This window comes from Tachyglossus aculeatus, chromosome 2 (assembly GCF_015852505.1).
Source record: "Tachyglossus aculeatus isolate mTacAcu1 chromosome 2, mTacAcu1.pri, whole genome shotgun sequence".
Lineage (NCBI taxonomy): Eukaryota > Metazoa > Chordata > Mammalia > Monotremata > Tachyglossidae > Tachyglossus > Tachyglossus aculeatus.
In genome coordinates this window covers 132,329,411-132,617,768 of record NC_052067.1, presented here as the reverse complement: position 1 = coordinate 132,617,768, position 288,358 = coordinate 132,329,411, and the positions used below count along the sequence as shown (strand labels likewise).

The following is a 288,358-nucleotide window of genomic DNA, read 5'->3' as shown; positions in this document are numbered from 1 at the left end:
CTGTGAGCCCACTGTTGGGTAGGGACCATCTCTATATGTTGCCGACTTGTACTTCCCAAGCGCTTAGTACAGTGCTCTGCACCCAGTAAGCGCTCAATAAATACGATTGAGTGATTGATTGCTTGACCAAGAACTGACCCTTGAGGAACCCCCACAGTAAGGGGATGGGAGCGGGAGGAGGAGCCCGCAAAGGAGACTGAGAATGAATGTGGTAGTTTAATTGGACGGGAAATGTTTTAATTTAATTAAACATTAAATTAAATGTTTCAATTTAGAGTCGTCGTCCAACAGGATTTGAAGACAGATTGAATGTGTGTTTTGAATGAGAGAAATGATTTGAGGATAATCCCAAAGTTGTGGTCTGGTGAGTGAGGGAATGATAGTGATTCTGTCTACAGTGATAGGAGGGTAGGGTTTCAGCGGGGAATGAGGAATGTTGTTTTGGACATATTAAGTGTGAGGTATTGGTGGAACATGGAAGTAGAGATAGCGTGGAAGCAGAAACAACTGTGGAACTACAGAGAAGAATCAATCAATCAATCAATCGTATTTATTGAGCGCTTACTGTGTTCAGAGCACTGGACTAAGCGCTTGGGAAGTCCAAGTTGGCAACATATAGAGACAGTCCCTACCCAACAGTGGGCTCACAGTCTTAAAGGGGGTGACAGAGAACAAAACCAAACATACTAACAAAATAAAATAAATAGAATAGATATGTACAGGTAAAATAAATAAATAAATAGAGTAATAAATATGTACAAACATATATACATATATGCAGGTGCTGTGGGGAAGAAGAAGGATGGTCAAGGCTGGGAATGTCGATTTGGGAATCGTCGTCACAGATGAAAAACAAAATGTGAAGTGAATATGAATAGTACAAACGAAACACAACTTTCGATTTTCATAATAAAACTTTGCAATCATGTCCTTGCCATCCAACGGCCTGGTTTTTAACTCTCTCCCCAAGCATACTTTGGAAGATTTGGTTCCCATCTATTCGGTTACCCCCTCCCCGAAGCCCATCATGTAGAGGTGATAATGAACAATGCAATATCAAAAGGATAGACAAAACTGAAGTGAAAAATGAAAAACCGTGGCTGTGCATAATTCATAAATTGCAACATTGTCTCTGGAAAGATACCGAGTGTGGTGACCTTTAATTTCACACGTACAGAGAATATTGCTATTTACAGTACATGTTAATTTAGAAAATTGAAGTGTTGTTGAGACCATGACCCGGATAATTCAGTTTTCACTCCAGACCATTTGAGAAAAAGTGGTTCCTTAGCCCCAGATTATCAGAGTTAGCCCTCCCCCGTGATTGATTGATTTTTTTTTTTTGGTTACAGTTGTTAAGCAGCGTGGCTCAGTGGAAAGAGCCCGGGCTTTGGAGTCAGAGGTCATGGGTTCAAATCCCTGCTCTGCCAATTGTCAGCTGTGTGACTTTGGGCAAGTCATTTAACTTCTCTGTGCCTCATTTACCTCATCTGTAAAATGGGGATTGCCTGTGAACCCCCCTGTGGGACAACCTGATCACCTTGTATCCTCCCCAGCACTTCAGTGCATCGCACATAGTAAGCGCTTAACACATGCCATCATTATTATTATTATTCTCTGTGCCTCAGTTCCCTCATCTGCAAAATGGGGATGAAGACGGTGAGCCCCCCGTGGGACAACCTAATTACCTTGTAACCCCCACCCCCAGCGCTTAGAACAGTGCTTTGCACATAGTAAGCGTTTAATAAATACCATTATTATTATTATTATTATTAATAAGCACTTACTATGTTTCAAACACTTTTCTAAGTGCTGAACTAGATACAAGTTAAGTAGGTTGGACACAGTCTCCGTCCCACATAGGGATCACAGCCTAAGAAGGAGGAAGAAAAGCAGAACTGAGGTACAGAGAGGTTCAGTAACTTGCCCAAGGTCACACAGCAAGTAGTTGTTGGAGCTGGGATTAGCATCCAGGTTCTCTGACTCCAGGCCTAGGCCATGGTGCTTCTCAATTGCCAAATAATTATCCGCTCTCTTATTTCTCCTACAGAGGCTTAGAAATATCTCAACACATATATCCAGTTCCGTGCACAGGTCAAACAAAGGAAAGAAGTGTAATTTGTTCTTGAAACAAATTACTGTTTAAGGAATTCTATTGTGCCGCTCTCATGGGAGAATTTAGGGCCTTTAAAGGTTGTGGAGGTTGGTGATTATATGAAGGGAATCGGGAGACTCATGTTTCTAGAGGTCTACAAAACTCGATAGCATTGTACTCTTCCAAGTGCTTAGGTCCATGGTCAGCCCACAGTCAATGCTTAGTTAATAATAATGATAATAATAATAATAATAATGGCATTTATTAAGCAATTACTATGTGCAAAGCACTGTTCTAAGCGCTGGGGAGGTTACAAGGTGATCAGGTTGTCCCACGGGGGGCTCACAGTCTTCATCCCTACTTTACAGATGAGGGAACTGAGGCCCAGAGAAGGCCCAGACAAGTGTCGACTTGTACTTCCCAAGTGCTTAGTACAATGCTCTGCACACAGTAAGCGCTCAATAAATACGACTGAATGAATGAATAATAATAATGATGGCGTTTATTAAGCGCTTACTATGTGCAAAGCACCGTTCTAAGCGCTGGAGAGGTTACAAGGTGATCAGGTTGTCCCATGGGGGGCTCACTGTCTTAACCCCCATTTTACAGATGAGGGAACTGAGGCACAGAGAAGTGAAGTGACATGCCCAAGGTCACCCAGCTGACAATTGGCGGAGCCGGGATTTGAACCCATGACCTCTGACTCCAAAGCCCGGGCTCTTTCCACTGAGCCACGCTGCTTCCAGTTAATGCCCCTGATCGATCAATGGATCGACGGAGACGTTTTCTGGTGGAGAGCAGGGAGGCTATCACATCTTCCTCAGCACAGTGCTCACCATGTGACGACCCAGTTTACATTTCATTTTAGAAAGTGGTTGCCATCTAGACGATTGCCACGTCTTGAGAATTGTTCTGCTGAGAAGTCCCCAGGCCGCACACATTTGTTTTTATACTTTTCTCCCTTCGTCTCGCAGAGAACACTGGAAATTTATTCAGGTTATGCCAGTTCCCGAGTCTTGCCATGGCCTGGTTTATCAAGGGAGGCAGGGCGCGGAAAGTTGTTTTTGAATATCATCATCATCATCATCAATCGCATTTATTGAGCGCTATGTGCAGAGCACTGTACTAAGCGCTTGGGAAGTACAAATTGGCAACATATAGAGGCAGTCCCTACCCAACAGTGGGCTCACAGTCTAAAAGGGGGAGACGGAGAACAAAACCAAACATACTAACAAAATAAAATAAATAGAATAAATAGAATAGATATGTACAAGTAAAATAAATAAATAAATAAATAGAGTAATAAATATGCACAAACATATATACATATATACAGGTGCTGTGAGGAAGGGAAGGAGGTAAGATGGGGGGATGGAGAGGGGGACACTTTCCCCTCCCTGTCCTGTGTTCACAGCAGCTTTCCTTCCCCACACCTTCAACCTGGCTTCCTTCTTTCTTGTCTACCCATTCATTCATTCATTCAATCGTATTTACTGAGCGCTTACTGTGTGCAGAGCACTGGACTAAGCGCTTGGGAAGTACAAGTTGGCGACATATAGAGACGGTCCCTACCCGACAGCGGGCTCACAGTCTAGAAGGGGGAGACAGATAACAAAACAAAACATATTAACAAAATAAAATAAATAGAATAAATACATACAAATAAAAGAGAGTAATAAATACGTAGCAAATGGGTGGGAGAGCTCCCTACATTCATCTTTTAGACTGTGAGCCCACTGTTGGGTAGGGACCGCCTCTATATGTTGCCAACTTGTACTTCCCAAGCGCTTAGTCCAGTGCTCTGCACACAGTAAGCGCTCAATAAATACGACTGATTGATTGATTCATCCCAGGGCCTGGTGTTGAAACCATTCCAGGGAACCCCCCATACCTCCCCCAGCCTACATGGCATCCCTATAGACACCCTGATGCTAGCGGAGCCATCCCAAGTTCCTGGGAGATAGATCAGAGATCCTTGATCCATCATCATCATCATCAATCGTATTTATTGAGCGCTTACTGTGTGCAGAGCACTGTACTAAGCGCTTGGGAAGTACAAATTGGCAACATATAGAGACAGTCCCTACCCAACAGTGGGCTCACAGTCTAAAAGGGGGAGACGAAACCAAACATACTAACAGAATAAAATAAATAGAATAGATATGTACAAGTAAAATAAATAAATAAATAAATAAATAAATAAATAGAGTAATAAATGTGTACAAACATATATACACATTAGTTAACATCCTGGAAGGTCTCTGCCAGTTCCGTAAACCTTAGAATAAAGGCAGGAAAAGCAGGTGAAGATGATGAAGGCCTAACACCAGGGGATGCACAATAGCATTAACTGATTGAGAAGCAATGTGGCTCAGTAGGAAAGAGCCCGGGCTTTGGGGTCAGAGGTCATGGGTTCAAATCCCGGCTCTGCCAATTGTCAGCTGGGTGACTTTGGGCAAGTCGCTTCACTTCTCTGGGCCTCAGTTCCCTCATCTGGAAAATGGGGATGAAGACTGTGAGCCCCACCAGGGAAAACCTGATCACCTTGTAACCTCCCCAGTGCTTAGAACAGCGCTTGGCACATAGTAAGTGCTTAATAAATGCCATTATTAATAGCATTAACTGAATCAATCATCCACAAGGAGCTTAGTCTGGAAAAGCTTAACTGAAGTCACTTCCTCCAGGAGGCCTTCCCAGACTGAGCCCCTTCCTTCCTCTCCCCCTCATCCCCCTCTCCATCCCCCCCCATCTTACCTCCTTCCCTTCCCCACGGCACCTGTTTATATGTATATATGTTTGTACATATTTATTACTCTATTTATTTATTTATTTTACTTGTACATATCTATTCTATTTTATTTTGTTAGTATGTTTGATTTTATTCTCTGTCTCCCCCTTTTGGACTGTGAGTCCACTGTTGGGTAGGGACCGTCTCTATATGTTGCCAACTTGGACTTCCCAAGCGCTTAGTACAGTGCTCTGCACACAGTAAGTGCTCAATAAATACGATTGATGATGATGATTTCTCAATGATAAACTTAGAATTACTTTGGTAGATATTTATATTCTTTGAAAATGTCTGTCTCCCTCTAGACTGTAAGTTTCTTGAAGGCAAGGATCGTATCTAACAACGCATGTCTGCTGTGTGACCTTGGGCAAGTCACTTGACTTCTCGGAGCCTCAGTGACCTCATCTGTAAAATGGGGATGAAGACTGTGAGCCCCACGTGGGACAACCTGATCACCTTGTATCCCCCCTCAGTGCTTAGAACAGTGCTTTGCATGTAGTAAGCGCTTAACAAATGCTATTATTATTATTATTATTGTTATTATTATTATTATTATTGTTGAGGAGGGGGGAGTCACGTACTGAACGTCTTTGTTGATAAATGATCTGTGCAGCAGATCAAAGTATGGACAGGAGCCCGGGAGGTCAGCGAGGAGGCTGATGCAGTAATCAAAGCGGGGTAAGATAACGGCTTGGATTCATTCATTCATTCATTCAATCGTATTTATTGAGCGCTTACTGTGTGCAGAGCACTGGACTAAGCGCTTGAATCAGTTTGGATGGAGAGGACAGGGCAGCTTTTAGCAATGTTGTCCCGCATAGGGCTCACAATCTTAATCCCCATTTTAAAGATGAGGTAACTGAAGCCCAGAGAAGTGAAGTGACTTGCCCAAAGTCACACAGCAGACAAGCGGCGGAGCCGGGATTAGAACCCAGATCCTTTTGACTCCTAGACCCGGGCTCTAGCCGCTAGGCCAAGCTACTCTCCCAAGCACCTAGTATACTACTCTACACACGGTAAGCGCTCAGTAAATACGATTGATTTGATTGATTAGAAGAGAAAGAGGGGGAATAGTGGGAGGGAGGGAGTCTTTTGAAGAGAAAAATATATCTTCATGTGGCAAATTTAACCAACACACCCAGCTAAATATGAATTGGACTTCCCAAGCACTTAGTCCAGTGCTCTGCACACAGTAAGAGCTCAATAAATACGATTGAATGAATGAATGAATGAATACTAGGCAAGATGCGCTGTGTAGACCCAATCGGTGGTTATCACTGTACCATTGATCCCCTTAATCAATCAGTCACTCAAGCGCTTAGTACAGTGCTCTGCACACAGTAAGCGCTTAATAAATACGACTGAATGAATCACTCAATCAAAGTCATTTATTGAGCATTCGTAGTGTGCAGAACACTGTACAAAGCACTTGGGAGAGTCCCTCTAGACTGTAAACTCATTGTGGGCATGGAGTGTGTCTGTTTATTGTTATATCATCCCAAGCGCTTAGTATGGTGCTCTACACACAGTAAGTGCTCAATAAATACGATTGGAAGGATGAATGAATGCTTTACACACAGTAAGCGCTCAATAGACTGTGAGCCCACTGTTGGGTAGGGACCGTCTCTATATGTTGCCGACTTGTACTTCCCAAGCGCTTAGTACAGTGCGGAGGGTAGAACTCATTCATTCATTCATTCAATCGTATTTATTGAGCGCTTACTGTGTGCAGAGCACTGTACTAAGCGCTTGGGAAGTACAAGTCGGCAACTCATGAACCGGCTTCCCCTCGCCGCGTCCGGTCACTCGTGGGCAGGTTGGGTTTCCCCTGGGAAACGGTGCATCTAGCCTGTGAGCCCGTTGTTGGGTAGGGACCGTCTCTATATGTTGCCAACTTGTACTTCCCAAGCGCTTAGTACAGTGCTCTGCACACAGTAAGCGCTCAATAAATACGATTGAATGAATGAATGCATCTCTTTGAAGGTCTCCATGGCTACCCAAGAAGCAGCTACCTGAGAAGCAGTGTGGCTCAGGGGAAAGAGCCGGGGCTTTGGAGTCAGAGGTCCTGGGTTCAAATCCCGCCTCCGCTAGCTGTCAGCTGTGTGACTTTGGGCAAGTCTAGACTGTTATCCGCCTGTTGAGTAGGGATCGTCACTATATGTTGCCAACTTGTACTTCCCAAGCACTTAGCGCAGTGCTCTGCACACAGTAAGTGCTCAATAAATACAATGAATGAATGAATGAAAGTCACTTCACTTCTCTGGGCCTCAGTTACCTCATCTGTAAAATGGGGATTTAAACTGTGAGCCCCCCCGTGGGACAACCTGATAACCTTGTAACCTTCCCAACGCTTAGAACAGTGCTTTGCACATAGTAAGCACTTAACAAATACCATTATTATTATTATCATTATTATTATTATTATTATTACAAGATCATTCATTCATTCAATCATATTTATTGAGCGCTTACTGTGTGCAGAGCACTGTACTAAGCACTTGGGAAGTACAAGCTGGCAACATATAGAGACGGTCCCTACCCAACAACGGGCTCACGGTCTAGAAGGGGGAGACGGACAACAAAACAAAACATGTGGACAGGTGTCAAGTCGTCAAGTCGTCAGAACAGTGGTCCATTCATTCATTCATTCATTCATTCAATCGTATTTATTGAGTGCTTACTGTGTGCAGAGCACTGGACTAAGCGCTTGGGAAGTCCAAGTTGGCAACATCTAGAGACGGTCCCTCCCCAACAACGGGCTCACGGTCTAGAAGGGGGAGACAGACAACAAAACAAAACATGTGGACAGGTGTCAAGTCATCAGAACAGTGGTCCATTCATTGTCGTATTTATTGAGCGCTTACTGTATGCAGAGCACTGGACTAAGCACTTGGGAAGTTCGAGTTGGCAACATATAGAGATGGTCCCTCCCCAACAACGGGCTCACGGTCTAGAAGGGGGAGACGGACAACAAAACAAAACATGTGGACAGGTGTCAAGTCGTCAAGTCGTCAGAACAGTGGTCCATTCATTCATTCATTCAATCGTATTTTTTGAGCGCTTACTGTGTGCGGAGCGCTGGACTAAGCCCTTGGGAAGTCCAAGTTGGCAACATCTAGAGACGGTCCCTCCCCAACAGCGGGCTCACGGCCTAGAAGTGTAGCTCTAGTCTAGAACCCTGTGAGCTGCTGGCACCCAGACCTCATGGGAGAGGTCGCCACCCAACCTCCAGACCGAGTCAAGGCAACAGCCAGCAGAGGCCTCACAAATCACATCATTTTTCTGCAAAAACAGTCAGGTAATGATATTCCCCTCCTCAAAAATCTTCAGTGGCTGCCTGTCAACCTACGAATCAAGCTAAACCTCCTCACCCTGGGCTTCCAGGCTGTCCATCCATCCCCTCGCCCCCTCCTACCTCCCCTCCCTTCTGTCCTTCTTCAGCCCAGCCCTCACCCTCAGCTCCTCTGCCACCGCTCACCTCCTCACTGTACCTCGTTCTCGCCTGTCTCTCCGTCGACCCCCGGCCCACGTCCTTCCCCTGTCCTGGAATACCCTCCCTCCACACCTCCGCCAAACTAGCCCTCTTCCCCCCTTCAAAGCCCTACTGAAGGCTCACCTCCTCCAAGAGGCCTTCCCAGACTAAGCCCCCATTTCTTCAGCTCCCCCTCCCTTCTGCGTCACCTTGACTCCCTCGCTTTCCTCTTCCCCCCTTCTCCCTGCCCCACATCATTTATGTATATATGTGTATATCTATAATTCTATTTATATGGGATGTCCCCCCTCCATCCCCCCCATTTTACCTCCTTCCCTTCCCCACAGCACCTGTATATATGTATATATGTTTGTACATATTTCTTACTCTATTTATTTATTTTACTTGTACATATCTATTCTATTTATTTTATTTTGTTAATATGTTTGGTTCTGTTCTCTGTCTCCCCCTTTTAGACTGTGAGCCCACTGTTGGGTAGGGACTGTCTCTATATGTTGCCAATTTGTACTTCCCAAGCGCTTAGTGCAGTGCTCTGCACATAGTAAGTGCTCAATAAATACAATTGATGATGATGATGATGATGATGATGATGTCTGTCTCCCCCCTTCTAGACTGTGAGCCCGTTGTGGGCAGGGATTGTCTCTCTTTATTGATGAATTGTACTTTCCAAGCACTTAGTTCAGTGCTCTGCACTCAGTAAGCGCTCAATAAACACGATTGAATGACTCAATGAATGAATGAGTGGGAGAAGAGGAGAGGAGGGCTTAGTCAGGGAAAGCTATTTAGTCAGGACCCGAAAATAAATAAAGAGAGATCCCATCCGGAAGATGCGATCTGAGTCAAGAAAGAGGCTATCAGGAGGATGTTTTGAGCCCACTGTTGGGTAGGGACTGTCTCTATATGTTGCCAATTTGTACTTCCCAAGCGCTTAGTACAGTGCTCTGCACACAGTAAGTGCTCAATAAATACGATTGATGATGATGATGAAATATGCTCCCATTATAAAGATAACAGAAGCAGCGTTAAAGATAAAAGAAGCAGCAGAGAAGCAGCGTGGTTCAGTGGAAAGAGCCCGGGCTTTGGAGTCAGAGATGATGGGTTCAAATCCCAGCTCTGCCAACTGTCAGCTGGGTGACTTTGGGCAAGTCACTTCACTTCTCTGGGCCTCAGTTTACCTCATCTGTAAAATGGGGATGAAGACTGTGAGCCCCCCCATGGGACAACCTGATCACCTTGTAACCTCCCCAGCTCTTCGAATAGTGCTTTGCACATAGTAAGCGCTTAATAAATACCATCATTATTATTATAACATTTGTTAATGGTATTTGTACGTGCTTATTATGTGCCAGGTGCTGAATTAAGCCCTGGGTAGACAGGTTGGACATAGTCCACATCCTACCTGGGGTTTGTAGTCTTAATCCCGTTTTACAGATGAGGGGACTGAGGCACAGAGAAGTGAAGTGACTTGCCCACAGTCACGCAGCCGAGAAGTGACCTTAGGCAAGTCACTTAACTTCTCGGAGCCTCAGTTCCCTCATCTGTCAAATGGGGATGAAGACTGTGAGCCCCACGTGGGACAACCTGATCACCTTGTATCCCCCCTCAGCGCTTAGAACAGTGCTTTGCACATAGTAAGCGCTTAACAAATGCCATTAAAAAAAAGTGGCAAAATCAGAAGCCAGACTGAGGCACAAAGAAGTGAAGTGACTTGCTCAAGGTCACACAGCCGAGAAGTGGCAAAGCCAAAATCAGAAGCCAGGTCCTTCTGATTCCCAGGCGCATTGCTCTTTCCACTAGGCTATACTGCTTCCCGTCCATCTTCCAGGGGAGAAGCCTGCGTTATTATTATTATTTTTATTAAGTGCCATCAAGCCGTTTCTGATTCATAGCGACTCCAGGGATATACTTTCTCCAGAACGTCCTGTCCTCTGCCATAATCCGCGACCTTTCTAACGGTTTTTCCATTATCACTGTTATGATTTCTAGCCATCTAGCTGCTGGTCTGCCTCTTCCTCGCTTTCCCTGGACTTTGGACTTTGGCTAGCATTGGTGTCTTCTCCAGAGAATCCGTCCTCCTGATTATGTGTGAGCCCACTGTTGGGTAGGGACTGTCTCTATACGTTGCCAATTTGTATTTCCCAAGCGCTTAGTACAGTGCTCTGCACACAGTAAGCGCTCAATAAATACGATTGATGATGATGATTATGTGTCCAAAATATGCTAATCTAAATTGAGTCGTTTGGCCTTCCAGTGACCACTTTGGTTTAATTTGCTCTAAAATCCATTTGTTTGTCTTTCGGGCAGTTCCTCCTTCCTCTCCCCCTCATCCCCCTCTCCATCCCTCCCTTCTTACCTCCTTCCCTTCCCCACAGCACCTGTATATATGTTTGTACCTCTATTTATTTTACTTGTACACATCTATTCTATTTATTTTATTTTGTTTGTATGTTTGGTTTTGTTCTCTTTCACCCCCCTTTTAGACTGTGAGCCCACTGTTGGGTAGGGACTGTCTCTATATGTTGCCAACTTGGACTTCCCAAGTGCTTAGTACAGTGCTCTGCACACAGTAGGCACTCAATAAATACGATTGATTGATTGATTGATTCATGATATTCGCAAAAGCCCTCTCCAACACCGCATTTCAAAAGAACCGATGTTCTTTCTATCCTGTTTTTCACTGTGCAGCTTTCGGATCCATATATTGTCACTGGAAACACCATTCATTCATTCAGTCGTATTTATTGAGCGCTTACTGTGTGCAGAGCACTGTACTAAGCGCTTGGGAAGTACAAGAGAGTTGACAATTTGTATTTTTGTGGCTGTAGTTACATCAGCACATTTCATGACTTTTTCCAGGCTCTTCATAGCAAGTCTTCCTAACATTAATCTTCGGCGTAATTCTTGAATACTATTTCCTTTATTACTGATTATCAGGAGAGAAAAATGATCAACTACTTTAATCTTCTCCCTGTCCACTACAGATGTGTTAAAACTAAGGCTGGGTTAGCAACCTTATTAAAGCCAGGGATCACTGAACAGAGCACTTTGTTAAAATGGTGTAAGCTCATTGTGGGCGGAGAAGGTCTTCTGACTCTGTCGTGTAAACTCTCCCAAGCAGTTCTCTACACACGGTAAGTGCTCAATCAATCAATCAATCAATCAGTCAATCAATCAATCGTATTTATTGAGCGCTTACTGTGTGCAGAGCACCGTACTAAGCGCTTGGGAAGTACAAGTTGGCAACATATAGAGACAGTCCTACCCAACACTGGCTCAGTAAATACAATTGATCGGTGGGTTAAGAGGGCTTCTCTGCATTCTTTTCCTCCTATTATCTTGAAAATCCATTTTCTCCTCTGAAGGTTCCTGGTGGACAAACTTGATTTGAATTTATCAGTTTTTATCTGGCCTGGTAATGAGGATAGAAAACCTCAGAACTTGATAATAATAATAATGATGGCATTTGTTAAGCGCTTACTATGTGCAAACCACTGTTCTAAGCGCTGGGGGGGATACAAGGTGATCAGGTTGTTCCACGGGGGGCTCACAGTCTTAATCCCCGTTTTACAGATGAGGGAACTGAGGCTCAGAGAAGTGAAGTGACTTGCCCAAGGTCACACAGCAGACACGTGGCGGAGCCAGGATTCGAACCCATGACCTCTGGCTCCAAAGCCCGGGCTCTTTCCACTGAGCCACGCTGCTTCTTGATGAGAATTGTTGCTGCTTTCATACTTGGGGAATGGAAGGCGGCCTGTACCTTTGAATTATTCTGATTGTGGAGGGTAGAACTCATTTGTTCATTTAATTGTATTTATTTTATTTTATTTTGTTAATATGTTTTGTTTTGTTGTCTGTCTCCCCCTTCTAGACTGTGAGCCCGCTGTTGGGTAGGGACTGTCTCTATATGTTGCCAACTTGGACTTCCCAAGTGCTTAGTACAGTACTCTGCACCTAGTAAGCGCTCAATAAATACGATTGAATGAATGCATGAATTTATTGAGCGCTTACTGGGTGTAGAGCACTGTACTAAGCACTTGGGAAGTACAAGTCGGCAACTCATGAACCGGCTTCCCCACGCCACGTCCAGTCACTCGTGGGCAGGTTGGGTTTCCGCTGGGAAACGGTGCATTTCTCTTTGAAGGTCTCCATGGCTACCTAAGAAGCAGCTACCCGAGAAGCAGCGTGGCTCAGGGGAAAGAGCCCGGGCTTTGGAGTCAGAGGTCCTGGGTTCAAATCCCGGTTCCGCCAACTGTCGGCTGTGTGACTTTGGGCAAGTCACTTCACTTCTCTGTGCCTCAGTTCCCTCATCTGTAAAATGAGGATTAAAACTGTGAGCCCCCCGTGGGACAACCTGATCTCCTTGTAACCTCCCCAGCGCTTAGAACAGTGCTTTGCACATAGTAAGCATTTAACAAATATCATTATTATTATTACCTAGATTTTGGCAAACGTGACTGGAGAGAGAAGCAGCGTGGCTCAATGGAAAGAGCCTGGGCTTGGGAGTCAGAAGTCATGGGTTCGAATCCCTGCTCCGCCACATGTCAGCTGGGTGACCTTGGGCAAGTCACTTAACTTCTCTGGGCTTCAGTTACCTCATCTGTAAAATGGGGATTAAGACTGTGAGCCCCACGTGGGAAACCTGATCACTTTGTATCCCCTCCAGCGCTTAGAACAGTGCTTTGCACATAGTAAGCACTTAACAAATGCCATTATTATTGTAAAATGTTGAGCAATGCTAGAACTTGGTCTCCAACGTATTTACAATTGGTCAGACTTAGACCAGAACTTCCTGCAAATATTTATCTGAAACATTTCCCAGTTAAGTGCAAAACTTGTTATTCTAAACAGACCGGCTACTGGTTTATGGTGCTGATAAGACTGACTGACAGACACTTCAGAAACCAGGGCTCAGTTATGGACCAGAGACATTCCTTTCATTCATTCATTCATTCATTCATTCAATCGTATTTATTGAGCGCTTACTGTGTGCAGAACACTGGACTACGCGCTTGGGAAGTACAAGTTGGCAACATATAGAGACGGTCCCTACCCAACAGTGTACTCACAGTCTAGTAGGGGGAGAAAGAGAACAAAACAAAACATATTAACAAAATAAAATAAATAGAATAAATATGTACAAATAAAACAGAGTAATAAATGTGTACAAACATATATACATATATATAGGTGGTGTGGGGAGGGGAAGGAGGTAAGGCAGGGAGGAGGGGGAGGGGGAGGGGGAATAGGGGGAGAGGAAGAAGGGGGTTCAGTGTGGGAAGGCCTCCTGGAGGAGGTGAGCTCTCAGTAGGGCTTTGAAGGGAAGAAGAGAGCTACCTTGGCGGATGTGCGGAGGGAGGGCATTCCAGGCCAAGGGAAGGACGTGGGCCAGGGTCAACAGGGTCAACGGTGGGACAGCTCCTCTCAAGTGCTACTCCGGCCACCTGTGCTTCGGACGCCATTCCCTCTCATCTCATGAAATCTCTCGCTCCATCCCTTCTCCCCTCCTTAACTTCCATCTTCAACTGCTCACTCTCCACCGGTTCCTTCCCCTCTGCCTTCAAACATGCCCATGTCTCTCCCATCCAAAAAAACCCTCTCTGGACCCCACCTCACCTTCTAGTTATCGCCCCATATCCCTCTTACCATTCCTTTCCAAACTCCTTGAACGAGTTGTCTACACTCGCTGCCTAGAATTCCTCAACACCAACTCTCTCCTCGACCCCCTCCGGTCTGGCTTCCGTCCCCTACATTCCACGGAAACTGCCCTCTCAAAGGTCACCAATGACCTCCTGCTTGCCAAATCCAACGGCTCCTACTCTGTCCTAATCCTCCTCGACCTCTCAGCTGCCTTCGACACTGTGAACCACCCCCTTCTCCTCAACACGCTATCTGACCTTGGCTTCACAGACTCCGTCCTCTCCTGGTTCTCCTCTTACCTCTCCGGTCGTTCTTTCTCAGTCTCTTTTGCAGGCTCCTCCTCCCCCTCCCATCCTCTTACTGTGGGGGTTCACCAAGGTTCAGTGCTTGGTCCCCTTCTGTTCTCGATCTACACGCACTCCCTTGGTGACCTCATTCGCTCCCATGGCTTCAACTATCACCTCTACGCTGATGACACCCAGATCTCCATCTCTGCCCCTGCTCTCTCCCCCTCTCTCCAGGCTCGCATCTCCTCCTGCCTTCAGGACATCACCATCTGGATGTCTGCCCGCCACCTAAAGCTCAACATGTCGAGGACTGAACTCCTTGTCTTCCCTTCCAAACCCTGTCTTCTCCCTGACTTTCCCATCTCTGTTGACGGCACTACCACCCTTCCCGTCTCACAAGCCCCCAACCTTGGTGTCATCCTCGACTCCGCTCTCTCATTCACCCCTCACATCCAAGCCGTCACCAAAACCTGCCGATCTCAGCTCCACAACAGTGCCAAGATCCGCCCTTTCCTCTCCATCCCAACCGCTACCCTGCTCATTCAAGCTCTCATCCTATCCCGTCTGGACTACTGTATCAGCCTCCTCTCCGATCTCCCATCCTCGTGTCTCTCTCCACTTCAATCCATACTTCACGCCGCTGCCCAGATTATCTTTGTCCAGAAACGCTCTGGGCATATTACTCCCCTCCTCAAAAATCTCCAGTGGCTACCGATCAATCTGCGCATCAGGCAGAAACTCCTCACCCTGGGCTTCAAGGCCGTCCATCCATCCCCTGGCCCCCTCCTACCTCCCCTCCCTTCTGTCCTTCTCCAGCCCAGCCCGCACCCTCCGCTCCTCCGCCGCTAATCTCCTCACCATGCCTCGCTCTCGCCTGTCCCGCCATCGACCCCCGGCCCACGTCCTCCCCCGGGCCTGGAATGCCCTCCCTCTGCCCATCCGCCAAGCTCGCTCTCTTCCTCCCTTCAAGCCCCTGCTGAGAGCTCACCTCCTCCAGGAAGCCTTCCCAGACTGAGCCCCTTCCTTCCTCTCCCCCTCATCCCCCTCTCCATCCCCCCATCTTACCTCCTTCCCTTCCCCACAGCACCTGTATATATGTATATATGTTTGTACATATTTATTACTCTATTCATTTATTTATTTTACTTGTACATATCTATTCTATTTATTTTATTTTGTTAGTTTGTTTGGTTTTGTACTCTGTCTCCCCCTTTTAGACTGTGAGCCCACTGTTGGGTAGGGACTGTCTCTATATGTTGCCAATTTGTACTTCCCAAGCGCTTAGTACAGTGCTCTGCACATAGTAAGCGCTCAATAAATACGATTGATGATGATGATGATGAACAAGGCACAGTGAGGAGGTTAGCAGCAGCAGAGGAGTGGAGAGGAGGTTCTGAGTGTCAGGGGACTTGGCTTCCCATCCCGGCTCTGCCACTTGTCTGCTGGGTGATCTTGGGCAAGTCACTCAACTTTTCTGTGCCTCAGTTCCCTCATCAGCCAAATGGGGATTCAATGCTCTGGCACTTCAGTACTGTACTATATTGTACTCTCCGAAGCACTTAGTATAGTGCTCTGCACATAGTAAGTGCTCAATAAACATCGCTGATTGATTGATACAGTGCTTGGCATATAGTAAGCACTTGACATATACCACAGTCAAGAAGCAGCGTGGCTCAGTGAGAAGCAATGTGGCTCAGTGGAAAAAGCCCAGGCTTTGGAGTAAGAAGTCATGGGTTCACATCCCAGCTCCTCCAATTGTCAGCTGTGTGACTTTGGGCAAGTCACTTTACTTCTCTGTGCCTCAGTTACCTCATCTGGAAAATGGGGATTAAGACTGTGAGCCCCCCGTGGGACAACCTGATCACTTTGTAACCCCCCAGCGCTTAGAACAGTGCTTTAGTAAGCGCTTAATAAATGCCATTATTATTATTATTATTATTATTATTATTATTATTATTATTATTATTGTCAAATCCACAGAAGGGTTTGAGTGGTAAAGGAGGCCATGAGGGATATCAGAGAATACAATTCCTTGAGGTGCTTTTCCCCAGATTGATGCCTCTGATGAGATTGTGGACATCAAAGAAGTAAGAAGCAACATTTATAGAGGAATAGCAGAGAAAGAAGAACCAATCTCCATGTGAGCTTCACCTATTCAACCAGACAAAGAAATTCTTGGACTAATCAATCAGTTGTAGTCACTGGGGACTTACTGTGTGCAGAGCACTGTACTAAGCACTTGGAAGGGTTCCCTATAACAGAGTTGGTAGTAGACATGTTCCCTTCCCACATCTTCCTACCCACAATGAGCTTACAGTCTGTTGGGGAAACAGATACTAATATACATAAATATAAATGAAAGAAGTTAGAGAAGCAGCGTGGCTCAGTGGAAAGATCCCGGGCTTTGGAGTCAGAGATTCAAATCCCGGCTCCATCAACTGTCAGCTGTGTGACTTTGGGCAAGTCACTTCACTTCTCTGGGCCTCAGTTATCTCATCTGTAAAATTCGGATTAAGACTGTGAGCCCCTCGTGGGGCAACCTGATCACCTTGCAACCTCCCCAGTGCTTTGCACATAGTAAGCATTTAACAAATGCCATTATTATTATTATTAAGCTAAGTATATGCATGTAAGCACGGTGGGGCTGAGGACGGGGTGAATAGAGAATGCAAATCCAAGTGGCAGGGCGATGCAGAATACCAAAATAATAGTGGTTTTTATTAAACGTTTACTATGTAAGCTCACTGTGGGCTGGGAATGTGTCTGTTTATTGTTATATTGTACTCTCCCAAGAGCTTAGTACAGTTCTTTGCACACAGTAAGCGTTCAATAAATACAACTGAAAGAATTATTATTATTATTATTATTATTATTATTATTATTATTATTATTATTATTATTATCCTCTTTTGACCACAGCTTGGCTGCTAGGCCTGAAAGTCGCAACTCGTGAACAATACTCCTTTGGGTGGTAATGCAATATAAAGGCAAGATGCTACTTTATAAGCATAGGGTCTGATCATTACATTAGATTGCAAGCTCTTTGTGGGCAGCAAACATGTCTTGTGCTACTGGTGTACTCTCTGCTTAGTACATTGCCTGGCACTTGATAGGTTTTCATTCAATAAATATCATTAATACTACCACTAATAATTAATCAATCAATCAATTGTATTTATTGAGTGCTTACTGTGTGCAGAGCACTGTACTAAGCGCTTGGGAAGTACAAGTTGGCAACATATAGAGACGGTCCCTACCCAACAGCGGGCTCACAGTCTAGAAGAGAAGCCATGCTGTGTCTCAGCACAGAGGGGGCACAGATCTGAGCTAGATGGAGAAAGGAACCCGACATTTCTCTCCATGGCACACATCACGGGACCCCACAGCACCCTTACGTAATTATTGTGGTGTTTGTTAAGTGCTTACTATGTGCCGGGCACTGTACTGAGCGCTGGGGTGGTAACAAGGAAATAGCGTTGGACACAGTCCCTGTCCCATGTGGGGCTCAAAGTGTCAATCCCCATTTTACAGATGAGGGAACTGAGGCCCAGAAAAGTGAAATGACTTGCCCGAGGTCGCCCAGCAGACAAGTGGTGGAGCCGGGATTTGAACCCATGACCTTCTGAGTCCCAGGGCCGTGCTCTGTCCACTACACCGTGCTGCTTCTCTTCTGTGTTCCTGGAGCTGGAGTCTTGGGAGGCAATGCCCTTTTTTCAATCAATTCATCAATCTATTAAAGGTATGTATTGAGCGTTTATTCATTCACTCATTCAATCGTATTTATTGAGCGCTTACTGTGTGCAGGGCACTGTAGTAAGCGCTTGGGAAGTACAAGTCGGCAACATCTAGAGATGGTCCCTACCCAACAGCGGGCTCACAGTCTTGAAGGGGGAGACAGACAACAAAACAAAACAGGTGGACAGGTGTCCAGTCGTCAGAACAAATAGAATTAAAGCTAAATGCACATCATTAACAAAATAAATAGAATAGGAAATATGGACAAGTAAAATAGAGTGAAAAATCTGTACAAACATATATACAGGTGCTGTGGGGAGGGGAAGGAGGTAGTGTGGGGGGGGATGGGGAGGAGGAGAGGAAAAAGGGGGCTCAGTCTGGGAAGGCCTCTTGGAGGAGGTGAGCTCTCAGTAGGGCTTTGAAGGGAGGAAGAGAGCTAGCTTGGCAGATAATAATAATAATGATAATAATGGCATTTATTAAGCGCTTACTATGTGCAAAGCACTGTTCTAAGCACTGGGAGGTTACAAGGTGATGAGGTTGTCCCACAGGGGGCTCACAGTCTTCATCCCCATTTTACAGATGAGGGAACTGAGGCCCAGAAAGTGAAGTGACTTGCCCTAAGTCACACAGCTGACAATTGGCAGACAATTGAACCCATGACCTCTGACTCCAAAGCCCGGGCTCTTTCCACTGAGCCACGCTGCTTCTCTAGCGTTGGGGAAATAAAGGGGTAAGAATGCCTGCATAAGTTTTTGGAGCTAGGTTGAGTATCCAACTGCTTAAGGGTGTATAGTTGATGCAGAGGTTAGGGTAATAAAGAACTTAATCTGGGAAGGCCTCCTGGAGGAGATGGGATTTTTAGGAGAGTTTTGAGAGAGTGGTGGAAATGAAAGGGAAAGGGAAGACGTGAATTAAATCAGGAACTGAAAAATTCCTTCCTTCCTTCGTCTCCTCCTCGTCCCCCTCTCCATCCCCCCATCTTACCTCCTTCCCTTCCCCACAGCACCTGTATATATGTATATATGTTTGTACATATTTATTACTCTATTTATTTTACTTGTACATATCTATTCTATTTATTTTATTTTGTTAGTATGTTTGGTTTTGTTCTCTGTCTCCCCCTTTTAGACTGTGAGCCCACTATTGGGTAGGGACTGTCTCTAGATGTTGCCAATTTGTACTTCCCAAGTGCTTAGTACAGTGCTCTGCACACACGAGTTTTGTGGAGCTAGGTTGAGTATCGAACTGCTTAAGGGTGTATAGTTGATGCAGAGGTTAGGGAAATAAAGAACTTAATCCAGGAAGGCCTCGTGGAGGAGATGGGATTTTTTAGGAGAGTTTTGAGAGAGTGGTGGAAATGAAAGGGAAAGGGAAGACGTGAATTAAATCAGGAACTGAAAAATTCCTTCCTTCCTTCCTCTCCCTCTCGTCCCCCTCTCCATCCCCGCATCTTACCTCCTTCCCTTCCCCACAGCACCTGTATATATGTATATATGTTTGTACATATTTATTACTCTATTTATTTACTTTACTTGTACATATCTATTCTATTTATTTTATTTTGTTAGTATGTTTGGTTTTGTTCTCTGTCTCCCCCTTTTAGACTGTGAGCCCACTATTGGGTAGGGGCTGTCTCTATATGTTGCCAATTTGTACTTCCCAAGTGCTTAGTACAGTGCTCTGCACACACGAGTTTTGTGGAGCTAGGTTGAGTATCGAACTGCTTAAGGGTGTATAGTTGATGCAGAGGTTAGGGAAATAAAGAACTTAATCCAGGAAGGCCTCCTGGAGGAGATGGGTTTTTTTTAGGAGAGTTTTGAGAGAGTGGTGGAAATGAAAGGGAAAGGGAGGACGTGAATTAAATCAGGAACTAAAAATTCATTCATTCATTCAATCGGATTTATTGAGCGCTTACTGTGTGCAGAGCGCTGTACTAAGCGCTTGGGAAGTCCAAGTTGGCAACATATAGAGACGGTCCCGACCCAACCTCAATAAGGTTTGGAAGTCGAGGAGAGTAACTGTCAATTGGATGTGAGGAGGGAGGGCATTCCAGGCCAGAGGCAGGACGGGGGCTGGAAATCGGCAGTGAGATAGACAATATCGGGGCGCAGTGAGAGGATTAAGCCCACTGTTGGGTAGGGACTGTCTCTATATGTTGCCAATTTGTACTTCCCAAGCGCTTAGTACAGTGCTCTGCACATAGTAAGCGCTCAATAAATACGATTGATGATGATTAACGTTAGAGGAGTGAAGGGTGCGTGCTGCGTTGTAGTAGGAGAGTAGCGAGGTGAGGTAGGAGGGGGCAAAGTGATTGAGTTCTTTAAACTAGCAATGTACAAAGCCCTGTGTCAGTCACTGGATTAAGATACAAAATCACTGGATCAGACTTTATCGCTGTCTCACCCAGGCGCTCAGTCTAAGAGGGAAAGGACAGCAAGGATACTAATACTAATACTAATACTAATAATAATAATAATAATAATGACAGCATTTATTAAGCGCTTACTACTTGCAAAGCGCTGTTCTAAGCGCTGGGGAAGATACAAGGTGATCAGGTTGTCCCACGTGGGGCTCACAGTCTTAATCTCCATTTTATAGATGAGGGAACTGAGGCCCAGAGGAGTGACTTGCCCAAGGTCACACAGCTGACGATCGGCAGAGTCGGGATTTGAACCCATGAGCTCTGACTCCAAAGCCCGGGCTATTTCCATTGAGCCACGTCTCCTCTCTGTTCTATGAATGAAAAAACTGAGGTCCGTACAAGTTAAACTCATTCGTTCATTCATTCAGTCGTATTTATGGAGCACTTACTGTGTGCAGAGCACTGTACTAAGCGCTTAGGAAGTACAAGTTGGCAACATATAGAGACGGTCCCTACCCGAAAAATGTTACTAATCAGGCAGCGTAGCTCAGTGGAAAGAGCCCGGGCTTGGGAGTCAGAGGTCATGGGTTCTAATCCCAGCTCCAGCACATGTCTGCTGTGTGACTTTGGGCAGGTCACTTAACTTCTTTGAGCCTCAGTTACCTCATTTGTAAAATGGGAATGAAGACTGTGAACCCCACGTGGGACAACCTGATCACCTTGTATCCCCCCCAGCGCTTAGAACGGTGCTTTGCACATAGCAAGCGCTTAGCAAATGCCATCATTATTTTTATTATTTATTGAGCACTTACTGTGGGCAGAGCACTGTACTAAGCGCTTGGGAAGTAAAAGTTGGCAACATATAGAGACGGTCCCTACCCGAAAAATGTTACTAATCAAGCGGCGTAGCTCAGTGGAAAGAGCCCGGGCTTGGGAGTCAGAGGTCATGGGTTCTAATCCCAGCTCCAGCACATGTCTGCTGTGTGACTTTGGGCAGGTCATTTAACTTCTTTGAGCCTCAGTTACCTCATCTGTAAAATGGGGATGAAGACTGTGAGCCCCCCGTGGGACAACCTGATCACCTTGTATCCCCCCCCAGCGCTTAGAACGGTGCTTTGCACATAGCAAGCGCTTAGCAAATGCCATTATTATTATTATTATTATTATTTATTGAGCGCTTACTGTGTGCAGAGCACTGAACTAAGCGCTTGGGAGAGTACAACTTAACAGAGTTGGTAGACACGTTCCCTGTCCACAATGTGCTTACATCATCATCATCAATCGTATTTACTGAGCGCTTACTGTGTGCAGAGCACTGTACTAAGCACTTGGGAAGTACAAATTGGCAACATCTAGAGACAGTCCCTACCCAACAGTGGGCTCACGGTCTAAAAGGGGGAGACAGAGAACAAAACCAAACATACTAACAAAATAAAACGAATAGAATAGTCTAGTTACAGTCTAGTTATCATCCGTGAACATCCTTGGTTTGGGGCATTTGAGCTGAGTTGGGTAATTGTGTTTGTGTTGAGTGTACGCTTTGATACAGAGCAAAATCTGGGCTCTTTTGCGGGCTGTTTCGTTGCCTTCTATGATTTACTTTTGGTTCACTCATTCATTCACCCGGTCGTATTTATTGAGCGCTTACTGTGTGCAGGGCACTGTACTAAGCGCTAGAGAGAGTTCAATCAATCAATCAATCGTATTTATTGAGCGCTTACTGTGTGCAGAGCACTGTACTAAGCGCTTGGGAAGTACAAGCTGGCAACATACAGAGACAGTCCCTACCCAACAGTGGGCTCATAGTCTACAATACAATAGAACTAAATAGAACTAAAATTTAAAAAAGCAGCAGCAGCAGACAAAAGCAGTACATAAATTGGTAAGGATTTGCAATCAGTAGGGGGGATTTATTTATATCCATCTTAAAATTCCTATGAAAATAACAATTTAGTGGAAACAGCACCAAATTAAGATTCAAAGGGCTCTTGGGTTCCTTTGAATCTTTGTGCCTCAGAATTCCCAGTGATTTTTTTTTTTTTAAAAAAGGAGAAAACTTTCCCATACTAACCTCAGGGAAATATGAATATTAATTATGCAGATTTTGAATTAATCATTTGGAAGAAAGGAAACAACTTACAGTAGCTTTATCTTTAAATTATATAGTCTCAATAACTTATTTATATTACTGTCTGTCTCCCCCCCTAGAATGTAAGCTTATGGGCAGTCAGTCAATCACTTATTGAGGGTCTTCTCTATGCAGAGCACTGTACAAAGCACTTGGGAGAATGTAGCTGCTGATTCCATTGTACTCTCCCAAGCACTTCGTACAGTGCTCTGCACATAGTAAGCACTTAAATACCATTGACTGATTTATTATATCTAGTTGTCTTCTGTATTTGAAGATGATGCTACTTACTGTAAACTTTATCAATGTGATGGGGTCGTTGAAAAGGGTGATTCTTAACCAATAATTCATTTCCATAACATGAATAGAAAGATCATCTCTTGCTCTTTAATGTTTTAAAGTGCCTGGGGCTGTGTTACTGTGTTTCAAAATTCTGCCCGACTCAAACGACAAGAAGGCTTATAGTATTCACAAAATTCCACAAATACTGTAATCCTTTTCCTCAAAACAGTCTCATCTTACATCTTACATGTTACATGAGTTCATACAACAATAAACACGTTCCCTGCCCACAAGGAACATAAAGTCTATAAGGGGAGATTATCGGTTATTCCGTCCCATCCAAAGTTTTCCCTCCTCCCCATTCCATTCCTCACACTCTCCACTTCTTTCTCCCGCTTCGGTTCATCCCACCGCCCCATCCCCTTCCAATCCTAGACCCTTGCGAATACTTCGATTGTGCTTCTTCAACCCTGAAACGAGATAATAATAATAATAATAATAATAATGATAGCATTTATTAAGCGCTTACTATGTGCAAAGCACTGTTCTAAGCACTGGGGAGATTACAAGGTGATCAGGTTGTCCCACTGGGGACTCACGGTCTTAATCCCCATTTTACAGATGAGGGAACTGAGGTCCAGAGAAGTTAAATGACTTGCCCAAAGTCACACAGCTGACAAGTGGCAGAGCCAGGATTTGAACCCATGACCTCTGACTTCAAAGCCCGGGCTCTTTCCACTGACCCACGCTGCTTCTCGTGGCCTGATGGCCTGTCGGCTCCTCCCCGCCGCGGCGGAGTTGAATCTGGAAAATCGGAACTTAACGAGGCGAGCGTAAAACTTCCTTTTTGGTTTATTGGAGAAGACGCATTTAAAGGCTCAAAAGATCATAAAATCTACGGCAAGGAAAATTTAAATACTGAGAGGGGTAGGGAAGTTGGAATTTTAAATAGCCCCTTTTGTTTTAACTCGTTTTTAAGATTTCTTGCCGATAAATCTCCCAGTTACGATGACTCCCTTACTAAGGGCCCTTGGGGGAGTCAGGCAGACTATAATTAAGTGCTCTGCTCTCTAGCAGTTTCTTGGGAAACTAAGGGCATACTTTCCTCCTACAAATCAAATGAGATACAGCTAAATTACATCTGTTGCTGCCTCCTCTCTGGGTCATTTTCTCCTCTTGTTGCCAAAATATTTGTCGAGGCGGATGTCTTCTGGATTTTTTGACCCATTCTCCCCCCTAAGCGGAGAAGGCTAGGCTGAACACACTGGGATTTATTTACAAATGAAGCCTGTGCGTTGGCCGAGGGGCCAGATCCAGTAACCCGGCAGCGATCTATTCTCAGATATAAACAGTCAGTCAGTCAGTCAGTGGTATTTATTGAGCGCTTACTGGATGCAGAGCACTGTACTAAGCGCTTGGGAAGTACAATTCAGCAACAGAGACAATCCCGGCCCACAGTGGGCTCACACGCTAGAAGGATGTATGTATCTGTGTGTGTGGATCCGAGTGAAATGTTGCACGTATTTGGTGGTATTCTGTGTGTATTTGTAGGACGGGATTATTACAAAATGATTTGTATATGCTTTTTTCTTTAGTTAGGAAGCATCACTTTGGGAGAATAGTTGTGGGTATTAGAGAAGCAGTGTGGCTCAGTGGAAAGAGCCCGGGCTTTGGAGTCAGAGGTCGTGGGTTCGAATCCTGGCTCCACCACATGTCTGCTGTGTGACCTTGGGCAAGTCACTTAACTTCTCTGAGCCTCAGTTACCTCATCTGTAAAATGGGGATTAAGACTGTGAGCCCCACGTGGGACAACTTGATCCCATTGTATTCCCCCCCCCCAGAGTTTAGAACAGTGCTTTGCACATAGTAAGCGCTTAACAAATGCCATCATTATTATTATTAGTGGAAAAGCTGCCATTAGAGGCATTTATGCTACTGCAATGGAAAATAGCTGTGTGTATCGTGAATAATAATGTTGGTATTTGTTAAACGCTTACTATGTTCTAAGCGCTGGTATAGATACAAGGTGATCAGGTTGTTCCATTTGGGGCTCACGGTCTTCATCCCCATTTTACAGATGAGTTAACTGAGGCTCGGAGAAGTTAAGTGACTTGGCCAAAGTCAAACAGCGGACAAGCGGTGGAGTCAGGATTAGAACCCACGACCTCTGACTCCCAAGCCCGGGCTGTGAATGTGCTGGAAAAGCTGCTATTAATCAATCAATCAATCAATTTGGGAAGCAGCGTGGCTCAGTGAAAAGGGCACGGGCTTTGGAGTCAGAGGTCGTGGGTTCAAATACCGGCTCTGCCACTTGTCAGCTGTGTGACTTTGGGCGAGTCACTTCACTTCTCTGGGCCTCAGTTGCCTCATCTGTAAAATGAGGATTATGATTGTGAGCCCCATGTGGGACAACCTGATCACCTTGTAACCTCCCCAGTGCTTAGAACAGTGCTTTGCAGATAGTAAGAGCTTAATAAATGCCACTATTATTATTATTATTATCAATCCTGTTTATCGATTCATTCGTTCATTCATTTATTGAGTGCTTACTGTGAGCAGAGCACTGTACGAACCGCTTGGGAATGTATGACACAAAAATGAACAGTGACATTCCCTGCCCACAAAGACCTTACAGTCTAGAAGGGGGAAGACAGACGTCAATACGAATAAATAAAATTACAGATATGTACATTGAGCGCTTACTGTGAGCAGAACACTGTACTAAGTGCCTGGGAGAGTACAATGTACATTGAGCGCTTACTGTGAGCAGAACACTGTACTAAGTGCCTGGGAGAGTACAATGTACATTGAGCGCTTACTGTGAGCAGAACACTGTACTAAGCGCCTGGGAGAGTACATTGAGTGCTTACTGTGAACAGAACACTGTACTGAGTGCCTGGGAGAGTACAATATAAGACTATATCAGATATATTCCCTGCCCACATCGAGTTTACAGTCCAGAGAAGTTTATGATAATGCCACAAAAATGTTAGCCCTTGCCTCATTCAGCTAGATTTTTTTTTAATGGTATTTGTTAAGCTTTTACTATGATGATGATGATGGCATTTGTTAAGCGCTTACTATGTGCAAAGCACTGTTCTAAGCGCTGCGGGGGATACAAGGTGATCAAGTTGTCCCACGTGGGGCTCCCAGTCTTAATCCCCATTTTACAGACGAGGTAACTGAGGCTCAGAGAAGTTAAGTGACTTGCCCAAGGTCACACAGCAGACAGGTGGCAGAGTTGGGATTCGAACCCATGACCTCTGACTCCAAAACCCGTGTTGTTTCCAGTGAGCCACGCTGCTTCTCTATGTGCCAGACCCTGTACTACTAATAATAACGATGGTATTTGTTAAGCACTTACTGTGACTGTGAGCCCGCTGTTGGGTAGGGACCGTCTCTATATGTTGCCAACTTGGACTTCCCAAGCGCTTAGTACAGTGCTCTGCACACAGTAAGTGCTCAATAAATATGACTGAATGAATGAATACGTGGCAGGCACTGTACTAAGCGCCGGGGTGGATGTAAGCAAATTCCGCATCAGTCCAATTCAGCCCAATATCCTGGCTCCAACAGTGACATCAGGATGCTCGGAGGGATTGAGGGATGGTTGGGTGGCAGGATTCCCCAATGGGAAAAGCCCCAGACTGGCAGTTGGGAAGCGTGAGTTCTCATTCCAGCTCTGCCACTGTCTGGCTGGGTGACCTCGGTTCGGTCGCTTAACCTCTCTGGGCCTCAGCTTCTCTATCTGACAAATGGAGATGAGCCCTGCTCCCCGTACCTCTTTGACTGCGCACCCTGTATGGGACGGCTCTTTGAGCTGAATATTTTGAACATTCCACAGGGCAGAGAGCAGTATCAGTGCTGGCGCGTAACAATAATAATAATAATAATAATAATAATAATAATAATGGCATTTGTTAAGCACTTACTATGTGCAGAGCACTGTTCTAAGCGCTGGGGGTGGATACAAGGTGATCAAGTTGTCTTTTCTAGTAAGTCTTCTGGACTGTGAGCCCGCTGTTGGATAGGGACCGTCTCTATACGTTGCCAACTTGGACTTCCCAAGCGCTTAGTACAGTGCCCTGCACACAGTAAGCGCTCAATAAATATGATTGAATGAATGACTGATTGAATGAATGAAAAGTGCTTAACAATTACCACAGTTATTATTATTATTATTATTTAGCACACAGTCAGCTCTTAATAAATACCATAATTAATGCCCAACTTTTCCTTCTAGTACCTCCCCCAAATAATAATAATAATAATAATGGCATTTATTAAGCGCTTACTATGTGCAAAGCACTGTTCTAAGCGCTGGGGAGGTTACAAGGTGATCAGGTTGTCCCACAGGGGGCTCCCAGTCTTAATCCCCATTTGACAGATGAGGCCACTGAGGCCCAGAGAAGTGAAGTGACTTGCCCAAAGTCACCCAGCTGACAATTTCCTCCCTTCAAAGCCCTACTGAGAGCTCACCTCCCGTTTTTTTTTATGGTAACTGTTAAGCTCTTGTAGGTATAAGTTTATTAAATTGGACACAGTCCCGTCCCACATGGAGCTCACTGGCTAAGTGGGAAGGAGGGGGATTTAATCCCCATTTTACAGTCGAGGAAACCGAGGCACAGGGAACTGAAGTGACTTGCCCACGGTCACCCAGCAAGCAATGAGGAGAGTCGGGTCTAGAATCCAGGCCACCGATTCCCAGGCCCGCGCTTTTCCCACTTGAAAACGAGCGGCCCGTGTGCGACCTTGTATTTTTGTGTGCGACTTTTTATTCCACTGTTACGTTGCCGACGGCTGGCCTGGTTTCAAATGGAATGAGGTTTTTTAAATACTTTTCTGTTTGGCCCGAGCAGGGTGAGTGGTTCTACTGGCTGCTGCCATTGCTACTGCCCTATGCATTGGGAGGAAAGAGGAACACGAGCTGTTAATAAAGAACAAAGAAAGGTTTCAAGAATTGTCAACTGCTCCCCTCGGCCTCCTCGCCGTGTCTGGCATTTTATTTAAATAGAGTCCTTGCTTCCTTCTGGAAGCCCTCCCAACAAGAAAGCCGAGTCTAATGTCTCCCCGCCTTCATCCGGAATAAATCAAGGCTGAAAAGAGGGTTTTGACGCGTGTGATGACCTTATCCCCCCCATCTTACCTCCTTCCCTTCCCCACAGCACCTGTATATATGTATATATGGTTGTACATATTTATTACTATATTTATTTATTTTACTTGTACATATCTATCCTATTTATTTTATTTTGTTGGTATGTTTGGTTTTGTTCTCTGTCTCCCCCTTTTAGACTGTGAGCCCACTGATGATGATGATGATGATGAATGCGGGTGAGGTAACGTAAACCATCGGATTTTCCCGAGCGTGTGTTTGGAGAGGGGCGCCTGGAAGAGGAAACACATGAAAGTTCATGACTGAATTTGAAAATAGGTGCATTTTCTCTCCACTCCAATGTAATAGGTGCCCCTCCCGTCGATCACTTTCTTCGAGCCCAAAACATCTGCCTGATGCTTTTTGCTTATTTATTTATTTATTTATCAAATTTATTTATTTATTTTATTTGTGCATATCTATTCTATTGATTTTATTTTGTTAGTATGTTTAGTTTTGTTCTCTGTCTCCCCCTTTTAGACTGTGAGCCCACTGTTGGGTAGGGACTGTCTCTATATGTTGCCGACTTGGACTCCCCAAGCGCTTAGTACAGTGCTGTGCACACAGTAAGCGCTCAATAAATATGATTTTATTTTGTTAGTATGTTTGGTTTTGTTCTCTGTCTCCCCCTTTTAGACTGTGAGCCCACTGTTGGGTAGGGACTGTCTGTATATGTTGCCAACTTGCACTCCCCAAGCGCTTAGTACAGTGCTCTGCACACAGTAAGCGCTCAATAAATACGATTGATGATGATGATGACGATTGATTGATTGATTGATTGATTTTGCTAAGCCGTCCACCTAAAATACCCCCAGGCCGGTGTCACCCTGGATACAACTAGACTGTACACAGGCCCACTCTGTCTTGTCTTGTCTTATGCCGTTGTTTAATGTTATAGTGTACTCTCCCAAGCCCTAGTACAGTGCTCTACACACAGTAAGCACTCAATAAATACGGTTTAATTAAACGACTTATGTGAGTCGTTGCCGTCTCACAGAGACACCACGGATGCATCTCTCCCAGAACGCCCCGCTCTCCATCTGCAATCGTTCTGGTAGTGGATCCCTAAAGTTTTCCCAGTAAAAATATGGAAGTGGTTGACCATTGCCGCATTCCGTGCAGGAAACTCGAATCTCCGCCCTCGATTATCTCCCACGCCGCTGCATCCCCCCCATCTTACCTCCTTCCCTTCCCCACAGCACCTGTATATATGTATATATGTTTGTACATATTTGTTACTCTATTTATTTATTTTATTTGTACATATCTATTCTATTTATTTTATTTTGTTAGTTTGGTTCTGTTCTCTGTCTCCCCCTTTTAGACTGTGAGCCCACTGTTGGGTAGGGACTGTCTCTATATGTTGCCAATTTGTACTTCCCAAGCGCTTAGTACAGTGCTCTGCACATAGTAAGCGCTCAATAAATACGATTGATGATGATGTCCAGCATGGGTGAGTTTTGACTTGTAGCCGATTGCTTGCCCCTCTCTAGCCACTGGCCAAGCTAGGAAGTTAAGAGGCTTCCTCTCCCCCTCATCCTGTATATATGTATATATGTTTGTACATATTTATTACTCTATTTATTTATTTTACTTGTACATAGCTATTCTATTTATTTTATTTTGTTAGTATGTTTGGTTTTGTTCTCTGTCTCCCCCTTTTAGACTGTGAGCCCACTATTGGGTAAGGACTGTCTCTATATGTTGCCAATTTGTACTTCCCAAGTGCTTAGCACAGTGCTCTGCACATAGTAAGCGCTCAATAAATACGATCGATGATGATGATGATCCCCTCTCCATCCCCCCCATCTTACCTCCTTCCCTTCCCCACAGCACCTGTATATATGTATATATGTTTGTACATATTTATTACTCTATTTATTTATTTATTTTACTTGTACACATCTATTCTATTTATTTTATTTTGTTAATACGTTTGGTTTTGTTCTCTGTCTCCCCCTTCTAGACTGTGAGCCCGCTGTTGGGTAGGGACCGTCTCTAGATGTTGCCAACTTGTACTTCCCAAGCGCTTAGCACAGTGCTCTGCACACAGTAAGCGCTCAATAAATACGATTGATTGATTGATTGATTGATTGAATGGTGTGGGTAGGCCTCCGCTTGACTCTCCCACCGTAGCCGAGACTGGTAGAGGACTGGAAACTCTCCAGGTGTGACTCTGAAAGGGAAATTCTGTGTCCTAGATCGATCAATTGGTGGTATTTATTGAGTGCGCTTTCATGTTCGTACGTATTTATTACTCTATTTTGTTTGTACGTATTTATTCTATTTATTTTATTTTGTTAATATGTTTTGTTTTGTTGTCTGTTTCCCCCTTCGAGACTGTGAGCCCGCTGTTGGGTAGGGACCGTCTCTAGATGTTGCCAACGTGGACTTGCCAAGCGCTTAGTACAGTGCTCTACACACAGTAAGCGCTCAATAAGCAGCATGGCTCAGTGGAAAGAGCCCGGGCTTTGGAGTCAGAGTTCATGGGTTCGAATCCTGGCTCCGCCAATTGTCAGCTGTGTGACTTTGGGCAAGTCACTTCACTTCTCTGGGTCTCAGTTACCTCATCTGTAAAATGAGGATTAAGATTGTGAGCCCCCCGTGTGACAACCTGATCACCTTGTAACCTCCCCAGCGCTTGGAACAGTGCTTTGCACATAGTAAGCGCTTAATAAATGCCATTATTCATTCATTCATTCAATCGTATTTATTGAGTGCTTACTGTGTGCAGAGTGCTTGGGAAGTACAAGTTGGCAACAGATAGAGACGGTCCCTACCCAACAGTGGGCTCACAGTCTAGAAGGGGGAGACAGACAACAAAACAAAACATATTAACAAAATAAAATAAATAGAATAATAAATATGTACAGGTAAAATAAATAGAGTAATAAATATGTACAAACATTTATATGTTGCCAACTTGTACTTCCCAAGTGCTCAGCACAGTGCTCTGCACACAGTAAGTGCTCAATAAATGAATGAATGAATGAATGAATGAGTGAATATACATATATACAGGTATTCATGCTCACCTTGTAACCTCCCCAGTGCTTAGAACAGTGCTTTGCACATAGTAAGCACTTAATAAATGCCATTATTATTATTATTATTGTACCCGGGGGGTTTGATAGATACCTTGAATTTTTTTTAATGGTATTTATTAAGCACTTTTACTATGTGCCAGGCACAGCAGGGGAAAATGCAAATTAATCAGGTTGGACACAGTTCATGATCCACATGGGGCTCACACGGTCTTCACCCCCCATTTTACAGATGAGGGAACTGAGGCACAGAGAAGTGGCTTTGGGCCTCAGTTCCCTCATCTGGAAGATGGGGATGAAGACTGTCAGCCCCACGTGGGACAACCTGATTACCTTCCATCTCCCCCGGTGCTTAGAACAATGCTTGGCACATAGTAAGCGCCTAACAAATACCGACATCATTATTATTATTATTACATGCACTCTCCCAGGAGCTAAGTAGAATGCTCTGCACACAATCAATGCTCAATAAATGCGATTGATTGATCGATTGATTTGAGGCAGAGTTTACCGCCTCACAGATATCAAATCTCCCCTGGGTATTTTTTCAAACCATCAATCAGTGGTAATTATTATTGAGTACTTGCTGTGTGCAGAGGGCTTGGGAAAATACACTCCTACAGGGTTGGAAGGTTCGATCCCAGATTCCCGTAAGAAGGGGGTAACCAGAAAACTTTCCTTTCTCCTCCGATAATAATCCTTTTAATAATAATAATAATGATAGCGTTTACTAAGCGCTTACTATGTGCAAAGCACTGTTCTAAGCGCTGGGGGGGATACAAGGTGATCAGGTTGTCCCACATGGGGCTCCCAGCCTTCATCCCCGTTTTACAGATGAGGAAACTGAGGCTCAGGAAAGTTAAGTGCCCAAGGTGACACAGCAGACATGTGGCGGAGCCGGGATTCGAACCCATGACCCCTAAGCCCGGGCTCTTTCCACTGAGCCACGCTGCTTCTCTTAGTTCTTTTACAGTTTGCTTGATTGCAAACCTCTTTAAGAACAACGACAGTGTCTATCACTCTGTGTGCTTAGTGTTTTGCACAAACTAGGCACTCAATCACTACCGTTGATTGACTGGTTAATAGTCAAGTGATCCCCACAGCGCTTATTCATTCAATCGTATTTATTGAGCGCTTTCTGCGTGCAGAGCACTGTACTAAGCGCTTGGGAAGTCCAAGTTGGCAACATCTAGAGACGGTCCCTACCCAACGGCGGGCTCGCAGTCTAGAAGGGGGAGACAGACAACAAAACAAAGCATATTACCAAAATAAATAGAATAAATATGTACCCACCCCCTAATCCTCCTCCCCCTTCCCCCCCCCGGGCCCCCCAAACTCTCATCACCTGTCTGCAGGCTGGGTGACCTTGGGTAAGTCACTTCCCTTCCCTAGGCCTCAGTTCCCTCACCTGTAAAAGGGGGATTCATTCATACAATCGTATTTATTGAGCGCTTACTGTGTCCTGTGTATATGTATATTTATTTATTGATTTTATTTGTACATCATCATCATCAGCAATCGTATTTATTGAGCGCTTACTGTGTGCAGAGCACTGTACTAAGCGCTTGGGAAGTACAAGTTGGCAACATATAGAGACAGTCCCTACCCAATAGTGGGCTCACAGTCTAAAGGAGGTGGGGGGGACATATTCATTCTATTTATTTTGTTAATATGTTTTGTTTTGTTGTCTGTGTTCCCCTTCTAGACTGTGAGCCCGCTGTTGGGTAGGGACCGTCTCTACATGTTGCCAACTTGTACTTCCCAAGCATTTAGTACAGTGCTCTGCACACAGTAAGCGCTCAATAAATGCGATTGAATGAATGAATGAATGAATGAATGTACCAGTAAAATAAATAAATAAATAGAGTAATTTAGAGAAGCAGAGTGGCTCAATGGAAAGAGCCCGGGCTTGGGTGTCAGAGGTCATGGGTTCCAATCTCGGCTCCGCCACTTCATCATCAATCGTATTTATTGAGCGCTTACTGTGTGCAGAGCACTGTACTAAGCGCTTGGGAAGTACAAGTTGGCAACATATAGAGACAGTCCCTACCCAACAGTGGGCTCACAGTCTTGTCAGCTGTGTGACTTTGGGGAAGTCACTTCACTTCTCTGGGCCTCAGTTCCTTCATCTGTCAAATGGGGATGAAGACTGGGAGCCCCCCATGGGACAACCTGATCACCTTGTATCCTCCCCAGTGCTTAGAACAGTGCTTGGCACATAGTAAGCGCTTAACAAATGCCATCATTAGTATATCTATAATTTATTTATTTATATTAACGTTTTTCTCCTGCTCTAGGCTGTCAGTTCGTTGTGGGCAGGAAATGTGTCTATACATGTTTGTACATATTTATTACTCTATTTATTTATGTATTTATTTTACTTGTACATATCTATTCTATTTATTTTATTTTGTTAGTATGTTTGGTTTTGTTCTCTGTCTCCCCCTTTTAGACTGTGAGCCCACTGTTGGGTAGGGACCGTCTCTATATGTTGCCAACTTGTACTTCCCAAGCGCTTAGTACAGTGCTCTGCACACAGTAAGCGCTCAATAAATACGATTGATGATGATGATGATTGTTATTTTGTACTCTCCCAAGCCCTTAGTACAGTGCTCTGCACGCAGTAAGCGCTCGATAACTCCAATGGAATGTGTGCTTAGTACAGTGCTCTGCACACAATAAGCGCTCAGTAAATACGACTGAATGAATGAATTTCTACAGAAGCAGCATGGCTTAGTGGTTAGAGCACGGGCCGGGAAATAAGAAGGACTTGGGTTCTAATTCTGGCTCCGCCGCGTGTCTGCTGTGTGGCCTTGGGCAAGTCACTTCACTTCTCCGTGCCTCAGTTACCTCATCTGTAAAGTGGAGATTAGTACTGTGAGCTCTGTGTGGCAGAACTGGGATTCGAACCCAGGTCCTTCTAACTCCCAGAGCTCTGCTGGATCCATTAGGCGGGACTGATTCTCTTTTATTTACCCCAGCACTTAGTACAGTTCTTGGCACATAGTAAGTGCCCACTGTTGGACAGGGACCGTCTCTATATGTTGCCAACTTGTACTTCCCAAGCGCTTAGTACAGTGCTCTGCACACAGTAAGCGCTCAGTAAATACAATTGAATGAATAATTGCTTAACAAATACCATTATTGCTATTATTATCATTATGGTCGTTATTATTCATTCCACAGTGTTGTTCTGCTGGTTTTTCAAGCTTAACTATTTGGCTTGGAAGATCCCTGGTGGATTAAGGGTCCGGCTTTTAGTACCTCATCATCAATCGTATTTATTGAGCGCTTACTATGTGCAGAGCACTGCACTAAGCGCTTACAAGTTATGTCCACACACCCCTCCTTCTTATTTATGGCCAAACAAACCACGTTTTTCCACATAACCTCGCCAAACCTTTGCCTGTTGCTTTGGAAAACAACCCCAGGCCCTGAGTTACTTAATCTGTGATCCTCATGTCCGACCCGATTAACTTGTACGATCCCCAGGGCTTAGAACAGAGCTTGACATATAGAAAAAAAAGAAGCAGCGTGGCTCAGTGGAAAAGAGCCCGGCCTTTGGAGTCAGAGGTCATGGGTTCAAATCCCGGCTCCGCCACTTGTCAGCTGTGTGACTTTGGGCAAGTCACTTCACTTCTCTGGGCCTCAGTTCCCTCATCTGGAAAATGGGGATGAAGACTGTGAGCCCCACGTGAGACAACCTCATGACCTTGTATCTCCCCAGCGCTTAGAACAGTGCTTGGCACATAGTAAGCACTTAGTAAATGCCATTATTATTATTATTATTATTATTTATTATTGCTATGAAACCCCGCCTTCCATCAGCCTCGCCTTTGCAGAATGGCGGGATGGTAAACTCCAAGGCCGCCAACTGTCGGATGAGAGACGCCTCAGCTAGAAGCAGCGTGGCTCAGCGGAAAGAGCCCGGGCTTGGGAGTCAGGGGTCGTGGGTTCGAATCCCGGCCCCGCCACATGTCTGCTGTGTGACCTCGAGCAAGTCACTTCACTTCTCTGAGCCTCGGTTCCCTCATCTGTAAAATGGGAATTAAGACTGTGAGCCCCAGGTGGGACAACCTGATCACCTTGTATCCCCTCCAGTGCTGAGAACAGTGCTTTGCACACAGTAAGTGTTTAACAAATGCCATTATTATTATTATTATTATTATTATTATTATTGTTGACCTGAAATTTCCAGAGCCTACCATGATGGGGAGAGCGAGGGAGGGTAGGGGAGGAAGGAGTCTTCTAGACTGTGAGCCCGCTGTTGGGTAGGGACCGTCTCTATATGTTGCTAACTTATACTTCCCAAGTGCTTAGTACAGTGCTCTGCACACAGTAAGCACTCAATAAATACGATTGAATGAATGAATGAATGAGAGTGAAGAAACACTATACTTGTGGGCTAGGGTGGATCATAAACGAGGTTATTTCTCGGCCTCCCACGGTAAATTTGGGCTAGCTCGCCTGTGCCCACACTAGCCAGGGAGACCGCAGCTCCCGATGAGGGCAGTGGCTGTGAAATAAGCACCCCCATTCTCTTGGAGGCATTATAATAATGATAATAATAATATTGATGGCATTTATTAAGCACTTACTATGTGCAAAGCACTGTTCTAAGCATTGGGGAGGTCACAAGGTGATCAAGTTGTCCCATGGGGGGTTCACAATCTTAATCCCCATTTTACAGATGAGGGAACTGAGGCACAGAGAAGTTAAGTGACTTGCCCAAAGTCACACAGCTGACAATTTGCAGAGCCGGGATTTGAACCCATGACCTCTGACTCCAAAGCCCGGGCTCTCCCTATGGATCCACGCTGCTTCTGTAAACACTTGGGAGTCCAAGTCAGCAACCTATAGAGACGGTCCCTACCCAAAACGGGCTCACAGTCTAGAAGGGGGAAGACAGACAAAAAAAAAAATAAAACATAGGCTTAGTTTCATTAGGAATTGTTAAAAGTGGTATTGTTCCAAATACCATATTTATATTAATTATCACTTTATACCGGAATTTTCAACAGATATTTAATTTCCATTAAATAAATTAAGGTAGGGTATTGGCATTAAAGCACTGCATGAAACAAGACCTCCCAGTACAAGAAAACACGCAGAAATGGTGGTGGATTTATTCTTTATCTGGAATAGTCTTCCATTTTCAGATAAAAGGCTAGCCAGGTAGGCTATTGCTTAATAATAATAATAGCATTTATTAAGCACTTACTATGTGCAAAGCACTGTTCTAAGCACTGGGGAGGTTACAAGGTAATCAGGTTGTCCCACATGGGGCTCGCAGTGTTAATCCCCCTTTTACAGATGAGGGAACTGAGACCCAGAGAAGTGAGGTGACTTGCCCAAAGTCACACAGCTGACAAGTGGGGGAGCCGGGATTTGAACCCAGGACCTCTGACTCCAAAGCCCGGGCTCTTTCCACTGAGCCATGCTGCTTCTCCGTTGATTGTCTCAAGGCTATTTGTTCCTAGCAATTCTTGCCCACAACAAGCTCACAGTCTAGAGGGGCGACTAACTCCCTAACTAACTAGCTAACTAACTAATTCCCTAACGAACAGTCTAACTCCCATATGTATATATATATATATATATATATACACACACATATCTATTCTATTTATTTTATTTTGTTAATATGTTTTGTTTTGTTCTCTGTCTCCCCCTTCTAGACTGTGAGTCCACTGTTGGGTAGGGACCGTCTCTATATGTTGCCAACTTGGACTTCCCAAGCGCTTAGTACAGTGCTCTGCGCACAGTAAGCGCTCAATAAATATGATTGATTGATTGATTGATTGATGGGGAGTTAGAAGGACCTGGCTTCTAATCCCAGTTCTGCCATTTGTTCTTTCCTCAACAGGTTCCAGAAGTAATAATAATAATTTTGGTACTTGTTAAACGCTTTCTATGTGCCCAGCAGCGCTGGGGGAGACACAAGCTAATCAGGTTGGACACAGTCCCTGTCCTACATTTATTCATTCATTCATTCATTCAATTGTATTTATTGAGCGCTTACAGTGTGCAGAGCACTGTACTAAACGCTTGGGAAGCACAAGTTGGCAACATATAGAGACGGTCCCAACAGCGGGCTCACAGTCTGGAACGGGGAGACAGGCAACAAAACAAAACATATGAACAAAATAAAATAAATAGAATAAATATGTACAAGTAAAATAAATAGAGTAATAAATATGTACAAACATATATACATTTATACAGGATATATACATATATACAGGATATATACATATCTATTTGTACATATCTATTCTATTTATTTTATTTTGTTAGTATGTTTTGTTTTGTTCTCTGTCTCCCCCTTCTAGACTGTGAGCCCGCTGTTGGGTAGGGACCATCCCTATATGTTGCCAACTTGTACTTCCCAAGTGCTTAGTACAGTGCTCTGCACACAGTAAGCGCTCAATAAATACGATTGATTGATTGATTGATTGATACACTGTTCTAAGCGCTGGGGAGGTTACAAGGCAATCAGGTTGTCCCACAGGGGGCTTCCAGCCTTAATCCCCATTTTTCAGATGAGGTAACTGAGGCCCAGAGGAAGAAAGTGACTTGCCCAAGGTCACACAGCTGACAATTGGCAGAGCCGGGATTTGAACTCATGACCTCCAACTCCCGGGCCTGTGGTCTTGCCGCTAGGCCTCACTGCTTCTATAAGTAGGGAGCTCAGCTCCTCGAATCTCCCTTGGACGTCCGCCCTGGGACCTAAGGAAGGGGACTCTGTTGCATAAGCGCTTAGTACAGTGCTCTGCACACAGTAAGCGCTTAGAGAAGCAGCGTGGCTCAGTGGAAAGAGCACGGGCTTTGGAGTCAAGAGGTCGTGGGTTCAAATCCCGGCTCCACCCCTTGTCAGCTGTGTGACTTTGGGCAAGTCACTTAACTTCTCTGGGCCTCAGTTCCCTCATCTGTAAAATGGGATGAAGACTGTGAGTCCCACGTGGGACAACCTGATTACCTTGTATCTACCCCAGCGCTTAGAACAGTGCTTTGCACATAGTAAGCGCTTAACAAATGCCAACATTATTATTATTATTATTATTAACAAATACGGTTGAATGAAGGAATTAGGCTTCGGCTGCTTCTTAATGGGGAGAAGCGCAGAGAGGGAGGAAGTCTTCTAGACTGTGAGCCCGCTGTTGGGTAGGGGCTGTCTCTATATGTTGCCAACTTGGACTTCCAAAGCGCTTAGTACAGTGCTCTGCACACAGTAAGCGCTCAATAAATACGATTGAAAGGGCAATACGGGGGAATGGGAGGAGGAAGGGGGCCCAGGTTTTGAGGGAAGGGGCGAGAGGGAGCTGGGTTGGGTCAGGGCAGCCCCCCGCCCCATTATTCCAGACCTCTAAACCCTCTGTAGTCCCAGATCTTGCCTGTCAAGATTGTTCCCTTGGGAAAGCGAAGGGGGGAAGAAAAGGCCAATGAACAAAGGAGACATTTCTCCGCTCGGTGGGTGGTGAGCATACGGAATCCGCTCCCACAGGAAGCTGGGCGGCGGAAAATAATGGGGAGTTTCATGGATGACCGGTGATCCGTGTGGGTTACTGGAGGGAAAGTTAGCGTGTCGAGGAGAAAGGCCGGGGCGTCGGATGGTCCGTCCCTCACTGTGATGAGGGGGGACCAGGAGGGAAAGATCATCCTCAGAGAAGCAGCGTGGCACAGTGGAAAGAGCCCGGGCTTTGGAGTCAGGGATCATGGGTTCATTCATTCATTCATTCATTCAATCGTATTTATTGAGCTCTTACTGTGTGCAGAGCACTGTACTAAGAGCTTGGGAAGTACAAGCTGGCAACATCTAGAGACGGTTCCTACCCAACAGTGGGCTCACAGTCTAGAAGGGGGAGACAGAAAACAAAACAAAACATATTAACAAAATAAAATAAGTAGAATAAATATGTCCAAGAAAAATAAATAAATAGAGTAATAAATATGTACAAACATATATACATATATACAGGTGCTGTGGGGAAGGGAAGGAGGTAACATGAGGGGGATGGAGAGGGGGAGGAGGGGGAGAGGAAGGAAGAGGCTCAGTCTGGGAAGGCCTCCTGGAGGAGGTGAGCTCTCAGTAGAGCCTTGAAGGGAGGAAGAGAGCTAGCTTGGCGGATGGGCAGAGGGATTGGGGGCATTCCAGGCCCGGGGGAGGACGTGGGCCGGGGGTCGACGGTGGGACAGGCGAGAACGAGGCCCGCTGAGGAGGTGCGGGCTGGGCTGGAGAAGGACAGAAGGGAGGTGAGGTAGGAGGAGGCGAGGGCATGGATGGACAGCCTGGAAGCCCAGGGTGAGGAGTTTCTGCCTGATGCGCAGGTTGACTGGTAGCCACTGGAGATTTTTGAGGAGGGGAGTAACATGCCCACAGCGTTTCTGGACAAAGACGATCCGGGCAGTGGTGTGAAGAATGGATTGAAGTGGGAAGAGACACGAGAATGGGAGATCGGAGTGGAGGCTGATACAGTAATTCAGTCAGGATAGGATGAGAGCTTGAACGAGCAGGGGAGTGGTTTGGATGGAGAGGAAAGGGCGGATCTTGGCAATGTTGCGGAGCTGAGACTGGCAGGTTTTGGTGACGGATGGGATGTGAGGGGTGAACGAGAGAGCGGAGTCGAGGAATGAGTCGAAGTCGACAAATGGGCTCCTTTGTTGGGGAGGAAGGCCATGGGGACCATCCCTGGGGAAGACTTGGGGTTGGAAATGGAGGAATGGATGAGTGACATATTGGCTATCCAGCTGGGACCTCATTCTGCCCCAGTTTGACTCCTCAGGCCAATATGGTCTCCATCCTGGAAGGAACAGTCGCAGCGTGGCTCAGTGGAAAGAGGCCGGGCTTTGGAGTCAGAAGTCGTGGGTTCAAATCCCGGCTCCTCCAACTGTCAGCTGTGGGACTTTGGGCAAGTCACTTAACTTCTCTGGGCCTCAGTTACCTCATCTTTAATTGAGGATTAACACTGTGAGCCCCCCATGGGACAACCTGATCACCTTGTAACCTCCCCAGCGCTTAGAGCAGTGCTTTGCACATAGTAAGCGCTTAACAAATACCATTATTATTATGATTATTATTATTTATTGAGCACGTACTGTATGCAGACCACTGGAGAAGCAGCATGGCACAGTGGATACAGCATGGGCTGGGAGTCAGAAGGTCATGGATTCTAGTCCTGGCTCCGCCACGTGTCTGCTGTGTGACCTTGGGCAAGTCACTTCGCTTCTCTGGGCTTCAGTTACCTCATCTGTTAAATGGGAATCGAGATTTATTCTGGTGACTTGACACCTGACCACATGTTTTGTGTTGTTGTCTGTCTCCTTCTAGACTGTGAGCTCGTTGTTGGGTAGGGACCATCTCCATATGTTGCCAGCTTGTACTTCCCAAGCGCTTAGTCCAGTGCTCTGCACACAGTAAGCGCTCAGTAAATACAATTGAATGAATTGAATGAGCGAGAACGTGAGCCCCATGTGGGCCAGACACTGTGTCCAACCCAATTTGCTCATATCCACCCCAGTGCTTAGTACAGCGCCCGACACATAGTAAGCGCTTAAGAAATACCATAATTATTATTATTGCTAAGTTTTTGGGGAAGTGTGATATAGTAATAATAATTGTGGTTCTTGTTAAAGGCTTACTATGTGCCAGGCATCATTTTAGTTGCAGCGGTAGATACAAGCAATTCAGGCTGGACAGAGTCCCTGTCCCGTGTAGGGCTCACAATCTTAATCCCTATTTTACAGATGAGGTAACTGAGACCCAGAGAGGTCAAGTGACTTGTCCAAGGTCACTATGTACTATGTACTATGTACTGTACATATACTGTATATATGTATATATGTTTGTACAGATTTATTACTCTATTTATTTTACTTATATGTACCACAGTATCTACCACAGTGCTTGGCACATAGTTAACACTTAACAAATGCCATTAATGATAATAATAATAATGATGGTGTTTGTTAAGCACTCACTATGTGCAAAGCACTGTTCTAAGCGCTGGGGGGGTACAAAGTAATCAGGTTTTCCCACATGGGGCTTACAGTCTTCATCCCCATTTTCCAGATGAGGTCACTGAGGCCCAGAGAAGTGAAGTGACTTGCCCAAAGTCACACAGCTGACAGTTGGTGGAGCAGGGATTTGAACTCATGACCTCTGACTCCAAAGCCCGGGCTCTTTCCACTATTATTATTATAACCCTCCACAGGGGAGACAGACACTAAAATAAATTACAGATAGAGGAAGTAGCAGCATAAAAGGATGTTTCTATAAGTGTCGTGAGGTTGAGGAATGATAGAGGACACCAAATAGCTACTTCAGCACCAGATAATAATAATAATAATAATGTTGGTATTTGTTAAGCGCTTACTATGTGCAAAGCACTGTTCTAAGCGCAGATGTGTCTGGCAGAGGATCAGTGACTGAAAATATTTCCTGTTGAAGCCCATTTTAGGGCATCTACAGGGGATCCCCCTCTTCCCTTTGACCTTAGATCTGGAAATGCTATTCCCAGACAGGTCGACGCAGCCTTCTAATTACAGGACTCAGTTGTGGAAACCAAAGTAGATTGGGAAGCAGCATGGCTTAGAGGAGAGATCACAGGCCTTGAAGCCGGAGGACCTGGGTTCCAATCCCTGCTCTGTCAGCTGCCTGCTGCGTGACTTTGGACCAGTTGCTTAACCTCTCCAGGCCTCAGTCTCCTCATCTGTGAAATCCCCGTTCTCCCTCCTACTTAGACCGTGAGCCCCAAGTGGGACGGGGACTGTGTCTGACCTGATTAACTCAGAGCAGCGCTCGAGATATAGTAAGTGCCTAAATACCATAAAAAAAGTCTTGAATTTGGCACCGAAAACTCATTACATCCTGCCTTTTGATTGTCATTCCCAATCCCGGGGTTGCTGAAGATCTCTCAGGTCACCTGAGATCGCTAAGAACAAGCCAAGGGAATTTGGCTTAAAGAGGGATTTTGGTGAATGACACTCATGCAGTCATTTCCACCCGGAAAGGGCCTTCCGAGGTCATCCAGTCCATCCCCCTGCCTCCATTATCCAGCCATTCCTGAAAACGGGGCTCAATCGGTCAATCAATCAACACATTTATTTGTTGAGGGTTTACTATGTGCCAAGCACTGTACTGAGCGCTGGGGTGGATTCCAGCTAATCGGGTCGGACACAGTCCCTGTCCCACGTGGGGCTCCCGGTCTCAGTAGGCGGGAGAACGGGGATTGAGGGAAACTGGTGAGGAGGGGGAGCTTGGGGAGAACTGGTCTGTTCATTTGGTCATGCACTCGATCGTATTTATTGAGCGCTTACTGTGTGCAGAGCACTTCTATGTATTTATTTATTTTACTTGTACGTATCTATTCTATTTATTTTATTTTGTTGGTGTGTTTGGTTTTGTTCTCTGTCTCCCCCTTTTAGACTGTGAGCCCACTGTTGGGTAGGGACTGTCTCTATATGTTGCCGACTTGAACTTCCCAAGCGCTTAGTACAGTGCTCTGCACACAGTAAGCGCTCAATGAATGCGATTGATGATGATGATGATATTTATTGAGCTCTCACTATGTGCAGAGCACTGTACTAAGCGTTTGGGAGAGTACGTCACAACAGAATCAGCACTCACGTTCCCTGCCCATAACGAGCTTACAGCTTAGAGGGGGAGACAGCGATTAATACGAATAAATAAGTAATTAGCTTATAAATCAGCTCCACCCCACTTTGGAGGACTTCTGGACAATTCAACCCTGCTGATAAACCAGCTCAACTTTTCATAATCTCTGTGGTGGGAGTTGATTCCATCCCTCTTTCTGCCGCCTCAACAGATTTCTTCCTGCCTCAGTGTAGATAGAGAACAGCTGGCGACCTCCAAATTGAGGTCCCACCCATCCCCTCCCTGCCCAAATCCTTTTTTTCCCTCTACACCGGACGGGAGAGTCGGAATGGGGAAGCTTCAGAAGCGAAGCTCCAAGATTCAACACAATACCGTGAAGAAAACTGCGGCAAGGTGAAGAGGAAGGCAGAGAAAATAAAGAAACGGTAATGATGTGGGTCTGAACCGTTTAGAATGGAAGTGTTTTACAAATGTAAAGGAAAAGTTCTGTCCTCCGAGGAAGTGATTCCTGTCCTGGAATTTTTCCCCATTCTCTGGGTCCTGTTTGCCCCCTTAATCACTGAAGCAGCTTAGTGGGCGTTGAGTTGTTTTTTTTTAATTCCTTCCTGCTTATTTTTGGGGGATCCCCCTCTTCCCTTTGACCTTAGATCTGGAAATGCTATTCCCAGATAGGTAAACGCAGCCTTCTAATTATAGGACTTCATTATGGAAAGCAAAGTGATTAATAGATTGGGAAGCAGCGTGGCTTAGAGGAGAGGGCACGGGCTTTATGCTCCATTTCACCTATATCTTGCCACCCTCGCTTTGCCCGCGTCCACCCTCTCCCCTGCCACTCCTTCCCCTTTCATATACGACAGACGACTCCTCTTCCCCTATAAAGCCTTATTAAAATCACCTCTCCTCCAGGAGGCCTTCCCTGATTAAGCTCTCTTTTCCCCTATCAATAATGATAATAATAATGATGACATTTTTTAAGCGCTTACTATGTGCAAAGCACTGTTCTAAGCACTGGAGGAGATACAAGATGATCAGGTTGTCCCATGTGGGGCTCACAGTCAATCCCCATTTTACAGATGAGGTAGCTGAGGCTCAGAGACGTTAAGTGACTTGCCCAAGGTCACACAGCAGACATGTGGCGGAGCAGGGATTCGAACCCATGACCTCTGACTCCAAAGCCCGTGCTCTTTCCACAGAGTCACGAATCAATTGATCAATCAATCAATCTTTCCACTGAGAAGCAGCGTGGCTCAGTGGAAAGAGCATGGACTTTGGAGTCAGAGGTCATGGGTTTGAATCCTGGCTCTGCCACATGTCTGCTGTGTGACCTTGGGCAAGTCACTTAACTTCTTTGTGTCTCAGTTACCTCATCTGTCAAATGGGGATTAAGACTGTGAGCCCCATGTGGGACAACCCGATCACTTTGTATCCCCCCAGCGCTTAGAACAGTGCTTTGCACATAGCTAAGCGCTTAACAAATGCCAACATTATTATTATTATTTATTGAGCGCTTACTGTGTGCAGAGCACTGTACTAAGCGCTTGGGAAGTCCAAGTTGGCAACATATAGAGACAGTCCCTACCCAACAGTGGGCTCACAGTCTAAAAGGGGGAGGCAGAGAACAAAACCAAACATACTAACAAAATAAAATAAATAGAATAGATATGTACAAGTAAAATAAATATACAAATAGAGTAATAAATATGTACAAACATATAAACATATATATACATATATACTCCCTTTCCCTTCTGCATTGTCTATGTCCTTGTATCTGTACACTTTAAATAATCGCTATTTACCCCACCCTCAGCCCCACAAGCCCACTGTTGGGTAGGGACTGTCTCTATATGTTGCCAATTTGTACTTCCCAAGCGCTTAGTACAGTGCTCTGCACATAGTAAGCGCTCAATAAATACGATTGATGATGATGATGGTGATATACAGGTCTATAATTTATTTTAATGTCCCTCTCCCCCCCTAGGCTGTAAGCTCCTTGTATTCAGGGATCACGCCTACTAACTCTGTTGTCCTGAATAGCAGCACGGTGTAACACAGGCCTGGGAACCGGAAGAACTTGCGTTCGAATCCCGGCTCTCCCACTTATCTGCCGTGTGACCTTGAGCAAGTCATTTCACTTCTATGTTTGGTTTTCTGCCTGCCCCCTCTAGACTGTGAGCCCATTGTTGGGTAGGGACCGTCTCTATATGTTGCCAACTTGTACTTCCCAAAGCGCTTAGTCCGGTGCTCTGCACACAGTAAGGGCTCAATAAATACGATTGAATGAATGAATGAAATGAATGTGCCTCAGTTGCCTCATCTGTCCATTCATTCAGTTGTATTTATTGAGCTCTTACTGTGGGCAGAGCGCTGGACTGAGCGCTTGGGAAGTACAATTCGGTAACAGTTGGAGACAATCCCTACCCAACAACGGGCTCACAATCTAGAAGGGGGGAGACAGACGACCAAACAAAACAAGTAGACAGGCAACAATAGCATCAAAATAGAATAGAATTACGTCAAATGAGGATTAAGATTGTGAACCCCAATTATGTCAAATCCATCAATCAATCGTATTTATTGAGCGCTTACTGTGTGCAGAGCACTGTACTAAGCGCTTGGGAAGTCCAAGTTGGCAACCTATAGAGACAGTCCCTACCCAACAGTGGGCTCACAGTCTAAAAGGGGGAGACAGAGAACAAAACCATACTAACAAAATAAAATAAATAGAATAGATATGTACAAGTAAAATAAATAAAGAAATAAATGAGGATTAAGATTGTGAACCCCATGTAGTACAGGAATTGTGTCCAATCTGAATAGCTTAGTACAGTATTTGTTACATGGAAAGCGCTTAACAAATATTATCACCATTATTATTCTTTTACTGAATTCTCCCAAGTACTAAGTATGGTGTTCTGCACACCGTAAGCACTCAATAAATACAATTGATTGATAATGGTAATAATAATAATAATAATGGTATTTGTTAAGCACTTACTACGTGCCAAGCACTGTCCAGGGTAATTAGGTTGTCTCACGTGGGGCTCACACTTTTAATACCCACTCTACAGATGAGGTAACTGAGGCACAGAGAAGTGAAGTGACTTGCCCAAGATCACACAGCAGACAAGTGGCAGAGGCGGGATTACAACCCAGGCCCTCTGTATTCTCCCCAACCCGTACAACAATTCTGCCAGCTCCGCCGCTTGTCTGCTGACCTTGGGCAAGCCACTTCACTTCTCTGGGCCTCAGTTACCTCAGCTGTATAATGGGGCTGAAGGCTGTGAGCCCCCCGTGGGACAACCTGATTACCAGCGTGGCTCAGTGGAAAGAGCCCGGGCTTTGGAGTCAAAGGTCATGGGTTCAAATCCCAGGTCTGCCAATTGTCAGCTGTGTGACTTTGGGCAGGTCACTTCACTTCTCTGGGCCTCAGTTACCTCATCTGTAAAAATGGGAAGACTGTGAGCACCCCGTGGGGCAACCTGATCACCTTGTGACCTCCCCAGTGCTTAGAAGAGTGCTTTGCACATAGTAAGTGCTTAATAAATTCCATTATTATTATTATTATTATTACCCCAGTGCTTAGAACAGTGCTTGGCACATAACAGCTTAACAAATACCATTATTATTATTATTATAGTGTTCTGTACACAGAAAACACTCAATAAATACCATTGATTGATTGGTTGGTTGATTGAAGCGGCATGATTTAGTGGAAAGACCATGGCGTGGGGAGTCAGAGGACGTGGGTTCTAGTCCCGACTCCGCCACTTGTCTGCTGGGTGACCTTGGGCAAGTCACTTAACTTCTCTGTGCCTCATTTACCTCATCTGGAAAATAGGGATTAAAACCTTGAGTCCCATGCGAGACAAACTCTAGACCGTAAACTCGTGGGCAGGGAACGTGTCTACCAAGATTTGAAGTGATTAAAGTGGTCTTTTAGACTGTGAGCCCACTCTTTTAGACTGTGAGCCCACTGTTGGGTAGGGACTGTCTCTATATGTTGCCAATTTGTACTTCCCAAGCGCTTAGTACAGTGCTCTGCACACAGTAAGCGCTCAATAAATATGATTGATGATGATGATGATGGTCTTTTGGGGAGAAGGTTATATGTATATATGTTTGTACATATTTATTACTCTATTTATTTATTTTACTTGTACACATCTATTCTATTTTATTTTGTTAGTATGTTTGGTTTTGTTCTCTTTCTCCCCCTTTTAGACTGTGAGCCCACTGTTGGGTAGGGACTGTCTCTATATGTTGCCAATTTGTACTTCCCAAGCGCTTAGTCCAGTGCTCTGCACACAGTAAGCGCTCAATAAATATGATTGATGATGATGATGAGAAGGTTAAAGAATTGGGGTATATCCAAAGAGGAGACTACTGTGGGATGCTCTAAAACCTTCCGAGTGTATATGAAGAGATTTTGTGAGGAGACTGACCAGCTGTTCCTCATCCACAAGGAAAGCTGGGAATAAAATAAATTAAGCCAATGAATGAAAACAAAGCAAAGAGATTTTTGACTGAGCCTGCAAAGATAATTGAACCCTTGTTGGGCGTGGTTTAACGTTCTCCTCTGTAAAAGAGCAGGATTAGGTCTGGATTCCACCTGAATTATTAAAGGCAAACCTGGATTAGGGCTAGCTCTCGGATGTTAAATTATTCAATTTCCAACTGGTGCCATTATTTCACAGTTTTTCCTCTCTGTGATCCCTTAAAGCAGAGTGTGGGCCAACCTCTGGACTTCCAAGGACCCCTTGAATATCTGCTAGCAGGGTGAGGGCTACCCCTTCTCTTCCAGATGATCTGTGGGGTCACCCTGAAGACTTTCAGCCATTGTAATCTCAGGCCACCCCCGAACCATATACCTCCAGACTGTTTAAAAACATCTTTAAGCCTCTTTACTAATACTGAAAATCAGCATCTTTAGCCTCTTTACTAATACTGAAAATCACTTGAGCATGATTTCAGAATTACGTTAAGAGCATCACTTGGGTTTTCCATGCTCTAGTGTTTGCCTCTTGACCGGAGACATTTTAGTGAAGAGTCATTTTTATTTGTTAAGTACTTCATTGCTCCTGATTTAATGGAAAGTATTATTTTGTCAGAGTCACTTGGCGACGCGTCTTTCTTTTCTTCATTTTAAGTTCCCACAGTTTGTTTTCAGTTGAACCGACACAATGTATGTTTTATCAGCACTGATGGCTAACTCAGTTATGAACTAGTGCTCTCGCAAATGCTTGTTCTTATAGATCATCATCATCATCATCATCATCAATCATATTTATTGAGCGCTTACTATGTGCAGAGCACTGTACTAAGCGCTTGGGAAGTACAAATTGGAAACATATAGAGACAGTCCCTACCCAACAGTGGGCTCACAGTCTAAAAGGAGGAGACAGAGAACAAAACCAAACATACTAACAAAATAAAATAAATAGAATAGATATGTACAAGTAACATAAATAAATAAATAAATAAATAATCGTATTTATTGAGCACTTACTGTGTGCAGAGCACTGTACTAAGCGCTTGGGAAATACAAGTTGGCAACATATAGAGACATGAATGAAGCTTTTGTTTGGAAAATTTCCCAAGACTTTCAGGAGGCTTTGAGTTCCTAATGGGTGGAATAATTTTTTCCAGTTTAGTTAAAGGCTCTTTACCTCCTCCAGAGTTGTTGTACAATATTAAAATAGTCTTAATTTAAGAATCTTTACATTTCAATGCAGTTACATTGGATATTCACTGTAAATAAAATTGGCATCGTTTGTAATATTATTTCTAAATAGAGAATTGACATTTTACATTCACATTCCTGGAAATGAAAATTTATTTTCTCCATTAGAGAGAGATTAACTGTAAAATGGGGATTAAGGCTGTGAACCCCACATGGGACAACCTGATCACTTTGTATCCCCCCCAGCGCTTAGAACAGTGCTTTGCACATTATCATCATCATCATCAATCGTATTTATTGAGCGCTTACTATGTGCAGAGCACTGTACTAAGCGCTTGGGAAGTACAAATTGGCAACATATAGAGACAGTCCCTACCCAACAGTGGGCTCACAGTCTAAAAGGGGGAGACAGAGAACAAAACCAAACATACTAACAAAATAAAATAAATAGAATAGATATGTACAAGTAAAATAAATAAATAAATAAATAAATAAATAAATCGTATTTATTGAGCACTTACTGTGTGCAGAGCACTGTACTAAGCGCTTCTGAAGTACAAGCTGGCAACATATAGAGACATGAATGAAGCTTTTGTTTGGAAAATTTCCCAAGACTTTCAGGAGGCTTTGAGTTCCTAATGGGTGGAATAATTTTTTTCCAGTTTAGTTAAAGGCGCTTTATCTCCTCCAGAGTTCTTGTACAATATTAAAATAGTCTTAATTTAAGAATCTTTACATTTCAATGCAGTTACATTGGATATTCACTGTAAATAAAATCGGCATGGTTTGTAATATTATTTCTAAATAGAGAATTGACATTTTACATTCACATTCCTAGAAATGAAAATTTATTTTCTCCATTAGAGAGAGATTAACTGTAAAATGGGGATTAAGGCTGTGAACCCCACATGGGACAACCTGATCACTTTGTATCCCCCCCAGCGCTTAGAACAGTGCTTTGCACATAGTAAGCGCTTAACAAATGCCAACATTATTATTATTATTAATTAGGTCTGTACCATTCTTTAATGTGGTGGAAATATGATTCTGGAACGACATTTTGAAATTAAATTTCCTTTTTTTTCTTTTTCCATTCTCCCTCCGGTTGTTAAACTGACATTTAGAATTTAAATAACTTCGATCAGACTATTTCAAGATATTGGGTCGTGCAAGATTTTTAGTTAAGGAGTTGAATGTTGCCGAAAAATCACGACCTAGGCATGTACAGCGTGTTGAATTCTGCAACTCTACCGTACATATTTAGTATAATTCTAACACTTCCAACATACTGAGAGAGTGAGATTACTGAATGTTTTAAAAATGGAAGTTCTGAAAATAACGCTGCCTTAAACACACAAATGCCCTGATCAGTGAACACTGATCAGATCAGCGACAGAAGAGAGGGACAACAAAGAATGCTTAGAGGAACATGGGTTAGGTTCTGAACACTTTAGAGGATAATAATAATAATAATAATAATAATAATAATGGCAATTTATTAAGCGCTTACTATGTGCACAGCACTGTTCTAAGCGCTGGGGAGGTTACAAGGTGATCAGGTTGTCCCTCGTGGGGCTCACAGTCTTCATCCCCATTTTACAGATGAGGTCACTGAGGCACAGAGAAGTAAAGTGACTTGCCCAAAGTCACACAGCTGACAATTGACAGAGACGGGAGTTGAACCCATGACCTCTGACTCCAAAGCCCGGGCTCTTTTCACTGAGCCACGCTGCTTCTCGTAATAATGGCATTTATTAAGCGCTTTTATTAAGTGCTTACTATGTGCAAAGCACTGTTCTAAGCGCTGGGGAGGATACAGTGTGATCAGGTTGTCCCACAGGGGGCTCACGGTCTTCATCCCCATTTTACAGATGAGGTAACTGAGGCACAGAGAAGTTAAGTGACTGGCCCAAAGTCACACAGCTGACAGTTGGCAGAGCTGGAATTTGAACCCATGACCTCTGACTCCAAAGCCCGGGCTCTTTCCACTGAGCCACACTGCTTCTCAGATCCTGGTTTCCTGATTTCGCACCATTCAGTTGCAGTTATAATTTGTGTGTCACTTTAGTGACAGCAAGCTCACCAAACTAAATTTAGGGGAACTGGATTAAAATTCATGTTTGCTTCAGTTACATCTTTCAAACCACCACAGAAATGTTTGACAAATAAATAGTTGTCATTCAAAGGAAGAGAAAAATGGTGGGGAATAGAGACAAAATTAAAATACCTAGTCTTTCCTAATTATTCAAGCTTCGAGAAATCCCCATGCTTCCCTAAACAAAAAAAAAGCACAGCTCCATAAACTTCCACAGTTGGGTAAACAAGTTCTCAGTTCTCCACATGAAGGGAATTATAGAAATTGATTTATTTGAAGGCTCTTTTCCCTCCTACAACATTTGGGTATCATGTTAAGTAGTTGTGATTTAATACAATTTAAAATGGAATTCTTTTCAATGCAATATTCATTGTAAATAGAATTATTGGATGGGAAAGAGCACGAGCTTTGGAGTCAGACGTCATGGGTTCGAATTCCGGCTCCGCCACAAGTCTGCTGTGTGACCTTGGGCAAGTCACTTCACTTCTCTGAGCCTCAGTTCCCTCATCCGTAAAAATGGGGATTAAGACCGTGAGCCCCACGGGGGACAACTTGATCACATTGTATCCCCCCCAGCGCTTAGAACAGTGCTTTGCACATAGTAAGCGCTTAACAAATGCCATCATTATTATTATTATTGTGTGGTACACTCCTAAGCGCTTACTAAAGTGTTCTGCACACAGTGAGTACTCAGTAAATACCCATTGATGATGATTGATTCATTCATTCAATCTTATTTATTGAGCCCTTATTGTGTGCAGAGCACTGTACTAAGCATTTGGGAAGTACAAGTTGATAGTTCCAGGGGTCGTCCTGGGACCGGACAGGTGATACTGGAATAATAATAATTACGGTATTTGCTAAGCACGGCACTGTATTAAGCGCTGGGGTGGATACAAACAAATCGGGTTGGACACGGTCCCTGTCCCATGTGGGGCTCACAGTCTCAATCCCCATTTTACAGATGAGGCCACTGAAGCCCAGAGAAGTGAAATGACTTGCCAAGGTCACACAGCAGATAAGTAGTAAGCGCTTAACAAATGCCATTATTATTATTATTTGCTTGTATTCACCCCAGCACTTAGTACAGTGAGTGGCACAAAGTAAGTGCTTAACAGATACTATCATCATTATTATTACTATTATTATTATACGGGAGAAGCAGCGTGGCTCAGTGGAAAGAGCCCGGACTTTGGAGTCAGAGGACATGGGTTCAAATCCCTGCTCCGCCAATTGTCAGCTGTGTGACTTTGGGCAAGTCACTTGACTTCTCTGGGCCTCAGTTCCCTCATCTGTAAAATGGGGATGAAGACTGTGAGCCCCCTTGGGACAACCTGACCACCTTGTAACCTCCCCAGCGCTTAGAACAGTGCATTGCACATAGTAAGCGCTTAATAAATGCCATTATTATTATAAGTGGAGGAGCTGAGATTAGAACTCAAGACCTTTTGACTCTCAGGCCTGTGCTCTAGCCACTATTAGGCCAATGTGCTCGTCGTCCTGGTGCTCTTCCATCAGGGGCTGGATGGGTGTTGAGGGGGAGATGAATCCAGACAGGCTCTGGGCTCCAGAAAAATCTCCTCTAAAAATATATATAAAATTAAGTATATACATAATTGGTATCTATTTTCCAATTTGAGAAGCAGCGTGGCTAAGTGAAAAGAGAAAGTTTTGTCCTCACAAGTTCTGATGCCCCAGGTGTGTGCCCACTGTTGGGTAGGGACTGTCTCTATATGTTGCCAATTTGTACTTCCCAAGCGCTTAGTACAGTGCTCTGCACATAGTAAGCGCTCAATAAATGCGATTGATGATGATGATGATGTGTGACCTTGACAAATCCCTGCTAGGAAAATGATCCGAGCCTATAGTCTGCGTTTGCTTTGAAATTATACCATGGATTTCTGACCTTCACCGTCTCATGCCACAGAACTACATTTCTCCTGAAGGAGGAGGAGAGAAAGTTTGTTTTTGTATGGTATTTGTTAAGCACTGACTATTCTATTTATTTTATTTTGTTAACATGTTTTGTTTTGTTGTCTGTCTCCCCCTTCTAGACTGTGAGCCCGCTGTTGGGTAGGGACCATCTCTATATGTTGCCAACTTGTGCTTCCCAAGCGTTTAGTACAGTGCTCTGCACACAGTAAGCGCTCAATAAATACGATTGAATGAAAAGAGCACATGCCTGGGAGCCAGTGGACTTGTTTTGTTGTCCGTCTCCCCCTTCTAGATTGCGAGCCCGTTGTTGGGTAGGGACCGTCTCTGGATGTTGCCAACTTGGACTTCCCAAGCGCTTAGTACAGTGCTCTGCACACAGTAAGTGCTCAATAAATACAATTGAATGAATGAATGAATGAATATGTTCCCCCTCCTCCTCCTCCTCTCCATCCCTCCGCCTTACCTCCTTCCCCTCCCCACAGCACCTGTATATATGTATATATGTTTGTACATATTTATTACTCTATTTATTTATTTATTTTACTTGTACATATTTATTCTATTTATTTTATTTCGTTAATATGTTTGGTTTTGTTCTCTGTCCTCCCCTTGTAGACTGTGAGCCCGCTGTTGGGTAGGGACCATCTCTAGATGTTGCCAACTTGGACTTCCCAAGCGCTTAGTACAGTGCTCTGCACACAGTAAGCGCTCAATAAATACGACTGGATGAACGAATGACCTGGATTCTAATCCCAGCTTTGCCACTTATCTGCTGTGTGACCTTGGGTAGGTCACTTCACCTATCTGTGCCTCGGTTACCTCATCTGTAAAATGGGGATTGAGACTGTACCTTATGTGGGACAGACTCTAGACCGTAAGCTTGCTGTGGGCAATTCAGTTCACATATTTATTGAGTGCTTATTGTGTGACAAACACTTTACTAAGCGCTTGGGAGAGTACAATATAAGGGAACATGTCTACCAACTCAGAGTGTACTCTTCCAAGTGCTTAGGACAATGCTCTGCACATAGTAAGTGCTCAATAAATAGTCATTCATTCATTCAATCAGTCGTATTTATTGAGCGCTTACTGTGTACAGAGCGCTGTACTAAGCACTTGGGAAGTACAAGTTGGCAACATGTAGAGATGGTCCCTACCCAACAACGGGCTCATTTATTGAGCTCTTACTGTGTGCAGAGCACTGTACTAAGCGCTTGGGAAGTTCAAGTTGGCAACATATAGAGACGGTCCCTACCCAACAGCGGGCTCATTTATTGAGCGCTTACTGCGTGCAGAGCACTGTACTAAGCGCTTGGGAAGTACAAGTTGGCAACATATAGAGACGGTCCCTACCCAACAGCGGGCTCATTTATTGAGCGCTTACTGTGTGCAGAGCACTGTACTAAGCGCTGGGGAAGTACAAGTTGGCAACATATAGAGACGGTCCCTACCCAACAGCGGGCTCATTTATTGAGTGTTTACTGTGTACAGAGCACTATACTAAGCGCTTGGGAAGTACAAGTTGGTAACATATAGAGACGGTCCCTACCCAACAGCGGGTTCACAGTCTAGTCGGGGGAGACAGACAACAAAACAACACATATTAACAAAATAAAATAAAGAGAATAGTAAATATAATTAATAGAATAGTAAATAGAATAAATAGAATAGTAAATATAATATGCTTGATTGATAGAACGGGGATTGCGTTCAATCTGATTATCTCGTATCTACCCCAGTGCTTAGTAGTGATAACAATAATGGTGGTATTTGTTAAGCGCTTACTGTGTGCAAAGCACTGTTCTAAGCGCCGGGATAGATACAAGGTAATCAGGATGTCCCACGGGGGGCTCACAGTCATAATCCCCATTTTACAGATGAGGGAAGTGAGGCGTAGCGAAGTGACTTGCCCAAAGTCACACAGGTGAAAAGTGGCGGAGCCGGGATTAGAACCCATGACCTCTGTCTCCCAAGCGCAGGTTCTTGCCACTGAGCCGCGCTGCCAGTAGTAGTAGTAGCAGCAACAGCAGCTGCAGTAATAGTAGTAATTATTAAGTACTCACTGTGTGCAAAGCACTGTACTAAGCACAGGAAGAGGATTCACAGATGGGAATTGGACACGGTCCCTGTATCTCCAGCGCTCAGAACAGTGCTATGCACATAGTAAGCGCTTAACAAGTGCCATCATTATTATTATTATACAGCAACACAAAAGGAGTCCCCCTAGATAATAATGATTATATATCATTATATGATTATTACATAATTATACATTATATATAATATATAACATATAATACATATAATAAAATACATAACACACATAATCACATAATATAATATAATATATAATAATAGAATAGAATAGAATATATAATGCATATAATCACATACAATCACATATAATCACATATAACATAACATAACATAACAATATAATATAATGTAATTAATATAACATATAACACAACACACAACACAACACAAAACATAACATAACATAATATAATATAATATATAATGCATATAATCACATGTAATATATAATATTATAATATATAATATAATATAATATATAATATATAATGCATATAATCACATATAATCACATATAATATAATATAATATAACATAACATAATATAATATAACATAATATAATATAATGTAATAATATAATATATAATATAAAAATTATATTATATAATCATTAATGATTATATATCAATATAATAATGATTATTATCTCGGGGGACTCCTTTTGTGTTGCTGTTTTCTTTTTCCATTTTCCCAGGCTACAGAGGTTTCTTCTGGTTTTGCCGTGTCCAAACGTTCTCATTACCCAATCGAGCTAAACACCGGGACACATCGCAGCGTGGCTCAGTGGAAAGAGCCCGGGCTTGGGAGTCAGAGGTCATGGGTTCTAATCCCGTCTCCGCCCCTTGTCAGCTGGGTGACTTTGGGCAAGTCACTTCACTTCTCTGGGCCTCCTGTACCTCATCTGGAAAATGGGGATTAAGACGGTGAGCCCCACGTGGGACAACCCATTCACCTTGTAGTCCCCTCAGGCTTAGAACAGTGCTTCGCATGTAGTAAGCGCTTAACAAATACCATCATCATCATCATGAGGATGAAGACTGTGAGCCCCCGTTGGGACAACATTTATTTATTTATTTTACTTGTACATATCTATTCTATTTATTTTATTTTGTTAGTGTGTTTGGTTTTGTTCTCTGTCTCCCCCTTTTAGACTGTGAGCCCACTGTTGGGTAAGGGACAGTCTCTATATGTTGCCAATTTGTACTACCCAAGAGCTTAGTACAGTGTTGTGCACACAGTTAGTGCTCAATAAAAATGATAGATTGATTGATTGATTGACAACCTGGTCACCTTGTAACCTCCCCAGCGCTTAGAACAGTGCTTTGCACATAGTAAGCTCTTAATAAATGCCATTATTATTATTATTATTATCATCATCCTCATCAACAAAGTGGTGATTCATTCATAGCCCGAGGAATGGGGTTGGAGGAGAATCAATCAATCGTATTTATTGAGCGCTTACTGTGTGCACAGCACTGTGCTAAGCTCTTGGGAAGGCCAAGTTGGCAACATATAGAGACGGTCCCTACCCAACAGTGGGCTCACAGTCTACAAGGGGGAAACAGAGAACAAAACAAAACATATTAACCAAATAAAATGAATAGAATAAATATGTACAAATAAAATAAATAAATAAATAGAGTAATAAATATGTACAAACATATATACATATATACAGGTGCTGTGGGGAAGGGAAGGAGGTAAGGCCGGGGGCAGAAGGGGGAGAGGAAGGAGTAACTCCCTGTGGGAAGGGAACATGTCGGCCAGCTCTGTTGTAACCTCCCGAGCGCTCAATACAGTGCTCTGCATGTAGGAAGCGCTCAATAAATACCATTGATGATGATGCTCCAACGTACCATTCCACATTTCATCTTAGCCGACATTCTAAATTCCCAGCTCCATTCAAGGCAGAGACGCGGGGTTTGAGATGTCGAAGTCTTCGGAAAAGTGAGAGAAAGACCCCGTCACCCAAAGAAGGGAATTGGATCAATCGGTTGTATTTATTGAGTGTTTACTCTGTGCAGGGCACTGTACTAAGCGCTTGGGAGAATACAACGTAGCAATATTGATATATTATGGCTTCTTCTTTGATCCAATTTAAAACTGTAATCCTTCTGCCTGGGCTTGGCCGTGAGAAGATTTCATTCATTCAATCATTGTCGTATTTATTGAGCGCTTACTGTGTGCAGAGCACTGGACTAAGTGCTTGGGAAGTACAAATCGGCAATATATAGGGACGGTCCCTACCCAACAAAGGGCTAACAGTCTAGAAGGGGGAGACAGACAGCAACTTCTCTGTGCCTCAGTTCCCTCATCTGTCAAATGGGGATGAAGACTGTGAGCCCCCCGTGGGACAACCTGATCACCTTGTAACCTCCCCAATGCTTAGAACAGTGCTTTGCACATAGTAAGCGCTTAATAAATGCCATTATTATTATCATTATTAACAAATACCTGATCTTGCCCACCCAGTTCTGGCAAACTAGGCCCTCCGGCTGAAATGTAGGATTGGAAGACTTTCCTGAAGCTGTATTGTTTATTATTTTCTTTTATTTATTATTTTTATTATATTATTATTATTCATTATTTATTATTTATTTATTATTTTATTATTATTATTATTAATAATAATAATATATCTAGACTGTGAGCCCGTTGCTGGATAGGGACCATCTCTGTATGTTGCCAACTTGTACTTCCCAAGCACTTAGTACAGTGCTCTGCACACAGTAAGTGCTCAATAAATACGATTGAATGAATGAATGAAATAATAAACAATAATATGGGAATATTAATAATAATAATGATAGTGATATTCATTAAGGGTTTACTATGTACCAGGCACTTTACTAAGCGCTGAGGTAGATACAAGCAAATCAGGTTGGACACATTCCCTGTCCCCCGTGGGGCTCACAGTCTCAATCCCCATTTTGCAGATGAGGTAACCGAGGCCCAGAGAAGTGAAGTGACTTACCCAAGGTCACACAGCAGGCACGTGGTAGAGCTGACATAATTCTCCTTATATAAAGGGACGCCCCAGCCATACTGAGGGCTGGAATGGGCGGCCGAACTATTTCCACTGTAAATCTCGAACTTGAGCCTGGTTGGTCAATCAATCAACCAATCAATCAATCAATCGTATTTATTGAGTGCTTACTGTGTGCAGAGCACTGTACTAAGCGCTTGGGAAGTACAAGTTGGTAACATATAGAGACAGTCCCTACCCAACAGTGGGCTCACAGCCTAAAAGGGGGAGACAGAGAACAAAACCAAACATACTAACAAAATAAAATAAATAGAATAGATATGTACAGGTAAAATAAATAAATAAATAGAGTAATAAATATGTACAAACATATATACATATATACAGGTGCATGACCTTCACAGTCAGGTCATGACTGTGAAGATATACGTGACCCAAAGAGTATCTCTATATGTTGCCAATTTGTACTTCCCAAGCGCTTAGTACAGTGCTCTGCACATAGTAAGCGCTCAATAAATACGATTGATGATGATGATGATGGTGATGTTACCCGGCTGGGGAAAAATAAAGCCTTTGAAAAGCAGGCTTCAGATGTTGAAAACTGCAAAGGTTCAAGCGCTTAGTACAGCGCTCTGCACACAGTAAGCACGCAATAAACACGATTGAATGAATGAATGAATGAATGGAGAGAGCGCAGGCCTGGGAATCAGAAGGACCTGGGTTCTAATTCCAGTCCTGATACTTGCCTGCCGTGTGACCTTGGGCCAGTCACTTCACTTCTCCATGCCTCAGTTCCCTCATCTGTAAAATGACGACTTAGACTTGGAGCTTCATGTGGGTGGGACATGAACTGTGTCCAACCTGATTAGCTTGTATCTACTGCAGCGCTTAGTACAGTGCCTGGCACCCACATAATATGTAATAGTGAGAAGCAGCGTGGCTCAGTGGAAAGAGCCCGGGCTTTGGAGTCAGAGGTCATGGGTTCAAATCCCAACTCCGCCAATTGTCAGCTGTGTGACTTTGGGCAAGTCACTTCACTTCTCCGTGCCTCAGTTACCTCATCTGTAAAAGGGGGACGAAGAAGACTGTGAGCCTCCCGTGGGACAACCTGATCACCTTGTAACCTCTCCAGCACTTAGAAAGGTGCTTTGCACATAATAAGTGCTTAATAAATACCATTATTATTATTACTCTATTTATTTTATTACTCTATTTTATTTGTACATATTTATTAAAAATATTACTCTAATTTGTACATATTTATTCTATTTTATTTTGTTAATATGTTTTGTTTTGTCTCTGTCTCCCCCTTCTAGACTGTGAGCCTAACTGTTGGTTAGGGTCCGTCTCTATATGTTGCCGACTTGTACTTCCCAAGCGCTTAGTACAGTGCTCTGCACACAGTAGGCGCTCAATAAATACGATTGAATGAATGAATGAATGAAAAGCGCTTAACAAATGCCATTAAGAAAAAACGAGTGTCTCTAATGAGAACCTATATTTTTCTTTATGTCATACCTCCCATATTGACATCATTCTTTCCCTGGGGGACTTAAGCCTTCTCCATCCCACCCAAGGAGAGCCGCTTGGGCCATAATATTTCTTTTCTGTTCGGGTTTTGGCCGGAACGTGATTAGGGAATTTTCTTCTGATGGTGGAAACTCCTTTCAGCTTGGTTCTTCACCTGTGCTCAGATGAGCTCCTAGGTACGCATCAGTTAATCAATTGTATTTATTAAACACTCACTTTATCATCATCATCAATCGTATTTATTGAGCGCTTACTATGTGCAGAGCACTGTACTAAGCGCTTGGGAAGTACAAATTGGCAACATATAGAGACAGTCCCTACCCAACAGTGGGCTCACAGTCTTATGTGGAGCACTGTACTAAGCATTTGGGAGAGTACACTATAACAATAAGTAGGCTTCTAATCCCAGCTCTGCCACTTGTTTGCTGGGTAACCTTGGGTAAGTCACTTCTCTGAACCTCAGTTCCCTCATCTGTAAAATGGGGATGAAAACTGTGAGCCCCCCGTGGGACAACCTGATCACCTTGTAACCTTCCCAGTGCTTAGAACAGTCCTTTGCACATAGTAAGTGCTTAATGAATGCCATTATTATTATTATTATTATTATTCTCTGTGCCTCATTCATTCATTCATTCATTCAATCATATTTATTGAGCGCTTACTGTGTGCAGAGCACTGTACTAGGCGCTTGGGAAGTACAAGTTGGCAACATATAGAGATGGTCCCTACCCAACAGTGGGCTCTCAGTCTAGAAGTGGCCTCAGTCACCTCATCTGTAAAATGGGGATTGAGACTATGAGCCTCATGTGGCACAGGGATCATTTTCTTGTATCCACCCAAGTGCTTAGTATTATGGTATTTGTTAAGTGCTTACTATGTGCCAGGCACCATACTAAGCACCGGGGTGGGTACAAGCAAATTAAGTTGGACACAGTCCCTGTTCCTTGTGGGACTCCCAGTTTCAATCCCCATTTTACAGATGAGGTAACTGAGGCCCAGAGAAGTGAAGTGACTCACCCAAGGGGAGTCGGCCGCAGGTGTTCCAAGCCGGGAGCCGCGCGTGCTTGCCCCTTGTTGATTCACTCATTCATTCACTTGTATATTACATATTTACTATTCTATTTATTTTATTCTAGACTGTGAGCCCACTGTTGGGTAGGGACTGTCTCTATATGTTGCCAACTTGTACTTCCCAAGCGCTTAGTCCAGTGCTCTGCACACAGTAAGCGCTCAATAAATACGATTGATTGATTGATTATTTTGTTAATATGTTTTGTTTTTTGTCTGTCCTCCCCTTGTAGAATGTGAGCCCACTGTTGAGTAGGAACCGTCTCTATACATTGCCAACTTGTACTTCCCAAGCGCTTAGTACAGTGCTCTGCACACAGTAAGTGCTCAATAAATACGATTGAATGAATGAATGAATATGTTCCCCCTCCTCCTCCCCATCCCCCCCCGCCTTACCTCCTTCCCCTCCCCACAGCACCTGTATATATGTATATATGTTTGTACATATTTATTACTCTATTTATTTTACTTGTACATATTTATTCTATTTATTTTATTAATATGATTTGTTTTGTTGTCTGTCCTCCCCTTCTAGACTGTGAGCCCGCTGTTGGGTAGGGACCGTCTCTACACGTTGCCAACTTGTACTTCCCAAGCGCTTAGTACAGTGCTCTGCCCACAGTAAGCGCTCAATAAATACGATTGAATGAGTGAATGAATGAATACAGCAGACAAGGGGCGGGGTCAGGATTAGAACCCACGACCTTTTTTTTTTAATGGCATTTATTAGGCGCTTACTATGTGCAAAGCACTGTTCTAAGCGCTGGGGAGGTTACAAGGTGATCAGGTTGTCCCACGGGGAAGTCAGTCTTAATCCCCATTTTACAGATGAGGGAACTGAGGCACAGAGAAGTTAAGTGACTTGCCCAAAGTCACACAGCTGACAAGTGGTGGAGCCGGGATTTGAACCCATGACCTCTGACTCCAAAGCCCGGGCTCTTTCCACTGAGCCACGCTGCTTCTCTGCGTGGCACCTTCTGCGTGCTCTGTCCACTGCAGCATGCTGCTTCTCTAAAATCTAGGGCTTTCAAGGGTCTCACCATCTAGGGTGGGAGACCTATGGTTTTCAGGGATCGCACCATCTAGGGTGGGAGGTATACCCCAAGAGAAATAATAGTTGGGAGGAAAAAGGAAAAAAGGATGCGTATGTGAGTTAATCCCCTCTCAGGGTAGAGTTTTCAGTCCTCTACCAGCCTCATCTATGGGAGGGAGAGTCGAGCAGAGGCCTGTCCATTTTAGCGAGTGGAAGGCAATTGGCTACAAGTCCAAACTCACCCATGCCGGGCAGCAGCAGCGTGGGAGAGAGTCGATGGTGGAAACTATTTTACTGCACGGAAAGAAAAAAGGTCAACCACTTCTGTATTTTTACCAAGAAAACTCTCTGGATCCACTACCACAATGATTGCAGATGGAGAGCGGCGCGTTCTGGGAGAGATGTGCCCATGGTGTCGCCATGGGTCGGAGACAACTCTACAGCATAAGACAAGATAATAATAATAATAATGATAATGATAATAATAATGATGGCATTTATTAAGCACTTACTATGTGCCAAGCACTGTTCTAAGCGCTGTTAATGTTTAAGTAATAGGGTATGTAGACTGTAAGCTTCTTACGAGCAGGGAATCGCCTCTACCAACTCTTGTGTCCAAGCTGATTAACAAGTCAAGTATCAGTGCTTGGCACACAGTAAGCGCTTAACAAATATAATAATAATAATGGCATTTATTAAGCACTTACTATGTGCAAAGCACTGTTCTAAGCGCTGGGAAGGTTACAAGGTGATCAGGTTGTCCCATGGGGGGCTCACAGTCTTCATCCTCATTTTACATCATCAATCATCATCAATCGTATTTATTGAGCGCTTACTATGTGCAGAGCACTGTACTAAGCGCTTGGGAAGTACAAATTGGCAACACATAGAGACAGTCCCTACCCAACAGTGGGCTCACAGTCTAAAAGATAAGGTAACTGAGGCCCAGAGAAGTGAAGTGACTTGCCCGAAGTCACACAGCTGGTAATTGGCAGAGCCGGGATTTGAACCCATGACCTCTGACTCCAAAGCCCAGGCTCTTTCCACCGAGCCACGCTGCTTCTCAATCACAAATATCACAGTTATTATTATTATTACGTATTGGCCCCAGCTTTTAGAATAGCGCTCGCCACAAAGTAAGCGCTTAACAAGTACAGTAATTATTATTAATTATTAAATCGTTCTTTCCCAGGTGCTTAGTACGTTGTAAGCCCGGTAAACGCTCAGTAAGTGCCATTGTCGATTAGTTGATTGATAAGATGTACAAAACTGCTATGGGAATGGGTGGATGCTAGAAGTCATTCGTTGGCACACAAGTGTGAGCCCGTTGTTGGGTAGGGATTGTCTCTATCTGTTGCCGAATTGTACTTTCCAAGGCCTTAGTCCAGTGCTCTGCACACAGTAAGGGCTCCATAAATATGCGCTTAACAAGTACCGTAATTATTATTAATTATTAAATCGTTCTTTCCCAGGTGCTTAGTATATTGTATGCCCGGTAAACGCTCAGTAAGTGCCATTGTTGATTAATTGATTGATAAGATGTACAAAACTGCTATGGGAATGGGTGGATGCTAAAAGTCATTCGTTGGCACACAAGTGTGAGCCCGTTGTTGGGTAAGGATTGTCTCTATCTGTTGCCAAATTGTACTTTCCAAGGCCTTAGTCCAGTGCTCTGCACACAGTAAGGGCTCCATAAATATGCACTTAACAAGTACCGTAATTATTATTAATTATTAAATCGTTCTTTCCCAGGTGCTTAGTATATTGTATGCCCGGTAAACGCTCAGTAAGTGCCGTTGTTGATTAATTGATTGATAAGTTGTACAAAACTGCTATGAGAATGGGTGGATGCTAAAAGTCATTTGTTGGCACACAAGTGTGAGCCCGTTGTTGGGTAAGGATTGTCTCTATCTGTTGTCGAATTGTACTTTCCAAGCCCTTAGTCCAGTGCTCTGCACACAGTAAGCGCTCCATAAATATGCGCTTAACAAGTACCATAATTATTATTAATTATTAAATCGTTCTTTCCCAAGTGCTTAGTATATTGTATGCCCGGTAAATGCTCAGTAAGTGCCATTGTTGATTAATTGATTGATAAGTTGTACAAAACTGCTATGGGAATGGGTGGATGCTAAAAGTCATTTGCTGGCGCACAAGTGTGAGCCCGTTGTTGCGTAGGGTTTGTCTCTATCGGTTGCCGAGTTGTACTTTCCAAGGCCTTAGACCAGTGCTCTGCACACAGTAAGCGCTCCATAAATATGTGCTTAACAAGTACCATAATTATTATTAATTATTAAATCGTTCTTTCCCAGGTGCTTAGTACGTTGTAAGCCCGGTAAATGCTCAGTAAGTGCCATTGTTGATTAATTGATTGATAAGATGTACAAAACTGCTATGAGAATGGGTGGATGCCAAAAGTCATTCGTTGGCACACAAGTGTGAGCCCGTTGTTGGGTAGGGATTGTCTCTATCTGTTGCCGAGTTGTACTTTCCAAGCGCTTAGTCCAGTGCTCTGCACACGGTAAGCGCTCCATAAATATGATGGAATGAATGAATGGTATTGGGATAATAAGGTGAGCCTCACGTGGAGCAGGGATCGCATCTGACCTGATTACCTTGTACCTATTTCAGTGCTTAGAACAGTGCTTGACGCCTAGTAAATGCTTAAAAAATACCGTAATAATATTCATTCATTCAATTGTATTTATTGAGCACTTATTGTGTGTAGAGCACTGTACGAAGCGCTTGGGACAGTACGGAGAAGCAGCGTGGCTCAGTGGAAAGAGCCCGGGCTTTGGAGTCAGAGGTCAGGGGTTCAAATCCCGGCTCCGTCAATTGTCAGCTGTGTGACTTTGGGCAAGTCACTTCACTTCTCTGGGCCTCAGTGACCTCATCTGGAAGATGGGGATGAAGACTGTGAGCCCCCTGTGGGACAACCTGATCGGCTTGTAACCTCCCCAGGGCTTAGAACGGTGCTTTGCGCATAGTAAGCGCTTTATAAATGCCTTTATTGTTATTATTATGACAATAGGCCCACATCCTACCTCTGGCCTGGAATGCCCTCCCTCCTCAAATCGACCAAACTAGCACACTTCCCCCTTCAAAGCCCTACTGAGCGCTCACCTCCTCCAGGAGGCCTTCCCAGACTGAGCCCCCCTTTTCCCCTGCTCCTCCTCCCCATCCCATCGCCCCGACTCCCTCCCTCTGCTCTACCCACCTCCCTGCCTCAAAGCGCTTGTGCATAGATGTACATATTCATAACTATAATTCCAGTTCTCTTCCTCCCTTCAAAGCCCTACTGAGGGCTCACCTCCTCCAAGAGGCCTTCCCAGACTGAGCCCCCTTTTTCCTCTCCTCCGCCCCATCCCCCCCCGCCCTACCTCCTTCCCCTTCCCACAGCAGTTGCATATATTTGTACAGATTTATTACTCTATTTTACCTGTACATATTTACTACTCTTGTTAATGATGTGAAAATAGCTATAATTCTATTTATTCTGATGGATTTGACACCTGTCTACATGTTTTGTTTTGTTGTCTGTCTCCCCCTTCTAGACTATGAGCCCGTTGTGGCCCGGGATTGTCTCTGTTTGTTGCTGAATTGTACTTTCCAAGCACTTAGTACAGTGCTCTGCACACAGTAAGCACTAAATAAATGCAATTGAATTTAGTACAACAATCAATCAATCGTATTTATTGAGCGCTTACTGTGTGCAGAGCACTGTACTAAGCGCTTGGGAAGTACAAGCTGGCAACATAGAGAGACGATCCCTACCCAACAGTGGGCTCACAGTCTAGAAGGGGGAGACAGAGAACAAAACCAAACATGCTAACAAAATAAAATAAATACAATAGATATGTACAAGCAAAATAAATAAATAAATAAATAGAGTAATAAATATGTACAAACACATCTACATATATACAGGTGCTGTGGGGAAGGGAAGGAGGTAAGATACAACAATAAACAGACATATTCCCTGCCCACAACGAGCTTATAGTCTAATTAGATTGGCGAAGCAGCATGGCTCAGTGGAAAGAGCCCGGACTTTGGAGTCAGAGGCCAGGGGTTCGAATCCCGGCTCCGCCACATGCCTGCTGTGTGACCTTGGGCAAGTCACTTAACTTCTCTGAGCCTCAGTTACTTCATCTGTAAAATGGGGATTAAGACTGTGAGCCCCACGTGGGACAATTTAATCACCTTGTATCCTCCCCAGCGCTTAGAACAGTGCTTTGCACATAGTAAGCGCTTAACAAATGCCATCATCATTATTATTATTAATACTACCACTAATAATAAAATGAGATCAGAAATTAGCCAGGGAAAGCGATTTTCAGAAGGGCTTTAAATACAAGGAGAGCTGTGATCCTTTGATTTTGAAATAGGAGGGAGTTCCAGTCGGGAGGAGGGAAACCAGAGGTTGGCAGAGGGAAAGTTGACAAAGAGACACTTTATGTTTGGCTTGGGGATGGGGAGAGGAAGGCTACTGGACCGATTTTATATCCCCCGGGGAAGTCCTTGAGACCTAAGATTATCCCTGTAGATTCTACCTTCCAGGCTCATTCATTCATTCAATCGTATTTATTGAGCACTTACTGTCTGCAGAGCACTGTACTAAGCGCTTGGGAAAGTGCGATTCAATGATAAACAGTGACATTCCCTGCCCACACGAGTTTACAGTCCGGGGAGGGGGTGACAGACATCAGTGGGAAGCAGCGTGGCTCAGTGGAAAGAGCCCGGGCTTTGGAGTCAGAGGTCATGGGTTCAGATCCCGGCTCCGCCACTTTCATTATGGCATTTATTAAGTGCTTACTATGTGCAAAGCACTGTTCTAAGCGCTGGGACGGTTACAAGGTGATCAGGTTGTCCCACTTGTCAGCTGTGTGACTTTGGGCAAATCACTTCACTTCTCTGGGCCTCAGTTACCTCATCTGTAAAATAGGGATGAAGACTGTGAGCCCCACATGGGACAACCTGATCACCTTGTATCTCCCCCGGCGCTTAGAACAGTGCTTTGCACATAGTAAGTGCTTAACAAATGCCATCGTTATTGTTATTATTACCCAGCTGCTCTCTTCTCCCACCACACTCCAGCTCACACTCTTTGCTTCCCCCCAAACTACACCTCATTTTCAACTCTCCCTTCTTCAACCCCAGACTGAGCCCCCTCCTTCCTCTCCTCCTCCTCCCCTTCCCCATCCCCCTGCCTTACCTCCTTCCCCTCCCCACAGCACCTGTATATATGTATATATGTTTGTACGGATTTATTACTCTATTTATTCATTTTACTTGTACATATTTATTCCATGTATTTTATTTTGTTAATATGTTTTGTTTTGTTGTCTGCCTCCCCCTTCTAGACTGTGAGCCCGTTGTTGGGTAGAGACTGTCTCTATCGGTGGCCGAATTGCACTTTCCAAGCACTTAGTCCAGTGCTCTGCACACAGTAAGCGCTCAATAAATACGATTGAATGAATGAATGAGTGAACCATGGCTCAGGGCATTCCCCCTGCCTAGCATTCCCTTTTCTCTCAAACCCACCGAAGTCTGTCCCTCGCCACCTTCAAAGCCTCATAAAATCACCTTCTCCAAGAGGCATTCCCCAGTTCATCCTCACTCTCAGGGCTCTGTCAACACAATAGCCCCCTCAGGAATAATGTGCATTTCTGTGCATTATTCGACATATATTAACACTCATCTACTTCTTTTGTTGTCTCCCCCTTCTAGACTGTGAGCCCGTTGTCGGGTAGAGACCGTCTCTATCCGTGGCCGAATTGCACTTTCCAAGCGCTTAGTCCAGTGCTCTGCACACAGTAAGCGCTCCGTAAATATGACTGAATGAAGGAATATTTGGTAAGTGTAGACGTGGGTGGTTGGAATATGCGTTTTCTCCTGTGGGGAGTCTTTTCAACTTGACGGCTTTGGAGAATCACCCAAAGCCCAGGAGACAAACATTTGCGAACGTGGGTAGCCGTTCTCTAGAGCCCCACGCACCACCCGGGAACACGTGCAAGTGATCGTTATGAAAACCAAGGTCATGAATTATCCTGCAGTGGAGAAACTGCATCATTGAGCGCTTAGTACGGTGCTCTGCACACAGTAAGTGCTCAATAAATACGATTGATTGATTGATTGATAGAGCCAAAATCTATACTGAAAACGCCGAGCTAAATGCTGCCACAAAATCCCATTATATGAGCAGCACACAGATTAAAGATGCAATGGTGCATCTTTAATGGTGCAATGCAATATTTATTTATTTATTTATTTTACTTGTATGTGTCTATTCTATTTATTTTATTTTGTTAGTATGTTTGGTTTTGTTCTCTGTCTCCCCCTTTTAGACCGTGAGCCCACTGTTGGGTAGGGACTGTCTCTATATGTTGCCAATTTGTACTTCCCAAGCGCTTAGTCCAGTGCTCTGCACACAGTAAGTGCTCAATAAATACAATTGATGATGATGGTGGACAATGAGATATTAATAGAAGCCGCACGGCCTAGGGGCTAAATCACGGGCTTAGGAGTCAGAAGGTCATGGGTTCTTATCCTGCCTCTGCCACTTGTCCGTTGTGTGACCTTGGGCAAATCACTTTGCTTCTCTGTGCCTCAGTTACCTCATCTGTCAAATGGGGACCGTGAGCCCCACGTGGGACAACCTGATTACCTTGTATCTACCCCAGTGCTTAGAACAGTGTTAGGCATATAGTAAGCGCTTTACAACAACAATAATAATAATGATAGTATTTGTTAAGCGCTTACTATGCAGCAGACTCTGTACTAAGCACTGGGGTGGATGTGAGCAAATCAAGTTGGTCATGGTCCCTGTCCCATGTGGGGCTCACAGTCTCAAGCTCCATTATAATCTTTTAGACTGTGAGCCCACTGTTGGGTAGGGACTGTCTCTATATGTTGCCAACTTGTACTTCCCAAGCGCTTAGTACAGTGCTCTGCACACAGTAAGCGCTCAATAAATATGATTGATTGATTGATATAAATGGGGAAACTGAGGCACGGAGAAGTGACCCCCCCCTTCTAGACTGTGAGCCCACTGTTGGGTAGGGACCGTCTCTATATGTTGCCAACTTGGACTTCCCAAGCGCTTAGTACAGTGCTCTGCACACAGGAAGCGCTCAATAAATACGAATGAATGAATGAATGAATGAAAGTGACTCCCCCAGGGTCACACAGCAGACAAGTGGCGGAGTCAGGATTAGAACCCTCGACCTTTGAACTCCCAGGTCTGTACTCTATCCATTAAGCCATGCGGCTTTTCTATACTTTTTTTAAAAAAAGATTGAGTTAAGGAAGTCAGCACATTTTTTGGGAGATAGTGATATTAATTTTTTTATTTAAATGGTGTTTGTTAAGCATATACTGTGTGCCAAGTACTGTACTAAGCGCTGGGGTACATAGACGCTAATCAATTTGGACACAATCCCTGTCCCACATGTGACTCACAGTCTTAACCCCCATTTTACGGATGAGGGAACCGAGGCCCAGAGAAGTTAAGTGACTTGCCCACGGTCACACAGAAGACAAGGGGCGTAGCCGGGATTAGAACCCACGTCCTTCTGCCGTCAATCCTTTCCATTAGGCCATGCTGTTTCTCTAATTAATATTAATATTAATGTCTGTCTCCCCCTCGATACTGTAAGCTCCTTGAGGGCAGGGAACATGTCTACCGGCTCTGTTCATCATCAATCGTATTTATTGAGCGCTTACTATGTGCAGAACACTGTACTAAGCGCTCTGTTGTACCCACTTTTTTATATTAATATCTGTCTTCCCGCCTCTAGACCCGAAGCTCGTTGTGTGTACTTTCCCACACAGTTAACGCTCAGAAACTATGATTGAGTGAATGCTCTCCCGAGCGCTCAGTACAGTGCTCTTCCGCACACGGTAAGCGCTTAATAAATACCATTGATAGATTGCTAGATAGTCAGTGTGTGTGGTGGCAGGGTGGGAACAGGCTCCGGATCGAACTAGAGGCCTGCAGAGCTGTAGGTTTGGCCATCCTGCTCTGTGGCTGGGAGACCCCCGGTTCCTTGAGTAATAATAATGACGGCATTTATTAAGCGCTTACTACGTGCAAAGCACTGTTCTAAGCGCTGAGGAGGTTTAGCAATATCACTTGTCTTCTCAGCATCGAATGGCGGGGCAAACAATCAATCGGCGGTATTTATTGAGCCCCTCCTATGCGCAGAGCACTGCACTCGGCATTTGGGAGAGTAGAATACGGCAGAATTAGCAGACACTTTCCCTGCCCCTAACAAAATTACAGTCTGGGGGGGAGACATTAATAGGAATAAATAAGTATAAATAAATTAGAGAAGCAGCGTGGCTTAGTGGAAAGAGCTCGGGTTTGGGAGTCCGAGGATGTGGGTTCTAATTCCTTGTAACCTCCCCAGCGCTTAGAACAGTGCTTTGCACATAGTAAGCGCTTAATAAATGCCATCATTATTATTCATTCAGTCTAGAAGATTCCCCCTTTTAGAGTGTGAGCCCACTGTTGGGTAGGGACTGTCTCTATATGTTGCCAATTTGTACTTCCCAAGCGCTTAGTACAGTGCTCTGCACACAGTAAGCGCTCAATAAATACGATTGATGATTATGATGAAGTCACTTCTCTGACTGTGACCTCTTCTAGACTGTGAGCCCACTGTTGGGTAGGGACTGTCTCTATGTGTTGCCAGCTTGTACTTCCCAAGCGCTTAGTACAGTGCTCTGCACACAGTAAGCGCTCAATAAATATGATTGATTGATTGAATCTCTGGGCCTCAGTTACCTCATCTGAAAAATGGGGATGAAGACTGTGAGCCCCACGTGGGACAACCTGCTTACCCTGTAACTACCCCAGTGCTTAGAACAGTGCTTGGCTCATAAGAAGAGCTTAACAAATACCACAATTATCATTATTATGATTAAGACATGCAAGCGGCCCGTGCATCATCGTCTTCAGGAAGAAAAACAATCAGGGCTAAGTGGTTTGATCACGCAAAGCATCTCCTGGGAGATTGTCCAGCTGGATCGAATATGGGGATCATCATCATCAATCATATTTATTGAGCGCTTACTGTGTGCAGAGCACTGTACTAAGCGCTTGGGAAGTATGTTTGAAAGCCTGATGTTCTTTGCTTTCCATCAATAATCCAGAAGTCTTTTTCAAATTACCTAAAAGAACTGCGGCCCCCGATTTGAGCTGGGAGTTCTTAAGCATCTTTGCAAAGTCCCAGCCCCAGAGAGGAAGAGGTGAACATTGGCCAAAAAGCATGCCATTTCCTGAAATCCTTCATGGGTATCCAGAATAAGAACTATCCATTCAGATGATTTAAGGAGAAAAACTAGATCAAAGTAAATGAGCTGTAATTAATTTCAACATTTCAGAGTTATCGACAGTCATGAACGTTAAGGGTGGGGTGGGGCATGGAGGCTGCTGTGAATGATTCATTCATCTACCCGTGTTTAAATTTTCTATCTCTATCTCATGCTCTTTCAACTAGTGTGTAATTGATTTATTTATGTTGGCTTGTCTTCCTCACTTCAAAGACGGGGGAGACACCCTGCTTAAACCCTTGTACAATTCTTCTTCCACATGTAAATAAAAATAATAATACTTATTGTGGTCTTTGTTAAACACCCTACTATGCGCCAAGGGCAGTCCTCTAGTCTGTAAGCTCCTTGTGGGCAGGGATTGTCACTGTTTATTGTTGTAGTATACTCTTCCAAGTGCTTAGTACAGTGTTCGGCACACGGGTAAGTACTCAAAAATATGATAGAATGAATGATTGAAGGCTGGAGTAGCTACAAGATCATCAGGTAGGATAATAATAATAATAATGGTATTTTTTAAGCACTTACTATGTGCAAATCACTGTTCTAAGCGCTGGGGAGGTTACAAAGTGATCAGGTTGTCCCACGGGGTGCTCACAGTTTTAATCCCCATTTTACAGATGAGATAACTGAGGCACAGAGAAGTGAAGTGACTTGCCCAAAGTCACACAGCTGACAGTTGGCAGAGCTGGGATTTGAACCCATGACCTTTGACTCCAAAGCCCGGGCTTTTCCACTGAGCCACGCTGCTTCTCCAGGATACTATCCCCGCCCCACGTAAGGCTCACGATCTAAGAGGGAGGGAGAAGAGATATTGAATCCCTATTTTCCAGATGAAGAAACCGAGGCCCAGAGCAGGTAACTTTCCAAGGGTCACACAGGAGAGCAGTGGAGGGGTCGGGATTAGAATCCAGGTCCGGACCTCCGATTCCCAGGCCCGTAACTTTGCCACTAGGTCACGCTGGCCATGGACCAGTGAGAAAATGCTGCAGGATCTCAAAGATGCCAGCATCATCACCACCGGAAAGTGGAAAGGAGAAGGATCAGATCGAGAAAATTACCGAGGTGCCTCATTGCTTCCCATTATTGGCTAGATAATAATAATAATAATAATAATAATAATAATAATAATAATAATAATAATGGCGTTTGTTAAGCACTTACTATGTGCAGAGCACTGTTCTAAGCGCTGGGTGGGGGATACAAGGTGATCAGGTTGTCCCACACGGGACTCACAGTCTTAATCCCCATTTTACAGATGAGGTAACTGAGGCTCAGAAAAGTTAAGTGACATGCCCAAGGTCACACAGCAGACATGGGACAGAGTCGGGATTCGAACCCATGACCTCTGACTCCAAAGCCCGTGCTCTTTCCACTGAGCCACGCTGCTTCTCTAATAATAATGATATTTGTTAAGCGCTTACTATGTGCCAAGCACTGGTCTAAGCACTGGGAGGGGGGAGATTCAAGGTGATCAGGTGTCTACATGTTTACATGTCTGCATGTCTATCACCTGTCTACATGTTTCACCTGTCTACATGTTTTGTTTTGTTGTCTGTCTCCCTCTTCTAGACTGTGAGCCCACTTTTGGGTAGGGACCGTCTCTATATGTTGCCAACTTGTACTTCCCAAGAGCTTAGTACAGTGCTCTGCACACAGTAAGCGCTCAATAAATACGAATGAATGAATGAATCAGGTTATCAGTCAATCAATCAATCATATTTATTGAGCGCTTACTGTGTGCAGAGCACCGTACTAAGCGCTTGGGAAGTACAAGTTGGCAACATAAGTTGGCACAGTGTGGACTGTGATCCACACTGGGATCACAGTCTTCATCCCCATTTTCCAGATGAGGAAACTGAGGCCCAGAGAAGTGAAGTGACTCGCCCAAAGTCACACAGCTGATAAGTGGCAGAGCCGGGATTAGAACCCATGACCTCTGACTCCCAAACCCGGGCTCCTTAGATCCTACCCAGAGTCCTCCTAGGTCAGCTACTAAAGAATATCATCTCCTGGACACTCTGGAATCACAAGGTGGCTTTAGAGAAGCAGCGTGGCTCAGTGGAAAGAGCCCGGGCTTTGGCGTCAGAGGTCATGGGTTCAAATCCCGACTCCGCCAATTGTCAGCTCTGTGTCTTTGGGCAAGTCACATCTCTGGGCCTCAGTTCCCTCATCTGGAAAATGGGGATTGAGACTGTGAGCCCCCCGTGGGACAACCTGATCACCTTGTAACCTCCCCAGCGCTTATAGAATGGTGCTTTGCACATAGTAAGTGCTTAATAAATGCCATTATTATTATTATTTAGGCCATAGCACGGCAGAGCTGCTGACCTCGCACCCACATCCTGTCTCTGGCCTGGAAGACTGTTCCTCCTCATCTCTGTCAGGTAATGACTCTCCCCTGCCTTCAAAGCCTTACTGAAGGCCCTTCTCCTCCAAGATGCCTTCCCTGACTAAATCCTCTTTGCCTATAATAATAATAATAATAATAATAATAATAATAATAATAATGATGATGGCTATTCTCCCACTCCCTTCTCTATGGCCCTGATTTGCTCTCTTTAAGTGCAATACGGACGGGGAATGTGCCCGTTTATTGTTATAGTGTATTCTCCCAACCGCTTAGGACAGTGCTTTGCACGCCGTAAGTGCTCAATAAATATGATTGCCCGACTGACAGAGACGATCCGTGCTGCCTTTCGGGATCAGCGCCAAGACGTTTAAGCAGGTTTCAGAGACCTTCTAGCTGAGCGTTTCATGCCGTCAGTAGATCAGGGTTTGGGGAATTACAGAAATAACATCATTCCAAGAATAAGTGGGATGGGGACTTTAGGAAGTAAACATTTGGGAAACAAACACACACACACATTTCCTCTCTCACAGTCACACGTATACATATGGACAAAAATGAACTGTTCCTCCTCATATCTGTCAGGTAATGACTCTCCCCTGCCTTCAAAGCCTTACTGAAGGCCCTTCTCCTCCAAGAGGCCTTCCCTGACTAAATCCTCTTTGCCTATAATAATAATAATAATAATAATAATAATAATAATAATAATAGTAATAATAATAATAATGATGGCTATTCTCCCACTCCATTCTCTATGGCCCTGATTTGCTCTCTTTAAGTGCAATACGGACGGGGAATGTGCCCGTTTATTGTTATGGTGTATTGAATGAGTGCTTACTGTGTGCAGAGCACTGTACTGAGTGCCTGGGAAACTGCAATACAATAGAATAAGTAGGCGTAATCCCTCCCCAGAAGGAATTTACAGGCTACGAGGGGAGAAACACAGTAAGAGAAATTTCAGTCTCAGCCACTAAGTCCGTCAGTCAGTTGTATTTATTGAGTGCTTACTGTGCACAGGACACTGTACTAAGTGCTTGGGAGAGGACAATATAACAATATAGCAGACGCACTCCCTGCCCATAACAAACTTACAGTCCTATACCTTGTTGTTCATGTGGCTGTCTAGAATGATATCTTCATGGTCTGTATTTGTATATGAGTGTGTGTGTGTGTGTTTATCAATCACTCAGTTGGTATTTATTGAGTGCTTACTGTGATCAGAGCACTGAACTAAGCACTTGGGAGAGTAATAATAATAATAATAATGACATTTATTAAGCGCTTACAATGTGCAAAGCACCGTTCTAAGCGCTGGGGAGGTTACAAGGAGATCAGGTTGTCCCACGGGGGGCTCACAGTCTTCATCCCCATTTTTACAGATGAGGAAACTGAGGCACAGAGAAGTGAAGTGACTTGCCCAAAGTCACACAGCTGACAATTGGCAGAGCTGGGATTCGAACCCATGACCCCTGACTCCAAAGCCCGAGCTCTTTCCACTGAGCCACGCTGCGTACAGTAAAGCTTACCATCTAGAGGTGTGATCTTATATCAATTTTGCAGTTTAATGCCGGATCTAGATCTTCTGTTTCTCTTCATCGATCAATCCATCCGTCAATCAGTAGTATTTATTAAAGAAGCGGCGTGGCTCAGTGGAAAGAGCCCGGGCTTTGGAGTCAGAGGTCATGGGTTCAAATCCCAGCCCTGCCAATTGTCAGCCGTATGACTTTGGGTAAGTCACTTCACTTCTCTAGGCTTCAGCTACCTCATCTGTAAAATGGGGATTAAGACGGTGAGCCCCCCGTGGGACAACCTGATCACCTTGTAACCTCCCCAGCGCTTAGAACAGTGCTTTGCACATAGTAAGCGCTTAATAAATGCCATTATTATTATTATTATTATTATTTATTGAGAGCTTGTTGTGGGTTGAACACTCACTGTAGAGCTTAGCACATAGTAAGTGCTTAACAAATGCCATCATTATTATTATTAAGTGCTTGGGAGAGTACAAGACAATACAGTTGGTGGACATAATAATAATAATAATAATGGCATTTATTAAGTGCTTACTATTGCAAAGCACTGTTCTAAGCAGGCCCCTACCCTCAGGGACCTTACAATTTAATGGGGGGAGACGTAAATTATGTCTATAATTTAATGTTAACGTAAATTATGGCTATGTGCAAAGCACTGTTCTAAGCGGGCCCCTGCCCTCAGGGAACTTACAATTTAATGTGGGGAGATGTAAATTATGTCTATAATTTAATGTTAACTTAAATTATGGCTATAAGTGCCGTGGGACTGAGGGAAGGGTGAATAAAGGGCACAAATCCAACTGTAAGGGTGACATAGAAGGGAGAGGGAGAAGAGGAATTGAGGACTTAGGGGAGGCCTCTTGGAGGAGGTGTGTCTTCAATAAGGCTTTGAAGGTGGGGAGTAGTAGGCTGTCAGCTATCAAGAGGGAGGGAGGCAGGTTGTGGATGAGAAGCTGGAGACAAAATAGACGAAATTGTCATACAGAGGGAAGGTTGGCATTAGCTTTAATTCTATTTGTTCTATTTGTTCTGACGACCTGCCACCCGTCCACGTGTTTGGTTTCGTTGTCCGTCTCCCGGTTCTAGACTGTGAGCCCGTTGTTGGGTAGGGACCGTCTCTATATGTTGCCAACTTGTACTTCCCAAGCGCTTAGTCCAGTGCTCTGCACCCAGTAAGTGCCCAATAAATATGAATGAATGAATTAGAGGAGCAGCTTATGGGCTGGGTTCTAGCGAGAGGTCAGTGAAGCGAGGTAGGAAGGTCATTGACTGCTTTAAAGACTGCGGAAAGAAGTTTCTGTTGGATTTGGAGGTGGATGGGCAACCAGTGGAGGTTCTCGAGGAGCGGGGAAACGTGGCCCGAATGGTTTCGTAGAAAAATGATCCGGGCGGCGGAGCGAAGTATGGATTGGAGCGGGGAGAGACAGGAGGCAGGGAGGTCGGCAGCGTGGCTGATGCAGTAATCCAGGTGGGATAGGATGAGTGATTGTGTTAACGTGGTCGCGGTTTGGATGGAGAGGAAAGGGTGGATTTTAGCAATGCTGTGAAGGTTAAACTGACAGGATTTGGTGACAGATTAAATATGTGGATTGAATGAGAGCACTAAGTCTTATTACTCTATTTTACTTGTACATATTTATTCTATTTATTCTATTTTGTTACTATGTTTTGTTTTGTTCTCTGTCTCCCCCTTCTATTCATTCATTCATTCCTTCAATCGTATTTATTGAGCGCTTACTGTGTGCAGAGCACTGTACTAAGCGCTTGGGAAGTACAAGTTGGCAAATAAATAGAGTAATAAATATGTATAAGCATAGATACATATATACAGGTGCTGTGGGGAGGGGAAGGAGGTAGGGCGGGGGGGGATGGGGAGGGGGAGAGGAAGGAGGGCGTTCAGTCTGGGAGCCCCCAGTATGGAGGGCAGGTTTATTTATTAAATGCTTACTATGTGCCAAGCACTGTCCTAAACACTGGGGAGGTTACAAGGTGATCAGGTTGTCCCTCATCTGTAAAATGGGGATGAAGACTGTGAGCCCCCCGTGGGACAACCTGATCACTTTGTAACCTCCCCAGCGCTTAGCACAGTGCTTTGCACATAGTAAACGCTTAATAATGTTTGTACAGATTGATTACTCTATTTATTGTACTTGTCCATATTTACTATCCTATTTATTTTGTGAATAATGTGCATCTAGCTTTATTTCTATTTATTCTGATGACTTGACACCTGTCCACATGTTTTGTTTTGTGGTCTGTCTCCCCCTTCTAGACTATGAGCCTATTGATGGGTAGGGACCATCTCTATATGTTGCCGACTTGTACTGCCCAAGCGCTTAATACAGTACTCTGCACACAGTAAGCGCTCAATAAATACGATTGAATGAATGAATGAATAAATGCCATCATTATTCTTATAGTAATTATAGGTAATTCTGTATTTTTGAGTACTCCGGGCGAAGAAAAGACTTTGGTTTGAGTTTGGCTCCTCATTCGACGGTCCCCATTAGCTTCTAACTGCGGGAAGATTGGCTGTTGTGGGAATTCATGAGGCCCCCTAACCTCTTCCCAGATAGAGAAGCAGCGTGGCTCAATGGAAAGAGCCCGGGCTTTGGAGTCAGAGGTCATGGGTTCAAATCCCGGCTCTGCCAATTGTCAGCTGTGTGACCTTGGGCGAGTCACTTAACTTCTCTGGGCCTCAGTTACCTCATCTGTAAAATGGGGATGAAGACTGTGAACCCCACGTGGGACAACCTGATCACCTTGCATCCCCCCAGTGGTTAGAACAGTGCTTTGCAAATAGTAAGCGCTTAACAAATGCTATTATCATTACTATTATGTCATTCTGTTTTTCTTCTCGGATCTCCGATAAAGTTGGACCCTGACCCTAGCAGGATTGCCCAAACAGATAGAGTTTACAATTCTGCCAGCTTTAACTATTCAGACTTTAAAGTTGAAAGCTTTAAACTTTAAAATGTCAAAGTCGCCTTCATACCTGCATCCCACCAGGTTTCCCTGGGTGAAGATTAAGAGGGGCAACCCCAAATCAGGACCCCTCAGGGCATTAGGCCCAGCCATCAGCTGCTCAAATCGGTGGCATTTCTCTTTAAATTCTTTGTTTTTATTCCGGGCTGGGCGGTGGTGAATATTTCCCCATCAGTCCAAACTATTTTTAACCAGGCGACCCGAGTTTCGGTTTGCTCCGGGGAGTCGAAGTCCCGCATCAGCTGTGAAACAAACCAGCTGTGGTCAAACTGCCTCCCGAGATGGCTTTTAGAGAAGCAGCGAGGCTCAGTGGAAAGAGCCCGGGCTTTGGAGCCAGAGGTCATGGGTTCAAATTCCGGCTCCTCCAACTGTCAGCTGTGTGACTTTGGGGAAGTCACTTCAATCAATCAATCAATCGTATTTATTGAGCGCTTACTGTGTGCAGAGCACTGTACTAAGTGCTTGGGAAGTCCAAGTTGGCAACAAATAGGGACAGTCCCTACCCAACAGTGGGCTCACAGTCTAAAAGGGGGAGACAGACAACAAAACCAAACATACTAACAAAATAAAATAAATAGAATAGATATGTATTCTTCACTTCTCTGGGCCTCAGTGACTCATCTGGAAAATGGGGATTAAGACTGTGAGCCCCCCCCGTGGGACACCCTGATCACCTTGTAACCTCCCCAGCGCTTAGAACAGTGCTTTGCACATAGTAAGTGCTAAACAAATACCATCATCATCATCATTCTCTGGGCCTCAGTGACCTCATCTGGAAAATGGGAATTAAGACTGTGAGCCCCCCATGGGACAACCTGATCACCATGTAACCTCCCCAGCGCTAAGAACAGTGCTTTGCGCATAGTAAGCACTTAACAAATGCTATTATTATTACTATTATGTCATTCTGTTTTTCTCCTCTGATCTCCGATAAAGTTGGACCCTGACCCTAGCAGGATTGCCCAAAGAGATAGAATTTACAATCCATAGATACAAATACCATCATCATCATTATCATCACTCTCTGGGCCTCAGTGACCTCATCTGTAAAACGGGGATTAAGACTGTGAGCCCCCCGTGGGACAACCTGGTCATCTTGTAACCTCCCCAGCGCTTATAGAACAGTGCTTTGCACATAGTAAGCACTTAATAAATGCCATCATCATCATTATCATCATTCTCTGGGCCTCAGTGACCTCATCTGGAAAATGGGGATTATGACCGTGAGCCCCCCGTGGGACAACCTGATCACCTTGTAACCGCCCCAGCGCTTATAGAACGGTGCTTTGCACATAGTAAGCGCTTAATAAATGCCATCATTATTATTTCCCAGCTGTGACCTGCGGAATCAGTGGATCGATCGATCAGTCGATGGTATTTATTGAGCGCTTACTTTGTGCAGGACAGGTGGCGGATTATGGCAGGGGACAGGTCGTACTGGAGAAAGTATATCTATACTTTCTGTAGAAAGAAAGTATACTTTCTATAGATATATCCATATATCTATATATGATATATATCATATATAGATATGATCATATAGATATATATGATCTATATATAGATATATGGATATAGATATATAGAAAGTGTACTTTCTATAGATATATGGATATATTTATAAACGACTCAATGGCACTTATTAATGATAATACTATGTGCGGAGCACTGTACTAAGCCCTTGGGAGAGTACAGTGCAATAATCAGTAAACACATTCCCTGCCCACATCGAGCTTACAACCCAGCGGGGTGACATTGAGCCCCGCTGAGACTTATGCCAACTCCTGGGCTCTGAAGAAGGCGATGAAGTTGGTGCCCATACTCATTCATTCATTCAATTGTATTTATTGAGCGCTTACTGTGTGCAGAGCACTGGACTAAGCGCTTGGGAAGTACAAGTTGGCAACATATAGAGACGGCCCAACAGTGGGCTCACAGTCTAGAATGCAATATGTAGACCCAAAAATATACATACAGATCATTTAATGGTATTTATTCATTCAATTGTATTTATTGAGCACTTACTGTGTGCAGAGCACTGTACTAAGCGCTTGGGAAGTCCAAGTTGGCAACATAGAGAGACGGTCCCTATCCAACAGCGGGCTCACAGACTAGAAGGTGATTCGCTCCCTTTCCTCTTCCCCCGTCCCAGCCCCACAGCGCTCCATTCATTCAGTCATTCATTCAATTGTATTTATTGAGCGCTTACTGTGTGCAGAGCACTGTACTAAGCTCTTGGAAAGTACAATTCGGCAACAGATCCCTAACCAATAACGGGCTCACAGTCTAGATTCATTCAATCGTATTTATTGAGCGCTTACTGTGTGCAGAGCACTGTACTAAGCTCTGGGAAAGTACAGTTCGGCAACAGATCCCTAACCAACAACGGACTCACAGTCTAGATTCATTCAATCATATTTATTGAGCACTTACTGTGTACAGAGCACTGTACTAAGCGCTTGGAAAGTACAATTCGGCAACAGATCCCTAACCAATAACGGGCTCGCAGTCTAGATTCATTCAGTCGTATTTATTGAGTGCTTACTATGTGCAGAGCACTGTACTAAGCTCTTGGAAAGTACAATTAGGCAATAGATTCCTAACCAATAACGGGCTCATATCTAAGATTCATTCAATCGTATTTATTGAACGCTTACTGTGTGCAGAGCACTGTACTAAGCGCTTGGAAAGTACAGTTTGGCAACAGATTCCTAACCGATAATGGGCTCATAGTCCAAGATTCATTCGACCCCCTCCAATCTGGCTTCCGTCCCCTTCATTCCACGGAAACTGCGCTCTCAAAGGTCACCAATGACCTCCTGCTTGCCAAATCCAACGGCTCCTACTCTGTCCTAATCCTCCTCGACCACTCAGCTGCCTTTGACACTGTGGACCACCCCCTTCTCCTCAACACGTTATCTGACCTTGGCTTCACAGACTCCGTCCTCTCCTGGTTCTCCTCTTATCTCTCCGGTCGTTCTTTCTCAGTCTCTTTTGCAGGCTCCTCCTCCCCCTCCCATCCTCTTACTGTGGGGGTTCCCCAAGGTTCAGTGCTTGGTCCCCTTCTGTTCTCAATCTACACTCACTCCCTTGGTGACCTCATTCGCTCCCACGGCTTCAACTATCATCTCTACGCTGATGACACCCAGATCTCCATCTCTGCCCCTGCTCTCTCCCCCTCCCTCCAGGCTCGCATCTCCTCCTGCCTTCAGGACATCTCCATCTGGATGTCCGCCCGCCACCTAAAGCTCAACATGTCGAAGACTGAGCTCCTTGTCTTCCCTCCCAAACCTTGTCCTCTCCCTGACTTTCCCATCTCTGTTGACGGCACTACCATCCTTCCCGTCTCACAAGCCCGCAACCTTGGTGTCATCCTCGACTCCGCTCTCTCATTCACCCCTCACATCCAAGCCGTCACCAAAACCTGCCGGTCTCAGCTCCGCAACATTGCCAAGATCCGCCCTTTCCTCTCCATCCAAACCGCTACCCTGCTAATTCAAGCTCTCATCCTATCCCGTCTGGACTACTGCACCAGCCTTCTCTCTGATCTCCCATCCTCGTGTCTCTCTCCACTTCAATCCATACTTCATGCTGCTGCCCGGATTATCTTTGTCCAGAAATGCTCTGGACATATTACTCCCCTCCTCAAAAACCTCCAATGGCTACCGATCAATCTGCGCATCAGGCAGAAACTCCTCACCCTGGGCTTCAAGGCTGTCCATCCATCACCTCGCCCCCTCCTACCTCACCTCCCTTCTCTCCTTCTCCAGCCCAGCCCGCACCCTCCGCTCCTCCGCCGCTAATCTCCTCACCGTACCTCGCTCTTGCCTGTCCCGCCATCGACCCCCGGCCCACGTCCTCCCCCGGGCCTGGAATGCCCTCCCTCTGCCCATCCGCCAAGCTAGCTCTCTTCCTCCCGTCAAGGCCCTGCTGAGAGCTCACCTCCTCCAAGAGGCCTTCCCAGACTGAGCCCCTTCTTTCCTCTCCCCCTCGTCCCCCTCTCCATCCCCCCGTCTTACCTCCTTCCCTTCCCCACAGCACCTGTATATATGTATATATGGTTGTACATATTTATTACTCTATTTATTTATTCATTTATTTATTTTACTTGTACATTTCTATCCTACTTATTTTATTTTGTTGGTATGTTTGGTTCTGTTCTCTGTCTCCCCCTTTTAGACTGTGAGCCCACTGTTGGGTAGGGACTGTCTCTATGTGATGCCAATTTGTACTTCCCAAGCACTTAGTACAGTGCTCTGCACATAGTAAGCGCTCAATAAATACGATTGATTGATTGATTGATTCAATCATATTTATTGAGCGCTTACTGTGTGCAGAGCACTGTACTAAGCGCTTGGAAAGTACAGTTCAGCAACAGATACCTAACCAATAATGGGCTCACAGTCTAGATTAATTCAATCGTATTTATTGAGCGCTTACTGTGTGCAGAGCACTGTACTAAGGTCTTGGAAAGTACAGTTCGGCAACAGATCCTTAACCAACAACGGGCTCACAGTCTAGATTCATTCAATCGTATTTATTGAGCGCTTACTGTGTGCAGAGCACTGTACTAAGCGCTTGAAAAGTACAGTTCAGCAACAGATACCTAACCAATAATGGGCTCACAGTCTAGATTCATTCAATCGTATTTATTGAGTGCTTACTGTGTGCAGAGCACTGTACTAAGCGCTTGGAAAGTACAGTCCGGCAACAGATCCCTAACCAACAACGGGCTCACAGTTTAGATTCATTCAATCGTATTTATTGAACGCTTACTGTGTGCAGAGCACTGTACTAAGCGCTTGGAAAGTACAGTTCGGCAACAGATACCTAACCAATTATGGGTTCACAGTCTAGATTAGTTCAATCATATTTATTGAGCACTTATTGTGTGCAGAGCACTGTACTGAGCGCTTGGAAAGTACAGTTCGGCAACAGATCCCTAACCAACAACGGGCTCACAGTCTAGACTCATTCAATCGTATTTATTGAGCGCTTACTGTGTGCAGAGCACTGCATTAAGCGCTTAAGATGTACATATCTGTTACTTTATTTGTATTGATGTCTGTTTCCCTCCATCTAGGCTGTAAGCTCGTTGTGGGCAGGAATGTCACTGTTTACTGTTGTATTGTACTTTCCCAAGCGCTTAATGCAGTGCACACAATAAGCACTCAATAAATGTGATTGAGTGAACGAATATTGAATCCCTACTGTGCACAGAGCACTGTACTAAACACCTGGAGAGTACAATACGATAGAGTTGGTAGATATGATCCTTGCCCCCAAGGAGCTTGCAGTCCTACTGGACTGAAACATCAGAGAAGCAGCATGGCTCAGTGGAAAGAGCCCAGGCTTTGGAGTCAGAGGTCATGGGTTCAAATCCTGGCTCCGCCAATTGTCAGCTGTGTGACTTTGGGCAAGTCACTTAACTTCTCTTAACTTCTACACGCGCTGCCTCGAATTCCTCAACACCAACTCTCTCCTCGACCCCCTCCAGTCTGGCTTCTGTCCCCTACATTCCACGGAAACTGCCCTCTCAAAGGTCACCAATGACCTCCTGCTTGCCAAATCCAACGGCTCATACTCCATCCTAATCCTCCTCGACCTCTCAGCTGCCTTCGGCACTGTGGACCACCCCCTTCTCCTCAACACGCTATCCAACCTTGGCTTCACGGACTCCGTCCTCTCCTGGTTCTCCTCTTATCTCTCCGGTCGTTCATTCTCAGTCTCTTTTGCAGGCTCCTCCTTCCCCTCCCATCCCCTTACTGTGGGGGTTCCCCAAGGTTCAGTGCTTGGTCCCCTTCTGTTCTCGATCTACACGCACTCCCTTGGTGACCTCATTCGCTCCCATGGCTTCAACTATCACCTCTACGCTGATGACACCCAGATCTCCATCTCTGCCCCTGCTCTCTCCCCCTCCCTCCAGGCTCGCATCTCCTCCTGCCTTCAGGACATCTCCATCTGGATGTCTGCCCGCCATCTCAAACTCAACATGTCCAAGACTGAACTCCTTGTCTTCCCTCCCAAACCCTGCCCTCTCCCTGACTTTCCCATCTCTGTTGACAGCACTACCATCCTTCTCGTCTCACAAGCCCACAACCTTGGTGTCATCCTCGACTCTGCTCTCTCATTCACCCCTCACATCCCATCCGTCACCAAAACCTGCCGGTCTCAGCTCCGCAACATTGCCAAGATCCGCCCTTTCCTCTCCATCCAAACTGCTACCCTGCTCGTTCAAGCTCTCATCCTATCCCGTCTGGACTACTGCATCAGCCTTCTCTCTGATCTCCCATCCTCGTGTCTCTCCCCACTTCAATCCATACTTCATTCTGCTGCCCGGATTGTCTTTGTCCAGAAACGCTCTGGGCATGTTACTCCCCTCCTCAAAAATCTCCAGTGGCTACCAATCAATCTGCGCATCAGGCAGAAACTCCTCACCCTGGGCTTCAAGGCTGTCCATTGCCTCGCCCCCTCCTACCTTACCTCTCTTCTCTTCTTCTCCAGCCCAGCCCGCACCCTCCGCTCCTCTGCCGCTAATCTCCTCACCATACCTCATTCTCACCTGTCCCGCCATCGACGCCCGGCCCACGTCCTCCCCCTGGCCTGGAATGCCCTCCCTCTGCCCATCCGCCAAGCTAGCTCTCTTCCTCCCTTCAAGGCCCTACTGAGAGCTCACCTCCTCCAGGAGGACTTCCCAGACTGAGCCCCTTCCTTCCTCTCCCCCTCGTCCCCCTCTCCATCTCCCCATCTTACCTCCTTCCCTTCCCCACAGCACCTGTATATATGTATATATGTTTGTACATATTTATTACTCTATTTATTTATTTTACCTGTACATATCTATTCTATTTATTTTATTTTGTTAGTATGTTTGGTTTTGTTCTCTGTCTCCCCCTTTTAGACTGTGAGCCCACTGTTGGGTAGGGACCATCTCTATATGTTGCCAACTTGTACTTCCCAAGCGCTTAGTACAGTGCTTTGCACACAGTAAGCACTCAATAAATGCGATTGATTGATTCTCTGTGCCTCAGTTCCCTCATCTGTAAAATGGGGATTAAAACTGTGAGCCCCCCGTGGGACAACCTGATTACCTTGTAACCTCCCCAGCGCTTAGAACAGTGATTTGCACATAGTAAGTGCTTAATAAATGCCATCATTATTATTATTATCATCAGAGTTCTAACGGGTTCTATGAGTTATCAAAATCCAGAAAACAAGAGAAAATATTCCTCTGCCGGTGAAAAAAATGTCAACAGTATTGACATCAACACACTCACAAACACAAGCAGCGTGGCTTAGTGGAAAGAGCCCGGGCTTGGGAGTCAGGGGTCGTGGGTTCTAATTCCACCTCTGCCACTTGTCTGCTGTGTGACTTTGGGCTAGTCACTTCACTTCTCTGGGCCTCAGTGACCTCATCTGGAAGATGGGGATTAAGACTGTGAGTCCCACGTGGGACAACCTGATTACCTTGTATCTACCCCAATGTTTAGAACAGTGCTTGGCCCATAGTAACCGCTTAACAAATACCATAATTATTAATATGACGATCTTATTTACATCAATGTCCATCTTCCCCTCTAGCCTGTAAACTCCTTTTTTTAAAAAAGGAAAAGTATTTGTTTAGCACTTACTATGTGCCTGCACTGTACTAAGCGCTGGGGTAATAATAATAATAATAATGATGGCATTTATTAAGCGCTTACTGTGTGCAAAGCACTGTTCTGAGCGCTGGCATAATAATAATGGCATTTGTTAAGTGCTTACTATGTGCAAAGCACTGTTCTAAGTGCTGGGGGGATACAAGGTGGTCACGTTGTCCCACGTGGGGCTCACAGTCTTAATCCCCATTTTACAGATGAGGGAACTGAGGCCCAGAGAAGTGAAGTGACTTGCCCAAAGTCACACAGCTGATAATTGGCGGAGCCGGGATTTGAACCCATGACCACTGACTCCAAAGCACGGACTCTTTATAATAATAATGGCATTTATTAAGCGCTTACTATGTGCAAAGCACTATTGTAAGTTCTGGGGGGATATAAGGTGATCAGGTTGTCCCACGTGGGGCTCACAGTCTTAATTCCCATTTTTCAGATGAGGGAACTGAGGGCCAGAGAAGTGAAGTGACTTGCCCAAAGTCACACAGCTGACAATTGGTGGAGCCGGGATTTGAACCCATGACCACTGACTCCAAAGCCCAGGCTCTTTCCACTGAGGCACGCTATATAATCTGGTTGGACACAGTCCATCCCACATGGGGCTCACAGTCTAAATTGGAGGGAGAGCAGATACTGAATCCCCATTTTACAGGTAAGGAAACGGAGGCACAGAGAAATGAAGTGAAGTTTACCTGTGAGTGTGTGAGTGGCTAAAAAGGCCAATGTCAGACTCGAAGTCCTGGCCACATTGGACACCCATTTTACAGATGAGGTGACTGGGCACGGAGAAGTTCAGTGACTTACCCAAGGTCACACAGCAGACAAGTAGAGAAGCTGATGTACTTCAACTTGTACTTCCCAAGCGCTTAGTACAGTACTCTGCACACAAGTAGAGAAGCTGATGTACTTCAACTTGTACTTCCCAAGCGCTTAGTACAGTACTCTGCACACAGTAAGCGCTCAATAAATACGATTGATTGATCGATTGATGTTTCACTCCCAGCTGATGTTTGCTCTTTCCACTAAGCTATGCTGCTTCTTGTGCGCAGGGAACCTACCAACTCTGTTGTAGTGTACTCTCCCAAGTGCTTAGTACAGTGCTCTGCCCTCAGCAGACGCTCAATAAATGCCATGGATGGGTTGATCTTATTCTAGGCAATCAGAAGAGGTCCAGCCAATGTTTAGGTTTTAATGGGTTCAGGTTTGTACGTGCATATGCACTTCCCAAGCGCTTAGTACAGTGCTCTGCACACAGTAAGCGCTCAATAAATACAATTGATGATGATGATGATGATGACTGTGGGAAAAGAGGAAGGGAGGAGTGAATGTGTGTGTGTGTGTCTTCCAAACTTTCTCTTCTCGACACAAGTGCTTAGTACTGTGCTCTGCACACAGTAAGCGCTCAATAAATACAATTGATGATGATGATGATGATGATTCCCGTCCCACTTAATCTTGGAAAAATGCCACATCTTCATTCAGAGAAAATAGACTCCTAGTATTCCCTACCACCAAAAGTCTCTCCCCCCCAACCCAAAGCATAGGTCTCACGTCTTGTATTTAAGTGATCCAAAGCGTATGGCTCAAATTTCCTTGCAAGAGTTGGGCATCCTCCTGTCTCTCCCCACTTCACTCCATACTTCACGCCGCTGCCCGGATCGTCTTTGTGCAGAAACGCTCTGGGCATGTCACTCCCCACCTCAAAAATCTCCGGTGGCTACCAATCAACCAACACATCAGGCAAAAACTCCTCATTCTCGGCTTCAAGGCTGTCCATCATCTCTCCCCCGCCCAACCTCACCTCCCTTCTCTCCTTCTCCAGCCCATCCCGCACCCTCTGCTCCTCTGCCTCTAATCTCCTCACCGGGCCTCGTTCCCACCCGTCCCGCCGTCGACCCCCGGCCCACGTCCTCCCCCTGGCCGGGAATTCCCTCCCTCCACACATCCGCCAAGCTAGCTCCCTTCAAAGCCCTACTGAGAGCTCACCTCCTCCAGAAGGCCTTCCCAGACTGAGCCCCCCCATTCCTCTCCCCCTTCCCATCCTCCCCGCCCTACCTCCTTCCCCTCCCCACAGCCCCTGTATATCTGTTTGTACAGATTTACTACTCTATTTTACTTGTACATATTTACTATTCTATTTATTTGGTTGTGTTAATATGTTTTGTTTTGTTGTCTGTCTCCCCCTTCTAAACTGTGAGACTTCTAATCAATCAATTGTATTTATTGAGCGCTTACTATGTGCAGAGCACTGTACTAAGCGCTTGGGAAGTACAAATTGGCAACACATAGAGACAGTCCCTACCCAACAGTGGGCTCACAGTCTAAAAGGGGGAGACAGAGAACAAAACCAAACATACCAACAAAATAAAATAAATAGGATAGAAATGTACAAGCAAAATAAACAAATAAATAAATAGAGTAATAAATATGTACAACCATATATACATATATACAGGTGCTGTTCTTCTAACTGTTGGGTAGGGCCCATCTCTAGATGTTGCCAGCTTGGACTTCCCAAGCGCTTAGTGCAGTGCTCTGCACACAGTAAGCGCTCAATAAATTGAATGAACGAATAAATGAATGAAAACAGAGCTGGAGAGTGGGGCCGAGGAGGAGTCTGGTCGGCAGAGAAGTTTTCAGAGCTTAGGATGACTGAAGAAAAAAATAACAAGGACTTTTTGTTGAATCCAAACTCTGCTCGGCCTCTCTGTTCCTAATAAGAAGCAGGCGATGGTGAAACATCCCTCAGGAGGGGAGGGGAAAGGTGGGGATCATCATCATCATCAATCGCATTTACTGAGCACTTACTATGTGCAGAGCACTGTACTAAGCGCTTGGGAAGTACAAATTGGCAACATATAGAGACAGTCCCTATCCAACAGTGGGCTCACGGTCTAAAAGGGGGAGACAGAGAACAAAACCAAACATACTAACAAAATAAAATAAATAGGGGGGTTCCTGCTGGCCTCTCTCTCCATCACGGGCCCGCTGCTCCCGAACGTGGGCCTGAGAGGGAAGAGAAGTTGGATGACGTGCAGCTTGGCTTCGGGCCCACCTCCCAATCCCCCCCACAGTTCTGTACCATTCATTCAATCGTATTTATTGAGCACTTACTGTGTGCAGAGCACTGTACTAAGCGCTTGGGAAGTCCAAGTTGGCAACATATAGAGACGGTCCCTACCCAACAGCGGGCTCACAGTCTACAATGCTCTGGCAGGGCTGGAGTTCAGGATGCTGAGCGTCCGTCCACCCCTCATCCCCCCCATCACCACACAGTGGGCACGTTAACTCCTCAGGTTCTGTCTTTTCTTTCTGCAACTATGTTCCCCCCCGCCACCCGGCCCCCACGATGAAGGTTTCCCATCATCATCATCATCATCATCATCAATCATATTTATTGAACGCTTACTGTGTGCAGAGCACTGTACTAAGCGCTTGGGAAGTCCAAGTTGGCAACATATAGAGATGGTCCCTACCCAACAGCGGGCTCACAGTCTAAAAGGGGGAGACAGAGAACGAAACCAAGCATGCTAACAAAATAAAATAAATAGAATAGATATGTACAAGTAAAATAAATAAATAAATAAATAGAGTAATAAATGTGTACAAACATATGTACATATATATATGCATATACGCATATACATATACATGCATATATGCATATACATATATATGTACATACACATATGCATATATGTACATATGTACATACATATATACATATATATGTACATATGCATATACATATATACATGTATGTGTATATATGTATATGCATATATACATATATATGCATATACGTATATACATATATATGCATATACATATATATGCATATACACATGTGCATATATATGTACATATGTACATGCATATATACATATATATGTATATACGTATATTCATATATACATATATATATATATGCATATACGTATATACATATATATGTATATATGCATGCACATATATGCACATATACATATATATGTATATACGTATATGCATATATACATATATATGCATATGCGTATATACATATATATGTATATATGCATGTACATATATATGCACATACACATATGCATATATATGTACATATGTACATGCATGTATACATATATATGTATATATGCATATACATATATACACGTGCATGTATATATATGCATATATATGTATATACATATATACACATATATGTATATATGTGTATACATATATATCTGTGTACACATATATATGTATATATGTATATATGTTTGTACATATTTATTTATATACATATTTATTTATTTATTTATTTATATATATGTATACATATATCCCAGGATTTCAGCGGGATGGGGGAGGCCTCTTCTCGCTCTTATCGGGCCTGCGGTCCCTGACACTCTGCCAGATTTTCCCGGGAGAGTGAGAGCAGGAATTCCAAGCAGGCTCCAGCTCCGGTGGACCGTGTCGGCGAAAGGGCAACAGCGTTGATTGATTTTGGATGCGTTATGTGGTGGCCGGAGGTCGGAAATTTCTTTGCTGTGGCCTGGAGAGGCCGGATCTCTCTGGGAGGGATGGGAGTCAGTGCCCCCGTCCCACCAGGCTCGAGACGCAGCGTGGAAGTCAGGGTTCATTCATTCGTTCAGTCGCATTTACTGAGCGCTTACTGTGTGCAGAACACTGTACTAAGCGCTTGGGAAGTACAGGTCGATGACATATCATCATCATCATCATCAGTCGTATTTATTGAGCGCTTACTGTGTGCAGAGCACTGTACTAAGCGCTTGGGAAGTCCAAGTTGGCAACATCTAGAGACGGTCCCTACCCAACAGTGGGCTCACAGTCTAAAAGGGGGAGACAGAGAACAAAACCAAACATACTAACAAAATAAAATAAATAGAATAGATATGGACAAGTAAAATAAATAAATAGAGTAATAAATATGTACAAACATATATACTTATATACAGGTGCTGTGGGGAAGGGAAGGAGGTAAAATGCGGGGAGACGGTCCCTACCCAACAACGGGCTCACAGTCTAGAAAGGGGAGACGGACAACTGGAGACGTGCAACCCCATGTGCGAGAGGGGCTGCATTCACCCAGCGCTTAGAATCAATCAATCAATCAATCAATCGTATTTATTGAGCGCTTACTGTGTGCAGAGCACTGTACTAAGCGCTTGGGAAGTACAAGTTGGCAACATATAGAGACAGTCCCTACCCAACAGTGGGCTCACAGTCTAAAAGGGGGAGACAGAGAACATAACCAAACATACTAACAAAATAAAATAAATAGAATAGATATGTACAAGTAAAATAAATAAATAGAGTAATAAATATGTACAAACATATATACATATATACAGGTGCTGTGGGGAAGGGAAGGAGGTAAGATGGGGGGAGACGGTCCCTACCCAACAACGGGCTCACAGTCTAGAAAGGGGAGACGGACAACTGGAGACGTGCAACTCCATGTGCAAGAGGGGCTGCATTCACCCAGCGCTTAGAATCAATCAATCAATCAATCGTATTTATTGAGCACTTACTGTGTGCAGAGCACTGTACTAAGCGCTTGGGAAGTCCAAGTTGGCAACATATAGAGACAGTCCCTACCCAACAGTGGGCTCACAGCCTAAAAGGGGGAGACAGATAACAAAACCAAACATACTAACAAAATAAAATAAATAGAACAGTGCTTTGCACATAGTAAGCGCTTAATAAATGCCATTATTATTATTCAACCTAATTTTCTTGTATCCAGTCCAATGCTCAGCCCAGAGCCCGGCACATAGTAAGCTTTAAATACCATAATAATAATATGGTATTATATACCATACATGTATTATATCCTGGCTCCGTCACTTGCCTGCCGTGTGACCTTGGGCGAGTTGCTTTACTTCTCCGGGCCTCAGTTTCCTCATCTGTAAATTCATTCAATCGTATTTATTGAGTGCTCACTGTGTGCAGAGCACTGTACTAAGCGCTTGGGAAGTACAAGTTGGCAACGTATAGAGACGGTCCCTACCCAACAACGGGCTCACAGTCTAGAAGACTGTAAATGGGGATGGAATACCTCTTCTCTCTTCTCCTTCAGCTGTAAACCCATATGAAACGGGGACTATGTTTGACCTAATTGTCCTGAATAATAAAAATGACACTAATAATAATAATAATGATGGCATTTATTAAGCGCATACTATGTGCAAAGCACTGTTCTAAGCGCTGTGGGGGGGGACATAAGGTCATCAGGTTGTCCCACATGGGGCTCACAGTCTTAATCCCCATTTTACAGATGAGGTGACTGAGGCTCAGAGAAGTTAAGTGACTTGCCCAAGGTCACACAGCATAGCCGGGATTTGAACACATGACCTCTGACTCCCAAGCCTGGGCTCTTTCCACTGAGCCACGCTAGTAATTACCTGTATACATATACCTGTATATATGTATATATGTTCGTATGTATTTATTACTCTATTTTATTTGTACATATTTATTCTATTTGTTTTATCTTGTTAATATGTTTTGTTTTGTTGTCTGTCTAGACTGTGAGCCCGCTGTTGGGTAGGGACCGTCTCTATATGTTGCCAACTTGGACTTCCCAAGCGCTTAGTACAGTGCTCTGCACACAGTAAGCGCTCAATAAATACGATTGATTGATTGATTTTGAGCCCATTGTTGGGTAGGGACCGTCTCTATATGTTGCCAACTTATACTTCCCAAGTGCTTAGTACAGTGCTCTGCACACAGTAAGCGCTCAATAAATACGATTGAATGAATGAATGAATAATTATGGTATTTGTTGAATGCTTACTATGTGCCAGGCACTGTTTTACAAGATAATCAGGTTGGACCCAATCCCTGTCCCACGTGGGCCTCACTGTCTCAATCCCCAGTTTACAGATGAAGTAACTGAGGCGCAGAGAAATGAAGTGACTTGCCCAAGGCCACACAGCAAAGTGGCAGAGCTGGAATTAGAACCCATGACCCTCTGATTCCCAGGACCCTGCTCTATTCACTCCCCCATGCCACTTCCTATCTCTGGTACGGCCCTTGCTATATAGTAATTGGTTTACAAATGTTGTTATTATCATTATTTTTCTAGTTGTGGAGCAAAGCCACTGCTTTGGGGCTTGTGAGGGCTGGACTGTCATCTTTGCTCATCCTTCATCATCAATCGTATTTATTGAGCGCTTACTGTGTGCAGAGCACTGTACTAAGCGCTTGGGAAGTACAAGTTGGTAACATATAGAGGCAGTCCTTGCTCTCTAACAAGGCCCAAGAGTTTCCAAGAGAAGCAGGGTGGCCTAGAAAAGCAGCATAGCCTAGCGAGTAATAATAATAATATTATATATGATAATTATTATATATTATTATATATAATCATAATTATATAATACTATATATTATTAATAATGGTGTTAAGCTCTTACTATGTGCAAAGCCCTGTTCTAAGCACTGGGCGGATACAAGGTGATCAGGTTGTCCCACGTGGGGCTCACAATCTTAATCCCCATTTTCCAGATGAGGGAACTGAGGCCCAGAGAAGTGAAGTGACTTGCCCAAAGTCACACAGCTGACAAGCGGCGGAGCCGGGATTGGAACCCATGACCTCGGGCTCCAAAGCCCAGGCTCTTTCAACTGAGCCACGCTGCTTCTCTTATAATAATGATAATGGCATTTGTTAAGCGCTTACTATGTGCAAAGCACCGTTCTAAGCGCTGGGGAGGATACAAGGTGATCAGATTGTCCCTCGTGGGGCTCACGGTCTTAATCCCCATTTTCCAGATGAGGGAACTGAGGCCCAGAGAAGTGAAGTGACTAGCCCAAAGTCACACAGCTGACGATTGGCAGAGCCGGGATTGGAACCCATGACTTCGGGCTCCAAAGCCCGGGCTCTTTCCACTGAGCCACGCTGCTTCTCCTATAATAATGATAATGGCATTTGTTAAGCGCTTACTATGTGCCAAGCACCGTTCTAAGCGCTGGGGAGGATGCAAGATGATCAGATTGTCCCTCGTGGGGCTCACGGTCTTAATCCCCATTTTCCAGATGAGGGAACTGAGGCCCAGAGAAGTGAAGTGACTTGCCCAAAATCACACAGCTGACGATTGGCGGAGCTGGGATTTGAACCCATGACCTCTGACTCCAAAGCCCGGTCTCTTTCCACTGAGCCACGCTGCTTCTCTTATAATAATGATAATGGCATTTGTTAAGCGCTTACTATGTGCAAAGCACTGTTCTAAGCGCTGGGGAGGATACAAGGTGATCAGATTGTCCCACGTGGGGCTCACGGCCTTCATCCCCATTTGACAGATGAGGGAACTGAGTAGAGCACAGGCTTGGGAATCAGAAGGACCTGGGTTCTAATCCCGACTCCTCCACTTGTCTGCTGTGTGACCTCAGCTAAGTCACTTCACTTCTCTGGGCCTCAGTTACCTCATCTGAAAAAAATTGGGGATTAAGACTATGAGCCTACTGTGGGACACGGACCGTGTCCAGCCTGATCAGCTTGTATCTACCCCAGCGCTTAGTACAGTGTCTGGCACCTTGTAAGTGCTAAATAAATACCATTATAAAAAAAAAATAGAGGGGCTGAAAGTGTCCCAAATCGGATTTTCCCAACTGGTTGGCTCTACGCAGTCTATCGGCCGCGTCCCGTCGCCTCTCCACTCAAAGTCTAGCCTGAGTTCAGTCCCCCACTGTCTTCACCTTCTCAATTGTATTTATTGAGCGCTTACTGTGTGCAAAGCACTGTAGTAAGCGCTTGGGAGAGTACGATTTAACAACAGACACATTCCCAGCCCCAAACGAGCTCACAGTCTAGGCGGACATTTATATACAGAAATAAATAAATTACAGATCTATACCTATGTGCTGTGAAGTAACTTGTACTTCCCAAGCGCTTAGTCCAGTGCTCTGCACACAGTAAGCGCTCAATAAATACGATTGATTGATTGATTGATTGATTGATGTGAGGAAGGAGGGCGTTCCAGACCAGAAGTACGACGACGTGGGTGAGAGAGATGAGATTGAGGTACAGTGAGAAGGTGAGCATTAGAAAAACAAAATATGCGGGCTGAGTTGTAGTAGGAGAGTAGCGAGGTGAATGGGTTGTGGGTTCTAATCCCGGCTCCTTCACCTAATAATAATAATAACGATGGTATTTGTTAAGCGCTTACTATGTGCCAAGCACTGTTCTAAGCGCTGGGGGTGGATACAAGGTGATCAGGCTGTCCCACGTGGGGCTCACAGTCTTCATCCCCATTTTCCAGATGAGGTAACTAAGGCCCAGAGAAGTGAAGTGACTTGCCCAAAGTCACACAGCTGACAAGTGGAAGAGCTGGGATTAGAACCCATAATAATAATAATAATAATGATGGTATTTGTTAAGCGCTTACTACGTGCAAAGCACTGTTCTAAGCGCTGGGGAGGTTACAGGGTGATCAGGTTGTCCCACAGGCGGCTCACAGTTTTAAACCCCATTTTACAGATGAGGTAACTGAGGCCCAGAGAAGTGAAGTGACTTGCCCAAAGTCACCCAGCTGACAAGTGGCAGAGCCGGGATTAGAACCCATGACCTCTGACTCCAAAGCCCGGGCTCTTTTCACTGAGCCACACCGCTTCTCTCCCTGTCCTCCAGGAGTTTACAGTCTAGAGGAGGAGACGGACACTAAAATAAATTACAGATGGGGAAGGAGCAGAGTCTAAGGAGATGAACGTAAGAAGCAGCGTGGCCTAATGGCTAGAGCCCGGGCCCGGGAGTCAGAAGGTCATGGGTTCTAATCCCGGCTCTGCCACTTGTCTGCTGTGTGACCTTGGGTGAGTCACTTCACTTCTCTGGAGAAGCAGCGTGGCTCAGTGGAAAGAGCCCGGGTTTTACTTGTTTTACTTGTACATATTCCATTTATTTTATTTTGTTAATACGTTTTGTTTTGTTCTCTGTCTCCCCCTTCTAGACTGTGAGCCCGCTGTTGGGTAGGGACCGTCTCTATATGTTGCCAACTTGTACTTCCCAAGCGCTTAGTACAGTGCTCTGCACACAGTAAGCGCTCAATAAATACGATTGAATGAATGAATCAATCAATCAATCCCCCCTGCCTTACCTCCTTCCTCTCCCCACAGCACCTGTATATATGTATATATGTTTGTACGGATTTATTACTCTTTATTTATTTTATTTGTACATATTTACTCTATTTTATTTTGCTAATACGTTTTGTTTTGTTCTCTGTCTCCCTCTTCTAGGCTGTGAGCCTACTGTTGGGTAGGGACCGTCTCTATATGTTGCCAACATGTACTTCCCAAGCACTTAGTCCAGTGCTCTGCACACAGTAAGCGCTCAATAAATATGATTGAATGAGTGAATGAATGAATCAATCCCCCCCGCCCCCCCCGCCTTACCTCCTTCCCCTCCCCACAGCACCTGTATATATGTATATATGTTTGTACGGATTTATTACTCTTTATTTATTTTATTTGTACATATTTATTCTATTTATTTTATTTTGCTAATACGTTTGGTTTTGTTCTCTGTCTCCCCCTTCAAGACTGTGAGCCCACTGTTGGGTAGGGACTGTCTCTATGTGTTGCCAACATGTACTTCCCAAGTGCTTAGTACGGTGTTCTGCACACAGTAAGCGCTCAATAAATACGATTGATGATTGATGATGTACTTCCCAAGCGCTCAGTCCAGTGCTCTGCGCACAGTAAGCGCTCAATAAATCCCATTGAATGAATGAATGAATAAATACGATTGATTGATTGATTAATCAGGAGAGACTGCCTGCGGCAGGTGACTCTGCTGAGATGATGCATTGATTATGGGGCTTGAGGAGAATAGTTTTCCGGGAAAACGATATGTCGTCGGCCCTGTATTCTGGGCAGAAACCAAAGCTCGTCACGTTGCATCACAGGCGGGATGGGGGCGGTGGGGTGACTGACGTTGCCCTGGCAACGTCAAAACTGGCCTAGCCCGGCCTGTTGAGTCAGGATGAGTGAACCAGTTGGACCGGACTGTTGGTTATTGTCCGTCGGCCTGTGATCCCTCCGGAAGGTTGAAGTCCTGGGTAGCTGGGGCCCGAGGAGACTTTAATGCACAAAAACTCCTCACTCTCGGCTTCAAGGCTGTCCATCACTTCGCCCCCTCCTACCTCACCTCCCTTCTGTCCTTCTCCAGCCCTGCCCGCATCCTCCGCTCCTCTGCCGCCGCTCACTTCCTCACTAGGCCTCGTTCTCGCCCGTCCCGCCATCGACCCCCGGCCCACGTCCTCCCCCTGGCCAGGAATGCCCTCCCTCCGCCCATCTGCCAAACTAGCTCCCTTCCAGGCCCTACTGAGAGCTCACCTCCTCCAGGAGGCCTTCCCACACTGAGCCCCCCCTTCTTCCTCTCCTCCTCCCCTCCCCGCAGCAGTTGTATATATTTGTACGTATTTATTGCTCTATTTTATTCATGATGTGTACATAGCTATAATTCATTCATTCATTCATTCAATCATATTTATTCATTCATTCATTCATTCAATCGCATTTATTGAGCGCTTACTGTGTGCAGAGCACTGTACTAAGCGCTTGGGGAGTACAGGTCGGCCACATACAGAGACGATCCCTACCCAACAGCGGGCTCACAGTCTAGAAGGGGGAGACAGACAACAAAACAAAACATGGACAGGTGTCAAAATCGTCAGAATAAATGGAATTACAGCTAGTTCCAAGGCTCTAAACTAATAAATATTCATTCAACCGAATTTATTGAGCGCTTACTGTGTGCAGAGCACTGTACTAAGCGCTTGGGAAGTACAGGTCGGTAACATACAGAGACGGTCCCTACCCAACAACGGGCTCACAGTCGATAAGGGGGAGACAGACAACAAAACATGTGGACAGGTGTCAAAATCGTCAAAATAAATGGAATTACAGCTAGTTCCAAGGCTCTAAAACTAATAAATATTCATTCAACCGAATTTATTGAGCGTTTACTGTGTGCAGAGCACCGTATTGAGCGCTTACTGTGTGCAGAGCACTGGACTAAGCGCTTGGGAAGTCCAAGTTGGCAACATCTGGAGACACAGCGTGGCTCAGTGGAAAGAGCCCGGGCTTTGGAGTCAGAAGTCGTGGGTTCAAATCCCAGCTCCGCCAATTGTCAGCTGGGTGACTTTGGGCAAGTCACTTCACCTGTATATATGTTTGTACATATTTATTACTCTATTTATTTATTTTACTTGTACATATCTATTCTATTTATTTTATTTTGTGAGTATGTTTGGTTTTGTTCTCTGTCTCCCCCTTTTAGACTGTGAACCCACTGTTGGGTAGGGACTGTCTCTATATGTTGCCAACTTGGACTTCCCAAGCGCTTAGTACAGTGCTCTGCACGCAGTAAGCGCTCAATAAATACGATTGATTGATTGATTGATTGATTCTCTGGGTCTCAGTTACCTCATCTGTAAAGTGGGGATTAAGATTGTGAGCCCCCCATGCGACAACCTGATCACCTTGTAACCCCCCCCACACTTAGAACAGTGCTCTGCACATAGTAAGTGCTTAATAAATGCCATAATTATAATAATAATATATCATTATAATATAGATATAATATAATCTAGACTGTGAGCCCACTGTCGGGTAGGGACCGTCTCTATATGTTGCCAACTTGTACTTCCCAAGTGCTTAGTACAGTGCTCTGCACACAGTAAGCGCTCAATAAATATGATTGAATGAATCATTATACTTCTATTTATTCTGATGGTATTGACACCCGTCTACTTGTTTTGTTTTGTTGTCTGTCTCCCCCTTCTAGACTGTGAGCCCGTTGTTGGGTAGGGACCGTCTCTAGATGTTGCCGACTTGGACTTCCCAAGTGCTTAGTACAGTGCTCTGCACACAGTGAGTGCTCAATAAATACGATTGAATGAATGAATGAATGAATGAATTCCAATCTGGAGGGGCTGGGGGGTGGATTCCCCAGAAGTCAGGGGGACTTCTATTTATTTTATTTTGTTAATATGTTTTGTTTTGTTGTCTGTCTCCCCTTCTAGACTGTGAGCCCACTGTTGGGTCGGGACCGTCTCTATATATTGCCAGCTTGGACTTCCCAAGCGCTTAGTACAGTGCTCCGCACACAGTAAGCGCTCAATAAATACGATTGAATGAATGAATGACTTCCAGAGAGCGGGGTCAAAGGGCACACTGGGGGTGGGGTGAGTGTGGCTAGGGGCCCGAAGAGAGGTGAGGCCCATGGTTGACTGTGCTGATCTCCCTTATGGAACCTGACAACATCCTTGCTGCGTGATTTCTAGACTGTGAGCCCGCTGTTGAATAGGGACCGTCTCTATATGTTGCCGACTTGTACTTCCCAAGCGCTTACTACAGTGCTCTGCACACAGTAAGCGCTCAATAAATACGATTGAATGAATGAATGAATGTTGGGTAGGGGCCGTCTCTATATGTTGCCGACTTGTACTTCCCAAGCGCTTAGTACAGTGTTCTGCACACAGTAAGCGCTCAATAAATACGATTGAGTGAATGAATGAATGTTGGGTAGGGACCGTCTCTATATGTTGCCGACTTGTACTTCCCAAGTGCTTACTACAGTGCTCTGCACACAGTAAATGCTCAATAAATACGATTGAATGAATGAATGAATGTTGGGTAGGGACCGTCTCTATATGTTGCCGACTTGTACTTCCTAAGTGCTTACTACAGTGCTCTGCACATAGTAAATGCTCAATAAATACGATTGAATGAATGAATGAATGTTGGGTAGGGACCATCTCTATATGTTGCCGACTTGTACTTCCCAAGTGCTGAGTACAGTGCTCTGCACACAGTAAGCGCTCAATAAATACGATTGAATGAATGAATGAATGTTGGGTAGGGACCATCTCTATATGTTGCCGACTTGTACTTCCCGAGTGCTGAGTACAGTGCTCTGCACACAGTAAGCGCTCAATAAATACGATTGAATGAGTGAATGAATTTCTCTTTAGATACTCTGCGGGCCGCTGGCATCCAGGGATGCCCACGGGGATTGGAGCGATGGGCAGCGCCTCGGTGCCCGCAGATTCCTCACCCCAAAACCGAGATATCGCCCGCCACTCGCCCCGGAGAGGGTTTGGCCCTTCCAGGTGAGACACTGGCTCCACAGCTCTCAGGAAAAACTCCCTTAAAACCCCCAAGCCCTGCCCTGCTCTCTGTTTCAATCGTATTTATTGAGCGCTTACTGTGTGCAGAGCACTGTACTAAGCGCTTGGGAAGTACAAGCTGGCAACATATAGAGACGGTCCCTACCCAACAGTGATGTTCATTGGTTATTTATGGTATTTGTTAAGCGCTTACTACGTGCTAGGCGTTTCATTAAGTGTTGGGATTCAATTGTATTTATTGAGCGCTTACTGTGTGCAGAGCACTGTACTAAGCGCTTGGGAAGTACAAGTTGGTAACATACAGAGATGGTCCCTACCCAACAGTGATGTTCATTGTTTATTTATGGTATTTGATAAGCGCTTACTACATCCTCATTAAGTGTCGGAGTAAATACAAGCTAGTCAGGTTGGACACGGTCCCTGTCCCGCTCCCAGTTTCAATCCCCATTTTACAGTTGAGGTCACTGAGGTCCAGAGAGGTGGAGTGACTTACCCAAGGTCACACGGCAGACCTGCGGCGGAGCCGGAATTAGAAGCCGTGCGGCTTGGTGGAGAGAGCCCGGGCTTGGGAGTCCGAGGATGTGGGTTCTAATCCCGGCTCCGCCACTTGTCTGCTGTGGGAACTTGGGCGAGCCACTTCACTTCTCTGTGCCTCGGTTACCTCATCTGTAAAATGGGGATGAAGACTGTGAGCCCCCCGTGGGACAACCTGATTACTTTGTCGCTACCTCAGCGCTTAGAACAGTTTTTGGCACATAGTAAGCGCTTAACAAATACCGTCATCATCAACCCAGGTCCTCTGACTCCCAGCCTGTGCTCTTTCCACTAGGCCATGCTCCTACTGGCAGGCCCCCACCACATTACCAGCTGCTCTACACAAACACACACACACAACACACAAACACACTCACTCAAACACACACACACACACCCCACCTTGGCTAAATTTAATTTTTTCAGGGCGGTTGTTTCTCAGAAGATTTCCTTACCAGGTTGGTCCTGCCCAGTTCTCTCCCATGATTAGCATGCCCTCACCTGCGTTCCTTCCTCCCCCAAATCTAAAATCAATCAATCGCTCATTCAGTGGTATTTATTGAGCACTTAGTCTGTGCAGACCATTGTATTAAGTGCTTGGGAGAGTACAATACAGCAGAGTTGGGAGCCGTTTAGGATGGGGGTTTTGTTCTGATACTGCCCACTACACAGAGCCTAAATGTCCACTGGAAGCAATTCCCACTGCCTTCATCCGGTCTTCTGAGCAGTCAAGGGTGGCCTGCACAGTCGTGGGCCTTGAGAAGGCAAGCAGAGAATTCCCAGCCTGATTTCCTGGGATTGGCGATGGCGCCTAGCTCACCTAGGCCTGGGCTGCCCCTGCATCTGGGAGGGGAACTGATGCTTTTCCTTCTTCTCTCCTCTCCCTCTTCCTCTCCCTCTCCCTCAGCTCCCCTTTACCTCTTCTATCCCTCTCCCTCTCTTCTCTCTTTCTCCCTCTCCTCTTCCTCTCCTCTTCCACTCCTCTTCCTCTTCTCCTTTTCCTTTTTTCTTCCTCTCCTTTCCTCTTCCTTTCCTTTCTCTCCTCTTCCTCTCCTCTCCTTTTCCTTTCCTCTCCCTCTCCTCTCCTTTTCCTTTCCTCTTCCTCCCCTCTTCCTCTCCTGTTCCTCTCTTGTTCCTCTCCTCTTCCTTTCCTCTTCCTCTCCTCCTCTTCTTCTCCTGTCCCTTTCCTTTCCTCTCCTCTCCCTTACCTCTGCCTCTCCTCTCCCTTTCCTCTCCATCTCCTTTCCTCTTCCTTTCCTCTTTCTCTCCTCTTTCTCTCCTCTCCTTTTCCTTTCCTCTCCCTCTCCTCTCCTTTTCCTTTCCTCTTCCTCTCTTCTTCCTCTCCTGTTCCTCTCTTGTTCCTCTCCTCTTTCTCTCCCCTACATTTCCTCTTCCTCTCCTCTCCTCTCCCTTTCCTTTCCTCTCCTCTCCCTTACCTCTTCCTCTCCTGTTTCCTCTCCCTTTCCACTCCCTCTCCTTTCCTCTTTCTCTCCTCTTCCTTTCCTGTTCCTCTCCTCTCCTCTCCCTTTCCTTTCCTCTCCTCTCCCTTTCCTCTTCCTCTCCCCTCTGTTTCCTCTCCCTTTCCTCTCCCTCTCCTTTCCTCTTCCTTTCCTTTCTCTCCTCTTCCTCTCCTTTTCCTTTCCTCTCCCTTTCCTCTCCTTTTCCTTTCCTCTTCCTTGCCTCTTCCTTTCCTCTTCCTCTCTTCTTCCTCTCCTGTCCCTCTCTTGTTCCTCTCCTCTTCCTCTCCTCTCCCTTTCCTTTCCTCTCCTGTTTCCTCTCCCTTACCTCTGCCTCTCCTCTCCCTTTCCTCTCCCTCTCCTTTCCCTTTCCTCTCCCTCCCCTCTCCCGTTCCTCTTCCTTTCCTTTCCCCAACCACTAGATAGACAGGTACAAACTAATCAGATTGGAGATGGTCCACGGTCCTCGTGCCACATGGGACTCATCGTCACAGTCTTAATCCCCATAGAGAAGCAGCAGCCTGGCCTAGTGGCTAGAGTCAGAAGGACCTGGGTTCGAATCCTGGCTCTGCCAATTGTCAGCTGTGTGACTTTGGGCAAGTCACTTCACTTCTCGGAGCCTCAGTTTCCTCTTCTGTAAACTGGGGATTAAGACTCTGAGTCCTCTATGGAACAGGGACTCTGTCCAGTCTGATTTGCTTTGCATCTATCCCAATGCTTAGAACAGTGCTTGACACATAGTAAGCACTTAAGAAATATCATCATTACTAGAGCAACTATAATGGCTACTGTGACTACTAAGCAGTGTGGCTCAGTGGAAAGAGCACAGGCTTGGGAGTCAGAGGTCATGGGTTCTAATCCCGACTCTGCCACTTGTCTGCTGTGTGACCTTGGGCAAATCACTTCATTCATTCAATCGTATTTATTGAATGCTTACTGTATGCAGAGCACTGTACTAAGCACTTGGGAGGCACACTTCTCTTTGCCTCAGTTACCTCATCTGTAAAATGGGGATTAAGACTGTGAGCCCCACGTGGAACAACCTGATCACCTTGCATCCCCCCCAGCGCTTAGAACAGTGCTTTTCACGTAGTAAGTGCTTAACAACTATATGTTTGTACATATATTACTCTATTTATTTATTTATTTTGTTTGTACATATTTATTCTTTTTATTTGGTTAATATGTTTTGTTTTGTTGTCTGTCTCCCCCTTCTAGACTGTGAGCCCGCTGTTGGGCAGGGACCGTCTCTAGATGTTGCCGACTTGTACTTCCCAAGTGCTTAGTACAGTGCTCTGCACACAGTAAGCGCTCAATAAATGCAATTGAATGAATGAATGAATGAACAAATGCCATCATTATTATTATTATTATTATTACCACTACTACTCCCACAAGACTGTGAGCCTTATGTGGGACACGGACTGTGTCCAACCCCATTTGCTTGTACCACCCCAGCGCTTAGTACAGTGCCTGGCACCCAGTAAGCGCTTAACAAATACCACAATTATTATTATTATTACTGTTACTATGACTGTTACTACTACTAATGATGTTATTTGTTAAGTGCTTACTAGGTGCCGAGCGTATTCTAAGCACTGGGGTAGATACAAGGTAATCAGGTGGTCCCACACGGGGTTCACAGTCTTCATCCCCATTTTACAGATGAGGTAACTGAGGCACAGAGAAGTTAAGTGACTCCCCCGAGGTCACACAGCAGACAAGTGGCCGACTTGGGATTAGAACCCATGACCTCTGACTCCCAAGCCCGTGGTCTTTCCACTGAGCCATGTGGTGATGTATGAACAGAGAAGCAACTTGGCTCAGTGGAAAGCGCATGGGCTTTGGAGTCAGAGGTCATGGGTTCAAATCCCGGCTCCGCCAATTGTCAGCTGTGTGACTTTGGGCATGTCACTTCACTTCTCTGGGCCTCAGTGCCCTCATCTGTAAAATGGGGATGAAGACTGTGAGCCCCCAGGGGGACAACCTGATCACCTTGTAACCTCCCCAGAGCTTAGAACAGTGCTTTGTACATAGTAGGCGCTTAATAAATGCCATTATTATTATTATTATTATTGTTCTAGGTAATTAGCCGAGACGGCAGCCCCTTGGCCTGGAAGATGAACGGAGCAGAACGGGGACGTGAATTAGGTTGGGATCCGGGAGCTGGAGAAGTTGGCTCCTGGTGTGGTGGGAACTTGGAGGAATTCCCGAGGCCAGAGGGAAGAAATTAAGCCCAGCATTGCACTCCAGGAGAGATTGGAAAGTAATAATAATAATAATAATGGTGGCATTTGTTAAGCGCTTACTATGTGCAAAGCACTGTTCTAAGCGCTGGGGGGATACAATGGGATCAAGTTGTCCCCCGTGGGGCTCACAGTCTTAATCCTCATTTTTCAGATGAGGTAACTGAGGCTCAGGGAAGTTAAGTGACTTGCCCAAGGTCACACAGCAGACTGAGCGGGAGAGAGAGCGAGAGAGGGAGAAAGAGAAAAAGAGGGAGAGGAAGAAAGAGAGAGAAAGAGCGATAGAGAAAGAAAAAGAAAGAGTGAGAAAGAGAGAAAGAGTGATAGAGAAAGAAACAGAGAAGGATAAAGAAAGAGTGAGAAAGACATAGAGAAAGATAAAGAGTGAAAGAGAGATCTAAAGACAGAGAGAAAAGGAAAGAGACACTAGGCCTTATGCTGCTGCTATTACTACTACTACTACTAATAATAATAATGATGGCATTTATTAAGTGCTTACTGTGTGCAAAGCACTGTTCTAAGCACTGGGGAGGTTACAAGGTGATCAGGTTGTCCCACGGGGGGCTCACAGCGTGGCTCAGTGGAAAAAGCCCGGGCTTTGGAGTCAGAGGTCATGGGTTCAAATCCCAGCTCCCCCAATTGTCAGCTGTGTGACTTTGGGCAAGTCACTTAACTTCTCTGGGCCTCAGTTCCCTCATCTGTAAAACGGGGATGAAGACTGTGAGGCCCCACGTGGGACAACCTGATTACCTTGTAACCTCCCCAGCACTTAGAACAGTGCTTTGCACATAGTAAGCGCTTAGTAAATGCCATTATTATTGTTATCCCCATTTTACAGATGAGGGAACTGAGGCCCAGAGAAGTGAAGTGACTTGCCCAAAGTCACACAGCTGGCAATTGGCAGAGCTGGGATTTGAACCCATGACCTCAGACTCCAAAGCCCGTGCTCTTTCCACTGAGCCATGCTGCTTCTCTCAACCTCCGCTACCACCACTAGTACTATTACTATTAATAATAATAATGGAGCAGCGTGCCTTAGTGGCAAGAGCCCGGGCTTGAGAGTCCAATGTCATGGGTTCTAATCCCGCCTCTGCCACTTGTCAGCTGTGTGACTTTGGGCAAGTCACTTCACTTCTCTGGGCCTCAGTTACCTCATCTGTCAAATGGGGATGAAGACTGTGAGCCCCCCGTGGGATCACCTGATCACCTTGTAACCTCCCCAGCACTTAGAACAGTGCTTTGCTTTGGACATATTACTCCCCTCCTCAAAAACCTCCAATGGCTACCGATCAATCTGCGCATCAAGCAGAAACTCCTCCCCCTGGGCTTCAAGGCTGTCCATCCCCTCGCCCCCTCCTACCTCACCTCCCTTCTGTCCTTCTCCAGCCCAGCCCGCACCCTCCGCTCCTCCACCACTAATCTCCTCACTGTACCTCGCTCTCGCCTGTCCCGCCATCGACCCCCGGCCCACGTCCTCCCCCGGGCCTGGAATGGCCTCCCTCTGCCCATCCGCCAAGCTCGCTCTCTTCCTCCCTTCAAGGCCCTGCTGAGAGCTCACCTCCTCCAGGAGGCCTTCCCAGACTGAGCCCCTTCTTTCCTCTCCCCCTCTTCCCCCTCTCCATCCTCCCGTCTTACCTCCTTCCCTTCCCCACAGCACCTGTATATATGTATATATGGTTGTACATATTTATTACTCTATTTATCTATTTATTTATTTATTTTACTTGTACATTTCTATCCTACTTATTTTATTTTGTTGGTATGTTTGGTTCTGTTCTCTGTCTCCCCCTTTTAGACTGTGAGCCCACTGTTGGGTAGGGACTGTCTCTATGTGATGCCAATTTGTACTTCCCAAGCGCTTAGTACAGTGCTCTGCACATAGTAAGCGCTCAATAAATACGATTGATTGATTGATTGATTGATTTGCACATAGTAAGCGCTTAATAAATGCCATTATTATTATTATTATTCTCTATGCCTCAGTTACCTCATCTGGAAAATGGGGATTAAGACTGTGAGCCCCACGTGGGACAACCTGATTAGCTTGTATCTACCCCAGCGCTTAGAACAGTGCTTGCCACATAGTAAGCGCTTAACAAATACCATCATTATTATCATTATAAATATTACTTTTTCTACTACTGTTAGTAGTACTATGACTGTTGCTACTACTGTAACTACTTAGAACAGTGCTTGGCACATAGTAAGTGCTTAACAAATACCATCATTATTACTATTACCACTACTTGGCTCAGTGGAAAGAGCCCGGGCTTTGGAGTCAGAGGGCGTGGGTTCAAATCCCGGCTCCGCCACTTGTCAGCTATGTGACTTTGGACAAGTCACTTCTCTGCGCGTCAGTTACCTCATCTGTAAAATGGGGATTAAAACTGTGAGGCCCCCGTTGGGACAAACTGATCACCTTGTAACCTCCCCAGCGCTTGGAACGGTGCTTTGCACATAGTAAGCGCTTAACAAATACCATCATTATTACTTCTATTACTATTACTACTACTATGACTGCTGTTACTACTATTCATTCGATCGTATTTATTGAGCACTTAGAGCACTGTGCTAAGCTCTTGGAAAGTACAGTTCAGCAACAGAGATGATCCCTGCCCACAACGGGCTCAGAGTCTAGAAGCGCTCTGCACATAGTAAGCGCTCAATAAATACGATTGATGATGAAGTGGGGAGATGGGGATCAAAACAAGTAAACAGGCATCAATAGCATCAGCACCTGTATATATGTATATATGTTTGTACGTATTTATTACTCTATTTATTTTACTTGTACATATATATTCTATTTATCTTATTTGGTTTATATGTTTTGTTTTGTTGTCTGTCTCCCCCTTCTAGACTGTGAGCCCACTGTTGGGTAGGGACCGTCTCTATATGTTGTAAACTTGTACTTCCCAAGCGCTTAGTACAGTGCTCTGCACACAGTAAGCGCTCAATAAATACGATTGAATGAATAAATATGTATATATGTATATATATACACGTTATTAATACAAATAAACAGAATTACAAATATGTACACATATACCCAGGTGCTGAGGAGCAGGGAGCAGGAAGGGAGGGAGTCGGGGCGATGGAGGAGGGCAGAGGAAAAGAGGGGCTTAATCTGGGAAGGCCTCCTGGAGGAGGTGAGCCTTCAGCAGGGCTTTGAAGGGAGGAAGAGAGCGAGTTTGGCAGATATGCGGAGGGAGGCCATTCCAGGACAGGGGAAGGACGTGGGCCGGGGGTCGATGGCGGGACAGGCGAGAGCGAGGTACAGTGAGGAGATTAGTGGTGGAGGAGCGGAGGGTGCGGGCTGGGCTGGAGAAGGAGAGAAGGGAGGTGAGGTAGGAGGGGGCGAGGGGATGGAGAGCTTTGAAGCCCAGGGTGAGGAGTTTTTGCTTCATATGAAGGTTGATAGGCAACCACTGGAGATTTTTGAGGAGTGGGGTGACATGCCCAGAGCATTTCCCTAAAAAGATAATGCAGGAAGCAGAGTGAAGAATAGACTGAAGCGGGGAGAGACAGGAGGCTGGGAGATCAGAAAGGAGGCGGATGCAGTAATCCAGTCGGGATAGGATGAGTGATTCCATCACTTTTACCATGATTACTGTTAGTATTACTACCATTTCCACAACCATTTCTTCTACTTCTCCTTCGTGTTCGACGCCCAGTGAGAGACTGAGAAGCCCACGTGCCTCTAAGCGGCCTCTGACTAAGGACCACTTTGGGACATTATTTGTCACGAAAGACACCACTGCCTTTCTGGGAAAAGCAACCTTGGAGTTTTCTAGAAGGAAATGGAGAGACGAATGATCCCTTTGGCTTAATTCCCCAGGAGCTTGCTGGATCGTGTCAGGCCCACACCCCGCCGAGGCAGGGACGGCGTGGGACAGGAGGGAAATCCGTGGGTGATTCAGAGCCCCGATCGGAGCCACGCAGGCCTCGGGGACGGGTGGGTCCGCGGGGCCAACAGTCATCATCATCATCATCATCATCAATCGTATTTATTGAGCGCTTACTGCGTGCAGAGCACTGTGCTAAGCGCTCAAGAGGTTTGGCCGGGTTGTCTCGCCTTAGCTGATAAAAACGCTCCACGAGGAGCAGCGTGGCTTAGCGGAAAGAATCCAGTCCTGGGAGTCGGACGACCTGGGTTCTAATTCCAGTTCCTCCGCATCCCTGCTGCGTGACCTAGGACAAATCACTCGACTAATCTGGGCTTCAGTTTCCTCAGCTGTAAAATGGGGATATAATCCCTGTTCTCCCTCCTCCTTAGAATGTGAGCCCTGGGCGTGACGGGAACCGTGTCCAACCTGCTTAACTGGTATCTACAGTAGCCCTTAGGAGGGTGTTTGACACATGGGAGGAGCTTAACAAATACCACAGCAATAATAATAAAGTCCTGATTCCTGGCTATAGCTCTCGGAAGGAGTACCGGGAAACTTCTTCAACCCAGGGGGGCTTACGTCCTCTCCTCCCTCCGCTCAAAACACCCCTTGACTACTAAATCGGTCGATCGATCATATTTATTAGCTCTCTTCCTCCCTTCAAAGCCCTACTGAGAGCTCACCTCCTCCAGACTGAACCCCCTTTTTCCTCTCCTCCTCCCCATCCCCGCCTCTGCCCTCCCCCATCCCCTCCCCACAGCACTTGTATATATTTGTACAGATTTATTACTCTATTTATTTTACTTGTACATATTTACTACGCTATTTATTTTGTTAATGATGCGCATATAGCTGTAATTCTATTTATTCTGACGGTTTCGACACCTGTCTACTTGTTTAGTTTTGTTGTCTGTCTCCCCCTTCTAGACTGTGAGCCCGCTGTTGGGTAGGGACCGTCTCTATACCGACTTGTACGTCCCAAGTGCTTAGTACAGTGCTCTGCACACAATAAGCGTTCAATAAGTATGACTGAATGAATTGAATTTATTGAATGCTTACTGTGTGCCGAGCACTGTACTAAGTGCTAGGGAGAGTATGATACTCTTAGAACAGTGCTTTGCACATAGTAAGTGCTTAATAAATGCTATCGTTATTATTATTATACAACAGATTTAACAGGCACGTTCCCTGCCTATAATCAGTTTACGGTCTGGAGTGGGAGACAGATATGGATAAATAATTTATATTATCTAATTTAAAGGTGATTAGTATTGTACTTGCTAAGCACTTACTGTGCGCCAAACACTGCTCTATGTGTTGGGGTGTCCCGTGTTGGGCTCACACTCTTAATCCCCGTTGTACAGATGAAGTAACTGAGGCACAGAGAAGTGAAGTGACTTACCCAAGGTCACACAGCAGACATATGTTGCCAACTTGTACTTCCCAAGCGCTTAGTACAGTGCTCTGCACACAGTAAGCGCTCAATAAATACAATTGAATGAATGAATGAATGAGGAAGAGCCGGAATAAGAACACACGTCCTTCAGTCCCCGGCCCGTGATCATTCCAGTAAGCCAACTTGTACTTCCCAAGCGCTTAGTACAGTGCTCTGCACACAGTAAGCGCTCAATAAATGCGATTGATGATGATGATGATAAGCCACGCTGCTTCTCAGCTACATACATGGAGAAGCAGCGTGGCTCAGTGGAAAAGAGCCCGGGCTTTGGAGTCAGAGGTCATGGGTTCAAATTCCGGCTCCCCCAGTTATCAGCTGTGTGACTTTGGCCAAATCACTTAACTTCTCTGGGCCTCAGTTACCTCATCTGTAAAATGGGGATTAAGACCGTGAGCCCCCCGTGGGACAGCCTGATCACCTTGTAACCTCCCCAGCGCTTAGAACAGTGCTTTGCACATAGTAAATGCTTAATAAAAATGCCATCATTACTATTATAAGTGCCTTGGGGTTGGAGGTGGGGTGAATATCAAATTTCCAAAGGTCACAGATCCAAGTGCAGAGATAAGGCCGAAGGGAGAGTGAGCTGGGGAAAAGAGGACTTAATCAGGGAAGGCCTCCTGGAGGAGTCTTTTAGACTGTGAGCCCACTGTTGGGTAGGGACTGTCTCTATATGTTGCCAATTTGTACTTCCCAAGCGCTTAGTACAGTGCTCTGCACATAGTAAGCGCTCAATAAATACGATTGATGATGTTGAGATGGGACCTTAGTAAGGCTTTGAAAGTGGAGAGAGTGGCGGTCTGGGGTTTATGGAGGGAGAGGGAGTTCCAGGCTAGGATCCAGTTCCAGGATTTGGGAAAAGGGTCGGCGGCGAGGTAGAAGAGACGGGGGCATAGTGACTATGGTGGCACTAGAAGAGCGGAGTTTGTGGGCTGGACTGGAGTAGGAGATTAGTGAGATAATAATAATAATAATAATAATAATAATAATGGCATCTATTAAGCGCTTACTATGTGCAAAGCACTGTTCTAAGCGCTGGGGAGGTTACAAGGTGATCACGTTGTCCCATGTGGGGCTCACAGTCTTAATCCCTATTTTACAGATGAGGTGACTGAGGCCCAGAGAAGTGAAGTGACTTGCCCAAAGTCACACAGCTGACAATTGGCAGAGCCAATTGTGGGGCTCACAGTCTTAATCTCTGTTTTACAGGTGAGGTGACTGAGGCCCAGAGAAGTGAAGTGACTTGCCCAAAGTCACACAGCTGACAATTGGCGGAGCCAGGATTTGAACCCTGAAGTATGCCCTCCTCATATGCCCTCCTCTGGCCAATCACTGAAGAATACTACTACTACTACTACTAATAATGATGATATTTGTTAAGCGCTTACTATGTGCGAAGCAGTTCTAAGCGCTGGCGGGGATACAAGGTGATCAGGTTGTCCCACGTGGGGCTCACAGTCTTAATCCCCATTTTCCAGATGAGGTAACAGGGGCACAGAGAAGTTAAGTGACATGCTCAAAGTCACACAGCTGACAAGTGGCAGAGCCGGGATTAGAACCCATGACCTCTGACTCATTCATTGATTCATTCAATCATATTTATTGAGCACTTACTGTGTGCAGAGCACTGTACTAAGCACTTGGGCAGTACAAGTTGGCGACATATAGAGACGGTCCCTACCCAACAGCAGGCTCACAGTCTAGCCCAGGATCTTTCCACTGAGCCACAGTGCTTCTCTGGCCAACTACTACTGGCTAACTGACTGATAATAATAATAATAATAATAATAATAATAATAATAATAATAATGGCATTTATTAAGCGCTTACTATGTGCAAAGCACTGTTCTAAGTGCTGGGGAGGTTACAAGGTGATCAGGTTGTCCCACGGGGGGCTCACAGTCTTAATCCCCATTTTACAGATGAGGTAACTGAGGCCCAGAGAAGTGAAGTGACTTGCCCGAAGTCACACAGCTGACAATTGGCGGAGCTGGGATTTGAACCCATGACCTCTGACTCCAAAGCCCGGGCTCTTTCCATTGAGCCACGCTGCTTCTCATTATTTATCTTAATGGCTGTCTCCCCCTCTAGACCATAAGCTCGCTGTGGGCAGGGAAGCGTTTGCTTATTATTTTATTGTACCCTCTCAAGCGCTTAGTACAGTGCTCTGCACCTAGTAAGTGCTCAGTAAGTGCCACTGATTGATGGATCCACTCACTGATTGCTAGATAGGGAGCAAATTGTCTCGGTGACATTCTTTCATCTAGGAAGCGTTAAGAGGGGAATCTCCTCCCCAGCAATCAATCAATCAATTGTACTTATTGAGTGCCTACTATGTGCAGAGCACTGTACTAAGCACTTTGGAGAGTACAGTACAACAGAGTTGGTAATCACGCTCCCGCGTCCACAATCCAGCAGGACTGGAAGTCCAGGGGACTGCTCCGGAAAGGTGTGGAAAAGGCGCCGGGAAAATAATATTCATTCATTCATTCAATCGTATTTATTGAGCACTTACTGTGTACAGGACACTGTACTAAGTGCTTGTGAAAGTACAATACAATAAGCAGTGACATTCCCTGCCCACAGAGAGTACCGTGGCTCAGTGGGAAGAGCTCGGGCTCTGGAGTCGGAGATCATAGGTTCGAATCCTGGCTCCGCCACATGTCTGCTGTGTGACCTCGGGTAAGTCACTTCACTTCTCTGAGCCTCAGTTACCTCATCTGTAAAATGGGGATTAAGACTGTGAGCCCCACGTGGGACAACCTCATTACCTTGTTTCCCCTCCCCGCCGCTTAGAACAGTGCTTTGCACATAGTAAGCGCTTAACAAATGCCATTATTATTATTATTATTATTATTATTATTATTATTATTATTATTATTACCAGCGGGCCCGTTCTGATTGGAATTACTTCAAAGAGACACTGGTTTGGCGGTTTGGGTCGAGTGAACTGAATCAGTCAGTCATTGAAGGACTGTCTCTATATGTTGCCAATTTGTACTTCCCAAGCGCTTAGTACAGTGCTCTGCACACAGTAAGCGCTCAATAAATATGATTGATGATGATGATGATGATTGAAGCCCTAACTGTAAGCGCTCAATAAATACGTTTGATGATGATGATGATGATGACTGAAGCCCTAACTGTGTGCCGAGCACTGTCCTAAGCGCTCAGAGAGTACCATTTAATAGACACAACCCCTTATGTGTCTGGGACAGGGACGTGGAGATGGAGTGGTGGCTGGGCTGCCCCTTCCAATCATTCACTGGGTCATTAAATCATATTTAATTTATTTTATTTATTATTAATATGGATTAATTAATTGTGCTCTGCACACAGTAAGCGCTCAATAAATACGATTGATTGATTGATTGATATTTATTAAGCACTTACTGTGTGCAGAGCACTGTACTAAGCGCCTGGGAGAGAACAATATAGCAATAAAGAGACATATTCCCAGCCCACAGTGAGATTACAGTCTAGAAGGGGAGACAGACATCATTATAAGCGTGGCTCAGTGGAAAGAGCACGGGCTTTGGAGTCAGAGGTCCTGGGTTCAAATCCCGGCTCCGCCACTTGTCAGCTGTGTGACTTTGGGCAAGTCACGTCACTTCTCTGGGCCTTAGTTACCTCATGGGGATTAAAACTGTGAGCCTTCCCAAGGGACAACATACTTATTACTCGATTTATTTATTTATTTTTAGACTGTGAGCCCACTGTTGGGTAGGGACTGTCTCTATATGTTGCCAATTTGTACTTCCCAAGCGCTTAGTACAGTGCTCTGCACATAGTAAGCGCTCAATAAATATGATTGATGATGATTATAAATATCTAAAATTACAGATATATACGTCAATACTGTGGGGCGGGGAGGGGGGAAGAGCAAAGGCAGCAAGGCAGGGGGATGCAGAAGGGAATGGGAGAAGAGGAAAAGTGGGGCTTAGTCTGGGAAGGCTTGTACATATCTATTCTATTTATTTTATTTTGTTGGTATGTTTGGTTTTGTTCTCTGTCTCCCCCTTTTAGACTGTGAGCCCACTGTTGGGTAGGGACTGTCTCTATATGTTGCCAACTTGTACTTCCCAAGCGCTTAGTACAGTGCTCTGCACACAGTAAGCGCTCAATAAATACGATTGATTGATTGATTGAATAAGGCTTTGAAGGCGGGAGGAGTCACTGTCTGTCGGATTTGAGGAGACAGGGCTTTCCGGGCCAGAGGCAGGATGGGGGCCAGGTGTCAGGGGTGAGACAGGTGAGATGGAGGCTCAGTGAGAAGCTTATTCATTCATTCATTCAATCGTATTTATTGAGCGCTTACTGTGTGCAGAGCACTGTACTAAGCGCTTGGGAAGTCCAAGTTGGCAACATCTAGAGACGGTCCCTACCCAACAGCGGGCTCACAGTCTAGAAGGGGGAGACAGACAAAAAGACAAAACAGTCATTCATTCATTCATTCAATCATATTTATTGAGCGCTTACTGTGTGCAGAGCACCGTACTAAGCCCTTGGGAAGTACAGGTTGGCAACATATAGAGACGGTCCCTACCCAACAGCGGGCTCACAGGCTAGAGGGGGGAGACAGACAACAAAACAAAACATATTAACAAAATAAAATAAATAGAATTTCATTCATTCATTCATTCAATCGTATTTATTGAACGCTTACTGTGTGCAGAGCACCGTACTAAGCACTTGGGAAGTCCAAGTTGGCAACATATAGAGACAGTCCCTACCCAACAGCGGGCTCACAGTCTAGAAGGGGGAGACAGACAACAAAACAAAACATTCATTCATTCATTCATTCATTCAATCATATTTATTGAGCGGTTACTGTGTGCAGAGCACCGGACTAAGGGCTTGGGAAGTACAAGTTGGCAACATGTAGAGACAGTCCCTACCCAACAGCGGGCTCATCACAGTCTAGAAGGGAACAACAGTCTAGAAGGGAACAGGCAACAAAACAAAACACATTAACAAAATAAAATAAATAGAATTTCATTCATACATTCATTCATTCAATCGTATTTATTGAGCGCTTACTGTGTGCAGAGCACCGTACTAAGCGCTTGGGAAGTACAAGTTGGCAACACATAGAGACGGTCCCAACCCAACAGCGGGCTCACGGTCTAGAAGGGGGAGGCAGAGAACAAAACCAAACATTCATTCATTCATTCAATCATACTTATTGAGCGCTTACTATGTGCAGAGCACCGTACTAAGTGCTTGGGAAGTACAAGTTGGCAACATATAGAGACGGTCCCTACCCAACAGCGGGCTCACAGTCTAGAAGGGGGAGACGGACAACAAAACAAAGCATATTAACAAAATAAAATAAATAGAATTTCATTCATTCATTCATTCATTCAATCATTTATTGAGCACTTACTGTGTGCAGAGCACCATACTAAGCGCTTGGGAATTACAAGTTGGCAACATATAGAGAGGGTCCCTACCCAACAACGGGCTCACAGTCTAGAAGGAGGAGACAGACAACAAAACAAAACATTCATTCATTCATTCATTCATTCAATCATATTTATTGAGTGCTTACTGTGTGCAGAGCACCGTACTAAGCGCTTGGGAAGTACAAGTTGGCAACATATAGAATTGGTCCCTACCCAACAGCGGGCTCACAGTCTAGATGGGGGAGACAGGCAACAAAACAAAACATATTAACAAAATAAAATAAATATAATTTCATTCATTCATTCAGTCATATTTATTGAGTGCTTACTGTGTGCAGAGCACCGTACTAAATGCTTGGGAAGTACAAGTTGGCAACATATAGAGACGGTCCCTACCCAACAGCGGGCTCACAGTCTAGAAGGGGGAGACAGAGAACAAAACAAAACATATTAACAATATAAAATAAATAGAATAAATATGTACAAGTAAAAGAAATAGAGTAATAAATCTGTACAAACATATATACAGTTGCTGTGGGGAAGGGAAGGAGGTAAGGTGGGGGGGATGGAGAGGGGGAGGAGGGGGAGAGGAAGGAGGGGGCTCAGTCAGGGGTTAGCGGGAGAGGAGCAAAATTTCCAGGCTGGGCTGTAGGAGAGTTGAGTCCAGAGTTTCCCACGTCCTTGTGAGGATGCTGGGTGGATTAGCCCAGTGCTCTGCACACAGTGAGCACCCTCAATAGATACCACTGATTGACTGGGAATTTCAGGTTTCCGTAATCCCTCCCGCAACCTGTCAGCCTCCTCTGCCTCCTGGGAGGCGGTGATTTTGTTTTTCTGGGCAATGCTTAATTCATTCATTCATTCAGTCGTATTTATTGAGCGCTTACTGTGTGCAGAGCACTGGACTAAGCGCTTGGGAAGTACAAGCCGGCAACGTATAGAGACGGTCCCTACCCGACAACGGGCTCACAGTCTAGAAGGGGGAGACAGGCATCGAAACAAAACGTGTGGACCGGTGTCAAGTCGTCAGAATAAATAGAGGTCAAGCTAGATGCACAACATTAACAAAATAAATAGAATAGTCAATATGTACAAGCTTAATGGCTGAAGACTGGGCAAGCAAGGATTAGGGTACTGTATTTCATTAGGATCTAGTTTGGATTATTATTATTATTATTGTTATCATTCATTCATTCATTCAATCATATTTATTGAGCGCTTACTGTGCGCAGAGCACTGTACTAAGCGCTTGGGAAGTCCAAGTTGGCAACGTATAGAGATGGTCCCTACCCAACAGTGGGCTCACAATCTAGAAAGGGGAGACAGAAAACAAAACAAATTAACATATTAACTTCTAGACTGTGAGCCCACTACTGGGTAGGGACTGTCTCTATATGTTGCCAACTTGTACTTCCCAAGCGCTTAGTACAGTGCTGTGCACACAGTAAGCGCTCAATAAATACGACTGATTGATAATTAACATATTACTATGGTATTTGTTAAGTGCTTACTTGATGCCAGGCACTGTTCTAGGTGCTGGGGTGGGTAGAAGCAAATCAGGTTGGACATAGTTCCACATTGGGTTCAAAGTCTCAATCCCCATTTTACAGATGAGGTAACTGAGGGCCAGAGAATTGAAGGGACTCGCCCAAGTTCACCCAGCAAAGTGACAGAGCCAGGATTAGAATCCATGACCTTCTGTCTCCCAGGCCGAAGCTCTATCCATTCCATCATGCTGCGCTTAGTACAGTGCTCCGCATACAGTGAGCGCTCAATAAATGCCATTGATTGATTGGTGACTGGAGGCGGAAACTCCATCTCACGTTTCCGCTCGCCGAAGCCAGCCAAAACCTCCACCTCGGGCTTTGACCGGGACTCTAATTTCCTCTGGTGAATTGATTAGAAATTGTTTAGAAAGCAATTCTGCTTGGCCCATCCTGTTTTGAAAAGAAATGGAACAAATGGAAGTTAATCGGACGTTGAAACTGCCCACAGGGGATTATGTCTGTTGGGAGAGGGCAGGGCCCGGGCAGTTTCCTGGAGAGGCTGGAGGGGTGATAGCATCTGGCTCCCCCCTACTCTTTGGCTCCAGATTTTCCTTCTAAACCACGTCCATGCCTGGCTCATTTTCCAGGGGAAAGATCCCAGTTTCTAACTTGCTTTTGATGCAGGAATGACAACAACATCAAACAAATCCTCTGTGGGGCTTCCAGGGGCCCTTCATCTGAACCTCAATCTCTCTCTCACTCTCTCTCTTTCGCTTTCTCTCTTTCTTTATCTCTTTGTCTCTCTCCTTTCTCTCTCTTTAGATCTCTTTCACTTTATCTCTCTCTATCCCTTTCTCTCTTTTCTCTATCTCTTTCTCTTACTCTCACTTGATCTCTCTTTCTCTCTTTTTTCTCTATCTCTTTCACTTCCTCTTTCTCTCGCTCTTTCTCGCTCTCTATCTCTTTCTCTCTTTTCTCTATCTCTCTCTTTCACTTGATCTCTCTTTCTCTTTTTTCTCTCTTTCACTTTGTCTTTCGCTCTTTTTCTCTCTTTTCTCTATCTTTCTCTCACTTGATCTCTCTTTCTCTCTCTTTTTTCTCTATCTCTTTCACTTCCTCTTTCTCTCACTCTTTCTCGCTCTCTATCTCTTTCTCTCCTTTCTCTCTCTCTCACTTGATCTCTCTTTCTCTTTTTTCTCTCTCACTTTGTCTCGCTCTTTCTCTTTCTTTTCTCTATCTTTCTCTTTCTCTCACTTGATCTCCCTTTCTCTCTCTTTTTTCTCTATCTCTTTCACTTCCTCTTTCTCTTGCTCTTTCTCTCTCTATATCTCTTTCTTTTCTCTATCTCTCTCTTTCACTTGATCTCTCTCTTTCTTCTCTTTCACTTTGTCTTTCGCTCTTTTTCTCTCTTTTCTCTATCTTTCTCTTTCTCTCACTTGATCTCTCTTTCTCTCTCTTTTTCTCTATCTCTTTCACTTTCTCTTTCTCTCACTCTGTTTCTATCTCTTTCTCTCTTTTCTCTATCTCTTTCTCTTTCACTTGATCTCTCTTTCTCTCTCTTTTTTCTCTATCTTTCACTTTCTCTGTCACTCTTTCTCTCCATCTCTTTCTCTCTTTTCTCTATCTATCCCTTTCTCTTTCTCTCACTCAATCTCTCTTTCTCTCTTTTTCTCTATCTCTTTCACTTTTTCTCTCGCTCTTTCTCTCCATCTCTTTCTCTCTTTTCTCTATCTCTTTCTCTCACTTGATCTCTCTTTCTCTCTCTTTTTTCTCTATCTCTTTCTCTCACTCTTTCTCTCTCTCTTTCTCTCTCCCGCTCAGTCTCAGTCCTTTTCACTCTCTCCGGGAGTGCAAAGCTGGTCAATCAATCAATCAATCAATCAATCGTATTTACTGAGTGCTTACTGCGTGCAGAGCACTGTACTAAGTGCTTGGGAAGTACAAGCTGGCAACATATAGAGACGGTCCCTACCCAACAGCAGGCTCACAGTCTAGAAGGGAGAGACAGAGAACAAAACCAAACATATTAACAAAATAAAATAAATAGAATAGATATGTACAAGTAAAATAAATAAATAGAATAATAATCTATTACTAATGGTCTTAATTTCTTCCCTCTGTTTTCGTGAATTCCTCCAAGTCCCCACCAGCACGAGAGGCCAACTCCTCCGGCTCCCAGTCCCCAACCTCATTCACATCCCAGTTTTCCTGGTTCATCTTCCAGGCCAAGGGGTTGCCATCCCGGCTAATTGCCGAGAAGCCGCGTGGCTCAGTGGCAAGAGCCCGGGCTTGGGAATCAGAGATTGTGGGTTCTAATTCCGGCTGTGTGACTTTGGGCAAGTCACTTAACTTGTCTGTGCTTCTGTTACCTCATCTGTAAAATGGGGATTAAGACTGTGAGCCTCCCATGGGACAACCTGATCACCTTGTAACCTCCCTAGTGCTTAGAACAGTGCTTTGCACATAGTAAGCGCTTAATAAATGCCATCATTATTATTATTATTCTCTGTGCTACCGTTACCCCATCTGTAAAAGGGGGATTAAGACTGTGAGCCCCACGTGGCACAACCTGATTACCTTGTACCTACCCCAGCACTTAGAACGCTTAACAAATGCCATCATTAATTTCATTTATTTTACCGAATGTCATAAAATGGGCTAATTTGATAAGTGCTTCTCTAATTATCTGTGAAACATTTTACAAATAGTCCCTTGAGGAAGGACCCCGTAAAGATGGATTGTGGCCTCCTGGGGATTGCTGATTCCAGAACCACCACCCCTACAAGATGCACTGACTTCAGTGACTCCAGGAAAGGCACAGGGGCTCTCTCATCCCAATCAGTCGTATTTATCGAGACATCACTGTGCAGAGCACTGTATTAAGTGTTGAGAAAAAGGGTATATGAATGAGATACATGTAATAATAAGAATAATTGTATTTTTTAAGCGCTTACTATGTGCCAAGCACTGTTCTAAGTGCTGGGGTAGATACAGGGTCATCAAGTTGTTCCACGTGAGTTTCACAGACTTAATCCCCATTTTACAGATGGGGTAGCTGAGGCTCAGAGCCTCCTTCCCCTCCCCACACCACCTGTATATATGTTTGTATGTATTTATTACTCTATTTATTGATTGATTTTATTTGTACATATTTATTGTTTATTTTATTTTGTTGATATGTTTTGTCTTGTTGTCTGTCTCCCCCTTCTAGACTGTGAGCCCGCTGTTGGGTAGGGACCGTCTCTATATGTTGCCAACTTGGACTTCCCAAGCGCTTAGTACAGTGCTCTGCACACAGTACGCGCTCAATAAATACGATTGAATGAATGAATGACTGAAGTGACGCAGCTGATAAGTGGCAGAGCCAGGATTAGAACCCACGACCTCTGACTCCAAAGCCCGGGCTCTTTCCACTAAGCCACGCTGCTTCTCATAATTATGGTATTTGTTAAGCGCTTACTATGTGCCAAGCACTGTTCTAAGCTCTAGGGTAGATACGAGGCTATCAGGTTGTCTCTCATGGGGCTCACAGTTTTAATCCCCATTTTCCAGGTGGGGTAACTGAGGCCCAGAGAAGTGAAGTGACTTGCCCAAAGTCGCACAGCTGACAAGTGGCAGAGTGGGGATAAGAACCCATGACCTCTGACTCCCAAGCTGGGGCTCTTTCTGCTAAGCCATGCTGCTTCTCGATAGCCACGTTGCTTCTCAATGATATGATATACTTCTCAGGGACATATGATAGTCCCTGGCCAGCAATATAATCAATTGATCAATTGTATCAATTGATCATCCCCCTCATCTTACCTCCTTCCCTTCCCCACAGCACCTGTATATATGTATATATGTTTGTACATATTTGTTACTCTATTTATTTATTTATTTATTTTACTTGTACATATCTGTTCTATTTATTTTATTTTGTTAGTATGTTTGGTTTTGTTCTCTGTCTCCCCCTTTTAGACTGTGAGCCCACTGTTGGGTAGACTGTCTCTATAAGTTGCAAATTTGTACTTCCCAAGCGCTTAGTACAGTGCTCTGCACACAGTAAGCGCTCAATAAATATGATTGATGATGATGATGATGATGATGATGATCATCCCCCTCATCTTATCTCCTTCCCTTCCCCACAGCACCTGTATATATGTATATATGTTTGTACATATTTATTACTCTATTTATTTATTTTACTTGTACCTATCTATTCTATTTATTTTATTTTGTTAGTATGTTTGGTTTTGTTCTCTGTCTCCCCCTTGTAGACTGTGAGCCCACTGTTGGGTAGGGACTGTCTCTATATGTTGCCAACTTGGACTTCCCAGGCGCTTAGTACAGTGCTCTGCACACAGTAAGCGCTCAATAAATATGATTGATTGATTGATTGTATTTACTGAGCACTTTGTGCACAGAGCACCATACTAAAGCATTCACAACCCAAGAGACATGTTCCCGGGAGCTTACAGTCTGGAGGACTGTAAGAGTTGGGGGGATCCTAGTGCAGACACATATGGAAAGATGAAAGCAGAAACTCTAAGAGAAGAGAAGGCAGCTAGATATGACAAGAAAAGCCGGGCATGAGCAGTCAATCAATCAATCAATCAATCGTATTTATTGAGCGCTTACTGTGTGCAGAGCACTGTGCTGAGCGCTTGGGAAGTCCAAGTCGGCAACATCTAGAGACGGTCCCTACCCAACAGTGGGCTCACAGTCTAGAAGGGGGAGACAGAGAACAAAACAAAACATATTAACAAAATAAAATAAATAGAATAGATATGTACAAGTAAAATCAATCAATCAATCAATCAATCGTATTTATTGAGTGCTTACTATGTGCAGAGCACTGTACTAAGCGCTTGGGAAGTACAAATTGGCAACACATAGAGACAGTCCCTACCCAACAGTGGGCTCACAGTCTAAAAGGGGGAGACAGAGAACAAAACCAAACATACCAACAAAATAAAATAAATAGGATAGAAATGTACAAGTAAAATAAATAAATAAATAAATAGAGTAATAAATATGTGCAACCATATATACATATATACAGGTGCTGTGGGGAAGGGAAGGAGGTAAGATGGGGGGATGGAGAGGGGGACGGAGGGGAGAGGAAGGAAGGGGCTCAGTCTGGGAAGGCCTCCTGGAGGAGGTGAGCTCTCAGTAGGGCCTTGAAGGATCTGGGCAGCAGAATATCTATAATTCTATTTATCTATTTTGATGGTAGTGACACCTGTCTACTTGTTTTGTTGTCTGTCTCCCCCTTCTAGACTGTGAGCCCGTTGTTGGGGAGGGACCGTTTCCATCTGTGGCCGAATTGTACTTTCCAAGCGCTTAGTACAGTGCTCTGCACACAGGAAGTGCTCAATGAGTACAATTGAATGAACGAAGGAAGGAAGGAAAGACAGGAGGCAAGGAGGTCAACGAGGAGGCTGATGAAGTTCACCTTAATAATAATAACGATGGCATTTATTAAGCGCTTACTATGTGCAGAGCACTGTTCTAAGCGCTGGGGGGATGCAAGGTGATCAAGTTGTCCCACGTGGGGCTCCCAGTCTTAATCCCCATTTAACAGATGAGGTAACTGAGGCTCAGAGAAGTGAAGTGACTTGCCCAAGGTCACCGGAGCCTATGTTGGGGTTAGCGTAACACACGTGGAGGGCTCAGCTGTATGAACTTAAAAGGAATGTGGATCAGCCCACTCAGTTTTTTGGAGACGAGGGAATCCCAACCCTGCCGCTTGTCTCCTGTGTGACCTTGGGGAAGTCATTTCACTTTTCCGTGCCTCGGTTCCCTCGTCCGGATTCAAAATGTGTTGTTTCTCCCACACAGTGAGCCCCGTGCGGGATGTGAAATATATTGTTTCTGCTACCTAGGCAGTGAGCCCCGTGTGGGACGTGATTATCTTGCATTTACCCCTGCACTTAGTACGGTGCCAGACACATAGTAAACGCTTAACACATATCACAGTTATTATTATTATTGTTATTATTTGGAAATCCAGCTGGTAGGATTAATAATAATAACTACAGTACTTGTTAGCGCTTACTATGTGCTAAGCACCGCCCTAAGCACTGAGGTAGATACAAGGTAATTGAGTTGGACACAGTCCCTGCCCCACATGGGGCTCACTGCCCCATTTTCATTCATTCATTCAATCGTATTTATTGAGCGCTTACTGTGCAGAGCACTGTACTAAGCAGTGTACTAAGTGTACTAAGCGCTTAGTACAGTGCTCTGCACACAGTAAGCGCTCAATAAATACGATTGATGATGACGTATTAAGCGCTTGGGAAGTACAAGTTGGGAACACATAGAGACGGTCCCTACCCAACAACGGCTCACAGTCTAGAAGGGGGAGACAGATAACAAAACAAAACATATGGACAGGTGTCAAGTCATCAGAATAAACACATATTTATGTATTACATATAATATGCATGTTATATATAAATATTATATATAAATATATAAATATCTTTTAGACTGTGAGCCCACTGTTGGGTAGGGACTGTCTCTATATGTTGCCAACTTGTACTTCCCAAGCGCTTAGTACAGTGCTCCGCATACCGTAAGCGCTCAATAAATACGATTGATGATGATGTACTAAGCGCTTGGGAAGTACAAGTTGGGAACATATAGAGACGGTCCCTACCCAACAATGGGCTCACAGTCTAGAAGGGGGAAACAGACAGCAAAACAAAACATATGGACAGGTGTCAAGTCATCAGAATAAACAGAAATAAATGCATATTTATATATTACATATAATATACATGTTATATATAAATATTATATATAAATATTTAAATATCTTTTAGACTGTGAGCCCACTGTTGGGTAGGGACTGTCTCTATATGTTGCCAACTTAATAATAATAATGTTGGCATTTGTTAAGCGCTTACTATGTGCAAAGCACTGTTCTAAGCGCTGGGGGGGGATACAAAGTGATCAGGTTGTCCCATGTGGGGCTCACAGTCTTAATCCCCATTTTACAGATGAGGTAACTGAGGCTCAGAGAAGTTAAGTGACTTGCCCAAGGTCACACAGCAGACATGTGGCAGAGCCAGGATTCGAACCCATGACCTCTGACTCCAAAGCCCGTTCTCTTTCCACTGAGCCACGCTGCTTTTCTTGTACTTCCACGCTGCCAACTTATACTTCCCAAGCACTTAGTACAGTGCTCTGCGCACAGTAAGCACTCAATAAATATGATTGACGATGATGATTATGGATATAAGTCTATAAATAAATAGAAAAATACCACATGCAGCAAGGAGAATGGAAGGAGGGCAAACCAGATCTGTGCTAGTCTCTCTGTTTCCCACCAACCTCCATGCATCGCCGAGGCAGAAGGAGAGATGATGATGATGATGGCATTTATTAAGCGCTTACTATGTGCAATGCACTGTTCTAAGCGCTGGGGAGGTGATCAGATTGTCCCACAGGGGGCTCACAGTCTTAATCCCCATTTTACAGATGAGATAACTGAGGCCCAGAGAAGTGAAGTGACTTGCCCAAAGTCACACAGCTGACACTTGGCGGAGCCAGGATTTGAACCCATGCCCTGAGATAACTGAGGCCCAGAGAAGTGAAGTGACTTGCCCAAAGTCACACAGCTGACACTTGGCGGAGCCGGGATTTGAACCCATGACCTCTGACTCCAAAGCCCGCGCTCTTACCACTGAGCCACGCTGCAGACGCACTCCCACCGGCACCAGTCAGTTTGGGGAGAATGTCCATGCGTGAATTGGGAAAAGGGAAGAAGGCAAGTGTGAAGCCATGGAAAATTGAAGAGGTGAGGGGGCAGGGGCATATTATCAGAACCGGTTTCTGTCAATGTAGAGGACAGATGAAAACCGCAAAGGCAAAGAGAAAGGGAACCTTATGACATCATCATCATCATCATCATCAATCGTATTTATTGAGCGCTTACTATGTGCAGAGCACTGTACTAAGCGCTTGGGAAGTACAAATTGGCAACATATAGAGACAGTCCCTACCCAACAGTGGGCTCACAGTCTAGCTCTCTTCCTCCCTTCAAGGCCCTGCTGAGAGCTCCCTCCTCTCCCCCTCGTCCCCCTCTCCATCCCCCCATCTTACCTCCTTCCCTTCCCCACAGCACCTGTATATATGTATATATGGTTGTACATATTTATTACTCTATTTATTTATTTATTTATTTATTTTACTTGTACATTTCTATCCTATTTATTTTATTTTGTTGGTATGTTTGGTTCTGTTCTCTGTCTCCCCCTTTTAGACTGTGAGCCCACTGTTGGGTAGGGACTGTCTCTATGTGTTGCCAATTTGTACTTCCCAAGCGCTTAGTACAGTGCTCTGCACATAGTAAGCGCTCAATAAATATGATTGATTGATTGATTGATTAAAAGGGGGAGACAGAGAACAAAACCAAACATACTAACAAAATAAAATAAATAGAATAGATATGTACAGGTAAAATAAATGGAGTAATAAATATGTACAAGCATATATACATATATACAGGTGCTGCGGGGAAGGGAAGGAGGTAAGATGGGGGGATGGAGAGGGGGGCGAGGGGGAGAGGAAGGAAGGGGCTCAGTGTGGGAAGGCCTCCTGGAGGAGGTGAGCTCTCAGCAGGGCCTTGAAGGGAGGAAGAGAGCGAGCTTGGCGGATGGGCAGAGGGAGGCCATTCCAGGCCCGGGGGAGGACGTGGGCCGATGGCGGGACAGGCGAGAACGAGGTACGGTGAGGAGATCAGTGGCGGAGGAGCGGAGGGTGTGGGCTGGGCTGGAGAAGGAGAGAAGGGAGGTGAGGTAGGAGGGGGCGAGGTGATGGACAGCCTTGAAGCCTAGGGTGAGGAGTTTCTGCCTGATATGTTTCCAGATGAGGGAACTGAGGCCCAGAGAAGGGAAGTGACTCACCCAGGGTCCCACAGCAGACAAGTGGCGGAGCCGGGATTCGAACCCAGGTCCTTCTGAATCCCAGGCCTGTGCTGTTGTTACTAAGCCCCACTGCTTGGGCCCTGATCTTGGTGAACCAGTGGGGCTCTCTAACCATCCACCTTTCCTCTTCAGCTCAGGCGTCGTTTTCTTGAACGCTCGCTTGCTTTACCATGTTCAAGTCATTGGGAATGGAGTTCTCCCCCTTCTAGACTGTAAGCCCGCTGTTGGGGTGGGACCGTCTCTATATGTTGCCGACTTGGACTTCCCAAGCGCTTAGTACAGTGCTCTGCGCACAGTCAGCGCTCAATAAATACGATTGAATGAATGAATGAATGGTGGCGCGGAAGGGAGGGAATGGCAGCTCCTTGCCGGCGGGGAACGGGTCTACCAATTCGGTTGAATTGTATTAGAGAAGCAGTGTGGCTTAGTGGAAAGAGCCTGGGTTGAGGAGTCGGGGGTCGCGGGTTCTAATCCTGCCTCTGCCACTTGTCAGCCGCGTGACTTTGGACGAGTCACTTCACTTCTCTCCCTTCTAGACTGTGAGCCCACTGCTGGGTAGGGACCGTCTCTAGATGTTGCCAACTTGGACTTCCCAAGCGCTTAGTCCAGTGCTCTGCACACAGTGAGCGCTCAATAAATACGATTGATTGATTGATTCTCTGTGCCTCGGTGACCTCATCTGGAAAATGGGGATTAAGACTGGGAGCCCCACGTGGGACAGCCTGATCACCTTGGATTGATCTGGAAAATGGGGATTAAGACTGGGAGCCCCACGTGGGACAACCTGATCACCTTGTATCTCCCCCATCGCTTAGAACAGTGCTTGGCACATAGTAAGCGCTTAGCAAATACCATCATTATTATTATAGGCCTTCCCAGATAGTAAGCGCTTAACAAATACCATCATTATTATTATAGGCCTTCCCAGACTGAGCCCCCTTTTTCCTCTCCTCCTCCCCATCCCCGCTGCCCTACCTCCTTCCCCTCCCCGCAGCACCTGTATATATATATTTGTACAGATTTATTACTCTATTTATTTTACTTGTCCATATTTACTATTCTATTTATTTTGTTAATGATGTGCATCTGGCTTTAATTCTTTTTGTTCTGACGACTTTGACACCTGTCTCCATGCTTTGTTTTGTTGTCTGCCTCCCCCTTCTAGACTGTGAGCCTGTTGTTGGGTAGGGACTGTCTCTATATGTTGCCGACTTGGACTTCTCAAGCGCTTAGTACAGTGATCTGCACACAGTAAGCGCTCAATAAATACGATTGATGATGATGGCAGGGGTAGGGGGAGGTTTAGAGTCAGCCCCAAATATGTCCATATGCTTGCAGGGGCTGGTATGTTCTGTTAGAATAATGGAGTCAAATCCATTCAGTCAGTCAGTCATATTTATTGAGCGCTTACTGTACTAAGCGCTTGGGAAAGTACAACACAACAATAAACAGTGGCATTCCCTAGGGTCCCAACCTAGAGTATCTTTCTAAGGATAGGCCGCAGAAGAGATGAATATAATAATAGTAATAATAATGGTATTTGTTAAGCGCTTACTATGTGCAAAGCACTATTCTAAGTGCTGGGGAGGATACAAGGTGATCAGGTTGTCTCCCGGGGGGCTCCCAGTCTTCATCCCCATTTGACAGATGAGGGAACTGAGGCCCAGAGAAGTGAAGTGACTTGCCCAAAGTCACACAGCTGACAAGCGGAGGAGATGGGATTTGAACCCATGACCTCTGACTCCCAAGCCCGGGCTCTTTCCACTGAGCCACAGATTATTGGAAGTTGGGGGCCTGTAGAGGTGGGATGTGGAGAGGAAGGGGTGCTGTGTGACTTTGGGCAAGGCACTTAAATTCTCTGTGCCTCAGTTTCCTCAACTGTAAAATGGGGATTAAATCCTCTGCTCTCCTATTTAGACTGTGAGCCCCATGAGGGACAGGGACTGTGTCCAACCTGATTAACTCGCATCCAGCCCAGCACTTAGAACAGTGCTTGATGCATCATAAGCACTTAATAATAATAATAATGATAACGATGGCGTTTGTTAAGTGCTTACTATGTGCGAAACACTGTTCTAAGCACTGGGGGGGATACAAGGAGATCGGGTTGTTCCACGGGGGGCTCACAATCTTCATCCCCATTTTATAGATGGGATAACTGAGGCCCAGAGAATAAGAATAATAATAATAATGATGGCATTTATTAAGCACTTACTATGTGCAAAGCACTGTTCTAAGCGCTGGGGAGGTTACAAGGCAATCAGGTTGTCCCACGTGGGGCTCACAGGCTTAATCCCCATTTTACAGATGAGGGAACTGAGGCACAGAGAATAATAATAATAATGATGATGGCATTTATTAAGCGCTTACTATGTGCAGAGCACTGTTTTAAGCGCTGGGGAGGTTACAAGGCAATCAGGTTGTCCCACGTGGGGCTCACAGGTTTAATCCCCATTTTACAGATGAGGTAACTGAGGCACAGAGAATAATAATAATAATGATGATGGCATTTATTAAGCGCTTACTATGTGCAGAACACTGTTTCAAGTGCTGGGGAAGTTACAAGGTAATCAGGTTGTCCCATGTGGGGCTCACAGCCTTAATCCCCATTTTACAGATAATAATAACAATGATGGCATTTGTTAAGCGCTTACTATGTGCAAAGCACTGTTTTAAGCGCTGGGGAGGTTACAAGGTAATCAGGTTGTCCCACAGGGGGCTCACAGTCTTAATCCCCATTTTACAGATGAGGGAACTGAGGCCCAGAGAAGTGAAGTGACTTGCCCAAAGTCTCACAGCTGACAATTGGCGGAGCCGGGATTCGAACCCCTGACTCCAAGGCCCGGGATCTTTCCACTGAGCCATGCTGCTTCTCTTCTCTTGCCTGCTGGGTTGGCTTGAAGCGCTTAACAAATACCATTAAAAAAACCCCAAAAGATAATAATAATAATGGCACTTATTAAGCACTTACTATGTGCAAAGCACTGTTCTAAGCACTGGGGAGGTTACAAGGTGATCAGGTTGTCCCACGGGGGGCTCACAGTCTTCACCCCCATTTGACAGATGAGGGAACTGAGGCCCAGAGAAGTGAAGCAACTTGCCCAAAGTCACACAGCCGACAGTTGGCAGAGCCGGGATTTGAACCCATGACCTCTGACTCCAAAGCTCTTTTCACTGAGCCACGCTGCTTCTCTGTAAGCTTGTTGCGGGCAGGGAATGTGTCTGTTTATTGTTATACCGTACTCTCCCAAGGGCTCAGTACACAGTACGCGCTCAATAAGTACAAATGACTGACTGAGGAAGCTGATTCAAATATTCCTTGAGAAATATGAATATTTACCGGCTGGTCAAGGAAGGCTGAAAAGCCAAATTGCATGGAAAAAATAACCATTTTTAAAATACCGGCTGCATTTAAATTAATAGATTGCTTAAGGAATGGTGCTGATGCAGTGCAACATGGATTACATAGATGTTATTTTTTGCCAGTGTACATATTCTGGAAGTATACCAGGGCCTGGGCGTCAGAAAGACCCAAGTTCTTCCCTCTGCTCCGCCACTTGTCCGCTGTGTGACCTTAGGCAAGTCACTTGACTTCACTGTGCCTCGGTTCCCTCCTCTGAAAACGGGGATTAAGACCTTAAGTCCCATGAGGGACATGGACTGTATCCAACCTGATGAACTGGCATTTATCCCGGTGCTTAATACAATCCTTGGCACACAGCAAGAGTGTAAAAAATACACATTTAAAAAAAAAAAGACTGTGAGCCCGTTGTGGCCAGGAATCTTCTATTTGTTATCAATCAATCAATCAATCAGTCAATCGTATTTATTGAGTGCTTACTATGTGCAGAGCACTGTACTAAGGGCTTGGGAAGTACAAGTTGGCAACATATCATCATCATCAATCGTATTTATTGAGTGCTTACTATGTGCAGAGCACTGTACTAAGCGCTTGGGAAGTCCAAATTGGCAACATCTAGAGACGGTCCCTACCCAACAGCGGGCTCACAGTCTAAAAGGGGGAGACAAGAGAACAAAACCAAACATACTAACAAAATAAAATAAATAGAATAAATATTATATTATGTTATATTGTACTCTTACTCTATTTATTTATTTATTTATTTATTTTACTTGTACATATATATTCTATTTATTTTATTTTGTTAGCATGTTTGGTTTTGTTCTCTGTCTCCCCCTTTTAGACTGTGAACCCACTGTTGGGTAGGGACTGTCTCTAGATGTTGCCAACTTGTACTTCCCAAGCGCTTAGTACAGTGCTCTGCACACAGTAAGTGCTCAATAAATACAACTGATTGATTGATTGATTTGCACACAGTAAGCACTCAATCAATGCGACATGAAAAAAATGCCCATGAAGCATCGAAATTCTAGCCTGTGAGCCCGCTGTTGGGTAGGGACCATCTCTATAGGTTGCCAACTTGTACTTCCCAAGCGCTTAGTACAGTGCTCTGCACACAGTAAGAGCTCAATAAATACGATTGATTGATTGATTGATTGATTGATTGATTTGCACACAGTAAGCACTCAATAAATACGACTGAATGAAAAAAATGCCCATGAAGCATCAACCTTCTAGACTGTGAGCCCGCTGTTGGGTAGGGACCGTCTCTATAGGTTGCCAACTTGTACTTCCCAAGTGCTTAGTACAGTGCTCTGCACACAGTAAGTGCTCAATAAATATGACTGGATGAATGAAGGAATGAATGAACCCCCTTTTCTACATGTAAACCAACATTTTGAATGAATCCTCCTCATTCACCATTCTACTGGGAAGCTCAGTAGGCGTGGCTCAGTGGAAAGAGCACAGGCTTGGGAGCCAGAGGTCACGGGTTCAAATCCCTGCTCCGCCACTTGTCAGCTGTGTGACTTGGGGCAAGTCACTTCACTTCTCTGGGCCTCAGTGACCTCATCTGGAAAATGGGGATTTCATTCATTCATTCAATCGTATTGAGCGCTTACTGTGTGCAGAGCACTGTACTAAGCGCTTGGGAAGTACAAGTTGGCAACATATAGAGACGGTCCCTACCCAACAGTGGGCTCACATTTAAGACTGTGAGCCCCACGTGGGCCAACCTGATCACCTTGTATCCCCCCCCCAGCGCTTAGAACAGTGCTTTGCACATAGTAAGTGCTTTACAAATGCCATCATTATTATTATTATTACTGATATTGCAACTTCAAAGAATCTGCCGTGCGTTTTATGCATTGGGCTAGGGCAGTTCATTCATTCAGTAGTATTTATATGTTGCCAACTTGTACTTCCCAAGCGCTTAGTACAGTGCTCTGCACACAGTAAGCGCTCAATAAATATGATTGAATGAATGAATGAATTTATTAAGCACTTACTGGGTGCAGAGCTCTGTACTAAGTGCTTGGGAAATAATACTAATACTAATACTACTACTACTACTACTACTACTACTACTACTACTACTAATAATAATAATAATAATAATAATGGCATAGAGAATCAATCAATCGTATTTATTGAGCGCTTACTGTGTGCAGAGCACTGTTCTAAGCGCTCGGGAAGTACAAGTTGGCAACATAAAGAGACGGTCCCTACCCAACAGTGGGCTCACAGTCTAGAAGAAGTGGGCTCACAGCCTAGAGAAGCAGCGTGGCTCAGTGGAAAGAGCCCGAGCTTTGGAGTCAGAGGTCATGGGTTCGAATCCCGACTCCGCCACATGTCCGCTGTGTGATCTTGGGCAAGTCACTTCACTTCTCTGGGCCTCAGTTATCTCATCTGTAAAATGGGGATGAAGACTGCGAGCCCCCCCGTGGGACAACCTGATCACCCTGTATCCTCCCCAGTGCTTAGAACAGTGCTTTGCACATAGTAAGCGCTTAACAAATGCCAATTATTAATCAATCAATCAATCGTATTTATTGAGCGCTTACTGTGTGCAGAGCACTGGACTAAGCGCTTGGGAAGTCCAAGTTGGCAACATCTAGAGACAGTCCCTACCCAACAGTGGGCTCACAGTCGAAAAGGGGGAGACGGAGAACAAATCCAAACACACTCACAAAATAAAATAAATAGAATAGATATGTACAAGTAAAATAAATAGAGTAATAAATATGTACAAACATATATACATATATACAGGTAATTATTATTATCATTATTATTTGTTAAGCGCTTACTATGTGCAGAGCACTGTTCTAAGCTCTGGAAAGTACACTACAGCAATAAAGAGCGACAATTTCTGCCCACAGATAGGTTTGGAATAGCTTAAGTCTCCTCTGCCAGGGAAAGGATGGAGGCGTCACAGTGAAAGGGACCTTGGAGCTGTTGTGTGGCTATTTCCAAAGCGGCCGGATTGTGAATGCTTCATTGTCAATCAATCAATCAATCAATCGTATTTATTGAGCGCTTAATGTGTGCAGAGCACTGGACTAAGCGCTTGGGAAGTCCAAGTTGGCAACATCTAGAGACAGCCCCTACCCAACAGTGGGCTCACTGTCTAAAAGGGGGAGACGGAGAACAAAACCAAACATACTCACAAAATAAAATAAATAGAATAGATGTGCACAAATAAATAAATAAATAAATAAATAAATAAATGAGTAATAAATATGTACAAACATATATACAGGTAATTATTATTATCATTATTATTTGTTAAGCACTTACTATGTGCAGAGCCCTGTTCTAAGCGCTGGAAAGTACACTACAGCAATAAAGAGCGACAATTTCTGCCGCAGATATGTTTGGAATGGCTAAGTCTCCTCTGCCAGGTTGGGGAGCTCACCTCCTCCAGGAGGCCTTCCCAGACTGAGCCCCCCTTCCTCTCTCCCTCTTCCCCTCCCCCTCCTCCCCGCCTTACCTCCTTCCCCTCCCCACAGCACCTGTATATATGTATATATGTTTGTACGGATTTATAACTCTATTTATACTATTTATTTTATTTGGTTAATATGTTTTGTTTTGTTCTCTGTCTCCCCCTTCTAGACTGTGAGCCTGCTGTTGGGTAGGGGCCGTCTCTAGATGTTGCCAACTTGGACTTCCCAAGCGCTTGGTACAGTGCTCTGCACACAGTAAGCACTCAATAAATACGATTGAATGAATGAATGAATGCATACAAGGTGATCAGGTTGTCCCATGGGGGGGCTCACAGTTTTAATCCCCATTTTACAGATGAGGGAACTGAGGCCCAGAGAAGTTAGAAGCAGCGTGGCTCAGTGGAAAGAGCCCGGGCTCTGGAGTCAGAGGTCATGGATTCGATTCCCAGCTTCACCACATGTCTGCTGTGTGACCTTGGGTAAGTCACTTAACTTCTCTGAGCCTCAGTGACCTCATCTGTAAAATGGAGATTAAGACCGTGAGCCCCCCTGTGGGACAAGCTGATCACCTTGTATCCCCCCCAGTGCTTAGAACAGTGCTTTGCACATAGTAAGTGCTTAACAAACGCCATCATTGTTGTTGTTGTTGCTAAGTGACTTGCCCAAAGTCACACAGCTGACAGTTGGGGGAGCCGGGATTTGAACCCATGACCTCTGACTCCAAAGCCCGGGCTCTTTCCACTGAGCCACGCTGATTATCTTCCATCTACCCCAGCGCTTAGCACAGAGTAATGATGATGAGGATGATAGTGAGAAGCAGCCTGGCCTAGTGGATAGAACGCTCGCCTGGGAGTCAGAAGGACCTGGGTTCTAATCCCGGCTCCACCACTTGTCGGCTGTATGACCTTGGGCAAATCACTTCACTTCTCCGGGCCTCGGTTAAGCAGCGTGGCTCAGTGGAAAGAGCCCGGGCTCTGGAGTCAGAGGTCGTGGGTTCAAATCCCGGATCCGCCACTTGTCAGCTGTGTGACATTGGGCAAGTCACTTCACTTCTCTGGGCCTCAGTTCCCTCATCTGTCAAATGGGGATGAAGACTATGAGCCCCCCTGGGACAACCTGTTCACCTTGTAACCTCCCCAGCGCTTAGAACAGTGCTTTGCACATAGTAAGTGCTTAATAAATGTCATTATTATTATTATTATTATTATTATTTATAAAATGGGGTTAAGACTGGAAACCCTATGTGGGTCGGGAACTGTGTCCAACCTTATCATCTTTTATCTACCCCAGCGCTTAGTACAGTGCCTGGCACGTAGTAAGCACTTAACAAATACCACAATTGTCATTATTATTAATAATAATTATTGTTAGTAGAGAAGCAGCGTGGCTCAGTGGAAAGAGCCCGGGCTTTGGAGTCAGTGGTCATGGGTTCAAAACCCGGCTCCGCCACTTGTCAGCTGTGTGACTTTGGGCAAGTCACTTCACTTCTCTGGGCCTCAGTGACCTCATCTGGAAAATGGGGATTGACTGTGAGCCCTCCGTGGGACAACCTGATCACTCTGTAGCCTCCCCAGCGCTTAGAACAGTGCTTTGCACATAGTAAGCGCTTAATAAATGCCATTATTATTATTATTGTTATTATTAGACACCACATCTTGAATCTAATACAGTGCTCTGCTCACCCTGTTTCTTGGTACAGTTTTCTTGGTAAAAATGCAGAAGCGGTTAACCATTGCCGCTTTCCGCGTGGTAAACCAGAGTCTCTTCATTCGACTCCCTCCAATGTCGCCGCTGCCCATCAATCAGTCAATCAATCAATCAATCGTATTTGTTGAGCGCTTACTGTGTGTGGAGCACTGTACTAAGCGCTTGGGAAGTACCAGTTGATCACAGGGGAGTTTTGACTTGTAGCAAATTGCCTTCCACTCACTAGCCACTGGCCAAGCTAGGAATGGGATGGGTAGGCCTCTGCTTGCCTCTCCCTCCCATAGCCGAGACTGGTAATAATAATAATAATAATAATGGCATTTATTAAGCGCTTACTATGTGCAAAGCACTGTTCTAAGCACTGGGGAGTTACAAGGTGATCAGGTTGTCCCTCAGGGGGCTCACAGTCTTCATCCCCATTTTACAAATGAGGGAACTGAGGCCCAGAGAAGTGAAGTGACTTGCCCAAAGTCACCCAGCTGACAATTGGCGGAGCCGGGATTTGAACCCGTGACCTCTGACTCCCAAGCCCGGGCTCTTTCCACTGAGCCACGCTGCTTCTCTGTGGTAGAGGACTGGAAACTCTCCAGGCGCGATCCTGAGGGGAGTCCTCCCAATAGACAGACTTTAATGCCAGATTCAGGGAATAATGCTTTGGTGGGAGGAGGATGAAACCTACATTGAAACCCGAACTTTTGGGATCATGAATTCCTGGTCAGCCTCTCCATGGAGATAACGCCCCAATGAAAAGTCCAAACATGAATTCCCGTTGCGAACCAAGGGTACGGAATGTGTGATTCATTCATTCATTCCGTCGTATTTACTGAGCGCTTACTGTGTGCAGGGCACTGTACTAAGCGCTTGGGAAGTACAAGTTGGCGTGATCTTTGTGCTAGAGGTAGAAATTGGCTTTGACACACATGCTGAGCCTATTAGCACTTTGTAGAGAGTAAACATCAAGTGTATTAGCTATTTCTAAGGGGTGCGATCCTCCGGCTGTGAATAATCATCTCAATTATTAATCTTGTACTTTAAAGGAGCAAATATTTAAAACAACAGTAATTTAAAAGAAGATCCACCCATGGTGAACAAACACTAATCAAGTGGGACACAGTCCATGTCTCACATGGGGCTCAGAGTCTTAATCTCTATTTTACTGATGAGGTAACTGAGGCACAGAGGAGTGAAGTGATTTGCAGGGAGGCTCAGTGGAAAGAGCCCGGGCTTTGGAGTCAGAGGTCATGGGTTCGAATCCCGACTCCGCCACATGTCTGCTGTGTGATCTTGGGCAAGTCGCTTCACTTCTCTGGGCCTAAGTTCCCTCATCTGTAAAATGGGGATGAAGACTGTGAGCCCCCCGTGGGACAACCTGATCACCTTGTTACCTCCCCAGCGCTTAGAACAGTGCTTTGCACATAGTAAGCGCTTAATAAATGCCATCATCATTATTATTATTTTTATTACTATGGGCAAAGGCCCATAGTAAGCACTTAATAAATGCCATCATAATAATAATAATTATTATTATTATCCATTGCATTTCTTTTTTAAATGGTATGTGTTAAACACTTTTTTTTGTGCCAGGCAACCGTACAAGACTCCGGTGTAGATAAAATGAAACTTAATCTTTATTTTACTGATGAGGTAACTGAGGCACAGAGGAGTGAAGTGATTTGCCCAAGGTCACAAGGTGGTGGAGTTGGGATTAGAATCCAGGTTTTTTGTTCTCTTAGGCCTTTGCTCTGTCTGCTGGGCCATGCTGCTTCTCACTGCTTCCGACCCGACACTGCCAGAAATATGACTAATGCCCTCAGCGGCGTAAGTAAAGGTCATTTATTTATTAATCGTATTTGTTAAGCGCACTCTGCTGTTCTAAGCGCCGGGGTAGGTTCATGTTTATCAGGTTACTTGTACATATTTATTTTATTTTGTTAGTATGTTTGGTTTTGTTCTCTGTCTCCCCCTTTTAGACTGTGAGCCCACTGTTGGGTAGGGACTGTCTCTATATGTTGCCGATTTGTACTTCCCAAGCGCTTAGTACAGTGCTCTGCGCACAGTAAGCGCTCAGTAAATACGATTGATGATGATGATGATTCTATTTATTTTATTTTGTTAATATGTTTTGATGTTTTGTCTGTCTCCCGCTTCTAGACCGTGAGCCTGCTGTCGGGTAGGGACCGTCTCTATATGTTGCCGACTTGTACTTCCCAAGCGCTTAGCACAGTGCGCTGCACACAGTAAGGGCTCAATAAATACGATTGAAAGGGAAAAAGTCCCTGTCCTGTGGGGATCACTGTCTAAGTAATAATAATAATAATAATAGACTGTGAGCCCACTGTAGGGTAGGGACTGTCTCTATATGTTGCCAATTTGTACTTCCCAAGCGCTTAGTACAGTGCTCTGCACATAGGAAGCGCTCAATAAATACGATTGATGATGATGATGAATAATAATAATGGCATTTGTTCAGCGCTTACTATGTGCAAAGCACTGTTCTAAGCACTGGGGAGTTTACAAGGTTGCCCCGCGTGGGGCTCACAGTCATCATCCCCATTTTACAGATGAGGTGACTCCGAGAAGTTAAGTGACTTTTTTTTTATGGCATTTATTAAGCGCTTACTATGTGCAAAGCACTGTTCTAAGCGCTGAACTAGGCCCTCAGTTCCTCTTCTTCCATTCCCTTCCACATCACCCTGGCACTGGGATTTTCGCCGTATACTAACCCCAACAGTCCCACAGCACTTATTACCATATCCATAATTTATTTATTTATATTGCTGTATTAATGGACCCTTCTCTCAGGGTCACGCCTGGAGAGTTTCCAGGACTCCACCAGTCTCTACTAAGGGAGAGAGGGAGTGACTTGCCCAAGGTCACACAGCAGACATGTGGGGGAGCTGGGATTCGAACCCATGACCTCTGACTCCAAAGAGAGAACAGGTATTGAATCCCCATTTTACAGGTGAGAAAACTGAGGCATGGAGGAGCCACTTGCCTTAGGCCACACAGAAGGGAAGGGGTGGAGGCGGGATTAGAACCCAGGTCCTCTCACTCTCAGGCCTGTGCTCTTTCCACTAGGCCATGCTGCTTTCCACGTTTGACCAGTTTTCAGTCATTTTGCTTCTTTGTGCCTCAGTTCCCTCATCTGTAAAATGGGGATTCAGTACCTGGTCTTAATTTTATTACTCTATTTATTTTACTTGTCCCTATTTACTATTCCATTTATTTCATTTATTCTATTTATTTAGAGAAGCAGCGTGGCTCAGTGGAAAGAGCACGGACTTTGGAGTCAGAGGACATGGGTTCGAATCCTGACTCTGCCACTTGTCAGCTGTGTGACTCCGGGCAAGTCACTTCACTTCTCTGGGCCTCAGTTCCCTAATCTGGAAAATGGGGATGAAGACGGTGAGCTCCCTGTGGGACAACCTGATCACCTTGTATACCCCCAGTGCTTAGAACAGTGCCTTGCACATAGTAAGCGCTTAATAAATGCCATTATTATTATTATTTTGTTAATGATGTGCATCTAGCTTTATTTCTATTCATTCTGATGACTTGACACCTGTCCACATGTCTTGTTTTGTTGTCTGTCTCCTCCTTCTAATAATAATAATAATAATAATGGCATTTATTAAGCGCTTACTATGTGCAAAGCACTGTGAGCCCATTGTTGGGGAGGGGCCATCTCTAGATGTTGCCAACCTGTACTTCCCAAGCGCTTAGTACAGTGTTCTGCACACAGTAAGCGCTCAATAGATACGATTGAATGAATGAATGAACTCCTACATAGACCTTGAGCCCTGTGTGGAACAGAGATTGGGTCCAACCTGATTACCTTGTATCTTATACTGTGCTCTGCAAACGGTAGGCACTTACTAAATACCACTAACTGATTGGTCGATTGATAATAATGAGGGCATTTATTAAGCGCTCACTATGTGCAAAACACTGTTCTAAGCGCTGGGGAGGTTACAAGGTGATCAGGTTGTCCCACGGGAGGCTCACAGTCTTAATCTCCATTTTCCAGATGAGGTCACTGAGGCCCAGAGAAGTGAAGTTGCCAACTTGTACTTCCCAAGCGCTTAGTACAGTGCTCTGCACACAGTAAGCGCTCAGTAAATACGATTGATTGATTGAAGTGACTTGCCCAAGGTCACACAGCTGACCAGTGGCGGAGCTGGGATTTCTGACTCCAAAGCCCGGGCTTTTTCCACCGAGCCGCGCTGCTTCTCTTCGGCACTTAGTACAGTGCTTGGTAATAATAATAGAGAAGCAGCGTGGCTCAGTGGAAAGAGCCCGGGCTTTGGAGTCAGTGGTCATGGGTTCAAATCCCAGCTCCGCCAATTGTCAGCTGTGTGATCTTGGGCAAGTCACTTAACTTCTCTGTGCCTCAGTTGCCTCATCTGTAAAATGGGGATTGACCGTGAGCCCCCCGTGGGACAATCTGATCACCTTGTATCCCCCCAGCGCTTAGAACAGTGCTTTGCACGTAGTAAGTGCTTATTAAATGCCATCATTATGATGGTATTTGTTAAGTGCTTACTATCTGCCAAACACCGTTCTAAGCGCCAAAGCAGATCAAACAATCGACTAATCAATCAGTGGTATTTAGTCAGTGCCTACTGTGTAGATGCACGTTATCAGATTGTCCCACGTGGGGCTCACGGTCTTAATCCCCACTTTCCAGATGAGGTGACTGAGGCCCAGAGAAGTGAAGTGACCTGCCCAGAGTCACGCAGCTGATTAGTGGCGGGGTCGGGATTAGAACCCATGACCTCTGACTCCCAAGCCCGGGCTCTTTCCACTGAGCCGCGCTGCTTCTCTAAAAGCACTTCACAAATACTATCAAAAATATTATTAATTAATAAATAGTAGGGATGGAGGTGCTCAAGGAAGAGCCACAGGGTGAGGTGTCTGAGCGTGATGGACACCCTTAGTCGGCTGTTTCGTGTAGGGGCCGGGGCGGAGGCCCAGTGGTCAGAACAGTCCCGTCTTTCTGTAGTCACTTAACTTCTCTGTGCCTCAGTTACCTCATCTGTAAAATGGGGATGAAGATTGTGAGCCCCCCCATGGGACAACCTGATCACTTTGTATCCTCCCCAGCGCTTAGAACAGTGCTTTTTTTATTACTCTATTTATTTATTTATTTATTTATTTTACTTGTACATTTCTATCCTATTTATTTTATTTTGTTGGTATGTTTGGTTCTGTTCTCTGTCTCCCCCTTTTAGACTGTGAGCCCACTGTTGGGTAGGGACTGTCTCTATGTGTTGCCAATTTGTACTTCCCAAGCGCTTAGTACAGTGCTCTGCACATAGTAAGCGCTCAATAAATACGATTGATTGATTGATTGATTGCTTTGCACATAGTAAGTGCTTAACAAATACCAAAATTATTATTATTATTACTCTCCCCTCTGCCATCCCCTGTACAAATGGCTCAGGGCTTGTCTCCCTGCCTTTCTTCATCATTCATTCAATCGTATTTATTGAGCGCTTACTGTGTGCCAAGCACTGTTCTAAGCGCTTGGGAGAGTGCACTATAACAATAAACAGACATATTCCTGCCCACAACGTGCTCACAGTCTAGAGGGGAAGGCAGATATTAATCTAAATCAATAAATTACAGCTGTATCCAGAAATATAGCCATATGTGGGGATGGGAGGATGAATGAGGGAGCAAGTAAGAGGGGCGCAGGAGGGAGTGGGAAAATTCCTTGCCACATTCCGCTGGCAGGGAATGTGCCTCCCAACTCCGCTATAATGTACTCTCCCAAGCGCTTAGTACAGCGCTCTACGCTCAGTAAGTCCTCAGTAAATCTGATTGATTGGTTGTTATCAATATTAAATGTCGTCGAGTCGTTTCCGATTCATAGCGGCTCCATGGATAGACTTTCTCCAGAACGTCCTGTCCTCTGCCATAATCCACAACCTTTCTAACGGTTCTTCTGTTATCGTTGTTACGGTCTCTATAATAATAATAATGGCATTTATTAAGCGCTTACTATGTGCAAAGCACTGTTCTAAGCGCTGGGAAGGTTACAAGGTGATCAGGTTGTCCCATGGGGGGCTCACAGTCTTAATCCCCATTTGACAGATGAGGGAACTGAGGCCCAGAGAAGTGAAGTGACTCGCCCAAAGTCACACAGCTGATGAGTGGTAGAGCTGGGATTAGAACCCATGACCTCTGGCATGGCCTCCTCCAGGAGGCCTTCCCAGACTGAGCCCCCTCCTTCCTTTCTGCCTCATTCCCCTCTCCATCTCCCCCGTCTTACCTCCTTCCCTTCCCCACAGCACCTGTATGTTTATATATATGTTTGTACATATTTATTACTCTATTTTACTTGTACATATCTATTCTATTTATTTTATTTTGTTAATATGTTTGGTTTTGTTCTCTGTCTCCCCCTTTTAGACTGTGAGCCCACTGTTGGGTAGGGACTGTCTCTATATGTTGCCAACTTGGACTTCCCAAGCGCTTAGTCCAGTGCTCTGCACACAGTAAGCGCTCAATAAATACGATTGATTGATTGATTGATTGATTAAGCGACTTACCTAAAGTCACACAGCTGGCAATTGGCGGAGCCGGGATCCCTCCAGCTGCTGGACTGCCTCTTCCTCATTTTCCCCGGACTTTTCCTAGCATTAGCGTCGTCTCCAGAGAACGTCCTCCTGATCGTGCGTCCGAAATACGCTAATCTAGGTCGAGTCATTTGGCCTTCCAAAGACCACTTTGGTTTAATTTGCTCCAAAATCCATTCGTTCGTTTTTCGGGCAGTCCATGGTATTCAGGAAAGCCTTCTCCAATACCACGTTTCAAAAGAATCGATGTTCTTTCTCTCCCGTTTTTCTCCCGTCCAGCTTTCGGATCCATACTTTGCCGCTCGGAAACACCAGAGAATCGACAATTTGTATTTTTGTGGCAACTGTTACTTGAGTACATTTAGACTGTGAAACCAATATTGGGTAGGGACTGTCTCTATATGTTGCCAATTTGTACTTCCCAAGCGCTTAGTACAGTGCTCTGCACATAGTAAGCACTCAATAAATACGATTGATGATGATTTCATGACTTTTTCCAGGCTCTTCATAGCATTAATCTTCGGGATATTTCTTGGCTATTAGTTCCTTTATTACAGATTATCGATCCCAGGAGGGAAAAACTGTCAACTATTTCACTCTTCTCTCCATTCGCTGCAAATCAATCAATCAATCAATCAATGGTATTTATTGAGCGCTGTGTGCAGAGCACTGGACTAAGCGCTTGGGAAATACAAGTTGGCAACATATATAGTCCCTACCCAACAGTGGGCTCACAGTCTAAAAATAGCAAATGTGTTATGACTTCCAGTTGTCATGATGTTTTCTGGATATTTAAATATAGGCCCATCTTTCTGTTCTGTTCCTTAACTTTTAATAATAAGCCCTTCAAATCTTCTTCACTTTCTGCTAGTAATAATAATAATAAGCGCTTACTACGTGACAAGCTTATTATAATAATAATAAGCGCTATGTGCTGAGCGCCGGGGGAAGATACAAGGTTATTAGATTGTCCCAAGTGGGGTTTACAGTCTTAATCCCCATTTTCCAGCTGAGGTAACTGAAGCCCAGAGAAGTTTAGTGATTTGCCCAGGGTCACAGAGCAGACAAGTGACGGAGCCGGGATTGGAACCCACGACCTCTGACTCCCAAGCCCGGGCTCTTTCCACTAAGCCACAATGCTCAGGGTTGCGCCGTCGGCATAAACGAAGGCTGTTTTTATTCCTAAAATGATCCTTATTCCTAAACTGTGTTGTAGCCTTTGTTTAATAATAATAATAATGATGGCATTTGTTAAGCGCTTACTATGGAGCTTACGATATAGCGAGGGAAGAATAATAATTGGGGTATTCATTAAGTGTTCACTATGTTCCGAGCACAGCACAAGATAACAAGATGGGGCACTGTTGACAGCATTGCCGATTCTGCCTTGGCAATGGCATTTGAATGGCAAACTTGGAATTCCCATTAGATTGTAAGCTCCTCGAGAGCAGGAATCATGTCTGCTGACTCTACTGGACTTTCCTAGCCCTTAGTTCAGAGCTCTGCAGACAGTAAGCCCTCAATACTATTGATTATTTGATTGAACTCAAACTCATTTTATACAGGATTAATTCAACCTAACCACACCCCATAATCCAGTTCTATTCTAGTATATTCTCCCTAACATAACTTGTCAGCTGTGTGACTTTGGGCAAGTCACTTAACTTCTCTGTGCCTCAGTTACCTCATCTGTAAAATGGGGATTGAGACTGTGAGCCCCACGTGGGACAACCCGATCACCTTGTAACATCCCCAGCGCTTAGAACAGTGCTTTGCACATGGTAAGCGCTTAATAAATGCCATTAAAAAAAATGTGCAAAGCACTGTTCTAAGCGCTGGAGGGATACAATGTGATCAAATTGTCCCACCTTAATCCCCATTTTTTACAGATGAGGGAACTGAGGCTCAGAGAAGTGAAGTGACTCGCCCAACATCACACAGCAGACTTGTGGCGGAGCCGGGAATCGAACCCATGACCTCAGACTCCAAAGCCCGGGCTCTTTCCACTGAGCCACGCTGCTTCTCTGTTCAATGTATTTAAGGCTCAGACCCGCAATTCCGCTCTCTGTTTAGACATTTCCCTTCCCAGCGGATCCGTTCCCTCTAGAGAAACGATCCTGAAAAAGGGAATAAGAGTTGCCATATCTGGAGGTGTTTCCCAAGCGGAGCTAAAGCACGGGGCGATTTGACTGCCAAGTGGGAAAGGTCCGGGAGCTGGGCCCGTCCGGAGACTTAAGATGAAAATCTCTTTTAGGGAAAAAGCCAGAGGCCTGGCTTGGCTTCCAGCTCCCCTGGCTCTTTTTCACTTCGCACGCTTGACTCCCTCGTGTTGTTATCGTAACCGAAGTGCCCGTACCCTCCGCTGCCCGCCTTGCCCCGGTGCATCTTCCAAGGGGCACACGCGGCTCTGAAATCTCGCCTGACGCTCTGGTCTTCAGCCAAGAAACAAAACCCGAGAAAACGACAACCCACCCCCATCTTGTTCTCTCCACTCTCCCTCTCTCCCTGAGGAAGATTTCTGCCCAACTCGCGTTCATTTAACTCCCTCGACTCCGTTAGCCGCCGCAGTGAGCGCGGACATCCCAGCTCCACCGCAAGTCTGCTGTGTGACCTTGGGCAAGGTCACTTAACTTCTCTGGGCCTCAGTTCCCTCATCTGTAAAAATGGGGATTAAGACTGTGAGCCCCCCGTGGGACAACCTGATCACATTGTATCCCCCCCAGCGCTTAGAACAGTGCTTGGCACATAGTAAGCGCTTAACAAATGCCATTATCATCATCATCCTCGAAGGGTAGTGGTGCCTTTTGAGGCCCACAATTGCCCCGGGATTACGCCAGGCCAGAGGAGGAAGGCTGAATCGTCTCTCCTGCCCCTCTGGAAATTTTGGCCTTAGGGGATGGGGGCTCTAACTGGATCTTCTTAAGGCAGTTGCGCTTAGAACAGTGCTTTGCACATAGTAAGCGCTTAATAAATACCATCATCATTATTATTATCCTCCGTCGTAGAGGCTGAAGTCCCCGTGGTTCCATCTTTTCCCGTTCCCTCTGCTCTGCCAGGCCTCAGTGGGATGTGGGAAGGGGGTGAAGGCCTGTAGCATCCTTAGTTCCTTAATAGTCCTAGACTGTGAGCCCGTTGTTGGGTAGGGACCGTCTCTATATGTTGCCCACTTGTACTTCCCAATCAATCAATCAATCAATCAATCAATCGTATTTATTGAGCGCTTACTATGTGCAGAGCACTGTACTAAGCGCTTGGGAAGTACAAATTGGCAACACATAGAGACAGTCCCTACCCAACAGTGGGCTCACAGTCTAAAAGGGGGAGACAGAGAACAGAACCAAACATACCAACAAAATAAAATAGGATAGAAATGTACAAGTAAAATAAATAGAGTAATAAATATGTACAACCAAGCGCTCAGTACAGTGCTCTGCACACAGGAAGCGCTCAATAAATACGATTGAATGAATGAATGAATTCCTAATCCGGTGGGGACAGGGGGAATGATTTCACCCTCCCTCCTTGGGGGCAGGGATCGGGTCTACCGACTCTATTACACTGTACTCTGCCCCCGTCGACACTCAACCATTTCTGGTTATGGGCGAATTTACAATTGGCACCCATCCGCCCTACGTTCATTTTCACACGGTGCGATATAACCTCCCCTCCAGCAATCCAGGGGGTGGGAGTTTATGAAAGGGTATTTGCTCGTGCGGTTGGGATGGTTCGGACGCTTTAAATAAAGTCAATGTTTGGGATTAGAAGGGGACTTTGTTTCTCCCACAGGGAATGACTTTGGGAGCCTGTGTGTCTACGTCCAAGCAAACGGCTTAATCGGCTTTTTCCAAGAGCTAGTCTTTTAAAAAGAAATGCAGGAAACGCAGAACTCCTCCCAGGTTCAGTTGCGTTAGACAGACATACCGTACCGGTTTTATTGCTTAAAATACAAAAATAGATCCGTACAGACAGCAAAGAATTCACCACCTTCAAGAGCACTGTAAGTAAAATTCTCGAGCGTACTGTTTATTTCGACCAAACCAGAGTTCATCTCCTCACACAGATTACTTTTTTCCCCTTAGGAGCCCAAATTTGGATTCAGGTTGACATCAACTGGCAGCCCGAGCTTTTCACAGAGGCCACCCGGCCACAAGTAACTACATCAGGCATAAGACACAGTAAAGTGGTATTCAACTTTCAAGTTGGCGGCTCCTGCGGTCCGCACGCGGCCGGGCCGAGGAGGAGGAGGAGGAGGAGGAGGCGGTGATGGCGGCGGCGGCGGCGCCGAGGCCCCGGGCCTCCCCACGGCGGGGTTAGAAAACGATTTCCTTAATTCTCCACCAAGAAAGACAGTCCGTTTTGGTGGGACCGTAACCGACATATTGCAGAAATACAAAAAGGGCGATACAAAAGACTTTGAGCTGTTAAAGCATCAGTTATCAGATCCAGACATAAAGGATGCCCAGATCATTAACTGGCTGCTCGAATTCCGCACCTCGGTCATATACTTGACAAAAGATTTTGAACATCTGGTCAGCATTTTACTGAAATTACCGTGGTTAACCAGAAGGCAAGAAGTGATAGAGGAATATTTGTCTTTTCTCAGTAACCTCGTGTCGGCACAGACCGTCTTCCTGCGATCATGCCTCAGCATGATCGTGTCCCATTTTGTACCTCCCCGAATAATTATTAAGGAAGGTGATGTGGATATTTCAGATTCTGATGATGAAGATGAAAATCTCCCTGCCAATTTCGACACGCGTCACAGGGCCTTGCAAATCATCGCAGGATATGTTCCTTCGACTCCATGGTTTCTAATGCAGATAATTGTGGAAAAATTTCCATTTATCAGCAAGTCAGAGAGAACTTTGGAATGCTACGTCCACAACCTGCTAAGAATTAGTGTGTACTTTCCATCACTGAGACATGAAATCCTGGAACTCATTGTTGAAAAGCTCCTCAAGATGGATGTGGGGGCTTCACGCCAAGATATTGAGGATGCTGAGGAAACAGCCGCTCAGACCGATTATGCGACCGATGCCAGAGAAGGATTATTTGAAATGGTCAGGTTCTTTTTATTATTACAACAAACAAATCTTAGATATTGAAAGAAGTGTTTCGATTTTACCCCATCTTACCTCCTTCCCTTCCCCACAACACCTGTATATATGTATATATATTTGTACATATTTTTTTTTACTCTATTTATTTATTTATTTTATTTGTACATATCTATTCTATTTATTTTATTTTGTTAGTATGTTTGGTTTTGTTCTCTGTCTCCCCCTTTTAGACTGTGAGCCCACTGTTGGGTAGGGACTGTCTCTATATGTTGCCAATTTGTACTTCCCAAGCGCTTAGTACAGTGCTCTGCACATAGTAAGCGCTCAATAAATACGATTGATGATGATGATGATGAAGTTCCACAGGCTAGCTTCATCAAAAGTACCATACAGAGGGGACAGAATTAAGACCCACAGATTCAATCATTACAATCTGTACAAATGAGAAACACAGATGGGGAAAGGTGTGTGCATTGGGTGGGAGAGGAGCTTCGGCCTTAATACCTCATACGGCATCAGGGCCCATTTTCCCAAGTGATTTTTTTAAATCTATTTCCACATTTTCAGGAGTTAATAGTGGGCACAGTTCTTTGAATGTTTCAAGCGTGAATGTTACAAGCCATTTATCTGCTTTCACATTTCCTTTACGTTGGCTTTTGAGAAAGGAATGTAATGAGTCAAAAACTGGGAAAAAAACCAGGTTATTTCTTTGGGGCGCATTGAACAGAAATGCCTGGGGTGACCGGAGGACATGGGGCAATTAGGTGTATTTTATGGGCAAGTTGAAATTAAAAGAGATGTACGGAAAAGGCAGGCTTAGCTTAGGATTCCAACAAAAGTTGAGTATAAAAATCCAAGACGGTCTGTGTCGAATACGCGGATTCTGCACAATAACTAAGGATTTAATACTTGGCAAAACATACCCCTGCAACCTTCACAGAGTGCGCCCACCAAAATGTTAATCCTCGGATAGTTTTGAAAAGCAGAAACGATCCAAACCCTAGAGGCGATCTTTCCGGTAGCCCTGTGCTTGGACGGTCCCGTCCTATCCTCGGAAATCTTTTCCGTGTTTTTCAAGGCCTCGGACCTTTCGTAAGCGTCGTGTTTCTGAAGCGCTCTTCTCCGAGTTATCGTGACGCAGCCGAAATAGGGTCTTCCCCCTTTGAGAATCTCCGCAAGCAGGGATTTGTGAAGGCACATGGAATGTACGATAGAGTTCACTTTTCAGAAAATGATTTGTCCTCTACGGTGTTCTCCACCCAAGCCATCAAGAGGACAGTAAGTTGATCACTGCTTTTTATGAACACGTGACAAGGATCGATCTATTATTTACTCCTAATACAATAGCTGCTAAGTGCATTTTATATATAGGTAGATAGTGGTTAAATTGCAAGTCCTCTCACCTCTGCCTGTGTTCCGGTGGTTGAAAGGGCAGGTGACCGAACCGCTACCCAAAACACCGACCGCGTAGTCTCCGGTCACAAGAAACGGATCGAATCATATCGAGACTACCGCGGTCGTGTCGGCCTCCCTCCTCTCCCCAAACCGGTCCCCGTGACGTACGGAATTTCTCAGGGACCCGAGCAAGACTTCCTCTGCGTCTAAAGTCATCTTACCCTTAGCACACGCATTTGAAGGAAATGTAACGAGGCAATCCCCCCCGCCACCCCGCTGAAATCTTGAATTTTCATTGGCACGCGTGGACAACGGGGATTCACAACCAGCAGCATTCGAGATCTGGGACCAGACCCTTACCCTTTCTTCCAGAAAAGGAGAAAAGTGCCGTTTTAAACTGGGTGTACTCACCGAGTTTCTGCAACCTCCTCAATAGGGTCGTCTAGTGACGGTAAGAAAGGAGCTGAGGGCATTTTTCGGGGGTGATAAGATAGTTCTGATTAAGTTTCAGAAGGAGCGCTGTTCAAGCACGGTTCCCTAAGTGCAAATCATCTAATAATAATAATAATAATAATGATGGCATTTGTTAATGGAAATAGTAGACAAGTCTCAATGATTTCTTCAATAGCCCAAGCTCATGCTAGAAGCCTGCCAATTCCGTTCAGGTACCTTACATTTGACATTTGCGTTCCACTACACAAATCTCTCCCAGGCTTAAAACCGGACAAGGTCAAGCCAAAAAGGATTCCTTTTTTTTTCCTTTTTTTGGACGGTCCCTCCCCGCCGTCCCCCCACCCCAACCCCCAAACCCTCGGACTGTAACAGAGCTCAAAAACTTCAACACACCGAGAAACCATCCGTTCTGAAGCTTGCGGGCGATACCACTGCATACGGGAGGAAGGTTCAGAACGGAGAGTGTTCTCAAGCCTCAGTCAGAGGCCGATGCTTTCGTGCGACAGCATCTCTGTGCTGTCGCCGCTCTGTCACTAAACTGGGGTGGGTTCGGAGCTTCCCGAACGAGCGTACCTCAAAACCGAGCGCGATCCTCTTGGCAGTTACCACGGAGGAGCAACTCGGGTTACCGTAACCTTCCGTTTGAGTTTCACAGTGATTATAAATTGCAATCGCTTGGGAAACCAGAAGTTGGAACGGCTGTGACTTTTCAAGCGACGCCTCCCATTCTAACTCCCCCTCCCTTCGGCGGTGGCTTCCCCTACGGGAAACTGCCCGTTCCCGGTCGACGTGCCCGGCCGACGTACAGTTCGGTCCAGACCCCCTCTCCCGCCGGATCCTCCACGACGGCCATCCTTGCCTCTCCTAAGAAGGGGGCTGCAGTTTCCCTCGGCGGGAGGAGGCTCAAAATTGCAGGTCAGGGACTCCTCGGGGAGAAGCCGGTAAGGGTGAGGCCAAGGAGACGGTCCCGGGGCGAAGCCGGTCAGGGCGAGATCGAGTAAACCCCACCGGGAGCCGGTAAGAGTCGGACCAAGGACTCCACCCCAGAACCACCGTCGACTCCCCGGTTCTTCCCTCTTAACCGATGTAACCGGGCCCGGGGCAGCTGCCGGGCAGGGGCATTTGGCTTGGGCAGAATCACGTCGGCCGAGAACGGTGCCGGAACCCGGGACCGCCAAGCAGCCACTTCCCGAGGCCGGCCTATCATCGGGCCCTCGCTTTAGGGGGTCGCCGGACTGGAGACGGGGAAGGCGAGGGGGACGGTGCCCAACATTTCCCCCCTCCCAGCCCACCGGGGATAAGTCGGTAAGGGTGAGGCCAAGGAGATGGCCCCGGGGAAAACTTGGTAAGGGTGAGACCGAGTAAACCCCACCGGGAGCCAGTAAGAGTCTGACTAAGGACTCCACCCCGGTTCTTCCCTCTTAATTGACGTAACCGGGCCCGGGGCAGCTGCCGGGCAGGGGCATTTGGCTTGGGCAGAATCATGTCGGGGGGCACCGAGAGCGGTGCCGGGACCGCCAAGGAGCCACTTCCCGAGGCCGGCCTATCATCAGGCCCTCGCCTTAGGGAGTAGCCGGACTGGAGACGGGGAAGGCGAGGGGGACAGTGCCCAACATTCCCCCCTTCCCACCCCACCGGGCCCAGCGCGGACGGCTCATTGTCCTCGATCCTTCCCCGCTGCCCGGTGCTGCCCCGGAGCTTGGGATCCGGTCAACCCTGCCGACCTTTACCCAAACACGCTGGACTTGGGCCTCGACTTGGCAGCGGAAGGGCCGCCCTTGAGGGTCCCGTCGCCCCCCGCCTCCTCCTCCTCCCCGCCTTCCTCCTCCTCCTCCTCTTCGTCTCTGAAGGAGGGCCCGGGGTGGACGATCTGAGTGCGGAAGCGGAGTTTCTTCAGCCTGGGCTTCATCCTGCCGCCGCCGCCGGCCTTGTGGCCGGGCTCTTTGGGCCTGCTGTCGGCCGGCTGGTGGTGGTGGTGATGGTGGTGGTGGTTGCCGCCGTCCTCGGACGGGTGGGCCTGTCTGTGGGGGATGAGGATCCTGGAGAGCCTCCACCGCCGGGGCTCGACGCCCGCCGCCTCGTCGTCGTCGTCGTCGCCGTTGTCCAGGGCGCCCACCAGGTTCTTGATCCCCTGGGCCGTGCCCCGGTGGAGGTAGTGCGAGGCCTTCCTGCCGCTGTAGTCCCTGACGTCGACGTCGGCGTCGAGGGCCCCGACCAGGAGCTTCATCACCTCCAGGTGACCGTGCATGGCGGCCAGGTGCAGGGCGGTGTAGCCGGCGGCGCTGGTCCTGGCGTTGACATGGACGGGCAGCCCCCGGCGGGCGGCGAAGTGGGCCAGGGCGGCCAGCAGCTCGTGGCGGCCGTGCTTGGCGGCCCAGTGGAGGCAGGTGAAGCCGGTGACGAAGTCCCTCTTGGCCAGCAGGGCCGGCTCGCAGGCCAGCAGGCCCTCCAGGCCGGACCAGCGCCCGTCCGAGGCGCTCAGCATCCAGGCGTGCTCCAGCGGGTCCAGGGCGGACGGGCCGCCGCCCCCGCCGCTCCCGGCATCCTCTTCGGCAGAAGAGGAGGCCAAAGTGGGGCCGACGCTCCCGGCATCCTCTTCGGCAGAAGAAGAGGCCAAGGTGGGGCCGACGCTCCCGGCATCCTCTTCGGCAGAAGAAGAGGCCAAAGTGGGGCCGACGCTCCCGGCATCCTCTTCGGCAAAGGAGGAGGCCAAAGTGGGGCCGACGCTCCCGGCATCCTCTTCGGCAGAAGAGGAGGCCAAAGTGGGGCCGACTCTCCCGGCATCCTCTTCGGCAGAAGAGGAGGCCAAAGTGGGGCCGACTCTCCCGGCATCCTCTTCGGCAGAAGAAGAGGCCAAAGTGGGGCCGCCGCTCCCGGCATCCTCTTCGGCAGAAGAAGAGGCCAAAGTGGGGCCGACGCTCCCGGCATCCTCTTCGGCAGAGGAGGAGGCCAAAGTGGGGCCGCCGCTCCCGGCATCCTCTTCGGCCGAGAAGGAAGCCAAAGAAGCGCCGTCCTCGCCTGCCGGGCCTGAGGGGGGCGGCTCCTCTTCCTCGTCGTCGTCGAGGAACTTCTTCCTCAGACAGACGTACTTGTCCCCGGCGGCGTCGGTCCGGACGACGGCCACGGCGTTGACGAGCCGCTTGAAGCGGTCCCGGGCGTGGGGCTGGGCGGGCTGCAGCGCGGCTCGGAAGTGGGCGAGCAGCTCGGCCCGCCGGGCCCGGCCCCCGCGCTCGCCCAGGTAGGCCAGCAGCGCCGCCCGGCTCGGCTCCGACATCCCAACGGGACCGAGGAAGAAGGGGACGACGACCGCCTCCGCCGCCGCCGCCCCCGCCTCACACTACCTCTCCCACTTCGCGCAGGCCCCGCCCCTCTCCTCAGGCCCCGCCCCCTGCTCCTCGCCGTCCAATCCCTGAGCTCCGTCCCCCGGGCCACGCCCCCTCCGCCTCTCGCCATCCAATCACTGAACTCCGTGACCACCGAGCCGCGCCCCTCCGCGCAGGCCCCGCCCCCCGCTCCTCTCCGCCCGATCCCCGAGCGCCTTCCCCCAGACCACGCCCCCTCCGCTCCTCGACATCCAATCACTGAGCTCGTGCCCACCAAGCCGCGCCCCCTCCGCGCAGGCCCCGCCTCCCGCTCCTCGCCGTTCAATCCCTGAGCTCCGCCCCCAGGCCACGCCCCCCTCCGCTCCTCGCCATCCAATCACTGAGCTCGTGTCCACCAAGCCCCTCCCCCTCCGCGCAGGCCACGCCCATCCCCCAGGCCCCACCCCCGCTCCTCGCCGTCCAATCCCTGAGCTCCGCCCCCAGGCCACGCCCCCTCCGCTCCTCGCCATCCAATCACTGAGCTCGTGCCCACCAAGACCCCCCCTCCGCGCAGGCCACGCCCCTCTCCTCAGGCCCCACCCCTGCTCCTCGCCGTCCAATCCCGGAGCTCCTTCCCCCCAGGCCACGCCCCCTCAGCGCAGGCCAAGCCGCGCCCCGTCCGCGCAGGCCCCGCCCATCTCCTCAGGCCCCGCCCCCTGCCCCTCTCCGTCCAATCCGTGAGATCCTTCCCCCAGGCCACGCCCCCTCCGCTCCTCGCCATCCACTCCCTGCGCCCCTTCCACAAGCCACGCCCCCTCCGCGCAGGCCCTACGCATACGCTCAGGCCCCGCCCCCTGCCCCTCGCCGTCCAATCTCTGAGCTCCTCCCCCAAGCCACGCCCCCTCCGAACAGACCACGCCCCCTCTGTTCCTCGCCATCCAATCGCTGAGCTCCTACCCAAGCCACGCCCCTCAGCGCAGGCCTGGCCCCCTGCTTCTCCCCCTCCCCTCCTCCCTCTCAGGTCACGCCCCTCCGGACAGGCCCCGCCCCCTGCTCCTCGCCATCCAATCCCTGAGCTCGTGCCCACCAAGCCCCGCCCTCAGGCCCCGCCCCCTTCTCACCCTCCTCCAATCACTTCATTCATTCAATCGTATTGATTGAGCGCTTCCTGCGTGCAGAGCACTGTACTAAGCGCTTGGGAATAACAATAATAATAATATTAATAATGGCATTTGTTACTATGTGCTTAGCACTGTTCCTCCCAAGCGCTTAGTACAGTGCTCTGCACACAGGAAGCGCTCAATCAATGCGATTGAATGAATGAATGAATAAATCCCCCCTGCCTCACCTCCTTCCCCTCCCCACACCCCTGTATATATGTTTGTACAAATTTATTACTCTTATTTATTTTACTTGTACATATTTATTATTCTAGTTATTTTAATAATAATGATTACTTGTGCATATTTATTATTCTAGTTATTTTAATAATAATGATGGCATTTATTAAGCGCTTACTATGTGCAAAGCACTGTTCTAAGCGCTGGGGAGTTTGCAAGGTGATCAGGTTGTCCCACGGGGGGCTCACAGTCTTCATCCCTATTTGACAGATGAGGGAACTGAGGCCCAGAGAAGTGAAGTGACTTGAATCCATGACCTCTGACTCCAAAGCCCGGGCTCTTTCCACTGAGCCAAGCTGCTTCTTATTATAATACTGCTTGTTATTTTGTTAATATGTTTTGTTTTGTCATCTGTGAGCCCGCTGTTGGGTAGGGACCGTCTGTATATGTCACCAACTTGGACTTCCAAAGCGCTTAGTACAGTGCTCTGCACACGGTAAGCGCTCAATAAATACGATTGAATGAATGAATGGGAAGTCCAAGTCGGGAACATCTAGAGACGGGCATTCATTCATTCATTCATTCAATCGTATTTATTGAGTGCTTACTGTGTGCAGGGCACACAGTATATAATAATGATGATATTTGTTAAGCACTTACTACGTTCCAAGCACTGTTCTAAACGCTGGATATAATAATGATGGCATTTGTTAAGCACTCACTATGTGCCAAGCACTGTTGTAAGCGCTGCATATAATAATGATGGTATTTGTTAAGCGCTTACTATGTGCCAAGCACTGCTCTAAGGGCTGGATATAATAATGATGGTATTTGTTAAGCGCTTACTATGGGCCAAGCACTGTTCTAAGCGCTGGATATAGTAATGATGGTATTTGCTAAGTGCTTACTATGTGCAAAGCACTGCTTTAAGGGCTGGATATAATAATGATGGTATTTGTTAAGAGCTTACTATGTGCCAAGCACTGCTCTTGGCAAGTCACTTAACTTCTCTGGGCCTCAGTTCCCTCATCTGTAAAATGGGAATGAAGACTGTGGGCCCCACGTGGAACAACCTGATCACCTTGTATCCCCCCAGCGCTTAGAACAGTGCTTGGCACATAGTAAGCGCTTAATCAATCAATCAATCGTAGTTATTGAGCGCTTACTGTGTGCAGAGCACTGTACTAAGTGCTTGGGAAGTACAAGTTGGCAGCATCTAGAGACGGTCCCTACCCAACAGTGGGCTCACAGCCTAGAGGGGGGAGACAGAGAATCAATCAATCAATCGTATTTATTGAGCGCTTAAATCAATCAATCAATCAATCGTATTTATTGAGCGCTTACTGTGTGCAGAGCACTGTACTAAGCGCTTGGGAAGTCCAAGTTGGCAACATGTAGAGACGGTCCCTACCCAACAGCGGGCTCACAGTCTAGAAGGGGGAGACAGACAACAAAACCAAACATACTAACAAAATAAAATAAATAGAATAGATATGTACAAGTAAAATAAATAAATAAATAGAGTAATAAATACGCACAAACATATATACATATATACAGGTGCTGTGGGGAAGGGAAGGAGGTGAGTTGGGGGGGATGGAGAAGGGGACGAGGGGGAGAGCAAAAGCAAACATATTAACAAAATAAAATAAATAGAATAGATATGTACAAGTAAAATAAATAAATAAACAGTAATAAATATGTACAAACATATGTACATATATACAGGTGCTGTGGGGAAGGGAAGGAGGTAAGATGGGGGGATGGAGAAGGGGACGAGGGGGAGAGCAAAACCAAACATACTAACAAAATAAAATAAATAGACTAGATATGTACAAGTAAAATAAATAAATAGAGTAATAAATATGTACAAACACATGTACATATATACAGGTGCTGTGGGGAAGGGAAGGCGGTAAGATGGGGGGATGCAGAGGGGGACGAGGGGGAGAGCAAAACCAAACGTATTAATAAAATAAAATAAACAGAATAGATATGTACAAGTAAAATAAATAGAGTAATGAATCTGTACAAACATCTATACATATATACAGGTGCTGTGGGGAAGGGAAGGAGGTAAGATGAGGGGGATGGAGGGGGGACGAGGGGGAGAGCAAAACCAAACGTATTAATAAAATAAAATAAATAGAATAGATATGTGCAAGTAAAATAAATAGAGTAATGAATCTGTACAAACATCTATCCATATATACAGGTGCTGTGGGGAAGGGAAGGAGGTAAGATGGGAGGGATGGAGAGGGGGACGAGGGGGAGAGTAAAACCAAACATATTAACAAAATAAAATGAATAGAATAGATATGTACAAGTAAAATAAATTGAGTAATAAATACGTACAAACGCTATTATTATTATTATTACTATTCCCTTACCTTCCCAATCTCCGGCCCCGCCCCCTCCGAAGCCCCGCCCACATTCCCTCCCCTTCCCGAAGCCCCGCCCAATCAATCAATCAATCAATCAATCGTATTTATTGAGCGCTTACTATGTGCAGAGCACTGTACTAAGCGCTTGGGAAGTACAAATTGGCATCACATAGAGGCGGTCCCTACCCAACAGTGGGCTCACAGTCTAAAAGGGGGAGACAGAGAACAGAACCAAACATACCAACAAAATAAAATAAGTAGGATAGAAATGTACAAGTAAAATAAATAAATAGAGTAATAAATATGTACAACCATATATACATATCTACAGGTGCTGTGGGGAAGGGAAGGAGGTAAGACGGGGGGATGGAGAGGGGGACGAGGGGGAGAGGAAAGAAGGGGCTCAGTGTGGGAAGGCCTCCTGGAGGAGGTGAGCTCTCAGTAGGGCCTTGAAGGGAGGAAGAGAGCTAGCTTGGAGGATGGGCAGAGGGATTGGGGGCATTCCAGGCCCGGGGGAGGACGTGGGCCGGGGGTCGACGGTGGGACAGGAGAGAACGAGGCCCGCTGAGGAGGTGCGGGCTGGGCTGGAGAAGGACAGAAGGGAGGTGAGGTAGGAGGGGGCGAGGGCATGGATGGACAGCCTGGAAGCCCAGGGGGAGGAGTTTCTGCCTGATGCGCAGGTTGATCGGTAGCCGCTGGAGATTTTTGAGGAGGGGAGTAACATGCCCACAGCGTTTCTGGACAAAGACGATCCGGGCAGCCGCATGAAGTATGGATTGAAGTGGAGAGAGACACGAGGATGGGAGATCAGAGAGAAGGCTGGTGCAGTAGTCCAGACGGGATAGGATGAGAGCTTGAACGAGCAGGGGAGCGGTTGGGATGGAGAGGAAAGGGCGGAGCTTGGCAATGTTGCGGAGCTGAGACCGGCAGGTTTTGGTGACGGCTTGGATGTGAGGGGTGAACGAGAGAGCGGAGTCGAGGATGACACCAAGTTTGCGGGCTTGTGAGACGGGAAGGATGGTAGTGCCGTCAACAGAGATGGGAAAGTCCACACATTCCCTCCCCTTCCCGAAGCCCCGCCCACACATTCCCTCCCCTCCCCTCCCCTCCCCGTCCCGTCCCTTCCCTTCCCTTCCCTTCCCTCCCCTTCCCTTCCCTTCCCTTCCCTCCCCGTCCCTTCCCCTTGTGCTTCCCAAGCGCTTAGTCCAGTGCTCTGCACACAGTCAACGCTCAATAAATACGATTGATTGATTGCTTCCCGAAGCCCCGCCCACATTCCCTTCCCTCCTCTCCCTCCCCATCCCCCCACCTTACCTCCTTCCCCTCCCCACAGCACCTGTATAGACGTATATATGTTTGTACAGATTTATTACTCTATTGATTGATTTATTTTACTTGTGCCTAGCTATTCTATTTATTTTATTTGGTTAATATATTTTGTTTTGTTCTCTGTCTCCCCCTTCTAGACTGTGAGCCCACTGTTGGGTAGGGACCGTCTCTACATGTTGCCAACTTGGACTTCCCAAGCGCTTAGTCCAGTGCTCTGCACACAGTAAGCGCTCAATCAATACGATTGAATGAATGACTGACTGACTGAAGCCCCGCCCCCCTTTCCTTCCCTTCCCGGAGCCCCGCCCCATTCCCCCCCTCGCTTCCCGAATCCCCGCCCACATTCCCTCCCCCTCCCGAAGCCCCTCCTCCACCCGCTCCTCCCCCAACGGCCGGGAGCCCCTTCCCGCGCCCCTCCCCTCCCGTCCCCTCCGGGCCCCGCTCCCGGTCCCCGCCCCCCGCCCCCCTTTCCCTGTTCCCTGTTCCCTGTTCCCTGTTCCCTGTTCCCCGTTCCCGGCTCCCGGTTCCCCGCTCCCCGCTCCCGGCTCCCGTTTCCCGCCGCCATGGCGGCCCCGGCCGTGTCTCCGCTGCCTCCCGCCGCCGCCGCCAGCGCCGAGGTGTCCCGACAGCTGGTCAGTCCGCACCCGCCACCCCCAGACCCCCAGATCCCACTCCCCCATCCTCCCAGCCCTATCCCCCCATTCCTCTTCCCCCCAGCCCCATCCCCCCATCCCCCACTCCCCCATCCCTGTCCCCCATTCCTCAGCCCCCCAGCCTCCCAGCTCCCACTCCCCCCACCCCCCCAGCCCCATCCCCATCCCCCCATTCCTCTTCCCCCCAGCCCCCACTCCCCCACCCCCATCCCTATCCCCCATTCCTCAGCCCCCCAACCCCCCAGCTCCCAGTCCCCCACCCCCCAGCCCCATTCCCCAGCCCCCACTCCCCCATCCCTATCCCCCATTCCTCTTCCCCCAGCCCTATCCCCCATTCCTCAGCCCCCCAGCCCCCATCCCCCCTCCCCCCTCCCCCAGCCCTATCCCCCCATTCCTCAGGCCCCCAGCCCCCCAGCTCCCACTCCCCCACCCCATCCCTGTCCCCCATTCCTCAGCCCTCCACCCCATCCCCCCAGCTCCCACTCCCCCATCCCCATCCCCAGCCCTATCCCCCCATTCCTCAGCCCCCCAACCTCCCAGCTCCCACTCCCCCACTCCCCAATCCCCCCAGCCCCCCAGCCCCTATCCCCCATTCCTCAGCCCCCAACCCCCCCAACTCCCACTCCCCCATCCCTATCCCCCATTCCTCATCTCCCCAGCCCCACCCCTCAGCCCCCCACTCCTCCATCCCCCATCCCTATCCCCATTCCTCAGCCCCCCAACTCCCACTCCCCCATCCCCCCAGCCCCATCCCCCCAGCCCTATCCCTCCATTCCTCATCTCCCCAGCCCCATCCCCCCATTCCTCAACTCCCCAACCCCCAGCTCCCACTCCCCCAGCCCCATCCCCCGGCCCCCATTCCCCCCATCCTCCTCCCCCTCCCCCCAGACTGTGACTACTGTGAGCCCACTGTTGGGTAGGGCCCGTCTCTAGATGTTGCCAACTTGGACTTCCCGAGCGTTTAGTCCAGTGCTCTGCACACAGTAAGCGCTCAATAAATACGATTGAATGAATGAATGAATGAATCCCCCCGCCTTACCTCCTTCCCCTCCCCACAGCACCTGTATATATGTATATATGTTTGTACGGATTTATTATTCTATTTTATTTGTACGTATTTGATCTATTTATTTTGTTAATACGTTTTGTTTTGTTCTCTGTCTCCCCCTTCTAGACTGTGAGCCCACTGTTGGGTAGGGACCGTCTCTCTACGTTGGCAACCTGTCCTTCCCAAGCGCTTAGCACAGTGCTCTGCACACAGTAAGCGCTCAATAAATGCGATTGAATGAATGAATGAATGAATCCCCCCATGCCCCCACTCCCCCAGCCAGCCCCCAACCCCATCCCCCCATTTCATTCATTCATTCAATCGTCTTCATTGAGCGCTTACTGTGTGCAGAGCACTGGACTAAGCGCTTGGGAAGTACAAGTTGGCACCATCTAGAGACGGTCCCTACCCAACAGCGGGCTCACAGTCTAGAAGGGGGAGACAGAGAACAAAACATATTGACAAAATAAAATAAATAGAATAAATGTGTACAAATAAAATAAATAGAGTATAAATACATACATATAATAATAATAATAATAATAATTGGCATTTGTTAAGCGCTTACTATGTGCAAAGCACTGTTCTAAGCGCTGGGGAGGATACAGGGTGATCAGGTTGTCCCATGTGGGGCTCACAGTCTTAATCCCCATTTTCCAGATGAGGTAACTGAGGCCCAGAGAAGTGAAGTGACTTGCCCAAGATCACACAGCAGACATGTGGTGGAGTCGGGATTCGAACCCATGGCCTCTGACTCCAAAGCCCGTGCTCTTTCCACTGAGCCACGCTGCTTCTCACTCATGCATATATACATATTAAGCGCTTACTATGTGCAAAGCACTGTTCTAAGCGCTGGGGAGGTTGCAGTGTAATCCGGTTGTCCCACGGGAGGCTCACAGTCCTAATCCCCACTCCCTTCTGCATCCCTCTTACTTGCTCCTTTCATTCATTGTTGGATAGGGACCGTCCCTATGTGTTGCCAACTTGGACTCCTCGAGCGCTTAGTACAGTGCTCTGCACACAGTAAGCGCTCAATAAATACGATCGAATGAATGAATGAATTCATTTTCCCTCCCATCTCCCCAGCACGTATGTATAAATCTGGATTTATCAATCAGTCAATCAGTCGTATTTATTGAGCGCTTACTGTGTGCAGAGCACTGTACTAAGCGCTTGGGAAGTCCAAGTTGGCGACATATAGAGACGGTCCCTACCCAACAGTGGGGGATTTATCTGTCGTTTAGTTATGTATCTACCTGAATTAACGTCTGCCTCCCCCGCTAGACTGTGAGCTCACCGAGGGCAGTAATGTGTCTGTTCTCTTGTACTCTCCTAGGCGCTTAGTACAGTGCTTCGCACATCGCAAGCGGTCAATAAATGCTGTCGAATGAATGAAATTCCCCCCCACCGCGAGCTGACAGTGTAGAGGGGGAGAGAGAGAGAGGAAGGCTACGGAGCCAGAGCTCGTCCCCCCATCCCGGACCCTCCGAAATCCCGGGATCAGGGATTTGTCCCCCAACGACGTTTCCGGCAACATTGGGAGCGTGTCTGCCCATTAATAATAATAATAATAATAATGGTGGCATTTATTAAGTGCTTACTATGTGCAAAGCACTGTTCTAAGCGCTGGGGAGGTTACAAGGTGATCAGGTTGTCCCACGGGGGGCTCACAGTCTTCATCCCCATTTTCCAGATGAAGTAACTGAGGCCCAGAGAAGTGAAGTGACTTGCCCAAAGTCACACAGCTGACAGTTGGCAGAGCCGGGATTTGAACCCATGACCTCTGACTCCAAAGCCCGGGCTCTTTCCACTGAGCCACGCTGCTTCTCTGTCTACCCATTCTGTCCCAGCTGGATGGAGCCCAGGCCTGGGACTCAGAAGGTCATGGGTTCTAATCCCGGCCCTGCCACTCGTCTACTGTGTGACCTTGAGCCAGTCACTTCACTTCCATGGGCCTCAGTGACCTCATCCGTAAAATGGGGATTGAGATTGTGAGCCCCACGGGGGACTGGGACTGTGTCCATCTGCTTGTATCCACTCCAGTGCTTAGTATAGTGTCTGGCACCTAGTAAGCGCTTGTGATCCCGTTGTGGGCAGATTGTCTCTCTATTTGTTGGACTTCCCAATCGCTTAGTACAGTGCTCTGCGCACAGTAAGCGCTCCGTAAATCCGATCGAATGAATGAATGAATGAACAAATACCATTACTATTATTATTATTATTGCTCTTCCAGGCATGTACCATTGTGGGCAGAGATTGTCTCTATTTGTTGGACTTTCCAATCGCTTAGTACAGTGCTCTACGCACAGTAAGCGCTCTGTAAATCCGATCGAATGAATGACTGAACACATACCATTATTATTATTATTATTATGATCGCTCTTCCAAGCGTGTATACCGTTGTGGGCAGATAATGTCTCTATTTGTTGGACTTCCCAATCGCTTAGTACAGTGCCCTGCGCACAGTTAGTGCTCTGTAAATCCGATCGAATGAATGAATGAACAAATACCATTCCTATTATTATTATTATTATTGCTCTTCCAAGCGTGTACCATTGTGGGCAGAGATTGTCTCTATTTCTTGGACTTCCCAGTCGCTTAGTACAGTGCCCTGCACACAGTAAGCGCTCTGTAAATACGATCGAATGAATGAATGAACAAATACCATTACTATTATTATTATTATTATCGCTCTTCCAAATGTGTACCATTGTGGGCAGAGATTGTCTCTATTTGTTGGACTTCCCAATCGCTTAGTACAGTGCTCTGCACACAGAAAGCGCTCTGTAAATCCGATCGAATGAATGAATGAACACATACCATTACTATTATTATTATGATTGCTCTTCCAAGCGTGTACCGTTGTGGGCAGAGATTGTCTCTATTTGTTGGACTTCCCAATCGCTTAGTACAGTGCCCTGCGCACAGTTAGCGCTCTGTAAATCCGATCGAATGAATGAATGAACAAATACCATTACTATTATTATTATTATTATTGCTCTTCCAAGCGTGTACCATTGTGGGCAGAGATTGTCTCTATTTGTTGGACTTCCCAATCGCTTAGTACAGTGCCCTGCACACAGTAAGCGCTCCGTAAATCCGATCGAATAAATGAATGAACACATACCATTACTATTATTATTATTATTGCTCTTCCAAGTGTATGGGCAGAGATTGTCTCTATTTGTTGGACTTCTCAATCGCTTAGTACAGTGCTCTGCACACAGTAAGCGCTCCGTAAATCCGATCGAATGAATGAATGAACAAATACCATTACTATTATTATTATTATTGCTCTTCCAAGCGTATGGGCAGAGATTGTCTCTATTTGTTGGACTTCCCAATCGCTTAGTGCAGTGCCCTGCACACAGTAAGCGCTCCGTAAATCCGATCGTATGAATGAATGAACAAATACCATTGCTATTATTATTATGATTGCTCTTCCAAGCGTGTACCGTTGTGGGCAGAGATTGTCTCTGTTTGTTGGACTTCCCAATCGCTTAGTACAGTGCCCTGCGCACAGTAAGCGCTCCTTAAATACGATTGAATGAATGAATGAACAAATACCATTACTATTATTATTATTATTGCTCTTCCAAGTGTATGGGCAGAGATTTTCTCTATTTGTTGGACTTCCCAATCGCTTAGTACAGTGCCCTGCACACAGTAAGCGCTCTGTAAATCCGATCGAATGAATGAATAAACAAATACCATTGCTATTGTTATTATGATTGCTCTTCCAAGAGTGTACCATTGTGGGCAGAGATTGTCTCTATTTGTTGGACTTCCCAATCGCTTAGTACAGTGCTCTGCATACAGTAAGCGCTCCGTAAATACGATCAAATGAATGAATGAACAATTACCATTACTATTATTATTATTATTGATCTTCCAAGCGTGTACAGTTGTAGGCAGAGATTGTCTCTATTTGTTGGACTTCCCAATCGCTTAGTACAGTGCTCTGCACACAGTAAGCGCTCCGTAAATCCGATCGAATGAATGAATGAACACATACCATTACTATTATTATTATTATTGCTCTTCCAAGCGTGTACCGTTGTGGGCAGAGATTGTCTCTATTTGTTGGACTTCCCAATCGCTTAGTACAGTGCTCTGCACACAGTAAGCGCTCTGTAAATGTGATCGAATGAATGAATGAACAAATACCATTACTATTATTATTATTATCACTCTTCCAAGCGTGTACCGTTGTGGGCAGAGATTGTCTCTATTTGTTGGACTTCCCAATCGCTTAGTACAGTGCTCTGCGCACAGTAAGCGCTCCGTAAATCCTATCGTATGAATGAATGAACAAATGCCATTACTATTATTACTATTATTATCGCTCTTCCAAATGTGTACCATTGTGGGCAGAGATTGTCTCTATTTGTTGGACTTCCCAATCGCTTAGTACAGTGCCCTGCACACAGTAAGCGCTCCGTAAATCCGATCGAATGAATGAATGAACACATACCATTACTATTATTATTATTATTGCTCTTCCAAGTGTGTACTGTTGTGGGCAGAGATTGTCTCTATTTGTTGGACTTCCCAATCGCTTAGTACAGTGCTCTGCGCACAGTAAGCGCTCCGTAAATCCGATCGAATGAATGAATGAACACATACCATTACTATTATTATTATGATTGCTCTTCCAAGCTTGTGCTACAGTGCTTTGCACTGAGGAAGTGCTCCATAAATCCCATCAATCGATCGATTGCCGAATGGACCTTGTACCTAGTGATTGGGACCAGTTCATCGCCGGATCCTCCATCCTGAAATTTGCACCAGTTTCGTCCCAGAGAACGATTCTTCCCGCCCGCAGATTTACCCATCTGCGTCCTGATGACGCCCTCCCCTCCTCATCTGAGCATCCTGTTGGTATTTTAACGTTTTTCCTTCCTTTCCTCAAATTCCAACGCCGATTCCTTCCCCCCGAAATTACCCTTTTCCCCAAACCGCCTAGTTTGCATTCTCCCCGAGGTTAAGAATTTGGGATCGATCCACGCTCCGTAAATCCCCCTTGAGAAAAATTCAGGGTCATGGCCCAGGGAAGAGCTGGATACAATGTCTGCATTTTTCCACATTCTTCCGAGTCCCCTTCTCTCGTAATCCCGGAGCTGTGTTTTCTGAAACCGGGGAGCCGGGATCTTTGCAAAAAAAAATCCCTTTCTTTGGCTCGCTATAAAGCAGGCTGTTTTGTTGTATTTTTGTCGTCCATCCAACATAATTCCACTGACATATATGTGAATGCCTGCCTTCCCCTTAATTGGGTGGAATTTATGAAGGGAAACAACCTTCCCTTCATATATATAAACCTGTATATATGTATATACCTGTATATATGTATATATGGTTGTTCATATTTATTACTCTATTTATTTATTTATTTTACTTCTACATTTCTATCCTATTTATTTTATTTTGTTGGTATGTTTGATTCTGTTCTCTGTCTCCCCCTTTTAGACTGTGAGCCCACTGTTGGGTAGGGACTGTCTCTATGTGTTGCCAATTTGTACTTCCCAAGCGCTTAGTACAGTGCTCTGCACATAGTAAGCGCTCAATAAATACGATTGATTGATTGATTGATTGATTGAAACAAGCTTCCCTTTGGTGCCGGCAATCAATCGATCGTTCTTCTTGAGCACTTACTGTGTGGGAGCACTGTACTATGATGATGATAGCATTTGTTAAGCGCTTTCTATGTGCAAAGTGCTGTTCTAAGCGCTGGGGGGGATACAAGGTGATCAGGTTGGCAGGCTCACAGTCTTAATCCCCATTTTACAGATGAGGGAACTGAGGCTCAGAGAAGTGACGTGACTTGCCCAAGGTCACACAGCAGATAGGTGGCGGAGCCGGGATTAGAACCCACGACCTCGGACTCCACTGAGCCACGCTTGTGGAGAGTAATAATTATAATGGCATTTTTTAAGTGGTTACTACGTGCCAAGCACTGTTCTAAGCGCTGGGGTGGTTACAAGGTGATCAGGTTGTCCCACGGGGGGCTCACGGTCTTCATCCCCATTTGACAGACGGGGTAACTGAGGCTCAGAGAAGATAAGCAACTTGCCCAAGGTCACACAGCACATATGTGGCGGAGCCGGGATTAGAACCCACTACCTCTGACTCCAAAGCCCAGGCTCTTTCCACTGAGCCACGCTTGTGGAGAGTAATGATAATAATGGCATTTATTAAGCGCTTACTATGTGCAAAGCACTGTTCTAAGCACTGGGGAGCTTACAAGGTGATCAGGTTGTCCCACTGGGGGCTCACGGTCTTCATGCCCATTTCACAGATGAGGGAACTGAGGCACAGAGAAGTTAAGTGACTTGCCCAAGGTCACGCAGCAGATATGTGGCGGAGCCGGGATTAGAACCCACAACCTCTGACTCCACTGAGCCACGCTTGTGGAGAGTAATAATAATGATGGCATTTATTAAGCGCTTACTATGTGCAAAGCACTGTTCTAAGCGCTGGGGAGGTTACAGGGTGATCAGGTTGTCCCACTGGGGACTCACAGTCTTCATCCCCATTTGACAGATGGGGTAACTGAGGCTCAGAGAAGTTAAGCGACTTGCCCAAGGTCACACAGCAGATACGTGGCGGAGCCGGGATTAGAACCCACGACCTCTGACTCCAAAGCCCGGGCTCTTCCCGCCGAGCCACGCGACGGAGCCGGCAGACACTTGCCCTGCCCACAGGGAGCTTACAGGTTCACAATTTGACAAACCTGGCTTTTCATTTTATTATTAAAATAGAATTTCACGAGTGGGTAGTGAAACCCTTGGAGAAATCGGCTGTGAGGTCCGGCTGACGGCCGTAGAGAAAGTAAGACAGTCCAGTTGCCTGCTTAGCCTAGACTTTTATTTTATTTTTCTTGATACTGTCTTCAAACGATTTATAAAACACGCTGGTTTTCTTAATTTGATTTAGAATGCCTTTATATTTAATAATATGGTGTCCGTTAAGCGCTTACTCTATGCCAGGCACTGTGCATGCTTACTATTCTCTTGTACGTAGTTACTATTCTATTGATTTTATTTTGTTAATATCTTTTGATTTGTTGTCTGTCTCCCCCTTCAAGACTGTGAGCCCGTTGTTGGGTAGGGACCGTCTCTAGATGTTGCCAACTTGGACTTCCCAAGCGCTTAGTACAGTGCACTGCACACAGTAAGCGCTCAATAAATACGATTGAATGAATTAATTAATTTCAGTGCATTGTTGTGCGTCGTCTTGACCGTGTATTGTGGTTCGGCAGGAAGTTTTTTGGTCCCTCCGTATTTCGGGTTTCCCGGCCCGAGGTTATTTTATGACAGTTATTCCCAGAGTGTATTACACTCACAGTACCCTGTTCCGTGCATGAAGTGGTCCATAATCCCTGGAATTTTTTTCATTCATTCATTCAATCGTATTTATTGAGCGCTTCCTGTGTGCAGAGCACTGTACTAAGCGCTTGGGAAGTCCAAGTTGGCAACCTATAGAGACGGCCCTTACCCAGCAGTGGGCTCACAGTCTAGTAGGCACTTCGTCAGCTGTGTGACTTTGGGCAAGTCACTTCACTTCTCTGTGCCTCAGTTACCTCATCCGTAAAATGGGGGTTAAGATTGGGAGCCCCACGTGATCACCTTGATCACCTTGTATCCCCCCCAGCGCTTAGAACAGTGCTTTGCACATTGTAAGCGCTTAACAGATGCCGTCATTATTATTTAAAAACAGTTAGCAGCAATTACATATTAGTAGGTTAATATCAGGGAGTGTATATCTGTATAGATGCTTGTATCCTCTAGACTGTAAGCTCACTGTGGGCAGGGAACGTGTCTACCGACTCGACTATATCGTACTCTCCCAAACACTTAGTACAGTGTAGAGAAGCAGCGTGGCTCAGTGGAAAGAGCCTGGGCTTTGGAGTCAGAGGTCATGGGTTCAAATCCCGGCTCCGCCACATGTCTGCTCTGTGACCTTGGGCAAGTCACTTCACTTCTCTGAGCCTCAGTTACCTCATCTGTCAAATGGGGATTGACTGTGAGCCCCTCGTGGGACAACCTGATCACCTTGTATCCCCCCCAGCGCTTAGAACAGTGCCTTGCACGTAGTAAGTGCTTAACAAATGCCATTATTATTCTAGAGAAGCAGCGTGGCTCAGTGGAAAGAGCCCGGGCTTTGGAGTCAGAGGTCATGGGTTCAAATCCCAGCTCCGCCAGTTGTCAGCTGTGTGACTTTGGGCAAGTCACTTCACTTCTCTGTGCCTGTTACCTCATCTGGAAAATGGGGATGAAGACTGTGAGCCCCCCGTGGGGCAACCTGGTCACCTTGTATCCTCCCCAGTGCTTAGAACAGTGCTTTGCACATATGTATATATGTTTACCTGTACATATGTATATATGTTTGTACATATTTATTACTCTATTTATTTATTTATTTATTTTATTTGTACATATCTATTCTATTTATTTTATTTTGTTAGTATGTTTGGTTTTGTTCTCTGTCTCCCCCTTTTAGACTGTGAGCCCACTGTTGGGTAGGGACTGTCTCTATATGTTGCCAATTTGTACTTCCCAAGCGCTTAGTACAGTGCTCTGCACATAGTAAGCGCTCAATAAATACGATTGATTGATTGCACATAGTAAGCGCTTAATAAATGCCATTATTATTATTATTATTACAGTGCTCTGCACACAGTAAGCACTCAATAGATGCTATTGATTGTGTATCTCACACCACACACACACACTGTCGAAGACGACAGTACTGATTTGGAATCTCACCTAAGAGCGTGCGTGTGATTGAAAAGGCCAACGTGGAACTCAAGAGTTCATTCATTCAATCAATCAATCGTATTTATTGAGCGTTTACTGTGTGCAGAGCACTGGACTAAGCGCTTGGGAAGTCCAAGTTGGCAACATCTAGAGACAGTCCCTACCCAACAGTGGGCTCACAGTCTACAGAGAACAAAACCAAACATACTAACAAAATAAAATAAATAGAATAGATACGTACAACTAAAATAAATTCATTCATTCAATCAGTCGTCCGTTGTTGGGTAGGGACCGCCTCTATATGTTGCCGATCTCTGCTTCCCAAGCGCTTAGTACAGTGCTCTGCGCACAGTAAGCGCTCAACAAATGCGATTGAGTGAATTTATTAAGCGTTTCCTGTCTCGGGTCCAGGCTGCTCCGTCCACGCAAACAGGCCGTCGTCCCTTGTGTCGCGTTTCAACTTGGCGGTGCCCGAGCCCGTTTCCTTTTTTGCCTCCTTTTGTCTTATTTCTTGGGAAGTTTCAGCTCGAAGACCGAAATTCTCAACAGAAATTCATCCCTCTGGTCTCTCCCCAGCAACTGACTCCCTGTTTCCCTCTGGGATGTAACATTGTCTGAGTCTTTTAGACTGTGAGCCCACTGTTGGGTAGGGACCGTCTCTATGTGTTGCCAATTTGTACTTCCCAAGCGCTTAGTACAGTGCTCTGCACAGAGTAAGCGCTCAATAAATACGATTGAGGATGATGATGATGAGTTTCACGGTATCCTTAAAACATTTCCTCCGCTGCTTTCGGTTTCCCAGTAGCCGTTTGGGTATCCTGCCGTCGTTCATCCTCCTCCAGCGAAACTGGGTTGGGAGCTCACCTCCTCCAAGAGGCCTTCCCAGACTGAGCCCCCTTTTTCCTCTCCTCCGCCCTCCCTCCTTCCCCACCCCACATCACCTGTATATATGTTTGGACAGATCTATCACTCTATTTATTTTACTTATACATATTTACTATCCTATTTATTTTGTTAATGATGTGCCTATAGCTATAATTCTATTTATTCTGTCCAGGTGTTTTTTGTTAATGATGTGCCTATAGCTATAATTCTATTTATTCTGTCCAGGTGTTTTGTTTTGTTGTCTGTCTCCCCCTTCTAGGCTGTGAGCCCGCCGTTGGGTAGGGACCGTCTCTAGATGTTGCCAACTTGGACTTCCCAAGCGCTTAGTACAGCGCTCTGCACACCGTAAGCGCTCAATAAATGTGATTGAATGAATGATGGGGTAACTGAGGCACAGAGCACTGACGTGGCTGGCCCAAGGTCACACAGCTGACAAGCGGCCGAGCTGGGATTAGAACCCACGACCTCTGACTCTCAAGCCCGGGCTCTTTCCACTGAGCCACGCTGGAATGTGTCTGTTTATTGTTGTATCGTAAGCGCTTAATAAATGCTATTATTATTGTTTTTATTATTATTATTATTATTAAAGTGGCAGTAATGGAAAGATTATTATTATTATTATTATTAAAGTGGCAGTAATGGAAAGATTATTATTATTATTATTATTAAAGTGGCAGTAATGGAAAGATTTGAGGTGGAGAGATTAGGAAAGCCTCCTGGAAGAGGCTAGACTGTGAGCCCGCTGTTGGGTAGGGACCGTCTCTATATGTTGCCGACTTGTACTTCCCAAGCGCTTAGTACAGTGCTCTGCACACAGTAAGCGCTCAATAAATAGGGACCGTCTCTATATGTGGCCAACTTGTACTTCCCAAGCGCTTAGTACAGCGCTCTGCACACGGTAAGCGCTCAGTAAATACGGTTGAATGAGCATAGCTTTGATGCTAGGAGACGATGTTTCACAACTTCTCTTGTACGTGATCGATAAATCAATCAATCAACCAATCAATCATATTTATTGAGCGCTTACTATGTGCAGAGCACTGTACTAAGCGCTTGGGAAGTACAAATTGGCAACATATAGAGACAGTCCCTACCCAGCATTGGGCTCACAGATAAATCAGTCAATCAAGTCTGGACTGTAAGCTCGTTGTGGGCAGGGAGTGTGCCTGCTATATTGTTCTGTTGTACTCTCCCAAGCGCTTAGTACAGTGCTCTGCCCACAGTAAGTGCTCAGTAAATACGACTGACTGTTGACTGTACGCAGAGCACTGTATTAAGTGTTTGGGAGAGGACATTTTCACAGAATTGGGAGGCATATTCCTGTCCCACAACAACATAATAATAATAATGACGGTATTTGTTAAGCGCTTACTATGTGCAAAGCACCGTTCTGAGCGCTGGGGAGGTTACAAGGTGATTAGGTTGTCCCACAGGGGGCTCACAGTCTCAATCCCCATTTTACAGATGAGGTAACTGAGGCCCAGAGAAGTGAAGTGGCTTGCCCAAAGTCACACAGCTGACAGTTGGCGGAGCCGGGATTTGAACCCAGGACCTCTGATTCCAAAGCCCGGGCTCTTTCCACTGAGCCACGCCGCTTCTCCACTATGATCTTGTCTTGCTATTTGGTATCGAGAGAGTAGATAACCTCTATTTATTCATTCACTCAGTCATATTTATTGAGCGCTTTGTGTTGTATATTCCACGGCTCAGTGGAAAGAGCCCGGGCTTGGGAGTCAGAGGTCATGGGTTCTAATCCCGGCTCTGCCGCTTGTCAGCTGTGTGACTTTGGGCAAGTCACTTCACTTCTCTGGGCCCCAGTTCCTGCGCTTAACAAATGCCATCATTATTATTATACTCCCAAGCTCTTAGTACAGTGCTCTGCACACAGCAAGCACTCAAGAAATGCAATTGAATGAATTTTTTTTCTAGTAAGTGTGTACGTGCTTAGGTACACACACACATTCTCTATATGTTGCCGACTTGTACCTCCCAAGCGCTTAGTACAGTGCTCTGCACACAGTAAGCGCTCAGTAAATACAATTGACTGAATGAACTAAGCTCTTGGAAGAGTAAATTATAACAACAGACACATTCCCCGCCCACGACGAGCTTATGGTGGAGAAGCAACGTGGCCTACTGGTAAGAGCAATAAGAGGAGTTAGAGGACGTGGGTTCTAATCCTGGCACTTCCACCTGTCCGCTGTGTGACCTTGGGCCAGTCACTTCACTTCTCTGGGCCTCAGTTCCCTCATCTGGAAAATGGAGATGAAGACTGCAAGCCCCACGTGGGACAACCTGATGACCTCGTATCTCTCCCAGTGCTTAGAACAGTGCTCGGCACATAGTAAGCGCTTAACAAATGCCATTATTATTCTTTTTAGAGGGGGAGACAGGCGTTAATATGAATAAATAAATTACAGATATGTGCTTAAGTTTTGTAATGTGTACATAAGTGCTGTTTATCTCAGAGCCGGACAAGCAAACCTACTTAAAAAGCTGCCAAAGTTCAATTCTACTGTGTCTGTCAGTCAGTCAATCAATCAATCAATCGTATTTATTGAGCGCTTACTGTGTGCAGAGCACTGTACTAAGCGCTTGGGAAGTACAAGCTGGCAACATATAGAGACAGTCCCTACCCAACAGTGGGCTCACAGTCTAAAAGGGGGAGACGGAGAACAAAACCAAACATACTAACAAAATAAAATAAATAGAACAGATATGTACAAGTTAAATAAATAGAGTAATAAATATGTACAAACATATATACAGGTGCTGTGGGGAAGGGAAGGAGGTAAGATGGGTAGGTAAGATTAATCAATCAATCAATCGTATTTCTTGAGCGCTTACTGTGTGCAGAGCACTGTACTAAGCGCTTGGGAAGTCCAAGTTGGCAACATATAGAGACGGTCCCTACCCAACAGCGGGCTCACAGTCTAGAAGGGAGAGACGGAGAACAAAACCAAACACACTAACAAAATAAAATAAATAGAATAGGTAGGTACAAGTAAAATAGAGTAATAAATATGTACAAATAAATATGTCTAGTGATGTTAAGGTGCAGTCAGTGGTTTCTGGTTATATTTTAGACCACAAAATGATGGTGCAAGAGGTGGCTGAATAAACTGCATTTAGTTGGGAGAAAGACATTTGAGTCATGCCGGAGCCTTGAGACGGCCAAGTGTTTTTAGCTCATCATCTTCTAAAATGAGAGTTGGATTTCCATCACCCTTTCCGTGAAGAGAGCAAAGCTGTGGGCCAGGAATTTTCAGTATGGAATCAGCATGAAAGAGCGGGATTTGAAATAAGGAGATGCTTCAAGTGAAACTTGTTACTCTCCCAAATAATAATAATAATAATAATAATAATAATAATAATAATAATAATAACAATGGCATTTGTTAACCGCTTACTATGTGCAATGGACTGTACTAAGCGCTGGAGGGGACACAACGCGATCAGGTTGTCCCACGGGGGGCTCACAATCTTCATCCCCATTTTACAGATGAGGGAACTGAGGCTCAGAGAATCAATCAATCAGTCGTATTTATTGAGCGCTTACTGTGTGCAGAATGCTTAGTACAGTGCCCCGCATGCAATAAGCACTCAATAAATACGACTGCTTGATTGATTGATTGGAACTGCAGGAGCAATAAGTAATAATAATAATAATAATAATGGCATTTCTTAAGCACTTACTATGTGCACGCTGTTCTAGGTGCTGGGGAGGTTACGAAATCATCAGGTTGTCCCACGTGGGGCTTATGGTCTTAATCCCCGTTTTCCAGATGAGGGAACTGAGGCCCAGAGAAGTGAAGTGACTTGCCCAAAGTCACACAGCTGGCAATTGGCAGAGCGGGGATTTGAACCCATGACCTCTGACTCCAAAGCCCGGCCTCTTTTCCACTGAGCCACGCCGCTTCTCTAATAAGTGTGCAAGACGGTCCCCGTTCCCGGGGAATCCTCACAGGATGCCCAGGAAGTATAGTTAGATGGGGAAAATTGGGCTCCAATAACGCCGTTCCCCGGAATCATTATGTTAGCGTTAGCTTAACCGGTGTTTTCCAGACGAGGTACCCGAGGCCCAGAGAAGTTAAGTGGCTTGCCCAAAGTCACACAGCAGGCAAGTGGCGGAAATGGGATTAGAATCCAGGTCCTTCTGCTTCCCAGGCCTGTGTCCTATTCAGTGGGCCACGCTGTTTCAGTTTTCTAGGAATTGCTCCTGTTTGACCTCCCACGGCCCCGGGAAATTAAATAATAATAATAATAATAATAATAATAATAATAATAATAATGACATTTGTTAAGCGCTTACTATGTGCAAAGCACTGTTCTAAGCGCTGGAGGATACAAGGCGATCAGGTTGTCCCACGTGGGGCTCACAGTCAATCCCCATTTTACAGATGAGGTAACTGAGGCCCAGAGAAGTGAAGTGACTTGCCCAAGGTCACACAGCAGACGTGGTGGAGCTGGGATTTGAACCCATAACCTCATGTGTACTATTATAAGTATCGTCCACAGCATTAAATGAGCACCTACTGTCTGCAAAGCTCGTTTCTACGAGTTCCCGATATAATGATAATGATGGTACTTGTTAAGCGCTTACTATGTGCGAAGCACTGTTTTAAGCGCTGGGGGGGATCCAAGGTGATTAGGTTGACCCATGTGGGGCTCACAGTCGTTTACAGAGGAGGTAACTGAGGCACAGAGAAGTTAAGTGACTTCGTGGCTCAGTGGAAAGAGCCCGGGCTTTGGAGTCAGAGGTCAGGAGTTCAAATCCCGGCTCTGCCCATTGTCAGCTGTGTGACTTTGGGCAAGTCACTTCACTTCTCTGTGCCTCAGTTAACTCATCTGTAAAATGGGGATTAAGATTGTGAACCCCGTGTGGGACAACTTGATCGCCTTGTATCCCCCCCCCCCAGTGCTTAGAACAGTGCTTTGCACATAGTAAGCGCTTAACAAATACCATCATCATTATTATTATTATTCAATACCATTGATTGATTGACTGAGAGGCCTAATTTACTCGTATATCATTTTTTGGGGCCTCTAACTTGAAAGATGCCGCCTCTGATTGTGTGTATTTGATATTGATGCAATTTTTATATAGTAGTGTTAAGCGCTTACTACTTGATACTACTTAATAAATGCCATCATTATTATTATTATTATTCAATGTCATTGATTGATTGACTGAGAGGCCTAATTTACTCGTATGTCATATTTTGGGTCCTCTAACTTGAAAGATGCCACCTCTAATTGTGTGTATTTGATATTGATGCAATTTTTATATAGTACTGTTAAGCACTTACTACTTAATACTACTTAATAAATGCCATCATTATTATTATTATTATTATTCAATGCCATTGATTGATTGACTAAGAGGCCTAATTTACTCGGTGTCATTTTTTGGGTTCTCTAACTTGAAAGATGCCACCTCTAATTGTGTGTATTTGATATTGATGCAATTTTTATATAGTATTTGTTAAGCGCTTACTACTTAATACTAGTTAATAAATGCCATCATTATTATTATTGTTATTCAATACCATTGATTGATTGACTGAGAGGCCTAATTTACTTGATGTCATTTTTTGGGTCCTCTAACTTGAAAGATGCCACCTCTAATTGTGTGTATTTGATATTGATGCAATTTTTATATAGTATTGTTAAGCACTTACTACTTAATACTACTTAATAAATGCCATCATTATTATTGTTATTACTCAATACCATTGATTGATTGACTGAGAGGCCTAATTTACTCGTATGTCATTTCTTTGGGTCCTCTAACTTGAAAGATGCCGCCTCTGATTGTGTGTATTTGATATTGATGGAATTTTTATATAGTATTGTTAAACGCTTACTACTTAATACTACTTAATAAAAGCCATCATCATTATTATTATTATTATTCAATACCATTGATTGATTAAGAGGCCTAATTTACTCGTACGTAATTTTTTGGGTCCTCTAACTTGAAAGATGCCGCCTCTGTGTGTATTTGATATTGATGCAATTTTTATATAGTAGTGTTAAGCGCTTACTACTTAATACTACTTAATAAATGCCATCATTATTATTATTATTATTCAATACCATTGATTGATTGACTGAGAGGCCTAATTTACTCGTACGTCATTTTTTGGGTCCTCTAACTTGAAAGATGCCGCCTCTGATTGTGTGTATTTGATATTGATGCAATTTTTATATAGTAGTGTTAAGCGCTTACTACTTAATACTACTTAATAAATGCCATCATTATTATTATTATTATTCAGTACCATTGATTGATTGACTGAGAGGCCTAATTTACTCGTATGTCATTTTTTGGGTCCTCTAGCTTGAAAGATGCCGCCTCTGATTGTGTGTATTTGGTATTGATGCAATTTTTATATAGTAGTGTTAAGCTCTTACTACTTAATACTACTTAATAAATGCCATTATTATTATCATTATTATTATTCAATACCATTGATTGATTGACTGAGAGGCCTAATTTACCTGTATGTCATTTTTTGGGTCCTCTAACTTGAAAGGCGCCGCCTCTGATTGTGTGTATTTGATATTGATGCAATTTTTATATAGTAGAGTTAAGCGCTTACTACTTAATACTACTTAATAAATGCCATTATTATTATTATTATTATTATTATTATTATTGCTTGGCAGGTATGGTGCTAAGTGCTGGTTTAGATGCACGCCAAGCCAGTCGGACACAGTCCCCACAGTCTTAATCCCCATTCCGGCCAAGCGGGAACTCGGGAAGCGGGTCCAGGCCCGGACCTTGGGGATTGGATCATCCACATTTGATCGTGGCCTCGATTTCCCTATGCTGGGCCCATTTAGTCAATCAATCAATCAATCAATCAATCGTATTTATTGAGCGCTTACTGTGTGCAGAGCACTGGACTGTAAGCGCTTGGGAAGTACAAGGGTCACAGGGGTCCCCTGTAGGGCAGCTAGGACACAGAAGCAGCGTGGCTCAGTGGAAAGAGCCCGGGCTTTGGAGTCAGGGGTCATGGGTTCAAATCCCGGCTCTGCCAACTGTCAGCTGTGTGACTTTGGGCAAGTCATTTAACTTCCCTGGGCCTCAGTTCCCTCATCTGTAAAATGGGCCCCCACGGGACAACCTGATCACCTTGTAGCCTCTCCAGCGCTTAGAACAGTGCTTGGCACATAGTAAGCGCTAACAAATGCCAGCATTATTATTATTATTATTATCCCAGCTCCGCCAATTGTCACTTCACTTCTCTGGGCCTCAGTTCCCTCATCTGGAAAATGGGGATTAAGACTGTGAGCCCCCCGTGGGACAACCTGATCACCTTGTATCCCCCTCAGCGCTTAGAACAGTGCTTGGCACATAGGAAGCGCTTAACAAATGCCATCGTTATTATTCCTGGCTCTGTCACTTTATTATTAATATTATTACGGTATTTGTTAAGCGCTTACTACGTGCCAAGCAAGCGCTGGGGTAGATACAAGGTAATCAGATTGTCCCACGGGGGACTCCCAGTCTTCATCCCCATTTTCCAGATGAGGGAACTGAGGCCCAGAGAAGTGAAGCGACTCGCCCTAGGTCACACAGCAGACGAGTGGCGGAGCTGGGATTAGAACCCACATCTTCCAACTCCCAAGCCCACACTCTTGCCACTAGGCTATGCTGCCTCTAATAATAATAATAATAATAATAATAATGATAATAATAATAATAATAATAATAATAATGGCATTTGTTAAGCACTTACTATGGAGAAGCAGCGTGGCTCAGTGGAAAGAGCCCGGGCTTTGGAGTCAGAGGTCATGGGTTCGCATCCCGACTCCGCCACATGACTGCTGTGTGACCTTGGGCAAGTCACTTAGCTTCTCTGAGCCTCAGTTCCCTCATCTGTAAAATGGGGATTAAGATTGTGAGCCCCACATGGGGCAACTTGATCACCTTGTATCCACCCCAGCGCTTAGAACAGTGCTCTGCACGTAGTAAGCGCTTAACAAATGCCATCATTATTATTATTATTATTATTATTATTATGTGCAGAGCACTGTTCTAAGCGCTGGGGGGGAATCGTCTGTTGTGTGACCTTGAGGAAGTCACTTCACTTCTCCGTGCCTCAGTTGCCTCATCTGTCAAATGGGGGTTGGGACCGTGAGCCCCACGTGGGAGAGGGACTGTGTCCAGTTCGATTTGCTCGTATCCACCCCAGCGCTTAGTACAGTGCCTGGCACGTAGTAAGAGCGTAACAAATGCCATCGTCACTATTATTATTGTCGGCCACTTTGGTTTAGTTTCTCCGTTTGAGATCTGCTGGAACTACACATCCCGGATCCCCGCTAGGAAAATTTACCCTCCCCGGGCCCCGGAGTTACAGCTCCGTCTTCTAGCGGAATATCATCATCATCATCAATCGTATTTATTGAGCGCTTACTATGTGCAGAGCACTGGACTAAGCGCTTGGGAAGTACAAATTGGCAACCGGACTCCGGAGCCGTGCTCGGTTTGGAGCGGACAGTAGAGAAGCAACGTGGCTCAGTGGAAAGAGCCCGGGCTTGGGAGTCGGAAGTCGTGGGTTCTAATCCCGGCTCCGCCACGTAATAATAATAATAATAATGGCATTTATTAAGCGCTTACTATGTGCAAAGCACTGTTCTCGCCCTTCTAGACTGTGAGCCCACTGTTGGGTAGGGACCGTCTCTATATGTTGCCAACTTGGACTTCCCAAGCGCTTAGTACAGTGCTGTGCACACAGTAAGTGCTCAATAAATACGATTGATTGATTGGCGGGATACAAGGTGATCAGGTTATCCCACGGGGGGCTCACAGTCTTAACCCCCATTTTACCGATGGTGGAACTGAGGCACAGAGAAGTTAAGTGACTTGCCCAAGGTCACACAGCTGGCAGTTGGCGGAGTCAGGATTTGAACCCGTGACCTCTGACTCCAAAGCCCGGGCTCCTTCCACTGAGCCACGCTGCACATGTCTGCTGTGTGACCTTGGGCAAGTCACTTCACTTCCCCGTGCCTCAGTGACCTCATCTGGAAAATGGGGATTAAGACCGTGAGCCCCACGTGGGACGACCTGATCACCTTGTATCCCCGCCAGTGCTTAGAACAATGCTTTGCACATAGTAAACGCTTAACAAGTGCCATCATTATTACTGTGAGCCCACTGCTGGGTAGGGACTGTCTCTATATGTTGCCAACTTGTACTTCCCAAGCGCTTAGTACAGTGCTCTGCACACAATAAGCACTCAATAAATACGATTGATTGATTGATTGATATTATTAGAATGGAGGCCTCATCTGGAATTGAACCGGGAGGAGATTCCAGGAAAGGTGCTGTAAGCTCCTCGTGGGCCGGGAATGTGCTGTTTACTGTTGTGTTGTATTCATTCATTCATTCATTCAATCGCATTTATTGAGCACTTACTATGTGCAGAGCACTGTACTAAGCTCTTGGAAAGTACAATTCGGCAACAGATAGAGACAATCCCTACCCAACAACGGGCTCACAGTCTAGCAGAGGGAGACAGACAACAAAACAAGTAGACAGGCATCAATAGCATCAAAATAGATAAATAGAATTATAGATGTATATACACAGTATTAATAAAATCATCATCATCATCAATCGTATTTATTGAGCACTTACTATGTGCAGAGCACTGTACTAAGCGCTTGGGAAGTACAAATTGGCAACATATAGAGACAGTCCCTACCCTACAGTGGGCTCACAGTCTAAAATAAGTAGAATAATAAATATGTACAAAGTGCTTTGGGGCGGGGAAGGGGGTAGAGCAGACGGAGGGAGTAGTGATGATGGGGAGGGGAGGAGGAGCAGAGGAAAAGGGGGGCTCAGTCTGGGAAGGCCTCCAGGAGGAGGTGAGCTCTCAGCAGGGCCTTGAAGGGAGGAAGAGAGCGAGCTTGGCGGATGGGCGAAGGGAGGGCATTCCAGGCCCGGGGGATGACGTGGGCCGGGGGTCGATGGCGGGACAGGCGAGAACGAGGTACGGTGAGGAGATTAGCGGTGGAGGAGCGGAGGGTACGGGCTGGGCTGGAGAAGGACAGAAGGGAGGGGAGGTAGGAAGGGGCGAGGGGATGGAGAGCTCTGAAGCTCTCTTCAAAGCCCTACTGAGAGCTCACCTCCTCCAGGAGGCCTTCCCACAATGAGCTCCCCCTTATCCTCTTCTGTTGGGTAGGGACCATCTCTATATGTTGCCAACTTGGACTTCCCAAGCGCCTAGTCCAGTGCTCTGCACACAGTAAGCGCTCAATAAATACGATTGATTGATTGATTGATTGAAGCCGAGTGAGGAATTTTTGCTTCATTACTTAGTACAGTGCTCTGCACACAATAAGCTCTCAATAAATAGGATCGACTGACTGAATGAGGACCTCTTCTAACATTTCTTCTAGACTGTGAGCCCACTGTTGGGTAGGGACCGTCTCTATATGTTGCCAACTTGTACTTCCCAAGCGCCTAGTACAGTGCTCTGCACACAGTAAGCGCTCAATAAATACGATTGATTGATTGAAGCCAAGAGTGAGGAGTTTTTGCTTCATTACTTAGTACAGTGCTCTGCGCACAATAAGCGCTCAACAAATAGGATCGAATGACTGAATGAGGACCTCTTCTAACATTTCTTCTACACTGTGAGTCCACTGTTGGGTAGGGACCGTCTCTATATGTTGCCAACTTGGACTTCCCAAGCGCCTAGTACAGTGCTCTGCACACAGTAAGCGCTCAATAAATACGATTGATTGATTGATTGAAGCCGAGTGAGGAGTTTTTGCTTCATTACTTAGTACAGTGCTCTGCACACGATAAGCGCTCAATAAATAGGATCGAATGACTGAATGAGGACCTCTTCTAACATTTCTTCTAGACTGTGAGCCCACTGTTGGGTAGGGACCGTCTCTATACGTTGCCAACTTGGACTTCCCAAGCGCTTAGTCCAGTGCTCTGCACACAGTAAGCGCTCAATAAATACGATTGATTGATTGAAGCCAAGAGTGAGGAGTTTTTGCTTCATTACTTAGTACAGTGCTCTGCACACAATAAGCGCCCAATAAATAGGGTCGAATGACTGAATGAGGACCTCTTCTAACATTTCTTCTAGACTGTGAGCCCACTGTTGGGTAGGGACCGTCTCTATATGTTGCCAACTTGTACTTCCCAAGCGCCTAGTACCGTGCTGTGCACACAGGAAGCGCTCAATAAATACGATTGATTGATTGATTGATTGAAGCCAAGAGTGAGGAGTTTTTGCTTCATTACTTAGTACAGTGCTCGGCACACAATAAGCTCTCAATAAATAGGATCGAATGACTGAATGAGGGCCTATTCTAACATTTCTTCTAGACTGTGAGCCCACTGTTGGGTAGGGACCGTCTCTATACGTTGCCAACTTGGACTTCCCAAGCGCTTAGTCCAGTGCTCTGCACACAGTAAGCGCTCAATAAATACGATTGATTGATTGATTGAAGCCAAGAGTGAGGAGTTTTTGCTTCATTACTTAGTACAGTGCTCTGCACACAATAAGTGCTCAATAAATAGGATCGAATGACTGAATGAGGACATCTTCTAACATTTCTTCTAGACTGTGAGCCCACTGTTGGGTAGGGACCGTCTCTATATGTTGCCAACTTGGACTTCCCAAGCGCTTAGTCCAGTGCTCTGCACACAGTAAGCTCTCAATAAATATGATTGATTGATTGATTGAAGCCAAGAGTGAGGAGTTTTTGCTTCATTACTTAGTACAGTGCTCTGCACACAATAAGCGCTCAATAAATAGGATCGAATGACTGAATGAGGACCTCTTCTAACATTTCGTCTAGACTGTGAGCCCACTGTTGGGTAGGGACTGTCTCTATATGTTGCCAACTTGGACTTCCCAAGTGCTTAGTCCAGTGCTCTGCACACAGTAAGCGCTCAATACATACGATTGATTGATTGATTGATGGATTTCCGCCCGGTTATCAGAGTGAAAGACCCCCGGAGACTTTTGCCCAGCAGATTCAGACCCCATCCCACCCTTTTCCCCGGGGGTAGTGTTTCCATGGCTCCCCAACTCTCAGGACGCTGAGCTTGGGGGTGCGTGCGGAAGTTGGACAGTGAACAGACCGATCTGAGCAGGGAGAAGCCTGAAATCACCCCCTCAAACACTGTTTATTCTCGGCCTTGTCTTTTTGGCTTATCTTTCTGGTTTTTTTTATTGTTTTGCCTTTCCATAAGTGTCCACCCACCTTCCCTTGTCTTTTATTCTTCTCTTTTGTCATCCTCTTGAGGCCCAGGGACTCAGTCAATCAATCAATCAATCAATCAATCGTTTTTATTGAGCGCTTACTGTGTGCAGAGCACTGTACTAAGTGCTTGGGAAGTATAAGTTGGCAACATATACAGTCATCATCATCATCATCAATCGTATTTATTGAGCGCTTACTGTGTGCAGAGCATTGTACTAAGCTCTTGGGAAGTACAAGTTGGCAACATATAGAGACAGTCCCTACCCAACGGTGGGCTCACAGTCTAAAAGGGAGAGACAGAGAACAAAACCAAACATACTAACAAAATAAAATAAATAGAATAGATATATACAAGTAAAATAAATGAATAAATAGAGTAATAAATATGTACAAACATATATACATATATACAGGTGCTGTGGGGAAGGGAAGGAGGTAAGATGGGGGGATGGAGAGGGGGTTGAGGGGGAGAGGAAGGAAGAGACAGTCCCTACCCAACAGTGGGCTCACAGTCTAGAAGGGGGAGAAAGAGAACAAAACCAAACATATTAACAAAATAAAATAAATAGAATAGATATGTACAAGTTAAATAAATATGTACAAACATATATACATATATACAGGTGTACATATATATACACAACAAGCGAGTGGTGGAGCCAGGATTACAACTCAGGTCCTCTAACCCACAGATAATGATGGCTTTTAATAATGACGGCTTTTATTGAGTGCTTACTATGTGATCAAGTTGTCCCACGGGGGGCTCACAGTCTTAATCTCAATTTTACAGATGAGGGAACTGAGGCCCAGAGAAGTGAAGTGACCTGCCCAATGTCACACAGCTGACAATTGGTGGAACCAGGATTTGAACCCATGACCTCTCATATATATACTTTCCCCCAGTCTTTAGGACAAGCGCTTAGTACAGTGCCCCGCACACAGTAAGCGCTCAATAAATACGATTAAATGAATGAAGGACGGGCACTTGGTAGATTCTCCTACGACTGTTCAGTTACTACTAGCAGCAAATCCCGGAGGAAACTCAGGCCAACCTCCACTCCCAAGTCCCAGGATTTTTTTTGTTTTTTAATGGTATTTGTGAAGTGCTTACTCTGTGCCAGGCACTGTACCAAGCGCTGGAGGATAATCAGGTTGGACCCAGCCCTTGTCCCACTTAGGGCTAACGGTCTTAATCCCCGTTTTACCGATGAGGGAACCGAGGCCCAGAGAAGTTACGGATTGCGGTGGAACGGCTCAGTTTTAAGGATGGACTTTCAATCAATCAATCAATCAATCAGTCGTATTTATTGAGCGCTTACTGTGTGCAGAGCACTGTACTAAGCGCTTAGCACTGTAGTAAGTGCCCCGTACTTTCGTCAGCGCCGCATAGGCTGGCAGAATTTGCTGCTAGTCATTTCCTCCAATCCTAGGGAAAATTCTCTTCGCTTTTGTCCAGTTATCCCAGTCCCTCCCTCTCCATCTGGGTGTGCCAAATTCCTTTCCTTTTCAACAGCCACGCAGTTTTTGAATTCCCACTCCCTCGGCTGCTTTGACCAACTAATTGCAAACAGGCGTTGGTTTCCGCCCCAGCCAGCTCTGGCTAAGACCCGTCCAAACATGTCCCTTTTCATACTGTTCAAAAACATCACTTCGTTATTCATTCATTCAGTCGTATTTATTGAGCGCTTACTGTGTGCAGAGCACTGGACTAAGCTCTTGGGAAGTACAAGTTACGTGAAAATAACGGACACACTCATTTTTATCCGTCTCGTTTTTGGTGCTTGTGAGATGGCTCTGCATCCTTGACCTATCACATGGACATGGATTAAATAATTAGAGAGTTTGGGCATTTATAATATTAAGTCTCTGGGTTTTTGGGGGGTTTCGGAGAGCGCTTGGATTTTTATTCCCTCCCTTCCCTCTCCCTTTCAGACATTTTCATTTACAGCTTAGTCTCAGACCACACTGAAGCTTATGTTCTGTGCCGTGGGAGGTATTGAAAAGAATCTAGTTTTATTCTGGCTCTGCGAAAGAAATGGAGTATTTGATCTGTAGAATATCCCTAAGAAGCTTAAATAACATTTTAAAAAATATAGAAGGCGCAACTATAAAGCTTTTCCATTTTGCTTTTTAATTATCAAAAGGAATGTAATAGCATACAGCTTTCTCTCACACATACACTTGCTAGTAGGTAGATAGACACTGGTAACTTTGTAATTAGTTATTTTTAATTGTCACAAACAAATACAACAGGCTAATTTTCAGTAAAGTCGAGTTGCTGGGTAAGCCCACTCATTCACAAAAATGGTGATTTGGTTCAGAAATGTTTGGTGTAGGTCTGATTGTCTGTTGGGGTATACAGTGATTTGAGAGAAGCAGCGTGGCTCAGTGGAAAGAGCACAGGATTTGGAGTCAGAGGTCATGGGTTCGAATCCATACTCCACCACATGTCTGCTGTGTGACCTTGGGCAAGTCACTTAACTTCTCTAAGCCTCAGTTCCCTCATCTGTAAAATGGGGATTAAGACTGTGAGCCCCACATAAGACAACTTTATCACCTTGTATCCCCCCCAGCGCTTAGAATAGTGCTTTGCACATAGGAAGTGCTTAACAAATGCCATCATTATTATTATTATTATTTGTCATTGCAATGCTTCTTAGTTAAACTTTGTAAATTCAAAATGCCATGGTTGGACAAAATTGGAATTTTAAATTAACCAAATCTGGGTTATTTGATATTTTTTGAGAGAAATCGGGGATGGTCATAAAAATAGCAGGTTTATTCCCCCCCAGATTACACACTATTTTGAATAAAGTAACATCATAGTACAGTGCTCTGCACATAGTAAGCGCTCAATAAATACGATTGATTGATTGAGAAGCAGCGTGGCTCAGTGGAAAGAGCCCGGGCTTTGGAGTCAGAGGTCATGGGTTCAAATTCCGGCTCCGCCAATTGTCAGCTGTGTGACTTTGGGCAAGTCACTTCACTTCTCTGGGCTTCGGTTACCTCATCTGTAAAATGGGGATTAAGACTGTGAGCCCCTCGTGGGACAACCTGATCACCTTGTAACCTCCCCAGCGCTTAGAACAGTGCTTTGCACATATCCCGGCTCCGCCACAAGTCTGCTCTGTGACCTTGGGCAAGTCACTTAACTTCTCTGAGCCTCAGTGACCTCATCTGTAAAAATGGGGATTAAGACTGTGAGCCCCACGTGGGACAACTTGATCACACTGTATCCCCCCCCCCAGCGCTTAGAACAGTGCTTTGCACATAGTAAGCGCTTAACAAATGCCATCATTATTATTATTATTATTATAGTAAGCGCTTAACAAATACCATCATCATTATTACTATCAGATTGAAAGGCTTTACTTCCATGATTGCTACGTGAAATGCAGCGGGCCGAATCACTAGCAGCGTTGAAACCTGAATTTTTTTTTAATTTTTAAGGGTTACTTTTGACCTGATTGTGACTTGCGTCACGGAGCAGAATATTTGAACAGCAGAGAAATGTACCATTGTTTCTTCTCCCAGGAGAAACAATTCTTTCTTTCTTATCTGTCTCTGAAGTAGAAGTTGTTCTCCTTTGGGCCGGCGCAGGGCAATCTGGTTCAGAGACACGGCATCCTCCCGGGCACCCGAATTGGCAGGGAAGGGTTGGCACCTGAATTGTAACAGGGGCGGAGGGGGACGACACAGGGGGTGAAAAGGAAGGGCCAGGGGGTTTTGCGGGAGGGATGATCTTGAGAGCCCAGTGAGTAGCTGGACAAGTTCCCCAGGACCCCAGCGAGAGCGTTTTGTTCTCAATCAAATAATTATGGTACTTGTTAATCATAAATAATAATAATTATGGTATTTTTTAAGCGCTTATTATGTGCCAAGACTGTACTGAGCACTGGGGTAGATACAAGGTCATCAGGTCGCCCGCGTGCGGCTCACAGTCCTAATCCCCATTTTTACAGGTGAGGTAACTGAGGCACAGAGAAGTTAAGTGGCTTGCCCAAGATCACACAGCAGACAAGTGGCGAGGCCGGGATCAGAACCCACGTCTTCCGACTCCCAAGCCTGTGCTGTTAACCACAAGGCTATGCTGCTTCACTCTTGTTAGTCTCTTTCTATGTGCCAAGCACTGTTCTAAACACTGGGGGATATACAAATTAATCAGTTTGGACACAGTTCCTGTCCCTAATAATAATAATGATGGCATTTATTAAGTGGTTACTCTGTGCAAAGCGCTGTTCTAAGCGCTGGGGAGGTTACAAGGTGATCAGGTTGTCCCACGGGGGGCTCACGGTCTTAATCTTACAGATGAGGGATTCATCTTAAAAATTAATCTTAATTTTGCAGATGAGGGAACTGAGGCACAGAGAAGTCAAGTGACTTGCCCAAGGTTACGCAGCAGACCTACGGCGGAGTTGGGATTAGAACCCAGGTCCTTTTAACTCCCGGGCCCGTGTTCTCGCCACTGAGCCATGGTCCTTCCAGCGTGGTTTAAATAAAATATGGTGTTTATAGAGCTCATCCTCTGTGCAGAACACTGTGCTAAGGGGTTGGGAAAATACAACGCAGGGGAGTTACGATCCCTGCTCACAGTGAGTTTATGGTGTACAGGGAGTATAGGGGGGTCGTCAATCAATTAATCGTATTTATTGAGCGCTTACTGTGTCTTAAACAGTGATGGGAAAGTTAGGTGGAGGAGAGGGCCGCCCCTAACCTCCTCACTGGGCCTCGTTCTCGCCTGTCAATCATTCTTTCATTCAATCGTATTTATTGAGCGCTTACTGTGTGCAGAGCACTGTACTAAGCGCTTGGGAAGTACAAGTTGGCAACATATAGAGACTGTCCCTACCCACCAGCGGGCTTTCAGTCTGTCCCACACTGAGCCCTCTCCTTCCTCTCCCCCTCCTCCGCCTCCCCATCCCCCCCGCCTTACCTCCTTCCCCTCCCCGCAGCACCTGTATATATGTATTTCTGTTTGTACAGATTTATTACTCTATTTATTTTACTTGTACATATTGATTCCATTTATTTTATTTGGTTAATATGTTTTGTTTTGTCGTCTGTCACCCCCTTCTAGACTGTGAGCCCGCCGTTGGGTAGGGACCGTCTCGGTATGTTGCCAACTTGGACTTCCCAAGCGCTTAGTCCAGTGCTCTGCACACAGTCGGCGCTCAATAAATACGATTGAATGAATGAATGGATGAAAGGGAGGATATGAGCAAGAGGGTGGAGTAATTGAGAATGACACCCGGTCAGTTTAACTTGAGAGAAACAGAGATTACGGGCTGGGATAATAATAATAATAATGATGGCATTTGTTAAGCGCTTACTATGTGCAGAGCACTGTTCTAAGCGCCGGGGGGGGGGGGGGGGATACAAGGTGATCAAGTCTTCCCATGTGGGGCTCCCAGTCTTAATCCCCATTTTACAGATGAGGGAACTGAGGCCCAGAGAAGTGAAGTGATTTGCCCAAGGTCACACAGCAGACATGTGGCGGAGCTGGGATTCGAACCCATGACCTCTGACTCCAAAGCCCGGGCTCTTTCCACTGAACCACACTGCTTCTCTAGATGTGGTGGGAGAGATGAGGGAAAGAGCAAATTGAGTGATTTAAAGCCAATGGTCAGAGGGTTTTGCTGACATGGAGGTAAATGGGCAAACATTGGAGGTTTTTGAGAGGAGAGGTGTGTGTAGTACAACTTTTATGGTATTTGTTAAGTGTTTACTATGTGTCGAACACTGTTTATCAGTTTATCAGGTCCGGCACGGTTATATATGTATATATGTATACATGTATATATATATGTGTGTGTATGTATATAGGTTTATATATGATAAACCTGATAAACGGATATATATATACACACACACACACACATATATGTATATATGTGTGTGTGTGTGTGTATATATCAGTTTATGTATATATGTATATATATATGTATATATATGTGTGTGTATATATATATATACACATATATATGTATATATGTTTGTACATATTTATTACTCTATTTATTTTACTTGTACATATCAATTCTATTTATTTTATTTTGTTAGTCTGCTTGGTTTTGTTCTCTTTCTCCCCCTTTTAGACTGTGAGCCCACTGTTGGGTAGGGACCGTCCCTATATGTTGCCAACTTGTACTTCCCAAGCGCTTAGGCCAGTGCTCTGCACACAGTAAGCGCTCAATAAATACGACCGATTGATTGATTGATTGACACGGTTGACGTCCCACATGGGGCTCGCAGTCTAAGGAAGAGGGGGTAGGATTTAATTCCCCTTTTAAAGGGGAGGAAACCGAGGCACGGAGACGTTAGGGGACTAGAACCCAGGTTCCCCGAATCCCAGGCCCCCGCTCTTTCCACAGGGCCACGCTGCTTCTCACGGTGTAGGGGAGAGCCCGGAGGCAGGGCGATCAGTAAGGAGCCTCATTCCGGAGACAAGTCAGCGTATGACAGCGTCTTGAGCCAGCGTGGTGGGCGGTTTGGATGGGGAGGGAGGTTCGGATTCCCGAAAATGCTGAGGAGTGGTTATGAGCGGGGAACTTGTCTGCTAATTCTGTTTTATTGTACTCTTCCAATGACAGGGACCGTCTCTATATGTTGCCAACTTGTATCAATCAATCAATCAATCGTATTTATTGAGCGCTTACTATGTGCAGAGCACTGTACTAAGCGCTTGGGAAGTACAAATTGGCATCACATAGAGACAGTCCCTACCCACCAGTGGGCTCACAGTCTAAAAGGGGGAGACAGAGAACAGAACCAAACATACCAACAAAATAAAATAAGTAGGATAGAAATGTACAAGTAAAATAAATAAATAAATAAATAAATAGAGTCATAAATATGTACAACCATATATACATATATACAGGTGCTGTGGGGAAGGGAAGGAGGTAAGACGGGGGGATGGAGAGGGGGACGGGGGGATGGAGAACTTGTACTTCCCAAGCGCTTAGTACAGTGCTCCGCACACAGTAAGCGCTGGATAGGGACTGTCTCTATATGTTGCCAATTTGTACTTGTACATATTTATTACTCTATTTATTTATTTATTTATTTATTTTACTTGTACATTTCTATCCTACTTATTTTATTTTGTTGGTATGTTTGGTTCTGTTCTCTGTCTCCCCCTTTTAGACTGGGAGCCCACTGGTGGGTAGGGACTGTCTCTATGTGATGCCAATTTGTACTTCCCAAGCGCTTAGTACAGTGCTCTGCACATAGTAAGCGCTCAATAAATACGATTGATTGATTGATTGATTGATTGTACTTCCCAAGCGCTTAGTACAGTGCTCCGCACACAGTAAGCGCTCAATAAATACGATTGATTGAGTGATTGACGGAGTGAGAGCACAAGCCCGGGACTCAGAAGGACCCAGGTTCTAATCCCACCTCCGCCTCTTGTCTGCTGTGGGGCCTTGGGCAAGTCACTTCTCTGTGCCTCAGTTCCCTCATCTGTAAAATGGGGATTAAGACTGTGAGCCCCAGGTGGGACGTGGACTCTGTCCCACCTGATGACGAGAAGCGGCGTGGCTCAGTGGAAAGGGCACGGACTTTGGAGTCAGAGGTCGTGGGTTCATATCCCGACTCCGCCAACTGTCAGCTGTGTGACTTTGGGCAAGTCACTTCACTTCTCTGAGCCTCAGTTACCTCATCTGGAAAATGGGGATGAAGACAGTGAGCCCCTCCGTGGGACAACCTGATCACCTTGTATCCTCCCCAGTGCTTAGAACAGTGCTTTGCACATAGTAAGCGCTTAACAAATGCCATCATTATTAACCAACTGGATTTACTAATAATGCAGTAATGTCATTACTAATAATATTCTATATTATAATATGTAAGTATATGTTACATGATATTATACATTATTAGCTGGGTGACTTTGGGCAAGTCACTTCACTTCTCTGGGCCTCAGTTACCTCATCTGTCAAAGGGGGATGAAGATTGTGAGCCCCCCGTGGGACAACCTGATCACTTTGTAACCTCCCCAGCGCTTAGAACAGTGCTTTGCACATAGTAAGCACTTAATAAATGCCATTATTATTATGATTATATTATCATATATATTCTATATTATAATATGTAAGTATATGTTACATAATATTATACATTACTATAATATATATATTATCGTATATATTCTATATTATAATATGTAAGTATATGTTGCATAGTATACATTATTATGATATATACTATCATATATATTCTATATATTTCCCCAGCGCTTAGTACAGTGCTCTGCACACAGTAAGCGCTCAATAAATGCAATTGAATGAATGAATGAATGAATATGTAAGTATATGTCACATGCTATTATGCATTATTATAATATATATTATCTTATATATTATGAGAAGCAGCATGGCTTAGTGAGTCACTAAGGTCATGAGTTCTAATCCCAGCTCCACCACTTGTCAGCTCTGTGACTTTGGGGAAGTCACTTCACTTCCCAGCGCTTAGAACAGTGCTTGGCACATAGTAAGCGCATAACAAATGCTATTATTAGCAGCATGGCTCAGTGGAAAGAGCCCGGGCTTTGGAGTCAGAGGTCATGGGTTCAAATCCTGGCTCCACCACTTGTCACCTGTGTGACTTTGGGCAAGTCATTTATTCCTCTGTGCCTCAGTTCCCTCATCTGTAAAATGGGGACTAAGACTGTGAGCCCCACGTGGGGCAACCTGATCGCCTTGTATCCCCCCAGCACTTAGAACAGCTTTGCACATAGTAAGCGCTTAACAAATACCATCATTATTATATTATTATTATTATTCTCTGTGCCTCAGTTACCTCATCTGGAAAATGGGGATGAAGGCTGTGAGCCCCACGTGGGACAACCTGATAACCTTGTATCTATCCCAGCACTTAGAACATTGCTTGGCACATAGTAAACGCTTAACAAATACCATCATCATTATTGCTATTATTATTAATTATATAATAATATAATATAATATTATTATAATATAATAATTATTATTATTTTGGTTTTGTTCTCTGTCTCCCCCTTTTAGACTGTGAGCCCAATGTTGGGTAGGGACTGTCTCTATATGTTGCCAATTTGTACTTCCCAAGCGCTTAGTACAGTGCTCTGCACATAGTAAGCGCTCAATAAATACGATTGATGATGATGATGATTAATTATATATATAAAATGTAATATAATATTATAACTAATAATAGTTAATTGTATTTGTTAATCACCTACTGTGTGTCAAGCACTGTTCTAAGCGCTGGGGTAGATACAATTTAATCAGGTGAGATACAGTCCCTTGTCCCACATGGGCTCACAAGCCAAAGTAGGAGGGAGATGAAGTATTGGATCCCCAGTTTACAGATGAGGAAACTGAGACTCAGAGAAGTTAAGTGACTTGGTCAAGGTCACCCAGCAGGCAGGTGGCGGAGTTAAAATTAAAACTCATTCCTCCGACCCGTAGGCCCATGCGGCTTCTATTAGACCACATTACCTATGGATTTGGTGGCAAACTGGGTGTTGGGGTATTAAAAGAGTCTCGTGCTGTCCTGAGCGCTTAGTACAGTGACTCAGTGGAAAGAGCCCGAGCTTGGGAGTCAGAGGTTGTGGGTTCTAATCCTGGCTCCACCACTTGTCAGCTGCGTGACCTTGGGCAAGTCATTTCTCTGAGCCTCAGTTACCTCGTCTGTAAAATGGGGATGAAGGCTGTGAGCCCCACGTGGGGCAACCTGATTACCTTGTACCTCCCCCAGCGCTTAGAACAGTGCTTGGCACATAGTAAGCGCTTAACAAATACCAACATTATTATTATTATAGCACTTAACAAATACCAACATTATTATTATTATTATTATTATTATTATTACAGTGCTCCGCACCCTGTAAGTGTTAAATATTAATTACCACTGACTGATTGAAGGAGGAGGATGTATGCTTTTCATGGGAAGGTCTGACATGACCTTAAAAAAAAATTCAAAAAAATGTTTATCCCAAACCTGGGTAATGCTTGCACGAATATCTTTTGTCAGATGTTAAATGAGTCACTCAAGCTTCCCGATCAAAACACTTATCCACAAAGGTAGTCTAAGCAATCCCTTAGACACGTGCTCAGGAAGAACAGGAAATTCAACAAACAAATGTGGGTGGTTGATACGAATTTGATAGCTTTGCAAAATCTCAACGCCGACACCGCTAGAATAGACTTTTACTTCAGGATGACATCCTGTTGCATGCCTGTGGGTCTTCTGAGCATGTTTTTTTTTTAATTGGTTGGAATGTCCCTGAGGAATTTGGAGTATCAAACAATAGTATATTCGGCTATTATCATCAAAATGAAAAACATCGTTTCCAGGTGGGCTGTCTAAGGAGGTTTTTAGTGTACCCAAGAGACTCAGATTGGCTGTCCCAAAATACCGTGGTGGAATTTCCAGTTAACCCAAATGGCCGCTGTTTGCGGTATTTAGGTGGAGTAACACTCGGTTCTTCCTCTCCCCCAGTTCTCTCCTTGACCAACTTGTACTTCCAAGCGCGTAGTACGGTGCTCTGCACACAGTAAGCGCTCAATAAATACGATTAAATGAATGAATGAATGAATGACCCCCCTCCAATCTGGCTTCTGTCCCCTTCACTCCAAAGAAAGCACCCTCTCAAAGGTCACCAGTGACCTCCTTCTTTCCAAATCCACCGGCCTCTACGCCATCCTAATCCTCCTTGACCTCTCCGCTGTCTTCGACACTGTGGACCCCCCAGTTCTGGAAACATTATCCAATCTTGGCTTCACTGACTCTGTCCCCTCCTTGTTCTCTTATCTCTCCGGCCGTTCATTCTCAGTCTCCTTTGCGGGCTCCTCCTCCGCCTCCCACCCCCTAAATGTGGGGATCGTTCACATTTCCGTTCTAGGTCCCTTTCCATTCTCCATCTACACCCCCTCCCTTGGAGAACTCATTCCCTCCCTCAACTACCACCTCTATGCGGATAATCCCCAAATCTTCATCTCCAGCCCTGATTTCTCTCCCTCTTTACCATCTCACATTCCCCCCCACCTTCAAGATATCTCTACGGTTTGATCTTGCCGTTCTTTGAGTGGAATCTTCATCTGGATGAAGAAGCACGTGGAAAATCAAGGTCCTCATTCTGTATTTCATTCCTTCATTCAATTGTATTTATTGAGCGCCTTACTATGTGCAGAGCACTGTACTAAGCGCTTGGGAAGTCATGAGCACTGTGGGGCTGTGATCTTGGAAAACTCTACATCCTGTGGCTTGCTGGTTTCCGAAATAACCGAGTCAGTGGGAAAAGTGGGCGGATTAAGGTCTTGAGCTTCAATACCGTGAAATCAGCCCGGCTGGGGGAACTCAACATTAAACCACTTCTCCGCCCACTCGAAGCATGGTCTTCACGGGGCATCCTCCCTACCCTTCTGGGCTATTAAGAAACCTCAAGACCCACGCACTGTATGGTTCCTAACTGTAATTCTCTAAAGAACGAACATACGAGTGCCAGGAGAGCCCCAGCGGCATTTGTTCGTAACAATGCACAGAAAAACAAGATTTCCAAGGGGGCTGCAGTTACCAGATCGTCTCCACCCACGCTGAAATGGGCCCTTTGACGCAACTTTGATGACCTCTGGTTTATCTGTCTTCCACCCCTTTCCTTTTGAGCGTGTGGTGTGTGGAGGTGGAGGGAGATTTGCTGTAAGACATGGAATGAAGAACTCCGATGATATTTAGGAGGACCAGTCCCTCCTAACCCTCTGAAAGGGATCCAGCAGTTCCCTTAAGCAAGCAAAGAATCCAACAGATGGCCTTCCAATGCTATGGAGTGGTGTAACTAAGGGGTGTAGACTGAGCCCTTCCAGAACGGCTACGAAGCTCCCCCAATCAATCAATCAATCAATCGTATTTATTGAGCGCTTATTGTGTGCAGAGCGCTTGGGAAGTACAAGTTGGCAACATATAGAGACAGTCCCTACCCAACAGTGGGCTCACGGTCTAAAAGTACGAGCCCTCTCCCCCCACCCCACCCCGGCTTGTGAAGTACGACCCTACCTCCCTTAGAGGTTTCCTGATTTCAAGGAGCTTGATTGATTGATTGATTGATTGATTGATTGATTGATTGATTTTATCTGGGGCCCGCTGCGCCCCTTTCTAGAGAAGGGGTCCTGTCAGTGGTATACGAGGAAATCTGTGTCTGTGCAAAGTGGGACTCTTTGATATGACAAGCGCTTGAGTGGACTTTTCAGACTGTGAGCCCACCCCTTTTAGACTGTGAGCCCACTGTTGGGTAGGAACCGTCTCTATATGTTGCCAACTTGTACTTCCCAAGCGCTTAGTACAGTGCTCTGCACACAGTAAGCGCTCAATAAATACGATTGATTGATTGATTGATGCTATTGATACCCGTCTACTTGTTTTGTTGTCTGTCTCTCCCCCCTTCTAGACTGGGAGCCCGTTGTTGGGTAGGGATTGTCTCTGTCCGTTGCCGAATTGTAATAATAATAATAATAATGGCACTTATTAAGCGCTTACTATGTGCAAAGCACTGTTCTAAGCGCTGGGGAGGATACAAAGTGATCAGGTTGTCCCACGGGGGGCTCACAGTCTGCATCCCCATTTTCCAGATGAGGGAACTGAGGCCCAGAGAAGTGAAGTGACTTGCCCAAAGTCACACAGCTGACAGTTGGCGGAGCAGGATTTGAACCCATGACCTCTGACTCCAAAGCCTGGGCTCTTTCCACTGAGCCACGCTATGTCCTTTCCAAGCGCTTAGTACAGTGATCTGCACACAGTAAGCTCTCAATAAATACAATTGAATGACTGAATGGATGTCCTCCCGTCATCTCAAGCCTGACATGTCCAAAACAGGACTCCTTATCTTTCCACCCGAACCCTGTCCTCCCCCCGACTTTCCCATCACTGTAGACGGCACTACCATCCTTCCTGTCTCACAAGCCCCTAAGCTTGGTGTTATTATTGACTGTTCATTCTCATTCAACCCACATGTTCAGTCCATCACTAAATCCTTTCATTCATTCATTCATTAATTCAATCGTATTTATTGAGCGCTTACTGTGTGCAGAGCACTGTACTAAGCTCTTGGGAAGTACAAATCGGCAACATATAGAGACGGTCCCTACCCAACAGTGGGTTCACAGTCTAGAAGGGGGAGACAGACAACAAAACAAAACATATTAACAAAATAAAATAAATAGAATAAACATGTGCAAATAAAATAAGTAAATAAAGAGTAATATAAGATAAATAAATAGAGTAATACACATGGTAAGAGCCCGCTGCAGGACAAGGCCTGCGTCCAACCCGATCTCCTTGGGAGCCACCCCGGCGTTCATTCATTCATTCAATTGTATTTACTGAGCGCTTACTGTGTGCAGAGCACTGTACTAAGTGCTTGGGAAGTACAAGTTGGCAACATATAGAGCCACCTTCACAGCATCACCAAAATCCTACCTTTCCTTTCCATCTAAACTGCTACCACGTGGATACAATCCCTCATCTTATCCCGCCTGGATTACTGCATCAGCCTCCTTGCTGACCTCCCTGCCTCCTCCAGTCCATACTTCACTCTGCTGCTTGGATCATTATTCTACGAAAACATTCAGGACATGTCTTGACACCCGTCCACACGTTTTGTTTTGTTGTCTGTCTCCCCCTTCTAGACTGTGAGCCCGTTGTTCGGTAGGGACCGTCTCTGTATGTTGCCGATTTGTACTTCCCAAGCGCTTAGTCCAGTGCTCTGCACACAGTAAGCGCTCAATAAGTACGATTGAATGAGTGAATGTCACCTCACTCCTCAAGAACCTCCAGTGGCTGCCCATCCACCTCCGCATCAAACAAGCACTCCGCAGCGTGGCACAGTGGAAAGAGCCCGGGCTTGGGAGTCAGAGGTCGCGGGTTCTAATCCCGGCTCCGCCGCTTGTCAGCTGTGTGACTTTGGGCAAGCCACTTAGCTTCTCTGGGCCTCAGTTCCCTCATCTGTATAATGGGGATTCAGACTGCGAGCCCCGCGTGGGACAGCCTGATCGCCTTGTATCCACCCCAGCGCTTAGAACAGTGCTTTCAACATAGTAAGCGCTTACTCCACCAAAACTGCCCTCTCAAAGGTCACCAATAACCTCCTGCTTGCCAAATTCAATGGTTCCTACTCTATCGTAATTCTCCTTGACCAAGGCCCTACTGAGAGCTCACCTCCTCCAGGAGGCCTTCCCAGACTGAGCCCCTTCCTTCCTCTCCCCCTCGTCCCCCTCTCCATCCCCCCATCTTACCTCCTTCCCTTCCCCACAGCACCTGTATATATGTATATATGTTTGTACATATTTATTACTCTATTTATTTATTTATCTTATTTGTACATATCTATTCTATTTTATTTTGTTAGTACGTTTGGTTTTGTTCTCTGTCTCCCCCTTCTAGACTGTGAGCCCGATGTTGGGTAGGGACTGTCTCTATGTGTTGCCAACTTGTACTTCCCAAGCACTCAGTGCAGTGCTCTGCACACAGTAAGCGCTCAAGAAATACGATTGATTGATTGATTAACAATTGCCATTATTATTATTATTTAAAGCAGTCTGTCACCTTGCTCCCTCTTATCTCACCACTCTCCTACTCCAGCCCAGTTCGCACATGTCACTCCTCTAGTGCTGACCTTCTCACTGGGCTCCGATCTCATCTATCTCGCCGCCGACCTACGTCCTGTCCCTGCCCGCTGTTGGGTAGGGACCGTCCCTATATGTTGCCAACTTGTACTTCCCAAGCGCTTAGTACAGTGCTCTGCACACAGTAAGAGCTCAATAAATACGATTGATTGATTGATTGATTGGCCTGGAACCCCCTCCCTCCTCAAATCCAACAGACAAAGACTCTCCCCACCTTCAAAGCCTTATTGGAAGCACCTCTCCTCCTCCGAGAGGCCTTCCCTCACCAAATTCCTCCACTTTCCTCTTCTCCCACTCCCAGTCCCACAACACTTACGTACACACCTGCCATTTATTTATATTAATGTCTATTTCCCCACCTTTAGACCGTAAACTCATTGCGGGCAGGGGTTGTGTTTATTGTTGTATCGTATTCTCCCAGGTGCTTAGTACAGTGCTGTGCACACCGTGAGTACAAATAAATAAATATAATTGAATGAATGGTTCTGGCTAGATCTGAACTGTTAGTTTAGGTGTGAGAGGAGAGAGTTAATTATAATAATAAAAATAATGGCATTTATTAAATGCTTACTATGTGCAAAGCACTGTTCTAAGTGCTGGGGAGGTTACAAGGTGATCAGGTTGTCCCACGGGGGGCTCCCAGTCTTAATCCCCCATTTTCCAGATGAGGTCGCTGAGGTCCAGAGAAGTGAAGTGACTTGCCCAGAGTCACATAGCTGACAGTTGGCAGAGCCAGGATTTGAACCCATGACCTCTGGCTCCAAAGCCCAGGCTCTTTCCAGTAAGCGCTCAATAAATACGATTGATGGATTGATTGATTGATTTCCACTGAGCCACGCTGCTTCTCTGTTATATTCTCAATTATGGTGTGTGTTAAGCGCTTATTAGGTGCCTGGCACTGTACTAAGTGCTGGACTATATACAAGTTAATCAGGCTGGACCCAGTCTCTGTCCCACATAGGGCTCACGTGGCTCAGTGGAAAGAGCCCGGGTTTGGGAGTCGGAGGATGTGAGTTCTAATGCCTGCTCTGCCACTTGTCTGCTGTGTGACCTTGGGCAAGCCACTTAACTTCTCTGTGCCTCGGTTCCCTCATCTGTAAAATTGGGGTGAAGACTGTGAGCCCACGTGGGACAACCTGATGACCTTGTATCTACCCCAGTGCTTAGAACAGTGCTCGGCACATAGTAAGCGCTTAACAAATACCATTATTATTATTTTTATTGTTATTAGAGATTGGATTTTTCTGTCCGGCTTGGTTGGTGGTCATTCAGCCCTCCCTGGGTCTGGAGTTGACACGAACTGGTGAACTGGAGGTAAACTGTTTCTCTGGGTGTGAAGATTGTGAGCCCACATGGGACAACCTGATGACCTTGCGGCGCTTAGAGCAGTGCTCGGCACGTAGTGAGCGCTTAACAAATACCATTATTATTATTTTTATTATTATTAGAGATTGGATTGTTCCGTCCGGCTTCGTTGGTGGCCATTCAGCCCTCCCTGGGTCTGTAGTTGACATGAACCGGTGAACTGGAGGTAAACTGTTTCTCTGGGTGTGAAGATTGTGAGCCCACGTGGGACAACCTGATGACCTTGTATCTACCCCAGCGCTTAGAACAGTGCTCGGCACATAGTAAGCGCTTAACAATTACCATTATTATTATTTTTATTATTATTAGAGATTGGATTTTTCCGTCCGGCTTGGTTGGTGGTCATTCAGCCCTCCCTGGGTCTGTAGTTGACATGAACCGGTGAACTGGAGGTAAACTGTTTCTCTGGGTGTGAAGACTGTGAGCCCCATGTGGGACAACCTGATGACCTTGTATCTACCCCAGCACTTAGAACAGTGCTCGGCACGTAGTAAACGCTTAACAAATACCATTATTATTATTTTTATTATTATTAGAGATTGGACTTTTCCGTCCGGCTTGGTTGGTGGCCATTCAGCCCTCCCTGGGTCTGTAGTTGACATTATGAAGTGAACCGCTGAACTGGAGGTAAACTGTTTCTTTGGGTGTGAAGATTGTGAGCCCACGTGCAACCTGATGACCTTGCCAGTGCTTAGAACAGTGCTCGGCACGTAGTGAGCGCTTAACAAATTCCATTATCATTATTTTTATTATTATTAGAGATTGGATTTTTCCGTCCGGCTTCGTTGGTGGCCATTCAGCCCTCCCTGGGTCTGTAGTTGACATGAACCGGTGAACTGGAGGTAAACTGTTTCTCTGGGTGTGAAGATTGTGAGCCCACGTGGGACAACCTGATGACCTTGTATTTACCCCAGTGCTTAGAACAGTGCTCGGCACATAGTAAGCGCTTAACAATTACCATTATTATTATTTTTATTATTATTAGAGATTGGATTTTTCCGTCCGGCTTGGTTGGTGGTCATTCAGCCCTCCCTGGGTCTGTAGTTGACATTATGACATGAACCGCTGAACTGGAGGTAAACTGTTTCTCTGGGTGTGAAGATTGTGAGCCCACGTGGGACAACCTGATGACCTTGCAGCGCTTAGAACAGTGCTCGGCACGTAGTGAGCGCTTAACAAATACCATTATCATTATTTTTATTATTATTAGAGATTGGATTTTTCCATCCGGCTTGGTTGGTGGTCATTCAGCCCTCCCTGGGTCTGTAGTTGACATGAACCGGTGAACTGGAGGTAAACTGTTTCTCTGGGTGTGAAGATTGTGAGCCCACGTGGGACAACCTGATGACCTTGTATCTACCCCAGCACTTAGAACAGTGCTCGGCACGTAGTAAGTGCTTAACAAGTACCATTATTATTATTTTTATTGTTATTAGAGATTGGATTTTTCCATCCGGCTTGGTTGGTGGTCATTCAGCCCTCCCTGGGTCTGTAGTTGACATTATGACATGAACCGCTGAACTGGAGGTAAACTGTTTCTCTGGGTGTGAAGATTGTGAGCCCACGTGGGACAACCTGATGACCTTGCAGTGCTTAGAACAGTGCTCGGCACGTAGTGAGCGCTTAACAAATACCATTATCATTATTTTTATTATTATTAGAGATTGGATTTTTCCGTCCGGCTTAGTTGGTGGCCATTCAGCCCTCCCTGGGTCTGTAGTTGACATGAACTGGTGAACTGGAGGTAAACTGTTTCTCTGGGTGTGAAGATTGTGAGCCCACGTGGGACAACCTGATGACCTTGTATCTACCCCAGCACTTAGAACAGTGCTCGGCACGTAGTAAGCGCTTAACAAATACCATTATTATTATTTTTATTGTTATTAGAGATTGGATTTTTCCATCCGGCTTGGTTGGTGGTCATTCAGCCCTCCCTGGGTCTGTAGTTGACATTATGACATGAACCGCTGAACTGGAGGTAAACTGTTTCTCTGGGTGTGAAGATTGTGAGCCCACGTGGGACAACCTGATGACCTTGCAGTGCTTAGAACAGTGCTCGGCACGTAGTGAGCGCTTAACAAATGCCATTATCATTATTTTTATTATTATTAGAGATTGGATTTTTCCGTCTGGCTTGGTTGGTGGTCATTCAGCCCTCCCTGGGTCTGGAGTTGACATGAACCGGTGAACTGGAGGTAAACTGTTTCTCTGGGTGTGAAGAACCCAGAGGAGATGCCCAGGACAGGATCAGGGGAATCTCATTGAGTTCGTGTCCCCTCCCAGTCACCGTCCTGTCCACCGTCCCCCTCACCAAAGACAGGCTTTGTTTTGCCGAACTGTCCTGCCCTTCCGCTGGCAGACTCGGGTTGGTCGGACTGAATTATCTACTCCGTTTCTTCCTCCGCGCTCAGATCGGACGCAGCATCGGAGAACTGTTTGACTCCGTTCCGCGGCATCGCTCCAAATGATCCGTTTCTCGGTTCCCACTGCCAAATCACCACAAAACCTACTAAAATGGAGGTTTTCCAGATCATATTTAAAGCCACCAAAGATGGTCAGGGCCAAGCTGAGGATTCGCGTAACGGAAGCCAGTCGTGGTGGCTTTGGGCCTTGCCTAAAAGCTCCGAGGAAAGGACTGGGAAAGGGGATGTGGTTTAAAGAGCCCCACAAATTAGGTTAATGAGGTTAAAAAGGCCACCCCCATTTTACAGATGAGGGAACTGAGGCACAGAGAAGTTAAGTGGCTTGCCCAAGGTCACACAGCAGGCAAGTGGCAGAGCAGGGATTAGAACTCACATCCTCTGCCTCCCAAACCCGGTCTCTTTCCACTGAGCCAAATTAGGTTAAAAAGGAGCTGGCTTCTTTTTTTTAATGGTATTTGTTAAGCACTTTCTATATTACAGGAACTGTACCAAGCGCTGGGGTTGATACATGCTAATTCATTCATTCATTCATTCAGTCATATTTATTGAGCACTTACTGGGACTCTCTCTATATGTTGCCAACTTGTACTTCCCAAGCGCTTAGTCCAGTGCTCTGCACACAGTAAGCGCTCAATAAATACGATTGATTGATTGATTGTGTGCCGAGCACCGTACTAAGCGCTTGGGAAGTACAAGTCGGCAACATATAGAGACGGTCCCTACCCAACAGCGGGCTCACAGTCTAGGAGAGGGAGACAGACAACAAAGCAAAACATGTGGACAGGTGTCCAAACCGTCAGAATAAATAGAATTATAGCTCTATGCACATCATTAAGAAAATAAATAGAATAGTAAATATGTACAAGTAAAATAAATAGAGTAATACGTCTGTACAAACATATATACAGGTGCTGTGGGGAGGGGAGGGGAGGGAAGAGGGGACGAGGCGATGGAGAGCCTTGAGTGAGGAGTTGCTTGATGCATCAGTTGACAGGCAGCCACTGGAGATTTTTGAGGAGGGGAGTGACATCAACCAATCAATCAATCAATCAATCGTATTTATTGAGTGCTTACTGTGTGCAGAGCACTGTACTAAGCGCTTGGGAAGTACAAGTTGGCAACATATAGAGACAGTCCCTACCCGACAGTGGGCTCACAGTCTAGAAGGGGGAGACATGCCCGGAGCGTTTCTGTACAGAGATAACCCGGGCAGCAGAGTGAAGTATAGACTGAAACGGAGAGAGACAGGAGGATGGGAGATCAGAGAGGAGGCTGATGCAGTCATCCAATCCAGTAATTAGTAATTAATAATCCAGCTAATCAGCTGGGACATGGTCCATGTCCCACATAGGGCTCACAGTCTTATTAGTCTTTCTAGACTGTGAGCCCACTGTTGGGTAGGGACCGTCTCTATATGTTGCCAACTTGTACTTCCCAAGCGCTTAGTCCAGTGCTCTGCACACAGTAAGCGCTCAATAAATACAATTGATTGATTGATTGATTATTCCCCGTTTGACAGAGGAGGGAACTGAGGCACCAGAGAAACAGAGGGACATGCCCAAGGTCACAGAGCGGACAAGTGGTGGAGCTGTGAGCCCACTGTTGGGTAGGGACCGTCTCTATATTTTGCCGACTTGTACTTCCCAAGCGCTCAGTAATAATAATAATAATAATGATGGCATTTATTAAGCGCTTACTATGTGCAAAGCACTGTTCTAAGTGCTGGGGAGGTTACAAGGTGATCAGGTTGTCCCACGGGGGGCTCACAGTCTTAATCCCCATTTTCCAGATGAGGGAACTGAAGCCCAGAGAAGTTAAGTGACTTGCCCAAGGTCACACAGCTGACAGTTGGCGGAGCCGGGATTTGAGCCCATGACCTCTGACTCCAAAGCCCGGGCTCTTTCCACTGAGCCACGCTGCTTCTCAGTACAGTGCTTTGCGCACAGTAAGCGCTCAATAAATACGATTGAATGAATGAATGGAGGCCGGATTAGAAACTAGGGCCTTCTAGAAACTGCTCTGCTTTATTCTACCCTGCCGGGGTGATGGACACACCATCTTTTAGACTGTGAGCCCACTGTTGGGTAGGGACCATCCCTATATGTTGCCGACTTGTACTTCCCAAGCGCTTAGTACAGTGCTCTGCTACACAGTAAGCGCTCAATAAATACGATTGATTGATTGATTGATGGACGATTTGTCCTGGCTGGGGCTCCGCGGGAGTATGGATCCCAACTGACGGGAAACTCCCGCTGCCGGACTTCCCTTCACTCTGTCCTGAGGGGAACCTGGCTCCTTACCCGGGCAGGTGGAGCTCTTCCATTCCTGGAACCGCTTCCCAGAATGTTCCGTTCCCTGACTACGCCCTCATTTTTTTTGTTTGCGGTAGTTATTAAGCGCTTACTATGTGCTAGGCCCTGTACTAAGTGCCAGCGGAGATCCGAGCTAATAAGGTTGGAAGCAGTCCGTGCCCCACGTGGGGCTCGGAGTTAATCTCCATTTTACAGATGAGGCAACTGAGGCACAGAGAAGTGAAGTGACTTGCCCAGGGTCATATGGGAGACAAGTAGCGGGGCCGGAGGGAACCCAGATCATTTCTCCCACTCCCTTTCCCTTCTGCGTCACCCTTGCCCTTGAATCAATCAATCAATCATATTTATTGAGCACTTACTATGTGCAGAGCACTGTACTAAGCGCTTGGGAAGTACAAGTTGGCAACAAATAGAGACAGTCCCTACCCAACAGTGGGCTCACAGTCTAAAAGGGTGAATCTTCTTGACGGAATGAATGAATAATAATGATGGCATTTATTAAGCGCTTACTATGTGCAAAGCACTGTCTTAAGCGCTGGGGAGGTTATAAGGTGATCAGGTTGCCCCTCTGGGGGCTCACAGTCTTCATTCCCATTTTACAGATGAGGCAACTGAGGCACAGAGAAGTGAAGTGACTTGCCCAGGGTCATATGGGAGACAAGTAGCGGGGCCGGAGGGAACCCAGATCATTTCTCCCACTCCCTTTCCCTTCTGCGTCACCCTTGCCCTTGAATCAATCAATCAATCATATTTATTGAGCACTTACTATGTGCAGAGCACTGTACTAAGCGCTTGGGAAGTACAAGTTGGCAACAAATAGAGACAGTCCCTACCCAACAGTGGGCTCACAGTCTAAAAGGGTGAATCTTCTTGACGGAATGAATGAATAATAATGATGGCATTTATTAAGCGCTTACTATGTGCAAAGCACTGTCTTAAGCGCTGGGGAGGTTATAAGGTGATCAGGTTGCCCCTCTGGGGGCTCACAGTCTTCATCCCCATTTTACAGATGAGGCAACTGAGGCACAGAGAAGTGAAGTGACTTGCCCAGGGTCATATGGGAGACAAGTAGCGGGGCCGGAGGGAACCCAGATCATTTCTCCCACTCCCTTTCCCTTCTGCGTCACCCTTGCCCTTGAATCAATCAATCAATCATATTTATTGAGCACTTACTATGTGCAGAGCACTGTACTAAGCGCTTGGGAAGTACAAGTTGGCAACATATAGAGACAGTCCCTACCCAACAGTGGGCTCACAGTCTAAAAGGGTGAATCTTCTAGACGGAATGAATGAATAATAATGATGGCATTTATTAAGCGCTTACTATGTGCAAAGCACTGTTCTAAGCGCTGGGGAGGTTATAAGGTGATCAGGTCGCCCCTCTGGGGGCTCACAGTCTTCATCCCCATTTTACAGATGAGGCAACTGAGGCACAGAGAAGTTAAGTGACTTGCCCAGGGTCATATGGGAGACAAGTAGCGGGGCCGGAGGGAACCCAGATCATTTCTCCTGCTCCCTTTCCCTTTTGCGTCGCCCTTGCCCTTGAATCTTCTAGATTGAATGAAGGAATAATAATGATGGCATTTATTAAGCACTTACTATGTGCAAAGCACTGTTCTAAGCGCTGGGGAGGTTACAAGGTGATCAGGTTGTCCTTCGGGGGGCCCACAGTCTTCATCCCCATTTTACAGATGAGGGAACTGAGGCACAGAGAATCAATCAATCATATTTATTGAATGCTTACTGTGTGCAGAGCACTGTACTAAGCGCTCGGTGGAGCTGGGATTTGAACCCATGACCTCTGACTCCAAAGCCCGAGCTCTTTCCACTGAGCCACGCTCCTTCTCTATGAATGAATGAATGAATGAATGAATGAATGAATCTGTACCCTTGAGCATATGATAATCGCCCCACTCTCAGCCCCACAGCATGTAATTTATGTTAATGTCTGTCTCCCCCTCTATTCTGTAAGCTCCATTCATTCATTCAATCGTATTTATTGAGCGCTTACTGTGTGCAGAGCACTGTACTAAGCGCTTGGGAAGTCCAAGTTGGCAACATCTAGAGACGGTCCCTACCCAACAGCGGGCTCACAGTCTAGAAGGGGGAGACAGACAACAAAACAAAACATATTAACCAAATAAAATAAATAGAATAACTATGTACAAATGAAATAAATGAGTAAATAGAGTAATAAACACGTACAAATATATCTACATATATACAGGTGCTGTGGGGAGGGGAAAGAGGTAAGGTGGGGGGCAGGGAATGCGTTGTCCAACTCTTGTACTCTCCCAAGTGCTTAGTAATAATAATAATAGCAATAATAATAATAATAATAATAATGGCATTTATGAAGCGCTTACTATGTGCAAAGCACTGTTCTATGCGCTGGGGAGGTTACAAGGTGATCAGGTTGTCCCATGGGGGACTCACAGTCTTAATCCCCATTTTCCAGATGAGGGAACTGAGGCCCAGAGAAGTGAAGTGACTTGCCCAAAGTCACCCAGCTGACAATTGGCGGAGCCGGAATTTGAACTCATGACCTCTGACTCCAAAGCCCGGGCTCTTTCCACTGAGCCACGCTGCTTCTCTGCACAGAGGAAGTGCTCAATCAATATCACAGATCGATTGATAATAATAATAATAATAATGGTGGTATTTGTTAAGCGCTTACTATGTGCAAAGCACTGTTCTAAGCGCTGGGGAGGCTACAAGGTGATCAGGTTGTCCCACAGGGGGCTCACAGTCTTAATCCCCATTTTCCAGATGAGGTAACTGAGATGTAGAAGTGAAGAAATTACAGATATGTACACAAGCGTTATGGGCTGGGAAGGGGGATGAATAAAGGGAGCAAGTCAGGGTGATGATGATGGTGTTTAAGCGCTTACTATGTTCCAAGTGCTGTTCTAATCGCTGGGGTAATGATAATGATGGTAGTTGTTAAGCGATTACTATAATAATAATAAAAATAATGGCATTTATTAGGCGCTTACTATGGCCAAGCACTGTTCTAAGCGCTGGGGTAGATGCAAGGAAATCAGGTTGTCCCACGTGGGGCTCACACGTGGCTCAGTGGAAAGAGCCCGGGCTTTGGAGTCAGAGGTCATGGGTTCGAATCCCAGCTCCGCCACTTGTCAGCTGTGTGACCTTGGGTAAGTCACTTCACTTCTCTGGGCCTCAGTTCCCTCATCCGGAAAATGGGGATTAAGGCTGTGAGCCCCATGTGGGACAACCTGATCACCTTGTATCCCCCCCAGCGCTTAGAACAGTGCTTTGCACATAGTAAGCACTTAACAAATGCCATCATTATTATTATTATTAATCCCCATTTTCCAGATGAGGGAACTGAGGCCCAGAGAATAATAATAATAATGGCATTTATTGAGCGCTTACTATGTGCAAAGCACTGTTCTAAGCACTGGGGAAAATAAATAAATATCATCGATTGATTGAGCGGTTGTTGAAGTCCCCACAGATCAGTGAAGGAGAGGGAAGAGAGAGTAGGAAGGGGAGAAAGGGGGCAAAGTCGCAAAGGAAAGGTGGGGTCAGAAGGACGATGTGATGGCAACTAGTGGCGGCAGTAATAATAATAATAATAATAATGGCATTTATTAAGTGCTTACCATGTGCAAAGCACTGTTCTAAGCGCTGGGGAGGTTACAAGGTGATCAGGTTGTCCCACGTGGAGCTCACAGTCTTAATCCCCATTTTACAGATGAGGGAACTGAGGCACAGAGAAGTGACTTGCCTAAAGTCACACAGCTGCTAAGTGGCGGAGTCGGGATTAGAACCCAGGACCTTTGACTCCCAAGCCCGGGCTCTTGTCACTAAGCCCCGCTGCTTCTCTGACACGATAGTGGGAAAAGAGGAAATGAGGGCTTAGGGAAGGCCTCTTGGAGGAGTCTTCTGTGTCCGGTGCCACCACCTACAGGGAAGCAGCGTGGCTCAGTGGAAAGAGCCCGGGCTTTGGAGTCAGAGGTCATGGGTTCAAGTCCCGGCTCCGCCAATTGTCAGCTGGGTGACTTTGGGCAAGTCACTTCACTTCTCTGGGCCTCGGTTCCCTCAGCTGTAAAATGGGGATGAAGACTGTGAGCCCCCTGTGGGACAACCTGATCACCTTGTAACCTCCCCAGCGCTTAGAACAGTGCTTTGCACATAGTAAGCGCTTAACAAATACCATCATTATTATTAGAGAAGCAGCGTGGCTCAATGGAAGGAGCACAGGCTTGGGAGTCAGATGTCATGGGTTCAAATCCCGGCTCCACCTTGTATCCTCCCCAGCACTTAGAACAGTGCTTTGCACATGGTAAGCACTTAATAAATGCCATTATTATTATTATTATTATTATTATTATTACTGCCGCCACTAGTTGCCATCACATCGTCCTTCTGACCCCACCTTTCCTTTGTGACTTTGCCCCCTTTCTCCCCTTCCTACTCTCCCTTCCCTCTCCTTCACTGATTTGTGGGGACTTCAACAACCGCTCAATCAATCCGTGATACTTACTGAGCGCTTACTGCGTGCAGAGCACGGGACTAAACAGTGTTTAGTCCACTTGGGTGAGCACATTGTAACAGAGTTTGTAGACTCGTTCCCTGCCCACAGTGAGCATGTTAATCATTGTGGTATTTGTTAAGCGCTACGTGCCCAGCGCTGTACTAAATGATAGGGTACATACAATAATAATGGTAATTGTTAAGCGCTTACTATGTACAAAGCACTGTTCTAAGCGCTGGGGAGGATAGAAGGTGATCAGGTTGTCCCACGCGGGGCTCCCAGCCTTCATCCCCATTTTCCAGATGAGGGAACTGAGGCCCAGAGAAGTGACTTGCCCAGAGTCACACAGCTGACAAGTGGCGGAGCCGGGATTTGAACCCATGACCTCTGACTCCAAAGCCCTCGCTCTTTCCAATCAATCAATCAATCAATCATATTTATTGAGCACTTACTGTGTGCAGAGCACTGTACTAAGCGCTTGGGAAGGACAATTTGGCAACATCTAGAGACGGTCCCTACCCAACAGCGGGCTCACAGTCTAGAAGGGGGAGGCACACAACAAAACCAAACATATTAACAAAATAAAATAAGTAGAATAGATATGTACAAGTAAAATAGAGTAATAAATATGTACAAACATATATACAGGTCCACCGAGTCACGCTGCCAGTTCCAAATCCTCGAGCCTCCAGTTCCTCACCCTCCACCTCCAAAACCCCCGCGACCTGGCCGACAAATCCGTTGATAAAATAAAAACCGTTCGTTACCAACTTCCCTAAATTCCCGGCACGGCCTAGTGGTAACGGCACGGGCCTGGTGCCGCTTGTGCTGCTGGGCGAACTTGGGCAAGTCACTTCGCCTCTCTGTTCCTCAGCTACCTCATCTGTCAAATGGGGATTGAGACTGTGAGCCCCGTGTGGGACGTGGACTGTATCCAATCCGATTAATTTACATCATCATCATCAATCGTATTTATTGAGCGCTTACTATGTGCAGAGCACTGTACTAAGCGCTTGGGAAGTACAAATTGGCAACATATAGAGACAGTCCCTACCCAACAGTGGGCTCAAAGTCACAATTTGCATGTAACTCCAGCGTTTAGGACAGTGCCCGGCACATAGTATGTCCTTCCCAAGCGCTTAGTACCTGTATATATCTCCCCCTTTTAGACTGTGAGCCCATGGTTGGGTAGGGACTGTCTCTATATGTTGCCAATTTGTACTTCCCAAGCGCTTAGTACAGTGCTCTGCACACAGTAAGCGCTCAATAAATACAATTGATGATGATGATGATATGTATATACGTTTGTTCGTATATATTACTTTATTTTACTTGTACATATCTATTCTATTTATTTTATTTTGTTAATATGTTTGGTTTTGTTCTCTGTCTCCCCCTTCTAGACTGTGAGCCCACTGTTGGGTAGGGACCGTCTCTATATGTTGCCAACTTGTACTTCCCAAGCGCTTAGTACAGTGCTCTGCACACAGTAAGCGCTCAATAAATCCGATTGATTGATTGATTGACTGTGAGCCCAGTGTGGGACATGGACTGTGTCCAATCCGATTAATTTACATCTAACTCCAATGCTTAGGACAGTGCCCGGCACACAGTAAGTACTTCCCAATAATAATAATAATAGTGATGGCATTTGTTAAGCGCTTACTCTGTGCAAAGCACTGTTCTAAGCTCTGGGGGGGATACAAGGTGATCAAGTTGTCCCACAGGGGGCTCACAGTCTTAATCCCCATTTTACAGATGAGGTAACTGAGGCTCAGAGAAGTTAAGTGACTTGCCCAAGGTCACACAGCAGACATGTGGCAGAGCCGGGATTAGAACCGTGACCTCTGACTCCAAAGCCCGTGCTTTTTCCACTGAGCCACGCTGCTTCCCAAGCGCTTAGTACAGTGCTCTGCACACAGTAAGCGCTCAATACGATTGAATGAGTGAATGAATGAATGCTTAACAAACACCATTGAAAAAATAACGTTCCTCCATCGCTTCCTTATCCTTTTAATCCCTGCCCCCCTCCAACCACTTTCCCCGCCTTTCCTGTCTCTCAGGAAGTCTTCCTCCTGCTCTCAAAATTAATCCTCTCCAGTTGTGCCTTAATCCCCCACCCTTTTTCACTTCCTTAAAGCGCTTGGAACCCTCCTTTTTTCCCTCACTTGGAAAGCTCTTTCTCCTTTGCCTTCCAATGCTCCCAAACTGGGAGTTCCAGGGGACTCCCAAACTGAGCCCCCTCCTTCCTCTCCCCCTCCTCCTCATCCCCCCCACCTCACCTCCTTCCCCTCCCCACAGCACCTGTAAATATGTATATATGTTTGTATGGATTTATTACTCTATTTTATTTGTACATATTTATTCTGTTTATTTTATTTTGTTAATTTGTTTTGTTCTCCGTCTCCCCCTTCTAGACTGTGAGCCTGCTGTTGGGTAGGGACCGTCTCTAGATGTTGCCGACTTGGACTTCCCAAGCGCTTAGTCCAGTGCTCTGCACACAGTAAGCGCTCAATAAGTACGACTGAATGAATGAATGAATGAATGAATGAACGCACTCAAGACCATCCTGAATCCTTCAGCTCATTTCAGCTGTTGCCCCACCTCCCTGCTCCCCTCCTCCCAAACTCTTCACAGTCTGTCCACCAACTCACTTGACCTACATTATTATTATTATTATTATTAGTGCTTAGTACAGTGCTCTGCACACAGTAAGTGCTCAATAAATACGATTGATTATTATTATTATTATTATTGTTATTATTACTGGAAGCTGGACTCCACTGAGCCCACGCTCTCCAAAGTCACCACTGTCCTCCTCCTAGCCAAATGCAACGGACTCTACTCAGCCCTAATATTCATTGACATATTCATAGTACAGTGCTAAGCGCTTAGTACAGTGCTCTTCACACAGTAAGCACTCAATAAATACGATTGATTAATTGACCGCCGCCCGGCCTCCTTGGTTACGCTGTCTGATCTTAATTTTTGCTGGCGCAGTGTGTCCTTATTTCCCTCCTCCTTCTCCTAATGGAAGCCTATCCATTAGGCCACGCCGCTACTCCCTCATCATTCATTCATTCAATTGTATTTATTGAGCGCTTACTGTGTGCAGAGCACTGTACTAAGCGCTTGGGAAGTACAAGTTGGCACCATATAGAGACGGTCCCTACCCAACAGTGGGCTCATGGTCTAGAATGACTGTCTAAATCTAAAATCCTCACATGATTTAATTTCCCTTCCTATGCAAATTCTTGCAATAGGAATTATTGGCACACATTTGGGCTTTTCATGTTTGCCCGTGGTGCCTCTTTTATTAATTTGTAAGATCCTGGAGGGCAGGGACTGGGTTTTTAGTCGTAACTCCTAATGTATAATAGTAATAGAATTTGTTCAGCACTGATTGAAGTCATAGTATTAAGTGCTTATTGTGTTCAGAGCACCGTACTAAGCACTGGGAAAAAATGCAGAGCATTGAATCAACAAATGCCATCGTTATTATTATTATCATTATTATTCTCTGGGCCTCAGTTCCCTCATCTGTCAAATGGGGATGAAGACTGTGAGCCCCCCGTGGGACAACCTGATCACCTTGTAACCTCCCCAGCGCTTAGAACAGTGCTTGGCACATAGCGCTTAACAAATACCATTATTATTATTATTATTATTCTCTGGGCCTCAGTTCCCTCATCTGTCAAATGGGGATGAAGACTGTGAGCCCCCCGTGGGACAACCTGATCACCTTGTAACCTCCCCGGCGCTTAGAACAGTGCTTTGCATATTGTAAGCACTTAACAAATACCATTATTATTATTATTATTATTCTTTGGGCCTCAGTTCCCTCATCCGTCAAATAGGGATGAAGACTGTGAGCCCCCCGTGGGACAACCTGATCACCTTGTAACCTCCCCGGTGCTTAGAACAGTGCTTTGCACATAGTAAGCGCTTAATAAATGCCATCATTATTATTATTATTATTATTATTATTATATGGTTCCTAGCCCTCAGGGCGCTCAGAAACTAAAGAAGCAGCTAGGGTTAGTGGAAAGAGCCCGGGCTCGGGAGTCAGAGGACATGGGTTCTAATCTCAGTTCCGCCACTTGTCTGCTGTGTGACCTTGGGCAATATCTATTCCATTTATTTTATTTTGTTAATATGTTTTGTTTTGTTCTCTGTCTCCCCCTTCTAGACTGTGAGCCCACTGTTGGGTAGGGACCGTCTTTATATGTTGCCAACTTGTACTTTCCAAGCACTTAGTACAGTGCTCTGCACACAGTAAGAGCTCAATAAATACGATTGATTGATTGATTGATTTAACTTCTCTGTGCCTCAGTTACCGCATCTGTAAAATGGGGATTAAAAGTGTGAGCCCCACGTGGGACAAACTGATTACCGTCTCTCTACCCCAGCACTTAAAACAGTGCTTGGCACATAGTAAGCGCTGAACAAATACCATAATTATAAAACAACACAGTAATAATAATAATTGTGATCTTTTGTAAGCACTTACTATGTGCCAAGCACTGTGGTAGATAGGTACTCAGAATGGACTCAGTCCCTTATGCGCATGGACCTAAGTTAGCACTTCGTCCACTTCTCATGCCCTAATTGTGGGTGACCTGCTATTCTTCTTGGCTTAACTCATTTTTTATGGCATTTGCTAAGTGCTTAATATAACTTAATATAATAATAATAATAATAATAATAATGGTATTTGTTAAGCACTTACTATGTGCGAAGCTACGGAAGTGCTCGGGAATGCAAGGTGATGAGGTTGTCCCACGTGGGGTTCACAGTCTTAATCCCCATTTTCCAGATGAGGTAACTGAGGCACAGAGAAGTGAAGTGGCTTGCCCAAGGTCACACAGCTGACAAGTGACGGAGCCAGGATTCGAACCCATGGCCTCTGACTCCCAAGCCCGTGCTCTTTCCACTGAGCCACGCTGCTTCTCTGTGCCAGTACTGTACTAAGCGCTGGGGTAGATACAAGCTAATCAGGTTGGACACAGTCCCTGCCCCACTTGGGCTCACAGCTTTTATCCCCATTTTACAGATGAGGGAACTAAGGCCCAGAGAAGTAAAGCGACTTGCTCAAGGTCACACAGCAGACAAGTGGCAGAGCTGGGATTAGAATCCACGTCCTCCTGATTCCCAGGCCTGTGCCCTATATAATAATAATAATAGGAATAATGGCGTTTGTTAAGTGCTTACTATGTGCAGAGCACTGTTCTAAGCGCTGGGGGGGATACAAGGTGATCAAGTTGTCCCACGTGGGGCTCACAGTCCTAATCCCCATTTTACAGATGAGTTAACTGAGGTTCAGAGAAGTTAAATGACTTGCCCAAAGTCACACAGCAGACATGTGGCGGAGTCGGGATTCGAACCCATGACCTCTGACTCCAAAGCCCGGGCTCTTTCCACTGAGCCACGCTGCTTTCATTAGGCTACGCCGCTTCTCTCGCCTCACATGATTTTATTTCCCTTCCTATGCAGATTCTTGCAGTAGGAACTATTGACACACATTTGGGCTTTTCATGTTTGCCCGTGGTGCCTCTTTTATTAATTTGTAACATCCTGGAGGGCAGAGACTGGGTTTTTAGTCTTAATTCCAGGTGCCTAATGTACATCCTATTATTATTCAGTAAATGTTTATTGACAGATAATAATTGCATCCTATTATTATTCAGTACACATTTGTTGACAGATAATAATAATAATTGTGGTATTTGTTAATGTGCAAAGCACCGTTCTAAGCGCTGGGGAGGATACAAGGTGATCAGGTTGTCCCGTGTGGGGCTCACAATCTTAATCCCCATTTTACAGATGAGGTAACTGAGGCACAGATAAAGTAGTTAAAATTATATATAGTTGTATTGAAAACGGTTGAGGAAACTGGAGGATAATTTTGAAATGGCACCAGTGGGAAATGAAAGTGGAGCAACCACACACGATTCCTTTGTGATCTCACCTGTAGGTTTTCAAACCTCTGGGGAAGGTGTTTGGTTTTTAGATCATCATCAATTGTATTTATTGAGTGCTTACTGTATGCAGAGCACTGTACTAAGCGCTTGGGAAGTACAAGTTGGATGCACCTGTTAACTCAAATTTTTCTCTTTTAATTTTCAGCACTATCAATCTAATATGGGAATGAGAGCTCCATATTCTTCCACACAAGGGAATAAAGACGGAAAAGTGAGTGTGTTTCCCAAATAGTAACTATTTGCATGCTATGTTTTGAAATTTGGCCTTTGCATTCTCTTTTACAAACTGTCAGGCCTGACTGAAATTGGTGAAGTGGAGGCTAACACGTGGCTCAGTGGCAAGACCATGGGCTTGGGAGTCAGAAGTTGTGGGTTCTAATCCCGGCTCTGCCCCTTTCAGCTGTGTGACTTTGGGCAAGTCACTTCACTTCTCTGTGCCTCAGTTACCTCATCTGTAAAACGGAGATTAAGATTGTGAGCCCCACCTGGGACAACCTGATTACCTTATATCTACCCCAGCGCTTAGAACAGTGCTTGACACATAGTAAGTGCTTAACAAAATACTATCATTATTATTATTATTATTATTATTATTATTATTATTATTGTTCTCTTCCAAGTGCTTAGTACAATATTCTGTTTTCCGTAAGTGCTCAATAAATATGGCTGATGAATAATACTTTGCCCTTGTTGCCTAGCTGGATATGTCTGTGTACAGAGTAGTTTAAGTTGCCCCACGTTAGCTGTGTGACTTTGGGCAAGTCACTTAATCTGGGCCTCAGTTATCTCATCTATAAAATGGGGATTGAGACTGTGAGCCCCCCGTGAGACAACCTGATCACCTTGTAACCTCTCCAGCGCTTAGAACAGTGCTTTGCACATAGTAAGCGCTTCATTAATGCCATCATCATCATTATTATAATAATCCAAAGGAAAGGATTTAATATTTGAAGTCCGGTCATTTCGGGTGCTGCCCTAGATACCTCTCTGACCACAAAGCTGCCTTCAACCCGGAGAATCATTCCGGCCTCCTGGAAACTCTAGATTGACGTTAGATTTGATGATATGGTAATGGCTTGGTTCCCGTTATTTTAACTTTCTAATTGCTACTTCTCTGTCTCCTCTGCTGACTCTTCTTCTGCTTCCCCCTCATCCCCCTCTCCACCCCCCCATCTTACCTCCTTCCCGTCCCCACAGCACCTGTATATATGTATATATGTTTGTACATATTTATTACTCTATTTATTTTACTTGTACATATCTATTCTATTTATTTTATTTTGTTAGTATGTTTGGTTTTGCTGTCTGTCTCCCACTCTTAGACTGTGAGCCCACTGTTGGGTAGGGACCGTCTCTATATGTTGCCAACTTGGACTTCCCAAGCGCTTAGTACAGTGCTCTGCACACAGTAAGCTCTCAATAAATAAGATTGATTGATTCTCGCCCTCTGGTTTATTGTGGGTGTGCCACAGGCTCTGTCCTGTATCCTGTACTCTATTTGCAATAAGATCTCACTCTCAGAGAGCTTGTCCACTCACGTGATTTCCACTTTTGGGACAAATGAGTCTCAATTCTCTCTCCCCAGCTCCTCCCTCTTGACCTGCTTTGCAAGCCTTGAACTTCCTCTCATTTTCTGAGCACCCCGACGTGGATGTCCTGCTGGCCACTTGCTTTCAGTGTGCCCCAAACCAAACCCCTCCCTTCCCCTCCCCACCCACCGAACCCACTCCTCCTAAATTTCCCGTCACGGTTTACCCCACCAAAAAGGGAGGGTCAAATCCTCCCGGACCCTGAAGCCGGCAAGCTCAGTTTCATCTTCGATTCCTCTCCGCCTTCTACAGCCCACACTCTATCTGCCTGTGAAACTTGCTGATTATCTTCCTCCAACATTTCCTGGACACGACCCTTCCTCTTCTCACTGAAAGCCGCTTCCCTCCTTCACGCTCTCACCCTCTGCCCGACATCATCCGCCTCACTGTCCCTTCTTCAACCTGACCTACACTCTTCTGTAGGACTCATTTATTACCCTGTTTATTTATTTATTTATTTATTTTACTTGTACATTTCTATCCTATTTATTTTATTTTGTTGGTATGTTTGGTTCTGTTCTCTGTCTCCCCCTTTTAGACTGTGAGCCCACTGTTGGGTAGGGACTGTCTCTATGTGTTGCCAATTTGTACTTCCCAAGCGCTTAGTACAGTGCTCTGCACATAGTAAGCGCTCAATAAATACGATTGATTGATTGATTGATTGATTCTGCCCACATCATCTTCCTTAAATGTCTTTCTGAACGCGTCACTCCACACTCCTCAAAAACCCCAACTGTCTCCCATCCACCCCCCGCCCTCTTCCACGGGAAATAGAAGCTCCTGGCCATTGGCTTCAAGCCCTCTCCTTTTAATAATAATAATAATGATGGCATTTATTAAGCGCTTACTATGTGCAAAGCACTGTTCTAAGCGCCGGGGAGGTTACAAGGTGATCAGGTTGTCCCACAGTGGGCTCACAGTCTTAATCCCCATTTTCCAGATGAGGGAACTGAGGCCCAGGGAAGTGAAGCGACTTGCCCAAAGTCACCCAGCTGACAATTGGCAGAGCTGGGATTTGAACCCATGACCTCTGACTCCAAAGCCTGGGCTCTTTTCCATTGAGCCACTTTTCACAGAGCCACTCTCTTCCTCTCTTCACACAAATCACTCTAGCTCCCACCCTCGGCTTCCTCAAATTACCCTTTCGTGGTCCCCTCGGGAGCTCAATGTGGGCAGGGAATGTGTCTCTATTGTTGTATTGTAATAATAATAATAATAATAATAGCATTTATTAAGCACTTACTATGTGCAAAGCACTGTTCTAAGCGCCGGGGAGGTTACCAGGGGATCAGGTTGTCCCCCGGGGGGCTCACAGTCTTAATCCCCATTTTCCAGATGAGAGAACTGAGGCCCAGAGAAGTGAAGTGACTTGCCCAAAGTCACCCAGCTGACAATTGGCAGAGCTGGGATTTGAACCCATGACCTCTGACTCCAAAGCCCGGGCTCTTTTCCATTGAGCCACTTTTCACAGAGCCACTCTCTTCCTCTCTTCGCTAGCTCCCACCCTCGGCTTCCTCAAATTACCCTTCCACGGGCTCCTCGTGAGCTCAATGTGGGCAGGGAATGTGTTTCTTCATTGTTGTATTGTACCCTCCCAAGCGCTTAGTACAGTGCTCTGCACGCAGTAAGCGCTCAATAAATAACAATTCATTCAGATAGAATGAATGACTCCCCAGTCTCTGACTCTCCATCTCTCTGTTGGGACTTCCTCCAGGACGCATTCTCCAACTGATCCTGGTCAGGTCATCTGAACGGCTTCTCTTCAATTTGCATCCTTTAGTGTTGGTATTTTTTTCATACTCTAATAATAATAACAATAGCGATGGTATTTATTAAGCGCTTACTGTGCGCCAAGCACTGGTGTTACCTGGTGATTCTCTGTGCTTTTACAGTGCACGAGGTATATCTGCCTTTCTTCCCCTTTAGAGTGTAAGTTGTATGAAGGCAGGAACCTTGTTTCTTTTCCTCGTACTCTTTCAAGCTGTGCACGCAAGTGCTCAATAAATAATAGCGAATGAAAATATAATGGATTAGCTTTTTTTTTTTTATAAAGCTACCATACGAGTTTGCCTATCCGGTGTGCCTACGTAATCTGAATTGTTAGTAAGGGAAGGAGAGGAGGTTAATTAACTTCATTCAATCGCATTTATTGAGCGCTTACTGGGGGCTGAGCACTGTATTAAGCGCTTGGAAAGTACAATTCGGCAACAAATGGAGACAATCCCTACCCAGCAATGGGCTCACAGTCTAGAAGGTTGATTCCCTTCCAAGTAACTTGATTTAATAATAGTGCTATTTCCCCCCACCCTCTGCTCTACTTCCTTCCCCTCCCCGCAGCACTTGTATATATTTGTACAGATTTATTACTGTATTTATTTTACTTGTGCACATTTACTATTCTATTTATTTTGTTAATGATGTATCACCTCCTCCAGGAGGCCTTCCCAGACTGAGCCCCCTCCTTCCTCTCCCCTTCGTCTCCCTCCCCCTCCCCCCCACCTTACTCCTTCCCCTCCCCACAGCACCTGTATATATATATGTATATATGTTTGTGCGTATTTATTACTCTATTTATTTATTTTATTTGTATATATTTATTCTATTTATTTTATTTTGTTAATATGTTTGGTTTTGTTCTCTGTCTCCTCCTTCTAGACTGTGAGCCCGCTGTTGGGTAGGGACCGTCTCTATATGTTGCCAACTTGGACTTCCCAAGCGCTTAGTACAGTGCTGTGCACACAGTAAGCGCTCAATAAATATGACTGAATGAATGAATGAAAGAAATCACAGAGTTTTTCTTGCTCTTCTTTTCTCCCTCTTTATTTTTCTTAATGCTTTAAAAGTTGATGCTGATTTCACTTCCCTGGCCGATTGCATTCAACTTCTATAAGATAGAAGTCCATAGAATAGAAGTAAGCTGGTTGAATCAGCTCTTCGAAGAAAGTCGAGTCAACCACTTAGGCATCTTAAAAGCTGAATCCATTTTTTTTTTTTCATCCAAATGGTGTCTTTAGCATCAGGATGTTCAAATGAACAGCAAGTCCCCATTAAGAATTCTACAAATAACCCACCAGGGCTAGTGTCCAGCGTTATTTCACCTTGTTGCAAAATCCGCGGAAGTTGGCTGATGCGGAGAAGAGATTAGGGGTAGAATTCGGGAATACTGTCAAGGTCTTTTAAGAGAGCGATGGGGAATGGACAGGCTGTGGACTGTAAAGATCGAAAGTAATGGAAGGGGAGTGTGACTAGCAAAATTGCAGCCGCGTTACAAATATAGCAAGCACCTTCCTCACCCTGATATAAGCACAGGTCATCCTCGGTGATTTGACCCTAACTCCCACTGCACAGTTCGGCCTTGCCCCTTATCTGGTAGTGCGAATGTTTCGAAAATCTCCGGCTTGAAGTGTTTTCCCTTCTCCCGTTTGCACACCTGGGCCCCATCTCTCATGTTGCTTAGATAATTCTTGTGTCTCCTCCAAGGCTAGCTTCCCCAATTCATGCAGGCAACCAATCAGACATATTTATCGAGACCTCACTGTGTGCACAACACTGTACTGCGTGCCTGGGAGAGTATAGCGGGAGTGGAAAATGTAGTCCCTGCCTATATACCTCCTTCCCCTCCCCACAGAACCTGTATATATATATATATATAAGTGAATGTATATATTCATTCATTCAATCGTATTGAGCGCTTGCTGTGTGCAGAGCACTGTGCTAAGTGCTTGGGAAGTGCAGGTAGGCAGCATATAGAGACGGTTCCTACCCAACAACGGGCTCACAGTCTAGAAGGGGGAGACAGACAACAAAGCAAAACATGTAGACAGGTGTCAAAATCGTCAGAACAAATAGAATTAAGATTAGATGTTTGTACATATTTATTACTCTACTTGTACATATTTATTCTATTTATTTTATTTGTTTTCTATGGTTTGTTTTGTTGTCTGTCTCCCCCTTCTAGACTGTGAGCCTGCTGTTGGGTAGGGACCATCTCTATATATTGCAAACTTATACTTCCCAAGCGCTTAGTACAGTGCTCTGCACCCAGTGAGCGCTCAATAAATACGATTGAATGAATGAATGAATGAAAAAGGAGCTTACAATCTACTGCAATGGAGAGACAGATGTAAAACCCCCAAATTAGAGAAACAGGAGCTTAACTGGTAGGATGTAGAAATGAATACGTACAAAAGGGAGACCAGAAGGTGTGAGTGCAAAAGTGCTGAGATGACAGTAGGATTGTAAAGGTGCTTTGTGAGCACCTAATGAGTGCAGTGCTCTGTACTAAACTCTTGGAAAACAGAAGCACAAGAAGTCATGCTTTAACTTCGCCACTTTCAGCCTTGACTCAGCCTGCAGTCTTGACTCAGTTTTTTCCTTTCCCAAATCGCTTCATCCCACCCAGGATGGAGATTCGGCTTATTTACGGTATTTGTTAAGCACTTACTGTGTGTCAAGCACTGTTCTAAGTGCCAGGATAGGTACAAGTTAATTAGGGTGGGCAGAGTCCCTACCCCACATAACAATAATAATAATAATAATAATGGCATTTATTAAGCGCTTACTATGTGCAAAGAAACTCCTCACCCTGGGCTTCAAGGCTCTCCATCACCTCGCCCCCTCCTACCTCACCTCCCTTCTCTCCTTCTACTGCCCAGCCCGCACCCTCCGCTCCTCCACCGCTAATCTCCTCACTGTACCTCGCTCTCGCCTGTCCCGCCGTCGACCCCCGGCCCACGTCATCCCCCGGGCCTGGAATGCCCCCAATCCCTCTGCCCATCCGCCAAGCTCGCTCTCTTCCTCCCTTCAAGGCCCTGCTGAGAGCTCACCTCCTCCAGGAGGCCTTCCCAGACTGAGCCCCTTCTTTCCTCTCCCCCTCGTCCCCCTCTCCATCCCCCCGTCTTACCTCCTTCCCTTCCCCACAGCACCTGTATATATGTATATATGGTTGTACATATTTATTACTCTATTTATTTATTTATTTATTTATTTATTTTACTTGTACATTTCTATCCTACTTATTTTATTTTGTTGGTATGTTTGGTTCTGTTCTCTGTCTCCCCCTTTTAGACTGTGAGCCCACTGTTGGGTAGGGACTGTCTCTATGTGATGCCAATTTGTACTTCCCAAGCGCTTAGTACAGTGCTCTGCACATAGTAAGCGCTCAATAAATACGATTGATTGATTGATTGATTCTAAGCGCTGGCGAGGTTACAAGGTGATCAGGTTGTCCCAAGTGGGGCTCACAGTCTTCATCCCCATTTTACAGATGAGGTGACTAAGGCCCAGAGAAGTGAAGTGACTTTCCCAAAGTCACACAGCTGACAATTGGCGGAGCCGGGATTTGAACCCATGACCTCTGACTCCAAAGCCCGGGCTCTTTCCACCAAGCCACGCTGCTTCCCACATGGGGCTTACAGTCCAACTAGGATTTATGCATATTTATTGAGTGCTTACTTTGTGCAGAGGACTGTATTATGCGCTTGGAAGAGTAGAGTATAGCAGAGTTGGTAGTCACCTTTCCTGCCCGCATTGAACTTATGGTCTAGAGGGGGAGAACCAAAGCCAAAATTCGAACCCCTCTGAAGTCAGAATAATCAGTGCCTTTTTAAATCACCCTTTCTATTCTGGTCTATAATTACAGACTGTAACTCCCGAATATTTTTTTTAGACTGTTTGTTAAGCACTTACTATATGTCAGGCACTGTTCTAAGCGCTAGGGTAGATGCAAGGTAATCAGGTTGGACCCAGTCCCCATTTCAATCCCCATTTTATGGATGAGGTAACCGAGGCACAGAAAAGTGAAGGGTCACACAGCGGATAAGCGGCGGAGCCACTTTCTCTTGCGATCTGCGTCGGGTAGATGGCTTTTCCTTGGCGCCTGATAATTTATAAATATTATAAAATTTATAATATTTTATTATAAATAAATAAATTTATTTATTTATTTATTTTACTTGTACACATCTATTCTATTTATTTTATTTTGTTAGAATGTTTGGTTTTGTTCTCTGTCTCCCCCTTTTAGACTGTGAGCCCACTGTTGGGTAGCGACTGTCTCCATATGTTGCCAATTTGTACTTCCCAAGCGCTTAGTACAGTGCTCGGCACATAGTAAGCGCTCAATAAATACGATTGATGATGATGACGATGATGAAGGGGCTGTCTTTCTTCCGTGGAATCGGTTCATCTCGGGGCGGTAAAATACTGGGATGTCACCGGTTTCCCTGCCCAATTGCAGGCGGCATTCCGTCACCGCGCTTACTTCATCAACTCATTCCAGTTATTTTCCGCAGCAAAAGGAAAATTACCGCTCCTTATCAATGACTGGTCACGCTGGTTTTGAAAGTTTACCCGATCAGCTGGTCAATAGATCCATTCACCAGGGGTTCTGTTTCAACATCCTCTGCATTGGTAAGTGTCAGTACGGTTTTTCCTTTCCTCAGCCTTTCCCTTAAACCCCAAAGGAGGAACCTGAAAGTGTTCTTGATTATCTCCTACACCCCACCACAGTGCTTGGCTCATTATTTTATTTTATTTATTTTATTTTGTTAGTACGTTTGGTTTTGTTCTCTGTCTCCCCCTTTTAGACTGTGAGCCCACTGTTGGGTCGGGACTGTCTCTATATGTTGCCAACTTGTACTTCCCAAGCGCTTAGTCCAGTGCTGTGCACACAGTAAGCGCTCAATAAATACGATTGATTGATTGATTGATTGTTCTCCCGATACCCGTCTTCAACAACGATTCTACAGATAAGACCCGATGCCTCTGAAGTCGCCGCTGAATTTTTTTTAATCTTACCCCATCGTGTTTTTCTCTTCCTTTTCCTCGCTCCCAGAGAACCGAAACAGAAGCGTCTGCCTCTGAGCCAACTTCCCCTCAGAGAGCGTCTCGATTTCTTCTTTCATAATAAGGCATTTCGTTAGGAGTGGTGTGAGAAAGAGGCGATCTGTTAAATAGCAAATTTTCAATAGTTCTTCACTCTTCCTTGATAAATATGGTCCAGAAAAAAACTTGCTTGTGTTGTGGTTCTGGAGTAGTTTTCCCCAAGTGCTTTGCAGTGCTACATATTTTTCCAAATATTTAATGAGCTAATAAGAGTAAACGACAGATCCCTAAGTTTGCGTATTGAGAGCGAGCATATAAGATGAAAAGTGGCACGATTTTGTGCTTTTTAAAAAAAAATCCGTTTAGTTTGCGTGCAAGCCAATTCCATTTGTTAGTCGACCACAAGGGGATACGATAATTATCCTTCTGTAAACATTTAGTGGAATCAAGATTTGTATAGAAAGAAGTGCAATTACCAGACCTAGAAATTGGGTCATGGTAATTATCTGCATAGGCAAGACTTCATTTGTTTTCATATGATTTTAGAATCTGTAATAGTCGTTTCTTTAGCTGCTTTAACATCACTTTAAAGATCTTGGTTTTAATAAGCAAATGTTCGGATTTTTCTGGAACAGAAAGCAGTCATTCCTCTTTAAGGGCTTATAATCAAGATTGAAACCTCAGGCTAAAATATTCAGTATTTTCTGAATTGGTTTGGATTTGTGTGTATTTGGCTGACATGCAAGCTACTGAAACTTTTTTTTTCCATGATTTCAGGGGAAACTGGAATTGGAAAGTCGACCTTGATAGACACGTTGTTCAACACCAATTTTGATGACCGCGAATCCTCACATTTTCACCCAAATGTAAAACTTCAGGCTCAGACATATGAACTGCAGGAAAGCAGCGTCCGGTTGAAACTGACAGTTGTGAATACGGTAGGATTCGGTGACCAGATCAACAAAGGACATAGGTTAGTTGGTTATAAAGTATTTTTTCTTGTTTGGAACAGTTTTCTTCTTCCATCCCCTATTAACTACAATGTGACTTCTGCTAGGGTGTCTATCTGATTTCCATTGCTCGCCCTCCCTCCCATGCTTTGACTGCTTTATTCCTTCAAATAATGGTTCTGTTCTCATTAAGAAAATTACTTTGTTCACATTTTGGTGTTTTTACCAGATCCTCTGCCGTATTCTTCAATTAATTAATTCAATCATATTTATTGAGCGCTTACTGTGTGCAGAGCACTGTACTAAGCACTTGGGAAGGACAAGTTGGCGACATATAGAGACAACAGCGGGCTCACAGTTTAGAAGGGGGAGACAGACAACAAAACAAAACATATTAACAAATTAAAATAGAGTAAATATGCACAAATAAAATAGAGTAATAAATACGTACAAACATATACATATCAATCAATAAATCAATCTTATTTATTGAGCGCTTATCCAGTGGGATTCCAGTTCTAACTAATACAGTAATCACTAAGCTTTTCTGCTAATCCACCTGTAAAAATATCAGATTTACTCATGGTAATGCTCTGCTTACCAGGAAAAAAGGTCTGTCCAGTCTCACACTAGTTTTAGGTTTTTAGTTTTTTAAATTACAGTTTATTTCCTAAAAGTAGTGATCGGCTAAAATCATATAACTTTCCTCAACTAGTAAAGATCAGATTTTGATAAAAATGTTTTAAAATGAAAAAGAAATTCATGTTTCATACTGCTTTCCTGAAAGTGTTTAATCGATGAATATGACTTTTTTAAATAAATTAGCCTATTAAATTGGAGGAGCCACTGTATTTTGTTCCAAAAGTTCCTTTGTGAAAGTTCAGTAATTCAGAAATGAACCATTTTCAGGAAGGCACAGTTTGGAATGAGGATTTGTTTCTTTGATCTGCAGTGTCACAGTCTCACTAGATGAGAGAAGTTGATTATACAGCATGAGTTGCGGGCTGATAAAATTCCTCATTTTCAAATGATTGGGTATCAAGTCATTAGGTTAAACGTGGAACTATCGTTATTTAGACTTTCATTGCAAAAACACAACTGAAAGGTCTTTGTCAGCCCTCCCTCCACACATCTGCCAAGCTAGCTCTCTTCCTCCCTTCAAAGCCCTACTGAGAGCTCACCTCCTCCAAGAGGCCTTCCCACACTGAGCCCCCTTTTTCCTCTCCTCCTCCCCATCCCTCCCCGCCCTACCTCCTTCCCCTCCCCACAGCACTTGTATATATTTGTACAGATTTATTACTCTATTTATTTTACTTGTACAATAAATTTATTTATTTATTTATTTTACTTGTACATTTCTATCCTATTTATTTTATTTTGTTGGTATGTTTGGTTCTGTTCTCTGTCTCCCCCTTTTAGACTGTGAGCCCACTGTTGGGTAGGGACTGTCTCTATGTGTTGCCAATTTGTACTTCCCAAGCGCTTAGTCCAGTGCTCTGCACATAGTAAGCGCTCAATAAATACGATTGATTGATTGATTGATTGTACATACATAGTTACTGTTCTATTAATTTTGTTAATGACGTGCATATAGCTATAATTCTATTTTGACTTTGGGGAAGCCACTTAACTTATCTGTGCCTGTTACCTCAGCTGTAGAACAGGGATGAAGACTGTGAGCCCCACGTGGGACAACCTGATTACCTTGTATCTATCCCAGCGCTTAGAACATAATAATGATGATGGCATTTGTTAAGCGCTTACTATGTACAAAGCACTGTTCTAAGTGCTGGGGAAGATACAAGGTGATCAGGTTGTCCCACTGGGGGCTCGCGGCCTTAATCCCCATTTTACAGATGAGGGAACGGAGGCACAGAGAAGTGAAGTGACTTGCCCAAAGTCACACAGCTGACAAGCAGCGGAGCAGGGATTTGAACCCATGATCTCTGACTCCCAAGCCCGGGCTCTTTCCACTGAGCCACGCTGCTTCACAGCCACGCTAAGCGCTTAACAAATACCATTATTATTATTACCTCTTCTGTAAAATGGGGATTAAGACTGAGAGCCCCACGCGGGACAACCTGATTACCTTGTACATACCCCAGCATTTAGAACAGTGCTTGGCTCACAGTAAACGCTCAACAAATACCATAATTGTTATTATATTGGTTTTTTTTTTAATGGCATTTATTAAGCGCTTACTATGTGCGAAGCACTGTTCTAAGCATGGGGAGGTTACAAGGTGATCAGGTCGTCCCCCGAGGGGCTCACAGTCTTCATCCCCATTTTACAGATGAGGGAACTGAGGCCAAGAGAAGTGAAGTGACTTGCCCGAAGTCACACAACCAAGTGGTGGTGCCGGGATTTGAACCCATGACCTCTGACTCCAAAGCCCGGGCTCTTTCCACTGAGCCACGCTGCTTCTCTGTTTGTTTCTCTATTTTTTAAGCACTTACTCCTTCTACTGCCCAGCCCGCACCCTCCGCTCCTCCACCACTAATCTCCTCACTGTACCTCGCTCTCGCCTGTCCCGCCATCGACCCCCGGCCCACGTCATCCCCCGGGCCTGGAATGCCCCCAATCCCTCTGCCCATCCGCCAAGCTAGCTCTCTTCCTCCCTTCAAGGCCCTGCTGAGAGCTCACCTCCTCCAGGAGGCCTTCCCACACTGAGCCCCTTCTTTCCTCTCCCCCTCGTCCCCCTCTCCATCCCCCCGTCTTACCTCCTTCCCTTCCCCACAGCACCTGTATATATGTATATATGGTTGTACATATTTATTACTCTATTTATTTATTTTACTTGTACATTTCTATCCTACTTATTTTATTTTGTTGGTATGTTTGGTTCTGTTCTCTGTCTCCCCCTTTTAGACTGTGAGCCCACTGTTGGGTAGGGACCGCCTCTATGTGATGCCAATTTGTACTTCCCAAGCGCTTAGTACAGTGCTCTGCACATAGTAAGCGCTCAATAAATACGATTGATTGATTGATTACTGTGTCCAAACAGTGCATTAAGTGCTCAGGTGGATGCAAGATGATCAGTTCGGTTATTGTCCCTGTCCCTGACACTCAGCAGATAGCCGGCAGAGCTGAGGATTCTGAGATTCCCCAGACTGAGCCCTCTCCTTCCTCTCCCCCTCCCCACAGCACCTGTATGTATATATATATATATATATATATATATATATACATATACATATATATATATATATATATTTGTACAGATTTATTACTCTATTTATCTTAATTGTACATATTTACCATTCTATTTATTTTGCTAATGATGCGCATCTAGCGTGGCTCAGTGGAAAGAGCCCGGGCTTTGGAGTCAGAGGTCATGGGTTCAAATCCCAGCTCCGCCACTTGTCAGCTGGGTGACTGTGGGCAAGTCACTTCACTTCTCTGGGCCTCAGTTCCCTCATCTGGAAAATGGGGATTAAGACTGTGAGCCCCCCGAGGGACAACCTGATCTCCTTGTAACCTCCCCAGTGCTTAGAACAGTGCTTTGCACATAGTAAGCACTGTGAGCCCCCCGTGGGACAACCTGATCACCTTGTAACCTCCCCAGTGCTTAGGAGAGTGCTTTGCACATAGTAAGCGCTTAATAAATGCCATCATTATGATTATTATTATCTATCTTTACTTCTATTTATTCTGATGACTTGAAACCTGTCCACATGTTTTGAGGAGCAGGGTGGCTCAGTGGAAAGAGCCCGGGCTTTGGAGTCAGAGGTCATGGGTTCAAATCCCCCTCCGCCTCTTGTCAGCTGTGTGACTGTGGGCAAGTCACTTCACTTCTCTGGGCCTCAGTTCCCTCATCTGGAAAATGGGGATTAAGACTGTGAGCCCCCCGAGGGACAGCCTGATCACCTTGTAACCTCCCCAGTGCTTAGGAGAGTACTTTGCACATAGTAAGCGCTTAATAAATGCCATCATCATTATTATTATTATTATCTAGCTTTACTTCTCTTCATTCTGATGACTTGAAACCTGTCCACATGTTTTGAGGAGCAGCGTGGCTCAGTGGAAAGAGCCCGGGCTATGGAGTCAGAGGTCGTGGGTTCAAATCCCGGCTCCACTATTGTCACCTGTGTGACTGTGGGCAAGTCACTTCACTTCTCTGGGCCTCAGTTACCTCATCTGGAAAATGGGGATTAAGACTGTGAGGCCCCCCGTGGCACAACCTTATCACCTTGTAACCTCCCCAGCGCTTAGAACAGTGCTTTGCACATAGTAAGGGCTTAAGAAATGCCATCATTGTGTTTTGTTTTGTTGTCTGTCTCCCCCTTCTAGACCGTGAGCCCGCTGTTGGGTAGGGACCGCCTCTAGATGTTGCCAACTTGGACTTCCCAAGCGCTCAGTACAGTGCTGTGCACACAGTAAGCGCTCAATAAATACGATTGAATGAATGAATGAGTCAGGTCCTCTGACTTCCAGGCTTATGCTTTAACCACTAGGCCTCACTGCTAGTTCCAGAATTCTGTAATGATAACGGCGCATTTGTCTTTGCCAACATCCCTGCTGATCAAGTTCCCATCTGAACACGGAGTAACAATAATAATAATAATAATAATAATAATAATAATAATAAAAATATTGGTGGTATTTGTTAAATGCTTACTATGTGCAAAGCACTGTTCTAAGCACTGGGGAGGTTAAGGCGATCAGGTTGTCTCACGGGGGCTCACAGTTTTAATCCCCTTTTTCCAGATGAGGTAACTGAGGCCCAAAGAAGTGAAGTGACTTGCCCAAAGTCACCCAGCTGACACTTGGCAGAGCCGGGATTTGAACCCATGACCTCTGACTCCAAAGCCCGGGCTCTTTCCACTGAGCCACGCTGCTTCCCCAAGCAGTAGGAGGGCAGGGGTGCATCCTAATGCTAGGGTGCCGAAGAATTTTAGGGGAAACAGCATGGCCTAATGTCCCGGGCCTGAGAATCAGGGGACATGAGTTCAAATCCCGGCTCCGCCACTTGTCAGCTGTGTGACTTTGGGCAAGTCACTTCACTTCTCTGGGACTCAGTTACCTCATCTGGAAAATGGGGATTAAGACTGTGAGCCCCCCGTGGGGCAACCTGATCACCTGTTAACCACCCCAGAGCTTAGAACAGTGCTTGGCACATAGTAAGCGCTTAATAAATGCCAGCATCATCATCATTCATTCATTCATTCAATCGTATTTATTGAGCGCTTACTGTGTGCAGAGCACTGTACTGAGCGCTTGGGAAGTACAAGTTGGCAACATTCATTCATTTATTCAATCGAATTTATTGAGCGCTTACTGTGTGCAGAGTACTGTACTAAGCGCTTGGGAAGTCCAAGTTGGCAGCATATAGAGATGGTCCCTACCCAACAGCGGGCTCACAGTCTAGAAGGGGGAGACAGATAACAAAACAAAACATATTAACAAAATAAAATAAATAGAATATGTACAAGTAAAATAGAGTACTAAATATGTACAAACATATACATATATACAGGTGCTGTGGGGAGGTGACTCGTGGAACAGTGATTTGCACGTGAACCTAATTCTGAACTCCCTCTGATTGTTCTTGTTAATTAGGAGAGAAAGAGATAAAGTGCCATAAAAAAATCCATCAGCTTTTCATGTTTTCACAAAGCTCCAGCTATCGTCATCATCAACAGTGCTTTGTGCATAGTAAGCGCTTAATAAATGCCATCATTATTATCATTATTCTCTGAGCCTCTGTTTCCTCATCTGTAAAATGGGAGTTTAATCCCTGGTCTCCCTCCTACGTAGATGTGGGACAGGGACTGTGTCCGCCCCGATTAACGTGTATCTACCCCAGTGCTTAGAACAGCGCTTGGTGCGTAGTAAGTTCTTAACAAATACCATTTAAAAAGATGTAAAAGCATTATTCATTCATTCAATCGTAGTTATTGAGCGCTTACTGTGTGCAGAGCACTGTACTAAGCGCTTGGGAAGTACATTATGTAGACTTGGGTACGAGAGGAGCAGGTGCTAGGGGCCTGCAGAAGACGCGTACACCAAGTGCTTTCTGTGGATTTTGGCATCGTGGGAAGCCGCGTTGCCTAGTGGTTAGAGCCCGGGCTTGGGAGTCAGAGGACCTGGGTTCTAATCCCGGCTCCGCCGCTTGTCTGCTGTGTGACCGTGGACAGGTCACTTCACTTCTCTGGGCCTCAGTTCCTCGTCAGTAAAATGGGGACTAAGACTGTGAGCCCCACGTGGGGCATGAACTGTGTCCAGTCCAGTATCTACTCCAGCGTTCAGTACAGCACCAGGCACATAGTAAGCGCTTAACAAATACCATTAAAAAAAAAAATTGGCCTATATGCTTAGGGATGAACTCAAGGCAATTTAGGGGAAGAGTTGAAGTGGGAGAAGAAGCTCGCAGTACTCCAGCTTTAGGGAACACACGAAAGAGCTGTCTTTCATTCATTTAGTCGTATTTATTGAGCGCTTATTATGTGCAGAGCACCTTATTAAGCATCTGGGAGAGTATAATGCAACAATAAACAGACACATTCCCTGCCTCAACTGCCACTGAGGCACAGACTCTGCCTCAATTCAGCGTAGCTCCAGGGAGCTTTGATTGTCTGCTTCCCCTATTCTTCAGTGGTCTATTTCGTATTCAGTCAATCACCTGTATTTATTGAGTACTTACTGAGTGCCGAGCACTGTACTAGGCACTTGGGAGGGTACAGAAGCAGCGTGGCTCAGAGGAAAGGCTTTGGAGTCAGAAGTCATGGGTTCAAATCCCGGCTCTGCCAATCATCAGCTGTGTGACTTTGGGCAAGTTGCTTAAGTTTTCTGGGCCTCAGTTCCCTCATCTGTATAATGGGCATTGACTGTGAGCCCCCCGTGGGACAACCTGATCACCTTGTAACCTCCCCAGTGCTTAGAACAGTGCTTTGCACATAGTAAGCGCTTAATAAATGCCATTATTATTTATTATTTACAGTTCAGCAGACACATTGCCTGCCCACAACGAGCTTACAGTGTCGAAGGCAGTATTCATTCATTCATTCAATCGTATTTATTGAGCGCTTACTGCGTGCAGAGCACTATACTAAGCGCTTGGGAAGTACAAGTCGGCAACATATAGAGACGGTCCCTACCCAACAATGGGCTCGCAGTCTAGAAGATGGAGACAGACAACAAAACGAAACATGTAGACAGGTGTCAAAATCGTCGGAACAAATAGAATTAAAGCTAGGTGCACATCATTAACAAAATGAATAGAATTGTAAATATGTACAAGTAAAATAGATAGAGTAATAAATCTGTACTAATATATACAAGTGCTGTGGGGAGGGGAAGGAGGTAGGGCGGAGTATTTCTCTCTGTTGTAGCATGGGGACTTGGGTTTTCTACCTCTTGGTAAATTGCTTTTCCGTGTATTGAAGTCCAAGTTAAATTGTCTTTTTGTAATAAAGTAGACTCCCTGTGTTGTGTTTGACGCCGAGCAATTCTCTTCTCTCTTTTTGCCAGCTATCTGCCGATCGTTGACTACATAGATGCGCAGTTTGAAGCCTACCTGCAAGAAGAGCTGAAGATTAAGCGATCTCTTTATAACTACCACGATACACGCATCCACGCCTGCCTTTATTTTCTTTCACCTACGGGCCATTCTCTTAAGACACTCGATCTCTTAACCATGAAGGCTCTTGACAGCAAGGTAAGAATGGGAAGAAGGAAAGGGGTTGGCCACTCTGTTTCTTCCTTTTTTTAAAAAAAAATGGTATTAAGCGCTCACTCTGTTCAAACCCTGTTCTAAGCGCCGGGGTAGATACGAGTTCATCGGGTTGGACACAGTCCCTGCCTGACGTGGGGCTCAAAGTCTAAGTGGGAGGGAGGAACAGGGATTGAATCCCCGTTTTGCCGAGGAGGAAACTGAGGCACAGTGAAATGACTCGCCCGAGGTCACACAGCAGGCGAGTGGCGGAGCCACGGGGCCACGCTGTTTCCTGTGCACATTTTTGCATTTCGACAGTTTTGGTTGAGAACGTCTCCTAATAGTAAGTCAGTGCAATGCTAGTGAGCCCACTGTTGGGTAGGGACCGTCTCTATATAATAATAATGGCATTTATTAAGTGCTTACTATGTGCAAAGCACTGTTCTAAGCACTGGGGAGGTTACAAGGTGATCAGATTGTCCCACGGGGGGCTCACAGTCTTAATCCTCATTTTACAGATGAGGTAACTGGGGCCCAGAGAAGTTAAGTGACTTGCCCAAAGTCACACAGCTGACAACTGGAAGAGCCGGGATTTGAACCCATGACCTTTGGCTCCAGAGCCCAGGTTTTTTCCACTGAGCCACGCTGCTTCTCTGATATGCCGCCGACTTGTACTTCCCAAGCGCTTAGTACAGTGCTCTGCACACAGTAAGCGCTCAATAAATACGATTGAATGAGTGAATGAATGAATGACTTGCCCAAAGTCACCCAATTCAGACATGTGGCGGAGCCAGGATTAAGACTGTAAGCCCGTCGTGGGCAGAGAATGTGTCTGTTACATCGTGTTGTACTCTTCCAAGCTCTTAGTACGGTGCTCTGCACACAGTAAGCGCTCAATAAATGCAATTGATTGATTAGAACCCCTCCCCACAGCACCTGTATATATGTTTGTGCATATTTATTACTCTATTCATTTTACTTGTACATATTTATTTTATTTGCTTTATGTTTTGTTTTGTTGTCTGTCCCCCCCTTCTAGACTGTGAGCCCGCTGTTGGGTAGGGATCGCCTCTATATGTTGCCAACTTGTACTTCCCAAGCGCTTAGTACAGTGCTCTGCACCCAGTAAGCGCTCAATAAATACGACTGAATGAATGAATGAACCCAGGTCCGATGACTGCCAAGCCTGTGCTCTATGAATGAGGCCAAGCTGATTTCCTCTGGTTTGGATTTTCTTTAATGTCGTCATGGTGCTGAAGAAGACAGATGATCCTAAGGGAACTGAATCATAAATAGAAATGAGACAAGAGATGTATTTCTTCTCGGAGTTTAGAGTAACAAGTGTCTTAATTCTTATGGCCAGGGGCATCTGCCTTAGAGGTGCTGTGATAAAGCGCTCAGCAAGTACGCAGTAGCAGAGATAAAGGGAACTACTAACTAACTCAGCCAAGGCAACAATAAAAACAAACATCATGGAAAGGTAGCACACCAGGCGAGGCAGAGAACATTCAATTGGAATTTTTGTTTAACCGGTGAGCTGGTCCAGACTGTGAGCCCACTTTTAGACTGTGAGCCCACTGTTGGGTAGGGACTGTCTCTATGTGATGCCAATTTGTACTTCCCAAGCGCTTAGTACAGTGCTCTGCACATAGCGCTCAATAAATACGATTGATTGATTGATTGATTCCCCTTCTAGACTGTGAGCCCGTCGTTGGGTAGGGACTGTCTCTCTAAGTGGCCGAATTGTACTTTCCAAGCGCTTAGTACAGTGCTCTGCACACAGTAAGCACTCAATAAATACGATTGAATGAATGAAATGAAGGTTAACACATCTGGGTTTGGAATAAGGCTTTTTTTTTTTTTTAAAAAAAGGTATTTGTTAATAATAATAATAATAATGATAATAATGGTGGTATTTGTTAAGCACTTACTATGTGCCAAGCACTGTTCTAAGCACTGGGGGGGATATCAGGTGATCAAGGTTGTCCCACATGGGGCTCACAGTCTTAGTCCCCATTTTACAGTTGAGGGAACTGAGGCCCAGAGAAGTTAAGTGACTTTTCATTCATTCATTCATTCATTCATTCATTCATTCATTCATTCATTCATTTTATTCATTCATTCATTTATTCATTCATTCAATCGTATTTATTGAGCGCTTACTGTGTGCAGAGCACTGTACTAAGCGCTTGGGAAGTACAAGTTGGCAACATATAGAGACAGTCCCTACCCAACAGCGGGCTCACAGTCTAGACTTGCCCAAGGCCACACAGCTGACAAGTGGCGGAGTTGGGATTCGAACCCATGACCTCTGACTCCGAAGCCCGGGCTCTTTCCACTGAGCCACGCTGCTTTAGGTGAAAAACACTGTGCAAAGCACTGGCGTAGATACAAGCAAATCAGGTTGGACACAGTCCGTGTCCCGCGGGGGCCTCACAGTCTTAATCCCCATTTTGCAGATGAGGTAACCGGGGCACAGAGAAGTGATTTGAACCCATGACCTTATGATTCCTAGGCCCGTGTTCTAGCCACTATTTCAATCGTATTTATTGAGCGCTTACTGTGTGCAGAGCACTGTACTAAGCGCTTGGGAAGTACAAGTTGGCAACATATAGAGACGGTCCCTATTCAACAATGGGCTCACTAGACCACACTGCTTCTCTAGGGAATCAATCAATCAATCAATCATATTTATTGAGCGCTTACTGTGTGCAGAGCACTGTACTAAGCACTTGGGAAGTACAAGTCGGCAACACACAGAGACGGTCCCTATGCTCACAGTCTAGGGAAATACCACTGACAGCAGCACTATGCTTATTATCATTGTTACTGAGAAGCAGTGTTGCCTAGTGGAAAGAGGCCACAGGCCTGGAAATCGGATGATCTGAGTTCTAATTCTGGCTCCACCACTGAGCTGCTGTGTGACCTTGGGGAGGTCACTTCTCTGGGCCTCATCTGCAGAATGGGGATTAAATACCTGTTCTCCCTCCTTCTTAGACTGTGAACCCCATAAGGGACCTTGTGAGCCCAGTGTTGCGTAGGGACCATCTCTGTGTGTTGCCAACTTGTACTTCCCAAGCGCTTAGTACAGTGCTCTGCACACAGTAAGCGCTCAATAAATACGATTGATTGATTGATTATCTCCTACGCCCCAGCACAGTGCTTGGCTCATAATTTTATTTTATTTTATTTATTTTATTTTGTTAGTATGTTTGGTTTTGTTCTCTGTCTCCCCCTTTTAGACTGTGAGCCCACTGTTGGGTAGGGACTGTCTCTAGATGTTGCCAGCTTGTACTTCCCAAGCGCTTAGTATAGTGCTCTGCACACTGTAAGCGCTCAATAAATACGATTGATTAATTGATTGATTAACAAATGCTACACTCGTTATCAGTGTTATCATCATTATTACAGTGGTATCTAAGGGCTCATTCTGTTCTAAGCACTACTACTTTGATGCTTAATAGTGTTTAACCTTTTTCTCTGATCTGACAATGTATATTTGAATTATACCACCTGGAAATGTGAAAAATAGATTCTGGCGGGTCATTGATACAAGAGAAGAGGTAGGATTAAATAAGCCCCAGTGTGAGTGCAATTCTATGTTATTGTAAAAGTCAGAATTATAGGTTGGAACAGAGTGCGGAAAAGGAGAACACACACCTTAGGAAAATGATATCAATGTCTGTGAGTTGTTGTTGTTGTTGTTGTTGTCTGGTTTGCTTCTTTGCCCTGTGTTTGGTTTGAAGATGGCACCCAGAGAGTAATTGACTTTCATTCCCGATGCCAACCGTGGTTTTGTGCAAGACAAAACGCTCGTTCCGAGCTGCAGCAGTTTCCCCGATTGCCAGTCTATGTGGCTGCATCTTTTTCCCCCTTTAGCCTTGCGAAAAGCACACAAAGTTTTACAGGTCCAGCCTAAAATAATAATGATGGCACTTGTTAAGCGCTTACTATGTGCAAAGTACTGTTCTAAGCGCTGGGGGGAGATACAAGGTGATCAGGTTGTCCCACGTGGGGCTCACAATCAATCAGTCAATCAATCAATCAATCGTATTTATTGAGCGCTTACTGTGTGCAGAGCACTGTACTAAGCGCTTGAGAAGTACAAGTTGGCAACATATAACTTGTCTTCATCTCTATTTTACAGATGAGGTAACAGGCTCAGAGAAGTTAAGTGACTGGCCCAAGGTCACACAGCAGGCATAATAATAATAATGGCATTTATTAAGCACTTACTATGTGCAAAGCACTGTTCTAAGCACCGGGGAGGTTACAAGGTGATGAGGTTGTCCCACAGGAGGCTCACAGTCTTAATCCCCATTTTACAGACTGTGAGCCCACTGTTGGGTAGGGACTGTCTCTATATGTTGCCAACTTGTACTTCCCAAGCGCTTAGTACAGTGCTCTGCACACAGTAAGCGCTCAGTAAATACGATTGATTGATTGATTGATACAGATGAGGGAACAGAGGCACAGAGAAGTGAAGTGACTTGCCCGAAGTCACACAGCTGACAAGTGGTGGAGCCGGGACTTGAACCCATGACCTCTGACTCCAAAACCCGGGCTCTTTCCACTGAGCCACGCCGAATCTCTAAAATGACTTGGGATGGAGCAGTGTGGAATCTGAACTTTAAGAAGGATCAAGTTTTCTGTTTGTTGTATTTTTGTGGTATTTGTTAAGTGCTTACTATATGCCAGCACCTTACAAAGCGCGGTCGTGAGAGAAGTAGCATGGCCTAGTGAGTGCAGCATAATAATAATAATGGTAATAGTAATAATAATAATAATGGTATTTATTAAGTGCTTACTATGTGCAAAGCACTGTTCTAGAAGCGTGGGCCTGAAAATCATAAGGACCTGGGTTCTAGACTGTGAGCCCATTGTTGGGTAGGGACCGTCTCTATATGTCGCCGACTTGTACTTCCCAAGCGCTTAATACAGTGCTCTGCACACAGTAAGTGCTCAATAAATCCAAATGAATGAATGAATCTCCACTACTCGTCTGAAGTGTGACTTTGGGCAAGTCACTTATAATAATAATAATAATAATAATGGCATTTATTAAGCGCTTACTATGTGCAGAGCACTGTTCTAAGCGCTGGGGAATTTACAAGGTGATCAGGTTGTCCTCCGTGGGGCTCACAGTGTTAATCCCCATTTTACAGATGAGGTAACTGAGGCCCAGAGAAGTTAAGTGACTTGCCCAAAGTCACACAGCTGACGAGTGGTGGAGCTGGGATTCGAACCCATGACCTCTGACTCCAAAGCCCAGGCTCTTTCCACTGAGCCACGCTGCTGCTTCACTTAACTTCTCTGTGCCTCAATTTCCTCAGGGATTGTATCTACTAACTCTGCTATCATGCTCTCCCAAGTGCTTAGTTCATTCATTCATTCAGTGGTATTTATTGAGCACCTACTGTGTGCAGAGCACTATACTAAGTTCTGGGAAACTACAATTAAGCAATAAAGAGAGACAGTCCCTGCCCACAACGGGTTTACAGTCTAGAAGGGAGAAGACAGACATCAAAACAAATAAACAGCCATCAATAGCATCAATATAAATAAATAAAATTATAGATATATACACATCAAAGCAAGTAAACAGGCATTAATATTAATCAATAGAATTATAGTTTTGTACATAATAATAATAATGATAATAATGACATTTATTAAGCGCTTACTATGTGCAAAGCACTGTTCTAAGCGCTGGGGAGGTTACAAGGTGATCAGGTTGTCCCACGGGGGGCTCACAGTCTTAATCCCCATTTTCCAGATGAGGGAGCTGAGGCCCAGAGAAGTGAAGTGACTTGCCCAAAGTCACACAGCTGGCAAGTGGCGGAGTCAGGATTTGAACCCATGACCTCTGACTCCAAAGCCCGGGCTCTTTCCACTGAGCCACGCTCACCTCCTCAGAGGAGCGGAGGGTGCGGGCTGGGCTGGAGAAGGACACAAGCAGACTGTGAGCCCGCTCTTGGGTAGGGACCGTCTCTGTATGTTGCCAACTTGGACTTCCCAAGCGCTTAGTACAGTGCTCTGCACACAGTAAGCGCTCAATAAATACGATAGAATGAATGAACGAATGCTCAGAGTGTTTCTGTAGAAAGATAATCCGGACAGCAGAGTGAAGTATAGGCTGAAGTGGGGAGAGACGGGAGTTTGGGAGGTCGGAAAGGATGCCGATGCAGTAATCCAGTTGGGATAGGATGAATGATTGTACCAACATGATAGCGGTTGGGATCGAGAGGAAAGGGCGGATCTTGGCGATGTTGTGAAGGTGAGACCGACAGGCTTTGGTGACGGATTGGATGTGTGGGATGTGTAGAGAAGCAGTGTGGCCCAGTGGAAAGAGCCCGGGCTTTGGAGTCAGTGGTCATGGGTTCAAATCCCGGCTCCTCCACTTGTCAGCTGGGTGACTTTGGGCAAGTCACTTCACTTCTCTGGGCCTCAGTTCCCTCATCTGGAAAATGGGGATTAAGACTGTGAGCCCCCCGTGGGACAACCGGATCACCTTGTATCCCCCCAGCACTTAGAACAGTGCTTTGCACATAGTAAGCGCTTAATAAATGCCATCATTATTATTATTATGAATGTGAGGAGTCAAGGATGACACCAGGGCTGCACCTAGTAAGCTCTCAATAAATGCCATTGACTGATTTTAGTGTCATTATTGAGGCACAGAGGTGCGAACTAATTCCGAGCCTCAAATAGCGAGTCGGTAGTTGCGAGGAACCAAGAATAGGAACAGTTGTCCTGATTTGCATTCCCGTATTCTGTCTAGCGGGTGATAATATTTTATTTTATTTTATTTTATTTTGTTAGTATGTTTGGTTTTGTTCTCTGTCTCCCCCTTTTAGACTGTGAGCCCACTGTTGGGTAGGGACTGTCTCTGTGTGTTGCCAGTTTGTACTTCCCAAGCGCTTAGTACAGTGCTCTGCACATAGTAAGCGCTCAATAAATACGATTGATTGATTGATTGATTGATTATTATGAATGCGAGGAGTCAAGGATGACACCAAGGCTGCACCTAGTAAGCTCTCAATAAATGCCATTGATTGATTTTAGTATCATTATTGAGGCACAGAAGTGTGAACTAATTCCGAGCCTCAAATAGCGAGTCGGTAGTTGCGAGGAACCAAGAATAGGAACAGTTGTCCTGATTTGCATTCCCGTATTCTGTCTAGCAGGTGATAATATTTTATTTTATTTTATTTTATTTTATTTTATTTTATTTTATTTTATTTTATTTTGTTAGTATGATTGGTTTTGTTCTCTGTCTCCCCCTTTTAGACTGTGAGCCCACGGTTGGGTAGGGACTGTCTCTGTGTGTTGCCAATTTGTACTTCCCAAGCGCTTAGTACAGTGCTCTGCACATAGTAAGCGCTCAATAAATACGATTGATGATAATAGTGCTCTGGACAGTGAAATTAGAATCTGCTGGGCCTGTGTTTTTATTTGGACAAACATTCTGGCAAGGTAAACAGAAAAGGAGAAGTCTACCTTTGTCCCTGCTGAGCTAAACCCAACATTTCCAATTTTGCCTCTGATTCGGGGGGAAGGGTAGGGGGTGTGAGGTTTGTGTTAATACAACAGAGTCCTTTTGAAATTGGGTGGAATGGATTTGAAACTCTGAGGAGAAAGATTAATTATAATATTTACAAGCATCATCTATATACTTTTTTCTAGAAGTACATCTAAGCATATAATAATAATAATAATAATGGCATTTATTAAGCGCTTACTATGTGCAATGCACTGTTCTAAACACTGGGGAGGTTACAAGGTGATCAGGTTGTCCCAAGGGGGCTCACCGTCTTAATCCCCATTTTACAAGTGAGGCAACTGAGGCACAGAGAAGTGAAGTGACTTGCCCAAAGTCACACAGCGGCTCGTTCCACTGGGCCACGCTGCTTCTCTACTTCTCTGTGCCTCAGTTCACCCATCTGTAAAATGAGGATTTTTACACTGTGAGCCCACTGTTGGGTAGGGACTGTCTCTATATGTTGCCAATTTGTACTTCCCAAGCGCTTAGTACAGTGCTCTGCACATAGTAAGCGCTCAATAAATATGATTGATGATGATGATGATTGATAAGCCCACTCTAGGATCTGTCTGTAACCATAGCAACAAAGGAAGCTAAAATGAAGAGTCCAGTGATTGCCCTCCTTGAAATTCACTGATCATTTTGAATGTACTATCCTCTGGTAATAATAATAATAATAATAATGATGGTATTTGTTAAGCGCTTACTAAGTGCCAGGCACTGTTCTAAGCGCTGGGGTAGATACAAGGTTATCAGATTGTCCCGCATGGGGCTCACAGGCTTCATCATCATCATCAATCGTATTTATTGAGCGCTTACTGTGTGCAGAGCACTGTACTAAGCGCTTGGGAAGTACAAGTTGGCAACATACAGAGACGGTCCCTACCCAACAGTGGGCTCACAGTCTAAAAATCCCCATTTTACAGATGGGGGAACTGAGGCACAGAGAAGTAGAGAAGCAGCGTGGCCCAGTGGAACGAGCCACTGTGTGCCTTTGTGTCACTGCGTGTCAGCTGTGTGACTTTGGGCAAGTCACTTCACTTCTCTGTGCCTCAGTTGCCTCATCTGTAAAATGGGGATTAAGACTGTGAGGCCCCCTTGGGACAACCTGATCACCTTGTAACCTCCCCAGTGTTTAGAACAGTACATTGCACATAGTAAGCGCTTAATAAATGCCATTATTATTATTATATGCTTAGATGCACTTCTAGAAGAGAGAAGTATATAGATGATGCTTGTAAATATTATGATTAATCTTTCTCCTCTTAGAGTTTCAAATCCATTTCACCCAATTTCAAAAGGACTCTGTTGTACAAACTACTCAAATGAAGGTTATTATTAATATTTTAACAATCAATAATAATTTTGGTATGGTTTAAATGCTTACTGCTCTAAATACTGGGGTAGATAGGAAATTATCGATTTTGGACACCGTTTATGTTCCAGATGCGGCTCACATTCTATGTAGGAAGGAGTAGGATTTAATCTCCATTTATACAGATGAGGAAATTGAGGCATCGTGGTTCAGTGGAAAGAGCCCGGGCTTTGGAGTCAGAGGTCATGGGTTCTAATCCTGGCTCTGCCACTTGTCAGCTGTGTGACTTTGGGCAGGTCACTTAACTTTTCTGGGCCTCAGTTACCTCATCTGTAAAATGGGGTTGAAGACTGTGAGCCCCGCGTGGGACAACCTGATCACCTTGGAACCTCCCCAGCGCTTAGAACAGTGCTTTGCACATAGTAAGCACTTAAAAATGCCATTATTATTATTATTATTATCATTATTAAGTGGCGGAGGCGGGATTAGAACCCACGTCCTTTGACTCCCAAGCCCGTGCTCTTTCCACTGAGCCACGCTGCTTCTTGCTGGTAGCCTATTGAGGACTGATCACCTGCGAATCCATCCATCAATCAATCAATCGTATTTATTGAGCGCTTACTGTGTGCAGAGCACTGTACTAAGTGCTTGGGAAGTACAAGTTGGCAACACATCAATCTAATGTGAATTTAGAATCCATCCATTTAGAATCCATTTAGAATCCATCTAAACAAGCACTTAACAAATGCCATTATTATTATTATTATTATTATTATTATTATTAAACAGTCATTGAGGCTTCTGAAGTCCCCTCCCGAACACCTTGTCGACTTCTTACGTATGTTTTTCCCCCCAAACCCTTCTTCCAACTGGCTGCACGACTTCTGGTGGGAAGAGGTTTTTCCTGTTGTTCGATTTGACCCTCCCAACCTCAAGCTTCGGTGGGGAGAAGCAGCGTGGCTCAGTGGAAAGAGCCCGGGCTTTGGAGTCAGAGGTCATGGGTTCAAATCCCGGCTCCGCCAATTGTCAGCTGTGCGTTCTGGGCAAGTCACTTCACTTCTCTGTGCCTCAGTTACCTCATCTGTAAAATGGGGATTAAGACTGTGAGCCCCCCCGTGGGACAACCTGATCACCTTGTAACCTCCCCAGCGCTTAGAACAGTGCTTTGCACATAGTAAGCGCTTAATAAATGCCATTATTATTATCATTATTTATTATTACCTTGAGGCTTTGGGATTTGGGATCCATGTTGCCAGGAGAAGCAACTTGGCCTAATGGGTAGAGGAACTGGCCCCGCCACTTGCCTGCTGTGTGACCTTGGGCAAGTCACTTAACTTCTCTGGGCCTCAGTTACCTCATCTGTTAAATTCTCATTCAGTGCCTGTTCTCTCTTCCTCTTAGATTATGAGCCCCATCTGGGACAGGGACCAAATCCAGTCTGCTCATATTGTACCAATCCAAGTGCGTAGTACAGTGCTTTGCACAGAGTAAGTGCTTGACAAATATCATCATTAATATTATTACTGTTATTATTATTATTATTATACAAAGGTCATGTATGTATTTATTACTCTATTTTACTTGCACATATCTATTCTATTCTTTTTATTTTGTTAATATGTTTTGTTGTCTGTCTCCCCCTTCTAGACTGTGAGCCCATTGTTGGGTAGGGACCGTCTCTATATGTTGCCAACTTGGACTTCCCAAGCGCTTAGTACAGTGCTCTGCACACAGTAAGTGCTCAATAAATACGATTGATTGATTGATTGACTTTTGACCTTCTGGATTGAAGGGACTTGACATTTTCAGTCTCCTCATTATTTTCTTCTTTTAATGGTACTTGTTCTAGACTGTGAGCCTGTTGTTGGGTAGGGACCGTCTCTGTATGTTGCCGTCTTGTGTTCATTCATTGTCGTATTTATTGAGCGCTTACTGTGTGCAGAGCACTGTACTAAGCACTTGGGAAGTACAAGTTGGCAACATATAGAGACGGTCCCTATATAGAGACAGTCCCTACCCAACAACGGGCTCACAGTCTAGAAGGGGGAGACAGACAACAAAACAAAATATATTAACAAAATAAAATAAATAGAATAGTAAATATGTACAAGTAGCACTTGGGAAGTACAAGTTGGCAACATATAGAGACGGTCCCTATATAGAGACAGTCCCTACCCAACAACGGGCTCACAGTCTAGAAGGAGGAGACAGACAACAAAACAAAATATGTTAACAAAATAAAATAAATAGAATAGTAAATATGTACAAGTAAAATAAGCACTTAGTACAGTGCTCTGCACACAGTAAGCGCTCAATAAAAATGAATGAATGATTTTTTTAAGTGCTTACTATGTGTCAGGCAGTGTACTAAGCGCTGAGGTAGGTATGATAATCAGTTTGGACACCATCCACTTCCCACACGGGGCTCACACTCTTAACCCCCACTTTTTAGGCGAGGTAACTGAGGCATGGAAAAGTAGAGTGACTTGCCCAGGGTCACACCTGAGTTGGCACATGGACACTTCTCCAACCCCATTATTGTTTAAATTTTCCTTCTCCGACATTATTGTTTCGATTTTCCTTCTCTGAACCAAAAACAGACTAATTCAGATAACAACTCTCTGAGCCTTAGGTGCCCCATTTCTTTTGCAAGAACAACTGAGACGACTTTGCAGGAAGCAGTGGTTTGCTACAAGATACCACCCCAAGAAGTTATTCTGTTAAGGTTCACCCATCATCTGGATATGTACTCTGGTTTGCATTTTGTGGCTTTGGATATGAAACCACGGGCCCGGGATGAACGGCTAATGTAATGTTATGGCATCGCTTGTCAACAGGTCAATATTATCCCCGTGATCGCCAAAGCCGACACCATTTCAAAGACGGAGCTGCAGAAGTTTAAGATCAAGCTCATGAGCGAATTGGTGAACAACGGAGTCCAGATATACCAGTTCCCAACGGATGATGAAACTATTTCGAAAATCAACTCCTCAATGAACGTAAGGCTTTCCAGTTTTGTCTGAGCAAAGACAGTTGGAATAAGCACCGGATTTTAAAATATGTTCCCTAGAGGAGGGAACAGTCGTAATAGTCTTTGACTCGCACTTATTATCGTTTGGGAACGTTGACGGAGTGCGTGCTTTTCTGGTGGTCGGAGGCGATGGGAATGATTGTTCGGTTACTTTCCAGGGACACTTGCCGTTTGCGGTGGTGGGCTGCATGGAGGAGGTAAAAATTGGAAATAAAATGGTGAAAGCACGTCAGTATCCTTGGGGCATCGTTCAAGGTAGGCGTTGGTCAAGGATTTTTCACAAGCAAGTGACGATTGTTTTACATCCGGTTTATTCACTGGAAACCAAGCACCTCACTTCCAGTACTTCCCAAGCGCTTAGTACAGTGCTGTGCGCACAGTAAGCGCTCAATAAATACGACTGAATGAATTGAATGAATGAATGAATTCAGTCATTTTCATGGAAGCCATTTGTGATTGCGACTAAACCTCTTCCATTTTTCCTCCCATCTCTCCCACTGCCCGACCTGGGTAACTGTCAGGGGAAAATCAGGACCCTACTTCTGTTTTCACTCGAGATGACGTTTATTGTGATTCGTAGCAAGCTCAGAGCACATCCTACCATGGGCCGTTGGAAGAGATGGGTTCAAAACTTTGTGATGGGTCTCCGTGAGGCCCTTTTACCGAGAGGAATTTAGGCTGGATCCCATCCCGGGGCTGTTTTCCAGAGGGATCCTGACCCTAACGTACAGCGCCGCGTATTCCTGAACTTGAGAAAGCCTGCTCGTTGGACTGACTAAATTCACAAGCCCCTCCACGTAGGGCACTGAAGAAGCCGGGTGTAGCTGAGCAGGCTGGGATGGGCATGTTTTTATATAGGTGGAGTATGTTGCTGTAATTCAGAAAAGAGTCCGCAACTGGAAACCGAGCAGTTGCATGGCGTGTCCATTTCTGATGTACATTGGGAGACTGGTAGTTTTTATTGTTTTTTAAATGGTATTTAAGCCCTTACGATGTGCTTAAATGTGCGCCGTACTAAATGCAGAGGTCAGGCAAGGCAATCGAGTCAGATACAGTCCCCATCCTACATGAGGCTCACAGTCTTCACCCCCGTTTTACAGACGAGGTGACTGAGACCCAGAGGAGTGAAGTGACTGCCCAAGATCCCACAGAAGACAAGTGGCAGAGCCGGGATTAGAACCCAGGTCCTTCGACTCCCACGCCCGTGCTCTTTCCACTAGGACACGCCGTTTCTCTTTCTCCCCTTTCTCTCGGCCCCCTCTCCTCACTTGCTTTTCTTCTTTTGGGACTAGTGGAAAATGAAAACCACTGTGACTTTGTAAAGCTCCGGGAAATGCTCATTTGCACCAATATGGAAGATCTGCGAGAACAGACCCACGCGCGGCACTATGAGCTCTACAGGCGTTGCAAGCTGGAGGAGATGGGCTTCAAAGACCTAGGTCCAGAGAACAAACCAGTCAGGTAAGCCATGCTGCTTGCTTGGCGGGGCGGGAGGTGAGTTCACAGGTGCTCAGGTGACATGGAAGTGGTGAAGATGACAATTGGAGGGGGATGTGAGAAGCAGCGTAGCTCAGTGGAAAGAGCCTGGGCTTTGGAGTCAGAGGTCATGGGTTCAAATCCCGGCTCCACCAAGTGTCAGCTGTGTGACTTTGGGCAAATCACATAGCTTCTCTGTGTCTCCGTTACCTCATCTGTAAAATGGGGATAAAGACTGTGAGGCCCTTGTGGGACAACCTGATCACCTTGTAATCTCCCCAGCACTTAGAACAGTGCTTTGCACATAGTAAGCGCTTAATAAATGCCATTATTATTAGTATTAATTACCCTTCTAGACTGTGAGCCCACTGTTGGGTAGGGACTGTCTCTATATGTTGCCAACTTGTACTTCCCAAGCGCTTAGTACAGTGCTCTGCACACAGTAAGCGCTCAATAAGTACGATTGAATGAATTATTATTGAGAGATTACTCACAGAGGCCTCCTGGAAGAGATGTGATTTCAGAAAGGCCTTGAAAATGGGAAGTGCTAAAGACTGCTGGGTGGAAGGAGCAGGAAATTCCAGACGGAAGGGAGGGTGTGAGCGAAAGGGTCATGACGAGAGGTGCAAATCAATCAATCGTAGTTATTGAGCGCTTACAGTGTGCAGAGCACTGTACTAAGCGCTTGGGAAGTACAAGTTGGCAACATATAGAGACAGTCCCTACCCAAAAATGAGTTGTTGGGTGTGAGAAGAGCAAAGCAAGCCAACTGGAGTGCAGTGAGAGAGAGCGTGGGGGTAAGTAGTGCGGAGAGAGCCGACACAGTGCCTTAAAGCCAGTGGGGTGGAGTTTCTGCTTCATGCAGAGAGGAATGGGTGACCGCTGGAGCTTTCTGAGGGATGGGGAGACACGTGCGGAACAGTGTTTTTGAAAAATGATATGGGCTATTGAATGAAAGAGGGGAGAGACTGGAGGTAGGGAAGTCTGCCAAGAAGCTGAGGCGGTAGTTGAGTCAGGGTATGGGGAGAGCTTGGACTAGCGTTGTGAAACAGTTTGTATTGAAGAGGAAGGAATGGATTCTGGAGATGTTACCAAGAAAGCACTGCCAGGATTTGGTGACTGACTGAATACGGGGTTTAAAGAGAGAGAAAGAAGTGAAGGATAATGCCTTCACGGGACGAAGGGCGTGGGAAAGTGTGACAGAAGTATAAAGACACGGTCCTTGCAACAGGCCTGCAGTCTGAGGGAGACGGACAGGCAAAATATTTGCCAATCCTGGGAATAGCAGGGAGAACAATGGTCAGGAGAGAAACCGAACAAATATGCCATGATAGAAAAGCAGCAGAAATAACTGAATGGAAAATCGGAGGTATATACACGCTGAGAATAAACACCCGTGTGCTATGGGGAGGATTCGAAGAGTTGGTGATTAATCGTTGAGGTCTTAGGTGGGATGGATTTTCACAGGGAGGAGAGGGCGAGGGAGGGAGTCTTAGGAAACAAGGAATGTTTCCTAGAAAAGCAACTTGAAGACTGCGAGAGCTAATAAAAAGATCACAGCTAATTTAAATCCGGAGAGATTAGGGAGAGAATGGCTAAAATTCCTTAACCAAAAGCCCCATCAGGAATGTAGGGTTCAATAAAACGGTCTTGCTACTTAATTAACCAGATTCCCTTTCTTGGCGCCCTCCCTCCTCCCAAAGGACAGTGGGCAGTCGGGGGGGGGAAGGTGGAGCCTCTGTCCCCATGATGTTTATTTCTTGGCATGAAGAGGCTCCCCGAGCTGGTTCCCAGGCAGCATAGGACAGAACATTTCATCCTCAGCTTTACGGGAGAACGAGATCAGCATGTTCCAAGATGATCGCAGCCCAGTTGGAATATCGTGAATTTCTCATCACCACCCCAGACGCTTCCTCGGCTCATGCTGTGGACAGAAACCCGGGCAATAGGCGAATCTTGTTCATCCCCAGTTCTTATTCATGCATTCATTCATTCATTCGTATTTATTGAGCGCTTACTGTGTGCAGAGCACTGTACTAAGTGCTTGGGAAGTCCAAGTTGGCAACATATAGAGACGGTCCCTACCCAACAGTGGGCTCACAGTCTAGAAGGGGGAGACAGAGAACAAAACAAAACATAGTAACAAAATAAAAAAAGTAGAATAAATATGTACAAGTAAAATAAATAAAGCACAGGACAGAACATTTCATCCTCAGCTTTACGGGGGAACGAGATCAGCATGTTCCAAGACGATCGCAACCCAGTTGGAATATCATGAATTTCTCATCACCACCCCAGACGCTTCCTCGGCTCATGCTGTGGACAGAAATCTGGGCAATAGGCAAATCCTGTTCATCTCCAGTTCTCATTCATTCATTCATTCATTCATTCATTCAATCGTATTTATTGAGCGCTTACTGTGTGCAGAGCACTGTACTAAGCGCTTGGGAAGTACAAGTTGGCAACATATAGAGACGGTCCTTACCCAACAGTGGGCTCACAGTCTGGAAGGGGGAGATAGAGAACAAAACAAAACATATTAACAAAATAAAATAAATAGAATAGTTCTCCTTCCCGCATGATCTACGCACTTGGAGCTGTACGCTTAGAGTGCTTAAGTGATCCCCATCATCAGCCCCACAGCACTTATGTTCACAGGCATAATTTATTCATTTATATTAATTTTAGCTGTGGTATTCATTAAGCACTTACTATGTGCCAGGCACTGTATTAAGCTCTAGGGTGGACACAAGCAATTCGAGTTCATTCATTCATTCATTCAATCGTATTTATTGAGCGCTTACTGTGTGCAGAGCACTGTACTAAGCACTTGGGAAGTACAAGTTGGCAACATATAGAGACGGTCCCTACCCAACATGGGGCTCACCTTCTAGAAGTTGGCACAGTCCCTGTCCCACGGGGGGCCCACAGTCTCAATCCCCATTTTACAGTTGAGGTAGCTGAGGCCCAGAGAAGTTAAGTGACTTGCCCAAGGTCACACAGCAGTCAAGTAGCGGAGCCGGGATTAGAATCCATGACTTTCTGATTCCCAGGCCCAGGCTGTATTCACTTCACCATGCTGCTTCCCTATCAGGCATACTACGGGCAAGTCAAGTTGGTCAAGAGCCCGGGTTAGACTCAAGAGCAGCCCCAGATCGGGCGTCACGTGGACTTATCGTGGGCCCCAAGGACGAGAAAGGAGGAAGACTCGGCCCTCATCCTCCTCCGGTCCAGACCGGCCGGCCGGCCTTCGGTAGCCCAGGAAGACCTGGGGAAGTGAGAACTTCCCATCCTTTTGGCGTCCCTATGGACTCCCGTCCTCCTTCCCTTAGTCCCCTGGGCCAGGACGCTAAGATGGGGCCTAACAATCAATCAATCAATCGTATTTATTGAGCGCTTACTGTGTGCAGAGCACTGTACTAAGCGCTTGGGAAGTACAAGTTGGCAACATATAGAGACAGTCCCTACCCAACAGTGGGCTTACAGTCTAAAAGGGGGGGACAGAACAGGCTGTGAGGCCTACAGCGGCGGTGAGAATTGGGCAGTTCCCCGTGAGGGGAAGGAAGCATTTCATTCCAAGTAGTTACCTCTCTCCCTTCCTTCGCCCTCCCCGCAATCACCCATTTACAGGGCTCTGCCCAGAGTGAGGGCTCAATAACTACATTTCATAGGTTGATCGCGAACAACCCTGCTGGGATTTATCTGGTCTCATCCACCCTGAAACTTACTTCCCTGAGTCTGATGTTTCCCTTTCCCCCACCCATATGCTAACTCCTTTTCCTCCTCTAGCTGAGTGCCATCAGAGGTTTTGCATATTTACCTCTAACCCCTTTGAACAGGTCTATTTAATGTGGAAACATGGTTCTTTGCAGCAGTGACACCTGTATGTGACCTTCCCAAGTAAGAGAGGGAGAAAAAACAAGAACTGTTTCTCTCTCTCTCTCTCTCCCTCCTCCAATCTTTCTCCCTCCTCCCCTTTCTTCCCACCCTTCTCCCTCTTCATTCATTCATTCAATCGTATTAAGCGCTTACTGTGTGCAGAGCACTGTACTAAGCACATCCCCCCACATCTTCATCATCATCATCATCATCAATCGTATTTATTGAGCGCTTACTGTGTGCAGAGCACTGTACTAAGTGCTTGGGAAGTACAAGTTGGCAACATATAGAGACAGTCCCTACCCAACAGTGGGCTCACAGTCTAAAAGGGGGAGACAGAGAACAAAACCAAGCATACTAACAAAATAAAATAAATAGAATAGATATGTACAAGTAAAATAAATAAATAAATAGAGTAACAAATATGTACAAACATATATACATATATACAGGTGCTGTGGGGAAGGGAAGGAGGTAATATGGGGGGGATGGAGAGGGGCACATCTTGCCTCTTTCCCTCCTTCTGTTCCCTCCTTGAGCCCTCCCCATCGTCCTTTCCTCTCTCCCTCTCACCTTTTCTCTCACCCAGTGTGGCTGAGTGGAAAGAGCGCAGGTTTAGGAGTCAGAGGTTGTGGGTTCTAATCCCGACTCTGACACTTGTCAGTTTTGTGACTTTGGGCAAGTCACTTCACTTCTCTGGGCCTCAGTTACCTCACCTGTAAAATGGGGATTAAGACTGTGAGCCCCCTGTGGGATAACCTGGTCACCTTGTAACCTCCCCAGCGCTTAGAACAGTGCTTTGCACATAGTAAGTGCTTAATAAATGCCATTATTATTATTATTATTCTCTGGGCCTCAGTTCCCTCAGCTGTAAATTGGGGATTAAGACTGGGAGCCCAGCGTGGGGCAACGTGATAACCTTGTGTCTATCCCAGTGCTTAAAATAGTGCTTGGCGCATAGTAAGCGCTTAACAAATACCATCATTATTATTATTATTATCGTTTCACAATTACACCTCCACAAAGAAGAAAGTCACTTCACTTCTCTGTGCCTCAGTTACCTCATGTGTAAAATGGGGATTAAGACCGTGAGCCCCATGTGGAACAGGGATCTGTGTCCAACCTGATTAGCTTATATCTACACCAGCGCTTAGCACAGTGCCTGGCACATAGTAAGTGCTTAACAAATACTGGAAAAAAAGCTTTATTAAGATTAATTGAATATGTATTTATTGGGTATGATTGATTGTTTTGCACACCAACTCATCAAAGGTTTTATATTTTTAGGTTGTTTTTTTTTGGTGCACCGAGGGGGTGACTTTTCCGCACAAGAAGGTTATAGGCTGCAAACATTGGCATCTTTTTCTCCCTTTCTATTCTTCTGTTGTCCTTACCTTTTACCCGTAGTTCTTGAGACTTTACCGAAGGGGGAACAGGGTAAAGACCATCGCATTCCACTCCTTATGCCCATTTTAGATTTAATCCTGGAGGAGATTGAAACTATTAGAGGAAATCAATTTTTCCATGTGTGTGAGAGTGAGATTGTCCTTGACTTTTTCTTCTCTTCCCTTTCTGCCCTGATTAATTCCAGGTGATGCAAAGGCTTTGGGGTTGTCAAAATCAAGAAATCTGTTCTACTCTGATTACCTCTCGGGTGGTGAAGACATGTGCTAGGACATTGGTTCAGAATCAGATAGTCTTCTCTCCCTCCCTGTCTCTCCTCTGTTCTTTGCTCCCAGACTCTTCTGCACTTAAAGATTTAATTGGACTTGTCAGTATTTATCTTCCTTAAAAGTGAATATTTTTATCTTAAATTTTCTGCTGTGGAACAGCGGACAGATGTAAACTATGGTTTAAGGACCTTGGAAATTATTTTTATTTAGCGTGCTTTCATTTAAATGATTTCCTTGAAGCTGTTCACCCGGTTAATGTGGCAATTTAGACTAGGCAGTGGTCCTCCCATGCTTACCTATTTTACCACGTAGTGGGAAATGGTTGGATTAACATGCTAAGTGAGTTTTTTGTACCTCTCATCTACAGATAAGCTTGAACGGTAACCGTCCTTGGAAGTAACAGTCATTTAAGAACTTAAAACCTGACAGGTTTTAATGTCTTAAACTTTTTTGTGACTGGTGTATGTTGTATGTTTTCGGCTCTAGATTTCTCTTGTCGCCTTTTTGATTCACTGTTTGGAGGAAACTGCTACTCCCAATGGTATTAAACTTCTTGTTCTTCCGTACTGTCCCTGACATTCTTGGGACCAACCTAATATCCAGTTGCTAAAAGAACTGCAGCATCTTTTTCTTATTACAGAAAAGAACTCCAGCCCCCACCTATCTTTTGACACAAAAAAGATTCTATTGTAGGAAAATTAAAACCAAAAAGAAATATATTCCAGCACTACCTTCCCTTTTCTTTTTTTTTTGAATGAAATGGCTTTTTTAGAAAAATATTCAAGTGCAGGAAAATTAAAAACAAAAATATTCCATCTTCCCCCCTTTTCTCTTTTAGAAATGGCTTTTTTTTCCCCCCAAGTTCTGTTTAAAAACAAAATGCTGTTCGTATAAGTCTAAATTCATCTTCCCGATTGTGGTTATTTTGGTGATCATTCCAAGATGTCAGCCCCTAAGGTTTTTATGCAGCAGCCATGGTGTTGTTTAAAAAAGCAAGTACAACAAAAACAAACATAGCAAAAAATAACTACAGAATAAACTTTGAAAACCCAGCAAACGTGGAGCTTGTTTGGGATTCAGTGCTGACTGCTTTAACTGAACATTGTACTACTGACATGGATTGTTTTAAAAATCAACCGCGTACTCAAGGTACAAAATACAAATAGTACTTCATAATTGCTCAACCATTTAAATATTAAAAGTATCATCTGGGAAGATGGGCAGATAAGCCAGTCTTTCCTCACTACTTCTGCATTTGGAGAATCCTTCAGTAGGGTGTTAACTGCAAGCCTTCCTAAAAGAAAGGCATTTCAAAAGAATTTTTGACTTGAATCAAAGAAGGCTATGTTCCCGGCTCTCGTAATATAAAAGTAACATTCTAACATTCCCATCGTAATCATCATCATCATCATCATCATCAATCGTATTTATTGAGCGCTTACTATGTGCAGAGCACTGTACTAAGCGCTTGGGAAGTACAAATTGGCAATACATAGAGACAGTCCCTACCCAACAGTGGGCTCACAGTCTAAAAGGGGAGACAGAGAACAAAACCAAACATACTAACAAAATAAAATAAATAAATTCATCCATCCATTCGTTCATTCGTTCATCCATCCATCCATCCTTTCATTCACTCATTCATTCATTCATTCGTTCACTATTCATTCATTTGTTCGTTCACTATTCATTCATGGATTCATTCATTCATTCGTTGATTCATGTTTCCAGCCCCATAGACTGCAATCTCCTTGTGGGCAGGGAACATGTCTACCAACTTTGTTGTATTATGCTCTCCCAGCCACTCAGTACAGTGCTCTGCACACAGTAAGCACTCAATAAATAGGATTCATTGATATCTGCTAAGGAATATAGCTTAATTACCAAAGGAAAAAATTGGGGAGTAACCCCCCAAAGCAAAGGAAAATCCACCTGGTCCGGAGCAAGGACCGAATAATATTTGAGGTGCCTTCAAGATTCTATTCTTGTGCTCCCTCAATCAATCAGTTGTATTTATTGAGAGCCTACTATCATCATCATCATCAATCGTATTTATTGAGCGCTTACTATGTGTAGAGTACTGTACTAAGCGCTTGGGAAAGTACATTAGAACAATAGAACAGAGTCTAGAGGTACATTGCCTGCCCACACTTGGCCCTGGATGCTTCTTGGTGGCTATCGCGGTTCGGCATCTTGGCAGCGATATACAGCTTGGTACTGGTCCCTATATCCTCCTCAAAGGCGTCCAGACAATCAGCCGATCAGTCATTGTGGCTCAGTGGAAAGAGCCCGGGCTTTGGAGTCAGAGGTCATGGGTTCAAATCCCGGCTCCGCCACTTAGCTGGGTGACTTTGGGCAAGTCACTTCACTTCTCTGGGCCTCAGTTCCCTCATCTGGAAAATGGGGATTAAGACTGTGAGCCCCAAGTGGGACAACCTGATCACCTTGTATCCTCCCCAGCGCTTAGAACAGTGCTTTGCACATAGTAAGTGCTTAATCAATCAATCAATCAATCATATTTATTGAGCGCTTACTGTATGCAGAGCACTGTACTAAGCACTTGGGAAGTACAGGTTGGCAACATATAGAGACAGTCCCTACCCAACAGTGGGCTCACAGTCTAAAAGACAAATGCCATCATTATTATTATTATTATTGTATCCTCCCCAGCGCTTAGAACAGTGCTTTGCACATAGTAAGCGCTTAACAAATGCCATCATTATTATTATTATTATTGTATCCTCCCCAGCGCTTGGAACAGTGCTTTGCACATAGTAAGCGCTTAACAAATGCCATTATTATTATTATTATTATTATTATTATTGAACCCTTACTTTGTGCAGAGCACTGTCCTAAGCACTTGGGAGGGCACAGTACCGTTGGTGGACAGGGAGCCTACCCTCAAGGAGCTTACATACAGCGGGGGAGGCAGACTCTAAAATAAATTCCGATTAGCAACCGAGTTTAAGAATCAATCGATCGATTGGATCTACTAAGCGCTTGGCAGAGTTCAACCTGACAGAGTTGGTAGACACGTTCCCTGCCCACAAGGAGCTCACAGTCCAGAGGAGCTGGGCATACTGCCGGCCCCCAGGAGAGGAAAAAGAAGGGAAAGGGCCAAAATGCTCTCTGTCACTTTGTTGATGGGCTGGCATCAGGGTTACTGGGCCCAAATGCCATCATTATTGTTTATTAAGCGCTTACTATGTGCAAAGCACTGTTCTAAGCGCTGGGGAGGTTACAAGGTGATCAGGTTATCCCACGGGGGGGCTCACAGGCCTTCCCAGACTGAGCCCCTTCCTTCCTCTCCCCCTCGTCCCCCTCTCCATCCCCCCCCATCTTACCTCCTTCCCTTCCCCACAGCACCTGTATATATGTATATATGTTTGTACATATTTTTTACTCTATTTATTTTACTTGTACATATCTATTCTATTTATTTTACTTTGTTAGTATGTTTGGTTTTGTTGTCTGTCTCCCCCTTTTAGACTGTGAGCCCACTGTTGGGTAGGGACTGTCTCTATATGTTGCCAATTTGTACTTCCCAAGCGCTTAGTACAGTGCTCTGCACATAGTAAGTGCTCAATAAATGCGACTGATGATGATGATGATGATGATGATTAATCCCCATTTTCCAGATGAGGCCCAGAGAAGTTAAGTGACTTGCCCAAAGTCACACAGCTGGCCAAAGTCACTGGATTTGAACCCATGACCTCTGACTCCAAAGCCTGGGTCTTTCCACCGAGCCACACTGCTTCTCTACCCAGTCGTAAGCTCCTCAAGGGCTACCACCTCGATTATACCCTCCCAAGTGCTTAGAATCATACTGGGCATAAAGGAATAATAATAGTAATAATAATGGTATTTGTTGAGCACTTAATATGTGCCAAGCACTGTACTAAGCGCTGGGGTAGATACAAGATAATCAAGACCCACATGGGCCTCATGGTATAAGCAGGTATTGGATTGCCGTTTTGCAGATGAGGGAACTGAGGCGCAGAGAAGAGATTTGCCCAAGGTCGCACAGCGAGTAAGGGTTGGAGTCGGGATTAGAACCCAGGTCCTCTGATTTTACTTGTACATATTTATTCTATGTATTTTATTTTGTTAATATGTTTTGTTGTCTGTCTCCCCCTTCTAGACTGTGAACCCGCTGTTGGGTAGGGACTGTCTCTATATGTTGCCAACTTGGACTTCTCAAGCGCTTAGTACAGTGCTCCGCACACAGTAAGCGCTCAATAAATACGATTGAACGAATGAATTCCCAGGCCTGTGCTCTTTTCACTAGGTTGTGTCCCAAATAAGCTTGTAAACTGTAAGCTTCTTGTGGGCAGGGATCATATCTACCAACTCTATTATTTTGTTCTTTCCCAAATCAATCATCATCATCATCATCATCAATCGTATTTATTGAGCACTTACTATGTGCAGAGCACTGTACTAAGCGCTTGGGAAGTACAAATTGGCAACATATAGAGACAGTCCCTACCCAACAGTGGGCTCGCAGTCTAAAAGGGGGAGACAGAGAACAAAACCAAACATACTAACAAAATAAAATAAATAGAATAGATATGTACAAGTAAAATAAATAGAGTAATAAATCTGTACAAACATATATACATATATACAGGTGCTGTGGGGAAGGGAAGGAGGTAAGATGGGGGGATGGAGAGGGGGACGAGGGGGAGAGGAAGGAAGGGGCTCAGTCTCAATCAGTCGTATTTATTGATTCCCAAAGTGCCTGGGAGTCAGAAAGTCATGGGTTCTAATTCCGGCTCTGCCACTTGTCTGCTGTGTGACCTTGGGCAAGTCGCTTCACTTTTCTAGGCTTCAGTTACCTCGTCTGTAAAATGGGGATTGAGACTGTGAGCCCCCCGTGGGACAGGGATCGTATCGAACTCGATTTGCTTGTAACCAACCCAGCACTTAGTACAGTGTGTAGCACTTAGTAAGCGCTTAACAGAACAGTGCCAGCGCTTAGAACAGTGCTTTGCACTTAGTAAGCGCTTAAAAAATGCCATCATTATTATTATTATTAAATACCATCATTATCATTTTTATCACTCAGTACAACACTTCGCACACAGTAAGTGCTCAGAAAGTGCTACTGATTGATTAAGAGAGTTGACTGAATGCCAACACAGGGTATTTCTTGAATCATCATCATCAATCGTATTTATTGAGCGCTTACTATGTGCAGAGCACTGTACTAAGCGCTTGGGAAGTACAAATTGGCAACATATAGAGACAGTCCCTACCCAACAGTGGGCTCACAGTCTAAAAGGGGGGAGACAGAGAACAAAACCAAACATACTAACAAAATAAAATAAATAGAATAGATATGTACAAGTAAAATAAATAAATAAATAAATAGAGTAATAAATATGTACAAACATATATACATATATACAGGTGCTGTGGGGAAGGGAAGGAGGTAAGGTGGGGGGATGGAGAGGGGGACGAGGGGGAGAGGAAGGAAGGGGCTCAGTCTGGGAAGGCCACCTGGAGGAGGTGAGCTCTCAGCAGGGCCTTGAATCACAATCATCTGAAGAAACCCTAGCCTTGATTTATTTTTTTTTCCTTTTTCCTTCAAGCCTCGTAGATACCTAGCAGCAACAGTACGCGCTGTATACATATCGACATTGAAAAGCTCCGGCTTGTAAAATTCCTTAGCACATACGTGGCCGAGTGTCGCATCCCTCCATGCTTACTTGCTCTGGACAACCTCTATCCCAGCTGGAATTACTTGCTCCGGACAGTCTGTATCCCAGCAGGAACACGACCGGAATGTGTCTGTTTATCGTTATATTGTACTCTCCCAGGCACTTACTACAGTGCTCCACACCCGGTCCGCGCTCAATAAGTACGATTGAATGAATGACTGGCAGGGGCGAGAGAGTGCGAGGGGCACCACATGATGAATGAATGAATGAATGCATATTTTTTCTATTTATTTTATTTTGTTAATATGTTTTGTTTTGTCGTCTGCCTTCCCCTTCTAGACTGTGAGCCCGCTGTTGGGTAGGGACCGTCTTTATATGTTGCCAACTTGGACTTCCCAAGCGCTTACTCCAGTGCTCTGCACACAGTAAGCGCTTAATAAATACGATTGAATGAATGAATGGGGGGACAGGACGGTGATCCCACTGTTGGGTAGGGACTGTCTCTATATGTTGCCAACTTGTACTTCCCAAATGCTTAGTACAGTGCTCTGCACACAGTAAGCGCTCAATAAATACGATTGAATTTATGAATTCAAGAGAATTCATTATGAGAAGCTGCGTGGCTCAGTGGAAAGAGCACGGGCTTTGGAGTCAGAGGTCATGGGTTCAAATCCTGACTCCGCCAATTGTCAGCTGTGTCACTTTGGGCAAATCACTTCACTTCTCTGTGCCTCAATTCTCTCATCTGTAAAATGGGGATTAAGACTGTGAGCCGCCATGGGACAACCTGATCATCTTGTAACCTCCCCAGCGCTTAGAAACAGTGCTTTGCAAATAGTAAGCGCTTAATAAATGCCATTATTATTATTATTACCGAGACTGAGCACCCTCCTTCCTCTCCCCCTCCTCCCCCTCTCCGTCCCCCAGCCTTCCCTTCTCCACAGCACTTGTATATATGTTGGTACAGATTTATTACTCCATTTATTTTACTTGTACATATTCTATTTATTTTATTTTGTTATTATTTATTTTACTTGTACATATTCTATTTATTTTGTTAATATGTTTTGTTTTGTCGTCTGCCTTCCCCTTCTAGACTGTGAGCCCGCTGTTGGGTAGGGACCGTCTTTCTATGTTGCCAACTTGGACTTCCCAAGCGCTTAGTCCAGTGCTCTGCACACAGTAAGCGCTCAATAAATACGATTGAATGAATGAATGAATGATGAACAATCCTCTGCTCACATTCCCAGTCCTGAGGTCTCAGGATAAGGGCTCACCCGTCTGTCGTTCCTGAAGAGAGACTCCTCCATCGTCACTAGGAGAAGTGTTGTACTAGGGCTCTGAGAACATGGTGGATTGAGGAAACAGACTGAACAGTCACCCCAGGAGCCTCTCAGTCTAGGAGTAAAGATGAGCGTGAGAACGGTTCGACATTAAACGTTTAAACCATCATCATCATCATCATCAATCGTATTTATTGAGCGCTTACTATGTGCAGAGCACTGTACTAAGCGCTTGGGAAGTACAAATTGGCAACATATAGAGACAGTCCCTACCCAACAGTGGGCTCACAGTCTAAAAGGGGGAGACAGAGAACAAAACCAAACATACTAACAAAATAAAATAAATAGAATAGATATGTACAAGCAAAATAAATAAATAAATAAATAGAGTAATAAATATGTACAACCATATATACATATATACAGGTGCTGTGGGGAAGGGAAGGAGGTAAGATGGGGGGGATGGAGAGGGGGACGAGGGGGAGAGGAAAGAAGGGGCTCAGTGTGGGAAGGCCTCCTGGAGGAGGTGAGCTCTCAGCAGGGCCTTGAAGAGAGGAAGAGAGCTAGCTTGGCGGAGGGGCAGAGGGAGGGCATTCCAGGCCCGGGGGATGACGTGGGCCGGGGGTCGATGGCGGGACAGGCGAGAACGAGGTACAGTGAGGTACCATCATTAGCAAGACTGCTCAGAGCTAGCAGCTCTTTACCCACCGTCCTTTTCCCCGTTCACTCTAATCCGGGAAATGGAAAAAAAAATCCCCAATGCTATGCATTTTTCACAGATTCAATCAATCATTTATTGAGCGCTTACTGGGGGTCGAGCACTGTACTAAGCACTGGGGAGAGTACGACAGAACAATATAGCCCCCTCTCCATCCCCCCATCTTACCTCCTTCCCTTCCCCACAGCACCTGTATATATGTATATATGTTTGTACATATTTGTTACTCTATTTATTTATTTATTTATTTTACTTGTACATATCTATTCTATTTATTTTATTTTGTTAGTATGTTTGGTTTTGTTCTCTGTCTCCCCCTTTTAGACTGTGAGCCCACTGTTGGGTAGGGACTGTCTTTATATGTTGCCAATTTGTACTTCCCAAGTGCTTAGTACAGTGCTCTGCACATAGCGCTCAATAAATACGATTGATGATGATGATAGCAGACACATTCCCTGCCCACAGTGAGCTTACAGTCCAGAGGTTCCACTCCCCCTCCTGTCCCCTCCGCTCCAGAAGAAGCAAATCACGCTAGGGCACGCACTTCCTTCACTCTGCTAAGATTCCCTTCCTTCACGTCTTCTTCAGTCAGTATCTTTCAGCAGAGGGAAATGGGGTTGGATGCAGTAAGTGATCTACCAAATCATTTATTAAGCACTTATCGTATGCAGAACACTGTACTAAGCGTTTGGGAGAGTACAACGGAGTCGGTAGACACATACCATGCCCACTGTAAGCTTAGAGTCATCGGGGGAGGCAGACATTTATATATAATAAATTATAAAATGACTAAGTGCTGTGGGGGCAAGGGTGGGATAATAATAAATAATGATGGCATTTATTAAGCGCTTACTATGTGCAAAGCACTGTTCTAAGTGCCGGGGAGGTTATAAGGTGATCAGGTTGTCCCACTAGGGGCTCGCAGTCTTAATCCCCATTTTACAGATGAGGGAACTGAGGCGCAGAGAAGTGAAGTGATTTGCCCAAAGTTGCTCAGCTGACAATTGGCGGAGTCGGGATTTGAACCCATGACCTCTGACTCCAAAGCCCGGGCTGCTTAAGAGTGCTCACTAAGGATTCTGGTCCACTCAGGGAGGGGTCCCGGTTTGGGTCCTGGGACAACCCCAAGTGTGTCAGGATGCCAGGGGAGGCCACGTAATTTTGACTTCTCAGAATAACTAGACTGTGAGCCCGTTGTTGGGTAGGGACCGTCTCTATATGTTGCCAACTTGTACTTCCCAAGCGCTTAGTACAGTGCTCTGCACACAGTAAGCTCTCAATAAATGCAATTGAATGAATGAATAACGGAACCAACTCCCAGCTGCGGTAACATTTTTGCAGCATCAGTTGTATCTCCAGGCCTCAGGAGGAGGAAGAAAGGAAGTCAAGCTTTTTAGTTGCCTATTCTTCCTGAACCCTAGGTTGTAAACTAGGTGGTTCGGTTGTTTTATTGTTGTTTTATCAATCAATCAATCAATCAATCATATTTATTGAGCACTTACTGTGTGCACAGCACTGTACTAAGCGCTTGGGAAGTACAAGTTATGGTATTGCTAATTGCTTACTGTATATCAAGCATTATTCTGAACTCTGGGATAGGTACAAGATAATTAGGTTGGACTCAGTCCCTGTTCCACAAGGGGCTCAAAGTAAAGTAGGAAGGAGGAAGGTGAGCCCACTGTTGGGTAGGGACTGTCTCTATATGTTGCCAACTTGTACTTCCCAAGCGCTTAGTATAGTGCTCTGCACACAGTAAGCGCTCAATAAATACGATTGATGATGATGATTTAATCCCCCATTTTTTCAGTTGAGGAACCTGAGGCACAGAGAAGTTAAGGGACTTATCAAGGTCACACACAAAGCAATTGGCAAAGCCAGGATTAGAAGCCAGATCCTCCGACTCCCAGGGCCCTGCTCTTTCCACTAGGCCACGCAAATTCTTCTGGACAGGGAATGTGTCTCCCAGCTCCGTTGAATGGTACTCTCCCAAGCGCTTAGTACAGTGCTCTGCAAACAGTAGGTGCTCATTTTCCACGGATGTCACGCTCTGTGGTACATCCTGACCCCCTTTTCATTTCCTCGGTATGTGCGGATCTCCAGGGCCCCGTTGCCCCCAGAATGGCTACTTGATCTGTCGAAAACTTACACCGATTGGGCTCGTTTGTTGTCTTGTACTCTCCCAAGTGCTTAGTACAGTACTTTGCAGACAGTAAGCGCCCAATAAATACGATTGAATGAACGGATATAGGAATTCTGGTTCAGTGACTTTTCCTCTCAAGATGTTCTCACATTGGAGGGCTGGTTTTGCCTTTGACACCTTGGTGGCACAGGAATGTCTGCTTGTGATCAAAGTGGTCACGAGATTTAACGTCAATGGAGGTCACTGATCGTTGTGATTTAAGCCACTTAAAGATAAGCCATTGACACCTTGGTAGCACAAGAATATCTGCTTGTGATCTAAGTGGTCATGACTCTTAGTACAGTGCACACAGTAAGCGCTCAATAAACACTATTGATTGATTAACATCAATGGAGGTCACTGATCGTTGTGATTTAAGTCACTTAGAGATAGTCTGCATTTAATCAACTGCTTTAGCTGTTCTAAGTATGCTTTTCAAAAGGTTTAAGGTGTGTTAAAGGACAATCTACCAATCCTATTAATTGATCGCTTATTGTGTGCAAAGCCTGTTCTAAGGGCTTATTATTATTATTAAGTGTCATCAAGATAGTGACTCCATGGATATACTTTCTCCAGACCGTCCTGTCCTCTGCCATAATCCGCAACCTTTCTAATCTTTCTTCCATTATCGCTGTTATGGTTTCTTTCCATCTAGTTGCCGTTCGGCCTCTTCCACATTTTCTCTGGACTTTTCCTAGCATTTGTGTCTTCTCCAGAGAATCAGTCCTTCTGATTCTGGGTCCAAAATGTGCTCATCTAAGTCGAGTCATTTGCCCTTCCAGAGACCACTTTGGTTTAGTTTGCTCCAAAATTGGGAAAGTAATAATAATAATAATGACATTTGTTAAGCACTTAGTATGTGCAAAGCACTGTTCTAAGCGCTGGGGAGGATACAAGGCGATCAGGTTGTCCCATGTGGGGCTCACAGTCTTCATCCCTATTTTACAGATGAGGTAACCGAGGCACAGAGAAGTTAATTGTCTTGCCCAAAGTCACACAGCTGACAAGCGGTGGAGCCGGAATTAGAACCCATGACCTCTGACTCCCAAACCCGGGCTCTTTCCACTGAGCGAATAATAGAGTTGCTAGGCACCCTCTCCACCTACAAGGAGCTTACAGTCGAGAGGGAAAAAAGACACTGTTCCAAGCACTGGAATAGATATAAGCTAATCAGGTTGCACACAATCCCCGGCCCACATGAAGCTCCCAGCTTTCAGAGCTGGCCTCCATTTTTAGTTCATTTATGAGCCAACTTTTTATTTATTTTTCTCAGTCTATAATCTTTTCCGTTCTAGCCAGTCTATTTTACCTCCTTTTGGTTCAGAAATATTGAGTCAATTTATATTATACAGTTTGAGCCTAATGAAGATTTGATGTATTTTCTGTGATTCTTAAACCGCTGTTTAAGATATGCACTAAGGATTTACTTAAAGATGGAATTTTGGAAGTTAGGGTATTTAGGTAAACTAAGCTGGGGCCTCCAAATCAAGATAAAACATTGCGATCTATGATAAAGAAAACCTTAACCGGTACATGTAAAGGGAAGTAGTAAAAGTAGTTCTTTTAGACTGTGAGCCCACTGTTGTGTAGGGACTGTCTCTATATGTTGCCAACTTGTACTTCCCAAGCACTTAGTACAGTGCTCTGCGCACAGTAAGCGCTCAATAAATACAATTGATTGATTGATTGATTGATAGTGTGGCAGAGTGGAAAGAGCGAATGCAAAATTTTCACAGAATGCTTTCAGCTGCCCAAGTTTCAACCAAGCCATGACAGGACTTTTAGAACCTGTCTTGTCCATTCCTCAGTCATTCTGCTAGCCTCAATCCTTTAATATAATTTTTTTAAATGGTATTTGTTAAGTGCTTTGTTATTATTTGTTATTTGTTATTTGTTATTTGTTAATATTTGTTATTATTATTACAATTCGTCAACAGATAGGGACAATCCCTACCCAACAATGGGCTCACAGTCTAGAAGGAGGGAGAAAGGCAACAAAATAAAAGAAGTAGACAGACATCAATAGCATCAAAATAGATAACTAGAATTATAGGTATATACACATTAATAAAACAAATAGATTAATAAATATATACAAATATACACAAGTGCAGTGGGGCGGGGAAGGGGGTAATAATGATAATAATAATGATGGCATTTATTAAGCGCTTACTATGTGCAAAGCACTGTTCTAAGCACTGGGGAGGTTACAAGGTGATCAGGTTGTCCCACGGGGGGGGCTCACAGTCTTCATCCCCATTTGACAGATGAGGGAACTGAGGCCCAGAGGAGTGAAGTGACTTGCCTAAAGTCACCCAGCTGACAAGTGGCGGCTTTTCCGGGGGCGTGGATGTCCCTCAAGTTTCCATTCTGGATCCTCTTCTCATTTCATTTTACACTCACGCCCGAAGGGAACTCAAGGGAGCTCGTCTATTACCATGGACGACTCCCGAATCTACATTGGGAGGCCTGACCTTGCTTCTTTGCAGTCTGTCTCCGGCCTGCAGCCCATTCATTCATTCAATCGTATTTATTGAGCGCTTACTGTGTGCAGAGCACTGTACTAAGCGCTTGGGAAGTACAAGTTGGCAACACATAGAGACGGTCCCTACCCAACAGCGGGCTCACAGTCTAGAAAGGGAAGACAGACAACAAAGCAAAACATATTAACAGAGAAGCAGTGTGGCTGAGTGGGAAGAGTCCGGGCTTTGGAAGAAGTCACAGGTTCAAGTCCCGGCTCTGCCAATTGTCAGCTGTGTGACTTTGGGCAAGTCACTTCACTTCTCTGTGCCTCAGTGACCTCATCTGTAAAATGGGGATTAAGACTGTGAGCCCCCTTGGGACAAGCTGATCACCTTGTAACCTCCCCAGCGCTTAGAACAGTGCTTTCCACATAGTAAGCGCTTAATAAATGCCATCATCATCATCATATTAGCAAAATAAAATAAATAGAATAGTAAATATGTAACCAATACCACTTTAAAAACAAAACAAAACTAAACAGAGTCTGCTTTCCCCCAGCCTTGTGCGAGGAACTGTCTTCCCCTGCCAACACTTCCCTAATTCCCACTTCTAAGCCCACTTCCCCATCCCAGCCCCCCCTCCGTGGGAATAATGATAGGGATGGACGGGGACAGGATGCGGGCTGAAGGGGTTTCCATCCCCAGTGAGGCTCCAGCCGAGAGGCTGGAATTGGGCACCATAACGGAGCTGGTTGTAGAGTCAATCAATCAATCAATCAATCAATCGTATTTATTGAGCGCTTACTGTGTGCAGAGCACTGTACTAAGCGCTTGGGAAGTCCAAGTTGGCAACATATAGAGACAGTCCCTACCCAACAGTGGGCTCACAGTCTAAAAGGGGGAGACAGAGAACAAAACCAAACATACTAACAAAATAAAATAAATAGAATAGATATGTACAAGTAAAATAAATAAATAAATAGAGTAATAAATATGTACAAACATATATTTATATATACAGAGTCAAGAAGGATGGGAGGTGGAGGATGAGGGGAACACCAGCGGGGCGGAAAACAACGACAACAGGGAGGCTCTGGACATTCCTGGCGGGGCAGGGGAGGAAAGGGAGCAGATAACTGATGGCAGATGAAGCAGCATGGCGTGGAAGGTGGAAGGACAGAATTTAAGCCGGTACGCTAGAATTAGGAGAAGCAGCGTGGCTCATTGGAAAGAGCACGGGCTTTGGAGTCAGAGGTCATGGGTTCGAATCCCGCTCCGCCACATGTCTGCTGTGTGACCTCAGGCAAGTCACTTAACTTCTCTGAGCCCCAGTTCCCTCATCTGTAAAATGGGGATTAAGACTGTGAGCCCCGCGTGGGACAACTTGATCACCTTGTATCCCCCCCAGCGCTTAGAACAGTGCTCTGCACATAGTAAGCGCTTAACAAATGCCATCATTATTATTATTATTTTCCTCAGCAACTCCTGGGGACGTTTACCGTCTTCTGAAAGTGTACAAAAACTTTTCATCTGACCACGCCGACAGGAAAGATTTCTGTATCCAGAGATGGATCTCTCTAAGATCTTACTTCCTCCCACAGAATAAACTAAGTGCAACTCAATTTGACATTTCAAGAAGGAAGGTTAGATTGAGGCAATAGAGCACTCCCAAACCCAATATTATAGCCAGACTTTTGGTCCTCCCCCGACCCCTCAATATAATAATAATAATGATGGCATTTATTAAGTGCTTACTATGTGCAAAGCACTGTTCTAAGCGCTGGGGAGGTTACAAGGTGATCAGGTTGTCCCACGGGGGGCTCACAGTCTTAATCCCCATTTTACAGATGAGGTAACTGAGGCCCAGAGGAGTTAAGTGACTTGCCCAAAGTCACACAGCTGACAAGCGGCGGAGCAGGGATTTGAACCCATGACCTCTGACTCCAAAGCCCGGGCTCTTTCCACTGAGCCATGCTGCTTTTCAATATAATAATGATGGCATTTATTAAGCGCTCACTATGTGCAAAGCACTGTTCTAAGTGCTGGGGAGGTTACAAGGTGATCAGGTTGTTGCCAACTTGTACTTCCCAAGCGCTTAGTACAGTGCTCTGCACATAGTAAGTGCTCAATAAATACGAATGAATGAATGAATGAAGCAGGTTGCCCCACAGGGGGCTCACAGTCTTAATCCCCATTTTCCAGATGAGGTAACTGAGGCCCAGAGAAGTGAAGTGACTTGCCCAAAGTCACACAGCTGACAATTGGCAGAGCCGGGATTTGAACCCATGACCTCTGACTCCAAAGCCCGGGCTCTTTCCACTGAGCCACGCTGCTTCTCCTACACAACCCCCTACTGCCCAGCCACCCTAGTCACAACTCATTCATTCATTCATTCATTCATTCACTCATCCATCCATCCATCCATGCATTCAATCGTATTTATTGAGCACTTACTGTGTGCAGAGCACTGTGCTAAGCGCTTGGGAAGTCCAAGTTGGCAACATATAGAGACGGTCCCTACCCAGCAGCGGGCTCACAGTCTAGAAGGGACTCCTGGGTGGCCTTCCCTTTCTTGACTCTCATTTCTCCTACTCCCCCTCCCTTCTGTCTCACCCTGGCACTTGGATTTTGTACCCTTTAAGCACTTGATTTCCCCCCCTCCCTGCACCCTCTGCCCCTCTAGATTGTAATCTGTCATTTTGTAATAATAATAATAATAATGGCATTTGTTAAGCGCTTACTATGTGCGAAGCACTGTTCTAAGCGCTGGGGAGGTTACAAGGTGATCAGGTTGTCCCACTTGGGGCTCGCAGTCTTAATCCCCATTTTCCAGATGAGGTAACTGAGGCCCAGAGGAGTGAAGTGACTTGCCCAAAGTCACCCAGCTGGCAATTGGCGGAGCTGGGATTTGAACCCAGGATTTTGTACCTTCCCAGGTGCATAATAAAGCACTATAAACACAGTGAGAACGCAATAAATGCCATTGCTACCTTGTTTGCTTTTTTGCTTGCCCAATCCTCCCTTCAACCTGACTTTCCCATCACAGCTGACACCACCACCTTCCTCACAATCTCTCAAGCCCCAAACCTTGGCATTTCTCTCTCTTTCAACCCCCATATTCCCATCTCTTACCAGATCTTGCCGGTTCTTCCTCCACAAACCTTCCAGAATCCACCCCACCCTCTCCATCTAAATGGCCACCATGCCGGTCCGGGTGTTGTCATATAATAATAATAACGATGGCATGTGTTAAGCGCTGACTATGTGCGAAGCACTGTTCTAAGCGCTGGGGAGGTTACAAGGTGATCAGGTTGTCCCACGGGGGACTCACGGTCTTAATCCCCATTTTACTGATGAGGGAACTGAGGCTCAGAGAAGTTATGTGACTTGCCCAAGGTCACACAGCAGACATGTGGCGGGGCCGGGATTAGAACCCAAGCCCGGGCTCTTTCCACTGAGCCACGCTGCTTCTCAGCTTGCTTGCCGCAGCTTGGCCACTGCATCGACCTCTTTGCTGAGCTCCCTGCCTCCAAACTCCACACTCCAGTCCATGCTTCGCCCTGTGGCTCGGATCATCGGATCATTTTTCCAGAAGCAGCACGGGAAGAGCATGGACTTGGGAATCAGAGGACGTGGGTTCTGGTCCCGTCTCTGCCACCTGTCTGCTGCGTGACCTTGGCCAAGTCACTTAATAATGATAATAATAATAATGATGGCATTTGTTTCTAGACTGTGAGCCCACTGTTGGGTAGGGACCGTCTCTGTATGTTGCCAACTTGTAATAATAATAATAATAATGATAGCATTTATTAAGCGCTTACTGTGTGCAAAGCACTGTTCTAAGCGCTGGGGAGGTTACAAGGTGATCAGGTTGTCCCACTGGGGGCTCTCAGTCTTAATCCCCATTTTACAGATGAGGGAACTGAGGCGCAGAGAAGTTAAGTGACTTGCCCAAAGTCACACAGCTGACAGTTGGCGGAGCCGAGATATGAACCCATGACCTCTGACTCCAAAGCCCGGGCTCTTTCCAGTGAGCCATGCTGCTTCTCCAAAGCGCTACTTCCCAAGTGCTTAGTACAGTGCTCTGCACACAGTAAGCGCTCAATAAATACAGTTGATTGATTGATTGTTAAGCACTTACTATGTGCAAAGCACTGTTCTAAGCGCTGGGGGGGGATACAAGGTGATCAGTTTGTCCCATGTGGGGCTCACAGTTTTCATCCCCATTTTACAGATGAGGGAACTGAGGCTCAGAGAAGTGAAGTGACTTGCCCAAGGTCACACAGCAGACACGTGGCGGAGCTGGGATACGAACCCACGACCTCTGACTCCAAAGCCCGGGCTCTTTCCAGTGAGCCACGCTGCTTCTCCAAAGTGCTAGTTCCCAAGTGCTTAGTACAGTGCTCTGCACACAGTAAGCGCTCAGTAAATACAATTGATTGATTGTTAAGCGCTTACTATGTGCAAAGCACTGTTCTAAGCACTGGGGGGGGTACAAGATGATCAGTTTGTCCTATGTGGGGCTCACAGTTTTCATCCCCATTTTACAGATGAGGGAACTGAGGCTCAGAGAAGTGAAGTGACTTGCCCAAGGTCACACAGCAGACACGTGACGGAGCTGGGATACGAACCCACGACCTCTGACTCCAAAGCCCGGGCTCTTTCCACTGAGCACTTCATTTCTTTGTGCCTCAGTTAGCTCATCTGTAAAACATGGGACAGGGACTGCGTGCAACCTGATTACCTTATATGTACCCCAGCACTTAGAACAGTGCGTGGCACATAGTAAGCACTTAACAAATGAGAAGCAGCATGGCTCAGTGGAAAGAGCCCGGGCTATGGAGTCCGAGGTCATGGGTTCAAATTCCGGCTCCGCCAATTGTCAGCTGGGTGACTTTAGACAAGTCACTTCACTTCTCCGGGCCTCAGTTCCCTCATCTGCAAAATGGGGATTAAGACTGTGAGCCCCCCATGGGACAACCTGATCACCTTGTAATCTCCCCAGCGCTTAGGACAGTGCTTTGCACATAGTAAGCGCTTAATAAATGCCATTATTATTATTATTATTATTATTAAAGACCATAATAATAATTATTTTTTATTATCTAAAACATGATTCTAGACATGTCTTCCCCCTCAGAGGCCTGTGGTGGTTGCCCATCCTTTTCCACATTTTTTTAGTGGCATTTAAGGGCTTCCTATATGCCAGGCACTGTACTTAAGCGCTAGTTAAGATACAAGCTAATCAGGTTTGATGTGTTCCCTGTCCCTCATGAGGCTCACAGTCTTAATCTCGATTTTACCACCGAGGTAGTTGAGGCACAGAAGTTAAATAAATAAATAATAAATAATAATGGCATTTATTAAGCGCTTACCATGCGCAAAGCACTGTTCTAAGCTTTGCTGAGGCAGTTGAGGCCTAGAAGGGAAATGGCTTTGCCCAAGATCACACAGCAGACAGACTGTGAGCCCGCTGTTTGGGTAGGGACCGTCTCTAGATGTTGCCAACTGGTACTTCCCAAGCGCTTAGTACAGTGCTCCGCACACGATAAGGGCTCAATAAATACGGTTGAATGAATGAATGAAGTGGTAGAACTGGGATTAGAACCCAAGTCCACTTCAAGCAGAAATTCCTAAGCGCTCGAAATTCCTAAGCAGAAATCCCGGCTTCGCCAACTGTCAGCTGTGCGACTTTGGGCAAGTCACTTCACTTCTCTTTGCCTCAGTTCCCTCATCTGTAAAATGGGGATTAAGACTGTGAGCCCCCAGTGGGCCAACCTGATCACCTTGTAACCTCCCCAGCGCTTAGAACAGTGCTTTGCACACAGCAAGCGCTTAATAAATGCTATCATTATTATTATTATTATTATTATTACAAGTTGGCAACATATAGAGATGGTCCCTACCCAACAGTGGGCTCACAGTCTAGAAACAAATGCCATCATTATTATTATTATCATTATTAACTGACTTGGCCAAGGTCACGCAGCAGACAGGTGGCAGAGCCGGGAGCAGAACCCACATCCTCTGATTCCCAAGTCCATGCTCTTCCCGTGCTGCTTCTGGAAAAACGATCCGATGATCCGAGCCGCAGGGCGAAGCATGGACTGGAGTGTGGAGTTTGGAGGCAGGGAGCTCAGCAAAGAGGTCGATGCAGTGGCCAAGCTGTGGCAAGCAGGCTGAGAACCAGTGTGGCTCAGTGGAAAGAGCCCGGGCTTGGGTTCTAATCCCGGCTCCGCCTCATGTCTGCTGTGTGACCTTGGGCAAGTCACATAACTTCTCTGAGCCTCAGTTCCCTCATCTGTAAAATGGGGATTAAGCCCGTGAGCCCCACGTGGGACAACCTGATCACCTTGTAATCTCCCCAGCGCTTAGAACAGTGCTTTGCACATAGTAAGCGCTTAATAAATGCCATCATTATTATTATTATTAAATTCCATAATAATAATTATTTTTTAATATCTAAAACATGATTCTGGACAATGTCTTCCCCCTCAGAGGCCTGTGGTGGTTGCCCATCCTTTTCCACATTTTTTAAGTGGTATTTAAGGGCTTCCTATATGCCAGGCACTGTACTTAAGCGCTAGTTAAGATACAAGCTAATCAGGTTTGTTATGTTCCCTGTCCCTCATGAGGCTCACAGTCTTAATCTCGATTTTACCGCCGAGGTAGTTGAGGCACAGAAGTTAAATAAATGAATAATAAATAATAATGACATTTATTAAGCGCTTACCATGCGCAAAGCACTGTTCTAAGCTTTGCTGAGGCAGTTGAGGCCTAGAAGGGAAATGGCTTTGCCCAAGATCACACAGCAGACAGACTGTGAGCCCGCTGTTTGGGTAGGGACCGTCTCTAGATGTTGCCAACTGGTACTTCCCAAGCACTTAGTACAGTGCTGCACACACAACAAGCGCTCAATAAATACGATTGAATGAATGAATGAAGTGGTAGAACTGGGATTAGAACCCAAGTCCACTTCAAGCAGAAATTCCTAAGCGCTCGATCCACTTCCCTTCGTACTTATCCACTCTCTTCTCGTACGACACGTCTTGCTTACGTGCTTTATTCTCTCCAAGCAATGTGCTTCCTCCAGGAGGCCTTCCCAGACTGAGCCCCTTCCTTCCTCTCCCCCTCGTCCCCCTCTCCATCCCCCCCATCCTACCTCCTTCCCTTCACCACAGCACCTGTACATATGTATATATGTTTGTACATATTTATTACTCTATTTATTTATTTTATTTGTACATATCTATTCTATTTTATTTTGTTAGTATGTTTGGTTTTGTTCTCTGTCTCTCCCTTTTAGACTGTGAGCCCACTGTTGGGTAGGGACTGTCTCTATATGTTGCCAATTTGTACTTCCCAAGTGCTTAGTACAGTGCTCTGCACATAGTAAGCGCTCAATAAATACGATTGATGATGATGATGCTTCATTTTTGGCTCTGCTGCTGCCGGCCTCTTGCTCCCCTCTGTCTTTAATTCCCTCCCGCTTCACGTCTTTTAGACCCGTGAAGAGCAACGTGGCCGAGAGGAAAGAGCCCAGGCCCAGTAGTCGAAAGGACGTGGGTTCTAGTCCCGGCTCTGCCACTTGCCTGCTGTGTGACCTTGGGCAAGTCTCTTAACTTCTCTGTGCTTCAGTGCCCTAATCGGCCAAATGGAGATTCAATTCCTGTTCTCCCTCCTATTTAGACTGTGAGCCCACTGTTGGGTAGGGACTGTCTCTATATGTTGCCAATTTGTACTTCCAAAGCGCTTAGTACAGTGCTCTGCACATAGTAAGCGCTCAATAAATATGATTGATGATGATGATGATGATCTTGTATGTACCCCAGCACCTAGCACAGGGTTTGGCACATAGTAAGTACTTTACAAAAGCACTATTATTATTAATAATATTATTATTATTATCATCACCACCACTCGCTCCATTTTCAAAGCCCTTCTGAAATCACATTCATTCAATCGTATTTAGTGAGCGCTTACTGTGTGCAGAGCACTGTACTAAGCGCTTGGGAAGTTGGCAACATATAGAGACGGTCCCTACCCAACAACGGGCTCACTGTCTAGTTTCTTCCAGGAGGCTTTCCTAATCTCTTCACCTCAAATGTTTCCATTATTCATTCATTCAATCGTATTTATTGAGCGCTTACTGTGTGCAGAGCACTGTACTAAGCGCTTGGGAAGTCCAAGTTGGCAACATATAGAGACAGTCCCTACCCAACAATGGGCTCACAGTCTAGCCTCTTCTAGGAGCCTTACCTAATCTCTCCACCTCAAATCTTTCCATTACTGCCACTTCAATAATAGTAATAATAATAATAATGATAATGATGCCATTTATTAAGCGCTTACTATGCTTACTATTTATTATTATGCTTACTATTTATTTATTTTACTTGTACATATCTATTCTATTTATTTTATTTTGTTAGTATGTTTGGTTTTGTTGTCTGTCTCCCCCTTTTAGACTGTGAGCCCACTGTTGGGTAGGGACCGTCTCTATATGTTGCCAACATGTACTTCCCAAGCGCTTAGTACAGTGCTCTGCACACAGTAAGCGCTCAATAAATACGATTGATTGATTGATGTGCAAAGCACTGTTCTAAGCGCTGGGGAGGTTACAAGGTGATCAGGTTGTCCCACGGGGGGCTCACAGTCTTAATCCCCATTTTACAAATGAGGTAACTAAGGCACGGAGAAGTGAAGTGCCTTGGCCAAAGTCACACAGCTGATAATTAGTGGAGCGGGATTTGAACCCATGACCTGTGACTCCAAAGCCCATGCTCTTTCCACTGAGCCACGCTGCTTCTTTTCTGCTTCAGTGCTTCAGTGTTACCTAAGCACTTGGGTAATTTTGCACCCCTGCTAAAGCGGCATGGCGTAGTGAATAGAGCATGGGCCTCGGAGTCCGAAGGACATGGATTCTAATCCTGCCTCCACCGCTTGTCCGCTCTGTGACCTTGGGCAAGTCGCTTCACCTCGCTGGGCCTCATTTACGTCATCTGGAAAATGGGGATTGAGACTGCGAGCCCCACATGGGACAGGGACTGTGTCCAACCCAATTTGCTTGTATCCATCCCAGGGCTTAGTACAGTGCCTGACACACAGTAAGTCCTCAACAAATACCATTATTGTTATTATGTACGTACCTCTATACGCCATTATGTCCTCATATCATCATCAGTCGTATTTATTGAGCACTTACTATGTGCAGAGCACTGTACTAAGCGCTTGGGAAGTACAAATTGGCAACATATATCTGTAGTTTATTCTAGTTCCATGCTAGATTGCAAGTCTTTGAGAGCAGGAAGCGTGTCTAATACCTCGGTTGTACTTTCCTAAGCATTTACAACAGGGTCCTGCACGTGGTGAGTGCTCAATAAATATTTCTCTTTGGTCAACTGAAGACAATCGCATTCTCCTATTTCTCTAAGGATATTGATCAATCAATCAATCAGTCGTATTTATTGAGCGCTTACTGTGTGCAGAGCACCGTACTAAGCGCTTGGGAAGTCCAAATTGGCAACATATAGAGACAGTCCCTACCCAACAGTGGGCTCACAGTCTAAAAGGGGGAGACAGAGAACAAAACCAAACATACTAACAAAATAAAATAAATAGAATAGATATGTACAAGCAAATATTGATTCATAGCATACCAGGGTTTGCTACCTACGCCCGGCTCGTTGTGGTGGAATTTACCGGTTTCCGTATAGTTTCATTTTAGAGTAAAATTTTCTCATTTCCGTGTTTCCGTACTGTAAAATGTCTAGTCTCCAGGAAACCTACCAAGCCAAGAGACATGAATTCTTTGGTGAGCGGCAGAGGAAGGAAGAGGAGATGAAGCAGATGTTTGTGCAGAGAGTGAAGGAGAAGGAAGCGATATTGAAAGAGGCTGAAAGAGAGGTAAGTCGGGCTGCCATTTGGCTTTGTTCCAGTCTGCTGCTTTTATTATTATTATTATTAACAGAGAAGCTTGGCTCAGTGGAAAGAGTACAGGCTTGGGAGTCAGAGGTCCTGGGTTTTAATAATAATAATAATAATAATGACATTTATTAAGCACTTACTATGCGCAAAGCACCATTCTAAGCACTGGGGTGGTTACAGGGTGATCAGGTTGTCCCACGGGGGGCTCACGGTCTTCATCCCCATTTGACAGATGAGGGAACTGAGGCCCAGAGAAGTGAAGTGTTGTGTTGCCAACTTGTACTTCCCAAGCGCTTAGTACAGTGCTCTGCACATAGTAAGCACTCAATAAATACGATTGATTGATTGATTGATTGATTGATTGAAGTAAGTTGCCCAAAGTCACACAGCTGACAATTGGCAGAGCCGGGATTAGAACCCGCAACCTCTCTGTGAGCCCGCTGTTGGGTAGGGACCGTCTCTATATGTTGCCAACTTGGACTTCCCAAGCGCTTAGTACGGTGCTCTGCACACAGTAAGCGCTCAATAAATGCGATTGAATGAATGAATGGCCTTATCCATCTTACTGGGTTTTCGGAGCCTAAAATAGAAAGTCTCAGGGCTATTTAAGATTTCTCCTTGTAGGTGGCTGTTCCACAAAGCGTAAAGTCCAAATTTCTGCTAAACAGAAATAAGCATCAGAGTGCTTCCTAGAAGTATTTATTATACAGGCACACTCCACAGAAAAACTGGGTTTTGTGTCTCAAGGTTTTGCCCTAGAAGTAAATGTCGTTGATTAGGATTCATTCATTCATTTAATCAGTCGTATTTATTGAGCGCTTACTGTGTGCAGAGCACTGGACTAAGCGCTTGGGAAGTCCAAGTTGGCAACATCTAGAGACAGTCCCTACCCAACAGCGCTTACAGGAAGGGGTAGACAGACAACAAAACCAAACATATTAACAAAATAAAATAAATAGAAGAAATATGTACAAGGAAAATAAATAGTGTAATAAATATGTACTAACATATATACAGGTATATACACATATACGCGTGTCCCACATGGAACATGTGGGGAAGCAGCGTGGCTCAGTGGAAAGAGCCTGGGCTTTGGAGTCAGAGGTCAGGGGTTCAAATTCCGGCTCTGCCACTTGTCAGCTGTGTGACTTTGGGCAAGTCACTTCACTTCTCTGGGCCTCAGTTCCCTCATCTGTAAAATGGCGATTAAGACTGCGAGCCCCATGTGGGACAACCTGCTACCCCAGCGCTTAGAACAGTGCTTGGCACATAGTAAGCGCTTAACAAATACCAACATTACTATTATTATTATTATTATTATGGAACTCACCATCCCAATTTACCGATGAGGCAACCGAGGCCCAGATTCAATCCAGAACTAGGTTCTACGAGACTGCCGAATGTTACGGGTAAATCAAAATCCCACCATTCTGCTCCACCTTTCCCAGTGTTTTTCCTGCACCCTGAATTTGCTGCCCCTCTGACCCCGCTTTTCCGGTTCCCCCACCTCATTCCCTTTGTATTCTCGACTATGTTTTGCTTTTAAATTTAAATCTTAACCTTAGCATGGCTGCCCTCCATCTCCTCTCTACCCTCACCCAACTATCGCGGCCAAACCTGGGCCGTTGGAGATTAAGGCCGGGGGGGAAGCAGATGCTTAGGAGGGGCCCAATCAATCAGTTGTATTTCTGGAATCTATAATTCATGCGTTCAATCATATTTATTGAGCGCTTACTGTGTGCAGAACACTGTATTAAGCGCTTGGAAGAGTACAGTGCAACAATAAATGGACACATTCCCTGCCCACAACAAGCTTACAGTCTAGAGGGAAAGGGTGCTTTTACTGAATCCTTGGGAAAGTACAGTGGAGTAGATTTGATTTGTACATATTTATTACTCTATTTATTTATTTTACTTGCATATCTATTCTATTTATTTTGTTTTGTTAGTATGGTTTTGTTCTCTGTCTCCCCCTTTTAGACTGTGAGCCCACTGTTGGGTAGGGACCGTCTCTATATGTTGCCAACTTGTACTTCCCAAGCGCTTAGTACAGTGCTCTGCACACAGTAAGCACTCAATAAATATGATTGATTGATTGATTGATTGATTGATTTGATAGGGCGATCCCTGCCTTCAAGGATCTTCGAGTCAGCAGCGTTCCCTGGGGGATAGCAAATGAGGGGAGTGGGTGGGAGGAGATGTGGAGTTGTTGGAATAATAGTAATAATCATAATGTTGCTATTTTTTAAGCACTTACTATGTGCAAAGCACTGTTCTAAGCACTGGGGAAATACAAGGTGATCAGGTTGTCCCATGTGGGGCTCACAGTCTTAATCCCCATTTTCCAGATGAGGGAACTGAGGCACAGAGACGTTAAGTGACTTTCCCAAGGTCACACAGCTGACAAGTGGCAGAGCCGGGATTAGAACCCACAACCTCTGACTCCCAAGCCCGGGCTCTAGCCACTGGGCCACGCTGCTGCTCTTGTGCATCTGTGTGTGACTCCTGATATGGGGTGAGTGCTTGGCACATAGTAAGCGCTTAACAAATACCATGATTAATATTATTATTATTCTTAAAACATGAGTTTTCCTTAGTGCAGAGTTCTTCAAGGGCATGCGTGTTATAATAATTATAATGATGGCATTTGTTAAGCGCTTACTATGTGCAGAGTACTGTTCTAAGCTCCGGGGGGGGGGATACAAGGTGATCAAGTTGTCCCATGTGGGGCTCAGAGTCTTAATCCCCATTTTACAGATGAGGTAACTGAGGCTCAGAGAAGTTAAGTGACTTGCCCAAGGTCACACAGCAGACATGTGGCAGAGTCGGGATTCGAACCCATGACCTCTGACTCCAAAGCCCGGGTTCTTTCCACTGAGCCACGCTAGAAGCCCTGACCTTATTTTGCCTGTGTTTTTTTCATTATACGATTGGACTGTCTCAAGATGGGAGAATTAGGGAATGTTCTTCCCCCAGCACGAATGCGCTGTAGCGTAATGAGACCCAGAAGTTGACCCAAGGAGGAAGAAATGGCAAGGCATCTGTAAAAAATCAAATTATAAATTTTGGGGATGGGGAAAGATTATAGCAAGATCCCAGCGTGAGGGAGGTGGGCTTCTGCCCGGGAAAATCCAAACGACGGCAGGCAGTTAAGCGGAAAGAGCCACTGCGAGGATGTGGTGATCAAATCATTCATTCAGTCGTATTTATTGAGCGCTTACTGTGTGCAGAGCACTGTACTAAGCGCTTGGGAAGTACAAGCTGGCATATCCCCCTCAATTGAGGGCAAACTGCTACCTCAGAAGAGGCGGAGCGCATCTACATCCATTTCGATCCCCTTGTAGACCGTGAGCTCATTGTGGGCCGGAATGTGCCTGTTAGTTGTTAATAATAATAATGACTATTATTATTAATAATAATATTAAGGTATTTGTTAAGCGCTTACTATGTGCCAAGCACTGGTCTAAGCGCTGGGGTGGATTCAAGGTAATCAGGTTGTCCCACGTGGGGCTCACAGTTTTAATCTTTTAATCTTATTTAAAGTTTTAATCTTTTAGACTGTGAGCCCACTGTTGGGTAGGGACTGTCTCTATATGTTGCCAACTTGTACTTCCCAAGCGCTTAATACAGTGCTCTGCAGATAGTAAGCGCTCAATAAATACGATTGATGATGATGATGATCCCCATTTTACAGGTGAGGTAGGTAACTGAGGCCCAGAGAAGTCAAGTGGCTTGCCCAAGGTCACAGCAGACGAGTGGCAGAGCTGGGATTGGAACCCATGTCCTCTGACTCCCAACCCCTTGTTCTTTCTTCAGAGCCACAGTGCTTCTCTCTGGTTAATAATAATAATAATAATGGCATTTATTAAGCGCTTACTATGTGCGAAGCACTGTTCTAATCAATCAATCAATCAGTCGTATTTATTGAGCGCTTACTGTGTGCAGAGCACTGTACTAAGCGCTTGGGAAGTACAAGTTGGCAACATCTAGAGACGGTCCCTACCCAACAGCGGGCTCACAGTCTAGAAGGGGGAGACAGACAACAAAACAAAACATATTAACATAATAAAATACATAGAATATTCATTCATTCATATTTATTGAGCGCTTACTGTGTGCAGAGCACTGTACTAAGCGCTTGGGAAGTCCAAGTTGGCAACATATAGAGACGGTCCCTACCCAACAGTGGGCTCACAGTCTAGAAGACTGTGCTTAGTCTAGAAGGTTGCAAAGTGATCAGGTTGTCCCACGGGGGGCTCACAGTCTTAATCCCCATTTTACAGATGAGGTAACTGAGGCCCAGTACTCTCACAAGCGCTTAGTACGGTGCTCTGCGCAGTCAGCGCTCAGTAGATCCGTTTGAATCTGAAAAGCCCGGTGGTATGGTCTGAGAACTAAAGGTGGTTTTAGCTTTTAGACTGTGAGCCCACTCTTTTAGACTGTGAGCCCACTGTTGGGTAGGGACCGTCTCTATATGTGGCCAACTCGGACTTCCCAAGCGCTTAGTACAGTGCTCTGCACACAGTAAGCGCTCAATAAATACGATTGATTGATTGATTTACCTGGGCGAGTGGTGGTCGGAGGAGGGGGTGGTTAGGATTGTAGTGAAGGTGGGGGGGGTGGAGGGTCTAGGCTAAGCGTTTAGTACAGTGCTTTGCACCCAGTAAGCGCTCAATAAGTACGATTGAATGTGCTCGATTGGTCTTGGCAAGGGGAACACGCCCTGTATTTCCCCGGGGAACTGAATTGTAAAGCCGAGTTGTTATTGAGACTCCTTATTCCTTAGCCAAGGGTAGCATCTTCCGTCAGTTGTGAGAACCGCGCTGCAAATCCTGCTGAAAGACGCAGGCTGGTTGGAGTGGATAAAATCAAGAAACGTGTGTATGTGGAAAATCGGTCGAGTCGTGGTATTTATTCATTCATCCGATCGTATTTAGTGAGCACTTACTGTGTGCAGAGCACTGTACTAAGCGCTTGGGAAGTCCAAGTTGGCAACATAGAGAGACGGTCCCTACCCAACAGTGGGCTCACAGTCTAGAAGACTTATTTATGGAGCCCTAATATAATAATAATAATAATAATAATAATGGCATTTGTTAAGCGCGTGCTATGTGCACTGTTCTAAGCACTGGGGGGGATGATAATAAGAATAATGGCATTTGTTAAGCGCATGCTATGTGCACTGTTCTAAGCGCTGGGGGGGATAATAATAAGAATAATGGCATTTGTTAAGTGCGTGCTATGTGCACTGTTCTAAGCGCTGGGGGGGGATACAAGGTGATCAGGTTGTCCCACATGGGGCTCACAATCTTAATCCCCATTTTACAGATGAGGTCACTGAGGCTCAGAGAAGTTAAGCGACTTGCCCAAGGTCACACAGCAGACGTGTGGCGGAGCCGGGAGTCGAACCCATGACCTCTGACTCCCAAGCCCAGGCTCGTTCTGACCCCTTGGGAAAGTACAATATAGTAGGGTGGGTAGACATTCATTCATTCGTTCATTCAATCGTATTTATTGAGCGCTTACTGTGTGCAGAGCACTGGACTAAGCGCTTGGGAAGTACAAGTTGGCAACAGATAGAGACGGTCCCTACCCAACAGCGGGCTCGCAGTCTAGAAACGGGAGACAGAGAACAAAACAAAGCATATTAACAAAATAAAATAAATAGAATAAATAGAATAATAATAATAATAATGTTCGTATTTGTTAAGTGCTTACTATGTGCAAAGCACTGTTCTAAGCGCTGGGGTAGGTACAAGGTAATCAGATGGTCCCACGAGGGGCTCCCAGTCTTCATCCCCATTTTACAGATGAGGGAACTGAGGCCCAGAGAAGTGAAGTGACTTGCCCAATGTCACCCAGCTGACAAGTGGCGGAGCCGGGATTTGAACCCACGACCTCTGACTCCAAAGCCCGGGCTCTTTCCACCGAGCCACGCTGCTTCCCCTAAAAAAATAAAAGCTTACTATGTGCAAAGCACTGTTCTAAGGGCTGGGGAGGTTAGAAGGTGATCAGGTTGTCCCATGGGGGGCTCACAGTCTTAATCCCTGTTTTACAGATGAGGGAACTGAGGCCCAGAGAAGTGAAGTGACTTGCCCAAGGTCACACAGCTGACAGTCGGCGGAGCCGGGATTTGAACCCATGACCTCTGACTCCAAAGCCCGGGCTCTTTCCCACTGAGCCACGCTATAAAATAAATAGAGTAATAAATCTGTACAAACACATATGCAGGTGCTGTGGGGAGGGGAAGAAGGTAGGAGGGGAGGAGGGGGAGTGGAAGAAGGGGGCTCAGTCTGGGAAGGCCTCCTGGAGGAGGTGAGCTCTCAGTAGGGCCTTGAAGGGACATGTTTCCTGCCCACGAGGAGTTACCGTCTACAGGGGAAGGCAGAAATTAAAATAAGGTAATAAACGAAATGGTTGCTCACCCAATCCCACAACAGGGCAGAGCAGTGTTAAAATTACTCGAAAGGGGTAATTTTAAAACCGATGAAAGGAAACACTTCTTCACAGTGGCTTACGGGAAACATAAACTTCTCTGCATATGGACACCCTTGTAGTGTACTTTCCCAAGCCTGTAGTACAGTGCTTTGCACACAATAAAAGCACACAGTAAATACCACTGACTGTTCGATGGGAATTAAGCACTTAGTACAGTGCTCTGCACACAGTAAGCGCTCAATAAATACGATTGATGATGATTTGTGAGGATTTGGGAATTTGCCCAAAGTCACCCAGCTGATTAGTGGTGGAGCTGGGATTAGAACCCATGACCTCTGGTTCCCAAGCCCGGGCTCGTTCCATTAGGCCACGCAGCTTCTCTGATGATGATGATGGCATTTATTAAGCGCTTACTATGTGCAAAGCACTGTTCTAAGCGCAGGGGAGGTTACAGGGTAATCAGACTCTCCCACGGGGGGCTCACAGTCTTAATCCCCATTTTACAGATGAGGGAACCGAGGCCCAGAGAAGTGAAGTGACTTGCCCAAAGTCACACAGCTGACAATTGGCAGAGCCGGGATTTGAACCCATGAACTCTGACTCCAAAGCCCGGGCTCTTTCCACTGAGCCACGCTGCTTCTCTGCTAAGCGCTGGGGTGGATTCAAGCAAATATGGTTGGACACAGGCTACGTGTCCCACGGGGGGCACACATTCTTCATGCCCATTTTACAGATGAGGTAACTGAGGCACAGAGAAGTGAAGCAACTTGCCCAAGCCCAGTGTCAGTCTGGGGAGTAAATTGATCTACTCCCTCCATCCCCCGCATCTTACCTCCTTCCCTTCCCCACAGCACCTGTATATATGTATGTATGTTTGTACATATTTATTACTCTATTTATTTATTTATTTTACTTGTACCTAGCTATTCTATTTATTTTATTTTGTTAGTATGTTTGGTTTTGTTCTCTGTCTCCCCCTTCTAGACTGTGAGCCCACTGTTGGGTAGGGACTGTCTCTATATGTTGCCAGCTTGTACTTCCCAAGCGCTTAGTACAGTGGTCTGCACACAGTAAGCGCTCAATAAATACGATTGATTGATTGATTGATTGATTTTTTTTGAATGTTTTTTTTGTTTTTTAATGGTATTTGTTAAACACTTACTATGTGCTGGGCACTTTGCTTAAGCACTGGGGTAGATGCAAGGTAATCAGGTAGGGCACAGCCCCACGTGGGGTTCACAGTCTTAATCCCCATTTGACAGATGAGGGAAGCGAGGCACAGGGGTGTTAAGTGACTTGCCCAAGGTCACACAGCAGACAAGAGACAGAGCCGGGATTAGAGCCCAGGACCTCTCACTCCCGGGTTCTTGCCCTTTTTCCACCAGGCCATGCTGTGAGATGCCCTTAATAATAATAATAATAATAATAATAATAATAATAATAATAATAATAATGGCATATATGTTTGTTTATATGTTTGTATATATGTTTGTACGTATTTATTACTCCATTTTATTTGTACATGTTTATTCTATTTATTTTATTTTGTTAATATGTTTTGTGTTGTTCTGTCTCCCCCTTCTAGACTGTGAGCCCACTGTTGGGTAGGGACCGTCTCTATATGTTGCCAACTTGTACTTCCCAAGCGCTTAGTACAGTGCTCTGCACACAGTAATTGCTCAATAAATACGATTGAATGAATGAAATGGCATTTATTAAGCACTTACTATGTGCCAAGCACTGTTCTAAGCGCTGGGGAGGTTACAAGGTGATCAGGTTGTCCCACAGGGGGCTCACAGTCTTCATAATGATAATAATAGTAACAATAACTGTAATAATAATTATGGTGGTACTTGTTAAGTGCTTACTATGTGCCAGGCCCTGAACTAAGCACTGGGACAAATACAAGGTAATTGGATCGGACACAGTCCCTGTCCCGCACAGGGCTCACAGACCTCATCCCCATTTTCCAGATGAGGTAACTGAGGCCCAGAGAAGTGAAGTGACTTGCCCAAAGTCACACAGCTGACAGTTGGCGGAGCAGGATTTGAACCCATGACCTCTGACTCCAAAGCCCAGGCTCTTTCCACTGGGCCATGCTGCTTCTCTATGAAGTGATTTCTAATTTAAGTGATTTCTAGTGGGAATCCATCTAGACTGTAAGCTCGTTGTGGGCTGGGAACGTGTCTATCGAGTCTGTTGCATTGTTCTCTTGCAAGCGCTTAGTAGAGTGCCCCGGCCACAGGAAGCGTTCAATAAATAGCATAGGTTGACTGAATGATGGAGATGGGGCAGGTGGGGCAGTCTATGGCCATCCAGGAGAGCAGAGTCCTCCCCGGGTGTCTCCAGGTAATGGTAATAATAGTAATAATAACGATAATAATAATAATTGTCATACTTTTTAAGCGCTTACTATGTGCCAGGCCCTGAACTAAGCACTGGGGCAAATACAAGGTAATTGGATCAGACACAGTCCCTGTCCCACATAGGGCTCACAAGCTTCATCCCCAATTTCCAGATAATAATAATAATAATAATAATGATGGCATTTATTAAGTGCTTACTATGTGCCCTAAAGCACTGCTCTAAGCGCTGGGGAGTTTACAAGGTGATCAGGTTGTCCCACGAGGGGCTCACAGTCTTCATCCCCATTTTACAGATGAGGGAACTGAGGCCCAGAGAAGTGAAGTGACTTGCCCAAAGTCACACAGCTGACAAGTGGCAGAGCCGGGATTTGAACCCATGACCTCTGACTCCAAAGCCCGGGCTCTTTCCACTGAGCCACGCTGCTTCCCAGATGAGGCCCAGAGAAGTGAAATGACTTGCCCAACGTCACCCAGCTGACGAGCGGCAGAGCCGGGACTGGAACCCAGGTCCTTCCGATTCCCAGTCCCAGGCTCTGTCCGCTGGGCCTCGCCACTCCCAAGTAATAATAATAATATCATTTATTAAGCGCTTACTATGTGCAAAGCACTGTTCTAAGCGCTGGGGAGGTTACAAGGTGATCAGGTTGCCCCTCAGGGGGCTCATAGTCTTCATCCCCATTTTCCAGATGAGGCCCAGAGAAGTGAAGTGCCTTGCGCAAAGTCACACAGCTGACAGTCGGCAGAGCCGGGATTTGAACCCACGACCTCGGCCTCCCAAGCCCGGGCTCTTTCCGCCGAGCCACGCTCCTCCCCCGGCCCCCGTCAGAGACGGCGTCTCGGGCCGAAGGGCTTTGCTCAGGCTCTCGTGTGGTGTGTCTTACAGCTACAGGCCAAATTCGAACACCTTAAAAGGCGCCACCAAGAAGAAAGACTGAAACTGGAGGAAAAAAGAAAACTTCTGGAAGACGAGCTGCTTGCCTTCAGCAAAAGGAAAGCTGCCTCGGACATGATTCACGCCCAGGGTTTCACGTGCACGCCTAATGCCAGCATAAAGAAGGACAAGGACCGTAAGAAGTGAGTATGGATGGAGACTTAGGGTAGCCATCGAAGAAACCGGTTACGTCGCCCAAAAATCTCCTCAGGAGCGTCGCTCTGTGAGAACCGCGGCCTCCCAAATTGACTGGTCGACGGCCGCGGCCTTTTGGGACCCCCGAAACCCCCCGTTATAAAGCCGTTAGTCGTTTTCGGATGTCTCGTTCAGAGTCCGCTGTCACTAAATCTCTGAGGTTGTCTTTTGTTCCAACAAGGGATCCGGGCTTTCGATTCGAACTCCTGTGCTTCGATGTCAGAGCCTGTGAAATGGTGGACATTCACGGACAGAAAGAGGCAGAGAAAGAGAAGGTAGAGAGGGCCAGAGTCTCATTTGGGGGCGGCCAGGAGTAGCGTTTGGAGGAAACTGGTGAGGCCTAGAGGTTTGGGTATGTTTTCAGTGTTGTAGAATTAAATTAGCTGCCGTCTCTGTATAGTTTAAGGTTTCCTTCCGTCGTCTCTTTCTCTCTTCCCGTGCGTCTGCCTCTGTGCTGCTTTTTGGGGGAAACTGCAGTGGCCCGATTTCGTTACACGCCTATCCATTCCCCGTCTGGATCTCCCAAAACGTACTCCAGCCGGGAACCCAGGCTCACCGTCCTCAGCCGTGCGGCCCGTTATCCTCCGGGGCTGAGCCTCGGCCCCGGGGACCTCTCCCACTCTCCCGAGAAACTGCTTAAAATCCCAAGAGTTGGAATTAAATGCTCTTAAAAAAGAAAAAAAGACACCCCCCCCACCCAGTTTTTGCCTTAGGTGGGATGGGCAATTGGCATATTTGGGTATCATTTGTCCGTCTCTTGGCTTTCGCAGCTTTTGAGTATTTTTAGAGGGGCGAGGGAATGATTGCAAATGATTTATCCCAACATGGAATTTTTTAAAAGCTTGCCTGTAATACTATAAGCGCTTAGTACAGTGCTCTGCACACAGTAAGCGCTCATGGCATATCTGGATATCATTTGTCCGTCCCTTGGCTTTCGCAGCTTTTGAGTATTTTTAGAGGGGCGAGGGAAAGATTGCAAATGATTTATTCCGACATGGAATTTTTCAAAGCTTACCTGTAATACTATAAGCGCTTAGTACAGTGCTGTGCACACAGTAAGCGCTCATGGCATATTTGGATGTCATTTGTCCGTCCCTTGGCTTTCGCAGCTTTTGAGTATTTTTAGAGGGGCGAGGGAATGATTGCAAATGGTTTATTCCGACATGGAATTTTTCAAAGCTTACCTGTAATACTATAAGCGCTTAGTACAGTGCTCTGCACACAGTAAGCGCTCATGGCATATTTGGATATCATTTGTCCGTCCCTTGGCTTTCGCAGCTTTTGAGTATTTTTAGAGGGACGAGGGAAAGATTGCAAATGGTTTATTCCGACATGGAATTTTTCAAAGCTTACCTATAATACTATAAGCGCTTAGTACAGTGCTCTGCACACAGTAAGCGCTCATGGCATATTTGGATATCATTTGTCCGTCCCTTGGCTTTCGCAGCTTTTGAGTATTTTTAGAGGGACGAGGGAAAGATTGCAAATGGTTTATTCCGACATGGAATTTTTCAAAGCTTACCTATAATACTATAAGCGCTTAGTACAGTGCTCTGCACACAGTAAGCGCTCATGGCATATTTGGATACCATTTGTCCGTCCCTTGGCTTTCACAGCTGTTGAGTATTTTTAGAGGGGTGAAGGAACGATTGCAAATGGTTTATTCCAACATGGAATTTTTCAAAGCTTACCTATAATACTATAAGCGCTTAGTACAGTGCTCTGCACACAGCGCTCATGGCACATTTGGATATCATTTGTCCGTCTCTTGGCTTTCACAGCTTTTGAGTATTTTTAGAGGGGCGAGGGAACGATTGCAAATGGTTTATTCCAACATGGAATTTTTCAAAGCTTACCTATAATACTATAAGCGCTTAGTACAGTGCTCTGCACACAGCGCTCATGGCACATTTGGATATCATTTGTCCGTCTCTTGGCTTTCACAGCTTTTGAGTATTTTTAGAGGGGCGAGGGAATGATTGCAAATGGTTTATCCCAACATGGAATTTTTTAAAAGCTTGCCTGTAATACTATAAGCGCTTAGTACAGTGCTCTGCACACAGTAAGCGCTCATGGCATATCTGGATATCATTTGTCCGTCCCTTGGCTTTCGCAGCTTTTGAGTATTTTTAGAGGGGCGAGGGAAAGATTGCAAATGATTTATTCCGACATGGAATTTTTCAAAGCTTACCTGTAATACTATAAGCGCTTAGTACAGTGCTCTGCACACAGTAAGCGCTCATGGCATATCTGGATATCATTTGTCCGTCCCTTGGCTTTCGCAGCTTTTGAGTATTTTTAGAGGGGCGAGGGAATGATTGCAAATGGTTTATTCCGACATGGAATTTTTCAAAGCTTACCTGTAATACTATAAGCGCTTAGTACAGTGCTCTGCACACAGTAAGCGCTCATGGCACATTTGGATATCATTTGTCCGTCCCTTGGCTTTCGCAGCTTTTGAGTATTTTTAGAGGGGCGAGGGAATGATTGCAGATGGTTTATTCCGGCATGGAATTTTTCAAAGCTTACCTATAATACTATAAGCGCTTAGTACAGTGCTCTGCACACAGTAAGCGCTCATGGCATATTTGGATATCATTTGTCCGTCCCTTGGCTTTCGCAGCTTTTGAGTATTTTTAGAGGGACGAGGGAAAGATTGCAAATGGTTTATTCCAACATGGAATTTTTCAAAGCTTACCTATAATACTATAAGCGCTTAGTACAGTGCTCTGCACACAGTAAGCGCTCATGGCATATTTGGATACCATTTGTCCGTCCCTTGGCTTTCACAGCTGTTGAGTATTTTTAGAGGGGTGAAGGAACGATTGCAAATGGTTTATTCCAACATGGAATTTTTCAAAGCTTACCTATAATACTATAAGCGCTTAGTACAGTGCTCTGCACACAGCGCTCATGGCACATTTGGATATCATTTGTCCGTCTCTTGGCTTTCACAGCTTTTGAGTATTTTTAGAGGGGCGAGGGAACGATTGCAAATGGTTTATTCCAACATGGAATTTTTCAAAGCTTACCTATAATACTATAAGCGCTTAGTACAGTGCTCTGCACACAGCGCTCATGGCACATTTGGATATCATTTGTCCGTCTCTTGGCTTTCACAGCTTTTGAGTATTTTTAGAGGGGCGAGGGAACGATTGCAAATGGTTTATTCCAGCATGGAATTTTTCAAAGCTTACCTGTAATACTATAAGCGCTTAGTACAGTGCTCTGCACACAGTAAGCGCTCATGGCATATCTGGATATCATTTGTCCGTCCCTTGGCTTTCGCAGCTTTTGAGTATTTTTAGAGGGGCGAGGGAACGATTGCAAATGGTTTATTCTGGCATGGAATTTTTCAAAGCTTACCTGTAATACTATAAGCGCTTAGTACAGTGCTCTGCACACAGTAAGCGCTCATGGCATATTTGGATATCATTTGTCCGTCCCTTGGCTTTCGCAGCTTTTGAGTATTTTTAGAGGGGCGAGGGAATGATTGCAGATGGTTTATTCCGGCATGGAATTTTTCAAAGCTTACCTGTAATACTATTCATCCACTCAGTCACATTTGCTGAGCATTGACTGCGTTCAAAGCACTGTGCTAAGCACTTGGGAGAGTACAGTTCCTGGCATTCACAGCTTTTGAGTACTTTTAGAGGGGTGAGGGAATGATCGCAAATGGTTTATTCTGACGTGGAATTTGAAAAGCTTACCTGTAATACTACCCGACTTGTACTTCCCAAGCGCTTAGCACAGTGCTCTGCACACAGCCAGTGCTCAATAAATAAATAAATTATATATCATATAATATTATATATTATATAAATAAATAAATTGAATGAATGAATTCATCTATTCAGTCATATATACTGAGCATTTACTGTGTTCAAAGCACTGTACTAACACTTGGGAGAGTACAATGTGCATCGTGAATTCTGAGACCGTTCATTTTTTTTTAAAAAAAGGTTTAATATTCAGATTGTCACCACGGCGAAGGCTACAATTAATATATTGCAACAGAAAATTGATATCCTCTTGCCGTCAATCAGCGGGTGCTATTTATTGATGGCCTGCGTGCAGATTGTAACGAAAGGCCTTTTCGTTTCCATCTCTGTTGGTTCGCGTCGCATTTGCTACGTGGATGAAACCGAAGTCGTGTTCTATTTAGAGAAAGTAGGCGTTTTGCACTCGGTTTCCTTTTAAAACGAAAGGAATAGTTCACCTGACCGTGTTGTACGAGTGAGAGTTCGTATGAAAGCACTTTTCTTCTCTCCTTGTGACGGAACAGCAGGTTAGCCGGCCCGGAGATGGAGCGGAGATTTCTCCCCACGCCTTCCCCCCGGGAAAGTTCTTTGGCATAGGAAGTCGGTTTTCCATCTGGTTTCTTCAGCTGGAGCACAGATAGTTTGAGGGGAGGAGGAACAGAAGGGGAGAGAGGATCCAGACGAGGGAAGTTGGGGTTCGCTGGGAAAAATAATAATTTTAGTATTTGTTGAGCCCTTACTATGTGCCAGGCACTGTACTAAGCACTGGAGTAGGTAATAATTCATTCAATCGTGTTTATTGAGCGCTCATTGTGTGCAGAGCACTGAACTAAGCGCTTGGGAAGTACAAGTTGGCAACATATGGAGACGGCCCCTACCCAATAACGGGCTCACAGTCTAGATTCATTCATTCATTCAGTCGTATTTGTTGAGCGCTTACTGTGTGCAGAGCACTGTACTAAGCGCTTGGGAAGTCCAGGTTGGCAACATATAGAGACGGCCCCTACCCAACAACGGGCTCATTCATTCAGTCATATTTATTGAGTGCATACTGTGTGCAGAGTACTGTACTAAGCGCTTGGGAAGTACAAGTTGGCAACATATAGAGACGGTCCCTACCCAACAACAGGCTCACAGTCTAGATTCATTCATTCATTCAATCGTATTTATTGAGCGCTTACTGTGTGCAGAGCACTGTACTAAGCGATTGGGAAGTGCAAGTTGGCAACATATAGAGACGGTCCCTACCCAACAGCGGGCTCACAGTCTAGATTCATTCATTCATTCAATCGTATTTATTGAGCGCTTACTGTGTGCAGAGCACTTTACTAAGCGATTGGGAAGTGCAAGTTGGCAACATATAGAGACGGCCCCTACCCAACAGCTTGCTCACAGTCTAGAAGGGGGAGACAGAGAACGAAACATATTAACAAAATAAAATAAATAGAATAGATATGTACAAATAAAATGAATAGAGTAATAAATGGTATTTATTAAGTGCTTACTATGTGCAAAGCACTGTTCTAAGCACTGGGGAGGCTACAAGGTGATCAGGTTGTCCCATGTGGGGCTCACAGTCTTAATCCTCATTTTCCAGATGAGGTAACTGAGGCCCAGAGACGTTAACTGACTTGTCCAAGATCACACAGCAGTTAAGTGGCAGAGCCGGGATTAGAACCCAGGTCCCGTGCCTCCCAGGCCCGAGCTCTTTCCCCTAAACCATGCTGCTGCTTCTCATCTGGTAATAATAATAATAATAATAATGGTATTTGTTAAGCGCTTACTATGTGCAAAGCACTGTTCTAAGCACTGGGGAGGTTACAAGGTGATCAGGTTGTCCCACAGGGGGCTCACAGTCTTAATCCCCATTTTCCAGATGAGGGAACTGAGGCCCAGGGAAGTGAAGTGACTTGCCCAAAGTCACACAGCTGACAGTTGGCGGGGCTGGGATTTGAACCCGTGACCTCTGACTCCAAAGCCTGGGCTCTTTGCATTGAGCCACGCTGGTACTCCTTCTCAGTGCTTAGTTCAGTGATCTGCACACAGTAAGCACTTACCCAGCCTAATTCGCTTGTATAGATCCCAGCGCTTAGTACAGTGCCTGGCACATTAAGCGCTTAATAAATGCCACCACTTTCACTAGTTATTATTAAGAAATACTGATACTATTACTATTATTCGAACGTGACCAGGAAACATCAGAAACGACCACTAGATGTCACCAGAGAGTGTATATAGATATATATGTATATAGATACATATATCTAATAATAATAATAATAATAATGGTATTTGTTAAGCGCTTACTATGTGCAAAGCACTGTTCTAAGCGTTGGGGAGGTTACAAAGTGATCAGGTTGTCCCACAGAGCGCTCACAGTCAATCCCCATTTTACAGATGAGGTAACTGACACACAGAGAAGTGAAGTGACTTGCCCCAATAATAATAATAATAATAATAATAATAATAATAATAATAATAATAATGGCATTTGTTAAGCGCTTACTATGTGCAAAGCACTGTTCTAAACGTTGGGGAGGTTACAGAGTGATCAGGTTGTCCCACAGAGGGCTCACAGTCAATCCCCATTTTACAGATGAGGTAACTGAGGCACAGAGAAGTGAAGTGACTTGCCATAATAATAATAATCATAATAATGGCATTTGTTAAGCGCTTACTATGTGCAAAGCACTGTTCTAAACGTTGGGGAGGTTACAGAGTGATCAGGTTGTCCCACAGAGGGCTCACAGTCAATCCCCATTTTACAGATGAGGTAACTGAGGCACAGAGAAGTGAAGTGACTTGCCATAATAATAATAATAATAATAATGGCATTTGTTAAGCGCTTACTATATGCAAAGCACTGCTCTAAGCACTGGGAAGGATACAAGGTGATCAGGTTGTCCCACGGAGGGCTCACAGTCAGTCCCCATTTTACAGATGAGGTCACTGAGGTCCAGAGAATAATAATAATAATAATAATAATAATAATAATAATAATAATAATAATAATAATGGCATTTATTAAGTGCTTACTATGTGCGAAACACTGTTCTAAGTGCTGGTGAGGTTACAAGGTGATCAGGTTGTCCCACGGAGGGCTCACAGTCAGTCCCCATTTTGCAGATGAGGTCACTGAGGCCTAGAGAAGTGAAGTGACTTGCCCAAAGTCACACAGCTGGCAGTTGGAGCCGGGATTTGAACCCATGGCCACTGTCTCCAAAGCCCTTGCTCCTTCCACTGAGCCACGCTGCTTCTCAGATATAGATACGTATATTTATATTATAATAATAATTATGGTATTTGTTAAGCGCTTACTGTCTGCCAAGCACTGTTCTAAGTGCTGGATAATGGTATTTCATTCATTCATTCAATCGTATTTATTGAGCGCTTACTGTGTGCAGAGCACTGTACTAAGCGCTTGGGAAGTCCAAGTTGGCAACATCTAGAGACAGTCCCTACCCAACAGTGGGCTCACAGTCTAAAAGGGGGAGACAGAGAACAAAACCAAACATACTAACAAAATAAAATAAATAGAATAGATATGTACAAGTAAAATAAATAAATAAATAAATAGAGTAACAAATATGTACAAACATATATACATGTATACAGGATATACATATATACATGTCCTCCCATGTCCTCCGACTCCTAAGCCCGGGCTCTTGCTACTAAGCCACGCTATCTATCTATCTATCTATCTATCTATCTATCTATCTATCTATCTATCTATCCACCCATCCATCATCCATCATTTATCTATCTATCTATCTATCTATCTATCTATCTATCTATCTACCTATCATCTATCTATATCATCTATCTATACTATCTATCTATCTATCTATCTATCTATCTATCTATATCTATCTACCTATCTATCATCTATCTATCTATCCATCTATCTGTCTATCCATCATCCATCATCTATCTATCTATCTATCTATCTATTTATCCATCTATATCTATCTATCTATCTATCTATCATCTATCTGTACTATCTATCTATCATCTATCTATCTATCTATCTATCTGTCCATCTGTCTATCCATCTATCTATCTATATCTATCTATCCATCCATCCATCCATCCACTATCTATCTACCTATCTATCTATCTATCTATCTATCTATCTATCTATCTATCTATCCATCCATCTATCTATCATCTAACTATCCACTTAGAAGAGTGTAGATTCCGGGACCCAGGCACAGAGAGCAGTCTTTTAAGTGAATACACATTTGATTTGAAACTGGATTCAGTAGACTAATAGAAGAGCAATAAGGGGAATTTCTTTCACTTTTGGTAATTTTGAAAAAAAATTTCCTGCCCAGTACTTAGGCAGACAACGTTTGGAAGTGTAATTTGGGGTGTCACCAAAGAGCTTTCCTTCTGGACAGGGCGTTGGGAGTGAGTTGTTTTCCCGCTTTAGAAATTTCCTGAACTTTCCTCATTACCTATAAAAATAACAATAATAATACCTATGTGCAGGGCTTAGCCTGTTGGGCCGTCACACACCTTCATCAACTTCTATAAGCTTGTAAAATTCTAAAAATTGATTCGTTTGCCAAAATCTTATGAAACATAGTATTTAACCTCTTGTGAGTTTTTTTGGTTTTTTTTTTTTTCATCTCTTTGTGCAGAACTGACAACTTTTTTTTCTCTTTCAGTTCCGGCTTTATGTAATACACACGTTCCGGATATATGTAGCATCAATGGTTATTACACGCAAGTTATTAAAAATTTAAGAGTATGCTTTGATATTTTTTGGGGGTGCCGTTTTTCTTTGTATCACACTAAGGATGTGTCCGGTGAATGGCCTTCTATCGCTGCCGATTATGGAAAAATACTGTCAGAGGTCAACACCGATGTAAGTTCCTGATCTCAGCCTTTTCCGTTTTAATGGCTGTTTCTTGAAAACTGCTGCTTTGAGATGCTCTTCGATCATCTCAGGGCATCAAGAATTTACCGGCACTCTGAAGCTCATCTTACCAAAGAGAAATCTCCGTGCCATTAATACCCAGCCCTCGTTCAGTTTGGTCGCTGAATTATGTTTCGTATTCAAGTGACTACGAACAAAAGCGATTCTGAAGACGTTTCGTTGGTTGAACACTCTAAATGCTATTTAATGTCATGTTCGGAGCACTGTTGAAATTTCCTAAATACCAGAAAAGCGTTAAATATCGGAGTTTGTAAACCTTGTATTAGTATCATTAACAATATTTAATGTATTTTTATCGAAAGTGTATCCAACTAGGGGACATAACCCAAGGCTTTTGTAATAGAAGTATATCATAGTTTGCTTCTGTGCTACTTGTATTTTTTTTACTAACGAGTATCTTTGTAACTAACATAACGAGATCGAATCAAAAAGGGAAAAAGAAATCACGCCAATCTACACGAGCCACGTTTGCTGGTGACTGTGTCACCCTGGAAGCTGCCCATAATGGTTCATTTGGGAGTTACCACCTCAATTTCATCCGTACCTCTTTCCGCCTCAGTCAATCGGTCCTCCGCAGGTAAACTTTAAAGCGCACCGATGCCTCACTCAATCGGTCCTCCCCAGGTAAACTTTAAAGCGCACCGATGCCTTAATATTTTAGAGGTCTAGAAAACTTGAAACCAAGTCCTAGCTTGGGGCTTTTTCGACTTTGAGTTATTCCAATAATTAAATGATTTTGAGTTCATCCTAAATAAGCGTCCTCGGAGGATGTAATTTTTCCGTTATTTTGTACTTGAATAGTTTTGAAATAAAGATGACACTTAGCTCTTGACAAATAAAAGTACATGTATGTATAGCTATATATATACACACACATATATATATTCGCACTTATTCTAATGTCTAAATCACTTTTAATTTCTCACCTGTGTGATTGGGAACTTCAATCTTAACTTTTCTCGTTTCTTCCCAAGTGTCGAGATTGAAAGGGAAGGGGCCACACACGAGTCGAGTTATTGAGTTATTCCAATAATTAAGTGATTTCTAATTCGCCCTAAATTAAGCGTCCTCGGAGGATGTAATTTTTCCGTTATTTTGTACTTGAATAGTTTTGAAATAAAGATGACACTTAGCTCTTGACAAATAAAAGTACATGTATGTATAGCTATATATATACACACATATATATATATATTCACACTTATGCTAGTGTCTAAATCACTTTTAATTTCTCACCTGTGTGATTGGGAACTTCAATCTTAACTTTTCTCGTTTCTTCCCAAGTGTCGAGATTGAAAGGGAAGGGGCCACACACGAGGGTTGTCACCCCGATTGCTCGACCGCCTTCGATACGGGTGGGCCTGTGGCCCAACCCCTTCCTCCCGTCTCCAGGGCCCGGTCCTGGGGCTGGTCAGCCCTGAGGAGAAGCTGCCTGTGGTCTCACCCCTCCAAGGAGCGTCAGGGTTCAGTCATCATCCCCCTGAATGCCCTTCGGGAGAGTCGTCCCAAGCGGGGCCGCACGAAGTCCAGAAGGCTCGGCGGGGGCTCGTTCAACGACCCAGCCTAGGATTTTCAGCAGGGAGGAGAGGCCCGGATCCCGGTGGGAGCTGTTTTCGTACTGTCGTCCATCCTTCGCGGCCTTTGACCACTCTCTTCCCTCCTCCCCTTCTCCTATAGGGGATTCTTCACCTTCCTTGGACAGGGTAACCCTCTGTCCCCACAGTATAGGTGGAGGGATCCAGCCCGGCTCTGAGTTGCCTCTGTCAAGCTCTATTCTGTGTTACGTCGCACTAGTGCCTCGGGCAGGAAACGGTTTTCCCAGAATCATTCATTCAATCGTATTTATTGAGCGCTTACTGTATGCAGATCACGGTACTAAGCGCTTGGGAAGTACAAGTTGGCAACATATAGAGACGGTCCCTACCCAACAGTGGGCTCACAGTC

At 45.2% G+C, this 288,358-nt stretch overlaps 3 protein-coding genes across 5 annotated transcripts; 2 read left to right on the top strand and 1 right to left on the bottom strand.

The window, feature by feature from the left end:
- Positions 1–143,121: 143,121 nt before the first annotated feature.
- LOC119942337 (RNA polymerase I-specific transcription initiation factor RRN3-like) lies at positions 143,122–145,178 on the top strand. Its single transcript, XM_038763076.1, has 3 exons — positions 143,122–143,206; positions 143,695–144,584; positions 145,152–145,178. Exons 1-3 carry the CDS (start codon positions 143,122–143,124, stop codon positions 145,176–145,178), a joined length of 1,002 nt encoding a protein of 333 aa, XP_038619004.1.
- A 2,899-nt stretch (positions 145,179–148,077) lies between these two features.
- SOWAHC (sosondowah ankyrin repeat domain family member C) lies at positions 148,078–149,706 on the bottom strand. The gene has a single exon (XM_038763063.1). It carries the CDS (start codon positions 149,704–149,706, stop codon positions 148,159–148,161), a length of 1,548 nt encoding a protein of 515 aa, XP_038618991.1. The 3' UTR covers positions 148,078–148,158.
- A 5,635-nt stretch (positions 149,707–155,341) lies between these two features.
- Positions 155,342–287,563, top strand: SEPTIN10 (septin 10). Of its 3 annotated transcripts, none has more exons than XM_038766794.1 (12): positions 155,342–155,419; positions 209,757–209,822; positions 217,494–217,611; positions 218,803–218,998; positions 226,446–226,632; positions 238,325–238,486; positions 238,677–238,773; positions 239,811–239,979; positions 267,625–267,757; positions 277,466–277,656; positions 277,890–277,983; positions 286,143–287,563. In XM_038766794.1, the coding sequence occupies exons 1-12, from the start codon at positions 155,351–155,353 to the stop codon at positions 286,218–286,220; spliced, it is 1,560 nt and encodes a 519-aa protein (XP_038622722.1). In that variant the 5' UTR covers positions 155,342–155,350; the 3' UTR covers positions 286,221–287,563. The 3 variants fall into 3 exon arrangements, with proteins under 3 accessions (XP_038622722.1, XP_038622723.1, XP_038622725.1); XM_038766795.1 differs by having other exon boundaries at positions 277,890–278,041; positions 286,143–286,221; XM_038766797.1 differs by lacking the exon at positions 277,890–277,983.
- Positions 287,564–288,358: the final 795 nt, after the last annotated feature.

What these genes read in the sequence shown, in the direction of transcription:
- LOC119942337 (XM_038763076.1), top strand. Translation starts at nt 143,122, where the DNA reads ATGGGCGAATTTACAATTGGCACCCATCCGCCCTACGTTCATTTTCAC. An exon ending in CCCCTCCAGCAATCCAGGGG is followed by an intron (nt 143,207 to 143,694) that starts GTGGGAGTTTAT and finishes ATCAGGCATAAG; the next exon opens with ACACAGTAAAGTGGTATTCA. An exon ending in GAGAAGGATTATTTGAAATG is followed by an intron (nt 144,585 to 145,151) that starts GTCAGGTTCTTT and finishes CCACATTTTCAG; the next exon opens with GAGTTAATAGTGGGCACAGT.
- SOWAHC (XM_038763063.1), bottom strand. Translation starts at nt 149,706, where the DNA reads ATGTCGGAGCCGAGCCGGGCGGCGCTGCTGGCCTACCTGGGCGAGCGC.
- SEPTIN10 (XM_038766794.1), top strand. Translation starts at nt 155,351, where the DNA reads ATGGCGGCCCCGGCCGTGTCTCCGCTGCCTCCCGCCGCCGCCGCCAGC. An exon ending in AAGGGAATAAAGACGGAAAA is followed by an intron (nt 209,823 to 217,493) that starts GTGAGTGTGTTT and finishes TATTTTCCGCAG; the next exon opens with CAAAAGGAAAATTACCGCTC. An exon ending in TGAAAGAGGCTGAAAGAGAG is followed by an intron (nt 267,758 to 277,465) that starts GTAAGTCGGGCT and finishes TGTGTCTTACAG; the next exon opens with CTACAGGCCAAATTCGAACA.